Here is a 259239-nt window from a genome sequence, read left to right on the forward strand (position 1 = left end):
TTCAAGTGAGAAGGGGAGGAGAATGAGTGGTGCTGGCGGGCGCAGACCACTCTTCTCAGGAATTTAGCTCTACTTGGGGGCAGGATGAGCTGGAGGGAGATATGAAGGAACAGTTGTTTTTCTGCTCATGGGAACCATCCTGTAGGGACAGTCACTATTCCTTTAGTCATTGGTGGTCTGTGTCCTGTTTGGATGACCCACTTGCCCAATGGAGAAAGTACCACGTTAATGGAAAGAACACCAACTTCACCCACATGCTGAGCTGGACAAGATTTTCACTTCCCACCACTTCCGGCTGTGTGATCTGTTGAGTGTGTTTCCTCACACACTCAAGGGCTATAACATGAGATTATAGCCCTTACCTCCTGGGATGGCTGAGAGTATCAATGAGGGAATATTCATAGAGAGACTGGCATGACGCTTGGCACACGGGAGATACTCAACATCACAGAAAACGAATCAGCCTGATTGTGGTCTTCCAGGAGTTTTCACCTCAAGGCAGATGAACTTCACAATTTTAAAGCATGCTAAACCATAGAGACAACAGACCGTCTCAGTGTAGCTCATGAAAGGCCAGATGTTTTCAGCGGCAGCAGAATTGGAATAAGTGCATATGGTTATGGTGGGTGAGTCCTCCCAGCAGCAGGAGGTGATGGCACGGTCCAAGCCAAGACTGCTTGGCCTGTGTGTGTAACTCATGCACACAAGCGGGTCAGCACTGGGGAAGGCTGCTTGAAATGAAGAGAGAGCAGCCACAGGAGCATGAGAGGGGACGGAGGCAACTCAGCAAACTCGGGGAGGATGTGGACGTGGAAGACGTCTGTCTCAGCACTCAGGGCAACTGGCAGAGCTCTCAGCAGGGGTGCCAAAGAGAGCCAGTGTTCAGGACTGTTTGGGGAGGAGAAGAGGGCACTGCCAGACACCCTCACCCTGGTTTAGTTGTTGTTCAGTCGCTAAGTCATGTCTGACTCTTTGCAACTCCATGGACTGCAGCACGCCAGGCTCCCCTGTCCTTCACTATTTCCTGGAGCTCGCTCAAACTCATGTTCATTGAGTCAGCGATACCACCCAACCATCTCATCCTCTGTCACCCCCCTCTCCTCCTGCCTTCGGTCTTTCCCAGAATCAGGGTCTTTTCAGTGAGTCAGTTCTTCGCATCAGGTGGCCAAAGGGTTGGAGCTTCAATATCAGTTCTTCCAATGAATATTCAGGGTTAATTTCCTTTAGGATTGACTGGTTTGATCTCCTTGCAGTCCAAGACTCTCAGGAGTCTTCCCCAGCACCTCAGTTTAAAAGCATCAGTTCTTCAGTGCTCAGCTTTCTTCATGGTCTAACTCTCACATCCATACATGACTATTGGAAAAGCTATAGCTTTGACTAGATGGATCTTTGTCGGCAAAGTGTCTCTGCTTTTTAATACACTGCCTAGGTTTGTCATAGCTTTTCTTTCAAGGAGAAAGCATCTTTTTAATTTTGTGGCTGCAGTTACTGTCCACAGTGATTTTGGAGCCCAAGAAAATAAAGTCTGTCACTGTTTCCACTTTTCCCCCATCTATTTGCCCTGAGTTAGTTGTGGGACACAGAAATGAGGCTGGTGGTAGGGCCAGCGGATCTCTTAGTCCTTGGGAGGGAGGCAATGGAACGATGAGCCAAGTGCTGTGAAAGGAAATACGCAAAGAACATGACGGATCCAGACCAGAGCACCTGACCCTGCTGGAGCGGGCGAGACACTGGGGTGGCCACCCTGCTGGGTCACATTGGGGAGGCCACGCTGTTAGCTGCACTGCTTTCTAGCTGTGCGCCTAGGGCAAGTCCTCTCCATTTTGAGCCCTGGATTCCACGGGAAAGTCAGACTCCAAGCTGGGGGGTGTTTGGCCAGCACCACCACCTGAGCCGCCAGCGTTTCAGATGGTGGCTGCAGAGAATGTGCTGGACGGCAACCAACTGAGTCAGACCCTCTTAACAGGCAGGGGGAAAGGACTGGGGGAGGTGCTCCTCTGTTCCACTGGGAGGGAGGCAGAAATGTCATCTCCACACCCATCAGTCAGTGGTCAGCACAGATCTACCTACTAAGCACCCGCCCCCCCAGACACTGCCAGGCAGGAAGGGGCAGTGGGTCTTCAGCCACGCAGGGTGAGAAGGCTGCCAAGCTGCACCCAGGGTGAGAGGGCACAAGGGGCAGATCGCCCAGGGGGAACAGAGCATTCATTAGCCACAATTCTTCAGGCGTATTATGTTTTCCAAAAGCACTTCTCACCTGTTTTGATCCCTCTAAACTCCCTCATGACCCAAACAGATGAATGCTATTGTCTCTATTCTTCAGTTGGGGAACCAGGACCAGAGAGGCTAAGGGACTTGCCTAGCATCACACGGCTTTTCAGTGGCAGAGATGAAGCTAGTACCCCCTAAGTTTCTTGTAATGTAAGTCAAAGCACTTTTTAAACAGTGAAGTGTGATACCCCAGGGAAGTTTTTAGTTAGCTCTTAATGGAGGCTGGGGTGGGTTCCTGAGCCTTGTTGCTCTCCCCACATGCCTGGGAGTTGCTGGACTGCAGGAGGCGATGGGGGTGGCAGAAGCCCTGGGTGGAGAAGCTGCGCCTGGTTAGGGAACTCAACACCAGAAGCAGGATCCGGATTTCGAAGGGATTTGGGACATGGGTGAGAGAAGGCCTTTGGGGTAGGAGAGAATGTTTTGGTAGAACAAACTCAAGACCACAAGTAACAGAAGGGATAAGAGTTTCCAAGGGAGATGTGAGCATCATTCTGGGTCATAAAGTGGGTCTGGTCCAGTGTGGGGAGGGCTCGGGGTGGACGACCCAGCCAGGAGGAGCGAGCAGGTCCTGGGGGCAGCTGGGTGACTCTAAGCATCTCGCTTCCTGTCTCTGATTCTCAGCTTTTCATTTGTCAGTGGAGGGCCTTGTAGTCCCTGGTCTCCCAGACTGTGTGGCCTTGAGGATCCTAAGGCTCAGAGACCTGACTCAGGCGCTACTCGGGACCAGAATGACCCCTGGATCCTCCTTACAGAGGAAGCCCTGCATAAGGCTGGGAGAGGGCTTCCCTGGTGGCTCAGCCATGAAGAATCCACCTGCCTTGCAGCAGACACAGTAGACACAGGTTCCATCCCTGGGTCTGGAAGATTCCCCAGAGGAGGAAATGTCAACCCACTCCAGTATTCCTGCCTGGAAAATCCCATGGACAGAGAACCTTGGAGGACTACAATCCATAGGGTCACAAAGAGCTGGACATGGCTTAGCAACAACAAAGGCTGGGAGAAGCCCAGCCCAGCCGGGAGAGGGCAGTCAGTCCTTCGGGAATAACTGCCGAGTGGCAGCCCCATGCAGATAGCCCACACTCTCTCAAACACTGGGCAGCTGTCTGGGTGATTCCATGAAGCTAATTAGATTCCATGAAGCTAATTCCATAATTTAGAGGTGAGGACACAGGCTCCACAGCCAGCCAGCTCAGGCCTGTTCCTCCTGGTGCTGCAAGAAAGGTGGGGTGTGGACTAGACAGACCTGATAGGAAAGCACCCTGACCCCAGCTTCCTAGCTTGGGGTAGGTCACCTCCTTCAGTCTAGGTTCCTTATCCGTGAAGGGGCGCCCACCATGAGGGGCTGTCTACGATGAGAGGGATAAGGCCTAGAAACCCTTGCCCGGAGTCTCCACCCTGGGCGCCGGCAGTCCCCTGCCCCTCACGTCAGTCTCTCGCTGTCCGTGGTGGAGGGATCGGAATTGGGGACCGACTGTACCATGGCTCTAGGCCCGGCTAGCTTTGGGGGACTCGGCTAGCTTTGGGGGACTCGCCGGCGGCCCAGGACGGCCAGGTCCACGTGGCTTGGGACTTTCCAGCTTGGAGGACGGCGGTGGGCGGTGAGGGCGTGGAGGGAGCAACATCGGGAACCACACGCCCAGCAGCGCCCACCGCCCCCTTGAGGGCAGGCCCCGCCCCCAGCTGGCAGCCGCGGGGCCGCGGGCCATACCAGGGCCCACGCCCCGGCGGCCTCACAGGGCAGCATTGTCCCCAGCGCCTGGCACCCTCTCGTTTGCATAGCCACGTGAAGAATGCGAGGGAGCGGGCGGGGCTGCCCCTGCGGAGGGGTTCTGGGTGGAGGGTGCCTGGAGCCCAGGGTCGGCGGCAGGACCCTGCCTTCCCCCAGCGCAGCAAGGGGAAAGGCGAGGCTAGTGGGAGGCTTGGGTAGGAGGGGATGCGGGGGCGGGTTGGGGGGGGGGGGTCGGCGGGAGCGGGAACAGGATTGTGACATTCCCCGGCACCCACGCCTGGAGAGCCGAACTGAACGTGAGGGGATTGCTAATGAGGTCGACGAGAGTTAAACATTCCCTTGCTCCAGAGACCTGAGCTGGGACTGGAGAGAGGAGGGGAGGGGGGCCTCTCGGAGGGGGCAACCTGAACCCCAGGAATGTGCAGAGGCCACTGCTCCCCACCAGGCTGTTCTGGAGCTGGGGGCCAGGGCCTGGTGCCTCAGGCCCCAGCAGGAGTGTTAAGCCAGCCAGCAAAGAGATTAGCAGCCTGAGCAGTCTGCCCTCCTTCAGGCTGATGCCAAAGGTTGGTGATATCTCCCACCTCCCTGCCAGGCTCCTGGCTGGCTGGCGGCCAGCTCTGTCCCAGCCTTCATGGGTCTCTCTTCTGCCCCCCACCTCAGATCTCAAACAGACCCCTGTTTGGGTGAGTCTGGCCCTCCCCTGTTTTGATACACATGGTCCCAGGGACCCAGGACCTCTCTCCCCAACACCCCCTCCCCAGCCCAGTCTCTCCATAGCTGACCTCAGAACCCGCTCCGAAAAGTTCTCCTTGATGTCTAACCCTAGTCTTACCTCTTGCAAATTGGAATTCCATTCTCTTTCCGTCCTACAGGCAGGGGACAGAAAATCCCAAGGGTCAGATCAACTGTGCGATGGCAACATCCATCATCTCAGGGCTGATGCTTGGGGTAGGAATGAGAAATTTAGGGCACTTGTATCAGCTTCTAAAGGGGTTCCCCTGGGGGAAAGGCCCTGAGAGCCAGCCCAGGTCACTCCTCCCAGCCCCTCCTTTCTCTATCCCTGGAGAGGGGAACCCACCTTGGCCACGCCCCACCCCACCCCCCATCCCCAAGGGGCTGAGCAGGAGGAGCTTTGCTGGGGACCTTGCCCTGGCTTAGGCGGCTACTGTGGGCGGGCCCCTGGCCTTTCCAGCCCGGGCCTCCCCCTGCATTCTAGAGCCTGGATCCGCTGCCTTTGCTGCTGCCACTGCAGGGCTGCCGTCTCTCCTCTTCAGCCTCTGACCACTTGCTGCTCCCCACCCCCACCCCGCTGCTCCTGTCACCTGGCCATGACCTCGGCCCCCCCAGGGATCCTGGCCCAGCCCTGAGCCCTGGAACCCCCAGTCGCCTCCCTTGGCCATGGCCAACTCCGGCCTTCAGCTCCTGGGCTACTTCCTGGCTATGGGTGGCTGGGTGGGCATCATCGCCAGCACAGCCCTGCCGCAGTGGAAGCAGTCCTCCTACGCGGGCGACGCTATCATCACCGCTGTGGGCCTCTACGAAGGGCTCTGGATGTCCTGCGCCTCCCAGAGCACAGGTCAGGTGCAGTGCAAGCTTTATGACTCGCTGCTCGCACTGGAAGGTAGGCCTCATGCCCGCTGGGATGGGAGGCGGGAAGTGGGGGTGGGGGGCCCAGAGCAGGCTTTCCCACAGTCTGCCATCTGCCCTGGGCTGCACTCGCCAGCCCCTGCCCCTGTGCACTCGTGAAGAACCAGGTCAGCCTGTCCCCTGTCCAGGAACAGGGGCTCTAGGTTCTGGCAACTGTGGGTCCACATGCCAGCTCTGCCGCTGTAACCTTGAAGGAGTCACTGACCCTCTCTGTCCTCATCTGGAAAGGGGAGGACTAGGACTCCGGCAGGGCTCTGGGAGGGTCAGAGGAGATGACTGCCAGCACTCAGAGGGGCTCAGTCAAGACCCTTCCCTCTGTTTCTCCCCACACTCTGTGCAGACACACTGTGTGCACATATCTTCTTGTCAGTCCTGCCACGTAGACAAGTATGTGGGCACTTGGGTGCACCTACACACACACACACACACACACACACACACACACACCCCGATTCAATGGACATGAACTTGAGCAAACTCCAGGAGATGGTGAGGGACAGGGAAGCCTGGCATGCTGCAGTCCGTGGGGTCTCAATGAGTCAGGCATGACTAACACACACGAACATATGCATGTACATGCACGTCCACACACAGGCACTTTAGTAGGCAGGTAGTTCTCCTCCTCCTGAGGTGTGGGGCTGCATCTGACAAGTTGGCTCGTAAACAGATACCACTTTAGCTCTACCCTGGCTGGGAGCCCACCCACCGCCCTCTGCCCAGGGCCCCACAGGCCTGAGCCGGGCGACTGTCACATGGCCCCTGCCACTGCAGACCAGACAGGTCATCTGGCCTCCATCAGGGACCCAGATCCCCTGAGCTGCCCCTGGGCCCGGGACTGACCCCAGCAGCAGGCATCCAGCTACCATGGGTGACTCAAGGGGCATAGGGAAAGGTGACCAGAGTCAGATCCCTCAGCTCCTCCTTCTGCCGGATCTGAAAGGCCCCAGGAGAAGCTGCCTCCCAACCTCACTGCCTGCGAGGGCTGTGCCAGGCCCCAGAGGGAGTCGCCTGGCCAGAAAGCAGCAGATGGGAGAACTCATGCCCCCCATCACCACACACTATCCAAAGGACCCCGCAAGCAAGAGTGAGTGGTGTTCACTGGTGTGGCTCAGCTCCGCACCCTGCTCTCACACCCTCCCCATCCCCTCACAGCTGCCGCAAGCAGCACCTCCAGCTTCAGCTCCAGGCCCCCCATCTTGGGCTCCTCCCACCCGCCTACTTCTCCCACCCCCGCTCAGTCCCTCCCGCTCCCCCCAGGTCACATCCAGTCAGCACGAGCCCTAATGGTGGTGGCTGTGCTCCTGGGCTTCGTGGGCATGGTCCTCAGTGTCGTCGGCATGAAGTGCACCCGGGTCGGAGACAGCAACCCCGTCGCCAAGGGCCGTGTCGCCATCGCCGGGGGTGCCCTCTTCCTCCTGGCGGGTAAGTGCCCAGCTCCTCCCCCACCATCTTGACCGTAGCAAGTAGCCCCAAGCTGGGTGGTCATCTGGGGGCTGGAGCAGAGCTGAGACCTCCCTCCCCTGTCCTTAGGCCTCTGCACGTTGACGGCCGTCTCATGGTATGCCACCCTGGTGACCCAAGAGTTCTTCAACCCCAGCACACCTGTCAACGCCAGGTGAGTGCCAGGGCATGGCTTGAGCCAGGGGACAGGCTGGGCCTCTCGCTCCACCTTCTCTGAGGCCACTGGCCTTCATCCAGCAGGGCGACTTGAGGGGAAACAAGGGACAGGCCCCAGGAGCTGTCACTGAGAAGTTCTTTGGCATGGGGAGCAGACAGCATGTGGCTGGGCCCTCCAACGGGGTGGGAGGCCTATGGAAGCCACCCCAAGGGGTAACGCCCTGGCTCTTGATTTAAATCCCAGCTCCACACAGGCTGTCTGTCTGACTGGCAAGTTCTTTAATCTTTCCGTGCCTGATTTCCTGCCCTGGAACATGCAGCTAGGACCAGGGACACAGCTCAGTGTGGTTGGGAGGGTTCTGTGAGACGGTGCAGGTAAGAAGGGGCCTAGCACAGTGCCTGGGTTGTTATTTCTCTAGGAGGCACAATGACTTTGAGCCAAAGAGTTGAGGTTGGCAAAGTCTTAAGGGCAGATGGCAGCGGCCCCTGCAGCCATGGGAAGCTTTCTTTCCCCTTCTTGGGGTGGAAGGCAGGACAATCCCTCTGGCTGTGGTGTGAGAATGATGGGGAATGGGCAAGGCCAGTAAGGTTCTGTTGTAGAGGTCTGGAGCAGAGGGCTTAGAGCTGAAGGGGCAGAGATATTTAGAGGCTAAAATGGTCAGGACTTGTAAGGTCAAGGTGTGGGGCCAAATAAGGGGCTCTATGAAGAGACTGGCCCCTCCCCTTACCTCTCAGCTCTGCCAGGAGCAGAGAATGGGACAGTCTCAACCCCAGATATCCCAAAAGACCTTAAGACCTGGGGTGGAGGATGAGGAGAGATGGTTGGGTCGTTGCAGTCGGGAAGGCTTCCTGGAGGAGGCAGCAATATGGAGAAGGGAGGAAAAGGAGACTTCAGGAGTGAGGTTCATTCCCCGAGGCTGGCAGCTGTAACCACGAAAACCTGCCAAGCAAGAGGTAGCGCAGCTCAGAGATGCCAGGCTGACACTCTGCCTGTCCCTTCAGCACTCCTCAAGGTTGCCCGAATTGCAGGCCCTGTGCTGGGCCCTGGGGACATGGACAAATCTGGTGCTGTCTGCCCTCAAGGTGCTCCCCGGGGAGCCAGACAAGCAAGAAACTGATCAGCCACCATGTGAGAGTCAGTGCCAGGTGGTGAGCAAAGAGGGGTCAGGGAAAGCTGCTGGAGGAGGTGGCATCTGCACTGGGTTCTGGAGGCAGAGGGGATGCAGGCAGTGGGACCCTCCAGCAGGGGGCGCCTCAGAACCAAAGGTGGGGAGACCTGGGTGCTGCAGAGGGGACGCATCCCACCTAGCCTAGGGGTGGAGAAGCTGGAGTGCCAGATGGAGCAGGCGGAGCCCGGCCTTCTCCAGAGGGCAGTGGGAGCTCAGTGCGAGTTCCGTGGGCCAGACCATGACCAAGAGGGGTAGCTGGACTGCCCCGTTCCTCCCCTCCCTGACGGCCTGGCAGGTACCCCCCCGCCCCCCGCCCCCCTGCCCCACAACACACACACCCTTGCACTGGCCAGAGGAGGAAAGAGGCCTGAGGCTGCACCGAGCAGAACAGCCTGGACCTGGGTCACTCTGGGTCAGTGGTGTTGATGTGCTGGGACAGGGGCTGAAGAAAGGATGTGTGTTCATCCCAACTTCCCCAGATGTGGGTTCACCCCAGCTTCCCCAGAGAGCCCGAGGAGGCTTGTGAGGCCCCAGCCTCTGCTCCCCATGCCCTGCCCACCCTCCACTCTGCCAGGTGGAGGCTGGGAGTCCCCCGGGGAAGGTCGGGGCAGGGCGGGGGTCGGCACAGTCACACCTGATCGTGTCCTCCACCCCTCGCAGGTATGAGTTCGGCCCAGCCCTGTTTGTGGGCTGGGCGGCCGCCGGCCTGGCCCTGCTGGGTGGCTCTTTCCTCTGCTGCACGTGTCCGGAGCCTGAACGAGCCAACAACAGCCCACAGCCCTACCGGCCAGGCCCCTCCACGGCTGCCCGAGAGTACGTCTGAGCCTGCCCAGCACCCGCCGGCCCGTGCAGCACCCTGGGTGGGGCTCAGGGGGTCCCCCAGGCCGGTTAGGGCTCTGAGCAGCTTGTCCCCAACCTAGGCACCCAGTCCGGGTTCTGAGACTCAGACCCAGACATTCAGAGAGAGGAGGGAGGCAGGCAGGCCTCAGCCCTCCTGTGCCGCTGGGGCCAGGGCCAGGGCCAGGGCCAAGCAGGGACTTGTCCACACCCCAGCCAGCTGCAGTTCCTTTCATGGCCGCTTATTTACTCATCCACCGGTTGAGGGAATGACTATTCTGTGCTGGGCCTGGAGGACGCAGCAATAAAGACGCCCTGGGGGTGGCCAGAGCCCATTGTCCCCCTGGCCCACGGGGCTGCTCACAACCCCAGGAAGGAAGTAGCGCCAGGATGACACTTGTCCCCGATTACACACACAAGGAAGTAGGTTCAGAGAGACCAGGAGGCGTGGCCCTGCTGCCTCTGAATTCAGGTCTTCCAGTATGCCTGGAGCTGCGTGGACACTCGCACAGATGGCTGAGCCAGGCCATGTCACCCCTGCCCCAGAAATGGGCTCCCGCCGCAGGGCTGCTGTGAATTGCACTTGCCAATCCCTGGGTCTGGGCCTGAACCCCACAGCCCCTGCCCCAGCCCCACTGCCCTCTGCTCACCCCACTAACTAGCTCTCCTCTCTTTTGACTTTCAGACCAGTTGTTAGATTGTCCGCCTCCACCAAGGGCCCCCTGGGTGTGTAATGTCCAGGTCCCCAGCCTGGCTCTGCCCCGCCTTGCCACACCTAGACTGTGTGCTTGATATTTTTTTGGAAAGAAAAGTGAACATCCAGCTCAGAGTGTGGTGTCATTTGATCCGTCTCTGGAATGGCAGAGCTGGACCCTGGGCTCCTTGGGCACAAAGACGGGGAGACAGGTCCAGTAAGGGTTACACAGCACATGCAAGCTGGTCAGGATCCTCCCTGACCGTCCTTGGGCTGGCACCAGCACCTCCTTGGTCAGAGACGCAGCCCTGCTGCTCTGGCTGTCCTGGAGCCCTCCTGGGAAAGGGGGTGATCCCAGGGAGGCCCTCTCACTTGGTGCTGGGGGTCAGAGCCGGGTGAGAGCACACCGAGGAGGCATTGGCTGCCGGGAGAAGTGCCTGAGGGAAGGACGTTAGGGCCTTGCAGGAGTGGCGGAAACTCTGCTCCCAGCCCAGGGCTGCCACCTCTCCCACAGCCACTGTCCTCTTCCTCTCCAGTCTGTTGAGACCCCACCGTTCCTGCCCTGGAACCAGAGTAGGGAGGGGCAGCCTGAGGCTGCTTGAGACAGTGGCTGGAGCTGTGGCCTCACACAGGGCTGCGGGCAGAGCTGGGAGGGCTTTGGATCTTGAAGTACAGTTATCACCTCCTTAGTATAGAAACAAGTGTGTGCGCGGGCTTAGTCACTCAATCGCGTCCCACTCTTTGCTACCCTTTGGACTGTAGGCCGCCAGGCTCCTCTGTCATAGGATTTTTCAGACAAGAATACTAGAGTGGGTTGCCATTTCCTTTTCCAATAGAAGCAAGAGACGTCCTCAAAGGAATGTAGGGAAAATAAGCCCCTGCCCTCATGCTCAGGTGTTGCCCACCCCTGACGTCCTCCTGGGACCCTGGGTCTCTCTCTGGCCTCTGGCCTCTGTCTCTCCCAACCAGAAGGAGCTGACTACAGCTCTCGGAAAGAACTGTCCCTTGCCTTCCCCTGCCCTCCTCAGCCAGTTCTCTTCTGGCTTCCTCCACCACCCGTCCAGCGCCATCTCCTACCCAGTCAAGATCCCAAGGATCAACCGTCTCCCCCCGACATGCCTCTGAGAGGTGAAGTAAGACGAGATGACCGTCCAGCTCCAGGAGAAGGGAGGGGAGAAGCAGACGGCAGAGCTGCTGGGGGATTGTCCACGGGCGGCCTGGCCTGGCAGCAGCTGCGCGTACATGGGGGAGCCCGAGGGGCTAGAAGGGGTGGGTGGCTGTGCCTAAATGGGTTCACCAGAGCCCTGCCTCTCGAACGAGGTGAGGTGAACGAGAGCTACGGCAGGGTCTCTCTGGGTGCCTGACACTGTAACGCAGGGGTTCTTGGCTCTGCTCGCACATTCAAGTCACCTGGGGAGCTGATGTCCAGCCCTCCCCGCCGCCTCCAGGCATCCCAACCTAATGGACTTGAGGTGGCCATGCGGTGGACCCGGGCACCAAGGTCAGCACACTGAGGGCACTTCTGTGAGGCCTCAGAGCTTCTGTGAAGCTCGGGGCTGTGACAGCCACATTTCTTGCCCCTCTGAGGCAGTCTCGAAAGGCAGAAAGGAAGCCCCGCTCCCTCTGCCTTTCCTGAGACCAGGCTGTTCCGTGAGAACACCACACCCTCCCGGTAAATAAATAAACCCCTTTCCACCGAAACGGTTTTGAGTTTGACTTCTGTCACACACAGCCATGTGTTGTCTCTTGTGGTTCAGGGATCACCAGAGGCTTGGGACTTGGTTGGAAAATGTTGGGATAGAGTGTGCTGGCTGCTTCAGGGATGGGCCGTGAGGGAGACAAGCACCAGCCCAGCGGGTGGCCCTACAGCCGGGCAGGAGCAAAATTCCGTGTGATCCTTTGTGAAGGGAAGTCTTTTGTGCCCATAGCTGAAGACTGGACAGGTGGAGAGTCAGACGACCGTTCACCACCTAGTGGGTCCTGGCAGTGGGAGGATGCCTGGGAAGAGTTCAGAGTTTGTAGCTAGAAGAGTTTGGGAAGCCTGATCCCCCCAGGGCTCTTCTCTTTCAAATGTTTACATCACAGTCACCTTGTCTGCCAACCTGTGACAGGGTCAACTGTCCAGGCCTCCTGTTTCCTATCCCAGCCGCAAGGCTAGAGGACTGAGAGGAGACCCAGGTAGGTCGCGCTGTTATTATTTTACTAGCAGAGTTCTTTCAAGGATGAAATTTAAGTGTTAGTTGCTCAGTTGTATCCGACTCTTTACAAGCCCATGGACTGAAGCCCTCCAGGCTCTTCTGTCCATGGGATTCTCCAGCCAAGAATTACTGGAGTGGGTTGCCATTCCCTTTGCCAGGGGATCTTCCTGACTTAGGGATCAAACCCAGGTCTCCTGCATTGCAGGCAGATTCTTGACCGTCTGAGCCATCAGAAAAGTTAAGAATGAAATTGGCAGGCCATAAAAGATGGTTTGGGGAGGGATATATCTGTGCCCTCAGCCTTGAAGGAAATCCGGAGTACCATGGTAACAGATGTTCAGCTAAGGGATGTGAACCAGGTGCTGGAGTATCTGACCAGACACTCATCTATTGCCTGCATCTGAGAGTATAGATAGGAACTGAGTATTAGATGATGTCAAGGAATTATGGTTAATTTTGTGTTATATATTATTCATTTTATGTGATAATGACACTGGTTATCATTTTTAAGCCTTGTCTGTCAGACATGCACACTGAAACAATGTAATGGTTGGATTTTCTTTAAAAATACTCAAGGAATAGAAAAGTCAGAGGCAGGGAAAATTTATAAAATAAGATTGGTAAATGCCAGTGGTACTTAGGGGTTCACTCTGTTCTTCTCTGTGCATTTGAAAATGAAAAAAAAATCAAAAGGTTAAAAATACATCTTCAAGTTTTGCTGGTTTGTAATTTTATATACTTTCCATTGGAATAAAGGTGATGAAGACTCTTGTCACTCAAAGCAGAGTCTTCCAGCCACAAGCATCACATCACCCAAAACCCTGTGAGATGTGCAGAATTTCAGGCTCCACTCCAGACTAGGAGAAACAGATTCAGCATTTTCAGATCTCTGGGTGATTCTGGAGCATTTTGGAAAGGCAGGTGTAGGCTAGTGAGAGCTGTGTGTTGCTTCTCCTTTTCTGGATGAGAATTTCAACTGAACTACCATCGAAAAACTGGATATAATGAAAGTGGTTCAATTTAAGATTTTGTTTAAAGTTGGGAAGATTGTGGGGAACACAACTAATCCTGATCCAGGCAAAACTGGACATGAAGAATGGACAGCATCCAAAGAAGTGCTTCCTGACCATCTCTCCTCCGAGAGCACATAAAACTAAGACTTAGTTCAATTTATGAGAATATTGCAGGCAGTTTTATTCTGGATACTATGTAGTCTTGTTAAAAACAACTAGAAATGCGGAGGAAACAATCACTTTGCAGAACAGCAGAAATTACCATCACGTTGTAAATCAGCTGTGAGTGACTGGAAGTTGCTCAGTCGTGTCCGACTCTTTGCGACCCCATTGACTACAGTCTATGGAATTTTCCAGGCCAGAATACAGGAGTGGATATTATTAGTTCCTTCTCCAGGGTACTGTACTTCAACTGTACATCAACTGTACTTCAGTAAAAATTTTTTAAAAAGAACCCGAAGCACTGCTGCTCCCCCTCTGTGTTGGTGGCCCATGTAGTCGCCACAAAGCTGAAGAGTCCTTGGTTGGCGGGTCTGCAGATTGGTTACATATAAGGGGATTGAACAAGTAAGTAAATTCATTGTTGTTTAGTCGCTCATTCATATCTGACTTGTGACCCCATGGCCTGTAGCCTGCCAAGCTCCTGTGTCCATGGGATTTCCCAGGCAAGAGTACTGGAGTGGGTTGCCATTTCCTTCTCCAGGGGATCTTCCTGACCCAGGGACCGAACCCTCATCCCCTGCATTGCAGGATTCTTTACCACTTGAATCACCTGGGAAGCCCAAATAAGTATATACACGGGACGTAATTGGAGCCAGTCTTCTCAGTCAGAGAATGGATTTACAGAGTTGGAAAGAGGGAAGCCTAGAATAAATCTTGAGGTGTTGGATTGGAGTTGGAGGTATGCGGATGAACATACAGCTTTTAATATATGTAGATAAATGTAGAAATAGATACAGTTGTATACATACACAGAGCCTTCTGTAACCACAGGCAAGGAACTGGAAACATGGAGAGCCCACTGTACTGTGGTATTTTACATAACGGACTTGAGCATTCAGGGATTTTAGTATGGCTGTGGTTGGCAGGGGAGGGGGTGGACAGGCGTGGTTCTGGAACCAATCCCGCATGAGTACCAAGGGCTGTCTCTACATCCCCTAGACAGGCCAAGAAGCAATGACCCCCAAGGGCAAGCTCATATCTTGATTTCTGAATACCACGCAGAACCCCAGGGAGATTCAAGGAAAGCACAAAATAAGCTTGGAGCATCTTTTTCCAGAAAGTAAGAATGTGCTCAAGGAAGGATGGAGATGTGTCTAAAGGATTCAGAAGCCAGGTTAAAGGGTTCCCTCTGATTTCATCTGGAACAATTTGATCATCAAAATACATAGTGACTATAATGGATTTTAACTCCATGAATAAAAATAAGAATCCACTTGTTCCTAGAGATATGAATGATTAAATAAGTGGGAAAAAAGGAAAAGCTTTACAGTAAAATGGCAATACATGTAATTTATTAACTAAGAAATACAAAATACTTAATTTTGCAATGATAAGCACAGTGGACATATCTTAATCAAGGGATAAGAGTTAATATCACCAGTAATGAAACAAGACAAATGTAGGTGACTCCCAAGACAGAGATGGAAGCTTTGAACTCACCTGTGATGAAAACAGAATCTTTCACCTTCATTTTTGAAAGACGTTTTTGCTGAGTATAGAATTCTAGGTTGACTCCTTCATCGTTTTTCAGCACTTCGTAGCTGTCCTGCTAGTGTTTTCTAGCCTACATAGTTTTTAAATCAAAAGTCTGCTCTTGTCCATATTGTCATTCCTTTGTTTCTCTCTGGCTGTTAGTCATATTTTCTCCGTCTTCGGTTTTCTTAAATCTGACTATGATGTGCCTAGATGTATTTTTTCCTTTGTGTTCGTTTTGCTTCATGTTTTCTGAGCTTCCTGGATCTGTGATGTATTAACTTTCATTTCCTTTGGGAAATTCGCAGCCATTATTTTTTTCAAATGTTTCTCCTGCTACATTTTTCCATCTTCAGCAGATACTTCTGTCCCATGCTGGATATTGTGTCACAGCTCTTCAGTGGTCTGTTTTCCCCATGTGTTGGTTTGTATAACTTCTACGGGTGTATCTTTAAGATCAGGACGTTTTCCTTCGCTGTGTCATCATTTGATGAGCACATCTAAGCAATTCTTCTCTTCTGCTGATACCTTGTGCTTAGTCTGAGACTTGGACTCCAGAGTTTTTCCTAGTGTTACTGAGCCTTGGCATTCACCACTTCCTGCATGCTAGCACCAAAGGAAATCCCTCTCCGTGCTCTTGTTCCTTCCCCAGAAACAGCTTGCCACTGCTCGCTTTATGACACAAGGCTCATGGTGGTGGCAGAGGTTTTCTCAGTTCTGCTCCAGCCTTAGTCATAGATGGGCCCTGTGCACCTGAGCACCTGACCCTGCCTTGTGATGACAGCGGGTCTTGAGTGGGAGTTTCCTGCCCTCCCATCAGGAAGCAGATTTCCGTTTTGTATCAATTCAGGGTCTTAGTAGTGAGATTCCTATTTTTATCTAGTGTCAGGCAGCTTCTGCTTCCTCCCCAGCTCAGAGGTAGGCAACCTTGACTTAGGACTTACTTCTTACCTTGCTTTTTATTCCTTTTTTATCTCCTAATATTTAAAATAGGATCATTATCTTTTAATGCCCATCTGCTGCTTGTGAGTGCTCTTCATTATCTCGAAATGTCTATTTTTTTTTTCCACCTTCATATCTCACTGTGTATGGAATCCTAGGTTGGCAATTATTTTCTTTCAGGTCACTGAAGATATTTTTCTACTCTGAGACTATCATTTTACTATTTTCTGGCATCCATTGTCTCTGTTGAGAAATATCAGCTTAAATGTCACTTCTCTGAAAGTAATCTTTTTTTCTCCCTGGCTCTCTGTAATATATTCTTTCGCCATTAAAAAAAAAAAATTGTGGTATCATTTCTGACGTGTTTAGATGTGGATTTCTTTTTATTTAACCTCTTTGGGATTCTTGACTCTTTTGGTGTCTGCCCCTCTCCCCACCCGTCATTTCTGATTGAGTCTTAGTCATTATCTCTTCAATTTTCTTTTTTCTTTCTTCTGTGGCTACAATTACGGACTGGTTGATTTGTTACTATATTCTCTAACTCTATATTTTCTCCTCTATTTTCTACATTGTTTATTCTCTGTATTTCATTAGAAATGATTTCCTTCAACTATCTCTCAGTTAATTTTTATTTTTTGACTGCACTGCATGGCTTGTGGGATTTTCATTCTCTGACCAGGACTGAACAGTGAAAGCATGGAGTCCTAATCACTAGACCACCAGGGAATTTCCTTTGTATCTTCAGCTTTTAAGTAGCTTCTGAACCTGTCTATTGATTTCTTTGGTGTATTGTATTTTTATAGTCTCAGATTTCCATCTGGTTAATTTTTTTAAATCTGCTGTCAATTTATACAGTTTCTGGTTCCCTCCTTTATTAGTTTGCCTGGGTTGCTATAACAGAATAACGTATGTTGGGTGGCTTAAGACAACAGAAATTTATTTCCCCACATTCTTGCAGGCTGAAAGTTCAAGCTGTAGGTGTAGGCAGTTAGTTTATCTCTGAACACTCCATCTTTAGATTGTAGAAGCCTGTCCTCTTCTGGTGCCTTCCTGGTCCTTCCTTGTGCCTATGTCTTAATCTCTTTTTATAAGGACACCAGCTATGTTGGATTAAGCCTAGTGTCCATGATCTCATTTAACCTTCTCTCTTTAAAGACTCTATGTTCAAATAGAGTCACATTGGAAAGTACTGGGGGTTAGGATTTAAATATATGAATTTGGGCTGGGGAGAGTCACAATTCAGCCCATAACACGTCCTAAAATTTTCAAGTGTCTTTAATCTAATGAAGCAGTAAACACAGTTGCTTTGCTGTGTCTAATATTTTTGGCCTCTGGGCTACCTGTGGGGCTTTTTCCACTGTCTGCTGCTTCTACCTTCTACTAGTCCTTGTTTGTGATGACTTGTCTCCTGTAGACCTAATCATCTTTGAATGTATGCTTGATTTGGCATTTGTAAAACATTTATAGAAATAATTCAAAGCCTAGGATTATACTATTTTCTACAAACATTTTACTTCCGGGTGCCTGGGGTGGGGGGCAGTGGAACCAGCAATTCAGGATCACCTTTATTGAAGTCTAGGGCTTGAGATCTCTGGGCCCCTATATGACTCCAAGTCAGGTGGCAATCTATATGAGGGTTGGTTAATTTACTACCATGGTAACAATTCAAAGTCCTCAACTCAAAGCATGGGGTAATACACAAGGGTTCACATGCTCAGTGGGCCCTCTAGCAGTTGCAACTGCCTCTTCCAGGCCAGCAAACTTAAGCTTCCAGATAAGCACCCAGGCTCTGCTCTCTCGCCTAGATTTTCAAACACATCCAGGGGAAAGGAAGCCCTGAAAATCACTTACTTTTCTACACTTTCATCCTCTCCTGGACCTAGCCTAGTAGTTTGTACTTCAATCTTTTAAAGCTTAAAAAATTATGTATTTTGCCTTTTTTTTTTTTTTTTTTTTGGTGGAAATTTTGCTTTATTTCAATTGCCAGCAACTAGGGTGGCTCAGATGTTAAAGTGTCTGCCTGGAATGCAGGAGACTCGGGTTCGATCCCTGGGTCAGGAAGATCCCCTGGAGGAAATGGTAACCCACTCCAGTACTCTTGCCTGGAGAATCCCATGGAGGGAGGAGCCTGGTAGGCTACAGTCCATGGGGGTCACAGAGTAGGACACGACTGAGTGGCTTCACTTCACTTCACAGGATGGGGGTGTGGAGGTCGACTAGAGAATATAGTCAGGCTCCTCTGAAAGTCCCTTCAGCTGGAGGGGAGAGGCTTGCAACAATGAGGGTAGGTGCAACAACAATGACTGCTATCTTTGTGTTTGCACCTCTTTGATGAGAAACAGCCGATTGACTACAATCAGAACAGAATCTCAGTATTTAGGGACAGGGTCTTTATTGCTCCCTTTGGCTGCTGCAAGGTGTGTGCAAGGAGCTCCAGGAACAATTGCATGCCTTAGGGCTGAGCTGGGTAGTCACTGGTGAATGATGAACCAAAATCCCCAATTAATCTCAGTTTACCATATGTCTTCCCTGGAGGTTGCAAGCCTTCAAAATAGTTACATCAGACCAATTCTACCAGTGTACTTGTTGAGATTACAGGGACAGATTCCTGGTGCTTCATACTCGGTCATCTTCCCAGAATCCTTCCTCACCTCCTTACTTCTCTGTGATGCTTATGTTAGTCTGGGTTCTCCAAGAAGTAGACCCCCACCCTCCCCACAACAGGATTAAAATGCAAGACGTTTACTATGGAAACACCTTTAAAAAATGGGTAGGGGGCTCATCAAGCCTAAGTGAAGGAATACTGGGTTGAAGAATCATAGAATACCATGGAGTCTAAGTCAGTTAGCTGTCAGAGGAGTTCAATATCTTCCAGGAACAGGACTGTTTTAGAAACTCTGCTGAGCTTACTCATTGATTGGCTTGGGAGCACTTACAAAGCACAGCCTCAGGTCAAACATGGTGGCAGATTTCAGAGCAAAGCATCTTGGGTCAGTTATACTGCCTGTAGTTAAGAGTTTTGCAAGTCATACTCATGGCCACCACAATTTCAGTTTACAGTGTTCAGAGCTCCTATCTAAGTCGATACTTAAAATTACTATAGTAACAGCCTACTGAGCACTAACTGATGCTAAAATACTTTGGCCACCTGGTGACAAAAGCCAACTCACTGGAAAAGATCTTGATGCTGGCAAAGACTGGAGGCAAAAAGAGAAGGGGGTGGGCAGGATGAGATGGTCAGATAGCATCACTGACTCAATGGACATGAATTTGACTAAACCCTGGGAGGTAGTGGAGGAGAGGGGAGCCTGGCATGCTGAAGCCCATGGGGTTGCAAAGAATAGGGCATGACTCAGCAGTTGAACAGGACTTCCCTGGTGGCTCAGACAATAAAGCATCCACCTACAATGTGGGAGACCTGGGTTCAATCCCTGGGTGGGGAAGATCTCCTGGAGAAGGAAATGGCAACCCACTCCAGCATTCTTGCCTGGAAAATCCCATGGACGGAGGAGTCTGGTAGGTTAGTCCACTGGGTCTCAAAGAGTTGGACACGACTGAGCGACTTCACTAGCAGCTGAACAAAAAAACATAAGGTATTCTTCTTAGTTAATCTTTGTAAGAAACTTGGGAAGTAGGTACTATTTACCCTCTACTTTCATTGGTAGGACTGGAACTCAGGTTTTCTGACTGCAAATCACCTTTTCATCCTGGTGTCTCAAAATGATCTATGAAAACTGAATTTTATGCATAGGGTAAACAAGGCATTTGGCTGCACCACAGAATCACAAAGCTCTTCTTGTTTGGCCCCTTCTCCCCCAACCCCACATAAATGTTTGCTCATCCTAAATAAACTCTTCCTTCAAATTTGCTATCTCTGGAGTGACGAGGACTCCCGGGCAGTCTTTTCATCCCAGTGTGATTGGCAATCAAATCCCTGTCACTCTCAAGAGCACCTATTTGGCTAACACATAAATCGGTCTAACATTACCAGCTTATCTTGCCCTTCCCGCGGCAGCCCTCACTTCCATCATCCCACTTCTTCTCAGCGTAATAAGTTACTGAGCTTTTACTCTGTACCCTTGTAGATCTTCGAATATGTCAGGGAAAAAGCAAACACAAAACACAAACAAGTCTCTGCCCTTTACTTTCTGGCGAAAAGAATATGCACTATTGATTAGCCTATGATGATATATGTGCACCATGGAGAAAAGTCAAGCAGGGCAGGGAGGTCAGATGTGGGCACAGACGGGCTGCTATTTTAAAGAGTGGTCAGGGAAAGCCTTCCTAATCTTTCCCTGAAATAACAGAGGGAGAAAGCCGTTTGGTTCCTGGAGGAAACAGTCTTCCTGTCAAGAAGTAAAGTAAAAGTCTTGAGTTGGAATATGCTGGCACATTCCAGGAAGAGAACTGTGAGGCTGTTGTAAACCAGGGGGAAAGCAGTAAATGTGGGAGTGGGGCCCACTGTGAAGACTCCTGTAGGGTGTTGACTTTTGTTGAAAAGTGAGACTGGAAGCTTCTAAACGGTTTTGAGCAGAGAAGTGACCCAGAGTCTGACACAGTTTTTAAGAGGACTGGCTGGAGACAGGTGGGGCAGGAAATTTGGTAGCAGGGAGCTCACCTAGCACATACAGTGATCCAAGTGAGAGACAAGAGGCTTGGACCCCTGTGGACAGAGGTGGTGAGAAGTGGTCCGATGCTGGGTACATCAAAGGCAGAACCAAGAGGATCTGCAGACTCGTTGGATGTGGAGTGTTTTAACTGAGAAGTCAGGAGACTTGAGGATTTTGGCTGGAACCCCTAAGGATGGACTGGTACTGAGGTGAGGAAGGTTGAGCATGCAGCAGCCCTTGTCACCACTCACCTGCTCAGTCTGGGGACACCCTCACACTTCCACAAGCCTGCTCTCCCCCTTCGTCTCCTTGCCACTGAGCCCAAGGGACACTTTTCAGCCTCCCCCTTCTTGGACTGTTTGGTTTGGATGCCCACTGAACCACTTCTTGGTTCTCCATGACTCTGTGATGCTCCCCCCCTTCCTGGATTCCTCACATCTTTGGGGCTCCACTCTATTCTCCACAATCAGCTTTCAAAAGCCACCTGATGGGTGGTCAACACCCCACTCCTTGGCTTCACATCTGCTTCCCGCACCTTCCCTATGGATTCCCCAGACATTGCAAACAGACCCCTCCCGTTTGTGCAGCCCCTGTTTTAGCAAGTAGCTCTATCTTCTTCACCATTCTACAATCGCACCAGATTCTTCCCTCTTTCTCGTTCCATTCAGCTAGTCCCCTCAAACCGGCAACTCCATTTCTGAGAACATCTCAAATTTGACCTTTTCCTACTGCCTTATCTATGGTCTCATCTTATCTGGGCTTCTACAACAATGTCCCATTTTTCTGTCCCAGAGTAACTTAAAATGATAACTATCCTATTTAAAAGTCATTCATCGGAATTCCTTGGCAGTCCAGTGGTTAGGACTCCACATTTTCACTGCTGAGGGCTCAAGCTTGATCCTTGCTCAGGGAACCGAGATCCCACAAGCTACAGCCAGCCAAAAAGATAATATACAAACATCATTCAGACCCCTTATCACCCAGACAGAAGGGCTGTACATCTGGCTGCCCCAAGCCAGTAAGAGGCGCTAAACATCACTTGGATAGGTATTTATGCAAGTTGACTTTTTATCATTTATAACTTTTAAAGCCAGCCAGCCAGACTGAAGGGATCTAAGCGGGCTCTCCAATATCTGAGGCACCATTCAGAGCAGGGAGTGGCAGAATTCCTAACAAATGCTCCTTCCTCAGCCAAAAAGCAGCCTTACCAGCCTTGGTGCAACTATAGAACCTCAGTAATGAGCCTGTCATGAACTATACTTGCCTGTTTACCTCCGCCAGATGCTCAATTCCCATTCAGTGCCACTACCTTAATTTCTATCAGCTCTCCTCTACTGACTCAGTACCGCTTCTCAAGCCCTCCCTGTGCCCTGCCCTGTCCTGTGGATTTAGCCACTAGCTGCTTTTCTGAATGTTCTTAGCCTACCTCTCAGCAGACTTGTGCTGAGGACACTCTCTTTTGAGCTTTTAGTAGTGGCTTTCTTTTTCTAAACCCAGAGTACTGTGGTGCCTGATGGTGGGCTAATTCGATTACACCATTGCCACTTTTGAATTCAAACTTCCTTGAAGCCCATGCCTTCAAGCTAAGCTCACGATCCAGCAGCACTCCCTGACATTCCAGGGCCTTCACCACACCTACTTCTGTCAACACTGAGGGAATTTCAACACTCAGGATCCTTTTGAACACCATGGTCTATTTTTGACCCCTTTACCTCCGGTTCGGTCTTCCACACACGTGATCTTAACCTGAACTGTCACTACCAGTGCCCCAGGTCTCCACGCTTGTTGGTTTAAGGCCAGCATCGCATTCTTCCAGCTTCCTTAACTAGTACTTTTACTCCACCAGATCACTTTGGAACCGTGTCAGCTCACAGACTCATTTCAATCACCAAAGCAAGCTATGTTCTCTCATCGGCTTTCACTAATAAGGATACACCTCCTAAATCTGGGGACCGGGGAAGTGGATGCTGAGGACAATAGCATCAGCTTTAACTTGGCATTCACTTAAACCTTATTTGGCGGTGCTGGGTCTTTGTTACTGTGCTGAGTGCATGGGCGTCTCACTGCGCTGGCTCATCCTGTTACAGAGCACAGGCTCCAGAGTGTTCAGGCACCAGGCATTTCAGCATGCGAGCTGCAGCTGCCCTGCAGCACGTGGTATCCTCCCAGACCAGGGAACGAACCCACTTCCTGCACTGGCAGGTAGATTCTTTACCACTGAGCCACCAGGGAAGCCTCTGCATTTGCTTTCTGTACCTTTACTCTTTTTTCCCTTCTGCTGGATTCAGCTGGCCAAGCTCGGGTGAAACCCAACCCTCTACCTGCTAGCAGTTCTACTTTCTTGGTATACTTATTTTCCTATTCTCCAAGACAACTATTTTACATCCTTTTCTCTCCTCTAACCTCCCATCTCTCATCTTTTCTAAAACCCAAAAATGCCATTAAAAAAAAAAACTGAATTTGTATAGATGGATTGACATCATTCTCAATATCCATGAACATGTAAATCTTCATTTCACATTAACATCTTTCAATAGTTTTGCTTCCTCCCAGATTTTTGGAAAATGCTACTTAGTTCTGCATGCATTTCCTTGATACTACTGTATTTCTTATATGAAATAAATTTTCGCTCTTTACTGATTATCCATTCTTGACTACAAGCTCTTCTGGTTTGTTACCACTATCACCTATTCCTTAAGTATTACCTGACTGCCTAGGCCACCCAGTATGAGCTTCAACAGAAACCAAAAGCATCCTAAATTAATTTTAAAGGAATAATAACAGACAACAAACTTGATTTGACTGAATTGGCACTCAGTTCCTTACCATCTTCCTGTGCTCCAGCTGCACAGCTCTTCAGGAACATGAGGTATTCAAACTTACAGCGGGAAAACCTGACTCAAGGGTAAGCAGCTAGGGTAGAGCTGTCAGAGGAAGTCGCTGCAGCAGAGGACTGCGGCCACCGCCCCCTCTAGGCTGTCTAGTCCTCATACATAGTGAACTCAGCATGAGGTGCTGGGTGACATGAGAAAAATACACAAGAGAAAAACAATGTTCTGTTTGCAACACTGGCAGCAAGGCTACATCACAAAAAGCTTTCTTCCTTGCCATGGTTTTCAAAATCACATTCTTACATCATTGGATTATATAAGCAATGTTGAAATCATTTCCCACAACATATATCCTAATGCATGCAACTGTTTAAAAAAAAAAACTACATTTTACATACCATGAGCAGTGCTCCATTGTCCATACCATCCAAAGAGTTGGTCCCAAACTGAGAAAAGGCATTTCAAGGTGTTAACTGATACTAGCCCAGCTACTTGCCTATTTTTTCCCACTTTATTCACCAGTCCCCTGAACCAAAACTACCACTGCAAAGCAACTCTCAGTTCTGTGAATGCCAAGCCCATTCTGAACAGGCACACAGCACTGCATGACTTCCAGATATGCCTCTCTAGCCAACTGTATACCCCTAAGGTCTCCAAAACTGGCCAGAACAGTCCAGAATGTCTCTGGATAGCAGTCAAATATTCCACAAAGGAAAGTAAGACACTATAAAATATGGAACATGCTTACGTTACAAGGGTGCTGAGGACAAAATGAATGTCACTGACCTCTATATTCTTTAAGCAGCCTTCCCACAAGCATTCCATCATTTGTGGTTACCATCTCTAGTACCCAAGTAAAGGAGCTGAGCTGTGTTTACTGAGCACAGCAGTCTCTGCGGCAGACATCTGCTAACTAAAGTGGGTGTCCTTCAATCTGCAGGCTGAAATAACTCACAGTTCTGTTAGTCTCCACTAGAACATGCCCTCTCTTTACCACTGCCTCCCAGTAAAAGGAACTCACCGAATGGAAAATGGCCAGATTATCGTAGCAAATTCTAATTTTCAGTACAGGTATGCTACGCAACAAATGATTACACATTTTAAGAACATTTCCTTGAGTAAATACCACTAAGTATCACCTATCTGCAGAGATTTAAGTTAATAACCAGCTAAGTACTTATAAACCAAAAAAGCAAGGCAGAAATATACAACAAAGACAATTATTTAAGACCTTTATTAACAGGTGCTTGCAGTTTGTTGACTTTTTTTTTTTGAAAAAATCAAGCTGTAAACTTTTATTACAAATTAAAAATGAGGTTCTTAAAAATCTCAACTTGACCAGATATGAAACAATTTAAAAACCTTTAAAGGTGTATTGAGAAAAAACAGGCTTTTTTTTTTTTTTTAAAAAACACGTTTGTCATTACCAAAAAGAGACATCTTTAGGTAAAAATAATAAAAACCCCATGCTGCATAGATAATGCAGATAGTTCTAGTTATCTGGTCAACAGGCAAAAAGCAAGCACTTAAGGTCTTCAGCTCCAATCTTTTGTTCATTTCTTATTGCTGGAATTTCATATTCATTTCTTCTTGTTGGATGACTAAACTGTAAGAGAGAAAAAAAAAGTTTTCTAATTACCTTCTATAGTTCACTGCAATCTTTCAGTATATCAAATTAGCTAGGCAGGGAACACATCTCATACTGGTTTACCTTTACACAGCAGTTCATAACAGGAGTGGGCATTGCTATATAATAAGAATGGTTACTCATAGGTTCTGAATGACCTTTTGACACTCAAAATAGGGGGAAAAAGTCTCACTGGCTGAAAATGATAATTCTAGAGTCAAACAGAGACAAATACATGTCTCCTAGAATCAAGTAAAAAGGGAATCCTCTTAATTTTAGAATTGATGATGTAATGCCAAAGCCACCACGTTCCTCAAACAGACCATCCTGGTCATCATCACCTACGTTTTTAATCTGAGTAGCCATCCTACTTATTTTTGAAAATGAAGAATCTCACAATGTAATTACTTGTAGTTAGCAAGACTTTCCTCAGCTTACTGGTGTTTGTGTGTGCACTCAGTCATGTCCGACTCTTAACAACCCCCATGGACTACAGCCCACCAAGCTCCTCTGTCCACAGAATTTTCCACGTAAGAATACTGGAGTGGGTTGCCATTTCCTTCTCCAGCTTACTTTAAAATCATCCAAGAAAGTTGACAAAAAAGCCCTAATACAAAAGATACAATGCAAAGCTAGGCCAAAGTATGGCTCTGATATACAATCCATTAACAAAATGACATTCAAGTCATCTTAAGATTAGTTTGGGTAGAAGACACCGTAAGTTTAAGTGGCTTACCTTACCTGATGAACTGGGTTTTCCTCTCTTTCATTAATGGACATCACTCATGACTGCCTAGAGGGCCATCGAGGCTTACTTACCCGGATGATGGTAGAGATGGTAAGCCGGCATTTACTCAGCCCCGCCCTGCTCAGCCTCGGGAGCGGACGAATTCTCAGCTGGTGGATCGGCTGCTTTTGTCTCTTTGCCATCTTGTGGTTTAGGGTTTTCTGGGCGTCTGCGTCGGTAATTGAAGTTGCGGCGGTACCGACGTTGAGGTGGCTGCTGACCTTGGGTCTCATCTCCTTGGTTTTCCTTATCTTCTTCATTGCCGTCCTCTCTGGGCTGTCTTTGGCGAGGAGGGCCCCTGGAATGAGCATTGCGGAAGCTTGCAATGATAAAACCTTTCTTTAATCAAGTCACCAGGTCAACACATCTGCTCTGTTTATCAAGTGGTATGCAGGCAATTTATCAAAACTGAAAGAGTAAACTTGGTTTTTACTTCACAAATTGAGTATGATGACTTGGTAAAAGGATTTGGAAGTGTAAACTAAGATGACCGTTTAAAACTGATTTTAACAGTCTCATATTACCCAATATATCCATATATATACGCAATATATTCACAGATAGTTAAGTGAAGGTTGGGGAGCCTGGAGTGCTGCAGTCCACGAGGCCACAAAGACTTGGACACGACTTCGTGACTGAACAACACACTCATATTACTCAAAATACCCGTAGTATAACCTATTCCAAAGTTAGCCATGAAAGGACTAAAGCTGTACAATACCATCAATACCCTAATGCTATCTAAAAACATTGGTATTTCAGTAACCAGGTTTGGAAACAAGTGCTAAACTTTATAGATGAACATTTGTTTTTTTTTAAAAAAAGCAGAAATCAAAACCAGAGAAAAGGTATTATCTTCATATAAATCAAAGTACACAGCAACCATTAGTTTGGGAAAGGCAGATCAAAACCACTTCATACACACCAGGAGAGCTGAAAACAATCACATTGGGGAGGGGGCGGAAAAACCCCTCAATGCATTGCTGGCTGGTCTGGCTATAAAATGGTGCAGCAGCTTTGCAGAACAGCTTGGAGACTAAATGACCTAGCAGCTCTACTTCTAGATCTGTATCCAAAACAATATCCACCACGCATTATTTTAACATTCACAACAAGATGTGAAAATAACCCAAATGCCCATCAACCAAGTTAACGAAGAACAAAATGTAATATCCGTACAACGGAACCTGATTTGGTCATAAAAAGAAATCAAGTACTAATGATAAAGGCATGAATGACAAATACACGAGGTGAAAGCCAGACACAAACTAGGCAAATACAGAGACAAGGAAAGCAGTAGCCAGGGGCTGGTGTGAATATACTAAAAACCACGGAGTCACACACTTTAAACACCAAGATTATCAGCATGCCTTTACACCTGTGTAGGTCATTCCAGCTCTAACTATTTAAGATTCCATTTTTCACCTCTAACCCCTCCAGTCTTCCACCTACCCCTCCCAACGTCCCCCGCCCCCAACAGCCCCCACCACCTCTTCTCCTGAAACGGTTTTCCCACATGTTTGGGAACTCCTGACCAGTCTGGCAAAACTGCCCTGGCCCTCCCCTGTAGCCTTTTGAATTCTAAAATCCCACCTTTCAAATCTTAGTGTCATGTTCCATTTTACTGCCCTTTTCCTACTGTAATTATCATGACAGTTCCACATAACATGGGCTTTTAGATTCTTTCAGTTCAGTTCAGTCGTTCAGTCGTGTCCAGCTCTTTGCGATCCCATGAATCGCAGCACGCCAGGCCTCCCTGTCCATCACCATCTCCCGGAGTTCACTCAGACTCATGTCCATCGAGTTGGTGATGCCATCCAGCCATCTCATCCTCCGTTGTCCCCTTCTCCTCCTGCCCCCAGTCCCTCCCAGCATCAGGGTCTTTTCCAACTTGTCAGCTCTTCGCACGAGGCGGCCACTTTGCCTCCCATGCAACTCCTGTTCGCTACTTAGCTTCCCTCAGTTTCAAGCACTCCGCCCTCCAGTCGCCCTTTCCTTCTTTTCCTGGTGTATTCCAGGAGCCTTGTTCTCCCACTCTTATGTCCACTAGGACCTGTAATCCAACAATCCTACGATCATTCTGTCCCTTAACTCTTCCTTAATCCTCTTCTCTCCTTTCTCTCCAAGTGCAAGGTCTACCACTAATGATTATCAAACCCAAACCCAGTATCTTTGAGTAGACAAATGCTGAACAAATCTAACTCTGCTTAATCTCAGGCTGCTGCTCAAAATGGCTGGAAAAACACAAGCATATTTGGTGGACCCACTTTAAATTTGTGATCACTGTTACTTGACTTCCCCTATTTCTCTTCTACAGATAATTTCACATATTTGTCCCAAACCTCTCACCCCTTTCCTTTTGACTTCACCAACACACTGGTGCCCATAAACTCTGGCTTTTTACACATGCAACATCCACGGTTCCCAGCAAAAGACATCCCATTACATGGACCAAACCCAATCCTAACTGAAGATAGCTGCAGCAGATAATTCTGACAAGTATCCTTTTTTTTAAACTGCATTTTTCAGCCTACAAATAAGCTCTTATTTCTCAAAAAAAAAATCCTTTCTTAATGATTCCTTTCCCTCTACTGCCACCTCATCTATCTTCCTTTCAGCAAAACTCCTGCTATACTGATCTCAGATTTCTCACAATTCGCTCCTGGATCTGCATCAATCATTTCACCCCCTGGATTATAAGTAGCATGTGTCATTTACTATTCAAACAAACAATTCCTGACTAAATAGTTTGGAAAGCCCTGCATTCATCGATAGATTATAATAAATATATTCAAATGAGACCATTAAATAAAACTGAAGCACTCAACAAAAATTCATGTGCTGTTTTTAAACACACCAATGAAAATAGGTAGAAAATTGGAAAAGTTCTACAACGTAACAAAAAGTAGACCAAGGATACTGCCCTTGGGATTTAAAGGGACAGAGTATGAAAGCCTATTTTAGACCGTTGATCACTATCACAGATAAACACTTATCACTATTTAAGAGCTGATATTGTGATTGTTCACAGTATTTCAACAAGGTATCTGTGTCTAGGTTTAGACACAGATGCTACCTGTTAGTTTTAGGGATCACATCTGGAGACTCAATATTCTAAGACCTTTTACTACATATATGCATTAAACCTATCTGGCCTGTGAAGCTCTACCCTGATTCCTCTAATAATTAAACACCTTCTGTTAAAAAGGTATGCTTACCTTTACTTTTCTCCCTCCCAATGAATCAGGTCTTAAAGTTATAATACAATGCAGTTTAAACTACCATTCTCTTACCTGTTAAAAAGGACAGAAATGGGAAATTCCATACCCTCATTAGAGTAAAACAAGAACAAAACCAACTGCAAAAAGTAGACCACATCTATAAAGCTGTTTTTAACCAGTGCCAGCAAAGATGCAAAGAACACATTCTCAAAGATAACTGACTTCAGGTTCACCTCTTAGGCATCTGATGAAAGAAAATGTGAAGTGTTAACAAACAAATGACTGAAAAAGCCTGCAGAAGCAGCATGCTGTTGCTGAGTGGCAGCACGCGCTCGAGTCAACTCTAAACGCAAGCCGCACCTGCGGAATCGTGGTCTGTAGCCCCGATACAGGTTCTGTCTCACTGGTCTGCCTTGTTCTCCGGCACCTTGGTTGTCAGCACCCTGAAAAGGCAATGGAGACCAAGCCAAATTTTACTCCATTTACTTAAGCGCAAACCCCAACCAGACAAAGTCTGAATACAGCAGCAGTTAAAAGGAAATAAAATTCGTTTACCTCCATCACTTCTCCCTGCACAGGAGGGTTGGAGTACTGTGGTCGACGCCCGTAGGGTCTCCGCATGTAGTAAGGTGGGAACCTCCGCCTGCGGTAGGGCCGGCGCTGTTGGGCCTGGCCTTCGGGAGCGCTCTCCGATCCCTCATTCTTTTCCCCACTCTCACTATTCTGGTAATTCTGCTGGTAATTGCGTGGAGGACCCCTGCGACGTGGATAGCGTCTATAATGGTTACGGTCTGCTGCGTATTTACTGCCTTGCACTGGAACTCCACCAGGGCCTGTAACATTCGCTGCCTCCGCACCCTACAAAAGCCATCATATAGTCATAGTGACAATGGAATTAAGGACACGCAGCAAAACGCACACAAAAAGTACAAAAGGGTCTCTGTGGCCAGGGGTGCAGAGAAATGATTTAACACTAGCTCCTCACTGTTCTGAAGAGGTAGCCCTCTATCTGCAGCCAGCACATTAGGGTTGGTGCACCTGTGTTCAAGTGGTCACCTGACCCATCCATCCACCTTAGAGCCACCATCCTAATGGATGAGATCTCCAAAATATTTCCATACTGAAGTCAAACCTTTACACAAAAAGCATCCTCACCTTTTCTCCTTCAACAACATCAAACTCCACAGTCTCTCCATCTCCTACACTGCGAAGGTACTTCCTGGGGTTATTCTTCTTTATGGCAGTCTAGTAATATCACATTCCAAAAATAGATTAACAGGGGAGAATAATGTGCTTTTTCATTTAAAATGTACCAGAGTCAATATTATTTTAACTTGGATATACAAGTAAAATTAGCTTTAAATAAGACCAAACCATCAATAAATTTAGGAAAACAAGGACCAGTGCTACCCCCAACCTCAACCAAAATACTCCAATCTTACAAGGCCCCAGCATTTTATCACTATTTTCCAAACTAAAACAAGTCATTTAACACGCAAGACAAACACAACTATAAACATATATTTTAAAATGCTTTTTGCAAAAGCATTATATGTAGCTTTGAACAAAATGAGGATATCCACCTATCCCCAAAGACTGCACTTAATAGTAGAAGCGAGCCCCACACAGGGCCAGTTTAGATGACAGGCGAGTTTAGTTTTGCATGCTTCAAAGTTGACCAAACCAACTTTGTCCCTGTGTTACCATATCAAACTCTGTTACAAATGTCAACCAAAATCCCTTCCAACCTGATTGTGGGAATACTTCAATGGAAATGCAATTCCCATGAATTAACTATGACACTTTTTAATATTCTGTGGGTTATTACCTCCCCAGAATACATTAAATCTCTCATTGTTACTCATTCTCTAGACTTGTATAACAAAACTAAAGGGGAAGAATAACATCTCACATTTAATACTTCCATGAAGTACTTTCATGCATTACCCACTCGATCGCATTATGAAGATGTGAGGCATCATTATTCATTCCTCTTTTAGGGTAATAAAACAGGCTTTAAAAGTCAGGGGACTTGCCCAAGGTCACAAAGTAAGTGACAGAGTATGGACTTTTCTAAATCCAGGTCTCGGGACTCCAAATCCCATGTTCATTCTACTATATCACAGCGGTATCCATTACGGGATCACCCATGCATTTCCATTCCAGAGGAGGCAGGACAACCAACAAATCTGAAGCCAATTAAGCTAAAGTTGCCCAGAACTGCAGTCTCCTTGTACCACCACCAAGACCTGAGCAGCCAAAGTCCTAAGAAACAACTAAATGTTGAAACCACCTCCAAAATAAAGAGGAAAGCATGTTGGTGACAACTTGTGGGTTGGTACAAGTGGGTGACATGTGTTCAGCCAAATAATCGATCTCATCTGTCATCTAAACTGTCACAAAGTTTCCATACCTTTCATGTAACTCTCAATTATCTGCAGTCATAGGGGATAGCAGAAATATGGGTTAATTAAAACCCCAAACTCTTGTTTTGGTCAGTATCAGTTCTCTCCTGCATATTCCCAGACCCTTCACTGTTGCCCAAAGGCAGCAAGACTGGCAAGCCTTGCTGTCTGTCTTTTGTACCCAAGTCTGCAAATTCCTTCGAATATGCAGAAGGAAGTAAGAAACAGATTAAGTATTGGTATTCAATTTTATAAAACAAACATTTGTTTTAATACAATATTTTGCCTGAGCAGTCTTTTATTTGTTTAGAATTTAAATGTTTCCATACTTAATGTCTGACCCTGTGATTACTGAACAGGGTTTTGGATGTACCTAGAAATTGATCTGGACTCCCTCTCAATTATCATTGAGTGGTCTACAGGTCAATGCAGAGAGCTACACAACACCAACTTAAGGCAGCCTTTCCAAGGAAGTATGCTGCCAGCCAAGCTCACACCTGCCTGAATAAAGGCACGAGTGTGGAGACTGACTTTGTCTTCTGATGTCTAAATCACAGTACAGTGGTTAAAAAGTTCTTAAAGAGCGATTTTCAATACAAGTCAATAATATTTCAACAGTCTCAGTAAAAAAAACAAAACAAATCCACTCCCCCCTGGCAGAATTCATAGAAGTATGCATTCCTAAACATTTTCCCTACCCATTGCCCATTGCATTCCTATGGAGAAAATTAAGTCCAATGAAGCCTATGATATACTTAAGGTTGAAGTATCAGTGTTCACTTGGCAGCGGCTTAAACAATAAACTTCTTAACGTTTACAGTTTCCCCGAACACTTCCCTTAAATAGTGCTTGTGGACGAGAGCTTGGCATGCACCTATCCTGGCAGTTTTTCCCTCTCAAACACTGAGGCGAATCTAAAAACTATTCAATAAGCAATTACCAACCTTGCCATACCACCCCTTCACTTAACCTTCAACTAGCAAGGATTTCTAAATTTGCCAAGCTGGTAAAAATTCTCCAAACATAAAAACATATCTTACCCATTCAAAGTACTTTAGAATAAACAGAAGGATCTATGCTACAATGTCCAGTTTTTCAACATTTGTCTCAAATCAATGTATTTTGCAGCTTTGGCCTATTTCCCCCATCACTACTGTCATCTGTCAGAGGTAATTCTAACAGCATTTGAGTGTGTTATGGACAGCAACAGTATGGTTCGAATTTAGATTACTGGAGGTTTTCAGTTTGTCTGAAATTAGGTTTGAAAATTTAGTGTAAGGAATCAAGTGAATTCAACATTTAAAAAAGCTACAGCTATTAACAAAACAAAATACCAACACGAAAGGCCTATTTTAATTAAGTGAACTGCCAAAACAATGTTTTAATGTACACATTTAAGCTGTACTACCCCTCTTCCTGTGGGAACTAAACTGTTTGGTAAGTGGACTTAATAAACCTTTTTTACAAGGAACAATAGTTCAGAAGACATACACCCTTTTCTTCTCACAAGTGTTGAGCCAGAAGTGTAAATAGCCACAGGAGCACTCACCTGGTGTACAAATACATCTTCCTTGGTGTCATTCCTACAAGACAGAACCAAGTAGAACAAGTTAGGAAACTGAGCACTACGATGAATGTTGCCAAAGATTAAGAATACGCTTGGTCCTTTGTGCCTTCCCCTCCCCTTTTCAGAGACTTCCCTGGCTGCCAACCAGCCACTACGAAGGAAATTAAGAATCGAAACAGAAACACAACCAGTAAATCACAACGGTTTTACTAACAATCGTCTCACCACCTACTTCAGAAGGACTACAAAAGGAAAAAGACAAATAAAAAGTGTGAGCTACAAAGCCATTAAGAGGACAGAAGTGACTAGCAACATATATTGTCACTTCTCATTCTACTAAACACTAAAAGTATTCCAGCACAAGCCATTCGTACCTCTAAGAACATTGTTACTAACTTAAGTAGAAGAGATCACGAACATACTCTCATCAATTAACTAGCTTCCTTCCTACTTCATCTTTACCATCCCCAATTCTCAACTTTCATTGAAGGTATAAGGACGACCTCAGAATGTACAATACCAGGAGTGAGCCCTAAATGTAAACTATGGACTTTGAGCAATAAATAATGGTGTCAAATGTAGATTTGTCAATTTAAACAAATGTATCACTTGGTACAGTATAGCAGAGGTGGTCATGGATACAATCTGAAGGCCTGGGGTACATGGGAACTATGTATTTTCTGTTCAACTTTGCCATGAACAGAAAGTGCTGGTAAAAATAAAGTACTGATTAAAATAAAGCGACAGATTACAATGAAGTACAAGTATGAACACTACCAATACCGACATCATTCACATGGCAAGCATTGTTTGTGCCAGAAAACCAGGAAGTGAAGATGAATGCAACTTTTCAGTAGCACACAACCCTGTTTTACTTCGTTTTAAGACATCATTTTTACACCAATCTTTGTTGTTTAGTTGTCTCTTTTGTGACCCCCACGGACTGTAGCCCACCAGGCTCCACCATCCATGGGATTTCCCGGGCAAGAATACTGGAGTGTGTTGCCATGTCCTTCTCCAGGGGATCTTCCCAATCCAGGGACTGAACCTAGGTCTCCTGCACTGCAGGCAGATTCTTTACTACAGAACTACCTGGGAAACCCACACCAATCTTTAGTCTGTTGTTAAATAGGGGAAAAACTGTGAATGAATGGATGTCAGCAGTGAGGGGCCAGTGGTGAATGCTTTGACTTTCTAGAGATTGGGAATTAATGTGATGATACTACTAGTAAAAAGAACCCCTGGAGAAGCAACATTTCTAGACCTTTCCTGACTCACCCCACCCTGCTGTCAGTAAGTCAGAGTTGAGAAAGGACTAACCATTCTAGTGTTTATGCACCAAAGAATCCATACAGCATGGGAATATCATAATCCCATTCTGACATTCTTGCAAACAGGATTAATTTAAACTCTTCAAACACACACACCCCACCCAAGGCAGGGTGAGTGAAAACTGACCTTATAAACTAGCTGAGCATTGTTGTTTAGTCACTAAGTCATGTCTGACTCTGCAGCCCCATGGACTGTGGCCCTCCAGGCTCCTCTGTCCATGGGGTTTCCCAAGCAAGAGAACTGAAGTGGGTTGTCATTTCCTTCTCCAGGGGATCTTCCCAATCCAGGGATCAAACCAGAGTCTCCTGCAATGGCAGGTAGATTCTTTACCACTGAGTCATCAGGGAAGCCCCACTGAGTATTAGGAACACTTAGGAATTAACAGCCGGCTGGAGTATCCATCTGTCAAATAGGTCCACATACATCACACAATTCCATAGCCACCACTAGTTTTCAGATGCAACATGACTGAATTTCAAGCTCTAAGGTAGTTCCAAAGACAGGGGCGTTACTTTCATTACCGCGAGTAAAGGATATAAGACTTGCCAGATGACTAAGGTAAAGGACATTTGGTACTGGACTTCCATTAAGTAAATTTATTACTTGAGTTTTTTGGGGAAAAAAAAAAAAAAAGGAATTTATGGTTTTAATATGCATCAAAATTTCCTTAAAAAAAGAAAAAGAGGCAACTTTCAAGAGAGGGATTTTTCATTACTATCAATGCTGCTGTCCATGGACCTGGGTAGCTAATATCATTTTTTCTAATGTAGCTGCAAATAGGTATTTACAGACTGAAAATACACACCACAATAAAAAGAAAAGCAGTTGTCTATGAATCTTACTTTAGGGTTGTAAAGGGAATTTTTAAAAATTCACCAAATACTTCTCTAGTCAGTTGATCTAGTTGCAACTTGTTACACAGAGGAAAAGCAATACGTAACAGCTTATACTGTGAGGGTTTAAGTTTCAGATACTTTGCCAAGCATTTTACCATACCAATCCTCACAATGCCAAGGTGGGTGCTTTTACTTATATTACCACCCATTCCACAAATTAGGAAAATGAAGTATGTGGTCATCTGCTTACAGTGGTAGAATCTGACTCTACAGGCCCTTGTCTTTATCAAGTTGAAAACTCAGAAAGGACCGTCTGGAAATCTTTACCTATTTCCAAATTATTTCCAGGTAGACTACAGGATACAGTTTCTCTAATTTTGGGAGAGGACAGTAATAAATAACAAGCCAGGTGGAGTATCTCTGCACATCCTCACCTGCAACAGTCACATTCTGTGTAACTGGACCAGGTCTCTGCTACATACTGCCCCCTCACCACCCTCAACACATGGGACATGCAAACGCCATTCTTTGCTCACAAGCCACATAAAACCAGTTCTGTTCTGTGTGGGTTTGTTGATTCCCAATTACTACCACTTTTAGCTTTTTTCCAAAGTCTATTCTTCCATATTATTCCACCTTATTAGTTCTTCCTCTGATCTACCGTAGCCACAGGACTGACAACGAAAGCACAGCAAACCCAAAGGCCTCATTCAATTCTTTAATAACGTTGGGTATTTACTTGTGCTAGCTAACTGGGCATTGTGCTAAGCACCAGAAATAAAAATAAGACATGGTTTACCCTCAAGAATTTCTATCTAGAAGGCCACAACCATTCAGTCTAATACAGCAGCTGAATTACCAAACACAGTTGCATATTACAGTACGTTAACAGAAGCAGAAGGTATTAAGAAGAGGTGGCAAGAATACACAGAACTATACAAAAAAGATCTTCACAACCCAAATAGTCACGATGGGGTGATCACTCACCTAGAGCCAGACATCCTGGAATGTGAAGTCAAGTGGGCCTTAGAAACTAGCATCACTACGAACAAAGCCTGTGGAGGTGATGGAATTCCAGTTGACCTGTTTCAAATCCTGAAAGATGATGCTGTGAAAGTGCTGCACTCAATATGCCAGCAAATTTGGAAAACTCAGCAGTGGCCACAGGACTGGAAAAGGTCAGTTTTCATTCCAATCCCAAAGAAAGGCAATGCAAAAGAATGTTCAAACTACTGCACAATTGCACTCATCTCACACGCTAGTAAAGTAATGCTCAAAATTCTCCAAGCCAGACTTCATCAATATGTGAACCATGAGCTTCCAGATGTCCAAGCTGGTTTTCGAAAAGGCAGAGGAACCAGAGATCAAATTGCAAACATCCGCTGGATCATGGAAAAAGCAAGAGAGTTCCAGAAAAACATCTATTTCTGCTTTATTGACTATGCCAAAGCCTTTGACTGTGTGGATCACAATAAACTGTGGAAAATTCTGAAAGAGATGGGAATCCCAGACCACCTGGCCCACCTCTTGAGAAACCTATATGGAGGTCAGGAAGCAACAGTTAGAACTGGACATGGAACAACAGACTGGTTCCAAATAGGAAAAGGAGTACATCAAGGATGTATATTGTCACCCTGCTTATTTAACTTCTATGCAGAGTACCTCATGAGAAACGCTGGGCTGGAAGAAGCACAAGCTGGAATCAAGATTGCCAGGAGAAATATCAATCACATCAGATATGCAGATGACACCACCCTTATGACAGAAAGTGAAGAGGGACTAAAGAGCTTCTTGATGAAAGTGAAAGAGGAGAGTGAAAAAGTTGGCTTAAAGCTCAACATTCAGAAACGAAGATCATGGCATCTGGTCCCATCACTTCATGGGACATAGATGGGGAAACAGTGGAAACAGTGTCAGACTTTGTTTTTTTGGGCTCCAAAATCGCTGCAAATGGTGACTGCAGCCATGAAATTAAAAGACGCTTACTCCTTGGAAGGAAAGTTATGACTAACCTAGATAGCATATGAAAAAGCAGAGACATTACTTTGCCAACAAAGGTCCATTTAGTCAAGGCTATGGTTTTTCTAGTGGTCATGTATGGATGTGAGAGTTGGACTGTGAAGAAGGCTGAGCGCTGAAGAATTGATGCTTTTCAACTGTGGTGTTGGAGAAGACTCTTGAGAGTCCCTTGGACTGCAAGGAGATCCAACACGTCCATTCTAAAGGAAATTAGCCTTGGGTGTTCTTTGGAAGGAATAATGCTAAAGCTGAAACTCCAGTACTTTGGCCACCTCATGCGAGGAGTTGACTCATTGGAAAAGACTGATGCTAGGAGGGATTGGGGGCAGGAGGAGAAAGGGACGACAGAGGATGAGATGGCTGGATGGCATCACCGACTCGATGGACCTGAGTTTGAATGAACTCCGGGAGCTGGTGATGGACAGGGAGGCCTGGTCTGCTGTGATTCATGGGGTTGCAAAGAGTCAAACACGACTGAGTGACTGAACTGAACTGAAGGCCTATCAATCAAAGGAGGAGGAGAGAGTGGCAAGATGAGATATAGAACCCAACGGTTAAGAGCTCCTTACCAAAATCATTGGAGCCAAGGTTGGAATCCTGGCTATTCCCATTATTAACTACATAATCTTGGGCAAGCTGCCTTATTTATGAAGTCAAATATCTAAGTTTGTTTCCTAGTGGCCTTAAAAAACAAAGGCAAAGACAAGTCAAATGAATTTGATCACTTCAATATCATGGTCAACATTAACTATTGAACTTTTTTTACATTCAGTTTCTCTACTTCTTGGTGTTCACGGAACATTATTCACTACTGAAAAATTTTTTACAATGAAAACACAGCTTTCTCACCTATCTAAAAGAACTGATACAATTTTGCTCTTATTCAGCATATAAGATGTCACAGTAGTGACATCAAGGAAAAAGAAATCACACAGACAGCAAGAGACTGAAGAAAAGGGGACGCCATTGTAAGTTAAGAGAATGCCAAAGAAAAAGGAAATCCTGCAGGTATCTAAGGAAAATGAAAGGCTCTTCAAAGTCCCTAATGTAGCGCAATGAAGGTAAAAAGCATGTAGCCAACTTCAAATTTTAGGAAACGTTCTTTTCACTAGGTGCCAATCCACGGTATTGCCCGAAAGGAGACATGTCAATAAATGCTCTTACACCATTATCTGAAGGCCACCACACCAAGCCATTAATAATTTAATATGCCCAAGAGCATAAATTAACTTATAATCCTATAGCTATAAAAACAAAAGCTTCAACTCTCAACAACTTAGTGAAATGACTTCTGGCCAACTCACAATCAGTGCCTAACAACCAGCACATGAATCAATCCTAGAGCGCTCTGCATACAAGCCACTGTCTTAAGAACTACAGTCTGTTTTTGAAAAGACTGCCAATGACACATCAGATTTGGGGGACCATTCAAATGTCTTTTAACGCCTCCAGCCCCCTTGAAGTGAAAGCGAAGTCGCTCAGTCACGTAGCACACCATCAAATCTTCAAGTTTTCTCTAGTGCCACAGCATTTACTCATTTATGTTACAGACTACCTATGATTTCTTGGCTCTTCCCATGTCATCAAGCTATGATCAGTTTGACTTTAATAGCCTAAGAGACTTGGCAATCATCTTTCTACAGGTCTACAAACTTTAAAAATTAACAGGCTTTGTGGGACTTCCCTGGTGGTCCAGTGGCCGAGACTCCACATTCCCAACGCAAGGGGGCCTGGGTTCAATTCCTGGTCAAGGAACTAGATTTCCACATGAAAACTAAGACCCAGTGGAGCCAAGTAAATATTTAAAACAGGCTTTGTAGGGTCACAGACTGCTGTATATTTTCCTCTCTTTTAAACAACATTTAAAAGGCAAACCTGGTTCCTGATTCACAGATCATATAAAAACAGAATGAATTTAAAGATAAAGCCTAGTACTCTCTCCTATAAATCCTTAATTGCCTCCCAATATTAGGCAGACAATCTGCACACTAAACTAGTACTATATTATGGCAATCCCTAACTACATGAAACAGGCAGTGAGAAGTAGAAAGCTTTTCAAATCTGAGGAACTAGCAGCAAACAGGGGTCCTAGTGACAGGCTAGATATCATTTAAGAACCTTTCAAATGGCCAAGAATACCACCTCCACCCCCAGTCTGTAACCATACGGAAACAAACAAACTGAAGATGAGGCAGACAGCATAACAGCAGTTAGGGCAGACAAACTCCAATGTGAGAAAATAAATTCAAATCCCAGCTCTGCTACTTACTAACCACACTTCTTGGAGCAAGTTTACTCAATCTCTCTGTGCCATGGAATAGTACCTATACCTGAAATGTTGAGGATTAAATCCATTAGTTGACTTTAAGCATTTACTATAGTTCCTGGCATAAATATTTGATAAACATTAGCTACTCTTACCACCACTGTAATGAAGAATCAGTTATATACACATGAAATCCCCAATAGGGAGGCCCCCTAAAGGGAGACCAAACCTGAGAGCCACGATATAGTATTTTTCTAGGGAGGGACAGCTGAGTCTTTTCCTAGACCCTGGGTAATAAGTAATAAACACAAATGCATTAACAGAGACCAGGCAGGAAAGGAAGTCAACAACAGGAGAAAACTAAGCCTGAAAGATGTGGTAAAAGAGAATGCATACCCCAATTACAGGTGGTAACATGTAATTGGTGAGCTGATTTTCATTTACTTGGAACTAAAGGCCCCCAAACTAAAATAGTAGCTCTTTAAAAACTCACAGATTAGGCACATTACCAGTTTGTGATCTCTTCTGTATTCGATTCTCTTTGCTCAAAATTTCTTGGCCACCCCTTACAATTAATTTAGCCTTTTAACTACTCTGGATAACAGAAAAATATTTCTTTTCTGCTCACTAAAAGATGCATGTCCAACTGGAAAATAAGTTGTTACTGATCCATGTCAATCTTTCTTAAATTTGGTGAGCATGGATTAATCCTCAACATGTGGAAGCAAAAGAGGAAACAGTTTCTAGATTCAAAATCAGAGTAATCAAACCCTGAAAAGACTGATCCCATGCCATCCTTCTAATGCTATCTCAAATAGTCCTGAGTGAAGTTTTTCATTATAAAATGAAAAATAATTCTGGGGGTTAATAAACCCCTCTAGTCACATAATCCAATTATCTTTCATAGTCACAGAACACAAAGGAATAACAATGAATTCCTAGACTACACAGCCTAAGAAAACAAAGCCAAAAAATTTGCTGTGTTAAAATCAACAGTCTTATTTATTTGGCACCTTTCATACAATACAATCCTTAAAAAAACAATTCTAACAAGGCTTTAACAATTATCACAAGCAATAACAGACTGAAAAAAGTTTGTAATGAAAATACATTCCTTTAAAGGGGACTTTTACATTAAAAATGTATTTTTAACAAGTTTTAAAAACTTAAGAACCTAAAATACATAATTCATAGAATCCCAAGGTTAAAATTAGACCTATACCAATCATCCCATACACTGTATCCTCAAAAACAGCACCCATCACACACACACTCTCTCTCAGGAAAGCCAGGTGCCTACAGCCCTGAACCACTTGCTATACATTTTCCCTTAAGCAAGGTAAACCTCTTCTGGACTTAACTTCTGTTAGGTTTTATAGTGTCTTGTTCAAAAGTCTCTGAATCATTGAGACAACCAGTTTAGAAATGTGAAGCACATTTATTTGAACCAGTTAGTTTGACAAAACACTGTGGTTAAGACAATCCAAACAAAGGATCATTAAAAGCCAACTTACATTTAACTTGCCCTATCTGATGATCAAAAGAGTTGATTACAAGTTAGATGGATAAAGGAATGGTATCTCACAGAATAAACTTAGAACCCGAAGAACTGCTTTTATCTTGGATTATCAATTGTTCACCTACAAATATAATCTAGATCCATTTAACAAATGCAGCAGAACAGAAGGCACATATATGCCACAATCTTTAAAACACACACACAAATTACTTAAAAGGCTGCAAATTACAGATCACTCCTAAGAGGCACACCTGTGATAGCCTATCACCACACTGGGTCAAAGGTCAAAAGCAGTGTTTCTCAAACTAAGGCTCACAGGCTATTATCACCTGGAATTCTCCTTAAAAAATGTACTCCAGACCCAATGAATCTAAGCTAAGAAGAAAGAGCTCAGGAATGTGTACTTTTATCCTTTCAAGGTAAGCACACAAATTCGAAAACCACTGGTTTAAGGGTGAGGCCAAAGTAAAATCAGAGTAAGACTGAAATACTAACAAATTCAGAGATCACCTAAAAAGTGGTCAAACACTGGCATCAAAGCAGTCCCTGCCTTCCTCACTAGTAACCCATTATCAAAAAACTGATGAGAAAATGTGGCCTTGGCCTGTCCCAAGGCAGTGTAAGAACAGATGGAAAATTCCTAAAGATTTTGGAAGAAACAAAATGTTTCCTCAACTGCAAACGTGGAAAACAGACCGTCAAATGCTTACAATCTCTTTTGCTTTCTGAGCGTTTGAGTAACTAGTGGGTTTTTGCCAGCCAATTGTGTGTCTAGGCTTGATCTTGCCCACTTGGTTTCCCTCAGTAGAGTCCATTTCAGAAACATTCGGTTTTACTTCTTACTCTTTAAGTTCTTTCAAACATCCAGTGTAATAGGGGTGTTAAGAAATAAAACGCTGCGATGACCGCATCACACCTGTAAGGCCAACACTGCTGTCAGCACGCACACTGCTCTACACCCTGTAGCTGCACCACCAGCCCGGGCAGCCATCTTGGAAAAGATGCCCGGCTGACAGGGACCACGAAGAGCACTGTGAGCGAACTGCCGTCACCATCCCACTGCTACAAACAACTCAAAGGGTTAATCCTTAAGATGCAGTTTGCAGCTCTGCCTTCGAATACAAAGACGAATGTAACCGTGGACTAAGGTCACTGGAAGCTACAACCAAAGCTTTAACAGGTACGATTTGGGGGGACAAGGAAGTAGGAGGAATAAGGCAATAAGACCTTAGTCAAAATGACATACTTGCATTGTCAAATCACGTTACCTCCAAAGGTTAAAAAGTTGTAAATAACCTACATAGTAAACAGCGGCTCACAATTTCAAATACCAATTTCAGTAACATAGAAAAGAATGACGGATAAAAATGCGAGGGGTCTAAGCCTAACAAATTCGCCCTGGTAAGAGATGGCTCACTCACTCCGCCTGCCTTTTAAATCGCTTTGTATCTTTCAAGTTAGCTAGAGATCAACATTTAGCTACAAAACAAAGACAATCTCTACGTCTCCTAATCCTTTCGGTCACCAAGGAAAACCAAACCCCACTAGCCCTACACCAGGGATGGCAACCTACACAAGCGCCAACAACCCCAAGTTCCTAAAGCCTACAGATGGAGGAGAGCAATGCAAGAGGCAGGACAGGGCTTCAGCGGCGGTCATCTCACCTGTTGATGAAACCATATCCGTTTCTTACATTGAACCATTTTACTGTTCCCAAAACCTTCGTTGCTGAAGGAGAGAGGAAAAAAAAACCCACAATTACTAGACGTCCTTTTTCAAAACCGCCACGCTTCAGCATCCGGTGGCTCACGCATTCCCTGGCAAAGACCCGTGGCCACCTGACAGCCTTTTTCCCCAGGGCCTGCCGGCCATCCGCACGGTCCACGTGGGTGAACCCACCGCAGCAGAGGCCCCGGGTCAGGCCCGGGGCGCGGGCCCGAGCTGGGTGTGCGCGGGGACCGCGGGCGGCGGCGGGGACCGCGGGCGGCGGCGAGCACGTGAGAAGGGGGAAGCCGCCCGGCCCACTCCGGCCTGCGTAGGCGGCGCGCCGCGCCCTCAGGGTACACGCGGAAGGGAGCGGGTGGGGGACGGAACAACGGCGTGCGGGCCCGGGCGCACGCGGCCGGCGGGCACGGAGGGGAGGGACCCCGCCGCACACGCGGTCGGCGGCGCGCGGCCGCACAGGGGGAGGGGCGCGCGGCCGCGCGGGGTCCGCAGGGGGCGCGGGAGGCGGCGCGCGCGCGCGCTTGCCGGGCACGCGGACCGGGCGGGCCAGCGTCCGCGAGGGCGCGAGTGGGGGGGCCTGGGGGAGGGGCGGCCGCGCGCCGCCGAGACGGTCCCCGCCGGCCGCGCGCCCGCCGGCTCGCCCCGCTTCGGGTAACGGTTCCGCCGCCAGACTTCCCTACTTGCCCCACCCCCGTCCACGTCCGGTTCTCACCGATGACCTTCTTGTCCCCGCCGGCAGGCGCCGCCGATGTGAGGCCGCCCGGGCCGCCGCTCCCTGCGCCGCTGCCCGTCGTGCCGGGCTTGGTGTCGGCAGCGCTGAGGGCGGGGGCGGCGGGGGGGGCGGCGGGCGGCTGCTGGGTCTCGGCCTCGCTGCTCATAGTTGCGGTGATGGTGACTGGGGCCGGCTGCGGCAGCTGCGGCTCCTCCCGGGGTGTGATGGTAACTAGGCCGGCGGCGGCGGTGGGGCTGCTCAGGGCTCTCTGGGGTCCGCTCTCCGCTCCCGCTACCGATCGAACTAGCGAGAATGGCGGGACGGGCGGGATAAGCCCTGCGAGCGACCCGCCCTAAGCATCGTTCACTGGTCAATAGTGTTGTCAATCTCACCACTTGCCCACAACTCCTAGTTTCTATTGGCTAATAGTCTTTCACTCCTCCACTCTCATTGGCCTTTAGGCGGCTAATTCGGCCGACCTACAACCGTTCCTGCCTCTGCTGCCGCCATAGAGACCGGAACTAGAATTAGAGTAGAGTCACCACGAGAACCATAGAGAACCCGAGAGGACGGGCAAGAGGGGACGTGACTTTCACGAGGCTGCAGCCGGGGTGGGCCGGCTCCAGGACCAGGGTTGTGTCCTGGCCGAAGGAAAGGTACGGCCAGATGCCTGCGCCGGGATTACCCGGCCTGACCTGGGGGCTTGGAACGGGGCCCGACGACACCATAGCTGCATGTGGAGAAGGCCTCCCTCCCGCCCTGCTCCAAATATGGTCCCTGTGACCTCAGACCATTACTGCAGATAGAGCCGTCTTTTCTACAATGGCCGTGTACTCGCGGCACAGCCGGGAGTTTCTGGAACATACTTAAACGTCTCCATTCAAAGAGCGTCGGTTTACGGCGAACCAGTCACTCTGCGGGGGGGATCACGCTAGCTATTAGGAAGCCCCTGTTAAAAATATTGAGGCCGGAGGGCGGGGGTGTACTCCATGGGGACCTGCCTTTCCAGCACAGGAGGACTGTCTTGTTAAGTATTCACATCTTTTTGTATTGGCCACAAAAAAAGATTTAATTTCGACTCACGTTTATTGAGCAAGCTAGGCATGTTATTCTTACAACAGCCATAATTGAGGCTGCCACACGATGTAGATGAAGCCCTGCACCTTCGTTCTTTATAAAGCGTCTGCTCTCTCCCGGGGATGGACAAGTTCGCGAGTTGCAGCCTTCTTAAACTCAGTCTAGGGATGAAGGCACAAATTCAAAATGCGACATACCAAACACCCCAGCGCTGCTAACGCACAAAGCGTTTTGGGAGTGGCCGTGGGAAGAAGGTAGAGAGGCGACTTCAAGCACATGGAGGTTTATGCAAAAGCATAGAGGGAAGAGATGGGGGTCTGGGGGAAATGCAGCTAAAGTAGTTATATAGGACCAGAATGAAGACGCTGGGTTATACAGGAAGGCAGGGTTAAATTAGGAACATTTTATCTGAAACTTAAGGGCAATAGTGAGAAGGGTAATTTTAGAGTTGAAATGGGGACTGGAATGATTTTTTTTTAATGCTAGGGAGTAGAGAATGGGTTAGAACCTTGGAAGTAGGGAAGCCGCCTAGGAGGCTAGTGTGGTAGTGCTTACCCTATCGGAATCATTCAGGCTGTCAATTCCACCTCCTAAACGCCTCCCTGAATCAGTCATAGAAAAGCTCTAAATGCCAATCCAGTCTTTATTCCTACTGCTGCTACTCTGATGTAGGCCATCATCTAGTGCTCATTGTAGGGGTGGTTGTTTAGTTGCTAAGTCGTGTCCGACTCTCTGTAACCTCTATGGATTGCAGCCCACCATACTGCCCTATCTGTGGGATTTCCCAGGCAACAATACTGGAGTGGGTTGCCATTTCCTTCTCCAGGCGATCTTTCCAACCCAGGGATGGAACTCATGTCTCCTGCATTGGCAGGCAGGTTCTTTACCACCGGGCTACCTGGGAAGCCCCAGAGCAGGGGTAAGCACACTTTTTCTCTAGGGGTCAGATGATTCTGTCTCAACCACTTAACTTTATAGAGCCTGAAAGTGACCATAGGCAGTCAGTGAACAAGTGCATCTGTGTTCCCCCCAGAAAGTAACTTATGGAAATTTGAATCTCATGCAGTTTTTTGTCACAAAATATTTAGATTTTCCAACTGTTTAAACCCTTTCCCAACTATTTAAACATTTAAAAATCATCCTTAGGTCATGAACCACTGAAAAACAGAAAATACCTGGTCTGCCAAACTCTGGCTTAGAGCACCGCTCTCGTTTTTTTCTTACTCTAACAGTTCCCACGCCAACATCCAGTGTTTGAAACTGCCATCTGATCACGACACTGTCTTACTTAAAATCTTTCAGTGACTACACCACCCACAGAATTGTCCAGATTCCTTAATGTGGTTGGCAGGACCTTGCATGACCTCTAAACTTAGTTTCCACTCTTCCTTCACGTCCCCGGTCCAACCTTCCAGGTGACCTTTTTACCACTCCTCCCTTTGAATTACTGCACACTGTTCCCTCTGTTCTTCCTCTCTCCTTTGCCTCTTCATCCTCTACACCTTGCCTCAGGTGTTACTAGGAGACCCTTCCTCTCCTCACACACGGTACTGCGCTCATTACATCTCCCCTATAGGACTACCAGTTCCTGAGGCATCTAGCATAGTCCTTGACACATGGTATCTTAATGTATTAAATATGGTGTGATGTGGAAAATGGATCAGAGAAGAAGGTACTGATAGCAGAGGTTATCTAGGCCGCAGTGCCAGTAATCCAAGAGAAAAGGTTTGCGGTCCCAGAGCTGCAATTCATCCGTTCCAGCTCCAGGTGACTTTTGGCTGTTAAAAAGAAAATGTTTCCTCAAAGGCAATTCTGCCAACACTGGGGACATTTAAAAGTGTGCCCTATAGGCTTGAGAGCTTCTTTGCAAAGTGGAGTTACAAAGACACTTAGAATAATGGTAGCAGCACCTTTGAGAATAAGTGAGCAACCTTCCCTATGTAACCGCTTTGAAGGGATGGCTTCTCAAGCAGAAAAATAAATTCTGTAACATTTGTCTTTAAAGTGTTACTTGTAAGTATCATTACTTACTCATCCAATTACTAAGCTCTCTTCATGCTCAATGCACATGTAGATGAACGATTTAAGAAATAAGAAACTAGTTTTCCTCGTAGCTACATCTCTACCACTGCAGATGGTACTGAAGCACTGAGGAGAAAGTTCATGTCGAAATTCATCTCCTGTTTCAGGGTGGGAGCTCTCCACACCATAGTCCCCCTGTCACCCTGAGAGCCCAGTGTAGTGACCACAGCTCTGGTGTGTACCTTTAAGTGATGTGAAAAGCCAGTGGGTTCATTCCAAGAATCTCCTCTGCAAAACTTTCACTGGGTCCCCATCTCTCATAGACTCTGGCCCAAGAACATAGTTCCCTTTTCCTAGAAAGCCCTCCCCACCATTATCTCCAGGCTAATTCCAACCAATCTGCCAATACTTACCTCAAATGTTGCCTCTTCCTCTCACCCCCAGTCTCTCCGCTCTGCTTCCATAGCACCTTAAACATACCACTATCATTCATATGACAATTTATTGAGCACTTACTGGCTACTGGGTTCTTACCTCGTCTAGTGATGGAGACAGCAGTAAAAAAAGACAAGACCAAGTTTCCTGCCCTCATAAGGGTTCACATTCTAACACCGCACTGAATCCAAACTGCCTAGTCCCTGTCACAAGAACGGGTCACATCTTATTCATTTTCACAGCTCCAGTGCCCAGGACAGACACTGGCATAGAATATAGATGCCAAGTGTAATTTGATGTCCCATCGGGGCTGTCAACTCAGGATCCCAGCTGCTCATCCTCCCTCCTGTCTCTTTATAATTCTACTCCACTTATTACTTGAAGATTTCTCCTCCATAGCCCCTTCTTTCCTGTATCCCCTGAATCCTGTTTACTTAACCAGAGAGAGTTGCATATATCCACACAACAGAGGCCCTTGATCATCTCACCATCTTCCTTGACCCCCCAGTACAGTGAAATGGCACTTTTAAGCTGGTTCTGTTGTGTCTGAGAATTTCACTCTCTGCTACTCTGCTAGCTACAGTAGCCTGCTGCTAGTAGTTATGAGTCATCTCTGCCATGAGCCAAGAGAACGTAGGAATGGGATAACACACACGTTGCCTCATGAAAGGAATACCAGGGAGTTCCCTTCATCTCTTGAACATGATACTCAACGGGATCTTTTTATGTTGGGCTATTTCCTTTCAAAACAAATATTTTCCAATGTGTGCTACTGTTTACAAGTTACTCTTATATTCATTCTCTTGTTTGACCCTTTCAACAATACTACAAAATAGTAATATTATCCCCATTTTACAGATGAGGAAACCAAGGTTCTAAAAGGGGAAGGTCTCAAGACCTCAGCTGTTTAAAAAATGACTTCAGAGTCAGACCAAGATTTTTAACTACATTATTCCCATTTCATCATGATTAAGACATTCTGCCAAACAGTCTTCCATCCCCAAATATCTCAAGCTAGTGACCTTTCACCTATAGGCTCTAAACTAACCAAATGGAACATAATGGAAACATCTTTGGAAGTAATAATGCTAGAAGGCCCTGGAGCTTTGTCTTCTTTGTCCGATTAGCTTTAACCTAAGAGGGGACTGCTACAACTGCTTATAAATCTGAGGCATCAACTCTGCATAGCAAAAGCCTGCCTCTGGTCCATGCTGGTCTCGGGGGAGAGCCAGTTCTCCTAGCTGGGGCTAAGGCATGAGGAGGTAGGGCTATCATTACAACCATTTAAGAACACAACATACGAAGGAAAAAAAAAAACCAAACAACTTTATTTACAGTTGAAAACTTTAAACACAAAATTTTGGGTTTTGAATCTGTGATGCTTCCAAGGTCTCTGTCTTGATCAAATGGGGTAGCAGCCGCAGAGAAGTCAACACAGGGGCCAATCCAGGTTATCTTACTCAAGAGTATCACATCGAGCAAGGGAAGGCCTGCAGTGGCAGAGGTGGAGGGTCTGTGAGGGATGGAAGAGAGAAGCAGCTCAAAGGGGACAGGCCACGAGAGAAAACACTCGCAGCTCTCCTCTGCACCCCAAACCCTCCTTTCCCCAAAGAGCAGAACTGCTCTGAATCTTGCCACAGGCGAGACCTTTGGTGCCCTACAGCAGAGTGCAGAGGGATATTAGGTTAGAACCAAGGAAGAAGCTATTAATATTTACAGCCAATATACTATCTCATTTATTATTTACCCTTCACAAGTCTGTGGGAGAAGGCAATGGCACTCCACTCCAGTACTCTTGCCTGGAAAAGCCCATGGGTGGAGGAGCCTGGAAGGCTGCAGTCCATGGGGTCGCTGAGGGTCGGACACGACTGAGCGACTTCACTTTCACTTTTCGCTTTCATGCATTGGAGAAAGAAACAGCAACCCACTCCAGTATTCTTGCCTGGAGACTCCCAGGGACGGTGGAGCCTGGTGGGCTGCCATCTATGGGGTCACACAGAGTCAGACACGACTGAAGTGACTTAGCAGCAGTAGCAGCACAATTCTGTGTAGTATATATTATAATTAAGCAAAGGGGAAAACTAGGATTCCCAGGGGTTTAATGGCCTGACAGTGATGGGGCTTCCTGGTCTACTTGGCTCCAAAGTCTTTGTGCTTTCTGCCAGACCTTGATGGCTCTCTGGAGCGCAAGAACAAAGAGCAATCCCTTTTCCTTGAAGGTTTTGGGCTCAGGGCTATAGAGAAACGAAAGTCCACACCCTCTGTTTATGGCCTTGGAGTTGGCTGTACTAAAAGAATGGGGTTAGTACACTCTGTTACCACTGCCCCCTCCCCCCAAACATGGCTAACACGCCTCCTCCTCCACAGCACAGTGGGTCCTGGTGTCATAGCACAGGCTCAGGCAGAAGTCTAATCCCGGGTTCTCAAGGAGAATGTACAAAAATGTATGAAAGCACTTTACAAGTTGCATGGTGCCCTGGGACCTAAGCTCTAATCCCTGACCAGGCACCGTGTGAGTAGGCATGGTCCCTGCCTCAAGGAATTCTGAGTCTAGAGAAAACCAGACCAACACATCCATGATACACTGTGTTAAATGTGGGAACAGAGATGTGAATCAAGTACTGTAGGGATACCCAGGAGGGTACCAGGGAATGATTCACAAACTGATATCAGCCACACGCTCCTGGGAAGGACTGGAGGAACTAGGATTAGTTAAAACTGCAGATACACAGTATGTATTTCTGTGTATCTGAATTTTATATTATAAAATACATGCCCAATGTAGAAAATTCAAGCATATACATAAACTGAAAAGAAAGTCTTCAGCTATCTCTGCTCTGCAGAGGTAACCATTACTACCAGTCAGCAATCCATCACTACAGTAATTTCTGAAAGAGTAATTCTAAATAGCATCATGTATATATAATGTACTATATCTTGACTTTGTCCCTTAATGTATCTTAGAAATCTGCCAACACATACAGATCTACTTCTTTCAAGGCTATATAGTATTCCATGGACATGATGTATCACTCTGTATACCGGGTTTCAGGGCAGGGAGCTTTGCCTTTGTACTGGAGGGACTGGAATAGAGCCATTCTCTCCTCCCTGCCCTTTATAGCTGGCAGGGTTTCTGACTTTCAGGGCAGGGAACAGTGTTACACACCCAGCAGGTATGCAGATATCTGCTGCCCTGCTCCCTAGACCCGTATGTCCGTGGAACCTCTCCTCTGGCCACACTGCTGCAGGGGCGTCTCACTGGCCTCCAGCCTGTCCTCCACACTTCTGAATAAAGTCAGTAAGGGTGTTCTTCTGCTCAAAAACCTTGAGTGGCTCCTGCTGGCCTGGTTCTTTTTGGACAGCCAGGCCACCATTTGGAATCTCAGAAGCATGGTGGACTCTCACCCTGGGGTGGGAGGGGGCTGGGGGGAGTTGTACACACTGCCTAAAGCTCACCCCCACCATGGAGTTAGTATGAATACATCAGCCTGCGCTGGATCTCACATCTGTCCTGGCCTCCTCTAGCCTAGCCTGTTTGCTTTTCACACCGTGCTCTGGCTGTACTGAATTTCTGGCAGTCTCCCTAACACTTCCTGCTGTTTCCTATGGTCTGTACCTTTGCTCACGCTATTCCCTGTGCCTGGAATGCTCTCCCATTTTAGCTACCTGACGAGCTCCATTCTTGTACTCAGCTGAAACATCTCTCCTGCAGTCTTCCTAAGCACTCCAGGCAGACACAAGCATTCATTTCCCTTCATCTTAAAATCTCCAGTCCGGTGCTTTACTGTACTGTAATGTTCAGTTTCCCTAAGAGACTGAGCTCCCTGAAGGCAAGAACTGGGCTTTCCAAGTTTGTAGCCTCATCTGCAGCATGGAGCCTATCTTAATTAGTTCTTAGTTGTGAAGTGAATAAAGGGTTAGCCAAGATGTCTAACCAAGGTGTCTTTCAGCATCTTCCTCTACAGGAATGTATCACATCTACAGGAAATCCCAGGTTGAGATGTGCACTAAAGTTTGAGAAATACTGCCTAGGAGGACTTACACTCAGTCATTACAACAGCAGCTTCACATCTCTTATTATAGCTACCATCCACAGGTACAATTAATTTTTAACCTACTGACTGTATGAACTTGAATAACACCTCATTGTAAGCTATGATAGCTGTAAAATTATGTGCTATGCTAATTATATTTTCTCCTAAGAGACAAATATTAAAAAACATTCATCCAGCACTACCTTGGGCTTCCCTGTGGCTCAGTTGGTAAAGAATCTGCCTGCAATGTGGGAGACCTGGGTTCGATCCCTGGGTTGGGAAGATCCCTGGAGAAGGAAAAGGTTACCCACTCCTGGCCTGGAGAATTCCATGGACTGTAGAGTCCACGGAGTCGCAAAGAGTCGGACACAACTGAGCAACTTTCACTCACTCACTCAAAACTTGAAATTAATGTTAGTCCTGAAGGTTCCACCGCCCCCACACCTCCGCCATGTGGCTGTAAGTAGCCAAGAACCCAGTGCACTGGACAGCAGGAAAATCCTGTTTTGAAAGCCTGAGAGTCTCTTGGAAGAGTGGCTGTGCGCTCTGACAGCCTTGCTAGTCTCTCTGTGATCCCCAGATCTGGTGCTGTCAAGCAGTAGAGATCTCTCTTTAAATTCATTGTTCCCCAAATTCCCCTGAAGATAAGACTCAGCCTTCCCTGATAGCTCAGTTGATAATGAATCCACCTGCAATGCAGGAGACCCCAGTTCTATTCCTGGGTCGGGAAGATCCGCCAGAGAAGGGATAGGCTACCCACTCCAGTATTCTTGGGCTTCTCTTGTGGCTCAGCTGGTAAAGAATCCGCCCACAATGCGGGAGACCTGGGTTTGATCCCTGGGTTGGGAAGATCCCCTAGAGAAGGGAAAGGCTAACCACTCCAGTACTCTGGCCTGGAGAATGCCAAGGACCATTTTAGTCCATGGGGTCGCAAAGAGCCAGACATGAGTAAACAAATTTCACTTTCAAACAAATTCATAATAAAAAGCTTTCAAAGGACTCACTGAGATCAAACCTAGGTTCCTGCATCTAGAGTTGTATACTGATAGAAAACTTTACTTTCACTACAACCAAGGTCAGGATCTAAGATAAAGCACAAAAGAAGCCATGAAAGGAAGGACTTCATAGGAGGCACAGCTGACTGAGTGACTTCACCTGTCTTGCCTCCTTCCTACATTCCTCTATTTCCAGTGCCGAGGCACAAGGCCTCTAATGCCTGATAGGTGGATTCTTGATTTGAATGCAGTAGATTCTTACTGGACTGATACCATCAAAAGATTATCTCCTGTGTCTTTTCTGATTGGAACACGGTGACTTCTCAATTAAAAGACAGGCTGTTATTTCCCTGTGGCCTTGCTACTCCAGGTCAGGGTCAGCATCAACTGAGAGCTGGTGAGAAATGCAAAACCTCAGGTCCCATGCAGACTGAGTCAGAACTAGCACCGTAACAAGACCTCCTGGTGACTCATATGTGCACTAAAGTTTGAGAAATACTGCCTAGGAGAAGTTAAAAACATCATCTATACTGGCTGTGAAACATTATTCCGCCCAGACACTACCTGAGGGATCTGAAATACTCCTTTAGAAATTAAGAGATCTTTGTAACTTTACAGCTGGGGAGAAACATGATGGAAAGATACCATACTCCTGGGGGAATTACTCACCTTTTTTCCTGACTTTCTCCCAAATCCATTACTCAGAAACCCAAATTGAGGACCCCGTCTGTGGAATGCCTTAAGGTCAGACTACCACTCAGACTCCCTACACTTTAAAACCTATGAGTTTTCAACTTGGTAAAGTTGGATGAGATAATTAAAGTAAGGTTCTTAGCTCAGAATTTGAGCACCAGAAATATTCACTAAGTGATAGAACTGCTTTTACTCTATTGTCTCTAAATATAAGCTAAGAAAGATTTAATTTTGAGCAAGTCAAGGTTAGAAGACTAAGTTGAAAGTATCACATATGGCTCTTTAAATTTAAATAAAAATAAAAATTGAGTCCCTCCGTCACAGCAGCCACATTTCCAGTGCTCAACGGTCACATGTAGCTGGAAGCTACCACAATGGATAGCACAGATGCAAAACATTTCCACTGGCACAGAAAGGAATGCCCCCTGGACAGTATGGCTGTAGAGGACCTCTGGAGCATCAAAGGGCACCCCTGGGATTTGTTCTGCTTGGGGTTGTAGGCGGAAAAGAAGGGCTTTCATAGAGGCAAAGGTTTACATGACGTTCGCTCATAGCAGGTGAGGAGAGGAGGGTTGATGATTGCCACCTTCAGGAAGACAAACTCCTAACATGGATTTCCAGTAACTTTCTTAAGGGACTCAGAAAAATGTAGAGAAAAGACTGCAAACATAAAAGGATTTCTAAACTTTACTGTTTTTAATGATCTTCTGTCCTCCAATGGTGATCAGTGGTCAGTCTTTAGAAGGAAAAGGACCAATGAATTCAACTTTAGTTTGGCCCAGAAAAGACGGGGAGGGAGAATGAACCACAGTGAGGGCGTGGGGATAGCAGGTTGAGCCTGGGGCCCCCAGTACCATCAGAAAAGACAGTTCAGCCTGTCAACTGGGCCTGAGAAGCGAGCATTTGGCTGGACAAGGGTCCACATGAGCTTTCAGCACACACTTGTGCATTCCTACCCTGGCATTTGCTCACACCAGATCCATGCCTAAAATGCCTGACATTCTCCCTCTCTATTAACTCATGTAATAAATTTTAACTGAATGCCTTTAAGTGCCAGATGTTGTGAACACAAAGTAAGTCACAGATGGAGGTATGCACAGTCGTTAAGATGCTCTGGTATTTGACTTGATCTCCATTTGAAAAAAATGGCAGAATCCAGAAAAATAAATTCTAGATACTTTTGTAAGAAAAACTACAGAAATATTAGGCATTAAACTGAGGTAGTAAGGACCTTCTTAAACAAGATTAAAACACAACACAAGGGAAAAGATAAAAATTCTGATCTCATCAAAATTAAGAACTTCTCTTTAACAAAGGATATCATCAAAGTTAAGATAAGCAACCCACTGCTAATTTTTTTAATATATATTCAGGACAAAATGGCCACAACATAAAAAATAAGAACTAAGACGCAGAAATGTACACTTAATTCAAGTCAAATTGTATAATTATAAAATTTGTAATTATTCAGATATATGCTACAAATATATAGCATATCAGTTTTAAGTACTACATAGTTTTACATGAATGATATAGGAAAAGTCTTCCAGACAAATGTCAAATGGAAATAAAATAATGAGCAAATATTGGGTTGCCCCAAAAGTTCGTATGGTTTTTCTGTAACATCTTATGGATATACCTGAACAAACTTTTTGGCCAACTCAATAGTATGATGCCATTTAGGAAAAAACAAAACCTCTCCAAATTAGATTGGCAAAGAAAGGCCCCATGGACATACATCAATCAGACTGATATAGCAGTTACCTCTGAGAGCAGTGGCGGGGGGTGGGGGGCATGCAGAAGGAGAAGGGGGGTACTTTAGCTGTTCTGTGTGAAAATTTTCAGGTGAATTATGTTGCTTTCCTAACTAAAAATAAATAACCAAACGAAATATGTGAATCCTGATTGGATTTCTTTTAAGGGCTAGAAAAGTTACTTTGTGGATAACTGGGGAAGTTTGAATTTGTATGTCAGACAACATTATTGTGGTTATGCACGATGTTCTTATTTTTAGGAGTCACTTGCTGAAGTATTTAGGGGTAAAGTATCAAGATAGTCCTCCAACTTCCAGATGGGAAAGAAATGAAGTAAGGGAAAGAAAGGAAAGAAGAGGAGTGGGAGAGGAACAGCGGGAATGGGAAGGGGAGGCGAGGGGAGAAGACAAAGAGACAAAAGCCAAAGCAAAATGCTGCAACAAGAATGTTCAATATTGGCAAACTTAGGGGAAAAGTATATAGGTTTCAATGTACTATTCTTCCAATTATCCTGCAGGTTTGAAAATTTAAAGAAAAAAAAGGAAAGAAAGGCAAAGCGCTACCATCCTTTACCTAGCTGGAAGTGCTCAATTTCTTCCTTGAACTCATACTAATACTTAGCAACATCACTCATATTACTAGTGATCACTTCTGAGAATGTGTTTCTATTCCCCATAAGCTCCTAAAAGGTGGAGGCACCGTTCAATTTTTTTCTCCCACTCTCCATGTCCAATGTCCAGCACAGAGTGGGCGGTGAGTAGCAAGCCGGGGTAGGAAGTGAGTCTTGGTGGGCTGAGAAATGTGTCATATTCACCTCTGAGTCTGGCAAACACAAAGTCAGGGTCTGGGACGGCAGCATCAGTTCCGATGAGAAGCTTGACAAGAGAGTCTTCTGGCTGCCCAGGCTGCTCCCAATCACCCAGGACTGCAGCCAGGTCTTTCTAAGTGGGACTACTGAACGAAGCGAGTGTCTTAACAGTGCTGTCAGAAAGTGCCCGATGGTTTTCAGGCTGATTGTTTGTAAACTATAAAGTGTTAGAAAAATGAGGTGTCCCACTCAACCTTTCTCTTTTGATCCTTACAGTGACCCTGGGAGACAGGCATTATCACCACTGGAAAGATGAGAAAAACAGGCTCAGGGAAGGGAATCGACTTCTCTCGGGTCACACAGAGAGAAAATGTGCTCAATCCCGCATCTTCAGGTCTAAAGTTCTTTCCACCAGACCGTGCTGCCCTCTCTGGGATCCTGACTCCTGATCAGGAAAGACACACTTACCTGATTCAGTCTCCCTCTGGACTACATCTCCCCACACTGTGAGATCACCACAGGCAGCTTGGGTTTATTGTTGGGGCCTGTGGGAACATTCTAGGAGAGAAAGCACAGGGGTGATTCCTCCACTCTGACACCCCTCAACACACACTTACCGATGCCTGCCAGCCCCTGTGCTAAGGACTGACAGCTCACAGGCTGATCTGACAAGAATATAATACAGATCAAAGAGAAAATGTATAATCCCAAAAAAAAAAACCCCACTCATCAAACTCATGACATATACAAATGCAGTAAGTTATAAGACAGAGTAGAGGACACAGCATGAGCAGACTCAGGGCAGGAAGGGGCAAGAGGCAGGGATGTGTATGCATATTTAAGGGCGGGCCAGTAGCCTGATGTGACGAGAACATGGAAGTGGCAGCGGCAGAAGGGGCAAAAGAGGTGGTGGAGAGGGAGGCAGGGACTCAGTCATGAAGAACCTTGAATACAATGCTGAGGAGGATTGCATCAGGTAGGTGAAACAGTCAGCAGAGGCCAAAGCTCCGTTCGCACAAGAGAGGCTAACTTAGGGCCCAGAAACCTTGGGAGGCACACGGTCTCTCCTCCCTGTGAAGCCTGGCTGAACAAGTTCTCCTGCTCCTCAATACTAGTCAGGCAGTACAAGGCCAGAAGGGCTGAGTCAGAGGTCAGCACCACAGGACTCACCTCAATCTTTCTCATCACCAGAAGTCCATCAATGATTTTTCCTGTGGGAAGAGTGTGAGCTGGACTTGACTACTCTCATTTGCAGAATATTTTCCAGACCCGCAAGGCACATTCTCAGCCATTATCTTATTTGAACCTCAGACTAACATTACAAAATTAATACTGAGTGGAAATGAAATGTTTCCCAAAGTCACGGGTAGTAAGGAGCAGAGTTAGGGCTCATACCTAGGTCGGAACAATTGCAAAGCCCCACTGTACCATGCTGCCTGTGTGGTATTTCTTCATGCTGCCACCCCCTGCAGACACATCCACACCTACACAGACACACTGCCCAGGTGGCTACTCACTACATCATACGGCCCTTTCGTCATCCCCTCTAACCACATATCCTTCCCACCCACCACAGCTTCTACCTTCCTGACTACTACCCAGGGCAGTTACACCGACTGAACACATGAGCTGGGGGCCCAGTTCCTTTAGAAGCTCCATGCTGGGTGAGGGGACCTGGACAAGGACAGGAACAGGACTTACCAAACACCACGTGCTTCCCATCTAGCCAATCACACTTAGAGCAGGTGATGAAAAACTGGCAGCCATTTGTGCTGGGACCGCTGTTTGCCTGATGGAAACCAGATACACCGTGAGTTTTCCTGGCCACGTCAGCTGAAGGGCCGAACTCCCTAAAAGAGACTATAGCCCTGACTCCTCCGTGCTCTTCCAGCAAATCTGACTGAGCATCAGCTGTGAGCCAGGGTCTGACCTAGGCCCCAAGGACACAAAGAGGAACAGAATACACAATTTCTGCCCTCAAAGAGCTAGACCCTTCAATAACTACGCATGTCTCCTACAGTGTGAATTTTTATAATGGCAAAAATTGTTTATGGAATCTGATTTGCTATATTTAGGCCAGTACTGGTGATAACTGGATCACACGTAACGAATTAGCTATCAGCTCACAGAAAGCCTATCACTTGTGCTGTAAACTTTTGTCTGAATGGCTCTGTACTGTCCCGAAATAATGGTAATAAAAAAATTTAAGGTGCAAGAAGTTGCCATGCTAGTGCTATGCTAGAAAAAAGATTCTGTTTAATTAATGACGTGCTTTTTACAGCTATACCCCAAATCCTTTATTGCTCAATTTTATAGGAAAAATTAGCTTTTAAAATTAAGGATCTGAAATTCTCCAGCCATACCCCTTTCCTTTTCCTCTCTTGAAATTGTCTTTGTATCATTACACTTCACAATGCATTATATAATGACAACACAAAGCAATCAGCAAACCCATATCATGTTTCAGCAGCACTAGCTTACCAGGTGTCTGTGTAACTATGTGAATATTTCACTGCATACTTCCCTTGTTTTGGAAAAAGCTTGAGTAGAAAATGGAAACCTGAAAGCACTAGTACTATTAAAAGCACAGCTCTCATAAAAGTAATACTATGGAAACAACACTGGAAATCATCAGATAGGTCACTAGCCTTCACTGGATGTTTAATGGATTTAAATTAGTTGAGTCTGTGTTTAACGTTGAAGGAATGAAAATGTGTATGAAATACATTAAAGACTTTGTCTAGAAGGGATTTCACTTTATATTTTAGAAATTCCCCATGTGAGATGAGACTATTTTGGGGTTTTGTTCATGTATGCAGGAACATCTCACATTAGCAAGGACTGCCTGAGCCAGTGAGAAAAGACCTAACTCTGGAATGAGGGCAGACTCCTCAGTGGTCCCACTTCTTCCCTCGTCTCTTCTCTTCCTCCCTCCCTCCCTTTTTGTTTTTCCTATCTATCTACCTTGCTGCTCAATGTATAAACACTTCTTAGTAGGCAGGTAGGCAAACGGTCATACGACATGTGGTTTTCGTCAGTCATTTAGCCGGTCTTCCGGCAGAATAGCTTACTGGTTCAGAGAACAAGCTCTGGAGCCAGATGATCTTGAATCCCAGCCCCACTACTGCCTGTGATCTAGTTTAGCTGCATAACCTCTCTATGCCTCTGTTTCCTCATTCGCACTATCTCAAAGGGATGCTGAGGATTAAAATGAATTAATGCAAACAAAGTTGTTGCTGAGAATATGCTCAACATTAGCCTTTATTCTGATTATCTTGCAGTCATTCATCAGTATCTGCTTGGCACCTTTCGGTGTCAGGTAGTCAGGCTAGGAGATCAATGCGAGTCAGTCTCTGCTCTTGAGGAACTCCTCATGATTTAGTGGAGAACGGAAGCAGTTGTGCTACAATTAAAACAACTGTGCTACAGGATGGGTGACAACACGACTTAACCAGTGTCAGCCTGAAGGCAGCAGAAAGCAAAGTTTCCTTCCACCTTTTTCTGACCCCTCCCCAGATGCTAACAGAGCGGCACACACCTAGAGGGGTTCCAATCCTCATGACGATGACCCAAGCCCACCTAAGCCCCTTCGGCACGGTACCGTGCTTGCCCAGCCTGACTTTTCTAAAAGGAGGTTTGTTATGCTGTCGCTGTCTGTTTCGCCAGGCTCACCCGAGTGTTATGGCAGCCTCCTAACTGGCTTCTCTGCCCCAGCCTCTTCATTCCTATCTGCCACTCAAACACTGCAGCCAGGATCTTCGTTTTAAAACACAAAGTCGACCAGTCCCGCTCAAAAAAGTGTATGGCTTTCCACATTCCATGAAATCAAGTCCACATAACCTCATCCTTATTCTGGCATTTAGAGCCTTTTAGGAGCTAGACCCTGGAGAAGGCAATGGCAACCCACTCCAGTACTCTTGCCTGGAGAATCCCACGGATGGAGGAGCCTGGTGGGCTGCAGTCCATGGGGTGGCTAGGAGTCAACACTCGACTGAGCGACTTCACTTTTACTTTTCACTTTCATGCACTGGAGAAGGAAATGGCAACCCACTCCAGTGTTCTTGCCTGGAGCATCCCAGGGACGGGGGAGCCTGGTGGGCTGCTGTCTCTGGGGTCTTACAGAGTCAGACACGACTGAAGCGACTTAGCAGCAGCAGCAGCAGTGGGAGGAGCTAGACCCACCTGCCTCTCCAGTGGTCTCTACTAGATCATTCCCTCCCCCATCCACAACCTATGTTCTCATCACCTTCCTCACTTTCTGGCCTTTGTCCATGCCACCCTGCTATTTCAGGGTCACACATCTTCTGTCTACGCTGTTTTATCTGGTAGAGAACTTCTCTGGATCTTTGCAGCAATTACTCTCATTCTTTGGGGTCCTCAGAGTACTCTTACATACACTGAGGTGACCTCCCCTTAGTACCCTCATGGCATGAATTATACACTGGACTCATCACTCAGCATGTGTGCTTCCCCCTTAGAGGGCAGGGATCAGATCTGTATCCTCAGGCCTTACCACGAGGCCTAAACAGTGGATGTCAACAATTTTTACTTGACGGATGCCTGAGTGGATGAGCGGAAGAATGGGCAAGCAGACAGAGAATGTGCTTGTAAACAATGGGTCTGGGGGAATGAGAGTTGGGGAATTGACAGAGGGAAATAGGTGATGACAAGAGGGAGGGAGAGGGTTGGACAGTGAGAAGGAAGCAAGGTGAGAGGGGTAAGGGCAAATGAGGAGAGAGGGGTAAGTAAGGAGTAGTGAAGGGGGAACAAGCAGCGATGTGTAGCTGGGGGACTAAAGCAGGTGGGCAGGGGGACGGAGAGAGCAGCAAGATGTTTGAGTGGGGTTGTAAATGGGCAGACAGGATCCTGGGAGTGGGCAGGAGTGGTGTGAGCCCTGAACAGGGTGGCCAGCCAGCAGGCGGGGTGAGGGAGAGGCAGGGGCAAGTGGCATGACGGGTGTGTGTGAACATTGGGTCTTGCCAGCACAGCTGGCTGCATTCTAAGCAGCAGGGCTGGGTGCCCGGCCACACGTCCTGGCTCACACAAAGTAAGAAAACACACAGCAGAGTTCGAGTTTGGTTCCCTGGTTGGCTAGTGGGTCCAGCCCAAAAAATCAAACCAGACTGAGGAAAGAGGTAGGAAGGGCAGAGCTGAGTCCTGGGTCAAGCAAGGGAAGGAAAGCATTTCTTTCTATCCCAAGAGACTGTGCTGGGCCTCAGAGGGGCCCAGAATTCAGCTGGCTGTAAACCTAGCCCCAAACACTGACTGGTCCTCACTTACCATGGAAAGAAGGCCTGGAGCTGAGTGTCGAAGCTTAAAATTTTCATCTGCGAACGGCCCCCGGTAGATACTGGCAACTCCAGTACCATCTCCCTGAGCAGAGAGAAGGGAAGTGTTAGTGACTTTCGAGTGTTGGCTCTCAGAGCTCACAGGAAGCAGCTGCTGCACCCGAAGCCTCGCTGCTTTAAAGTCTTCTTACTCCTGCAGGCCACTTTGGGAGCCACACCTCTTTAACCCTCTCCTGTTATCAAAACAAGCCCCATCCAAGGCATGTGCAGCCCACAACTTGGCTAGGGCACCTCACTGAGAAAAAAAAACACAACAGGTCACACAGCTGGGCCTCTAGAAAGGTGGGTTAAGACACAAGCAAAACAGAGGATAGGAAACAGTGATTACGTATGTACTCAATGCCCTTTCCAAAGACTCTCTTGCCTGCAGTCGTATATGAGAATCCATTTAACTGACTACTTTCCCTCTCCTCTCAACTACGCAGGTGGGTGGGCTCTTGAAGTCTAATCTGTATGAGAAGATACCATCCTTCTGGCTAAAGTCAAGGTGAGGGGAATTTGAGGGGAGAATGTAGGGCCAATCAGAGTTCCTTCTATGGGAAGCAGGAACTAGAGTATCTGCTCTCTGGAGACTGAGTTTGTACTGTGGAAACCTGGAAGTTGCAGGTGACTATCTTCAGGAAGGTGGGCTGGAGAAGAAAAAGGCACTGCAATACACATGTGTAGAAAGCTCGAGAAACAGAAAGAAAGGACTGCTTGGTTCTGTGACTCTCCAGTTCCTAGACCTATTTCTTCCTTTGGCTTCCATGAAACACCTCGTCATAAATCCCCAATTTCTGTTTAAACTAGCCCTATTTGTGTTATCCCTCTGCTCTTCCAACAACTCCATGGAACATGCATTATCATCCTCCCCATTTTTCAGGTGAGTGAAAAATCCTGATCTTAAGTCAGGATAATAAAGCAACCTGACCAAGGCTTTGCTGTAGTACCTTAAACAGAACCCCAGGGGTTTAAAGTTAATATTGAGAGACTACCAAAGACCAATCTCTCCCAGCCAGTTAGTAAACAAAAAGAATATTGGGTACATGATGGGATGTGAAAACACTGAGTGCAGAATCAAGGGGCCCTTACTGGAGCAAAGACCACTAAAGGGGATTAATGTAAGCCAGGGAAGGGAAAAACCTCTCAAACTGTTTGATTAAAATTTATTGGTACAACCAAGCTCTGTATAGTGGAAAGATGGGCTTTGAGTTCCAGATCTATCATTTATAAGCTGGGGAAGTCACTTCCTATCTCTGAGCCCCAGTTTCCTCAACTATCAAGTGACAATGAAATCACCTACTTCTTACAACAGTGCCCCAAAGATGCAATAATAGTGTCTATGAGAAAAATTTTTTGCAATCCACATAGCTCTGTGTAAATGTGAGCTATTGTATCTTTGTCGTTATTGTTGTTTTGTCCCTAAGTCATGTCTGACTCTTGGGACCCTATGGATGTAGCCTGCCAGGCTCCGCTGTCCATGGGATTTCTTTAACTACACATAAATACACACATACATATAGAAGGAAGAAAAAACATGTTTCTTTCCAATTAAAAAAAAAAACAACACCTAGAGAAATGATCAGTTAATACATCATTTTCTATAATCACACTATCTACTGTGCTCCAGAAGCCAGAGTAGGGAAAATGACCAAATTGATTTGCAGGACAAAAAACAGAAAGCAACTTAAATCTTCCATGATAGTGGACTGATCAAATAAATTCACTGTCTTTTCCTAAGGGAACAGTAAGGGGTTATTAGCAAGAATGTTTTGGAAGAAGATAGTGACAAGGGAAAACACAGTGACTGAGCATAAATTTTTAAAAGTTTAAGTCTGTTAAAAGTTATATTTGACATACAAATGTTCACAACAATAAGATGGGCAATTGTAAAGTAAAATGCCAAGAGTATATTCCTTGAGACGATTTATTTTCATTGTTGTACTTTTGTTTGCAACCAGAAAAAACACATTATTTTTTAAATTTTTAAAACACATTATTAAAACAAACAAACAAGCAAACATTCTTAGTCCAACTTTAGAAGGTCTCAAATTCTGCTTCTACGTCTTGCTCATTCTATTTTTTCTGCCCTAAGGGTGGCTCTGAGTAATTTCTTCTCTCTGACAGCCTTCTGGCTGACTAACTGCTAACTCTAGAGCAATTAGCAAGTGATCACATGTGCCTAGCAATGGCCCATAAGAAGTTAGTCCTATCCCTGCTAAGACAATATAGCAGTATAGAAGCCTTTGGAAGAAAAGAAAGAACGCAGAGAATAGCATCTTAGCCCTTCTTACTTGCCAATAAAAAAGGATATGGTCACCCCAAGCCCTACTCTAATCAGTCGTGGCCAGGGGTTGCAAACTTAAATGCCTATAGGAGTATGTGACGTAAAGAAGGGAAGCCAGTGGTGGGAACTGTGGTGAAATAATAAGGACATACCTGTCTAAAGGGAGCTGTTACTTGACTCAACCAAATGTTGCTACATGAGAAACACAGGCCAAGTGCACCCCTACTTTTCAGTTGTAACAGAGAAAACAAAACTCCAGAACTTTCCGGAAAATTTCCCAGTTTTACAACATCATACAGATGATACAAAGCATATCTGTTTCTGATTCAGCCCCAAATCTGCCACTTTGTAAACTTATCTGGGTAGGAAAGATAGAAATCTTAAAAAAACTCCTAAGAGTCAAACTAAATATACGTGTAAAGAATAAAGAATGTCTCCCAGATCCAAGAAAACAGCAGCATGACTAACCAAATGATATTAATAAGATAATAAGAAAGATCATGCACAGAAATGGGTGGGTATGGACAAAGGTAGGTCTAAGAAAGCATAAATGTGGTTTATTCAGAACCCTGCAAGGTTGGGAAGCTTGAAATGGGGATGCATACAGTCTCGTGGCAAGAAAAATCATGCTTAGCAATGAAGGATTAATTCAATGGGTTCTCCTAGTGAATAGAGAAAATATCCTTCCAGAACTCTCTGATTTCTTGCCCACTAATGAACTTGATTAAAAAAATAACAACTCACCTTCCCAGGCACTGGGATACCAGAAGTGAATGGGAAATCAGGGCATAAGCATTTAACTCACTGGAAAGGGACTTGCCCCCATTTAGAAAAAGTAACTGTAACTGATTTCTAGCTAAATTCCATGTGCCCAGTTAATTTGGGTCTATCATGGATCACCTATAGGTATGCTGGGAAAGTCAGTTCCCAGCCCTAAAGACTGAGATTTGGAAGTGAGTGACTCAATCAAAGTGCTAATATGTTATCTAGTGATGCAGCGAGTAGCAGCCATCACAGGATATTCCCATTCCCACCTCCTCCCCCAGCAAACTTGGCCACTGTTCTCAGGTCCCCGAGGAGCAGCTTCTATAACAACAACAACAGAAACAAAACTTATAGGCCCTTAATAGGAAAGGAACAGTACTTACATTAACAAAATCTCCACCCTGAATCATGAAATCTTTTATGACCCTGAAACAGAGAACAAAGGATGCTGGGAGAAGATTTTGTGGTTTGGAATAACATTAATTTCAAAATATAATGTTTATCATTTAAGTCCTCAAATCAATGGTTGAGTTCACAAAAACATCCCTTCTCAAGAACCAAGAATTATGCTATGGTTTTGTTTTCCTCTGAAGAGACTAATCCCCCAAGGAAGTAATTCTAAACCATACTAATAGTAATTTTAAAAGTCCCCCAGGATGGCTTGCCAAAGGCCTTACCTGTGGAAGGTGCTCCCCTTGTATCCTATCGGAACCCCATCTTTTCTATAAGCAAAAAGAAAGAGACTTGAAATGGTAAACAGGTAAACATAGGCCTTTCACGTTTACCATACAGTCGAGCCAGAGACACTCTTCTAAAGATGATCGGGAGAAGAGAGACGAAGAAGGCAAATGAACTGAGGACAGACCCATAGTAATACCTTCTATTACTGTCACCAGCAATCATGCAAGGCCTGCCGGTGATTCCCCAATACCCTCAACTGCAGCCTCAGGACAGCCCTCAGGAGCAAGCAGAGAAGTCAACCACGTCAGAGACTGACCTGAATTCTCCTGTGCAGAACTGCCTGAAAAGGAAAAGAGTGAACGATTCAGTCGCCATGGCATCACAACTCTGAGCGCCCCTAACCTCAGCGGGAAGGGGAGACGTCGGCGCTAGCTAGCCCACCAACTGGCTGGTCAGACGTCCAGGCATACAGATTAACATAAACTGAAAAGGGGACGGTCAAGACTATTCAGAGAGATACCCAGAGAAGTCAGATCTCAAGGACGGTGAATGAACGGATAGAGGTAGGCAGAAGATTCCACAGACAGGCCCAGCTTCTCGTTTGGTTTATCCAGCAAAGAACATCTTCTTACCTAAAATTCTCCGCCGTCTTAGGCACAACGTCTGCAAAGAGCTCAATCTTCATACGACCAACCTCCTGCAACCGGCGAGAGACGTTCAGAAAGCCCAGTCCAAGCCCGTGAAGGCCTCACCGAACAGGGAACCCTCGGGCCCCCATGTCGCTTGGTCTCTCCCACCTCCGCCTCCGTAGCCTACTCTTCCATTCCACCCGGTCCCTCCACCAGCGGGGCGCTAGGATGCGCAAGACTTCTCCTCTTCCTACTCCCTCACCCCCGCCCCGCAGGTCGGTAGGTGCTGGTTCAATTTCACTTTTTGGCTTCCCGAGTTTGCTACACCTGAGGAGGTGATTTGCCTGCCACACCGCGTGCACGTTCCCTTTGGTATCGGGCTGGCTGGCTGCCAAGACCTCACCTGGCCGCCAATGCTGACATCAAAGAATACCACGGGATTGACAGGGCTTGAATTTGCCACCGCCATGCCTCTGACCCGGAAGCAGAAGTCGGGAGCGCGGGGTTCCGGCGATCAGATGCTCTTGCTCCGCCGGGAGGTGTTTATTTCCGGCGCAGGCGCAGGAAGAGCCGGGGGGGGGGGGGCGGTGGGAGGCGGTCGGCCCCGCCCCCGGAAGCTCTCCGCCTTCGATGCCAAGCTGCGCGCTGCGTGGGTGGCCCGGGTTTCCTTCCGTTTTGACGAGTCGCAAGTTGTTACCTCACCTGAGTCTCCTTGAGCGCTGAGTCCGGGGGACATCCTCGGCTTTTTTTTTGCTCGAGGCCCACGGGCCTCTCATTGACTTGGATACAGTAAGTGCAGTACAGATGAATCTCGCTCAGGCTACGGGGCTTGGACTAGGCAGTCTTCAGGGTCTGATCAGCCTTTGCAGCCAAGACCGTCTGAACCGTCATATGTGCGGCCTCTTACCCCTTTTCACTAGTCTGGAGGCCCGGAAGCAAAAACCGTGTTTATCCTCAGCGCTTAGAACAGCCTGGCATATAAGGCTTGTTCAGTATATTCAGCACTTTCTTGAAGTCAGGCACTAGGCTTCTAATTCCAGTTCTCCCACAAGCTTCCGCTTTCATCATCTCCAAGTCACTTACTGCAGAGCAGCTAGAGCTTTTAAATAAATCTTTTTATAAATCACTCCCGGATTCCCTTATTTAGAATAAAATCCAGTTGCTTACATAAAAGACCTACATTACATTATCTGGCCACCTACCTGGGACTCTAGCCTGTTCCTCTAGGTCACGGAGACTCGGATTCTATTTAGGGCCTGTTAACTGACTTTATTTATTTATTTATTTTATTTATTTATTTATTTGGCTACATGGGGTCTTAGTTGTAGCATGTGGGATCTGGTTCCCTGACCAGGGATCGAACCCAGGCCCCCTACATTAGGAGCTCAGAGTCTTAGCCTCTGGACCACCAGGGAAGTCCCTGTTAACTGACTTTAATATTCTTCTAAATCTTCATGAGGGTGGGGAGTGGTCTTGTAGGTCAAGTCTCATCTCAGGTCATTAGTCAGGAACATTGCACCCAATCTAAAGTAGCCCTCTGTCACTCTTTTGGATAGATTACTGATTTTCTTCATGCCATTCACCATCCAAAATGATATGGTTTCCCCACCTCACCAGCTGCTTCACACTTGTTTAACTCCATGAAAATGAAGCTGGGTCCTTCGTAAAAACCGGGTGCCTTTGCAAAGCTTAGGAATAACCTATCTAAAACGTTCCCTTTCTTGTCCACCTGCTTCCCTCAAGGTTGTTGAGTACCAAAGAAAAAGGCATTGAGACAGCAGGCCCTTGCAGGACACTGCTGTGTATAAAACCCTTTCTTATGTACCTGATTCCTTGTTTGTAGAAAGACTTGACCCTCCTGGATCTTGTTCCAAAGAGCAGATCCAAATAGTTCCTAATGAGGGAATGCAAACACAAAGGAAAAGCAGTCACAGAATGATAGTTCAGGGACTTCCCTGGTGGGTCAGTGGTTAAGACTATGCTTCCAGCACACATGGGTTTGCTCTCTGGTCAGGGAACTAAGATCCTGTCTGCTGCACAGCAATAAATAAATAAAATTTAGTTCACTTTGTTGTACACCTGAAACTAACAACATTGTTAATCAACTACAATTAAATGTAAAAAAAATTGTATTTCAATGATAAAACAGAGCCTTAGTCCCTGCTCATGGGATATATGTAATAATCTGATACAGATCTTTGAGTGCTGCAGGAACTAAAGCCCTCACCCAGGTGGAGGATGGTAACTACCTTCTGAGAAGCCAGACTGGTGGGAACTAGAAGGTTGATGATTGAGATTCCTGGAATGTCACCCTGGTACCTCACCACCAACCAATCAAGAAAGTCATACACCCTACAGTCATCACCCCCAAATGATGCCTTTAAAAACTATTCCCTGAAAACTAATGGAAAGTTTGGGTCTTTCCAGCAGGAACCACCTGTTCTCACATGGCTAATGCAATAAAACTTTCTTTCCTCCAAATTCTAATTTTTCTATTTGTTTGTTCTCACTGTTCTGCAGACACAGGGACTTGGGTTTGCCAACAAAAAGTGAGACTGTCCTCATCTGCCTTCACAGGTGTGTGCACTATTGAATAGCACATAGTAGGGATGCAATGAATTGGGTAAAGCTTGGATTTAATATCACAGCTATTATTTCCTATATCCTATGACCACCCTTTTGGTCTGAGGAAGCAAGGTTTACATATAAAAATTCAGTGTGTCTCAACAGGTCTTTTTAAAATAACTTCTGGTTACTTTCCCTCTCCATTTGGTCTCCCTCTCTACTTCCAATTGAAGGTATAGAAGAGAGGAGGAGAAAATGGAGGGAAAAGGGGAGGAGGAGAAGGAGCAGCAGAAATCATCCTTCAGTATAGTTTTATACCAACTATTTAGAATAATTTTTTATATTGATAACACCCTATGTTGATGAGGTTACAGAAAAACTAGTACACCCAAACTGCTACTGAAAATAAATAATGATGTCTAGGTATTTATTAAGCTGTGACTAAGTGCTACATACATGGTTCATTTTATTTGGTCCTCACAATCTCTATAGGATAGGAACCACTATTGCTCCCATTTTATGGATCAAAAAATTGAGGCTTGAAGAGTTAAAACTATAGAAAGAATATGTTGACACAATGTTTTTTAAAACAATTCAACAAGTGACGTATCAAAACTATGTATCATTTATATCCTTTAACTCAATCATGCCCATCTTGTAAATCTGTTTTCTGGATAACCCAAGAAAAGAGCTACATTTACAAAGACTCATCACAGCAATAATCTTAAATAGTAAAAAAGTAGAAACAAATGTCAAACAACAGGAGAGTTTGTAGGACAAAACGATACGATATCATCTGGTTATTAAAAGAATAATTATGAAGACTGCTAAAATATGGGGAAATGTTTTATGATATATTAAATTTAAAATCAGACTATGAAAATGAATATACAGTATAATCATTTAAAGTATATACATTTGAATAAGAACCAGAAAAGGATAAATGAAAGTAGTTGTGTTAAAAATGTGGGCCTTATAGGTTTTTTTTCTTTTTCAAATATTTGCTTTGAGGTGATTACATTGTTTTTTCTTTTAAATTAAAAAATAATACCCATGATAATAAGAATAGGTAGACTACTGAATTAGCCGTATATATCCTCTGCTGAACAACAGCCTTATTAAACCACTGAATTTATGTCATGACATTGATCAATACAAGGCATTTGAGGATACCAAAAAAAACCTTGAGAAATCCATTTTAGAACAGGTTTAATGAATTTGTCAACAGTTTTGAAGATTCCTGGTTGACGTCCAGTGAGGATCTGCCCGAACTCTTCTCCACGTCATGTTGCACCTTCAGGCCCAGGCTTCAGGTTAGCAGCTTTGATCAGTCTGTTTTAGACACCAGTGATTTTCTAGATCTGACTTCGTCTTATTGTTGAATGAGATGTGTTTCTTTCGGGAAAGCCCCGTTTATGTTTCCAGCTTCAGAATTCTGTGAACATGAAAGGGACTCGAGGGACTTGGGGTGTGCCACTGTTTCTTCTAACCTCTGTTCTTCAGTCTCTTGAAGACTTCCAGCTGACTCTACCAAACCTGTTCCTGAAAAACTAAGAAGGGCCTTATGTGAGGACCACATAAAATGGACTCTTTTCTACCTTAAGTCTGGATTAAGTCAGGATTCTGTCAAGTGTGAAGGTGAAGTGGTAGCAAGGGGAGAAGGAGTTACAAGAAGATTTAGATACTAAATATAGAGAAAATTACCTCTAAATACTATGCTTTCTCAGGCCAGCAACTAGAACTAGCTAGGCAGCCGTGACACCCAGGCATGCAAATGATGGTCTTGATTTTACTAACCTGGAGTTTGGTAAATACATGATTTTATTCAATACTTCAGATTCAGGGATGTCACAAACTGTTGTTTCCTTAAAAGAAAGGATGAGTATTAAATTATAATCATAGACCACATTGGTGATATGTATTTTTTATACATATTTTTGGTTAAAAGTGTAATCCCTTCATACCTATGAGACGAGCTATCACCAAAAAGATAAGAGATAACAAATGCTGGAGAAGATATGGAAAAGAGGGAATGCTTCTGCACTGTTGGTGGGAATGTAAATTGGTACAGCCCCTGTGGAAGATAGTATGGAGGTTCCTTAAAAAAGAGAAAACTACCATACAATCCAGCTGTCTCACTTCTGGGTATGTACCTGGCGGAAGTGAAATCACTGTCCCAAAGAGATACCTATATTCCATGTTTAGAGGAGCTTTATTTATAACAGCCAAAATATGGACAACTTAGGTGTCCATGATGGACACATGGATAAAGAATATGTGTACAATATAATACTATTCAGCAAAATGAAAATTTTTTAACGAGGAAATCCTGCTATTTATGACAACATGAATGGACCTTGAGGTCATCATGCTGAGTAAAATAAGTCAGACAAATACTGTATGATCTTACATATGCTTGGAGTTTAAAAAAAAAAAAAAAACAACCGTCTTGAAATAGAGACCAGATTTGTGGTTGTCAGGGATGGGGGAATTAGGTGAATGTGATCAGTGGTATGAACTTCCTCTTGTAAGAGAAATAAGTTCTTGGGATGTAATGTAAGACATGATGACTACAGTACTGCATTGTATATATTGAAAGTTGCTAAGAGAGTAGAACTTAAAAGTTCTCGTCATGAGGAAAAAAAAACTGTACCTATATGAGATGATGGATGTTAACTAATCTTACAGTGGTGATCTTTTTGTAATAAATACATATAATAAATCATTATATTGTATACTTTAAACTTAAATGTTATATGTCATTTATATCATCAAAATTGGGGGGATAAAATCCCTAATATCTATGGAATATTTGACAGTTATACATCTCATACTTTTAACAACAAAAAACCAAACAACTGGATTTAAAAAATGGGCAGAAAAGCTAAATAAACATTTTTCCCCAGGAAGACATACAGATAGCCAACAGGCACATGAAAAGATGTTGAACAACACTTAATTACTAGGGAAATGGAAATCAAAACCACAATGAGATATTACCTCATGCCCATTAAAATGGCTGTTATCAAAAAGGCAAGAAATAACAAGTGCTGGCAAGGATGTGGAGAAAAGCAAACCTTCATAGACTGTTGGTGGGATTGTAAATTGGTGCAGCCACCGTGGAAAAGAGTATGGAGAGTCCTGAAAAAATTAAGAGCTACCACATGTTCCAGTCCCACTTCTGGGTATTTCTCTGAAGAATTTGACAACAGTAATTTGAAAAGTATACGTGGACTTCCCTGGTGGTCCAGTGGTTAAGAATCTGCTGCTAATGCAGAGAACACAGATTCAATCCCTGTTCAGGGAAGATTCTATATGCTGCAGGGCAGCTGAGCCTGTGCACCACGGCTACTGAGCTCATGTGCCACAACTCCTGAAGCCCACACTCTGGAGCCCCTTCTCTTCAGCAAGAGAAGCCACTGCAATAAGAAGTCTGTGCATCACGACTCGAGAGTAGCCCCCACTCACTGCAACTAGAGAAAGCCCTTGCACAGTAATGAAGACCCAGTGTAGCCTATATACATATTAATAGTTTTTTTTTTAAGCTATGGCATTATTTACAACAGTCAAGATATGGAAACACCCTAAGTGCCCTTCAATGCATGAATGGTGGATAAAGAAGACTATAAATATATAAAGATGAAATCTTGCCATTTGTAACAATGTGGGTGGACAACAAGGTATTATGCTAAGTCAAATAAGAGAGAAAGACAAATACCATATGGTTTAACTCATTTGGTTTCTTCCCTCACAGCTCAGTTGTTAAAGAATCTGCCTGCAATGCAGGAGACCTGGGTTCAACTCCTGGGTCAGGAAAATCCCCTGGAGAAGGAAATGGCCACCCACTTCAGTACTCTTGCCTGGAAAATCCCATGGACAGAGAAGCCTGGCAGGCTACAGTCCATGGGGTCTCGAGAGTAGAACATGACTTGGTGACTAAACCTACCTTAATTCATTTAACTCATATGTGGAATAATAAACAAAAGTAAACAGATAGATACAGAGAACAGAGTAGCGGTCGCCAGAGGGGAGAGTGGCTGAGGGTGAAACGGGCAGACGTGTTCTGCTGATGGTGATGAAGAGAAACTATACATTTTTGGTGGTGAGCATGCTGTCGTGTACACAGCTGTCAAAGTATAATTGTTATATACATGAAACCTATATAATGTTATAAACCAGTGTTAGGGTAGGTAAGTTTAGTTGCTAAGTCATGTCCAACTCTTGCAACCCCATGGGCTGTAGTCTGCCAGGCTCCTCTGTGCATGGGATCTCCAGGCAAGAATACCGTAGTGAGTTGCCCTTGCCTTCTCCAGATCTTCCTGACTGAGGAATTGAACCTAGCTATCCTGCATTGTAGACAGATTCATCACCAACTGAGATACGAGGGAAGAAACCAATGTTACCTCAATAAATAAAATGATTTTTAAAATAATAAATAAATGCCAGACTTTCTGTATTAGTGCTTTTCACTGCTAGCCTGCTTTTATTTTCTTTTTTAAAATTATGAAAACACATTAATAGGAGACTTGGAAAATACAGAAAAAACTTACATATAACTGCTAGCCTGCTTTTTATATCTACTTTTCTACATGAATAACCTCATATTAGCTGATGTAATCATTCCATTATATTTACCTACGTTAGCTTTTACTTAATACTCTGGTAAACATTTTCTATCCCTTTATAGCATAAAAAAGGTTACCTGTTTTGAGCTCCATGACCTTTTATATTTTCATTTATTTATTTGTTTACTTTTGGCTGCACTGGGTCTTTATTGGTTTTTGTGCGGGCTTTCTCTAGCTGTGGCAAGCGAGGGCTACTTTTTGCTGTAGTGAATGGGCTTCTCACTGCAGTGGCTTCTCTTGTGGAGAACAGGCTCTAGGCTTCAGTAGTTGCACCTCTTGGCCTCTAGAGCAGAGGCTTAGTTGTGGCGCATGGACTTAAGTTGCTCCAAGGCATACGGAATCTTCCTGGACCAGGGATTGAACCTGGGTCCCCTGCACTGGCAGGCAGATTTTATCCACTGTGCCACCAGGGAAGTCCGCCATAACTTTAAAAACCGAATATTCTTTCTTAGAAAGATATAGACCAAAACAGACCAGAAACATGGTCACAGAGCATATAAAGACCATGTCAGAAACTGGGAGTTTTCCCCTGAAGACTGCAGGAAGTTCTTGCACAGCATTCAGTCATCTGCTCAGACCACATATATTTTCTAAAGACCTCTTCGGCTACAGACTAAGAACCACAGGACTTATAAGACAAAGGCTGGGAAGATGGGAGAGGGGAGATGAGATATGTCTTTCCATGGGCCCTAATCCACTAAGCAGGATCTACTGTGAAGTATCCTGGGAAGAAAGGCCTAGCAGATGATACCAGCCAGGGAAGAAAGCAAGCAGGCTCCATCCTGGATTCAGAATACAGCTCTGCTTACTGAAGTCCCTCTGGCTGACTTGCTCAGCAGCCAGACCCTGGATCTCATCTGAATGTAGACCATTTGCTGCATCTCTCTGGACTTCGCTACTTGCCTGCTGGGACTTTTGTAAGAAAATTGCATTTCTGACTCAGATATTCTCCTTAGACTTGACTCCTTGCCAGACCAGACAAGATTCACTTTACCTTTCTGAGCCTCAGATGGGCTCATCTCTCAAAATGGGGATAGAATAATACAAGGCAAACAGGGTGCTGAGAAGGAGCATCTGTGTGAGGACATTTAACATACTTTCATTCTCAAATATCTATGGAACACCTGTTCATAGATACAGTGACATATGAGATGTAACCCTTGTCCTCCAGGATGTCACTGCTGAGATGAGGACAGAAGTGAAAAGGCGATGACAGTACAGTGTGTTAAGGAAGAAGCTGGGAGGCATACACAAAGTGTTTTGGGATCACATCAGAGGAGCCTGTCAAACAAAAACTGACCCAATGAAAAGCAAGTTGGCCAAGAGCTGTTTCAGGGTCTTCTCCCCGGGTGTGCAGCCAGTGAGCTTCTGCCATAATCCACCAAGGCCAATTTCAGGCTACAGCTTCATGCAGAAGGTGAAGAGAAGAGAGAAGACAGCAGCCTTACCTCCCCTCTGTGGATCTGGATGCTCTTTATGATATGCTCTAGGAGACCAGTCTCCTGCGTGAGCCGGAGACAGTTTTTCTGTAGCTGCTTATTTTCTTCATCCAGGAAAAGTACTCTAAGAATGGCATAGATCAGAGGTGTAACTTAACATTTCTGGATCATCCAAAAACTCTCTTCCACTTCCCACTAGCTCTGGGTCTTAGTCCACTGCCAGACTTTAGAACCAACTTTGCCAGAATAATTCCCACCATATTCCAAAACCAAGTGAAAATGAGTAAGCTTCTGGCTTATACACAGTCATTAAATAGAGAATAGAGAAACACTCTATGCCAGAATACGAAAGGCAGAGTTCCAGCCCTTGAGAAACCTAAGAAATGATGTGATCCCATTTAGGGATGGGACTCTGCACGCCTTCTAACATTGTAGCCACACAGCCTGCATCTGGTTCTGATCTCAGTCACCCTATGTTTTTGTTTCAGTAGTAGAAGTAAAAACAATAGTAGCAGCAGCAGCCATTTTACCAAGTACTTAACCGTGTATGTAGGCACTGCGAACTGTCTATACAGCACATGCACGCTAAGTCGCTTCAGTCATGTGCAACTCTTTGCAGTCCTATGGACCATAGCCCTCCAGGCTTCTCTGTCCATGGGATTCTCCAGACAAGAATACTGGAGTGGGTTGTCATGCCCTCCTCCAGGGGATCTTCCCAAGCCAGGGATCGAACCAGCATCTCTTATATCTCCTGCATTGGCAGATGAGTTCTTTACCACTAGTGCCGCCTGGGAAGCCCTTCTATACAGTAAACACTGAAAACTTTTCATGTTTTAGCTTCTTTAATCCTCACAATGAGCCCATGAAATAGATCCTGTTATGAAGTCTATTTTGCAGGTAAGGAAACTGAGGCTCAGAATGGGGAAAGTAACTTATGTAAAAAGATAAAACCAGAAAGTCATAGAGCTGAGATGCCAGCCTTATTCTCTCTCAGTCTACCTTGATTCCATAGATGCCAAAACATAAACATGAGTGTCAGCACACATACAACGGGATGGACCAGGATGAACACAGCTGGGTCCCTGGGAGGCAATCCTGCCATGAAAGAGCCTGTCTGAATGCCCAGCTCACCTTCTCCATGATACTTTTCTCTTTAATTTCACAACTTCTGCCACTTGTATGAACTGCTAAAAACAGCCGAATGGCAGAGAAACAGTTATGGGACAAGTCTGCAAACCCAAAGGACCACCTCTGGAATGACATCTTTGTGGAGGGAGAAATATCCTCTTTGTGGAGCTCACAGGCCACTGGGGCAGGCACCTACCTGTTTTGGACAGAAGACATTCTCCATTTGTTGCTGTCAATCAATAATTCTTGTTCTGTGACCTGCTCCAGAAGTTTCCTTTTTTCTAGGAGCAGGGTGTCATTTTGGGTGGCGATCTGGTGCTGGAATGCCTTCTCCTAGGGATAATAAGTCCTCATAATTACCCCAGCAGGAGAAAGAATTACCCATATAAGAGCATCAGCCTGTTTTTAAACGCAACAGCAAATTGTCTTGCGAACATCTTTTTCTCCTGTCTTCTTAGTCTGTCTTTACCTGTTTGCTGACATTGCCAGCTAGATCATTCCCCTATTTATCTTGGTTATTTTATGCTATGTGTTTGTTTTGACATTTATTCATTCTTTTGGGTTAATATTTTTTAATGTCTGAACACTCAACTTCCAATAAGGTCCAAATGCTCTCATCTGTATTCTAATTCTATAGGTATCAAGTCACTAACAAATACAACAAAATTCTCTGAAGCTCCATATCGAGAAAGATTTCCATATAACACATTTCCATCTGCTTTGTAGTTACAGTCTTTTTAAGGTGAAGGAAGACGGGAATCTAGCCACCGCACTTGAAAACCAGCGTCAGGGTTTCAGTTGCTTGGCATGTCAGCCAGGTATTGAGAGTACTCTTGCAGTGATGATGTGGAAATGATTTCTAGCTTGACATGTTTCATTTTCTACCAGCATCTTCCCTGAAAGCAATAGCCAGTGAAGTTATAGCTAAAACAATACAGGATTATATTTTGTGAAAAAACACTAACATCCTTACACTGAGTCAGCAGATATTAGTAAATATCACAGTTGGTGAGGAGTTCAGAAGCTCACAAGTGTAGAACTGCCCTTCTCCCTTCACCAAGGACCTGTTAGTGGTAATAGGTAAGTGCCTTCTCCTATTTGTGTTTGTTCCCACCTTCCTTCGTGGGATGGGCATGAATGTGAGTGGGAGGAGAGTAAGGACCTCTGGCAGATGGGTGAATCACACTGTTAGGAGGGGCAACTTTCTTTCTTTTAATAAGGTACTCTTACTAATATAGATCATTCAGAAAAGACTGTCCACATATGTGGTATCTAAAAAAACTCAAACAACAACAAAAAACCAGACGCAGATACAGAGAACAGATTGGATTGTTGGCTGCCAGAAGTGAAGTCCATGGGGTGGCAAAGAATCAGACATGACTGAGCCACTGAACAACAAGAGGTGGAGGGGGGTGCAAAATGGGGGAAGGTAGTCAAAGGTATAGACTTCCAGTTATTAATAAGCTATAAGGATGTAATGTACAGTGTGTGATTATAGCTAGTAATACTGTATTGCATATGACAAAGTTGCTAAGACAGGAGATCTTAAAAGTTCTCATCGCAAGAAAAAACATTTGTAACTATGGGTGGTGATGGCTGTTAATTAGACTTATTGTGGTGGCTGCTGCTGCTGCTAAGTCGCTTCAGTCGTGTCTGACTCTGTGCGACCCCATGGATGGCAGCCCACCAGGCTTTGCCATCCCTGGGATTCTCCAGGCAACAACACTGGAGTGGGTTGCCATTTCCTTCCCCAGTGCATTAAAGTGAAAAGTGAAAGTGAAGTCGCTCAGTTGTGCCGACCCTTAGCGACCCCATGGACTGCAGCCTACCAGGCTCCTTCGTCTGCGGGATTTTCCAGACAAGAGTACTGGAGTGGGGTGCCATTGCCTTCTCCGTATTGTGGTGGACATATATACAAATATTGAATCATTATGCTGTATAAATAATGTAACAATGGTGTAAACATAATATTATATCAATTATAATTCAAAATAGAGGGGAAGGAAGAAAAGAGAGAGGAAAGAAGGGACGAAGGGAAGAAGGAAGGCTGTCCATCTATTAGTCTACTATTAAGGAATTGTAAGGAAGGAGATTACAGCATGTTTTGGAGCTCTTCCATATTTTAAAGTCCTTCATCCAGGACCCTTCAGTGTCTAACAACAGTCTCACCTGTTACTGTTTAAATACATTTATGGTAAGGATTGAGAGTAGAAGCAGCCACCCGACAAACAATAATCTCTGCAGTTATAACTGGATTAGAAAGGAAATTGAGTGGGGCCGGCTACTGACACCCTGTCCATCGGAAATACTGTATTTTTTGGAATCAGGACACCTGCTGTAATAATAGGATAAAATATTTGTGGAAACCTGGTTTGGGTGGTCACACAGTCAGAGCTCTCACCTGGCTCACTGAATAAGAGAAGGCTGAAGGATTGAAGCCCCCCAAAGTGGCATTATTTTCTGGAGATTTTGTGCTTAGAAAGTGAGTCCAGGATTTGTATGCGTGGGGCTCTGGTTCACAGGCCCTAAAATAAGTGAAATCAAGAGCTCTAGGTTTAGTAGCTCTGTGGTACATCTACTGATTAACATGCTTCTAAGAGATTTATCATACCTCAGTCAGTAAAGAATCTGCCTGCAATGCAGGAGTCCGGGGTTTGATTCCTGGGCTGGGAAGATCCCCTGGAGAAGGGAATGGCAACCCACTCCAGCATTCTTTCCTGGAAAAAATTCCATGGACAGAGGGCTGATGGGCTATAGTCCATGGGGTCACAAAGGCTGGACAAGACTTAGCAACTAAGCCACCACCACCAAGAGACTTTACACGAAGAAGAAAGCATCATCGATGAAGATTTGTATGTGCCAGGAGGTCCCACTTTAGGCATTTTGTATTTTAATCCTCACAGAAGCCTTTTGAGGTAGGGATTGATTCACATTTGCACAAGAAAATGATGCAAAGGGACTCGGGGAAGGGCACAGAACTATTAAGTAGCAGGGCTAGCCTTTGCATCCAAGCCCGTCCAAGGCCAACCCCAACCACTCTTTCCTCGCCTCTGGTTACTTGCAGCCTCCAGTAAATTTCATGGAGACCTGTGACTCTTTGGGTAGATGTTCTGGTTCCCCAGGGCTGCTGTAACAGATTACCACAAACTGGGCAGCTTAAAACAACAGGAATTTGTTGTTTTAATTCCTAGAAGTCTAAAATTAAGTTGTTGACACGGTTGGCTCTGGGGGCACTGAGGGAAGAGCCTGTCCCAAATCTCCCTCCTAAGTGACGAATGCTGCCGATCCTTAGGGCTCCTTGGCTTGTGGCGTCATTGCCCCAATCTGTGCCCCATCATCACATGGCCTTTCTCCCCTGTGTACGTCTTTTCCTCTTTGTATAATGATACTAGTCATATTGGATTTGGGGTTCACGCTAATCTAGTATGACTTCATCTTGACTGTTTATACCTGCAAACTTCCAAATTAGGTCACATTCTTGGGTTCTGGGTGGCCATGAATTTGGGGGGTATACTCTTCAACACAGTACAGTCAGGAAACATGCCTGCTGAAATCAGGAGGCTAGTTTTGCCATGTAAGCTTGGAAGTGGAAGGCAGGCACCACCAGGAAGAGTGGGTAGTGCAGAATAGGCTGGTGGTATTTCCAGTGGGCCCGTGAACAAGATCTGCTACTTTCTTCTGTTATACTTTCTCCGTTGCCTTCCTAACCTGGATCTGAGTCTTCAGAAATTTGGTGAGTTTAGTGCCAAAATAGGAGGGTACTGCAAAATCTAACTTGTTTTCCATTCTCACTACAGTTTAAAGTAACAGGAGGATTTTAAAAAAACACAACATTGGTGACCCATCTCTTATAATCCTCATGTTTTATTACAGTCTCAAGGGATTCTTCTTATGGAGTCCTGTAATAGCCCATGGAATGACTGAATTTACATCATTTGTTTTGGTATCCTTGGCACACAGTGGTGATATGATAAAAATTTGGTGGGTGTAGAAAGGAGTAATTTAGGACTGAGGACAATGTTTTCAAAATTCTGAAATGGGTTAGGGATCTCTAGAAGGGAAACATTTCTGGCCAAATCAGTTGCTCTCCCTTTTGAATCGATGTAGTTTATTGCTCTCAAGGCCATTCTGCATTGGGTCCCATTCAACTGTTCCATTTACTTTCTGCCAACACCAGAAAGTCACAGGGGCGACAAGACAAAGAAACCAGAGAGATTTAGAAAACAGCCTGAAGGTGCTAGTCAGGAAGAATAGGGGTCACCTGTTTTCATTGCCATTTAAAATGGACAGAAATGTGAGGCAAAATGAGGGCTGCATAAAGCAGGAATGAGTTGTGGAGGCTGGTTTGGAAGTCTCAGCTAAAGGGTGATTAATATATACACTACCATATTTAAAACAGATAGCCAGTGGGAATTTCCTGGATGATGCAGGGAACTCAACCAGTGCTTTGTGACAACCTAGAGGGGTGGGATCAAGAGGGAGGTGGGAGGAGGTTCAACAGAGAGGGAGCATATATATACACCTATGACTGATTCACGTTGATGTAGGGCAGAAACCAACACAATATTGCAAAAGCAATTATCCTCCCATTAAAAATAAATTTTAAAATTTTTAATTAAAAAAAATATATATGGCAATGGCACCCCACTCCAGTACTCTTGCCTGGAAAATCCCATGGATGGAGGAGCCTGGTGGGCTGTAGTCCATGGGGTCGCTAAGAGTCAGACACGGCTGAGCAACTTCACTTTCACTTTTCACTTTCATGTGTTGGAGAAGGAAATGGCAACCCACTCCAGTGTTCTTGCCTGGAGAATCCCAGGGACGGGGGAGCCTGGTGGGCTGCCGTCTATGGGGTCGCACAGTCAGACACAACTGAAGCGACTTAGCAGCAGCATATATATATATTAAAAAAAAAAAGGCATTTTCATTTGAAGGCAAGATGCTAGCCCTAAGCAGCAGTGCAGAGTATTTTCAGTGTCCAGTTTGACCTAGCATCATTATGAGTCTTACATAATTTTGGGCAGGGCTTAAACAATTACTCAAACTGAAAAAGCGTGCAAAGAAAAGAAATACAAACCTGGGCTATGAAGAGGCCACAAACACATTAACAATCAAGTGGGCTTCCTCCAGATGCCCAACACCAGCAGGACCAGTGAGCACTCCACCTTCCCCCTCACCTTTTCTATTTGCTGCCGCAGGGCTCCAACCTCATTTTCAAGTTGTTTGATTTTCTCATCTCGGAGTTCTACTTCATCAACTAAACGATCCTTGATTGTGTGCAGCTTGACTTTGTAGTACTGATGTTTCTGATGATAGTTTCTACAAAAGTAAATATAAATATAGGTGCACCTGAGCACAGTGAGAATTTACTTTGCCTCCTCGATTAGCACCTTTCTTGGGGTTCCTCTTCTTGCTTTGTCAGGGTGGGTCCCAGGGATGAAGACTTGTCCTGCCTCACATCAATAGGACTTCTCACCCAAGTGGGGGAAATGGACCAAGTAGAACCTCCCCCATGACACCAGATTCAGTCTTCCCCAACACAGGAAACTCCTTGACTTCTAATCCCTGACATCTAAAAATTTTGAATCCTATGCCACTGAGCTAGTCATTACTTTAAAATTCTCTGGTTCTGGGCTATACCCTTGAACAGCGATAGAAACCACTCTGTCTTGTCGATTTTCCAGATAACTGGGTTTGCTTTCACTCTTGAGTTTAGACTTCTAAATGCCAGTTCTGCCTAGATCTCTGCTCAAGACTTTTATTCTGATTCTGACATAAATTTAACTTACCACCAATAAATACATAAAAAGATGTTCAACATTATTAGTATGAAGAAAATGCAAATAAAAATACAGTGAGGTACCTCTTCACACAGGAGAATGGCTAAAATAAAAAATAAAAGGTAATGAAGTACTGGGAGGACATCGCCGGTGGCCCAGTGGTCTGCTGTGTAGGGGCTCCAGGTTGGGTCCCTGGTCAGGGAACTAGCTCCCACATACCACATGCAACCAAGAGTCTGCACACTGCAACAAAGATCTAAGACCCCGCACGATGCAACCAAGACCCGGTACAGCCAAATACATAAATACATACATGTATTTTTAAAAGGACTGGCAAGGATGTAGAGAAATTGGAATACTCATATACTGCTGGTTGGATTGTCAAATGGAAAAAGCCTAGCAGTTTCTCAAATGGTTAAACATAGAGAACCACATGACCTAGCAATTCCATTCCTAGGTATATAACTAGGAGAAATGAAAACGTACACCCACACAAAAACTTGTACATGAATGTTCATAGTAGCACTATTCGTAACAGTCAAAAGGTGAAAACAACCTACATTTCCATTAACTGATAAATAAACACAATATGGAGTATCTGTATAATGGAACATTATATAGCTATAAAAAGGAATGAAGTACAGATACATGCTACAGCATGAACCAACTTTGAAGGCACTATGCTAGGTGAATGAAGCCAGTCACAAAGGACCACATATTATACAATTCCATTGATATGAAATGTCCAGAAGGGACAAATATAGAGTGAAAGAAAGTACATTAGTGGTTGCCTGGGGCTGGGAGTAGGGAGGGAAACCAGGAATGCAGGGCATACCCAAAGGATTTCTTTAGGTAATTAAATGTTCTAAAATTGATTGCAGTGACGGATTACAACTAAAAGCCTCTGAACTGTACACTTTCAGTGAGTGAATTGTACAGTATGTGAATTACATCTTAATAACCTATTATAAGGGATTCCCTGGTGGCTCAGATGGTAAAAAAAAATCTGCTTGCAATGTTGGAGACCCAGGTTCAATCCCTGGGTTGGGAAGATCCCCTGGAGAAGGGAATGGCTACCCACTCCAGTATTCTTGCCTGGGGAATTCCATGGACAGAGGAGCCTGGCGGGCTACAGTCCATGGGATTGCGAAGAGTCGGACACAACTGAGCAAACAACACTTTTTTTGAGAATTAGGAGCCGGATGGCAGGGGAAGAGCAAAGGAGACTAATTTAGATGGTAATTTAGTCTAGCGACTCCAAGAGAGTCTTCTGCTCTGATTAAGTTATTATCTTACCACTAAGAGTGTTTTGTAAGACTTCCATTTTCTAAAATAGTGCCCCTCTCTCTCCTAACTGTTGATTGTAAATAAAAGAATCATTTTGCATATTTTTCCCTTAGAAGATTAATTCAGCTGTTGGCCAGATGCCAAGCAGAGAAGTTTGAATTCCTGTAGGTCAGAGACATGCACACTGGCTGTTGTCACCAGCTTGTCAGCTTGTCAGTGACTGACTGTGGGGATGGTCCCAAGTATACCTTCTCCTTCTATCATTATAGACCCCCTGGTTTTAGCTTGGCACTTGGTTGCTCAAACATGAACTACAAGAAAGTGTAGTTTTTTTGTAGTTAGATGAGGCAGATAGATGAGGCCATGTGAGTAAGTTCCATCCAGTAGCTGGAGTGGAAGTAATGTGCCTTAAAGGAAAACAGAATGCCCTTGCCTTCCCCACTTTCTCCCTTCTTGTTGGATAAAATGTGGATATAATAATGAACTGCCTTGGACGATGTGGATAAGTGCTAAAGATGCTGGAGTGACAACAAGAAAGGAGTCTAGACTGGAAACATTGAGCTCCCTGCACTTTTAGGTAAGAGAGAAACCCCCTCCCTTTCTAAAGACGTTCTCAATGTCTCAGCTATAGCAACTCAATAGAGTTACTCTAGATACTGAGGTTTCTAAAACGGCCTTAGGCTTGTTCAGTTCTGTGGCGCTTGTAGCACCCACTATATAATAGGATGTATATACTGTTGTGGATTGACTTGGGTTCTTTACAGGAAGATATTTTCATCTCACAAATGTTCTCATTTTCCCTTATTCTGGGAAGAGTTTCTCAAAAGATATCACTGGGTTTCAGCGTCCCCCAGTCCATAGCTTTAGATGTTTAAACACTAATGGTACACCTGTTGGTCTCTGAGTTTCCCAGCTGTTCACAGTTCCTCTGATGTTTTCACATCATTTGAAATGCAACATGGATTTCTAGAATTTCTTTTAGACATTCTACCCTGGGCTATTAAAACCCACATCTGCAGCTTCCATGACAGACAGCTGCTGTCTCTCTCATTCTGCCATTTGGACTATTAAAAAATTTATTTATTTTCAATGATAAATTATAGAAAATCTGGGGAAAAAAATCAACTCCCATATGATCTATTTTATGATATTCTTGTATTTTCTTCTACTCTTTTTATAAGTATCTTATATAAACACCATGTTAAAATTATTTTATGCTCTTTTCATTTATTGTATCACAAGGATTTTCCCATATGGCTTCTAATCTTCATGGCCACCATCTTTTACAGCTGTGTAATATTCCATCAAGAGAATGTACAATACTTGACCTCAGTTCAGTTCAGTTCAGTCTCTCAGTCGTGTACGACTCTTTGCGACCCAACGAATCGCAACATGCCAGGCCTCCCTGTCCATCACCATCTCCCGGATTTCACTCAAACTCAGGTCCACTGAGTCGGTGATGCCATCCAGCCATCTCATCCTCGGTCGTCCCCTTCTCCTCCTGCCCTCAATCCCTCCCAGAATCAGAGTCTTTTCCAATGAGTCAACTCTCCACATGAGGTGGCCAAAGTACTGGAGTTTCAGCTTTAGCATCATTCCTTCCAAAGAACACTCAGGGCTGATCTTCTTTAGAATGGACTGGTTGGATCTCCTTGCAGTCCAAGGGACTCTCAAGAGTCTTCTCCAACACCACAGTTCAAAAGCATCAATTCTTCGGCGCTCAGCCTTCTTCATAGTCCAACTCTCACATCCATACATGACTACTGGAAAAACCATAGCCTTGACTAGGCGGACCTTAGTTGGCAAAGTAATGTCTCTGCTTTTCAATATGCTATCTAGGATGGTCATAACTTTTCTTCCAAGGAGTAAGTGTCTTTTAATTTCATGGCTGCAATCACCATCTGCAGTGATTTTGGAGCCCCCCAAAATAAAGTCTGAGACTGTTTCCACTGTTTCCCCATCTATGTCCCATGAAGTGATGGGCCAGATGCCATGATCTTTTTCTGAATGTTGAGCTTTAAGCCAACTTTTTCACTCTCCTCTTTCACTTTCATCAAGAGGCCTTTTAGTTCCTCTTCACTTTCTGCCATAAGGGTGGTATCATCTGCATATCTGAGGTTATTGATATTTCTCCCGGCAATCTTGATTCTAGCTTGTGTTTCTTTCAGCCCAGCGTTTCTCATGAGGTACTCTGCATAGAAGTTAAATAAGCAGGGTGACAATATACAGCCTTGACGTACTCCTTTTCCTATTTGGAACCAGTCTGTTGTTCCATGTCCAGTTCTAACTGTTGCTTCCTGACCTGCACATAGGTCTCTCAAGAGGCAGGTTAGGTGGTCTGGTATTCCCATCTCTCTCAGAATTTGCCATAGTTTATTGTGATCCCCACAGTCAAAGGCTTTGGCATAGTCAATAAAGCAGAAATAGATGTTTTTCTGGAACTCTCTTGCTTTTTCAATGATCCAGCAGATGTTGGCAATTTGATCTCTGGTTCCTCTGCCTTTTTTAAAACCAGCTTGAACATTTGGAAGTTCATGGTTCACGTATTGCTGAAGCCTGGCTTGGAGAATTTTGAGCATTACTTTACTAGCGGGTGTGCAATTGTGCGGTAGTTTGAGCATTCTTTGGCATTGCCTTTCTTTGGGATTGGAATGAAAACTGACCTTTTCCAGTCCTGTGGCCACTGCTGAGTCTTCCAAATTTGCTGGCATATTGAGTGCAGCACTTTCACAGCATCATCTTTCAGGATTTGAAATAGCTCAACTGGAATTCCATCACCTCCACTAGCTTTGTTTGTAGTGATGCTTTCTAAGGCCCACTTGACTTCACATTCCAGGATGTCTGGCTCTAGGTGAGTGATCACACCATCGTGATTATCTGGGTCATGAAGATTTTTCTTGTACAGTTCTTCTGTGTATTCTTTCCACCTCTTCTTAGTATCTTCTGCTTCTGTTAGGTCCACCATTTCTGTCCTTTGTCGAGCCCATCTTTGCATGAAATGTTCCTTTGGTATCTCTAATTTTCTTGAAGAGATCTCTAGTCTTTCCCATTCTGTTGTTTTCCTCTATTTCTTTGCACTGATTGCTGAGGAAGGCTTTCGCATCTCTTCTTGCTATTCTTTGGAACTCTGCATTCAGATGCTTATATCTTTCCTTTTCTCCTTGGCTTTTCACTTCTCTTCTTTTCACAGCTATTTGTAAGGCCTCCCCAGACAGCCATTTTGCTTTTTTGCATTTCTTTTCCGTGGAGATGGTCTTGATCCCTGTCTCTTGTACAATGTCACGAACCTTAGTCCATAGTTCATCAGGCACTCTATCTATCAGATCTAGGCCCTTAAATCTATTTCTCACTTCCACTGTGTAATCATAAGGGATTCGATTTACGTCATACCTGAATGGTCTAGTGGTTTTCCCTATTTTCTTCAATTTAAGTCTGAATTTGGCAATAAGGAGCTCATGATCTGAGCCACAGTCAGCTCTCGGTCTTGTTTTTGTTGACTGTATAGAGCTTCTCCATCTTTGGCTGCAAGGAATATAATCAATCTGATTTCAGTGTTGGCCATCTGGTGATGTCCATGTGTAGAGTCTTCCTTGTGTTACTGGAAGAGGGTGTTTGCTATGACCAGTGCATTCTCTTGGCAAAACTCTATTAGCCTTTGCCCTGCTTCATTCCGTATTCCAAGGCCACATTTGCCTGTTACTGCAGGTGTTTCTTGACTTCCTACCTTTTCATTTCAGTCCCCTATAATGAAAAGGACATCTTTTTTGGGTGTTAGTTCTAAGAGGTCTTGTAGGCCTTCATAGAACCGTTCAACTTCAGCTTCTTCAGTGTTACTGGTTGGGGCATAGGCTTGGATTACTGTGATATTGAATGGTTTGCCTTGGAAACAAACAGAGATCATTCTGTCGTTTTTGAGATTGCATCCAAGTACTGCATTTTGGACTCTTGTTGACCATGATGGCTACTCCATTTCTTCTGAGGGATTCCTGTCCACAGTAGTAGATATAATGGTCATCTGAGTTAAATTCCCCCATTCCAGTCCATTTTAGTTTGCTGATTCCTAGAATGTCGATGTTCACTCTTGCCATCTCCTGTTTGACCCCTTCCAATTTGCCTTGATTCATGGACCTGACATTCCAGGTTCCTATGCAATATTGCTCTTTATAGCATCAGACCTTGCTTCTATCACCAGTCACATCCACAGCTGGGTATTGTTTTTTCTTTGGCTCCATCCCTTCATTCTTTCTGGAGTTATTTCTCCACTGATCTCCAGTAGCATATTGGGCACCTACCAACCTGGGGAGTTCCTCTTTCAGTATCCTATCATTTTGCCTATTCATACTGTTCATGGGGTTCTCAAGGCAAGATTACTGAAGTGGTTTGCCATTCCCTTCTCCAGCGGACCACGTTCTGTCAGAATACTTGACCTAACTGGCTCCTATTGCTAGATATTCAGGCTTCTTCCCGTAGTACTACATGGTATGAAAAGTACATGGTGAGGCTGATGAGAGCTTAGAACCTTCCCAAACAGCTAGCTGGCTATTTGGCACACCTATCAGTTTGGTCAGAAGTTCTGCTAATCAACTTGCCAAAGAACACGTGCATTTTCTGAGTTTATGGTTGGCTTGGTTAACTGCATGCATGATAAGACAGCACAGTACTCATGTTCTAAAATTTCAGGACAACTTTGGCTTATGTTTAAGTAAAACCGGATGGTCTTTCCTTCATTTTTATTTCAAAATGGCAAGGAATTTGTTCCTCTGGAAGAGTAGCTGGGAAAATATGGAAAAAAAATTAAGCACTGTTTGTAAAGGTCAGGAGTAGGATCAGGGGAATGAAGAAAAAAATGAACCTAGAGTTTTGACAATTCCTTCCATTTTCTTTCTTAAAGCTGTAGTTTCCCCATGTGCCCATCAGAATCACATGGGGATGATTTTAGAAAAATATTGATCCCTAAGCCCTATCCTCACAGATTCTGATTTAATTAATCTATGTTGCAGCCCACATATGTGCAGCTAGGGTTAGGATTCACTGTTCTAAAGGCTATGGACTAATCATATGGAACACTATTCAGACTCACTAGCCATCAGAGAAATTCAAAATAAAATAACAAGTAATTTATGAATATAACTGATCATTAAAAACAATGGAATGGAATTATTCCAAAATAAAAATTAATGGAATAAGCTGAGCAAAAGAAGTCAGGCACAAAAGAATACATGTAATATAATTCCATTCTAGTAGAAACAGAAATCAGAAGAGCAGATTCCTGGAAGGAGGTGAGGGAGCAGGAGATATAGACTGGCTGTAAAAAGGAACAAACTGTCACGGATAAAGGAAATGTCCTGTGTCTCGACTGGGGTTGTGCTTAGTGGGCATACACATTTGTCAAAACTCATCAAACTGTGCATTTAAAAATCTGTGTATATGTAAATTATACCTCAGTTAAAAGAAAGAGCATTAGGAAAAATTTCATCAGAGCCCTCCTCCCACAAAAGTAGCACCCAATGCAAATTCAGATGTAGTGAAATTTCTACTCTCACACAATAATGGCGGAAAATTTTGGTAGGATGCTTCTGAATGTTTGATAATACATTTTGAGATCCATAGCTCCAGCTTTTGTATTAGTAATTCCACACTGAGGAATTTATTAAAAAAATTTTTTTAATGAAAAATATATGTACAAAAGTGGTTTTAAGTTATTTTGCATAAAAATATCAATCACAGGACCAGTGGGTAATTCTTAACTAAATCGGGGCTATGTTAGAGGGTTGAATCCAGCAGACCTACGATCAGGCCTGAACTGTTTTGTGAAAGTTCTTGCTTGGCACTGACCAGTGGTCCAGGAGCAAAATATACCAATTAAACCAGTGTTGCTTTGCAATCACAGGTCTGGAGTTTCAAGGCAGTTTGCAAACAACTATCAGCATTATTTATTGATAATAATGAGATTAATGATTTATATCTGATCTGACTGAGACCCCAAGAAGGCTGTGCTCCCGAGGCTGGTTAAAGAGCACGAATACGCTTACATGATCAGCAGAACGTGAAACATCTCCACTGAGAATCCATTTTGGGATCCCTGGCTCTGAGGTGGTCAGTGCACTTCCAAGACGGGAAGGTGCATCTTGGTCCTGACAGAGGGAGAGCCTGGAGCTCCTGCCTGGCTTTTCTGGACCCACTGCTGTGAGACACCATGGGCTCTGTGGATGCCCTCCCCTCCCTCTAACGGCAGATACAAAGTGCGAAGAGCGCTGTGCAGGTTAGCAGAGGGCTGCGTTCTAGTCTTAGATTTGTCATTTTAATATGAGCTGAGCCACACATGTTCCTTTCCATGTTTCCATATTTCTCAGTGATATGATCATCAAAGCAAGATACTGAATATCAATGACTGAAGAATTTTCCACTATACAGCAGACAGTGGTTTTCAAATCACTATTACTACCATCAACGTAGGAAGTGAGAACATAAGAGAATAAGAAGCTTCAACTTAAAGAAACAGTAGAGATGAGGGGTGCAGAGCTGGAAGCAGGAAAACTAAAAATAAGAAGATATAATAACAGCAGTACGTGAACCGTGAACTTCCAGATGTTCAAGCTGGTTTAGAAAAGGCAGCGGAACCAGAGATCAAATTGCCAGTATCCGCTGGATCATCGAAAAGGCAAAAGAGTTTCAGAAAAACATCTATTTCTGCTTTATTGACTATGCCAAAGCCTTTGACTGTGTGGATCACAATAAACTGTGGAAAATTCTGAAAGAGATGGGAATACCAGACCACCTAACCTGCCTCTTGAGAGACCTGTATGCAGGTCAGGAAGCAACAGTTAGAACTGGACATGGAACAACAGACTGGTTCCAAATAGGAAAAGGAGTATGTCAAGGCTGTATATTATCACCCTGTTTATTTAACTTCTATGCAGAGTACATCATGAGAAACGCTGGGCTGGAAGAAGTACAAGCTGGAATCAAGATTGCCAGGAAAAATATCAATAACCTCAGATATGCAGATTACACAACCCTTCTGGCAGAAAGTGAAGAAGAACTAAAGAGCCTCTTGATGAAAGTGAAAGAGGAGAGTGAAAAAGTTGGCTTAAAGCTCAACATTCAGAAAACGAAGATCATGGCATCTGGTCCCATCACTTCATGGCAGATAGATGAAACAGTGGAAAACGGTGGCTGACTTTATTTTTCTGGGATCCAAAATCACTGCAGATGGTGACTGCAGCCATGAAATTAAAAGACGTTTACCCCTTGGAAGGAAAGTTATGACCAACCTAGACAGCATATTAAAAAGCAGAGACATTACTTTGGCAACAAAGGTCCATCTAGTCAAGGCTATGGTTTTTCCTGTGGTCATGTATGGATGTGAGAGTTGGACTATAAAGAAAGCTGAGTGCCGAAGAATTGATGCTTTTGAACTGTGGTGTTGGAGAAGACTCTTGAGAGTCCCTTGGACTGCAAGGAGATCCAACCAGTCCATTCTAAAGGAGATCAGTCCTGGGTGTTCACTGGAAGGACTGATGTTGAAGCTAAAACTCCAGTACTTTGGCCACCTGATGCGAAGAGCTGACTCATTGGAAAAGACCCTGATGCTGGGAAAGATTGAGGACAGGAGGAGAAAGGGACGACAGAGGATGAGATGGTTGGATGGCATCATCGACTCGATGGGCATGGGTTTGGGTGGACTTTGGGAGTTGGTGATGGACAGGGAGGCCTGGTGTGCTGCGGTTCATGGGGTCGCAAAGAGTCGGACACGACTGAGTGAATGAATTGAGTAACAGCTTTGTGCTAGACACTGTTCTATTACATGTATTTATTCATCATTTAATTCTCCCAACAACTTTATGTGAAAGGAATGGCTATTTTGCCCATTTTAAAGATGAGCTATCTCAGGCACAGAGAGGTTACTTAACTTGTCCAAGGTCACACAGCTAGTTCCTAATAGAACCAGGAATTGTACCCAGGCAATACGGCTCCAGAGTCCATACTCTGAACTACCATGCTACACTTCAGAGAGGAGGAGAGTGGGAGGAATCTGGTGGGATGATGACCAGGGAATGCAAGAAAGAGCAGGAAGTCTGGGAACACAAATTTTTCTTGAGCACCTTCTATATACCAGGGACTGTGGATAAAAAGATGAATAAGGCTGTGGCCCATGTCCTTTAAAACCTATAGTCTGGTGAGCAAGATAGGTGTCAATCACATTATTTCAGAACAACATGGTGAGTTCTTAAAGAATCAGAGACAGTCACCTACAGAAGGCCATAGGGACACGAAGAGTGAGCGCCTCATCCAGCCCAAGCTGAAGGTGTCAAGGAAGGCTTGTCTGAGAAGGAAGAGTTGAAATGGGGAGAGCATGGTTCAGACAGGACAGCATGTGAGGGGAAAAAGCCTGAAGGCAAGTCAGAGGGATGTATTTGGGGAACAGCAAGATGTTAGATACTACTAGAGCTCAATAAATAGCAATTCCCTGCTTCCCTGGTGGCTCAGACAGTAAAGCGTCTGCCTGCAATGTGGGAGACCCGGGTTAGATTCCTGGGTTGGGAAGATACCCTGGAGAAGGAAATGGCAATCCACTCCAGCTCTTGCCTGGACAATCCCATGGATGGAGGAGCCTGATAGGCTACAGTCCATGGGGATGCAAAGAGTCGGACACGACTGAGTGACTTCACTTTCACTTTCCCCCTCCCTCTCTTGAGAAGAAATAAGGCCCCACACCTCCCTAGAAAAAGCCCGGTAGGTAGAACTTCTGGGAAGGAAGGACAATGGTGTTGGTGTTCTTGAAGTCACCTCGGTGAGCATCCCCTGCTGAGCTCGGGAGCTGGCTCTCTAAGAAAGAGCTTTACTCTACACAGTCCTCTTCTAAGGGGAACTTATTTTTGTTTACCTCACATGGAGATCAAACTGTTTCAAAAGGTGCTCATTTTGTTCACATAGAGCTTCCTTTTCCTGCTGCAACACAGACAGCTTCTTTGACAATTCCTGGTTGCTCTTGAGATGCTGAAAAACATTTAAAAAAATGAGAATACACAGGTGAAGAAAGGTGTGATGTTTGAGAGCATGTAAACGGGCAAAGCCTTTCTTCTAAAAAAGGCTTACAGAAACCATAGTAGCTTCCTGTGATTTTTACACCTCCAGAATTTCTGAAAGCTAGTAGCTCCTTTTCCTGACTTGTGATTCCTCAGTCCTTCCGACAGTGGTGGAAGCCTATATGAAAAGTCTGACAACTCTAAGATGTGTGGGGTGGTTAGCTACATCTGACCACGTTAATGAGCCCTCAAGGAGAAAATGGCCAACTCAGGGTTTGCTTACTGGAACAAGGCATACTCAGAAACCCAGGGCACTTCCTTCATGTGGGCAGCAGGTCAATATATCCAAAATCCAAATCCAAACTTCACCAAGTAGGTTGCAGAACTGCAAGCATAAGTTGACCTCATAGCCTTGCTAGATCTCTTATATGAAAAATAGTGTTTTATTTGGAAAACATGGAAATCTGAGAACTGGGAACAAGAACATCTGACAGAATCCCAATAACCTTGAGCACCCTGGCCTCAAAACCCTCCTGAGCCCCTCTTATCAGCATAAGCAGTCCTACTGTCTCAGGAGACTAAGCACCGTGTCTCCAGGACTCTTCTGCCTGCACCTGGGGCATCTACCTGTGCAATGATACCCGTTGTTCTTAAGAGCCGCCCCTATACCACCACCACTGCTTGTCTTTGCCTCGAATCCTACAGTGAGAGTCAGATCCCAGCACATCCTGGGGAAAAGGAGTTGAGTATAGTCACTGACCTAGGAGGACTGACATACTGAAAGAATAGAAAGATTTTATGATGTTAAATTGGCAGAAACCTGAGGAATATACATAGGACTGTATTCCAAGGGTGTTTATACTAGGGAGAAAGGAATATAATGTTGAATAGGCTGAATTTACTGACCTGATGGATACACTTACAGAGATTCAGGGTTTAATGTATTAATTTAAACATCTAAAGTGACTTTAATAGTTTGCTTGGTTGGTGGACTGAAAGTTGGACTCTACACTGACCAGGGTTAAATGATATTCAAACGCCATACTAAGAGAGAGGAAAGAATCCACAGTCTTAAGTAGATAGGAAGTTTGGAGTAGATTTATCATAGCTGACCTGCTCACCCAACTCATCATGACCCTCACATGACTCAGAAGACATTCCTTTCACAAAAGTGAAAGTGAAGTCGCTCAGTCGTGTCCGACTCTTTGCGACCCGTGTACTGTAGCCCACCAAGTTCCTCCGTCCACGGGATTCTCCAGGCAAGAATACTGGAGTGGGTTGCCATTTCCTTCTCCAGGGGATCTTTTCAACCCAGGGATTGAATCCAGGTTCTCCCACATTGCAGGCAGACGCTTTAACCTCTGCACCACCAGGGAAGCCCTTAAATACAAGAATACAGTCTCTCAGAAAACCTCCTATAGAGACACAGAACTTCAGATCCAAGTACTAACAACAAAGAGTTCAAGGGACGAAAAGAAGCCAGGTTGAAAGAAGAAGGGGGAGGAGGTGGGAGAAGGGGGGCAAAAGGGGTGGCCTTACAGACGTCTCCTGCCACCTACAGATACCCAGGCATTATGGGACTTTTCTCTGGGCCTCCAGAGAAGGGAGGACTGGAACTCAGCCCTACCGGAAACCAGAATTTGAGTTCTCTGCCAAGAGGAGGTGATCAGTCTCCAATCCTCAGCTCAGGCTGAGGGCCCTTCACAAAGGCTTTGCCAAATACAGTGGTGAGTACCAGATTCCTTGAAATGCTCCATAACACTCTCCTGTGAGGATGATGGTGGGAGATGCCGACACTGGAATTGAGCCCTGATTTTATGATGGGGGGTGATGCTACTGCAGAGTGCCAAAAGTCAAGCACAATGCTTAATCCCCGATACAAGGTGGCCATTAGTACTGCTATGAGACAATAGGGCCAGAGATAAAACCAAATGGCTAGACTCATAGCAATCATTGGTTGTACTTAACTGGTCACAGTGATTACAGAACTAAGATAGATGAGCAGCCTATTAAAGTTTTACTTGAGTTGTATTTTTAAATAAATAAATGCACCTGGGTCTGGGGAACAGAGGTGCAATTTGAATGACAACAGCAGAGAGTAATGGCCTCTTACTCAGTCCTCAGACCTGAGCCGGTTCAGACCCAGGGCCCTTTAGCCAGGTTTTCTTCAGGGAGAACCTGGTGTGTGGCACTGCCACAAGCATGTGAGCTTCTCCCAAGCCTTTCCCAAAGAGATCTGTGGCCTTTTACCCAGGTGACCGGGCACTGGAGAAAGGGGATTATGTAGATTTGGGGGGAATTACATGCAGTCCAGTGGTTCTGAGTCAGCACTAGCACCATGGAACCCCAAATGCAACTGAGATTCAGACTTCAGAGTGGGGACTTGAGGAATTAAGGTGGAAAATGGGAGTTTGAACACACAGAGTGTCTTAGAGTGTGTCTGCAAAGACTCACTGGCTCAGTATAGGTTTCACGATGGGTCTAGTGGCTTTGTGAAGCTCCCCAGTTCGGAGAAGGCAATGACAACCCACTCCAGTACTCTTGCCTGGAAAATCCCATGGACAGAGGAGCCTGGAGGGCTGCAGTCCATGGGGTCGATGAGGGTCGGACACGACTGAGCGACTTCACTTTCACTTTTCACTTTCATGCATTGGAGAAGGAAATGGCAACCCACTCCAGTACTCTTGCCTGGAGAGTCCCAGGGGCGGGGGAGCCTGGTGGGCTGCCGTCTATGGGATTGCACAAAGTCGGACACGACTGAAGTGACTTAGCAGTCAGTTTGTGAATTTCCCAGTTCTTGAGTGTGCAGTCAGCCTAGACAATATGGAAGAGCAGATTCTCCTTGCTGGCTTTCCAACCTGAGGCATGAGGGCCATTGATGATAGAGGAGGCCAAGTTCTTAGAAAGCCTCTTCTGAGTCTAGAATCAACTTATACCACCTTTGTTCCTTCAGCTCATTTATCAAGCACCATCAAGGCTGTCTGGTTTTAGTGGTGCCCAAAGCAAGACAAAGAGCTGTGCTGTGCCAGGCCTGGTGCAGCCTGCTCTGCCATTTGGGCGTTATGATCCAGCAGACCCAAATTCGCCCCAAGTTTCTGCGGTAGATGAGGAAACAACACAGAGCCTCTGGAAAGCTTTAATCTTAGGATTTGGGAGGAGAGTCATCTCTCCTCTCAATCACCTCTCATGGTTGGCCACAAGATAGAAAGGGTCGAGTAACCTGAGCTGCCCTTCCTGAAACGAGGTGTTCTCTTACCCACTGAGCACTGAGCTGGGCATGGACAGCAGTACTCCGTCCTCAAACAGAACTGCTATGGAAAATGCTGAGCAAGCTGCATGAGCAAGTGAGAGCTGCTTCTATTGTATCACCACCTCTCTCAGCCCAAACCTATGGCCTCACGGGGAGTCATGTGTTACCTTAGCCGAGAAAGAGTAATTTGGGCCCGATGTACTTATGATTCTGTACAAAATATGGCAACCACTTGAAATAGGGCTGCTGCGACATGATAGCCCCAACTGAGGGGTGGTCCTTCAGACCGGTGGGAAGGGAAATCTCAGTGGGCAAAGTTTGCGTTCACTTTGCCTGGAAAGAGGGACGTCCAGAGGCATGGATCGATGCTAACTCATAGAAAGTTTCTAATAGTTTGGCCAGATGATCAGGGATTTGGAAAGACCAATATTGGAAGATTGATGAAATGTGTCCTGCCGGTGGAAGTGTCCCATGCCTGCACTCTCCAGCAGGGTGGTCACTAGCTGCCTGCAGCGACTGAGCACACGAAACATGCCTAGTAGGTCTCAGGAACTAAATTTTTAATTTAAATTTAGAGAGCCACAGTGGCTAGCTGACACAGTATTAGACAGCATGAACCTAGAGTGTGAACATATATGCGCCTCGTGTGCTTTTCCACAGCAGAGGGCTTCTACAGAAGAGGCGGCCCTCAATAATTGAGTGGAAAAAAAACAGTACATTCTGCAGATGTCACTTAGGCTCTTTTTCTATCCTTTATGTGCTCACTCATTTGGGCTCATGTACAAAGTGGACAAGGGGTCACCAAGGCTAATCTACTCAATTTGCCAAAAGCAAAGATCAATGTTGAGCTATTGATATGGGACCATCCACTGTGTGTGTGTGTGTGGGGGGGGGTGGTGGTGACAGTCACTGGATAGTAAGTTTATTATACTGGACCTCTTCCACCACGGAGAGAACAACAATTTGTCCTCAGTGAAAGAGACACTGATTTTAGACACGGATTTTCTTTCTCTGTCCACAGTGCTTTTGCCAGGACTACCATCTGTGGGCTTTCCAAATTCGTTATTTCCTGTCATGACATACTACTACTCAACATAGTTCCGGAACAAGACAATCATTTTAAAGTAAGAGAAGTGAAACAAAGTCTCAGTCATTGCTCTCATCATATATCCTACTATCCAAGAAAAAACAAAAACTGCAAAACAGTGGAAAGACCTATGGAAGATGTAGGTATGATGCCGACCAGGTGACAACATCTTTTGAGGTTCCCTGTTGTCCTATAAGATGATGTCTAAACTTTCAACCAGTGATTGATGTATGCTGTGGTCTCTCTCAGAGCCAGAATATGGGAAAGAAACCAAGAGCTGGAATGGGAATGGCTTTTCAAACCTATATCCCCAAACATGTTTATTGGTAGTTAATTTATTGTATTATTGGTAGTTAATTTATAATTAAGTTTTTAAAGTTAGTATATCCATGTGGATTGAGACTGAAGAAGTAGCAATTACATTAACCATAAATAACCACAGATACTGTTGGGACTTTCAGAAGCTAAGTGTATCAATGAAACAGGAAGCAGGGCACAACCTTTAAAAGAATGATATAACTGTTGAAGATATGACAAAAACTGGCTGAAAATATTAGGGTCAAGATGGCAGAAGATTTAATTTCCCCTGCCATCTATGGGGTCGCTCAGAGTCGGACACAGCTGAAGCAACTTAGCAGCAGCAGCAGCAGCAGACCTGATTATATGCGCACTTCCTTCCAGCCTCATTATATGCTCACTTAATTAGGTAAGTGATACACCCACGGGTGCCAGACAGACCAAGGCCAATCATAAAAGGCCAAAAAGGCCATACGGCCCAATTCTGCCCCTTCTCCAAAATAGTTGGACTAATCTTCCCATCATTAGCCTATGAAATTACTCAGTCTATAAAAACTAACTACGCCATATTTCTGGACTTCTTGCCTTTTGCGATGGTCCATACTCTGCCTGTGGAGTGTGTTTCTTTCAGAGGCACTCTGGCCTTTTGAGTCGGACCACAATCCACCTATGGAATGTGTATCTCTCTAAATAAATCCACTTCTTACTTATCACTTTGTCTCTCACTGAATTCTTTCTGAGACAAGACAGAAGAACCTGAGCCTCATTAAGTCCTGAGAACACGTGTGTGATCTCGATTAAGACAACGGGTTCAAGCCCCAATCTGAGTTGCGCTGTTTCATCTTCATTTGTATGAGTGACAGTGCATTCTACTCAGTGGAAGCATACTATTCTTCTTGCAGTTTATAAGGCTGAATATAGGTAAAAGGGATGGGATGGAAGCTGCTTATACAAAGTAGATTGTGACATTGCTCACCAGGACCCTTACTTTTCTAAGCTCTCCCCTGTGCTGCAAGATTGGAAGTCTGAAAATCACATTTCCCAAACTCCCTTGACTGCAGAGTTCCAGTTCTGTTTCTGCAAATCAGAGGCACATGCACACAGTCTGGAAAGCACGGGGGAAAGCGCAGGAAGAGCCACCACGCCCCTCTTGTGCGACTGTAAGCAGACAGGGTAGGGAGTCTCCAGAGAAAGAACCAGGCATGATTTCTGGACATAAGAGAAGACATTTTTGGCTTAACCCATTTTGTGATCTAAACCTGGCCACAATGCTTGTCCCTGAACAGGTCTCAGTAGTTCATGATTTTAAGGGAAGTGAAGAAGTGCAAGAAAAAGCAAAAGCAGTCAAGAAACAATGGTTCAGTGATAAAATTAGCCCTAGTTCCTCCTCAAGGGAAATACATAGCAATCTGATACATGTCTTTGAGTTTGGCAGGAACTAAGGCCCCCACTTAGGTGGAGGACAGAAGGGTGATGTTGACCCTCATGACTTCTATCAACTAAAGCCTGGACTCTGGACCTTTGCCCCAGTTCGATGCTGAATTCTCCTTTGCTCAAGCTTCTTCATAAATACGCATGTATCCTTAGCTTAAAATTTGCTGTTTGAGGAGACACTGCTTTGGGAAAGATCCCGGTGTTTTCACTTGCTGCAAATAAATCCTTTCTTCTCCTCATCTATTGACTTGGCTGTGTCTCTTGGCTTGACACCAAGGGCTAAATCCAGTTTCTGGTAACACTATCAGGTAGATGAAAGAGGGAAACTTTTGAAAGGGCTTTGGGAGAGTTCCTGCTAATCTCCTACAAGGGTTGGTTTCCCTGTGGTTTCCGAACTTCTGGATTTATTGAAAGCTAGCAACAGTTCTTGCTGACCTACTCACCCCTACCTCTCCCTTCCAACAGTTTCGTAAGCATGTTATTCCCTGTGTTAAATTCCTTCTTGCTTGAAATATCTAGAATAGATTCTGCTTCCCTGTCTGAATCCTAAGTAAACTTAATGGGTAAAGTGCTAGGCATTTACGAATTATTAGCTCTTATTAACTATCAATTAGGTCTCAGGGAACAGGAAAACTGAGAGGCATACCTATTTGTCTTCTTACCTCATCAGATTTTCTTTTTTCATTTTCCAGTTCTTTAAGTTGGGCCTTTTGTTGCTGAAGTTTGATTTGTTGCTGAGAACTGGTCATTTCCAATAGACTCTCTTTTTCCTGTAAGATTTTCACTTGCTTCTGTAGCTCATTCATATTCTGATCTAGGAGTTTCCTTAAGGCAATTAATGTATATTAAATCACACAGTGAATTGCAAAGCTTTGCAAAAGAAACTCTTTGACCTAAAATTGTTAGAGTGGGCACAGGGGAATTCTTTTGTTCAGTGAGATAAAGTAGCGGTCCAAAATGGGCAAACATCAAAGAAATCTCCTTTGTGATGGAACCTTTTCTTAGTTTCCTCTTTTCTGAAAACTACCCTAAGAAGAAATAATCGTCCTTATTTCACAGAGGAAGGGAACTCGCCAACAACCAACTCATTGAAAAAGATCCTGATGCTAGGAAAGACTGAAGGCAAAAAGGAGAAGAGGGTGGCACAGGATGAGAAGGTTGGATAGCATCACCAACTCAGTGGAGGTGAACTTGGGCAAACTCCAGAAGATAGTGAACGACAGGGAGGCCTGGTATGCTGCAGTCCATGGGGTCACAAAGAGTAGGACACAACTTAGTGACTGAACACCACCACCACCACAGAGGAAGCTGTGGCACTGAGAGGCTTAATTAACTTGCTCCAGGTTGCACAGCTACAGCAAGATGGAGGTAGGGCTCTGATTCTGAACTCTATAGTCCTTGTGCTTGTCCACACTGCTTTATGAGTTGAATCCCTTCATCTCCTTGCTTTAATAAGGGGCTGTCAGTTACAAACACTCGATACTAAGGCACATGAGTTAACACTGCTGTAACATTCTCCTTTACTCTTCAGAAAAAGTCCAAATTCTTTTTTGGACTTGTGGGATCTTAGTTCTCCAACCAGGGATTGAACCTGGGTCCTTGGCAGTGAAGGCGTGGAGTTCCAGCCATTGGACCACCAGGGAATTCCCCCAAATTCTTCAATATGACTTGTGAGCTAACTTACCTTTCTAGCTCCATTTTCTTGCCACTTCCTCTACCCCAAAACATTTTGTTCCAGGCAAAATGAAAAATTTTCACTTCCCAAGATAAGTCATCCTCCACATTGATTAATCCCCTGCAACTCCAACCTTGTCCCTAGCCTCCTCTTCCAGGTCTTCCTTTACCTGATATGTTCCATTTAGCTTTCCGTAACAACTACTTTACTTTCAACTTACATAGCTTTCTTTGAGGAAGGCTTTCTCGAGCTTCCTGGACCAAATTAGGTGTCCCTGCTATGTGTTACCTGAGCATACTAAATCTCCCTTAGCATAACCCTTCTCATACTTCGTTATAGTTGCACAGTCCTATCTGTCAGGATGGCGGTGGCGGTGGTTAAGTTGCTGAGACACGTCTGACTCTTTGTGACCCCACGGACTGTAGCCCACCAGGCTCCTCTGTCAGCGGAATTTCCCAGGCAAGACGGGAGCGGGCTGCCATTTCTCCATGAGCTCTTCCTGACTCAGGGATCTAACTCACGCCTCCTGCACTGGCAGGTGGATCCTTTACTGCTGAGCCACCAGGGAAGGCCCATGGTCGGGATAGTAACTACAAACTATTTTATATCCGCAAACAGTCTAAAAATATTTTATACAAACTATGATATAGCTGTGTAACAAAATGCTATACAACTATTTAATATTCACTTCAGTTCAGTTCAGTTCAGTCACTCGGTCAATGTCCGACTCTTTGCGACCCCATGAATCGCAGCACACCAGGCCTCCCTGTCCATCACCAACTCCTGGAGTTCACTCACACTCACGTCCATCGAGTCAGTGATGCCATCCAGCCATCCCATCCTCTGCCGTCCCCTTTTCCTCATGCCCCCAATCCCTCCCAGCATCAGAGTCTTTTCCAATGAGTCAACTCTTCGCATGAGGTGGCCAAAGTACTGGAGTTTCAGTTTCAGCATCATTCCTTCCAAAGAATACCCAGGACTGATCTCCTTTAGAATGGACTGGTTGGATCTCCTTGCAGTCCAAGGGACTCTCAAGAGTCTTCTCCAACACTACGCTTCAAAAGCGTCAGTTCTTCAGCGCTCAGCTTTCTTCACAGTCCAACTCTCACATCCATACATGACCACTGGAAAAACCATAGCCTTGACTAGATGGACCTTTGTTGGCAAAGTAATGTCTCTGCTTTTCAATATACTATCTAGGTTGGTCATAACTTTTTTTCCAAGGAGTAAGGGTCTTTTAATTTCATGGCTGCAGTCACCATCTGCAGTGATTTTGGAGCTCCCCCCAAAATAAAGTCTGAGACTGTTTCCACTGTTTCCCCATCTATTTGCCATGAAGTGATGGTACCAGATGCCATGATCTTAGTTTCCTGAATGTTGAGCTTTAAGGCAACTTTTTCACTCTCCTCTTTCATCAAGAGGCTTGAAACCATAAATCCATAACAGAAAAATAGATGGAAAAGCACAATATTTGGATATTAAACGTATTCCTATTTAAGCAGTACATGTTAAAGAGAAATTTTAAAATTACTGTAAACTACATGTATTTTACAAGGCTTCCCAGGTGGCATAGCGGTAAAAAAATCCACCTACTAACGCAGGATACCAAGAGAGGAAGGTTCAATCCCTAGGTCAAGAAGATTCCCTGGAGTAGGAAATGGCAACCCACTCCAGTATTCTTGCCTGGTAAATTCTATGGACAGAGGAGCTGGGCGGGCTACAGTTCACAGGGCTGCAAAGAATCAGACACACTGAGCGAGTTGAGCACGCACACCTTGTGGCAAACTCCCTCGGGTTCTCTTGGACCTGGAGCTGATAGTGTTATTTGTCCCTTAGAAGTTTGTTTTCCATTCATTATTTTTGTTCTGCCTCATTGTATGTTTGCCCTAGGGCTTTCTCTAACTTTGTGAGCAGTGCTTTAAAAGGTATACTTATTGTAGTTTATTCAGGAACTAGCTGTATTAAAACAGGAGAAGGGTGTCATCCTGGTAGGAGTGACAGGGAGACAAGTATTTTTCTATCGGACCTGAGTGAGTTCACTATTCACTCAAACATTCATTTATTCACTTACTCAAAGATTCATTTATTTACAACATATTTGCTAAGCACCTACTGAGTGTCCGGCTCTACACTAGAGGTTTCTTTTCTTTTCTGACTGTGCTGAAGAGCAGCATGTGGGATCTGCGTTCCCAGACCAGGGATCGAACCTGCAACCCCTGCAGTGGAAACATGGGGTCCTAACTATTGTACCTCCAGGGAAGTCCTATACTAGAGGTTTCAATTAGAGCTGAAAGTAAAGCTTCTGAGCTTAACAATTTATGGGAATGGCTATATATCTTTTCAGTAGTTAAAACTACCAAGAAGTTTCTTAAGACACATGTTCTGAGTGCCACAGAAGTGCCAATATTTATACTGTCTAAATTTTAAAATTTTACTATTTTTTATCAATTTTTCCAGCTTCATTTTTTATGGAGTAGTAACTGGAAACAGTGTTAGACTTTATTTTTTGGGCTCCAAAATCACTGCAGATGGTGACTGCAGCCATGAAATTAAAAGACCCTTACTCCCTGGAAGAAAAGTTATGACCAACCTAGATAGCATATTCAAAAGCAGAGACATTACTTTGCCAACGAAGGTCCGCCTAGTCAAGGCTATGGTTTTTCCAGTGGTCATGTATGGATGTGAGAGTTGGACTGTGAAGAAAGCTGAGCGCCAAAGAATTGATGCTTTTGAACTGTGGTGTTGGAGAAGACTCTTGAGAGTCCCTTGGACTGCAAGGAGGTCCAACCAGTCCATTCTAAAGGAGATCAGCCCTGGGTGTTCTTTGGAAGGACTGATGCTAAAGCTGAAACTCCAGTACTTTGGCCACCTCATGCGAAGAGTTGACTCATTGGAAAAGACTCTGATGCTGGGAGGGATTGGGGGCATGAGGAGAAGGGGACGACAGAGGATGAGATGGCTGGATGGTATCACTGACTCGACAGACATAAAAGTTTGAGTGAACTCTGGGAGTTGGTGATGGACAGGGAGGCCTGGTGTGCTGCAATTCATGGGGTCGCAAAGAGTCAGACATGACTGAGCGACTGAACTGAACTGAACTGAACTGAGCATACATATGACAATATATGCCCATGACTTGAAGTTTAGGGTATATAAGATCATTTTAGTAAGAATCCTAATAATAATCAAAACCCTTCTAGAAAAAAACATGACAGCTCTTAACTACTATCAGCTTGTTAATGATTAAGATGCCTATAAAGTACTTGGATCTTCTTTAAAGAAAATCAGCTGATAAATACAAAACAGCAACCGCATTCTAGTCTGCATTTTGTGCCAATCGTGTTAAGAGTTATCAAAGCAGATCCAAGAGGATCATATTTCATAGGCAATCCATTCATTCAAGAAGATTTACTGGTGCACCAAGCATGTTCCAGAACAAGAAATAATCCCTGCCCTTGAAAATTCCACACTCTAGTATGAAAGGCAAGCAAGAAAATAAACAATCAGAATATAGTGATACATATATATGTATATGTATATATACACACACACATACACACACATACATATATATCACCATGTATAGATGTGGGGCTTCCCAGATGGTGCTAGTGGTAAAGAACCCACCTACCAAAGCAGGAGATGTAAGAGATACTAGTTCAGTCCCTGGGTTGGGAAGATGCCCTGGAGGAGGGCATGGCAACCCACTCCAGTATTCTTGCCTAGAGGAGCCTGGCAGGCTATGGTCCATAGGGTCACAAAGAGTCGGACACAGTTGAAGCCACTTAGCATGTACACACATATGTGTGTGTGTGTATATATATGTATATATATATATACGTGTATATATATATATGCAGTTTTGTAGTTGAGTTTACTTCAGTGGGGACACAGAGGAAATGCAGTGGTAAGTTGACATTGCTCGTAAACTCAGGGGTGGTTAACCCACAGAAAAATGACATCTTTGCTCTTCTTACCTCTTCTGTTGTTCTTCCTGATACTGTTGCTTTATTTTAGCTTCATTTTCTATTGCTTCTTTTATCCTTTCCTCTAATTGCTTCTTCTCCAAAATACAAGTGTCTGTTAGACTGACTTTTTGAGCATGTTCCAATTTCTGCTGCAGATCCAAAATCTTAAATGAAAAGAGTTTACAAATAAAACTTTAAGGGTGACTTATTTTCCAATTAGGGAAATACCATATAGATAGCAAACAGTAGTACTAACATAAAAATCTCATCTGAAGAGTGTGACTAGGTTTATTTTAAAATTAAATTACTTACTTGTTGCAATATGCAATACGTTCACATAATTTAGTGTGTGTGGGTAAACTAAGCTACGAAATCTCCTTTCCGTTCTATACTGTCTTCTTTCCAGTTTTCCTCCACCAAACAGGTAATCACTGGTATTAGTTTCTTGTTCACCCTTCTAGAAATTAATTTATGTTTATATAAATAAATACTGGGGCTTCCCAGGTGACTCAGTGGTAAAGAGTCTGCCTGCAATGCAGGAAACACAGGAGACTTGGATTCAATCCCTGGGTCGGGAAGATCCCCTGGAGGAGGAAATGGTAACCCACTCCAGTATTTTTGCCTGGAAAATCCCATGGACAGAAGAACCAAGAGGGCTACTACAGTCCATGGAACTGCAGAGAGTCGGACATGACTGAAGTGACTGAGCGTGCACCTTGCGTCCTGACACACGTGTGCAGTAGAGTTTCCCTAGCTTTTATGACTAGTAGTAGAAGTGATGGTTGGTTGTATGGTATATATACATCTTTAACTTAACTAGATACTAATGCCAAATTGCTTTCTGAAGTGTCTATACTAGTTTACTCTTCCAACTTCAGCCAGAATATGTGATCCTGTTGCACAAAATCCAGTACCAATATTTATATTGTCTAAATTTTAAAATTTTACTAATCTTTATCAATTTTGCCAGTTACTTTTTTAACGGATTAATAACATACATATGACAATATGCCCACAACTTGCACATACTCAGTGAAGTTTTACTTACATAACCACCACTTCCAGACCAAGATAAAGAATACTTCCAGCACCACAGATGATTCCCTCATGTCCCCCTCATAAGGATATCCACTATTCTATCACCATAGCTTAGTTTTGTCTATTCTTAAACCTCATATAAATCAAGTTACATAGTATGAACTCCTTTGTGCTGGCTTCTTTAGCTCAACATTGAGTTTTTGAGTTTAAGATAGATTGCTATCATCTAATTTTGATGTTTGCTTTACATTTATGTGGTTTGATGAAATGATTTATTTTTTACATAAGATTTGACTCTCAGACAAACCGACCAATAAAATGTGCACATGTTACATACTACTGCCACCTGGTGTTAGGCAGGCTAAAACGCAGGGGCAACATTTCAAAAGGGTTCATTTCTTAAACCTATCCCTCCCAAAATTACAACCTAAAAATCAATTAAATAGACAATCCAAGTGACAGGAGACTAAGTCCTTTAAAATTTGAAAGTATACAATGAAAGTCATTTAATCTCAGATTTACTGGAACCGTAGGAACAGGTAACATCAAAAGAAGAAAGCGTAGGAGAGTGAAAAACCCCTAGAATTTTATCGTTTGCACTGTGTCTATTTCTTAAAATCCTCAGGGAAACAGAATTTCAGTAGTAGTATCCAGGGCATGATATTTATTAAGTGTGAGGATAATTACCTTGTCCTCTGCATCAGCAACTTTAGATTTCTCCTGAGCCAGCATTTCCTGTAGGTTGTTCTGTGATTTAATGCTCTGAGCCTGTTTAAGTGCTTCCAGCTCCAGTTCCCTGATTTTCTGCTGACAGTGCTTCCACTCAGCCGTGAGTGAACAGCACATCTTTGAGCTGTCTAACAACTTTTCCTGGGCCTGCTTGAGTTCAATTTTGATCTAGAGGTGGGTAATAAAGACAAGGACAAAAATTAGCATGGGATGAATGTGGATGTGAGCCAGAATAAGCAGCTTTCAAAGAAATATAGTCTCTCCCAAGAGATGACAAACACCAATGTCATGTGGCTGGTTACCTCTCTGGAGCTGCTGGCAGCTTGACAAAGGAATTTTCCTAAGAGTTTCTATACATGCGTGGTCTAAATAGTTTCCATCCTTTTTTTCCCCCCAGTCTACTCCAGGCTGGCTTTCAATCCTACTACTTCATGAAACGATTTTTGCCAAGGGCATGACTGCCTCTCTCATTGCCAGAATTTAAGTCCAGTGGGCAACTGACCTGTTAGTAGCAGCTCCTTCCTCATTCTCAGAAAGGTCTCCTCTCTTAGTCTGTGATACCCACCTCTCCCGGTTTTCATTTACCACTGCTGTTGCTTCTTGGCTTCTTCTTAGACTATTCTAGTGAACTCAACTTCTAAATATTAGTGGACTGTTCTAGGCCTCCCTTGAAAGTGACGCATTCTCTCTCTAGATTCATTCTCATGATCTAAAAATACCACATTTATGCCAATATACGCCAAAGTGGAACACCTGGATTCTGCCCATATCTTCAAAAGTATCCTTCTCTTAGTCTTCCCGATTTTAGTCAAGGATGCCGCCACCCAAACTTTTGCTCAGGCTACTGACCCGAGAGCCGTCCTTGAGCCCTCCTTTCCCGCCGTCGTAAGTCTGTTCAGCATGTGCCATCACTCTACTCCTAGACACATCTCGTGTCCCTTTCTGTCATTTGTGTCAGCACCTCTGCTAGACCATCGTCACCTCCAGCCTGCACCATAGCAATAGCACTGGTTGCACCGCTTCTATTTTCAGTCCCTTCTCATCTGCTATCCACACTCCAGCCAGTGTTCTTTTAAAAACATAAACTGAACTGTACTTTCTGAGCGGTATGTGCGTGTATGCCCCGTTGCTTCAGGATGCCTGACTCTCTGCAACCCCATGGACGGTAGCCTGCCAGGCTCCTCTGTCCATGGGATTCTCCAGGCAAGAATACTGGAGTGGGTTGCCACTCCCTTCTCCAGGGAATCTTCCTGACTCAGGGATCGAACCCATGTCTCCTGCATTGCAGGCAGATTCTTTATTTCTCAGCCACTGGGGAAGCCTTCTGAGTGGTACATTTCACAATAAAATGGTTTAAAAGCAACACATTTGCATTCTGGTTCCTTAGCCAGTCTTATGAGTATGCCTAGTATTAGCCAGAGGCCCAGAGTTCAAACATCTCTGAGTGGATTTTTAAAAGTTCTAAGTTTGCAAAGCTGAGCTTTCAAAGTGCCCCAAACTGAAGAAAGGGAAAGACAGAAATAGGCCTGGTACTAAATTCCGACTCTGCAATTTGTCAGCTTTGCCACCTTGAACAATTTTCTCATCTATAAAATGCTGACCCTTCAGGACCGGGAGGTTTATAATAGATAAAGTGGACAAACTGACACTATAAGGTAGCTGGCTGTTGCATATAACTCTGCTCAAGTGCCTGACCTAAGGCATCAGCCCAAAGACTGAAGTCTCATCAGTGAAATGGCCAAAATTTTACCCTACCATGAAGGAGATTCAAAACAACAAAAAATACCTTCTGCTTTTATCAAGTTATCATTTACCCATCCCTGAAGGACTTGTTCATTAATCAACAAATACTGATATTTATAGAGTGCCAACCATATTTAAGATGTTATGATCTGTTGTTTTGGTCATTGTACCTTGACAAAGATGTAGTCGGAGCGGACAATTAAAATGATCTAAGAGAGGTGTTTGAAGGGAAAGGTAAAAGGTTGTCTTGAAATGTGAGAAAGGTTTGAAATTTAATTTAAAACTGCAAAGGCTTGAGAGAATATGATATTTAATATTCAAAAAACTGTGAATGAAGAGGATAGGGAAGAAGTATATCCAAAAAATCCTGGAATTCTAGACCTCTCTAGAAGGGCTTTCCTAGAAGTTTGAGATAAATGACTATTTGTTTTCTTCTATATCTCCCCTACTAGACTGTGAGCTCCTAAAAAGTAGGGACCTTTCTTAATCCATTTTTATGTCACCTTTTAAATAAGGGCATTGATCCTGCCATACCAGGGTGGCAAGCTTTTCGTATAAAGGACCAGACAGTAAATATTTTAGCCTCTGTGGGCCACATGGTCTCTTCTCAGAACTATTCATATCTGCTGTTGTAGTGAAAAGGCAGCCATCAATAATATGTGAAAGGACAGGTGTGGCTGTGTGCCAATAAAACTTTATTTACAGAAATAAACGGCAAGTCAAATCCTGCCTATGGATTTTACCTATAGGCCAAAGTTTGCTGACCCCTGCACCAGGGGATAAGAATTGTGTCCATTTTGCCTATCATTAAATCCTCAGTATTGACGAGATGGCCCGTCTTGTGTTAAGACTGATGCTCAATAAACATTTGTTGAATGTTGAACTCCAGAATCTTAAATAGGGGCTTACAGAAACTAGGTCCCTAATATATGTTTACAGAATTGAACCATAATTAAAAGGAAATACCATTTTACATGGTGTTTCAGTCTGAACATTTTGTAGTTCATAACATTTAGATGAATCTGTGGGTGGCAGTTCTATACAGATTATTGAGTTTGGGGGATGTTCCTCTAACTTTTTGATACACTCACGTCAAGAAGAACAATTTTGCTTTCTCATGGTTTGTACCTTGGAGCAGTTGATATTTGGTTCAACCAGTAATAATGAATGCACCTAGGGACTTCCCTGAAGGTACAGTGGTTAAGACTTTGCCTTCCAACGCAGGGAGTACAGGTTTGATCTCTGGTCGAGGAGCTAAGATCCTACATGCCTTGGGGCCAAAAAAAAACAAAACATAAAATAGAAGCAATACTGTAACAAATTCAATAAAGACATTTTAAATGGTCCACATAAAAATAATCTTTTACAAAATGAATGCACCTACTAGGAATAAATATGTCCAGACAGAGAACCAGGGAAGTGCTACCAGAGATTTGGTTCAGGTCATCGAAACTATTAAGTGCTAAATGTCCTAGGTAATGATTTCAAAAACCTTAAACGTTTTTCACATTTACAGCACATACAACCTTTCAGCAGCAGAGAAACAACGGAAGTGTGCACCTACTTGGTAAAGAGAAGCTGAAGGATGGAGCCACCAGATCGCTGACGCCGTCTACCCATCTGGGGGCTCAACCGTGAATTACCAAGTTGCAGAAGTTAGATTCCTGCATTCCTGGGGTCAGTTGAGCAGTTGAGACCCTTAAATGAAGGCTACCCCCACTGGAATTACCTTAATGCTTTCTTCCTGAAGTAAGCTATTATGTTGCTTCAAGTCCGAGTTCTTTCCTCGCTCGTATCGAAGCTCTTTTTCTGCTGAGCTGCATAGAGTCTGGAGCCGGTGCAAATTCTGGTGAAGCTGTTGTACCTCCTCTTGCTGCTGGTATTTCAGTTTTTCTCCAGATGATGGATACTAAAAGAAATGTTTTACCAGGGAAACATGGACAATTTGAAAGAATGTTGGTAAAACGTGGGTTCCAGCCATCAGAATGTGATTAGTCACACTTAAATGTTTTTGGAGTTAGCTTCACTATAACCAATTACTCTTTTTACATGTATGGCTAGTTTTACATGTTCATATAATTAACTCATACTAGAGTGAAAATATTGAAGAAGTTATGTGATCAAAAGCAATTAAGCATAGAAAACTAACGTTCTTATTTTTCACATTAATGAAGGGGAACAGAAGTGTGGACGGTTTTAGAGCAAAACATGCCTTAAACAGGGAGTACAGGGCTTCCCTGGTGGCTCAGAAGTAAAGAATCTGCCTGCCACTGCAGGAGACACAGGTTCGACCTCTGATTTGAGAGGATCCCACATGCCTGGAGCACCTAAGCCTGTGCACCAGAGCTATTGAGCCTGTGCTCTAGAGCCCAGGAGCCACAGCTACTGAAGCCCACACACCCTACAGCCCATGTTCCTCAACAAGAGAAGCCACTGCAATGAGCAACCCGCACACCACAACTAGAGTGTATCCCCCACTTGCCGCAACTAGAGAAAAAGCCCTCACAGCAACGAAGACCCAACACAGTCAAAAATAAACAAGTAAATAAAATTTAAAATACAGGGAGTTCAAACCATCAGTATATGGAGGAGTGTGAATATGTGTGGAAGTTGTGTGTGTGCACGTGCCCACGTGTGCATGTGTGTAGTGTCTGTTGGTAAAGGGGAAGAGGACATTTAGCAAGAGATACTAAATTCCTAGACTTCCTCATCGCTTTCCTTTTACTCTGTGATTCTCCTTCAGTTACTTTTGAACAACACACTTTCCTGCCAGGCCTCTCTAGCACAATAAAACTCATGACCAAAGGAGGAATTATTTAGATTTTCTGAAAGGTAGGCACATATAGGCGTGCTGAGTAGATAAAGAAGTCAACCTTATTCAGCTCAATAGATAAGATACTATCTGTTTCCTGAGTCCTGGTCCAGTGTGCTTCCAGGTCAAGACTTTCTGAAAAGGTCACATCATTATTCTAGTTTATCTTGCTATAACAGAATTGCCGCAGTGAATTCCCCAAGTCCTGTTAGCCTTTTGGTTCTGGTCTTGGGTTAGTCAAAAAGGCAATCTGGATCCAACTTGTTTGTCTTAGAGCTACAAGTGTCTAAGATCCCTAGTTAGCTTGCTCTGGATAAATGCACTGTTATCTAAACATGTTCAAGTGATATTTATTCATTGTTATAGAAGAATAACTGATGGACATTCTAATTTTATCCAATAGTTTAGAAGATTTGGTTTAATGTAAATGTATCCCCATGACTCAGATCTGTTCTAGGGGAGCTATTACATTAAAATTTTGGAGAAGCAAGCCTAAGGGTCAATTCCAGATAAATTCACCACAATAATCTAAGAGAGGGGTTTCCTTGGTGGCTCAGATGGTAAAGAATCTGCCTGCAATGCAGGAGACCCAGGTTTGAACCTTGGGTCAGGAAGATCTCCTGGAAAAGGGAATGGCTAACCACTCCAGTTGGAGAAGGCAATGGCACCCCACTCCAGTACTCTTGCCTGGAAAATCCCATAGGAGGAGCCTGGTAGGCTGCAGTCCATGGGTTGCTAAGAGTCGTACATGACTGAGCGACTTCACTTTCACTTTTCACTTTCATGGAGAAGGAAATGGCAGCCCACTCCAGTGTTCTTGCCTGGAGAATCCCAGGGATGGGGGAGCCTGGTGGGCTGCCGTCTATGGGGTTGCACAGAGTCGGACACGACTGAAGCGACTTAGCAGCAGCAGCAACCACTCCAGTATTCTTTTTTTTTTTCTTCTGCTCCAGTATTCTTGCCTGAAAAATTCCATGGACAGAGGAGCCTGACAGGCTACAGTCCATGGGATCGAAGAGTCAGACATGACTGAGTGACTAACACTTTCATTTTCAGTCTAAGACAGACACCTTGGGAAGGCTTTTGGGAGCGAGCTTGCCAGCCTTCCTTAGAAAATTAGCTTGACGTGAGAACTATGTGCTGTCTGTGAGTCTGTCAGCAAGAGGAAGCAGATGACAAAACAGTTAAAAGGTCAGGCTGCAACGGAGACAGACCCAGGTTTCACCACAAAGTGTCATACCAGGCCAATTATTTAACCTCTCTAAAGCCTCAGTTTCTTCATCTATAAAGTGGCAACAATAATATTCCTGCCTCATTGTATTCCTTAATATACACAGAGTATTAACTGCAGTGCCTAGGGCACAGTGAAAAATGTGAAAGTACATATTAAATCTATAAAATTAAGACAATTAACAGTGGTTCAAATGTGTTTCAAGAATAGTGGGAAAGTAATATCTAGAACTCAGCTATTGCAACCTCACCTGGAATACTGTTGAACAACAGAAATTAAGCCCTAAAGGTCATCAGCAGCCACAAATGATGTCACAAAAGACATATGAGCGATATAGCTCACATACTTACTCATAATAGGAACTCTCACAATTTTTTTTTACTATGCATTTGCCATTTATAAGCATTCTTTAAAGTTTTGGTGTTTATAGCTACCTAAATTTGCATGTTATGAGATTAATAAGATGCAGCACACATGGAAAGCAGCAAAGTACCAGCACCATAATCTTGCAACATCAGTGAAGTCTAAAGACTACACACACACACACCGACACACACAAGGACTAAAAAGTAGAATGATCTATAGCTACCAGACGATCAAAGAGCTATATACACAGAAAGAGGTTCTGAAACTATCACTGCATGGTGCACTGTAGACAAAAATCCAACTAAAATGTATTTTCTGGGACTTTACCAGTATCAGTGGATAAGACTCCATGCTCCCAATACAGGGGGCCCGGGTTCGATCCCTGGTTACAGAAACTAAGATTCCACATATTGCAACTAGAGAGGCTGCATGCTGCAATGAAAATGAGTGCAGGCAAACACACAAAAATAATAAAAATGAAATACATTTAAAAAAATGCATTTTCTTCCTTGCTTGCTTAAAGGAGTAAATAAAATATTATGTGTGTGAATGTTTTGGGAAATGTGAATTTTAAAACACAAATATGTTATTTTTTTTTCCCATGAGGCCCTGTCTACCTCGTTTACTGCTGCGTGCACCTTAACACAGGCCCTGGCACACCACAGATACTCAGTTAATACTGGTTGAATAAATGAATGAGAATAACTTACACTTCTTTTAATAATCCAGATTCACTGTTATGGAAGAAAATTACTGTTTCTGTGGCTACGCAGTATATAGATTTGTTCATTCACAAAAAGGCTATTTTCCCAGATTTCTCATAGAATTTTTATATATTTAATAGTTTTTTTCACACACACACCCACCAAGTATTGAGAAAAGATTCTTCAAGTAATGGGAAAGGGTAAATTAGAGAAAATTAATAAATTAAACTTCATGGCAAATAGATGGGGAAACAATGGAAACAGTGACAGACTTTATTTTTGGGGGGCCACAAAATCACTGCAGATGGTGACTGCAGCCATGAAATTAAAAGACACTTGCTCCTTGGAAGAACAGCTATGACAAACCTAGAAAGCATATTAAAAAGCAGAGATGTTACTTTACCAACAAAGGCGCGTCTAGTTAAAGCTATGGTTTATCCAGTAGTCATGTATGGATGTGAGAATTGGACCATAAAGAAGGCTGAGTGCCAAAGGATTGATGCTTTTGAACTGTGGTGTTGGAGAACTCTTGAGAGTCCCTTGGACTGCAAGGAGATCCAACCAGTCCATCCTAAAGGAAATCAGTCCTGAATATTCACTGAAGGACTGATGCTGAAGCTGAAACTCCAATACTTTGGTCACTTGATGCGAAAAACTGACTCCTTGGAAAAGACCCTGATGCTGGGAAAGACTGAAGGTGGGAGGAGAAGGGGGCAGCAGAGGATGGGATGGTTGGATGGCCTCACCTACTCAATGGACATGAGTTTGACCAAGCTCTGGGAGTTGGTGATGGACAGGGAAGCCTGGTGTGCTGCAGTCCATGGGGTCACAAAGAGTCAGACACAACTGAAAGTGAAAGTGAAGTCGCTCAGTCATGTCCGACTGTTAGCGACCCCATGGACTATGGTCCACCAGGCTTCTCCATCCATGGGATTTTCCAGGCAAGAGTGCTGGAGTGAGGTGCCATTGCCTTGACACAACTGAATGGAACTGAATAAATTAACCAAGGTGTTAGTTCTCATACTCTAGATTTTATTATTCTAAAAGTTCGCTGATCATTTTAAGCTCATAAGTCAACTTTAATCATCTTTTGTGACCACAGTGTTCAGCCTCCGCTCAAGCCTCCTACACTGGCCCACTGCCTGATAAAAGGATGGTCTGGGTATGAAAATTCAACCTCTTTTTGACTATGTGATGTCATACTTCCTTTTGGTCTTCTGAACAAATCCAGAGACTTCCTTCTCATTCAAATGTATCTGAATCTCCTTTTCAGGTATACATTTTCCTTGTTTACTATGACTTGACTATTTCTCACTCTATAGGCAAACCTCTTTTCAAGTATATTTTTGACTTCTTTTAGTAATACTCTTCCTTGTTTTCTTGGACTTCCCTGGTGGCTCAGACAGTAAAGTGTCTGCCTACAATGCAGGAGATCCGGGTTCAATCCCTGGGGCAGGAAGATCTCCTGGAAAAGGAAATGGCAACCCACTCCAGTATTCTTGCCTGGGAAATCCCATGGAAGGAGAAGTCTGGCAGGCTACAGTCCACGGGGTCGCAAAGAATCGGACACAACTGAGTGACTTCACTTTCCTACTTTCACTTTCTTTCTTTCTTGGTTTCTAAATGTATATTGAATCACTCCTCAAAAGTATATTATCAGTTTTTTGAAGTTGCTTTACTTATGAGTTCGTTTACTTTTGAGATTCTCCCTCTGTGGATCTCAAAATAATTCCTACAAAGGTGTGTGTAGGGAAATCTCAATTTGTACAAGAGGGAATCAGTAGAACTGAGGTAAAAGACTTGAGATATAGTCACTCCTCTTATTTCTCCTGCAAGCAGACTGCTAATAAATAGCAATTGTTTATTGTTCAGTTGCTCAGTCATGTCCGACTCTTTGCAACCCCATGGGCTGCAGCACGCCAGGCTTCCCTGTCCTTCACTATCTCCCAGAGTCTGCTCAAATTCATGTCCACGGAGTCAGTGATGCCATCCAACCATCTCATCCTCTGTCGCCCCCTTCTCCTCCTGTCCTCAATCTTTTCCAGCATAAGGTCTTTTCTAACAAGTTGGCTCTTCACATCAGGCAGCCAATTATTGGAACTTCAGCTTCAGCACCAGTCTTTCCAATGAATATTCAGGGTTGGTTTCCTTTAGGATTGACTGGTTTTGTCTCCTTGCTGTTCAAGGGACTCTCAAGAGTCTTCTCTAGCACCAAAGTCCGAAAGGATCAATTCTTTGGCACTCAGCCTTCTTTATGGTCCAACTCTCACATCCATGTATGACTACTGGAAAAACCATAGCTTTGACTATATGGACCTTTGTTGGCAAAGTGATGTCTCTGCTTTTTTAATACACTGTCTAGGTTTGTCATAGCTTTTCTTCCAAGGAGCAAGCATCTTTTGATTTCAGGGCTGCAGTCATCATCCACAGTGAATTTGGAGCCTGAGAAAATAGTCTGTAACTGTTTTCATTGTTTCCCCATCTACTTGCCATGAAGTAACGGGACCGGATGCCACGATCTTAGTTTTTTGAATGCTGAGTTTTAAGCCAGCTTTTTCACTCTCCTCTTTAAATAGCTACAGCCACATTTTAAAGAATTCCAAGTCTGTGGCCTTTTCCCCACCAAAACAATGTATTTTGTATATCAAGCGAGGTACCAGGAACACAAAATGTGGCACAAATCCTGCTGTCCCCTATTCCACCTGCCCAGTGCCGACAATGACAATCAATCAGCATTCTTTCCTGCTGAGAATTCCTGAGCCTAAGAACCCTTTATAATAAAATGCATCAACAAATGGGCTCAGCTGAGATTTTGATGGCTGTTTATTAACATTCGGGGCATGGTTATGATATTGCTCAACAGATACATGCTAACTGTGATATTAAAAATTAAACCTCTATCTACAGCTGATCAGAGGAAATGGAGCCAGTCAGGCCTCATGTTTATCATACCTACCTGGGCACTACTGTCTTCTGTGGTATCCTCAGAGCTCTGAGACTGAAGGAGGCTCTGATTCATAAGGCTCAGCTCTTCTCTGAGCCTCAAAACTTCCTCAGGCTGCAGGGTCAACTGCTGTTCTTCACCTCTCATTTCTTGCTTCTGCTGTGAGTCCTCCTCCTTCCGTCCCTCTCTTGGAAAAGTGCCCTCCTTTACTGCCTTCTCTGGAATTTCCTTCTGCTTATTTTCTCCTAGTTCAGGACTTAGCATAAATATAATAATTAAAAAACCTACCCAAATGCTCCTTATAGTAGCAGAATATGGAGGAAAAATATGTACCAGTGAAGAAAGTGCTGCAAGCAAGATTTTTGACCTGAATTCTACAGCAGAGCAATTGTCTTATGCTTGAAAATAAATTTTAAAAACAAATCAGTCGTGTCTTTTTTACTCAAATGCAGGGAAATGACCCATCATAGGTTTTTGTCTACTGCTGCTGCTGCTAAGTTGCTTCAGTTGTGTCTGACTCTGTGCGACCCCCTAGACGGCAGCCCACCAGGCTCCTCTGTCCCTGGGATTCTCCAAGCAAGAACACTGGAGTGGGTTGCCATTTCCTTCTCCAATGCATGAAAGTGAAAAGTGAAAGTGAAGTCGCTCAGTCGTGTCCGATTCTTAGCGACCCATGGACTGCAGCCCACCAGGCTCCTCCGTCTATGGGATTTTCCAGGCAAGAGTACTGGAGTGGGGTGCCATTGCCTTTTCCAGGTTTTTGTCTACAGGTGTAGACAAATAAGCAGTTTAGTGAATTTTTTACTTTTTCAACTTTTAGTATGGCATTGGGCAGATATAACTTACAAAGATTTTTTTTTAATCACTCATAAGCACCAGGCACTTTGGCAGGCATTAGGGTTACAACAGGACAAAATCCTGTCCCTAAGGAGCTTACAATTTAGTGAGAAATAAGGATAAGTTAACAAGTGATTATATTAAGCTAGTAATAAGTAATTGGAGGCCAGATGGATGAGTTGGCACAAGCTAGGCAGATGTAAAGGTAGGGATGTGTGCATACTTGCCTGTGTGTATGTACATGTTGAAGATGGGGGATGTTGGAAGACTTCATAAATAAGATAGGTAAAAGCCCAGAGGCAAAAGAGAGAGTGTGCCTTAGGAAGATTATTTGGAATCTGTGTGTCAGAAAAGTCAGTTGAGAGATTGCTGTGATCTGCCTACTAACCAAGAGTGACTAGAATAGGATGGCGGGGATGAAAAGGCAGAATGGATCCTAGAGAGATATTCAGAAGACAGTATTGATAAAATCAGTCATTTATTGGGTGTGGCAGGTGAGGGAGAAAAGGGAACAATGAGTGACACCTGGATGTCTGACGGAAACAAATAAGCAAGTGGATGGTAGCCCAAGAAGACAGAATGTAGGTATACACTGGAGAGATGCCTGGGGCGAAGACACAGATACAGAGGAATGTGAGCAGAAAGCTTGGGATTAATGAGCCAGGGAGAAGGGGAAAAGTAAGAGGAAGAGCATCAATCTGGTCAGAAGCCTAAAGACTTGTGCGGAACAAGCAGAGGAAAGGGGCCTGAAGAGCAAGCTCAGAAGCCCGAGCAGGGGGAGGAAAACCAAAGGCTATGAGCCACTGAAGCCAAGGGAGGGAACATACCTTCCATGGTTAGACAGTGTGAATGAAAAGTGAACACAAACAAGTCCGTTTTGTTTTTTTTCCATGAATCTTAAATTTGTTTCCGGTACCTCGGGGTCTAGCACAAGATGCTTCACAAGTTATAGTTGGTGCTCAGATTCTCTAAGAAGGCAATTTAGCAGTACGTCAAGAGCCATAAAAATGTTCAGATCTTTTGACTGAATAATAGCATACCAGTGAATTTACTGGTATAAAATAGTTGGCAAGAAGAAAAAAGCTGAATATATAATAACGCTCATAACCACAGCATTTAAAACAGTGATTAAGTGGAGACACAGAAATGGCTAAGACGATTAAAGATAAACCAACTTGAAAGTGGTATGTAGACTATTCATCAACATTAAATACTTAATAAACTTGTAGAACAATGAATGATATATATGTATTGTGTGTAAACATCATACATATGGGAAAGGTATATATAGAGAAAAACTGGAAAAGAACACTGGAAAAATTGTATCTATTGAGTTTTTTTCCCTTTTAAAATTCCTTTAATATTGTATGAAGAAGAATTTAATATTTTACCTTGAACTCAGCAATTTTTTTAAAGGTAATATACTCATATTAAAAAGCAGAGGCATTACTTTGTCAATAAAGGTCCATCTAGTCAAGGCTATGGTTTTTCCAGTAGTCATGTATGGATGTGAGAGTTGGACTGTGAAGAAAGCTGAGCACCAAAGAACTGATGCTTTTGAACTGTGGTGTTGGAGAAGACTCTTGAGAGTGCCTTGGACTGCAAAGAGATCCAACCAGTCCATTCTAAAGGAGATCAGTCCTGGGTATTCTTTGGAAGGAATGATGCTGAAACTGAAACTCCAGTACTTAGGCCACCTCACGCGAAGAGTTGACTCATTGGAAAAGACTCTGATGCTAGGAGGGATTGGGGGCAGGAGGAGAAGGGGACGACAGAGGATGAGATGGCTTGATGGCATCACGGACTTGATGGACGTGAGTCTGAGTGAACTCTGGGAGTTGGTGATGGACAGGGAGGCCTTGGCGTGCTGCAATTCATGGGGTCGCAAAGAGTCGGACACGACTGAGTGACTGAACTGAACTAAATATATTCAAATGATAAAAAACATGAGATAAAGAGTAGAACGTTTTAAAAATAAATTTCTGATAAAATAATGATTCCTTCCATCCTCTGTAAACTCTTTTCCTTTTCCTACTCTCAAAGGAAGCTGAAGACTGGGAAAATGCAAACATATACCTAATTTTTTTTTTTTAATGGAAAAACTGACTTCTGCATTCAGGAAGATAAAGTAGACATACTTTTCCCTATCTTTCCCAACAAGTACAACAAAAAACTCTGGACATTATATATAAAACAAATATAAGAAGACTCTGAAAAGTAGGAAGAAGTGAAATCAGCTAGGGAACTCAGGACTTGAAGAATGACATGTCTATGAGTTTCCTGGGTTTTATTGTAGCCGTGTATATTCGAGACTTGGAGCTGAAGAAGCTGGCAACCCAGACAACACCAAGAAGCGTAGATGAAAGGCTTTTTACTCTGTACAGAGGACCAGGAAATGGACAACCAAGAAAGAAAGAAAACTTTTGGACATTATCCACTTTTCCCCAGCCAAATGTCATAGAAAAAAACTCTGGTTCTACCTCACTCATGTCAGCAAAGGTCAAGATGGGAGCCCAAATTTCCACCTTCACCAGGTATAAGAAGGTACCTCAACTCCTCTGATGGGGATAGTGTCAGAGGCCAGTGGGAAGGAAGCAGGGGTTTTCATCTCTTCCAGGTAGTACGAGACATGGGGAATATGGACTTCCACCCCTACCTGGAAGTAACGAGGTACCTTTCTCTCTATTGGGGTAGTTTCAGAGGAGGCCTAGTAGAGGGTTAGGACTTTCACCACGGTCCTGCTCATGATATCATGGGGGCCAAGCAGAGAGCATTAACAAGACATCCCTCCCATCACAGTCAGTGCAGTACAAGTAGAGGCCTAGTGAGGAGTAGCAACTCCTACCATTACCAGCAGCAATGAGGAGTCCTTCTTTCCTTGGGTGTTCATAGAGGCTGAGTGGGAAACCTAGACTTCTACTTTAACCTGGGGCAATAATGAGACAATATACTCTTCCATGTCACCTGCCCCAGAGTGGCATCAGAAGAAGCCAGCGAAACAGAAGGTTAAATAAAACAAGATGTAGAGTTTTATAACATAATACCCAAAATATTCAGATTTCATTCTAAAATTATTCATCATACCAAGAACCAGAAATCTCAACTTGAATGAGAAAAGGCAACAACAGATGACAAACCAAGATGTCAGGATTATTTAAAAATATTTTAAATCAGACCTCATAAAACAATTCAAAGAGCAATTATGAAAGATTGAAACAAATGAAAAGGTAGAAAGTCTGAAAAGAACTAGAAAGTCTCAGTAAAGAAATAGAAGATATAGTAAAAAAAAAAAAAGGAAATTTAAAATTGAAAAATACAACAACCAAAAATTAAAAACTCATTGGATAGAATCTATAGCAGAATGGAGGGGGCAGAGAAAAGAATCAGTGAGCTTGAAAACAGAACAATACAAATTACCCAATCTGAAAAACAGAGAGAAAACAGACTGGGGGGGAAAGGAAAAAAAAAAAAAAGTTCCTCTGGGAACTGTGAGATTATAGCAAAAGATTGAATGCTTTTGTTATTGGATCTTGGAAAGAGAGGAGAATAGGTAGAGCTGAAAAAGTACATAAAGAAATAATGGCTACAAACTTCCCCAGACATAAGCATACAGATTCAAAAGCTGAGTGAGCTCCAAACAAGATAAACCTAAAGAAATCCATACCAAAATGCATCAAAGTCAAATTTCTGAAAAACAAAGACAATCAAAACTTGAAAGGAGTAGGAGAGAAACACTACTTTATCAATAGGGAAAAACAATTCAAATGACAGCAGGCTTCTCATCAGAAATCAGAGAGATCAAGAAGGAATTTGCATAACATTTTTCAAATGCTGAAAGAGAAAAGTGTTGATCCAGAATTCTATACCCAGTGAAAATATTCTTCAGGAATGAACAGGAAATCAAGATGTTCTCAGATGAAGAAAAATCAAAAGAATCTGCCACTAGCAGAAGTACTATAAAAGAATGACTAAAGGAAACTCTCTATATTCATAGGAAATGATTAAAGAAGGCACACTGGAACATCAGGACGGAAGGAAGTACAGAAAGAGTAAAAATCTGGATAAATACATTTTCCTTCTCCTTTTGAGGGGCTTCTCTGGTGGCTCAGATGCTGAAGAATCTGCCTGCAGTGCAGGAGACCCAGATTCGATTCCTGGGTTGGGAAGAGCCCCTGCAGAAGGGCATGGCAACCCACTCCAGTATTCTTGCCTGGAGAATTCCATGGACAGAGGAGCTTGGCAGGCTACAGTCCATGAGGTCACAGAGAGTCGGACATGACTAAGCAACTTTCACTTTCACTTTTTTCACTTTTGAGTTTCCTAAATTCTGTATAATGGATGAAACAAAAGTTATACCACTGTCTGATGTGGTTCTAAATGTGTGTAGAGAAAAATTTTAAGACAATTATAAATAGGGGAAGGTAAAGGGACATAAAGGGAGGTAAAGTTTCTACATTTCATTTAAATTGGTCAAACTGTGGTATGTATGTATGTGTGTGTAAAACACAGTACCCAGAGTAACCAGTGTAAAGCCATGAAGACAAGTACACTCAGGAACACTATAAAAATCAAGGCGGAATTATTAAAAAGTGTTCAAATAACTCATAGGAAGGCAGAAAACAGAAAATCGATACAAACAACAGAGAGAACAAACAGAGAACCAAAAATGAAAAAATAGCAAACTTAAGCTATAATAGATCAGTAATTACATTACATGTAAATAACCTAACCATGCCAATTAAAACAGACTGGCAGAGTGGATTAAAAAATAAGACCTAACTATATGCTGTTTACAAAAATTCATCTCAAATATAGTAATAAAAGCAGGTTGAAGGCAAAAGGATGAAAAAGATATATCATGCAAATGTTAATAGGAAGAAAACAAGAGAATCTATATTAACATCAGATAAAATGGATTTCAGAAATAAGAAAATTAAAAGAAAGAGAGGACATTATTTACTGATAAAAGGGTTAGTCCACGAAGAAGACATAGCAATCCTAAAATGTGTATGCACCAAACAGCAAAGCCACAAAAGTAAAAACTGAATAACTAAAAGGAGAAATAGACAGATCACAATTACAGGTGGAGATTTTAACAACCCTTCTGCAAAAATTGATAGAACAACTAGACACAAAATCAGCTATATCCGTTGACACTGAAAAAGCATTTGATAAGATGTCACAATTTATGAAGACTGTATATTGTCACCCTGCTTATTTAACTTATATGGAGAGTACATCATGAGAAACGCAGGACTGGAAGAAACACAAGCTGGAATCAAGATTGCCGGGAGAAGTATCCATAACCTCAGATATGCAGATGACACCACCCTTATGGCAGAAAGTGAAGAGGAACTAAAAAGCCTCTTGATGAAAGTGAAAGAGGAGAGTGAAAAAGTGGGCTTAAAGCTCAACATTCAGAAAACGAAGGTCATGGCATCCAGTCCCATCACTTCATGGGAAATAGATGGAGAAACAGTGGAAACAGTGTCAGACTTTATTTTGGGGGGCTCCAAAATCACTGCAGATGGTGACTGCAGCCATGAAATTAAAAGACGCTTACCCCTTGAAAGAAAAGTTATGATCAACCCAGACAGCATATTGAAAAGCAGAGACATTACTTTGCCGACTAAGGTCCGTCTAGTCAAGGCTATGGTTTTTCCAGTAGTCACGTACGGATGTGAGAGTTGGACTGTGAAGAAGGCTGAGCGCCGGAGTATTGATGCTTTTGAACTGTGGTGTTGGAGAAGACTCTTGAGAGTCCCTTGGACTGCAAGGAGACCCAACCAGTCCATTCTGAAGGAGATCAGCCTTTGGATTTCTTTGGAAGGAATGATGCTAAAGCTGAAACTCCAGTACTTTGGCCACCTCATGCGAAGAGTTGACTCATTGGAAAAGACTCTGATGCTGGGAGGGATTGGGGGCAGGAGGAGAAGGGGACGACCCAGGATGAGATGGCTGGATGGCATCACTGACTAGATGGACGCGAGTCTGAGTGAACTCTGGGAGTTGGTGATGGACAGGGAGGCCTGGCGTGCTGCGATTCATGGGGTCGCAAAGAGTCGGACACGACGGAGCGACTGAACTGAACAATTTATAAAATTGTTTATAAAATTTATTTATAAATTCTTTATAAAATTTATTTATAAAATCTTAAAGAAACAGAATAGTGACTTCTTTAATTTGACCAAAATCCAACAGTTAACATTATACTAATGGTGAAAATCAAATGCCTTCCTGATATGATTCAAAACAAGATAGAGATATTCATATTCACTACTTTTATTCAACATACTGCTGAAAGTCCTAGCTAATATAAGTTGGCTAAAAAGGAAATAAAAGGCATACAGATTAGAAAAGATGAAATAATCTGAAATGTCATGATTTTCAGATAACGTAATTGTCTATGTAGGAAATTCCAAGGAATCTTTAAAAAAGAACAAAAACCTAGAACAAATAAGCAAGTTCAGCAAGGTCCCAGAATGCAACATAAATAATTGTTATTTCTGTATATTAGCAATGAACACATAAACACTGAAATTTCAAGTACCATTTACAATTGGTCAGAAAAGTGAAATACTTAGGTATATATACACAAAACATGTAATGAGTCTTGTCTGATGAAAACTATAAAATACTGATAAAAAAATAAAAGAATATATCTAAATCTAAACACAAATGTAGGACATACTGTGTCCACTGATTGGAGGATTCTTCTTAGGAAAGATGACAATTCTCCCTAAACCGATATGCAGATTTAAAACAATTTGTATCAAAATTCCAGCAAGATTTTTTACAGTTACAGATAAGATTATTCCAGCATTATATGAAAAGGCAAAAGAATTAGATAGTTAAAGGATTCTGAAAAGGAATAAATATAATTAGTCTATCCAATTTCAAAGTTTGTTGTATAGCTATAGTAATCAAAATTGTGTGATATTAGTGGAGGAACAGACACACAGATCAATGGAATAGAATTAGAGAAACCAGAAACAGAAGCTCACAATCATGCCTAACTCCTTTTTGTCAAAGATGTGAAAGCAATTCAATGGAAGACAGTATTTTTAAGAAATGATGCTAAAGCAATTGAATATCTATGGGCAAAAAAAGAGAATCCCATCTAAGTCTCACACCTTATACAGAAATTAATTCAAAATAGATCATGAGCTTAAACGCAAACTATAAAACACAGGAGAAAATATTCAAGATTTAAGGTGAGGCAAAGAATTCTTAGATTTAACACCAAAAGTATGATCTGTAAAAGGAAAATTTGATACCTCATCAAAATTAAATTTTTTTTACTCTGAGAAAACCTTGTTAAGAGGATGAAAAGACAGGGCATAGACTAGGGAAAGTATCTGCAAGTCACATAACCAACAAAGAAACTAGAAACTAGAATTTAAAAAGAACTCTCAAAATTTAACATTAACAAAACAAATCCAGTTAGAAAATAGGCAAAACATATCAAAGGAGACTTCACTAAAGAGGATACACAGATATACACAAAAAGATGTTACACATAAGGAAAATGCAAATTAAAACTACAATGGGTTATTACTACACGCCTATTAGAATGGCTACAATTTAAAAGTGATAACACCAAATGCTAGTGAGGATACAGAGCAACTGGGCCACTTACACACACCTAGTGGGAATGTAAAATGATACAGTCATTCTGGAAAAAGCTTGGCAAAGCCGGCGGCAGCGGCCGGCACACCACGTCCAAGATCAGGGACAGCGGCCTAGAGTGCCAGGCTGCGACGGCACAGGAACGGCTGAGAGGAGCTACCCCGCGTCCGAGGTCAGGGGCGATGGCCAGGAGGAGATACCCCGCATCCGAGGCCAGGGACGGCGGCCAGGGGAGCCACCCCGCATCCGAGGTCAGGGGCGGCGGCTGGAAGGAACAACCACACGTCCAGGGAGTGGTGGCTGCCAGGCGCAGGAGGACCTAGAGGACCCATCCCACGTTGAAGGTCAGGAAGGGTGTTGGGAGGAGATACCCCTCATTCAAGGCAAGGATCAGCAGCTGCGCTTTGCTGGAGCAGCTGTAAAGAGATACCCTATACCCAAGGTAAGAGAAACTCAAGTAAGATGGTAGGTGTTGCAAGAGGGCATCAGAGGGCAGACACACTGAAACCATACTCACAGAAAACTAGTCAATCTAATCACACTAGGACCACAGCCTTGTCTAACTCAATGAAACTAAGCCATGCCTGTGGGGCAACCCAAGACGGGCGGGTCATGGTGGAGAGGTCTGACAGAATGTGGTCCACTGGAGAAGGGAATGGCAAACCACTTCAGTAATCTTGCCTTGAGAACCCCATGAACAGTATGAAAAGGCAAAATGATAGGATACTGAAAGAGGTACTCCCCAGGTCAGTAGGTGCCCAATATGCTACTGGAGATCAGTGGAGAAATAAACCCAGAAAGAATGAAGGGATGGAGCCAAAGCAATACCCAGCTGTGGATGTGACTGGTGATAGAAGCAAGGTCCGATGCTGTAAAGAGCAACATGCATAGGAACCTGGAATGTCAGGTCTATGAATCAAGGCAAATTGGAAGTGGTCAAACAGGAGATGGCAAGAGTGAACATCGACATTCTAGGAATCAGCGAACTAAAATGGACTGGAATGGGTGAATTTAACTTAGATGAGCATTGTATCTACTACTGTGGACAGGAATCCCTCAGAAGAAATGGAATAGCCATCATGGTCAACAAGAGTCCAAAATGCAGTACTTGGATGCAATCTCAAAAATGACAGAATGATCTTGTTCGTTTCCAAGACAAACCATTCAATATCACAGTAATCCAAGTCTATGCCCCAACTAGTAATGCTGAAGAAGCTGAAGTTGAATGGTTCTATGAAGACCTACAAGACCTCTTAGAACTAAAACCCAAAAAAGATGTCCTTTTCATTATAGGGGACTGGAATGCAAAAGTAGGAAGTCAAGAAACACCTGCAGTAACAGGCAAATGTGGCCTTGGAATACGGAATGAAGCAGGGCAGACTAATAGAGTTTTGCCAAGAAAATGCACTGGTCATAGCAAACACCCTCTTCCAGTAACACAAGGAAGACTCTACACATGGACATCACCAGATGGTCAACATCAAAATCAGATTGATTATATTCTCTGCAGCAAAAGATGGAGAAGCTCTATACAGTCAAAAAAAGAAAAAAAACAAGACCAGGAGTTGATTGTGGCTCAGATCATGAACTCCTTATTATCAAATTCAGACTTAAATTGAAGAAAGTAGGGAAAACCGCTAGACCATTCAGGTATGACCTAAATCAAATCCCTTATGATTATACAGTGGAAGTGAGAAATAGATTTAAGAGCCCAGATCTGAAAGATAGAGTGCCTGATGAACTATGGAATGAGGTTTGTGACACTGTACAGGAGACAGGGATCAAGACCAGCCCCATGGAAAAGAAATGCAAAAAAGCAAAATGGCTGTCTGAGGAGGCCTTACAAATAGCTGTGAAAAGAAGAGAAGTGAAAAGCCAAGGAGAAAAGGAAAGATATAAGCATCTGAATGCAGAGTTCCAAAGAATAGCAAGAAGAGATAAGAAAATCTTCTTCAGAGATCAATGCAAAGAAATAGAGGAAAACAACAGAATGGGAAAGACTAGAGATCTCTTCAAGAAAATTAGAGATATCAAGGGAATATTTCATGCAAAAATGGGCTCGATAAAGGCCAGAAATGGTATGGACCTAACAGAAGCAGAAGATATTAAGAAGAGGTGGCAAGAATAAACGGAAGAACTGTACAAAAAGGATCTTCACAACCCGGATAATCACGATGGTGTGATCACTCGTCTGGAGCCACACATCTTGGATTGTGAAGTCAAGTGGGCCTTAGAAAGCGTCACTATGAACAAAGCTAGTGGAGGTGATGGAATTCCAGTTGAGCTATTTCAAATCCTGAAAGATGATGCTGTGAAAGTGCTACACTCAATATGCCAGCAAATTTGGAAAACTCAGCGGTGGCCACAGGACTGGAAAAGGTCAGTTTTCATTCCAATCCCAAAGAAAGGCAATGCCAAAGAATGCTCAAAGTACCGCTCAATTGCACTCATCTCACACGCTAGTAAAGTGATGCTCAAAATTCTCCAAGCCAGGCTTCAGCAATACGTGAACTGTGAACTTCCTGATGTCCAAGATGGTTTTAGAAAAGACAGAGGAACCAGAGATCAAATTGCCAACATCCGCTGGATCATGGAAAGAGCAACAGAGTTCCAGAAAAACATCTATTTCTGCTTTATTGACTATGTCAAAGCCTTTGACTGTGTGGATCACAATAAACTGTGGCAAATTCTTCAAGAGATGGGAATACCAGACCACCTAACCTGCCTCTTGAGAAATCTGTATGCAGGCCAGGAAGCAACAGTTAGAACTGGACATGGAACAACAGACTGGTTCCAAACAGGAAAAAGAGTACATCAAGGCTGTATATTGTCACCCTGCTTATTTAACTTCTATGCAGAGTACATCATGAGAAACGCAGGACTGGAAGAAACACAAGATGGAATCAAGATTGCCAGGAGAAGTATCAATAACCTCAGATATGCAGATGACACCACCCTTATGGCAGAAAGGGAAGAGAAACTAAAAAGCCTCTTGATGAAAGTAAAAGAGGAGAGTGAAAAAGTTGGCTTAAAGCTCAACATTCAGAAAATGAAGATCATGGCATCCGGTCCCATCACTCCTTGGGACATAGATGGGGAAACAGTGGAAACAATGTCAGACTTTATTTTTGGGGGCTCCAAAATCACTGCAGATGGTGACTGCAGCCATGAAATTAAAAGACACTTACTCCTTGGAAGAAAAGTTATGACCAACCTAGATAGCATATTCAAAAGCAGAGACATTACTTTGCCGACTAAGGTCCGTCTAGACAAGGCTATGGTTTTTCCAGTAGTTAGGTATGGATGTGAGAGTTGGACTGTGAAGAAGGCTGAGTGCCGAAGAATTGATGCTTTTGAACTGTGGTGTTGGAGAAGACTCTTGAGAGTCCCTTGGATTGCAAGGAGATCTAACCAGTCCATTCTGAAGGAGATCAGCCCTGAGATTTCTTTGGAAGGAATGATGCTAAAGCTGAAACTCCAGTACTTTGGCCACCTCATGCGAAGAGTTGACTCATCGGAAAAGACTCTGATGCTGGGAGGGATTGGGGGCAGGAGGAGAAGGGGATGACCAAGAATGAGATGGCTGGATGGCATCACAGACTCAATGGACATGAGTCTGAGTGAACTCCGGGAGATGGTGATGAACAGGGAGGCCTGGCGTGCTGTGATTCATTGGGTTGTAAAGAGTTGAACACGACTGAGCGACTGAACTAAACTGAACTGGACTGAATTAAAACTAAATATGTGAGTACCTGGTTACCCAAAATTGCATTGCTGCGGATTTATCCCAGAGGAAAGTAATATGTTCCCATAAAACTTGAATATTTATAGCAGCTTTATTCATAATAGCCAGAACTGGAAATAACCCAGGTGTCCTTCAATGGATGAAAGCTTTAAAGAAAAAATCTGTAGTATAACCATACCAAGGATATACTACTCAGCAATGAAAAGTATCCAACTATTGATATATGCAATAACCTAGATGAATCTCTAGAGAATTATGTTGAGTGAAAAAAGTCAACCCTAAAATACTACTTATTATATAGTTACATTTATATAACATCCTTGAAAAGAAAAACTTACAGAAATGGAGAATAGACTAGTCAGAACAGAACAGGGCCAGGAGTTAAGGAAGGGGTTGAATAGGAGGGAAGTTGGGGTGGCCATAAAAGGACAACATGAGGTGTCCTTTGAGTGATGGAAATGCTCTGTATCTTGACTGTATCAATGCCAATATCCAGATTATGATACTGTGCCACAGTTTGGCAAGAGGTTACCACTGGGTAAAACTGGTAAAGCATAAACGGGGATTGCTATTATTTTTCACAACTGCATGTGGATACACAATTGTCTCAAAAGTTTAGTTTAAAAAAAATGAAAAATCTATAAACTGGCCATTTATTATTTATGAAGGGGCTTGATTTGTCACGTTTAGAGGGGTAAATAATAAAGAGTAAATTTAGCCAGACCTCCTTTGGCCACCTCATGCGAAGAGTTGATTCATTGGAAAAGACTCTGATGCTGGGAGGGATTGGGGGCAGGAGGAGAAGGGGACGACAGAGGATGAGATGGCTGGATGGCATCACCGACTCAATGGATGTGGGTTTGGGTGGCCTCTGGGAGTTGGTGATGGACAGGGAGACCTGGCGTGCTGCTATTTATGGAGTCGCAAAGAGTCGGACATGACTGAGTGACTGAACTGAACTGAACTGAATATGGTTTCCTTCTATAATTGCATTGTGGCCATGCAGTTACAGGAGAAGAGAAGCTGCCTTCGTCATATTTCCATAGTTTAAAGTGTAGATGGTCCTCCTCTTAGGTAGGTCCGTAAGATGTGCCTGTAAACCCTTATTCAGAGCACAGCAGTCAGTGAGTCTTCTCTGACTTGGAGGAAATGATGAGCAGTTCTTTCCCAGGGACAATCTTGGGATAATGCCATTTTACATCTTTAATAATAGTCTGGATAAATGAACTGTATTCATATGAATTAAGGAAAACTACAATACCCAAGAATATGGGAATTTAATTTAAAGTAATCTTAATATATTAAGACAAAGATTCATTAAAATAAATGCTCTCCAAAAAGAAAAGGCTTTATCTTTTTAAAAGGTATAAGAGAAAATATGACTTGGAAATGAAAAGAAAACTGAACAGGTTTTTAAAAGTAATACAGGAACTTCCCTGGAGGCCCAGTGGTTGACTCTGTGCTTCCCCTGCAGGTAAGCAGGGGTTCAATCCTTGGTTGGGTAACTAAGATCAAGATCCCACATTCCATGTGGCCAAAAAACAAAATTAAAAAACAAACAAGCAAAAAACTTTATCCAAACACTACTACGTATGTTGTATTATTTTTATATGATGATAATAACAATGTAAAAGTTGCATGTGTAAAAGTAGACCACCAGTCAAAAATGACATGGAACTGAGAGTGTGTCCTGCAGTCAGTACACCTACAGCTTAGGGACGAGAAAACCCACCATGCCTCTCAAATGTCTCCTCCCCTCTAACACAGCTCTTAATATTTATTTGCCGAGTTCTGACTGAAACCAACCCCCTGTTCCTTTTACACCATTCTATAATTTTGTAATTGGCTTCACTCTTCACCTGGTAGGAGGTGCCTAGGCAGCATCCTTATCCTGTTCCTTTTCTAGCAGCCCCGATACATGGCAGCCTTGAACGAGAATAGAGATTGGAGAAAGAGACTATAATAGTATGAGTCATGAGTTCTAGTCCTAAATCTTCCACCTACCATTTGTGCAATGTTTGGTAAGGCAAAATCTCTCAAAGTCTCAGTTTCTTGACTTACTCATAAGATTGCTGGGATTTTATGAAGTAAAATGTGAAAGAATTTTGATAACCTACAAGGACAGGGTACAGTTAAAATGAACTGAAGCCTAATCAAAGTGAAAAGTAAAAGTCGTTCAGTCATGTCTGACTCTTTGTGACCCCATGGACTATACAGCCCTTGGAATTCTCCAGGCCAGAATACTGGAGTGGGTAGCCTTTTCCTTTTCCAGGGGATCTTCCCAACCCAGGGATTAAACCCAGGTCTCCCGCATTGTGGGTGGATTCTTTACCAGCTGAGCCACAAGGGAAGCCTAGTAGGACAGTAGAAAAACAAGACACAGTCCATTACCTTAAATGGAGCTTAAAATCTAGTAGAGGAGATATACTATAAGAATCAATCAATTTGGCATACTGAGCAGCTTCTATGTACATGGGACCATGCTAGGTGTGCTGTGACACTTCCTACTTCTCTTCAATCGAAGATTTGGGTTCATGGCTTTCTGGCATCTTCTTCACCCCAAGTCCTGCCGTCATCCTGGAACATCCCAAGGTCCATAGAGATCACCCACCAATGTCTTGACATCTCAGTTCCTCAGTCTCCTTATCTCTAATGACTGTCTCATCTCTCCAACTTTGCCAGCTACTTATGTAACGACACCATGGGCTGTGTCATCAATAACTGCTCCACTTCTGAAATACTAAAATTAGACATCTGGATTCCAGCCTCTCCTTTTTACATAATTTGTACTCAATGCAATCACAAGTACCTAAAATCACTTGCCCAGCTCCCTTTCCTTTGCTTCTTTATTCAATGCAGAGTCTATAGAGTTCCTTATTTTAATCACTGTCTAAATAAAATATTCAGTTCTCTTGCCCCATTGCCCTTCCACTCCACTCATGTGGCAAAACCTCAACCGTGGATAAATTCAACCATCTTCTCATGTCTATACTAAATGTAAATAAACATAAATGTGGGGCTTCTGGCCTTGATTGGGCTCTCCATACCAACTGCTTTCCCCAGTCAGTTTTCTTTTCCATTTTCCACAGTAATTATTTCAAACTTTTTTCACTCGCTTGCAAAGGCTGCTCTTCTCTTTCTCTCTTTCAGCAGATAACTTTGCTTCCTGCTTCAGAGCACACAGAAACTACTGAACAAGTCCTTTGATTTCTTCTCAAGTTATAAACCCGTTTGGGACTTCTCTGATGGTCCAGTGGTTAAGAATCTGTCTGTTAATGCAGGGGACACAGGTTCGATCCCTGGTCTGGGATGCCCTGGGGCAACTAAGCCCATGGGCCGTAACTACTGAAGAGCCAGTGCTCTGCAACAAGAGAAGCCATGGCAAAGCTGCGCATGACACCAAAACCCAGTGCAGCCAAAAAAAAAAAAACCATTTGGATCTCTGTTCATCCTCCCTTTCTTCCTCCTGTTACAGTGGACAAGGCTGATCTCCTGACTAATGCCAGCCATTTTCTGAGTCCTTCGGTTCAGTTCAGTCGCTCAGTCATGTCCGACTCTTTGTGACTCCATGAATTGCAGCACGCCAGGCCTCCCTGTCCATCACCAACTCCCGGAGTTCACTCAGATTCACGTCCGTCAAGTCAGTGATGCCATCCAGCCATCTCATCCTGGGTCGTCCCCTTCTCCTCCTGCCCCCAATCCCTCCCAGCATCAGAGTCTTTTCCAATGAGTCAACTCTTCGCATGAGGTGGCCAAAGTACTGGAGTTTCAGCTTTACCATCATTCCCTCCAAAGAAATCCCAGGGCCGATCTTCAGAATGGACTGGTTGGATCTCCTTGCAGTCCAAGGGACTCTCAAGAGTCTTCTCCAACACCACAGGTCAAAAGCATCAATTCTTTGGCGCTCAGCTTTCTTCACAGTCCAACTCTCACATCCATACATGACCACTGGAAAAACCATAGCCTTGACTAGACGGAGCTTTGTTGGCAAAGTAATGTCTCTGCTTTTGAATATGCTGTCTAGGTTGGTCATAACTTTTCTTCCAAGGAGTAAGGGTCTTTTAATTTCATGGCTGCAGTCACCATCTGCAGTGATTTGGGAGCCCAAAAATATGAAGTCTGACACTGTTTCCACTGTTTCCCCATCTATTTCCCAAGAAGTGATGGGACCAGATACCATGACCTTCGTTTTCTGAATGTTGAGCTTTAAGCCCACTTTTTCACTCTCCACTTTCACTTTCATCAAGAGGCCCTTTTGGAGACTTCCCCACCGGTATTCAAACATACATGAATTTCCTCTTGGTCCCATATTCTCTGCTTTTTGAAACCAGGCTTTTTGGAAAGTGTTATCTACAGTCACCATCTGTTCATCTCATATGCCCTCCTCAACTCACTCCCATTCACCATCCCATGGCATGTTATATAGGAAGCAATGTGTTTTCTGCCCTTCATTGGAACTACTCTTATTAAAGTCTCCAGTCACCTTCAGGTTGCTAAATTTAGCAGTCACTTTGTATCATTGATTTTGTTTGACTCATTGGTAGCATATTGATACTCTTGACTACTTCTTTCTTGAAACACTCTTTAATCTGGCTTCTGTAAAACACACGGTTTTGACTTTTCTTTTACTTCTCTAGCTGTTTTGCCTCAGCTGTTGGAAGTACTCCTTTTGTCCATATAGAGAGGTTTTCCTTAGGTTTCTGCCTTTGAGTGTTTTTATCAAGCAACATATGGGAATATATCCATCATATGACTTGTACTACCATCTACCTACTGATGATCCTCAAATTTATCTCCAGCCCAGGCCTCCAAACCCATCTATCAAACTATCTGTTGCAAAGCCACACATGGTTGTTCCAAAGACACTCGAAAGTCATTGTCTCAAAAGCTGAACTTCTGTCTTCTCTCTCAAAATTATGTGAATGATTCCATCAAACCAGAAAATGAAATAGTCCTTAACCTGTTCTCATACTCGAACTTCTGCCTAGAGTACCTTTTCCCTTACTTCCTATACTCATTAATCCCTGAGTTTCATTGGTTCTGCCTCCTCTCAATTTCATCCACTTTTCCCTGTCCTCATAAACATCATTTCAGTAACTGCCTCCTAATTGGTCTTGCTACTTTCATTCTGGTACCAACCATCTACTTTCCACACAGCAGGGAGAGTGATTTTTCTAAAGCACAAATCTATCTGTGTCTCTGCTATGTTACAAAATCCTGCAGGAGTTTCCTATTGTCCAAATTCCTCCCTAGGGTAGGCATTTATATTCCCTCAAGATCAGATCCCTGACTTCCTCTTCATTCTCATCATCTCCTTCCTCATTTCCTTTCTACATACTCTATGCTACAGCACCACTGATGTCACTTTCAGTTCCTCAAACAAATCAAGCCTTTTCTTCCAAATGTCATATCTTCTCTGAAAATTATTCTCCCAACTTTTTGCTTTGCCCTTGATTACTCATACTTCAGGACTCAATTTATCAGTTCCCTTTAAGAATATTTTCTGGTTCATTAACTAGGCCGGAGCCCCTCCTTTGTGCTCCCATCCAAGACTTCCTTGTTTAATGATTTATATTCCCCCATCAGGTAATATGCACCATAACTCCTCTAATGATAGGACTGTGTCTGTCTTACTTTGTAGCCTCAGCATCTACCTACAGTACCTGACACATGACAGATAAGCAATTTATTGTTGAATGTGATTGTGTAATGGATCTGAGATAAGTGGGGGCTGTGAAGTGGGGCACGGAAGATAAGCAAACAGGGAAACATCATGAGAAGAGGAGAGGAGAAAACATACAGCAGATAAGTGGACTTCTTACCATCCCAGCAATGGCGAGCACTTTCGACCTAGCTGTGGAAACAAGTGGCAGTAGAAGTTGTTGATAGAGAAGTCCAGTGTCTTTTTCATGGCAAGGTTCTCCACCTCCAAATAAATTAAGGCCACAGCCTTGTTCCCTATGGCAAGTATCTCTGCCGATTATCCCAAATCAGCTGGGTGGATTTTCATCGGCTTTGATTACAGATATCAAATTATTCTCTGAAAAGCATTCAGATTGGTCATTTCATCTCCACTGTTCCTTATTCATTCTAAATTACCGTCTCTTCATCTGTTGCTGGAGAAGGAAATGGCAACCCACTCCAGTATCCTTGCCTGGAGAATCCCGTGGACAGAGAAGCCTGGTGGGCTGCTGGTCCATGAGGTTGCACAGAGTCGGACATGACTGAAGTGACTTAGCATGCATGCATGCATTGGAGAAGGAAATGGCAAGCCACTCCAGTATTCTTGCCTGGAGAATCCCAGGGACAGAGGAGCCTGATGGGCTGCCATCTATGGGGTCACACAGAGTTGGACACAACTCAGATATACAGATGACAACACCCTTATGGCAGAAAGTGAAGAGGAACTAAAAAGCCTCTTGAGGAAAGTGAAAGAGGAGAGTGAAAAAGTTGGCTTAAAGCTCAACATTCAGAAAACGAAGATCATGGCATCTGGTCCCATCACTTCATGGGAAATAGATGGGGAAACAGTGGAAACAGTGTCAGACTTTATTTTTGGGGGCTCCAAAATCACTGCAGATGGTGACTGCAGCCATGAAATTAAAAGACACTTACTCCTTGGAAGAAGAGTTATGACCAACCTACATAGCATATTCAAAAGCAGAGACATTACTTTGCCGACTAAGGTCCGTCTAGACAAGGCTATGGTTCTTCCTGTGGTCATGTATGGATGTGAGAGTTGGACTGTGAAGAAGGCTGAGCATCGAAGAATTGATGCTTTTGAACTGTGGTGTTGGAGAAGACTCTTGAGAATCCCTTGGACTGCAAGGAGATCCAACCAGTCCATTCTGAAGGAGATCAGCCCTGAGATTTCTTTGGAAGGAATGATGCTGAAGCTGAAATTCCAGTACTCTGGCTACCTCATGCGAAGAGTTGACTCATTGGAAAAGACTCTGATGCTGGGAGGGATTGGGGGCAGGAGGAGAAGGGGACGACCCAGGATGAGATGGCTGGATGGTATCACTGACTTGACGGACGTGAATCTGAGTGAACTCCGGGAGTTGGTGATGGACAAGGAGGCCTGGCGTGCTGCGATTCATGGGGTCGCAAAGATTCAGACACGACTGAGCGACTGAACTGAACTGAACTGAACTGAACTGAAGTGACTTAGCAGCAGCAGCAGCAGCAGCATCTGTGGCTAATATCTAGATTAATCGGTCTTTTCTCTCAATTCATTAATAGAATTACTAAGCCTATTTCCCTCAAAAGTCTTGTAATACACTATTTTAGTGCTCAAAAGTAGACTTTCTTTTTCTTACTCCTACAACAGACCTACACATTGTGATCTGGCTTCTTGGCTCTTTGCTCCTGTGACCACTATGATACCTGCTCTCCAACACCTCCCTAGTATCTCATTCTGCTTCTGCAACTAAGGCTCATGATTTTGAATCTTAGACTTAGAGCTCACTATAGACTTAAAACCAGTTTTTAAGAGGACATAAAATTCAGGGGCCTGAAACTGGCAAAACAGTCCCTTCTATTTTAGAATAAAGACAAATTTGGCTATATCTAGGCCATATTTTCTCAACTCACTGATAAGGTATCCTTTAGTATGATATATAAGTTAAAATGTCATCTGTTTTTCCTTTTGATGATCTAATTCTAGGCTTTTGTCCAAAATTTGATTTCATCTATAGCATTTGTGCCAAAACACAGTAATGCATTTGTCTAAATCTCAAAAGTTTCTGTGCAAGATAATTCTGATGGGACTTCCCTGGCAGTCCAGTGGTTAAGACTCTGTACTTCCACTGCAGGAGGCCTGGGTTCCATCCCTGGTTGGGAAACAGATTAATGTGGCAGAAAGCAAAGAAGAACTAAAGAGCCTCTTGATGAAAGTGAAAGAGGAGATTAAAAAAGTTGGTTTAAAACTCAACATTCAGAAAACTAAGATCATGGCATCCGGTCCCATCACTTCATGGCAAATACATGGGGAAACAATGGAAACAGTGAGAGACTTTATATTTTTGGGCTACAAAATCACTGCAGATGGTGACTCCATACATGAAATTAAAAGACGTTTGCTCCTCGGATAAAAAGCTATGACAAACCTAGACAGCATATTAAAAAGCAGAGAAGTTATTTTACCAACAAAGGTCTGGTCTAGTCAAAGCTATGGCTTTTCCAGTAGTCGTGTTATGGATGTGAGAGTTGAACTATAAAGAAAGCTGAGCACCCAAGAATTGATGATTTTGAACTGTGGCATTGGAGAAGACTCTTGAGAGTCCCTTGGACTGCAAGGAGATCCAAATTAGTCAATCCTAAAGGAAATCAGTCCTGAATACTCATTCGAAGAATTGATGCTGAAGCTGGAATTCCAATACTCTGGCCACCTGATGGAAAGAACTGACTCATTGGAAAAGACCCTGATGAAGATTGAAGGCAGGAGGAGAAGGGGACAACAGGAGATGAAATGGTTGGATGGCATCACCAACATGATGGAAATGAGTTTGAGTAGGCTCCGGGAGTTGGTGATGGACAGGGAAACCTGGCGTGCTGCACTCCATGGGGTCGCAAAGAGTCAGACACAACTGAGTGACTGAACTGAACTGCGCAACCAAAAATAAAAGATATATTGGCTGGAAAAGCAGAAACACAAGAGTTACAGGGCAAGATTAACAACAGTGAAAAAAAAATTCTCAAAACAATTATCAGATATAATGTTAAATAAAAATAGCAAAAAACAAACCTCTCTGAAAAGTATGGTCTTAATTATGTAAAAAATACATACATATTTGTATTAGTTAGTGTTAGTCGCTCAGTCATGTCTGATTTTTGGCAACCCCATAGACTGTAGCCCACTAGGCTCATCTATCCATGGAATTCTCCAGTCAAGAATACTCAGGTGGGTTGCCATTCCCTTCTCCTGAGGATCTTCCCAACCCAGGGATTGAACCTGGGTCTCCTGCATTGCAGGCAGATTCTTTATAGTCTGAGCCACCAGGGAAGCCCCATATACATGTACATGTATGGGAAAAAAGACAAGAAAGAAAAAAATTAGGACATTAACATTTTTCTATAGTGGAAATTATAGGTTACTATAATTCCTTATATTTTTCCATGCCTTCTGGATTTTCAAAAAAAGCATATATTTATTTTTAAAAGAAGGAACAAAAGTTTAAGATTGTAATAATATATCAAAAGCCAAGCTTTGGGAATTTTTTGAACTGATTTTTCCATGCATATCATTTGAAAATGAATATCAAAATTATATAATTATACCCCCCAAATAATTAAAGTGATATGAGATTTTCTCCATTTACCAGAGTTCCTCTTTCTCTTCCTTCAGGCTTTGAATATCTACTCCCAAAATTGGTACTTTAGGCACAAGATCTTTACAGGTATTTTCATTTGTAATTAAATTAGCAGCTGCAGGTTTTTTCCCTATAGTAAAATTATTTGATTGCTCAAATTCTTGTAAAAGCTTCAAGACCTGTTGAGTAAAAAGACAAATATTCTATTTTGCATATTCTTATATGTGACTGTAAAAAAGTATGTTGATTTCATTACATGCTTAAATGATTATTAGCTTAAATAACATACACTGCATCCAAATTGAAGTCTTATTCCAATTTGACACTTTGCAGTTGTTACCTAATCTAACCCATTTTTACCATAGGCATAGGAGTGCATTAAGTCCACGGTTTTTAGAAAAGAGGGTATTTTGGGTCTCTGGGGTTAGCTTCCTAGAGTGCTGTTTAGGGTTGTGCTCTTTTAACAAGTAAAAAGATATGTTACCCTATTAGAGCTTTTGCATTATTATCACAAATTTCTGTTCTCAAGTTTAGAGTGTACTTCATTTATTCAAAAGCAATAATATACTGTTGCAAGAAGACATTAGAAATGATATTAGCTATACATGACAGAGAACATAAGTCTGCCAATCAGACTTTACTTGTTTGGAAACACTTGAACATGTAAGGACTCCCAGACTACTGTAGTGATTCTCAGATTTTAGCTAATAAGAGCATCACCTAAGGAGTTAAAAAATGCGGTCTCACATCGCCACCCCACTCCTGAGATTCAGGTCAGTGGTATGGGCCGGGAAATGGGAACGTGCACTTCAAATAAGTCTCCCAGACAATTCTGATTCCAGCAGATGCTTTGAGAGTCACTGCTCTGCTGTGTAGTTTGGCAAAATATTTGCTCAGGTTTTGTTGCTTTGGTTTTTGACAAACAGATTCCTTTCCTCAAATGCACATTTTCACGTAAAATGAATGAATGCTTCCAGAAGGCAGCAGAAAGGGTGGATGGGGGATAGTTCTAAGAATGGAAGATGAATCTCCATTCAAGTATTGCATGAAGAGAGACTACAACCTGTCTGACTCCCATTCTGAGCCTCTCTGAAAATGCAAAGTTTTTATAGTTATTATTAATATGTTTGATTCTAAGAACACAATCTAAAGATCAGTTTAAGTTACTTTAATGCATCTTTTTGATCTTCTTGGCCCTTTCAATTTTCTGAAGAAAAACCACAGTGTGTGATATGTGTTATAATCCCATAAAGCTGTATATGTAATCTCATATGGATTATAACCTCTCCATGGGAGAAATCTGGTCTTACACTGGGCCTTAAGAGGTGGGAAGATACAGACAGGTGGAGAAGAGACTATACCATATTTCAAGCATGATCAATATGGTCAAAGGCATAGTGTGTAACTGAGCAGGGAGTATTTTTGCTCAAGTGAGGAGGATGGTCTTCCTGGAGTAGAGGCTACAAGATGAGGAGCTGAGGAAGTAAGACAAGACTGAGGGGAGGGATCAGATTATGAAGAGACCTGAAAGACAGTAATTTTCTTAACGAACTTGTGTAATTTTTGTGAACAGGAAGACAGATTCCAAAACGCTATTTAAATCACTGATTTTTATAGTCACTGTAAAAATTTAGACATTACAAATAGTCAATGTTAGTTTCTTAAGAAGTAAAGAAAGTCAAACAGACTTGACATTCTAGCAAAGTGAAAATTGCTGACGGTTTCTAAAGTGGAAGGTGACCTTGACACTAAGCACTTTCTAGGTAGTCTGGATTCTCAAATGACCAAGTCATTGGATATTATAAGTGGTCAGCTTTGCTCTTTATCATGAAGAAAGTTAAGTCCACAGGACCCTTCATGGCACAGATGTTGTGGAACAGGAGTAACTCTGTTCCACAGGCTCCTCCTTACTGAAACTTTATCCTGGTGACATAGCTCAGTCTCATAACCAGCCATGTCAAAGTACCATAAAGCATTCAGTTGATTGTTCCACTTGCTGCTTAAGGCCCTAGAGGAGTGAGGGCAGACCTCAGGCTAAGAAACACCAGGCAACTTGGTACTTGTTCATTATTCCGAGTCTGGTGTCCCTATCTGTAAACTGAGGAAGCTGGCCTACGTGAATACACCCTCTTCTGGCTCTAAAATTCTGTGGCCCAAATAAAACAACAGCCTATAAAACAAGGGCTTCAATAAATACATAAAATACAAGTTTTAGTCTCTCTTAGCAAGACTTGGAGAAGGCAATGGCAATCCACTCCAGTATTCTTGCCCGGAAAATACCATGGGAGGAGGAGCCTGGTAGGCTGCAGTCCATGGGGTCTTGAAGAGTCGGACACGACTGAGCAACTTCACTTTCACTTTTCACTTTCATGCATTGGAGAAGGAAATGGCAACCCAACCAGTGTTCTTGCCTGGAGAATCCCAGGGACCGGGGAGCCTGGTGGGCTGCCGTCTATGGGGTTGCACAGAGTCGGACACGACTGAAGCGACTCAGCAGCAGCAGCAGCAAGACTATCTTTAAGTCTAAAGCACTCTATGTTCTAAAGAGAAACTAGAAAATAATTAAAGAATCAAAGCTGCAAAACTGAAACTTTTAATGAATAAAAGTTTGATGGGAAATAGAATACCCATAGTCTCAAAGTGCCTCCCCACAGATAGTTATTAATTGCAAAGGGAATTGTAATAAATTTATAGTGGAGAAATCCGACAGATAGTACCTTACCCAAAGTAAATATAACAAAAGGATATCCTTTTTTGTTCTGATACAATGCACTGAGAAGGATATAGCATCACTTCTACAGTATTCTTGCCAAAATTATGTAATCTAAATTATATTGTGAGGAGACATGAGAAAAACCCAAATTGAGGGACATTCTTGAAAACAAATGCTTTGTACTCTTCAAAGACAGCAAAACCATGAACAACAAATAATGAGGAGCTGTCGCAGATTCAAGGAGCTCTAGAGATATGACAGTTAAATGCAATGTATGGTCCTGGATTGGACCTTGGACTAGGGAAAAAAATGTCTTCTGCTATAGAGTGGGACAATTGGAGAAATTTGAATAAGAGCTATAGATTATAGTACTATATTAATATTAATTTCCTGATTTTGAGACTTGTACTGTCACAAAAAGATGTCACTATTTTTAGCAAACATATGGAAATATTTGGGGTTAAAGGAGTATTAGGTCTCCAACTCACTCCCAGGGTTCAGGAAAAAAGTATGTATGTTTGTGTGTAGAGCAAGAGCGAGAGAGATTGATAAAACTGAATATGGTACCATGTTAACATTTGGAGAAGTAAAAGTATATGGAGAATCTTTATACTATTTTGCAACTTTTCTGTAAATCTGAAATTATTTCAAAGTAAAAAGTTTTTTTAAAAGAGAGGGAGAGAAAGTTCCATCATCAGGATAGTGATCTGGATCTCTGGCTTTATATTATATTCTTCTCACTTCTTTCATTCTTTATGTTAAGTTATCTGGTGAGATTTTGAGACAAGATCCTTTAGTTGCATATTGTGATGAAAATGCATCTTGCTGACAAGGTCCCACAAACAAAGCTGAGATGTAGGCTGTGCCAACATATTACCCTACTGGCTGGACCTTTCTCTCCCTAGGTCACATATTATTTGATCTGTGCCCCAGTTCCTCAGCAACTTACTCCGTGATTTCAGAGTAACAACTTCAGATAGGATAAAGTAGGCCTTGATTTAGTCATCTACCTCACACGTTGCATTAAAATATAAATCAACATGTTTCAACCATTGTGTTCAAGCCTTTAGTCCTTCCTACAACTTTAATCAACATAAGAGAGTAACTGAGGGTGGGAATTTTTAACCAGGAGTTGGTGATAACCTAATAAGTAGGACTCTGGAAATTACATAGCTGGCAACCTCTCTGTTTAGTGTTGCACTGACCCTAATCTGGCAATACCATTTTTATATTTGGGGAATTTACTAGAGTTGGGACATTACACCATTTTCCTAATTCTAAGTTCAGTATAATTGGAAAAGATGCTTTTTTTTTTTTAGATTATCTAAATTTATTTATTTATTTTTTAAACTGCTGGTGGTTTTTTTTTTTCATTTCACATATGATATTATACATCTTTCAATGCCATTCTCCCAAATCATCCCACCCTCGCCCTCTCCCACAGAGTCCAAAAGGCTGTTCTATACATCTGTGTCTCTTTTGCTGTCTTGCATACAGGGTTATTGTTACCATCTCTTGCATACAGGGTTATTGTTACCATCTCTTGCATACAGGGTTATTGTTACCATCTTTCTAAATTCCATATATATGCCTTAGTATACTGTATTGGTGTTTTTCTTTCTGGCTTACTTCACTCTGTACAAGAGGCTCCAGTTTCATCCACCTCATGAGAACTGATTCAAATGTATTCTTTTTAATGGCTGAGTAATACTCCATTGTGTATATGTACCACAGCTTTCTTATCCATTTGTCTGCTGATGGGCATCTAGGTTGCTTCCATGTCCCGGCTATTATAAACAGTGCTGCGATGAACATTGGGGTACACGTGTCTCTTTCAATTCTGGTTTCCTTGGTGTGTATGCCCAGCAGTGGGATTGCCGGGTCATAAGGCAGTTCTATTTCCAGTTTTTTAAGGAATCTCCACACTGTTCTCCATAGTGGCTGTACTAGTTTGCATTCCCACCAACAGTGTAAGAGGGTTCCCTTTTCTCCACACCCTTCCAGCATTTTTTGGTTGTAGACTTTTGGATAGCAGCCGTTCTCACTGGCATGAAATGGTACCTCATTGTGGTTTTGATTTGCATTTCTCTGATAATGAGTGATGTTAAGCAAGAAAAGATGCTTTAGGTTTTTAAAGTTGAAGACATTTTAGTAAACCTGTTTGTTTTTGCTTTTTTTTAAATTGTGATAAAATATATAAAACTTATAAATTTTTAAAACATAAACTTTTAAAACTATTAAAACTTACAAAATTTTAAAATATATAAAATTTACCATCTTAACCATTTTTAAGTGTACAGTTCAATAGTATTAAATATATCCACATTGTTGTGCAACCATTACCACCATCCAACCCCATAACTCTCTTCATCTTGTAAAACAAACTCTGTACTTATTAAACAACAATTCTCCAATTCTTACCTCCCCACAGATCCTGGCAACTACCATTCTACTTTCTGTCTTTATGATTTTTGACTACTCTAAGTACCTCATATAAGTGAAATCAAATAGTTATCAGTCTTTTTCTGACTGGCTTATTTCACTTAGCATAATGCCCTCAAGGTTCATCCGTGTTGTAGCATACTGCAGAATTTCCTTCTTTTTAAGGCTGAACAATATTTCATTATATGTATATATCATGTTTTGCTTAATCATTCATTCACAGATGGACACAGGTTGCTTCCACATTTTAGCTATTGTGAATAATGCTGCTTTCAACATGTATGTACAAATATCTAAGTCTTTCTTTTGCATATTTATCCAGAAGCAGAATTTCTGGGCTATATGACAGTTCTGTTTTTAAGTTCAGCTTTTACATAATATTAGGGCTTCCCTGGTGGCTCAGACAGTAAAGAATCCGCCTGCAATGCGGGAGACCTGGGTTTGATCCCTGGGTTAGAAGATCCCCTGGAGGAGGGCATGGCAACCCACTCCAATATTCTTTACTGGAGAATTCCACAGACAGAGAAGCCTGGTGGACTACAGTCCATGGGATCACAAAGGGACGGACACGACTGAGCGACTAAGTACAGCACAGCATGTACTCTAAAAACTAAGCCATTGGGAAGCTTCTTTAAACTAAAAAATTCATAGGTTAATCCTAAGAGTAAGGTCCTGGCTGAAGTCTGAATATTTACCCTGAAATACAGCTTGACTTATAATCCACACCATGTGGCAATTTGTTCTATAATAATAAAAGAAACTCCGATTTCCAACTCATCTCTTACTAAAATTAGTTTCCTTTTATGTCATCTTTATAAAGACATGTCATACATAGAATGTCTAAATACTTAATAATTCAATCTCACCTTTGTTTCTAATTCAGAATTCTCTCTTTGTAGCAGGTTATATGCTATTAAAAATTGGTCTCTGTCTTCTGCTGCACCTGGAAGACTTTGAATTTCATGATAAAGGCATATAAGTTCTGACTTTGATTTTTTCAATTCCTGATTAAGAAATGACAATATTTAGTAGAACAAAACAAGGCTTTCCATAGAAAATGTATACTACTGCTAAAAAGGAATCTTTGAAATGATTCTGACAACTTTTTTGCTTTAAATATTTTAATGTATACTCTGGCAGACAAATTCCTTTCTCTATTATAGTTAAAGAAAAGATTCCTTAAGTCAAAAATTAAGCATTCTTTTTCTAAATTTGTCTTTCTCTTTTAATCTTCTTCCTGCTAAAAAAACAAAACCAAAAACCACCCAGAAATTTAACACGAGGAAGCTCAAAGAGCCAAGGCAAGCGAGCCCAAGAGAGAGCCCAAGGCTCCTTCTCATAGGGGGCCTATGTCTGGGTACTGGGGTCTCTACTCAGAGCTTGGCAGTACAAGCTGGTACAGAATTAGGTAGTTTCAGAAGCTGGCAGCAACCAGCCCAGAGTGGGTTTCTATACAGGGACAACCCAAACAGGGCCAGGGTGTGTAAGAAGTGGTATTTGTTGGTCTTGTTAAAGAGCTCTTCTCCACAGGCATCAGGGAACTGGGCTCCATAGGGCCTCTAGGAGGCCAAGTCTAAGGCCCCAGCTCTGCACTAGGTGCCCAGGCAGCGGGAAGCAGTCCTGGACCAGCCATGGCTATGAAGGGTCACGTGCCATTAGCATTCTTAATATCTATCATTGATAGCTTCAAAGACTAGGCTTCTATTTATCCCCACTTTATACACTTTAAGGTGTGCAGAGATAAATTCTTCAGCAATTCCTGCATTTGTTATATTACCTGCTTTAAAATGTATTCTTTTACAGTTACACTTTCATAGATCAGGTGCTATGTTGTTCCCCCTTAACCTTATGACAACCCCATGAGGTAGGGTTATTGAAACTGAGGCTCAGAGAATGTAAATGATCTGCCTAAATTCACATAGCCAGGAAGTGATAAAGCTGGGATTCAAACTGACTGACTTCAAACACCACTCTTCACGACAAATTATGCTGCCTTACTTAATGCATATTCAGTGACTTAACTAGAGATTCCTCTAATCCTCTGATTTTTTTCCATATTCATGAGAGAAAACACTTTAGTTAGATGTAGATTCTTATTAAATTTCTGTATTGATGACATAGAATATGCAGCATTTGATTGGTGGATGACAGGGCCCAAGAGCCAGGCTGTGGTGTAGCTTCCTATAAAAGGAGCAGATAACGTAAAATTTACTTTATGGTGCTTCCCAGGTGGTGCTAGTGGTAAAGAACCTGCCTGCCAATGCAGGGGACATAGAGAAACAGGTTTGATCCCTGAGTTGGGAAGATCCCCTGGAGAAGAGCATGGCAATCCATTCCAGTATTCTTGCTGGAAAATCCCATGGACAGAGGAGCCTGGCAAGCTACAGTCCATAGGGTCGCAAAAAATCAGACACGACAGAAGCAACTTAGCACAAAGCATGCAATACTTGTTACTATTCCCAAAGGCTTGAGATCAGAAAGGGAGGAAAGTGTTGCTGAGGAGAGAAGGTAGGGAGTGGCCATCCAAAACCATAGTAAGAGGGCAAGTGCTATCAGTGTCCTACCTCATTCCATGGAAAATTCCTATCGGTCATCAGCATGAGATTTCGGGCACTGTGCTAGCTCTCACCCACCCTGCCAACTGATTGCCACCATCCTCTGAATTAATGATCTAGACTTCCATGAACTCACTTCCAAGTCTCGCTTCCAAATATAGGCTGGTTAGTCTCCTGATAGACCTTTCCAAGATGGTATTATCAGCAGTTAAAAGAAGAGACAAGTCAGGGACTCTACAACCATCATAATAATCAAATCCCTTATACTTAAAGGACTCTTTTTGGCTAGTGCTGGAACTCAGCCTGGAGAAACAACAGTCACCCTATTATTCCTAATATAAATAATATTCTATAGCTATAATTTATTTTAAAATAAAAATAAATACTATGAAATCCCTAAATTGCAAATGCAAAAAGAGGAAAATAACATCCTAAATGGCAAAATACCTCACTTTCAACTTCCAAAGTTCTCTGCTCAGTATTAAGATTAGATGTCAACTGCTCTTTTCTTTCTGTCTCTTCTGACAACTCACTTTCAAATATTTCAATTTTTTCTTGGCTCATTTTCAATATCTGCAAAAAGTATTTTAGATAATTAATTCTATATATTCAATACAATAAGCATGTATCTTATAAATTTTGACAATACTTTTCTGCCTAACTCAGTTATAAAGTCATATGGGGAGAGATGAGTCTGGCAAAACTAGATCATGGTACCATAGCTCATAAGATGGGTTTTTCTCTCTAAGCCTCTTTTTCTCAGCTGTAAAATGGAACTAATACCTGTCCTATGTACATTATAGCCATAAGAGCAGGAGTCATCCTTACAATTTCAATATAATAGTTTATTCTAAACACAGTTTTAAAGGGCTCCTTCCTGAATGACTAATCCTGGAAGGTTTTCTATAACCAATGATCACGATCATAGGATGTAAACTTACCATTCTTTTTGCCTATTTTGGGGACTTCTCTCGTAGTTCAGTCGGTAAAGAATCTGTCTGCAGTGAAGGAGACCAGGGTTTGATCCCTGGGTGAGGAAGATCTCCTGGAGAAGGAAATGGCAAGCCATTCCAGTATCCTTGCCTGGAAAATCCCATGGACAGAGGAGCCCACCAGGGCTGCAGTCTGTGGCGTTGCAGAGTCAGGCACAACTGAGCAACTAACACTTCATCTATTTTCAGTAATTCTTAAGCATCCTTATAGAGTCTGCCTCATTTGTATACAAAATGTAACTGAAAATGATCTTTTAATTTCTTACATCATTCAAATCTTACACTTTCACTGTCTCTTAACCTTTCATACTGGTTTCTCATCTCTTTCTATCTGATAATTCAGGACCCAAGAGGGAAATCTTAATCCAAATAAACTATCAGCTAAAATATATACATTTATTTGCTATTTTTAAAAAATGCTGAAAAGATAACCTACATTTCTTGAGAATCTCTTCCAGAGGCTACAGCCTTGAAACCTCCCCTACCAGCAATTCCATCTTTTATCTGGTCTTGGATCCTTTGGAGAGTTGCTTTAAGATATATTTCAGTCCTTGCTCTGTTTGGCAACTTAACCAAAGGGAACAAGCGCTATTAGAAAAACATACTACAGAATCCTGATGATTCTGAATTAATCAAGTTGATAATTTACCTTATTTTTTTAACTTTTATTTTTTGTCAAACTTTAAACTTTTTTTTTGTATTGGGGTATAGCCAATTAACAATGTTGTGGTAGTTTCAAGTGAACAGTGAAGGGACTCAGCCATACATATATGTGTATCCATTTTCTCCCTAACCCTTCTCCCATCCAGGATGTCACATAACATTGAGCAGACTTCCATGTGCTATACAACAGGTCCTTGCTGGTCATCAATTTTGAGTTTAGCAGTGTGTACGTTACCTTCCCAAACTCCCTAATTATTCCTTGTTAGTGCTGATTGGCCCAGTAATAGAATTAAATGCAAAGGAGGTTTATGAGTATTTAGGTGTAATTTAGAAACAGGAGACACCAACATTGATATTACTTATTACCGCTATTCAGAATTAGGTTTCAACAGAAACTTCAATTTGAACTTTTAAATTCAGAGATAAAAATATTCCTTTGCTAGGCTGAAGAAAGGAAATAATTGATTTTTATCTAATCAAATTTTGGGGAAAGTATCCTGGAGTTTGCTTATATTCCCAGGTTCATAACTTACTGAAAGACTATATTAACTTAACCTACAGATTAAAAAAAAAATCCATTAGTTCAGTAAAGTTGGTTATCAATAATTTATCTTCCTCATGTTAAATATTAATAAAGTAGAAATATGAATAGAAATTCCACATTGATGAGTTGGGAGAAATGGGGAATACTACTGGAAAAATGGATACTGAAACCTAAGCGTAGCTTTTACATATCCTCCTACCTAGCGGTATGAACAAAAGACCTACTAAAGAATCATGTTGACTTCCTAGCAGAAACACACAAGCATACAGGAAAGAAAATATTTTATCCCCAGGTCAGCTTCTCCATGTTCATCAGCTGCCATCTGCACTGATTAATGTTTCTGCACATCCACACATGACATACTGATGCATTCAACACTCAAGAGTCTACTTAGCCCTGCCCATACACTACCTGAGATGACCGAGTGCCAAGTGCAGAAAATGTTTTCAACTCTTAAATATGAACGCTCCGCCCATTTCTTTTGTTTTCTCTATACAAGAATGCCATGTACTTAAATGCTATAACTTCCAAGAGAGAGCTTTTCAAAATGATATATACTTGAAATTTACCATAATTTGTGGCATACTAAATACAGCCATACATTTAGGTGATTTATGTATTTCATGAGACTGATGATCAAAGCTTAAAGCAGAAAAACACAGGAAAGAGACCACAAACCTGTAAGAAATAAGCAATGGACATAGCGATCTCTAGGCAACTGAAGGGAGCCTACCTCATCCGTCAGCTAGCAGTAAGCAAAGAGGAGAATGAGCAGACTTCTAGAGGATCACCTCACTGGCACAGGGTAGCTGCCAACAACTCCGGAAAACCGCGTAACAGCTCAGAATCTTCCACTTGCAGTGTTCTACTATCTGAAGTGTTCAGTTCAGTTCAGTTCAGTCGCTGAGGTGTGTCCGACTCCTTGAGACCTCATGAATCGCAGCACACCAGGCCTCCCTGTCCATCACCAACTCCCGGAGTCCACCCAAACCCATGTGCATCGAGTCATCTGAAGGGTGGGGGCCATCTAACACTCTGAGCCAGACTGTGTCTCCCAGGCACCGTATGACAAGAGTGACTGCTATCCCCCACCCTCCACCCCCAGCACGTGCTTGTGCCATGCTGTCCTCTCTCATGGGCACAGTCAAAGGAGATGGCGGATGCAGGCGCTGCAGAGAATAAAATGCTGCCGGGTCATCACCTCCAGACAGGGACGTGCTCAGTGCTGGGTGTGCTGTAGATCCCGCGCATTATAATATGTTCCCTCTATGAATCCGCATGAGAGTTGGTATGATGTAGAAAATGGTCTCTAAGGCCAGACAGACCTGGATCAGTTCCTGGTTGTGCCTCTTACATTATCAAGTTCCTCTACTCAAGTATGAAACAGAACATACCTACTTACCTTGGGGAGAGCTGTTATAAGGATTCAGTTCAGTTCAGTCACTCAGTCGTGTCCGACTCTTTATGACACCATGAATCGCAGCACGCCAGGCCTCCCTGTCCATCACCAACTCCCAGAGTCCATTCAGACTCACGTCCATCGAGTCGGTGATGCCATCCAGCCATCTCATCCTCTGTCATCCCCTTCTCCTCCTGCCCCCAATCCTCCCAGCATCAGAGTCTTTTCCAGTGAGTCAACTCTTCACATGAAGTGGCCAGAGTACTGGAGCTTCAGCTTTAGCATCATTCCTTCCAAAGAAATCCCAGGGCTGATCTCCTTCAGAATGGACTGGTTGGATCTCCTTGCAGTCCAAGGGATTCTCAAGAGTCTTCTCCAACACCACAGTTCAAAAGCATCAATTCTTCAGCGCTCAGCCTTCTTCACAGTCCAACTCTCACATCCATACATGACCATAGGAAAAACCATAGCCTTGACTAGACGGACCTTAGTCGGCAAAGTAATGTCTCTGCTTTTGAATATGCTATGTAGGTTGGTCATAACTCTTCTTCCAAGGAGTAAGTGTCTTTTAATTTCATGGCTGCAGTCACCATCTGCAGGTGATTTTGGAGCCCCCAAAAATAAAGTCTGACACTGTTTCCACTAAAACAAGATCACGTATGTGACCGATGTGATAAATACATCATGACTACTTTTTATTCCTGCCAGATACCTAGCATATCTTCCATTTTAAGCATCTTCTGGGACATCCCTGGTGGTCCAGTGGCTAAGACTTCACGCTCCCAATGCAGGGGGCCAGGTTTAGTCCCTGGTCAGGGAACTAGATCCCACATACTGCAAGTAAGAGTTCACACGCTGGAACTAAGCATTTTCTTTGAGAATATGCATACCAGTAGCACTAAGACAGCCTATTTAATGGTAAATCTGTCTGCATGTAAAAATGGATAAAGAACACAGTCATATATGGAGGAGTCTGACTTAAGGGAGTGGTTTTCTAAATTATTCGTGCTTTTGAAGTTACAGGGCTTCTCGCTTCCTTTTATCTTCAGAAGAATTCTTACGGAGAAACCGCAGAGTACCCACAAATGGAGGTGTCTCTGGCTGATGCAGAGGTAGAAGACCTAGAGATGTGCACCTATGAACAGCAAGAATCTCTGAAACACAGTTTGGAAATTATAGTGGCAAAAAAAAGAGCTTTGTAGTTAGTTGAAATCTGAAATCCTGACTTCTACATTGGTGCATCTGTGATCCTGGTCTCCTCGTTTGTAAAGCAAGGTGAACAATACCTAAGCTCTCCAAAGGCCTGCTAACCTTAAGCTAATTATGTCAACCCCCCCACCCCCAGTGAAGTCACTGAAACGTTATAGGTACTCAAATATTAGTTTGTATCCTTTACTTACTTTTTGTAAGACACAGAAAATAAAGTAGCTATTCAGTTCAGTTCAGTCACTCAGTCGTGTCGGACTCTTTGCGACCCCATGATTGCAGCATGCCAGGCCTCCCTGCAATCACCAACTCCCGGAGTTCACTCAGACTCACATCCATCAAGTCCATGATGCCATCCAGCCATCTCATCCTCGGTTGTCCCCTTCTCCTCCTGCCCCCAATCCCTCCCAGCATCAGAGTGTTTTCCACTGAGTCAACTCTTCGCATGAGATGGCCAAAATACTGGAGTTTCAGCTTCAGCATCATTCCTTCCAAAGAAATCCCAGGGTTGATCTCCTTCAGAATGGACTGGTTGGATCTCCTTGCAGTCCAAGGGACTCTCGAGAGTCTTCTCCAACACCACAGTTCAAAATCATCAATTCTTCCACGCTCAGCTTTCCTCATAGTCCAACTCTCACATCCATACATGACTACTGGAAGAACCATAGCCTTGACTAGACGGACCTTTGTTGGCAAAGTAATGTCTGCCTTTGAATATGCTATCTAGGTTGGTCATAACTTTTCTTCCAAGGAGTAAGTGTCTTTTAATTTCATGGCTGCAATCACCATCTGCAGTGATTTTAGAGCCCCCCAAAATAAAGTCTGACACTATTTCCACTGTTTCCCCATCTATTTGCCATGAAGTGATGGGACCAGATGCCATGATCTTCGTTTTCTGAATGTTGAGCTTTAAGCCAACTTTTTCACTCTCCACTTTCACTTTCATCAAGAGGCTTTTTAGTTCCTCTTCACTTTCTGCCATAAGGGTGGTGTCATCTGCATATCTGAGGTTATTGATATTTCTCCCGGCAATGTTGATTCCAGCTTGTACTTCTTCCAGCCCAGTGTTTCTCATGATGTTCTCTGCATAGAAGTTAAACAAGCAGGGTGACAATATACAGCCTTGATGTACTCTTTTTCCTATTTGGAACCAGTCTGTTGTTCCATATCCAGTTCTAACTGTAGCTTCTTGACCTGCATATAGGTTTCTCAAGAGGCAGGTTAGGTGGTCTGGTGTTCCCATCTCTTTCAGAATTTGCCACAGTTCATTGTGATCGACACTGTCGAAGGCTTTTGCATAGTCAATAAAGCAGAAATAGATGTTTTTCTGGAACTCTCTTGTTTTTTCTGTGATCCAGGAGATGTTGGCAATTTGATCTCTGTTTCCCCTGCCTTTTCGAAAACCAGCTTGAACATCTGGAAGTTCACAGTTCACATATTGCTGAAGCCTGGCTTGGAGAATTTTGAGCATTACTTTACTGGCGTGTGAGATGAGTGCAATTGTGCGGTAGTTTGAGCATTCTTTGACATTGCCTTTCTTTGGGATTGGAAGGAAAACTGACCTTTTCCAGTCCTGTGGCCACAGCTGAGTTTTCCAAATTTGCTGGCATATTGAGTGCAGTACTTTCACAGCATCCTCTTTCAGGATTTGAAATAGCTCAACTGGAATTCCATCACCTCCACTAGCTTTGTTCGTACTGATGCTTTCTAAGGCCCACTTGACTTCACATTCCAAGATGTCTGGGTCTAGGTGAGTGATCACACCATCGTGATTATCTGGGTCGTGAAGATCGTTCTTCTGTGTATTCGTGCCACCTCTTCTTAATATCTTCTGCTTCTGTTAGGTCCATACCATTTCTGTCCTTTACCAAGCCTATCTTTGCATGAAATGTTCCCTGGTGTCTCTAATTTTCTTAAAGAGATCTCTAGTCTTTCCCCTTCTGTTGTTTTCCTCTATTTCTTGGCATTGATTGCTGAGGAAGGCTTTCTTATCTCTTCTTGCTATTCTTTGGAACTCTGCATTCAGATGCTTGTATCTTTCCTTTTCTCTTTTGCTTTTCACTTCTCTTCCTTTCACAGCTATAAGGCCTCCTCAGAGAGCCATTTTGCTTTTTTGCATTTCTTTTCCATGGGGATGGTCTTGATCCCTGTCTCCTGTACAATGTCATGAATCTTGTCCGTAGTTCATCAGGCACTGTATCTGTCAGATCTAGTCCCTTAAATCTATTTCTCACTTCCACTGTATAATCATAAGGGATTTGATTTAGGTCATACCTGAATGGTCTAGTGGTTTTCCCCACTTTCTTCAACTTAAGTCTGAATTTGGTAATAAGGAGTTCGTGATCTGAGCCACAGTCAGCTCCCGGTCTTGTTTCCATGGACTGTATAGAGCTTCTTCATCTTTGGCTGCAAAGAATATAATCAATCTGATTTGGGTGTTGACCATCTGGTGATGTCCATGTGTAGAGTCTTCTCCTGTGTTGTTGGAAGAGGGTGTTTGTTATGACCAGTGCATTTTCTTGGCAAAACTCAATTAGTCTTTGCCCTGCTTCATTCTGTATTCCAAGGTCACATTTGCCTGTTACTCCAGGTGTTTCTTGACTTACTACTTTTGCATTCCAGTCCCCTATAATGAAAAGGACATCTTTTTTGGGTATTAGCTCTAAAAGGTCTTATAGGTCTTCATTGAACCGTTCAACTTCAGCTTCTTCAGCATTACTGGTTGGGGCACAGATTTGGATTACTGTGATATTGAATGGTTTTCTTTGGAAACAAACAGAGATCATTCTGTTGTTTTTGAGATTGCATCCAAGTACTGCATTTTGGACTCTTTTGTTGACCATGATGGCTACTCCATTTCTTCTAAGGGATTCCTGCCTGCAGTAGTAGATATAATGGTTATCTGAGTTAAATTCACACATTCCAGTCCATTTTAGTTCGCTGATTCCTAGAATGTCAACGTTCACTCTTGCCATCTCCTGTTTGACCACTTCCAATTTGCCTTGATCATGGACCTGACATTCCAGGTTCCTATCCAATATTGCTCTTCACAGCATCGGACCTTGCTTCTATCACCAGTCACATCCACAACTGGGTATTGTTTTTTCTTTGGCTCCATCCCTTCATTCTTTCTGGAGTTATTTCTCCATTGATTTCTAGCAGCATATTGGGCACCTACTGACCTGGGGAGTTCCTCTTTCAGCATCCTACCATTTTGCCTTTTCATACTGTTCATGGGGTTCTCAAGGCAAGAATACTGAAGTGGTTTGCCATTCCCTTCTCCAGTGGACCACACTGTGTCAATAGCCATAGGTCAGGATAATTGCATGAGACACTGAGTACCTGGCTTCTTCCCTGGCAGCTCAGCTGGTAAAGAATCTGCCTGCAATGCAGGAGACCCCAGTTTGATTCCTGGGTTGGGAAGATCCCCTGGAGAAGGGATAGCCTACCCACTCCAGTATTCTTGGGCTTCCCTGCTGGCTCAGACAGTAAAGAATCAACCTGTAATGTGGGAGGCCTGAGTTCAGTCCCTGGGCTGAGAAGATCCCCTGGAGAAGGGAAAGGCTAGCCACTCCAGTATTCTTGCCTGGAGAATTCCATAGACAGAGGAGCCTGGCAGGCTACAGTTCATGGGGTTGCAAAGAGTCAGACACGACTGAGCAACTTTCCCTTTCCCAAGACCTGTCTGAAAGCTGAAGATCCATGACAAGGAAAGCATGGCACTAGGTCAAAATCTGGAAATGAGCTCAAGGAAAAGTGCTGCTGTTCTCTACCTACTGATTACAGTACTCAGTTCACTTCATTCCCCTGCTAAGACCCTTGACTTAACACTTACTGATATTACCACTATCCAGCTACTAAACAGAATCAAGGAAGCTTGAAGTTTTTTTCTTCATGAACGATTAAGAGAGAACTTTGAATGCAAAAATCTATTTAGAGTTACATCCTCTTTCCTCGGGAAATGACTTTAAAAATCATTTAAGTATAACTGACTACTTATGTCTTAAGTAACTTCTCTAATTTTAGAGACCTTCTACTTTATAGAGAAGAAGCATTTACTTACAGTGTTCCTCAGTGTTCCCAGCTGGCTCTATGTGGGATGAAGTAGGTGAGAGGATCAGTGAGAGTCAGTATAAAGCTTTATTTTTTTAGAAACCCACACATATTTCAAGCCTTAATGACAAGGAAAAGAAAACTGGTTTCTATCACAGCCTAGACAATTGAGATTAGACAGAAAAAATTTTCCAATACTTTAGGGAGAAAAACTGTATGATCTTCTTTTTGGAACATTTTAAAAAATAAGATAGATTCTCATTTATCCAGAATGTCATAGACAACGTCTATCATAGAGGAAGGTAGATTAACCAATGATTCTACAAGGGTCTTCTCTATAAAGAATTCTACGAGACAGAGGGCCACAAGGTATCATGTCTCACTTCAAGAAAGAACATGCCGCGTTCTTTTCAGGTGGCCTCCACTGACTGACTGAGCACAGTGAGAATAATAAAGCCTGGCCATTCTGGCCGGTGTGGGACCTCTACAGGTTATTATTGCACCAGAGCCCCCTGTTGGCCTGGGTCAGACTTCTCAGGGCCGTGTCTTAGGCTCTTCGTAACCGGTTTCCCCTCTTTTTCTCTTTTCTTGAACAGATGTGAGAACGATATCATGACCTGAAGGTTCTGCCTGTCCATGTCTACCCCTTCCTTTTATCCTTCACAGGTATCACCCCTGTGAAGGACAACTCTTGTAATTCTAAGTTCATCTTGGTGTTGCTTCCTAGAGCAGCCTCCTTCAGGTTGATTTATGAATGATGGAACAAGGAATGGGCCACAAACATGGTCACCATTAAATACAAAAGAAAGTGATGATTTGATTAAAGACTTAAATATAAATATCCAACAAGCTCAGTGAGCTGCAAGAGGGATAAACTCAAAGAGACCCACCCTGAGACACAGGAGAATCAAACTACTAAAAGACAAAGACAGAAATAATCTTTAAAGCACGGCAAGACAGAGTGACTCGTCATATACAGTGGATCCTCAGTGAGATTATCAGCAGATTTCTCATTAGAAGCTTTAGTGACCAGAAGGCAGTGGGCTGATACATTCAAAATGTTGAAAGAAAAAAACCTGTCAACTAAGAATCCCATATCCAGCAAAACTGTGTTTTCAAGAATGAGGAAGAAATGAAGACATTCACAGATCAACAAAAGTTGAGAGACTGTGCTACCACTAGACCTGCCCTATAAGAAACCCTAAAGGGACTCGTATAGAGTGAAATCAAAGGATACTAGACAGTCACTCAAAGCCATATGAAAAGATAAAGATCTCAGTAGAGGTAAATATATGAGCAATTATAAAAGCTAGTATTATTGTAACAATGGCTTGAAACGCCACTTTTTGTTTTTTACATGATTTAAAAGATTAATACATCATATTAAAATTATATATGCTATGACACTGATGAAATTTGAAGACCTCATGCTAATTGAAATAAGAAAGTCACAAAAAAACATTGTATGATTCCACTTAAATGAGGTACTCAGAGTAGTCAAAACCATAGAGAAAGAAAGTAGAATGGTGGTTGCCAAGGCTGGGAGGGAAGGACAGAATAAGGAGTGTTAGGGAAATTAAATAAATAGTCTTGTTTAGGCTTCAGAGACAAAGCAGAGAAGGCCTCTGACCTTGCTGCTAACCTGCCTGGACGCTGCCCTGACTGGGAACGACTGCCTGCTGTGAGTGCAAAACTTGCAGCACCATAGATAAGATGGCGGAAGAATCTTGAGATTGTTGAGCCCCTGAAGGGGGCCTGGCTAACCAAGCCCCAGGCTTCAGTTCAGTTCAGTTCAGTTCAGTCACTCAGTCATGTCTGACTCTTTGAGACCCCATGGACTGCAGCACGCCAGGCTTTCCGGTCCATCACCACCTCTTGGAGCTTACTCAAACTCATGTCCATTGAGTCAGTGAAGCCATCCAACCATCTCATCCCAGGGTTAGCAACATTCCAAGTTTTACGAAACAAAACAAACAGCATTAACAGGAAACCAGGCTTGCAATTTGGTCACAGATTGATGATGATACCAGTTTGCATCCGTCCTGGGATTATACGCGGGAACCCTGAACTGCAATCTCTGAAGACTCACCCACGGAGCCAACATGCTGCCTGGGACCCTTTCCCACCTGGGACTCCGGATGTGCTATCACACGGGACTCCCCAGAGCTGTTCAAGTCTGGATGTGGGTCAAAGCCCACTTTGTTGATGTATTCTCTGCTCTTTCTATTTCCCTTTTCTGTTAATGTTAGTATGCTGAAAGTAAGCTAGATAATTCTCTAACATATATCTGTATTATTTATTCGTATATAACGAGTGGTTTATTTATTTATTTATTTTTGAAAAAAAAAGAGTGGTTTATTTTGTTAACAAATCCTCTGAGATGAAAGTGCAAACTTTTGACAAAAAAGGAGTTATTGTTTAATGGGTATAGAGTTTCAGTTTTGCAAGATGAAGAAAGTTTTAGAGGTGGATGGTGGTGAAGGGTGAAAAACAATATGAAGGTGCTTAATATCACTGAACTGTACACTTAAAAATCATTAACAAGGTAAATTTTCTGTTATATGTACTTTACTACAGTAAAGAAAAAATAGAAAAAAAAAAGTAAATCAAAGACTTTTGGAGACAATCAGCAAGTTTATCACTATGTCTGCACTAGAAGAAATGTTAGTCAATGTTCTTTGGGCTGAAGAAGTATGGTACCAGATGGAAATGTGGACCTGTGCAAGGTAATGATGAGCTCAAGAAATGGCCAGTAAGCATAAGAAAATACACTCAGTATCATTAGTCATTCAGGAGATGCAAATCAAAACTATACTGAGATATTACTTCCTACCCATTAAGATGGCTATAATAAAAGAGACAAAATGTAACAAGCATTGGTAAGACATGGAGAAACTGGAGCATTTATACACTGCTGAAGGGAATGTTAGATGGTACAACTGCTTTGGAAAATAGTCTGGCAGTTCTACAAAAAGTTAAATATAGAATTAATATATGACGCAGCATTTCCACTCCTATGTACATACTGAAGAAAAATGAAAACTTGTTCACACAAAAATTTGTACATGAATGTCCATACCAGCATTATTCATCACAAAGTGGAAGACAATCTGACCATTTCTTATAAAATTAAACATGCACTTGCTCTGTGATTCAGTAATTCCACTGCTAGATATTTATCTGAGAGGGAAAAAACAGACTGGTATGTGAATACTAGTAGCAGCTTTTTCATAATAGCTGAAAACAACCTGATTATTAACCAATGGCTAGATAAACAATGCATAGTATATCTATATATATACAGGAATGTTACTCAGCAGCTTAAAAATGAACTACTGATACAGGAAACAACATGGATAAATCTCAAAAGCATTATTGTATTAATAAGTGAAAGAAGCCAAACACAAGAGTATATACTAGATGATTCTATTTATTTAAAATTCTAGAAATGGTATGGTCATAGAAAGTGGTGGAGTGGGAGGCACTGATAGCAAAAGGTGGGGGAACGTTTTAGGTTAATGAATATGTTATTTTCTTGATTGCAATGGTTGTGGTTATACAGATGTATGCCTTTATCAAAGCTTATTGAACTCCACTCTTAAAATATGTATTTTATACTGTATTAAATATTTGGTGAAATTAATTTTATAAAAGAAACAAATTAAGTTTTAAATATTTGAAAAATGCTCAATCTCACTACCATTAGATGATTGAAACGAAAACTACATTGAGATACCCATTCTCATTTGCATTTGGTAAAGATTTCATAAACATTTGCATGTTTACTAAATGCAAATATGTGACAACATATTCAGTTAGTGAATCTCTGGGAAACTCTCTTTCTCACACACTGCTGAGGGAAAAGGAAAATGATGCAATTTCCACTGAGCAGTATCTGGCAACACTGACCAAAATTACTGATGCATCTACTCTCTAACCTTATAGTCCCATTTTTGTGACTCTATCCTACAGAAACACCTGTATAAATATGCAGAAGACTAAGAAATAACTTGAGTGCCCATCAACAGGAGACTGGTTAAATAAATTATAGTACATCCACACAACAGAATGCTAGCTGCTCTAAACAACGAGGGAGATCTCTTTGTATGATATGGAAGGATCTCCAGAGGCATTTTAGTCAAAAAAAGAAAGAAAAAAAGAAAAGGAAGGAAAGGAGGAAATCTGAATAAATATTCAAAATGCTTCTATATGAATAAAGGTATGCATATCTTTATTCATATAGAAGGATACATAAGAAGTTAATTAAGTCAACTTTAAATCAAGAGTGCCACCATTCTGGGTTGCCTAGGAGAAATTCTGGTAAACAATCCTGAAATCTTGCCTGGAAATTCCTTCTTCCCTTCCTTCCTCATTTTCTTTCCTCCCTCCGCCACCCTCCTTCCTTCATTCTTTTCTTCCTCCATCTTCTTTCCTTCCTACCCTTTCTCCTTTCCTTCCTTCCTACAAAATGCATTATTACCTGGGAAAGAGTTTTGGAAGACAAGAAGAACATTGGCTCCTTGGGTAGGGCATCAAGAAATCCGGTGGCTATAATTTCCTTGATACCGAGGAGGTGGGGGGTATAGGGCACAGGGAGTTACAGTAAAAAAGACAAGTTCCAGGGAAGGAGATCACTCAGCAACAAGGAACGTTACTCATCTTAGGTGTACAAGAGAAAAGTCTGTAGCAAACCACCTCTCTGAGCTGAAAGTCTGAAATCACCCTCTCTATGACACACTGGCTCTTGCTACAATCTGCCTTGTGTTTGATCATTTTGCCCACCACTTCAGAGGCTGACTGTGCTGAAAAGACTGGAAGCTGTACACACTGGAGCCTAAACCATATTTTATTTCTCTCTGATATGTGGTTCTCATTACCCACTCCCCTACCACTGGTTGATTCTATAAAGCAACTTCATTTTGACGATTAAAAATGCCCATATTGGTTGTGTTTCTGTAAGATTCTTTTTTTTCTTTAACAAAACCCATTATATTTTTCATATTAATCATTCCCTGTGGGGGCAAAGTGAATAGAAACATATCCTATCCTCTGTACTCAAATTTTTTTCTCCACACTCTGGCAAGGCAATAGGAAAAGGCAGGCAAGAAAAGAGAAGCACGTGCTCAGCACCCAGTGCTCTGGTGCACTCTGTAAAATGCAGCTCACTTCAAAAGGAGAAGTCAGAAACAACAGAACTTTACTACCTCTACTTTCTGTTCAGCACCCACAGTTTTCCCAGGAGAGTGGTTTCCAAGATGCTTATTCCCTTGAGCTTCACACGTTCCTCTTTTAAGTTGTTCAACCTGAAATACAAAAGCATTCTAAATACACAGTCGGCGGGGGTGGGAGGTGGGGGGGGGGGGTGTTGCTTTATTTTAAAAATATATAGGTTATACATGAATACATTCTTTGTGTGGAAAATTTAAACAACACATAGGTATATAGAGCAAAAAGTGATCTTTTCCTTCACATAACTTTCTGCCACAATTTCATTTCCCTTCCCAGAAGTAACAATGTTTCGGATATACCCTTCCTGAACTTTATCTCAGGTATATGTATGTGTGTTGCTGTTCAGTCGCCCAGTCATGTCTAACTTTCTGCGTGTGTATACATATACATATTTTTTTTGGAGGGAGGTGGTTTCCCTGGTAGCTCAGATGGTAAAGAATCTGCCTGTAATGTAGGAGACCCAGGTTCAATCCCTGGGTTGGGAAGATCCCCTGGAGAAGGGAATGGCTACCCACTCTAGTATTCTTGCCTGGAGAATTCTATGGACAGAGGAGCCTGACAGGCTACAGTCCATGGGGCTGAGAAAGAGATGGACATGACTGAGCAAACATTTATAAATATATATGTGAAGTGAAGTCGCTCAGTTGTGTCCAACTCTTTGTGACCCCATGGACTGTAGTCTACTATGCTCCTCCGTCCATGGGATTTTCCAGGCAAGAGTACTGGAGTGGGTTGCCATTTCCTTCTCCAGAGGATCTTCCTGACCTAGGGATCGAACCCAGGTCTCCCGCACTGTAGGCAGACGCTTTACCATCTGAGCCACCAGGGAAGCCCAAATATATATGTATATATATGTAAAACATACACAAACATGTTTAAAATACATTGAATATATTTTATCAGTATTATATGTACAAATTTATAGAGATTTAGACAATTTGAACAATATTTATTCTTATGATTGCATTTTAAAATTATGATAAAATATACATAACACAAAATTTACCATTTTAACCATTTTTAAGTATATAGTTGAGAAGCACTAAGCATATTCACATTATTATGTAACCATCACCACCATCCATCTCCAGAATTCTTCTCATCTTGCAAAACTGAAGCTCTAATCATTAAGCAATAACTCCTCATCCTGCCCTTCCCCACAGCCCCTAGAAACCACTATTCTACTTTCTATTTCTGTGAGTTTTGACTACTTTAGGTACCTCATATAAATGGAATTATGCACTATTTGTCTTTGTGTGACTTGTTTAAGTAGTCTAATGGCTTCAAGTTTCACCTATGCTGCAACATATGTTAAAATATCTTTCCTTTTAAAGGCCCTATTATATATATATATATATATATATATATATATATACACACACACACACACACAAACACACAGATATACACCATACTTTGTTTATCCATTCATCTGTCAATGGATACTTAAGTTGCTTCAACTTTTTGGCTATGAATATGAGTGAATAAATCTCTGATCAAGTGTCTGCTTTCAATTCTTTTGGGTATATAACCAGAAGGAGAATTGCTGGTAACTCTGTGTTTACTTTTTAAAGGGAGTACATACCGTTTTCGAGTGTGTCTGTACCATTTTACATTCTTAACAACAATATACAAAGGGTTCTAATTCCTCAACATCCTCATCAACATGTTATTTTTTATTGTTTTGATAATAGCCATCCTAATGAATAACTACTCATTCTTTCAACAAAATTTCTTGAGCACTTAAGAGTGTGTGCCAGGCATTGTATTAGATACCAGAGAGATGATTGCGAAATGAATAGAACTAAAATTGGAGTGACATAACACTCCAGTACTCTTGCCTGGAGAATCCCAGGGACGGGGGAGCCTGGTGGGCTGCTATCTATGGGGTCACACAGAGTCGGACATGACTGAAGCGACTTAGCAGCAGCAGCAGCAGCAGCAGCATAGTTATCTAGAACCTGGAAGTGCATATTAAAAATGATTCAAAAACATAATACAACTAAGTGTTTAGTATTAACAAACTCAAACTTTGGTAAATGCGAAAAGTATAAACTATTATCTAAATTCTTATTAAAAAGTAAAGATCCTATTGAAGCACAAGAGCAATAACATCACTGTTCAGCATATGTGGTTAAAATGTATGAAGCAGAAATACTGACACAAAGCGTCCAGGTCAAAGTATAGCATCTACCTGCCATGTTATAGCCACCAGAATCAGACTTCACTAATGACCAATGGATGATGTGTTATCCATCTAGGCTGCTCTGACTGCTGTTAGTTTATACACATTTAGATTAACTCTAGGAACAAATTTAATTAAACAACTTACCTCTTCTCCAAGTACTTTTTTTTCTGAGTCAAGTGATCGAACCCGACTTCTTAGAGCCAGAATTTCCTCATCCAGTCTCTGATTATGTTCCTTTGCTTTCTGTAGGTCAACTGAGTCTAAAACAAAGAAAATGCAATTGATTCAATTGGACCAAAGTTTTTTCAAATTAATGAATTTATTTTTGGCTGCACTAGGTCTTCGACATTGTGCGTGGTATTTCTCTAGCTGCTGAGAGCGGGTGCTGCTCTTTGCTGAGGTGTGCAGGTGTCTCAGTGCAGTGGCATCTCTTGTGAAGCACAGCCTCAGTAGTTGTGGCTCACGGGCTTAGATCCCCACGGCATGTGCGAGTTTCCTGGACAGGGATCCAGCCTGTGTCCCCTGTATTGGCAGGTAGATTCTTAACTACTGGACAACCAAAGAAGTCCATGGATCAAAGTTTTAATTTGGGGACATTAAGTCTAAAACCTGAGGAAGTGCTATTTCCTGCTGTTCTTGCCAGTTCTACCATGTCTCTGCACATGTGATTCTCTGCACAGAAGAGCTGCTAGACTGTCAAGTTCAGCCCTAGAATGTTGTACCAACTCATGAAACAGAACAGAATGTTTTGTCAATTCTCATGCCAGTCTAATGAGCTGGCCTTTTTCAGAGTAGTGTTTCCAGCAATAGAGGTTCTTCCAGGACCTGGAATTTTAAAAGAATTGAACCTACCTTCTAAAACCTAAATGACCAAGAAAATCATCTTCCTAGGCTCCTGTGGTCCCATCTCTCTTACATGCGTGTATGATCAGACGCTTCAGTCATGTCCAACTCTTTGTGACCGTATGGACTGTAGCCCGCTAGGCTCCTCTGTCCATGGGATTCTCCAGACAAGAGTACAGAAGTGGGTTGCCAAGCCCAGGGAGATCTTCCCTCCCAGGGAAGATCCTTGAGGGGATCTTCCCAGCCCAGGGATCGAACCCACAGCTTTTACATCTCCTGCATTGGCAGGTGGGTTCTTTACCACAAGCTCCACCTGGGAAGTCTCTCTTACACACCTCATGTATTCCTTGCTACTTCTCTTGCATTTGTTAACAGTCAGACCCCCATATACAGCTGATGCACTGAGCTAGGAGCAATGAACAGACTGTCCAAGTGAAATCAGATTAATTCACCAAAATCATCTTTCTCCTGTAGCACCTCTGCTTCTGGCCACTCTCACCTCAGCACCTCATGTTGAGATCTGCTCTTCCTAGCACTCATCAAAGTTTCGATAGTATAAACTTGTTGCTGGTAATTTTCTTGGATCAGCAGCTGTTTCTTTCTTTCACTTATGTTTCTCCTATTTTTTTTTTATACTGCTGTAAAGTTTCCTTTGTCTTCCTTCTTCATTGCCTGTTTGGTTTTTAACTTGTATTAATTTTTCTTTCTTAATTTTTTGGTTTCCCTTGCTATCCCCCTTCTCTCCTTAGCATGTGAATTTTTAACTTGAAAAATGCTGAAAACATGCCAAAAAGAAAAAAAAAATAATTCACAATCCATATACATATACGGAAGGCAAGATTTGTTCTAACTTTTGCACATGCAGTTTAAAAAAATTTGAACGATGCTACACAATACTGTCTGCAAATTTACTGCCTGTGAATACATCATGGATATCTTTACAAGATAGTATACCTAAAGTCATTTTCCATTTATTTGGAATGATTTTTTAATTGAGGTGTAATTTATACACAATATAGCAAACATATTAAGTGTTCAGTTTAATGAATTTTGAAAATTTTATATACTTGTGAACTTGCCTTCAAAAAGATACAGAACAGTTTCATCAAACCATAATATATCCTCAAATCCTTTTCAGTCATTTCTCCACTCCCACCCACCCCTACAGCCACTTTCTGACTTCTATCACAGAGACTATTAATAGTTTTGCTCATTCTTGGTTTTCATATAAATTAAATCTTACAATACACATATGTTTGTTTCAGGCTACTTTCACTCAATATCTACAGTATTTGGGGGATTCACCGCTATTTTATTGATAATTTGTTCCTTTTGCGTCCATCTTATTAATATACCATGATTTGTTAATGCAGTACCTCATTTTGCTCTGCATAGTAAGCAACTGTCCAGATTGCCATTTCAATGTCACTTTCCCCCTACTGATGAAGATTTAGGTTTGCTGCCAATGCTTATTCTTGTAAACAATTATACAAGGATTTTCCTTGTTCATCAGTCTCTAAGTCCTTATGACATTATTTCCCAAAAAATAATTCCCTGGAAAGAAATGACATAGCTGGATCAGAAGACATGCGCATTTAAAAAATTTGACAGAGCCTGCCAAATTATTCTTCAGAAAGATTGTACAAAGCTGTATTTTCACAATGGCATTGTCTATTTCTCTATACTATATATTACCAGTATTTTTAACTTTCATAAATTTTAAAAATACAGTTTTACATAGGTCACTAAAATTAGTACTGTTCTGCTTATCACAAATGGAATATAGGCTTTTTGTTTCTTTAAAACATCAAGCTAGGGCTTCCCTGGTGGCTCACTGGTAAAGAATATGCCTGTCAATGCAAGAGACATGAATTCTATCCCTGATCCAGGAAAACCCCACATGCTGCAGAGCAACTAGGCCCAAGCACCACAACAATTGAGCCTGTGCTCTAGTGCCTGGGAGCCGCAACTACTGAAGCCCAGGTACCCTAAAGCCCATGCACTGCAAGGAGAAGCTACTACAATCAGAAGCCCACACACTGCAAACAGAGAGTAGCCCCTGCTCTCCATAACTAGACAAAAGCTCGTGCGGTAACACAGACCCAGCACAGGAAATAATAAATAAATAAATAAAATTATATTTAAAAAATCAACCTATACAGTTAGGTTCAGAGCGGATATTCTCTTCCAACCCTTATCTACCCTGACCTGAAATAATGTTGTTAATGTGCGTGTGTATGTGTGTGTGTGTGTTCAGTCACTCAGTTGCGTCCGACTCTTTGTGACCACATGGACTGTAGCCCACCAGGCTCCTCTGTCTGTGGGATTTCCCAGGCAAGAATACTGGAGTGGGTTGCCATTTCCTCCTCCAGGGGGTCTTCCTGTCCTAGGGACTGAACCCACATCTTCTGCAGGTGGATTCTTTACCACTGAGCCACCAGGGAAGCCTATCCTTTGGTTACCTAGGGACTTTCCAAAAGTCTTCATTGTCGTGACAAAAGACACCTTTATTAGGGTGAAGACCAAATACATGTTGCTGCTGCTGCTGCTGCTAAGTCGCTTCAGTCATGCCCGACTCTGTGTGACCCCATAGACAGCAGCCCACCAGGCTCCACCGTCCCTGGGATTCTCCAGGCAACAACACTGGAGTGGGTTGCCATTTCCTTCTCCAATGCATGAAAGTGAAAAGTGAAAGTGAAGTCACTCAGTCGAGTCTGACTCTTGGCGACCCCATGGACTGCAGCCCACCAGGCTCCTCTGTCCATGGGATTTTCCATGCAAGAGTACTGGAGTGGGGTGCCATTGCCTTCTCCGAAATACATGTTACTTACTATAACATCACAGGGTAAATAAACCTAACTTTATAACTATTTAAAACCAGTAGACATATTTTAAATTATTTTTGTAGCTACTATCATTATAACACTCAAATTTCATTCTATTTCACTATAGTTAGTGTCATTTATACATAGCCAAGTTAGGAAAAGGAGTACGTCAAGGCTGTATACTGTCACCCTGCTTATTTAACTTCTATGCACAGTACATCATGAGAAACGCTGGACTGGAAGAAGCGCAAGCTGGAATCAGGATTCCCGGGAGAAATACCAATAACCTCAGATATACAGATGACACAATATTATTATGGCAGAAAATGAAGAGGAACTAAAAAGCCTCTTGATGAAAGTGAAAGTGGAGAGTGAAAAAGTTGGCTTAAAGCTCAACATTCAGAAAACAAAGATCATGGCATCTGGTCCCATCACTTCATGGGAAATAGATGGGGAAACAGTGGAAACAGTGTCAGACTTTATATTTTTGGGCTCCAAAATCACTGCAGATGGTGACTGCAGCCATGAAATTAAAAGATGCTTACTCCTTGGAAAAAAAGTTATGACCATCCTAGACAGCATAGTGAAAAGCAGAGACATTACTTTGCCAACAGAGGTCCGTCTAGTCAAGGCTATGGTTTTTCCAGTGGTCATGTATGGATGTGAGAGTTGGACTGTGAAGAAAGCTGAGCGCCGAAGAATTGATGCTTTTGAACTGTGGTGTTGGAGAAGACTCTTGAGAGTCCCTTGGAATGCAAGGAGATCCAGCAAGTCCATTCTGAAGGAGATCAGTCCTAGGTGTTCTTTGGAAGGAATGATGCTAAAGCTGAAACTCCAGTACTTTGGCCACCTCAGGGGAAGAGTTGACTCATTGGAAAAGACTCTGATGCTAGGAGGGATTGGGGGCAGGAGGAGAAGGGGATGACAGAGGATGAGATGAATGGATGGCATCACCGACTCGATGGACGTGAGTCTGAGTGAACTCTGGGAGTTGGTGATGGACAGGGAGGCCTGGTGTGCTGCAATTCATGGGGTCGCAAAGAGTTGGACGTAACTGAGTGACTGAACTAAACTGAACTGAAGTTAGGGTGAGGTGTTGTTAAATGCATTATACAGTGTCTTAACCTCAGTGGTCAGAGAAGGCGATGGCACCCCACTCCAGGACTCTTGCCTGGAAAATCCCACGGACGGAGGAGCCTGGCTGCAGTCCATGGGGTCACGAAGAGTCGGACACGACTGAGCGACTTGACTTTCACTTTTCACTTTCATGCACTGGAGAAGGAAATGGCAACCCACTCCAGTGTTCTTGCCTGGAGAATCCCAGGGACGGGGGAGCCTGGTGGGCTGCTGTCTATGGGGTCGCATAGGGTCGGACACGACTGAAGTGACTTAGCAGCAGCAACCTCATTGGTCCCAGTGAAACACGTATTGTTTGTGTTAACCAAAGGTTTTGCAGTCAGACATATAGGTCTAATACTTAATGTAGCTACTGGATAATTCATTTAACCTTGCCATGACTCAGTTTCTTTATCTACAAAATGGTTAGAACAATACTGCAACTTGGCATTGATGTTAGGGTTAGAGATAACGCATGTAAAATGCCTGATAGAGTACATGTTAGTAAGCAACAAGTGGTAGTAACAGTAATAAGACGGTAGAGATAGTAATAATAGAACTAGTAGTAATACCATTATTTATTAAATATTATTTAATAATATTACTTAACAAATTATATTATTGTTTAATGCTTTATTATTAAATATTATAATATCTGTTAAAATTACTCACCATTTTCTTTCAGCTTTATCAAATTTTCTTTCAATTTCTCAATTTCTAGTTGAGCCTTCTCAAATGCAGAAGCTAAAAGAAAAAAAGAGCAATATATTTGTGGAAGGAGCAAACGATTAGCATAATACTCAAATTTCAGGTGACCCTCTGGAATACTTTCTTTCTGATGGCTGTCCTCTGAGTTTCTGCATAAATGTCACCTCCTCCAGGAAGCTTTCCCAGAGTCCCCTCTTAATGTTCCTACTACATCTTAGGTTTCTTCCTATCCCTGATATTGTCTGATCATGTAATCTTTCCCTGTTTCTCTAACCAGATTCTATGCTAACGAGTTTGGACCACTGTAAACAAAAGGAATAGCTAAAAGTTTTTAAGCATGGTATTACAAATTTAGTAAAAAGAAATTACACACATAAATACTTAAAATTAATGCCTAAAATTAATAATACTTAGAATTTCACCAGCTGTTCCTAGAAATAGCAAAATAGAAAAATTTCAGAAATAACTTCTGGTACTATTCGAGAATTGTATGAGGACTGCAGAATAGCATAGAGAAAGTATATGGGGCACGGGAGTCTATTGAATTTGCGTTCTCTAACCCAGGTTTTATCACTTTGCCTCCTGTGGTCTACTCATCACCAATACTACAGCTGATAGGCCTCCTGTAATGGCAAGTTGAGGAATCTCCCAGAAGTAAGGGACCAACATGAATCTTACAAGAGATCATTCCCAATCACATAGAAAAGGTACATGAAGCAAAGTCCAGAGGAAACCAGGCACAAGCTTCCAAGAGTCATCTCTCAGCAGTCATACAGGATGGGCTTAATTTCTCCAGCAATGAATTGGACAATTCACATGAAAAGTCTGCCAAGAAAATTCATTACAGACTCAGCAGCCAAAGTTTTTACTGGGGGCTACTTACACAGACACCACCTTCTGCCTAGAACATACCAAAATTCCAGACTCTCAGAAGGAAAGCAGGTTTTTAGCATAAACCACATTGTACAAACAGGTCAGGCACAGTGAGCCACTGTTATAAATTGGGGGAGGGAGGGAATCTTCTCCAAATCCAAGTTCTCGGATGCTGCTGCTCCTGCTGCTGCTGAGTCGCTTCAGTCGTGTCCAACTCTGTGCGACCCCATGGACGGCAGCCCACCAGGCTCCCGTCCCAGGGATTCTCCAGGAAAGAATACTGGAGTAGGTTGCCATTTCCTTCTCCAATGCATGAATGTAAAAAGTGAAAGTGAAGTCGCTCAGTCATGTCCGACTCTTCGTGACCCCATGGACTGCAGCCCACCAGGCTCCTCCGTCCATGGGATTTTCCAGGCAAGAGTCCTGCAGTGGAGTGCCGCTGCCTTCTCCATTTCAGATGCTAGCCAAGGGCTAACCTGACAAACAGGACTTTCTAAGGACAGCAGGGTCAAGTCTTCTATTTTAACTATTTTCTGCACAGGATGGATATACATTTTGTTTATCCACTCACCAATGATAGATGTTTAAGTTGTTTCTATGTTTTGGCTAGTACTGTAAATAATAGTGCTTTGAACATTCACATACAACTTTTTTAAAAATGTATTTTATTGAAGTATAGTTGACTTAAAATGTTGTGCTAATTTCTCGTACAAGCTTTTTAGTGGACATATATCTTCATTTCTCCTGGGTCACATGATAATTTTACACTTAACACCTTGAGAAAATGCCAAATTGCTTTCCAAAGTATCTGCACCATTTTATATTCCCATCAACAATGTTCCAATTTCTTCACACCCTTGCCAACACTTGACATTATCTTTTTTATTATAGCCATTCGGGTGGGTGTGGAGTGGGATCTCATTGTAGATTTAATTTGCACTTCCTTAGTGATCAATGATTTTGAGCATCTTTTCATGTGCCTTTTGGCCATTCACATGCCTTCTCTAAAGAAATGTCTGCTCAAGTTGTTCATTTTAAAGTTAGACTGCATTTTATAATAACATAAGAGAATGCTGCTGCTGCTGCTAAGTAGCTTCAGTCGTGTCCGACTCTGTGCGACCCCATAGATGGTAGCCCACCAGGCTCCGCTGTCCCTGGGATTCTCCAGGCAAGAACACTGGAGTGGGTTGCCATTTCCTTCTTCAATGCATGAAAGTGAAAAGTGAAAGTGAAGTCACTCAGTCATGTCTGACTCTTGGAGACCCCATGGACTGCAGCCTACCAGGCTCCTCCATCCATGGGATTTTCCAGGCAAGAGTACTGGAGTGAATCAAGGCAAATTGGAAGTGGTCAAATGGGAGATGACAAGAGTGAATGTCAACATTCTAGGAATCAGCGAACTAAAATGGACTGGAATGGGAGAATTTAACTCAGATGACCATTATATCTACTACTGCAGGCAGGAATCCCTTAGAAGAAATGGAGTGGCTGGCCATCATGGTCAACAAGAGTCCAAAATGCAGTACTTGGATGCAATCTCAAAAATGACAGAATGATCTCTGTTCATTTCCAAAGAAAACCATTCAATATCACAGTAATTCAAATCTATGCCCCAACCAGTAATGCTGAAGAAGATGAAGTTGAATGGTTCTATGAAGACCTACAAGACCTTTTAGAACTAACATCCAAAAAAGATGTCCTTTTCATTATAGGGGACTGGAATGCAAAAGTAGGAAGTCAAGAAACACCTGGAGTAACAGGCAAATTTGGCCTTGGACTATGGAACAAAGCATGGCAAAGACTAACAGAGTTTTGCCAAGAAAATGCACTGGTCATAGCAAACACCCTCTTCCAGTAACACAAGGAAGACTCTACACATGGACATCACCAGATGGTCAACACCAAAATCAGATTGATTATATTCTTTGCAGCCAAAGATGGAGAAGCTCTATACAGTCCACAAAAACAAGACCAGGAGCTGACTGTGGCTCAGATCATGAACTCCTTATTATCAAATTCAGACTGAAACTGAAGAAAATAGGGAAAACCACTAGACCATTTAGGTATGACCTACATCAAATCCCTTATGATTACACAGTGGAAGTGAGAAATAGATTTAAGGGACTAGATCTGATAGAGTGCCTGATGAACTATGGATGGAGGTTCGTGACATTGTACAGGAGACAGGGATCAAGACCATCCCCATGGAAAAGAAATGCAAAAAAGCAAAATGGCTGTCTGGGGAGGCCTTGCAGATAGCTGTGGAAAGAATAGAAGCAAAAAGCAAAGGAGAAAAGGAAAGATATACGCATGTTAATGCAGAGTTCCAAAGAAAAGCAAGAAGAGATAAGAAAGCCTTTCTCAGCGATCAATGCAAAGAAACAGAGGAAAACAACAGAATGGGAAAGGCTAGAAATTTCTTCAAGAAAATCAGAGATACCAAGGGAACATTTCATGCAAAGATAGGCTTGGTAAAGGACAGAAATGGTATGGACCTAACAGAAGCAGAAGATATTAAGAAGAGGTGGTAAGAATACACAGAGGAACTGTACAAAAGGGATCTTCACGACCAAGATAATCATGATGGTGTGATGACTCATCTAGAACCACACATCTTGGAATGTGAAGTCAAGTGGGCCTTAGAAAGCATCAGTACGAACAAAACTAGTGGAGGTGATGGAATTCCAGTTGAGCTATTTCAAATCCTGAAAGATGATGCTGTGAAAGTGCTGCACTCAATATGCCAGCAAATTGGGAAAACTCAGCAGTGGCCACTGGACTGGAAAAGGTCAGTTTTCATTCCAATCCCAAAGAAAGGCAATGCCAAAGAATGCTCAAACTACTGCACAATTGCACTCATCTCACACGCCAGTAAAGTGATGCTCAAAATTCTCCAAGCCAGGCTTCCGCAATACGTGAACCATGAACTTCCAGATGTTCAAGCTGGTTTTAGAAAAGACAGAGGAACCAGAGATCAATTGCCAACATCCGCTGGATCATTGAAAAAGCAAGAGAGTTCCAGAAAAATATCTATTTCTGCTTTATTGACTATGCCAAAGCCTTTGACTGTGTGGATCACAATAAACTGTGGAAAATTCTAAAAGAGATGGGAATACCAGACCACCTGACCTGCCTCTTGAGAAACCTATATGCAGGTCAGGAAGCAATAGTTAGAATTGGACATGGAACAACAGACTGGTTCCAAATTGGAAAAGGAGTACATCAAGGCTGTATATTGTCACCCTGTTAATTTAACTTATTTGCAGTAATCTACCAACACAGAACAAATCCTTAACCATCTGATCTAATAATTCTACTCAGGTATATCATGATCATAAATGTATAGATAAAGACAAGAATACTTAGAGCAGCACTGTTCATAATAGACCACAACTGGAAACAACATAAATGTCTATCAAGAGTAGAAGGGCTAAATAAAATAAATGGAGTATGTTTATTCAATGAAATACTAGAGTACAAACAGCAAAAATGAACAAATTACTGTTACATGCAAGAATATGGATGAATCTCACAAATATAATATTGAACAAAAGAAACAAGCTAAACAATGTATATTCCGGGCAGTTAAAACTGAGAAATAGCCTTAAAAGTTAGGACTAGTCATGACTTTAGGGGAGGAGAGAGTATGTAGACATAGGGAGAAGAAACAGGGCTTCTGGAGCACTGGAAATTTCTTGCACTGGGTGGTGTACTGGAGTTGTACAGCTTTCGGTAGTTATGATATGCTTTGACAAAAACTTCTGGACACTAGAAAATGAGACTACATATCAGACTTTTATGTGTTTATCTTAGAAGACTTTTTTCTCCGTGTACTTGTGTTTTACCCTTAGCAGGACCATCACATTTAAAACGTGGTCAGAGACGTTCATCTGTCAGCACAGCTTACCGAGTTTGCTCTGTACCTTCTCCTTCCCTTGCAGTTCATCAGTGAGCCTTCGGATCTCTCCATGGGCCACCTCTAACTTCCGTGCTACGTCCTCCAAATCTCTCTCTCTGCAGTTTTGTGGTGTTTTATCTTTTTCTGGATCTTCATTATGGGACTGAAATAAAACTGCTGTTAGTAGTACACCAAAAAGTAAACATACTCTTAGGATATTGCCCTATAAGTGTTTGAAAGCCAATAAAGAAGAGTAGATTATTTATGTGCATTTCTTTTTTTAGGTTGAACCATATAAAATTAGTGATATTTTATTGTTTTTATACAATTTCACCTTCAAACCTAAAACACTTAAGAGATTATGGTTATATAATTATTTTAAAAACTAGAGATTTAATCATAAAAATAATCTTTGGCAAAAAAACAGGGAAAATATTCCTCATTTATATGGTAATTAAATACAGCTTGTAAAATGCCTTTACATTAAATTTTATTTAATTTCAAAGTTGGAACAATTAGGGCTCAATTCATGTTTAGAGCTCCTTTCCTACAACTATTTTTTAAGCATTTTAAAAGCTATGTAAGAAATTAAATCTTAATTATATTTTGCTTTTGATTCCCAAGGTATGTATTTCATATATGAATATAATTTCATTATACAAATTTTCCTAAAAAGTAAGAAAACAACCAAATATTAATACCATCTACATAACAAAACTACTTTCAGCTTACTGGTATATTTCCTTGCAGTATTTTTCATTTACACACATTTTTTACATAGTCATAGTCTCAATCTATGTACACATTTCTGTCTGGCTTTTTCATTCAACATTATACGAGGAATTTTTTTTCTACATTGCTGTATAGATTTTGTAATGATAATTTTTAGAGGCTATATAATGTTCCAGTGGGTACAACATAATTTATATAATCATTTCAACATTTGGTAGTTTTCTATTTTTGCTATTGAAAATAATACCATGGTTTCATCCACATATATTTATCTTGGGTTGCTTCCCATTGTTAAATTCTCTATATATACTTTATTCACTGGATTTAACTCTTAAACATTTCCCTAGATCAAAAATAATTTCCACAAAGAGAATTACTTATATTTAAAATAATGTGCAACACATTTTAAAGGACCTCCCTGCAAAAAGAAGCTTCAAATATATTTGGAAAGAAGTGTGTACTGTCCCAAGGTGATTTTTCAAAGGACATAACACATATTGATTGCTTAAATTTTGACACATTCAATAAAAATCAGCTATTGTGTTAAATAATTTATTTTTTCTTCCCAAATTTCTATGATGTGTTCATAATACTCTTATGCACAACTTATATCTTTTACAGCATGGATTTATGCATTTTAATGTATTCAAACAAAATACTTCCAAGGTAAAAGCTAACTTGTAATTACCTATTATTACTAAGCAAAAGATTGTAAATTTTTTCTTACCTCACTCAGGCTTTTTTTAGACTGATGCACAGGTTCTTGATGTTTCTGATGGTCCTTTTGCAGAGGCTGGTGGGTTTGTTCAAGTTTCTCCTATGTGAGGTAAGTGAATATTAATATCAATCAGCTTCATGAACAAAAGTTGAGGTAAGGTGAAGTTGCTCAGTTGTGTCCAACTCTTTGCGACACCACAGACTGTAACCTACCAGGCTCTTCCATCCATGAGATTTTCCAGGCAAGAGTACTGGAGTGGGTTGCCATTTCCTTCTCCAGAGGATCTTCTCAACCCAGGGATCGAATCCAGGTCTCCCGCATTGTAGGCAGATGCTTTACCATCTGAACTACCAGGAAAGTCTTAAAATGTCATTTAAATTAAAAAAATATATAATCAAGTAGAGAAAGAGGGAGCACAATCCAGTCAAATTTATGAGGCTAGACTATGCATTCTCAGTGAGATAATACTGCCCCCAGGGGAGTTCAAACTGATTCCTAAGTGGGGAAATCTTACCCTTTTAAATACAAAGTACAGACGTCTATGGTACATAAATAGAATTACTTTATATCAGTACCATCAAGATTTCATGGGAGAGTGACAGAAAAAATTATTTTAAAAGTCTCATTATAGAAGCAATAATGAAAAAAAAAGGCTGGCTAACACTGCCTAGATGGATCTTGATATTAAAACCTGACAAAGGTAACACAGAAAGAAAAATCACAGGGCTACCTCACTCATAAATAAATATAGATGAAAAATTTAAAGAAAAGATTATCAAACTGAATCTATACTATTTAGAAAGGATAACATATCATGAAGCAGTTGGATGTATCCCAGGAATACAAGATAGGTTTAACATTAGAAAATTTAATCAATGAAATTCTCAAATTAACAGGTAAAACTTCTAAATGACTTCATCATTTCAATAGTTATAGAAAAAACTCAACATTTTCTAAACTCAACATCAATTTCTAATAGAAGCTCTGAACAAATCAGGAATAAAGGAGAACTTTCTTAACTCAATAAAGTCTATCTTTAAAAAACAGCAACTCTTTTTTTTTAACAGAATATAGCTTTATTTATAGAATCTTACAAATTTAAAACATTTACAGTCCACATAACTTATTTTCTTTTCTAATATACCCTCATAACTTCTGACCTATTTTTAAAAAAATACTGTGATGGAATTGTAGAACTGTAAAAGAAAATATGAATAATAAAAATCTAACCTCTCTCTTTTGCAAAAATCAGACAACTTTTTGAAAAAACAGCAACTCTTAATCAAACATCATACTAGTGAATAGCTGAATACTTTCTCTATGATATCATTAACAAGACAAGTATGTCTGCTATTCAAGATAATACTAAAGATTAAACTCAGTATAGTAAGGTAAGTAAAGAAATTTAAAGGAATAAAGATGGGAAAGGAAGAAACAAAAGTATCATTATTCTCAGATATGATTTTACAGGTGGAAAAAGTACAAAATCTTCAAATAAATTATTAAAATGAACGGGAAATTTCAGCAATATTGCTAAGTATAGTCAATATATAAAAATAATTATACTTTTAATACTAGCAATAGATAATTAGAAAATTAAATTCTCAAAAAACATACAGCATTCACTACTAACTGCATCCAAAAATATGAAGTAACTAGCAATAAATATAACAAAAAAATGTGCAAGATTTTGTGAAAAAAGTGATAAAACTTTACTTATATACATTAAAAAGTAAATGGAGAGATACTCTATGATCACAGACAACATCAATATTTTAAGATAGTCAATTCCTCTCAAATAGACTTATAGAGTCAATGCAACCAAAATTCAAAATCCCAGAAGGAAAGAATTTCTTAAACAGGACAGAAAAACACTAACTATAAAACAGATGATTGATAAACTGAACAATCGTAAATTTAAGAACTTCTGTTCATTAAAAGACACTTTCAAGAATATTAAAAGGACAAGTCACAGAGTGGGGAAAAAGTATTTGTGACACAAGACTTGAAACCAGAACACAGACAAAACATGTAAATAAGAAGACGGACAACTCAATTTTTTAATGGACAAGAGACCTGAACAAACACTAACAAAATAGGAAATGCAAGTGACAAATAATTACACTAAATTCATTTGTAATGAGGGAAATGCTAAGTAAAACCAATATGGGATATCATTATGCACCCAGTAGTTTAGCAAAAATTTAAAAGTCTGAAAACATCAGGGGTTGACGAGAAGCAAAGGCATTCTCATACAATACTAGTGCCAGAATAAACTGGTACCACTAATTTAAGAAGAAAGGTTGACATTATCTAGTAAAGCTGAAGATCCACATACTCTGTAATTTCCTAAATCTACTCTTAGCTGTATACCCTATACAAATGAATGCACACACAGAATATTCACAGCAGCATAACTGATAAAATTAAAATACGTTCAAAATAGATAATAAATTGGAAATAATCCAAATTAGCATAGAATGGATAGGCTCATGCTGTATATTCACATGATGGAATAATACATAGCAGTGACAAGCTGATTAAAAATAGATAATACAAATATAACGTTTTACAAAAAAGCACTTCCCAAAGTTGATTCCTTGTATGTAATGTTCAAAAATAGACAAAACTAAACTACTATATATATTATTTAGGGATGCACATCTTCGTGAAGAGAAAGGGGTTGTGATCAGATAAGAAAGGTTCTAGGCAGTTGGCCAGCAATATGTGAACTGCGAACTTCCAGATGTTCAGATATGCAGATGACACCACCCTTGTGGCAGAAAGTGCTGCTGCTGCTAAGTCACTTCAGTCGTGTCCAACTCTGTGTGACCCCATAGACGGAAGCCCACCAGGCTCCCCCGTCCCTGGGATTCTCCAGGCAAGAACACTGAAGTGGGTTGCCATTTCCTTCTCCAATGCATGAAAGTGAAAAGTGAAAGTCAAGTCGCTCAGTCGCGTCCGACTCTTCGAGACCCCATGGACTGCAGCCTACCAGGCTCCTCCATCCATGGGATTTTCCGGGCAAGAGTACTGGAGTAGTGTGCCATTGCTTTCTCCAATGGCAGAAAGTGAAGAGGAACTAAAGAGCCTCTTGATGAAAGTGAAAGAGGAGAGTGAAAAAGTTGGCTTAAAGCTCAACATTCAGAAAACGAAGATCACGGCATCTGGTCCCATCACTTCATGGCAAATAGATGGGGAAACAGTGGAAACAGTGTCAGACTTTATTTTCTGGGGCTCCAAAATCACTGCAGATGGTGATTGCAGCTATGAAATTAAAAGACGCTTACTCCTTGGAAGGAAAGTTATGACCAACCTAGGTAGCATATTCAAAAGCAGATATTACTTTGCCAACAAAGGTCTGTCTAGTCAAGGCTATGGTTTTTCCAGTGGTCATGTATGGATGTGAGAGTTGGACTGTGAAGAAAGTTGAGAGCCAAAGAATTGATGCTTTTTAACTGTGGTGTTGGAGAAGACTCTTGAGAGTCCCTTGTACTGCAAGGAGATCCAACCAGTCCATTCTGAAGGAGACCAGACCTGGGTGTTCACTGGAAGGACTGATGCTGAGGCTGAAACTCCAAAACTTTGGCCACCGCATGCTAAGAGTTGACTCATTGGAAAAGACCCAATGTCTCTGTTTTTGAGTATGCTGTCATATTGGTCATAACTTTCCTTCCAAGGAGTAAGCGTCCTTTAATTTCATGGCTGCAGTCACCATCTGCAGTGATTTGGGAGCCCAAAAATATAAAATCTGACACTGTTTCCACTGTTTCCCCATCTATTTCCCATGAAGTGATGGGACCAGATACCATGATCTTAGTTTTCTGAATGTTGAGCTTTAAGCCATTTAAAGGATATATGTTATCACAAAGACAAAGGAAAATCTCTACATGCTATTACAGATACTGAAAACAATAGGCATAATGGAATATAATTTGAATTTTAAGAGAATGGAAATTTTTTTAGAAAGATAGATTAAAAAATTGTTGGCAGTGGTTGCTTAGCAGTGTGGAACTGAGGATTTGAGGTGAGAAGATAACTCATTTTTCATTCTATTTTATACTGCTTGAATCCTTTTTTACTATATTAAGTTAAAAAGCCAATTTAAAAAAACTAATGTTAAATAAAATGTAGTTTATATGTAGATCAGGCTTTGCAAAACTTCTTGGGGTTTCAAGTCATCATATGTGGTCCCATTTTGGTAGGAATGATTCTCTCATCTACTTTATGCACAGGTTAGTTCAACATTGAAAGTGAAGTCGCTCAGTCATGTCCGACTCTTTGTGACCCCATAGACTATAGCCTACCAGGCTCCTCCATCCATGGCATTTTCCAGGCAAGAGTACTGGAGTGGGTTGCCATTTCCTTCTTCAACATTAGTGTATGTAAAATATAACTAGGGAGGCAATGAAATTTTTACAAGCTACAGTTCATAATAATAATATCTTTGCAAAAAAAATTTTTTTAGTTTTTTAAAGGTATAATCAATATACAACAAACTGAACATATTTACAGTGTACAGTTTTTTGTTACATGTATACATTCATGAAACCAACACCATAATCAAGATAATGAAAATATCCACCACAGGCAAAAGTTTCATATGCTTCCTTATATTTATTCTTTCCCAACAGTGTCCTCAGATAACCACTGATCTGTTTCTGTTATTATATACCAGCCTGCATTTCCTACTGCTATACAAATGGAACCATAGACTATGTACTCTTTTTGGTCTGGCTTATTCACTCGGATAATTGAGATATATCTGTTCTGTTGTCCACTTTTTCTTTTTTATTATAAAGTAATATTCCATTCTATAGATCTATATGTTTACCTGTTGATGAACACTTGAGTTGATTATACAATGAAAGTTGCTGTGACATGTGTAAGTCTTTACACGGCCACATGCTTTCATTTCTCTTGGTATATTCCTAGAAATGAAATGTAACAGTTGCATATTTAACTTTTTAAGGCAATGCTAAGCAATTTTCAAAGTGGTAGTATCATTTTATACTCCCATCAGTAGAATATGAGGATTACAGTTGCTTCAAATTGTCAACAATACTTGATATGGTTAGTCTTTTAATTCTGGGCATTCATTGATATTGATAAATTGATAGTGGTGACTCATTGTGATTTTTGTGTTTTCCTAATAATAAATGAATTTAAGCATTATTTCATATGCTTATTTACCATTTGTATATCTTCTCTGGTGTAGTTGCTTTTTAATTTTTTTGCCCATTTTTTAGTTGGGTTGTATGTGTTATTATTATTGAGCTATAAGACTTATTTATATATTTAGATAGAAAGATTTTGTTGGACACATTTAAAAACAATATTATCTCCCAATCTGTGCCTTCCTCTTTTATTTGTCTTTTGAAGAGCAACATTCTGAATTTTGATAAAATCCAATTTCATACTCTGTGCTCTTCCTGTCTGATAAAAATCCTTCCAAACCCAAGGTCACTAAAATTTCCTTCTGTAGATTTTATCTCCTACATGATCTATGAACTGTTTTGAGTTAATTTTTGTATATGGATAGGATAAAGGTGTTATAAAGCCTTAAATTTCGTGTGTTGCCTTCACACCCTTGTACCTCACAGTGCACCAAAAGCCTCACCATGAGTTCCCCTGCTTTTGCCAGATATACCCCCATCTGACAGGGAAGATTCCCTACCCAGCTAGTTCCCCTATCAGCCAGAGCAGCTATAGTCTACCTGGTCCTAGGCCATCTAATGACTGTCATTTCACCGCCAACCCATGAAATTGTTTAGGCAAGCCAGCCATACCCTCCCACAGGAACAAAGGGGCACCTCTCCTACTGTTACCACAAAGTCTGTCTCCCGAGGATCCTGTGAGTTCACTCCGTTCCTGAATACAAGCCCCTGTGGCCCTGCCTGACAGGCAGTGTCCTCCCGTGGGCTCTAAGTCTATGTGATTAACTATGAACCACATCTCTGTCCAAAGCTGGGTATCATGTGTTTGACTATCTCATAGTATTTAGGGTAGGGACTCCCTCCTTTACCAGTGGGGAAGGGAACTCAATAGAGTTGAGGGAGTTTTTTCTGTTTGTTTTTTGCATATGCCTGTCCAATTGTTCCAGCACCATTTGTAGAAAAGCACATCTTTTCCCCATTAAATTACCTTCCCATCTGTTTTGAATCAATTCACCATACAGGTGCGGGTCTTTATTTTGTTCCATTGATCTATATATCTACCTTTACCCCAATACCACACATTCTTGATTACTGCAGCTTTACGGTAAGTCTTGAGAGCGGGAAGAGTATATCTTCCAACTTGTTCTTCTTTTTCAAAGTTGTTTGGGCTATTCTAGTTCCTTTGCCTTCCTTATCCATTTTAGAATCAGCTTGTCAATTTCTACAAACAAGTGACTCTACTAATTACTTTATGCTCAGGCAAATGACAACATTAGCTTAAACAAAACATAAACGGGAATGTGACAGAAATGTTATGAATTACATTTTATAATAACAAAATCTTTTATAGTATCTGTTTGAATTCTTCCTGTCCATGAGTTGTAAAACTATGACTTAGTAGTGATCTAAGTAAACTATGATCTTACCCTTAAAATCATCTAAGACTTCACCTTCAAAACACCAATTTGTTTTATAGATTCCATCTCCTTCATAACTCAGTTCATTTTCCCTTCTCCATTTACACTCTGAGTCTTGTTTTTGGTTCTCATTCTTTAATTATTTATTATTTAACATCTCCTGAAACCCCTGCTTCCAATCTGGCCCCTTTCCAATCCATCTCTCCACGATGACCAGAGTGATTTTTCTAAAACACAAATTAGATCATGCTGTGCGTGCATGCATGTTACTCTTCTCTTAAAATCATTTAGTGACTCTCCAGACCTTTTAAAGCAGTCAGTTATTAGTCAATTTGAAATATTTTTATGCCTCTAGTATGCTCCAGGAACACTGCTGGGTGCTGAGTCCAAACTTTCTAGCTTAGCGTATGTGTCTCACCATGAAGTGGTTTCTGAAAATATCTCCTGGTGCATTTTTCAGCATTGACTCACATGAACCAGTATGTGTTATACACTGTCTCCTCTGCCAGAAATGCCTTTCCCTTTTTCTTCATCCAACTCACACCTACTCAGCTTTCAAAATGCTACTCAATACCACCTCTTCTGGAAGCCTTTTCTATCCATCCTGACTGAGCCTCTCCCTTAGGTTCTCCTAGCCTTATGTGCCTCACTTTACTAGAGAACTTTCCACACTGAATTATAACCACTAGTTTATTTCTTTCCTTCATTAGCTTCATTTATTTCTTTCATTTTTCTCTCCTTGCAAGTCCAGATCATGTTTAATTTGACTTTGTTCCTACATCTACTAGCACAAAGCCTGGCACACAGTAGGTTCTCAAGAATAATAATGCTAATTAACATGTAGGGTTTCATCTTAGAGCTATACATATATTAAGCAATTTCATTTCATTTACATGATCATCTTGTGGAGTAGGTGAGTTGCTCCCAGATTTTACAGATTATGATGATGAGGCTCACAAAAATTAAGTAATTTATTCAAGGACATACTGCTCACAAGGGGCAGAGCAGGTCCATTCAAACCTAAAGTTTATATTTTTAAACACTATCAAAATTGGCTTCCTGATATTTTAATATAGGAAAGGTTAAATAAACACATGCATTTTTCAACTGGCCTGCTTCTTATTCAATTCTGTAGTTAATTTTGGAATACCTGGGGAAAGTCTTTCTGCAGGTTACGGCTCAGACATCTTTGTGGTTCTGGCTTGGGGTTCCCAAGTTCCAGTTTCCTCAAGAGTGTACTTCTTTCCATGATTAAGTGTGTGATCTGTTCACCAGGGCTGCTCAGAGCCACTGTAGACAAGCCTTGATACGTTTCAACCTCCTTTGTTTGCATTTCTGTTAGGAAGAAATAACAGAAACAATATTGTTACAAGAAATGCAGGCAAAAAACTAAAAAGTAGTGGGAAAAGGTTCTCAAAAGCAGTAGTTATTCTTCAGTTCAGTTCAGTCGCTCAGTTGTGTCCGACTCTTGAACCCCATGAACTGCAGCAGGCCAAGCTTCCCTGTCCATCACCAACTCCTAGAGCCTACTCAAACTCATGTCCATTGAGTTGGTGATGCCATCCAACTATCTTATCTTCTGTCACCCCCTTCTCCTCCTGCCTTCAATCTTTCCCAGCGTCAGGGTACTTTTCCAATGAATTGGTTCTTTGCATCAGGTGGCCAAAGTAGTGGAGTTTCAGCTTCAACATCAGTCCTTCCAATGAACACCCAGGACTGATTTCCCTTAGGATTGACTGGTTGGATCTCCTTGCAGTCCAAGGGGCTCTCAAGAGTCTTCTCCAACACCACAATTCAAAAGCATCAATCCTTCGGGACTCAGCTTTCTTTATAGTCCAACTCTCACATCTATACATGACTACTGTAAAAACCATAGCTTTGACTAGATGGACCTTTGGTGGCAAAGTAATGTCTCTGCTTTTTAATATGCTGTCTAGGTTGGTATTCTAGATATTCTTACTACCTGTGTAAGTTTAAAATTTGTCCTTGCATAACTTTTAAAGTGTGTCGTTGTTTCAGTTAGTGTTTGCTAATGTGGCAGGTATTATACTGAGCATTTGAGATAAATTTATCTTATTTAATCCAGTGAGGTAGGAATCATATTATCACTTTTAAGAGATGAGGGCTCAGGCACCAAGAAACTTGTCCACAGTCACTCAGCTAATCCTAAGCTGAAATTCTTGATGATTTCAATATTCAGGTAAATGATTATATTCCAGGAGCCTGTCCTTTCAGTTCCTTTACCAGCTAACTTCCAAAAATCTAGTCCTCTATCCCATCTTAGTCACCTACTCCGTATTAATCCCCTAGACCCTGTCATTAGCCTGTATAGTTTCTATAGCCTCTCCCTAGCCTCAAATTCAAACATCCTATTCTCCAATCATCCTTCCCCACCCTTTGTACTAGCAGCTCAATTTCAACAATTTTTGACCATACTGTAAACTAGCATCCATTGATTATAGAAACTTCTTAGCGCTCCTTATTCCATCCCTATTCTCATTTCCTTTCTTACCCAGCTTAGATTCTACAGCCCATCATTACAATCACTCCCCTGAAAATATTCACATTTCTCTTGCTTCTTTTCCTTCCATTATACTTGGTGACAAAACTTCAACCTGTTTAAAGCCAGCACTTCACCAGTGCACTCCAGAACCTGAATGTAGCTGGAGAAACCTGCACAGACAGTGCTGATTGGTTTCATTTCAAACTCATGACCACCAACCAGCCTTGAGTGGGCCCCTACTGCTGCTCAGCAATCCTCCTGCATCCCCCTGCTTGTCTGTCTCTCTCATTTTCTAGAGACCTAAACCATTATTTCATCCTTCTCTTTCATCAAATCTATAATACCTCCGACCCCTCCTCACTCTCACCTGAACACCTGACTTATTTCACTGAGAAAAGAGAAGTACTTTGTAAAGAGCTTTCACGAGCTCCCCTTACCCAATCTGCCAGCTCTCTGGTACTCTTCCCTCTTGTGAGATTAAACAAGATACCCTTGTTCCTAAGGCCAGGCCCTCCCCTTGTGCACTGGATCTCATTCCTTCTCTTCTCAAAAAAAAGCTCCTGCAGTTAGTTGACTCTTATCTCTGTTGTCTCATGGGGCTTTCTTCCCAACTATTCATCTGAGAGACATGGTATAATATCTCCCATTAAAAACAGCAGTGATAGGGACTTCCCTAGTGGTCCAGTGGTTAGGACTCCGTGCTTCCATGCAGGGGGCATGGGTTCGATCCCTGGGTGAGAAACTGAGATCCCGCATGCTGCACACAGCATGGCCAAAAAATTTAAAACTGAAAAGTTAAAAATAAATAAATAAGAACAAGGTGATGAAAACCACGAAACCTTTGCTTCACACTCACGTCGCCCTCCAGCTCCTCCGCCATTTCTTCATTCCTCTTTGCTGCACAACTTCAAGAAAGGATCACCCATAGCCACGCACAGCCACGTCCCCTCCCTCTCCTGCCATTCTCTCCTGAATTCACTCATTGGCTTTTGTATCCAATGCTCCACAGAAGCAGCCCTCCTCGAAATCACAATGAGCCCCACGTGACCAGACCCAATGGTCAGTCTCCTGTCCTCACACCACATGTCCCATTAATGGTATTTGGCCCCATTGTTCATTTCCTTTTCTGAAAACACCTTCCTCATTTCTCTCCTTGGGCACCACACTCTGCTAGTTTCCTCTTAGCTTTCATGCCACTCCTTCTCAGACTCCTTTGCTGACTTCTTACCTTTCTAACCTCTAAACACTGGAACACACCAGGGCCTAGCTCTGAAACTTCTTCTTTTCACTCCCTAGGGTATCTCCTACCATCCTATGGCTTTAAGTATTTGCTATACCTGATGACTCCCAAATTTACATCTCTAGTTCACAATGCATTCCAGACATGAACAAAATTGCCTATTTGACCTTTCCATTCAGATGTTTAATATTCACATCCAAATGCAGATGTCCAAGAGCAAACTCTTTACTGTCTTCCCTAAATAGAACCATCCACATCTACCCAAGCTGAGTAGTTAGGATCTCCAGTATTCCAACTGTTCAGGCCAAAGAGCTTGGGGTCACCAGTGATTTCTCTCTTTTTCTCCCACCCAACATGAAATCTGTGACCTTGGTATGTGCTGTGCTGTGCTTAGTTGCCTGTCAGGCTTCTCTGTTCATGGGGATTCTCCAGGCAAGAATACTAGAGTTGCCATGCCCTCCTCCAGGGGATCTTCCCAATCCAGGGGTCGAACCCAGGTATCCTGCATTGCAGGCAGATTTTTTTACCATCTGAGCCATCAGGGAAGCCCATGACTTTGGTATGGTGCCGGCTTAGTCGCTAAGTCGTGTCCAACTCTTGCGACCCCATGGGCTGTATAGCCCGCCAGACTCCTCTGTCCATGGGATTCTCCAGGCAAAAATACTGGAGTGGGTTCCAATCTCCTTCTCCAGGGGATCTTTCCAACCCAGGGATCGAACCCAGGTCTCCTGTGTTGCAGGCAGATTCTTTACCAACTGAGCTACAAGGAAAGCCCCAAGGGAAGACTTTAGTATAGGGCTCCAAAAAACCCATTATCAAATCATGTTTGCTCCACTTTCAAGAGACATCCTTTAATTACAGATGCATTTCTGATGTGACTGACATATGTGTTCCTAAAATAAACAAGCGGATCTGTATTTCACAAAAATGCTCACTAAAAATAATGTAGCTTATGGAAAAATGTTGGCTTGGAGCACTCAAAACCTTTATCATTGCATAATTAATGCTATAAAAAACACTGAGAATCCTAATTATATTGGTTCATTAAAGAGATGTGTCAAATTCCTAAAAAAAATTAAGGGAATACTATAGCAAATATAAGTAAACAATGTAAAGAAATAGAGGAAAATAGAATGGGAAAGACTAGAGACCTCTTCAAGAAAATTAGAGATACCTAGGGAACATTTCATGCAAAGATGGGCACAATAAAGGACAGAAATGGTATCGACCTAACAGAAACAGAAGATATTAAGAGGAGGTGGCAAGAATACACAAAAGAACTATACAAAAAAGATCTTAATGACCCAGATAACCACGATGGTGTAATCACTCACCTAGAGCCAGATATTTTGGAATGTGAAGTCACGTGGGCCTTAGGAAGCACTACTACTAACAAAGCTAGTGGTGGTGATAGAATGCCAAACGAGCTGTTTCCAATCCTAAAAAAACGATGCTGTTAGGGTGTTGCACTCAATATGCCAGCAAATTTGGAAAACTCAGCAGCGGCCACAGGACTGGAAAAGGTCAGTTTTCATTCCAATCCCAAAGAAAGGCAATGTCAAAGAATGTTCAAACTACTGCACAATTGCACTCATTTCACATGCTAGCAAGGTAATGCTCAAAATCCTTCAAGCTAGGCTTCAACAGTACATGAACCAAGAACTTCCAGATGTACAATCTGGATTGAGGAAAGGCAGAGGAACCAGAGATCAAATTGCCAACATCTGTTGGATCATAGAAAAAGCAAGAGAATTCCAGAAAAACTCTACTTCTGCTTCATTGACTATGCTAAAGCCTCTGACTGTGTGGATCACAACAAACTGTGGAAAATTATTAAACATATGGGAATACCAAACCACCTTACCTGCCTCTAAAACGTGTGTATGCAGATCAAGAAGCAACAGTTAGAACTGGACACAGAACAATGGACGGGTTCCAAATTGGGAAAGGAATATGTCAAAGATGTATATTGGCACCCTGCTTATTTAACTTAAATGCAGAGTACATAATGTGAAATGCTTGGCTGAATGAAGCACAGGCTGGAATCAAGATTGTCAGAAGAAATATCAATAATTTCAGATATGCAGATGACACCACCCTAACGGCAAAAGTGAAGAGGAACTAAAGAGCTTCTTGATGAAGGTGAAAGAGGAGAGTGAAAAAGCTGGCTTAAAACTCAACATTCAAAAGACTAAGATCATGGCACCTGGTCCCATCACTTCATAGCAGATTAATGGGGAACAATGGAAACAGTGGCAGACTTTATTTTCCTGGGTTCCAACATCACTGCAGACGGTGACTGTACCCCTGAAATTAAAAGACGCTTGCTCCTTGGAAGAGAAACTATGACAAACCTAGACAGCATATTAAAAAGAAGACACATCACTTTGTCAACAAAGGCATAGCCAAAGCTATGGTTTTTCCAGTAGTAATATACAGATGTGAAAGTTCGACCATAAACGAGGCTGAGTGCCAAAGAACTGATTTTTTTGAACTGTGGTGCCAGAGAAGACTCTTGAGAGTCCCTTGGACATCAAGGAGATCAAACCAGTCAATCCTAAAGGAAATCAATCCTGAATATTCACTGGAAGGACTGATGCTGAAGCTGAAGTTCCAATACTTTAGCCATTTGATGTGAAGAGTCAATTCAATGGAAAAGACCCTGATGCTGGGAAAGATTGAGGACAGGAGGAGAAGAGTGTGACAGAGTGAGATGGTTGGATGGCATCACTGACTCAGTGGCCATGAGTCTGAGCAAGCTCCAGGAGACAGTGGACGACAGGGAAGTCTGGCGGGCTACAGTCCATGGGGTAGTAAAGAGTTGGACATGACTGAACAACTGAACAACACAGCCAATATAGGGAATTCCCAGGTGGCACTAGTGGTAAAGAATCCGCCTGCCAGTGTAGGAGACATGGGTTCTACCCCTGGGTCGGGAAGATCCCCTAGAGTAGGAAATGGCTTCCCAGTTCAGGATTCTCGCCTGGAAAATTTCATGGATAGAGGAGCCTGGCAGCTGCAGTCTGTGGAACTGCAAAGAGTCAAACTACGACTGAGCACACATACACATGTACACAGCAGATATAGGCCTCTGTCTTCTTTTTAAAATCAGGTTTGCTATAAAGATGAGATAAAGAAGGAGCTGAGCCTGCAGGGTAAAGTAAAGGCAAAATGCAAAGGATTAGGAATATCTTGCAATAAGCACTTTCAAGGCAAAATATGTAGCCAAACAGCCCAGAAGAGGAAAGTGGGATGAATGGGCTTTAGGTACAAACTCCATGGCCTGTTGGTGAACCCAAATCATTAATATCCTGGGGAATACAAATCATTAATATGCTGGGGAAAATGATATGTGAACTTCCACATATAACTCCCATTATAGTGACATTACTCCCCTATTTCCCAATCCTTCATGAGCTAATTAATTTATGCTAGTAACAGGGCACAGAGGAGCTTTTGCTTCTTACAGCAAGGCAGATTTGAGCCCTTAACGACCTTGCAGCTGAGAAAAACTAAAAATGCCAGGAAAAATTTTAAATTCCTAAAATGCAATCACAATATGAACAAAACTAGAATGCAAGCTTTTGAGCCAGCAGAAGAAAACTCAGTTATCCAATGGAAAACAAAAAAGGGGGGGAAAATTGAAACTAGAGTGAAGTACAAATGAATTACATCTTATGATTAGCTCAACTCACTCTGCACCTGAGATTTAAAATACAGAAAACTGTCCATCACGGACCCTTGTGAAAGAAAGTTCTAAAATGAAAAAATGGAAAATGATTCCAAATAGGATATCTGAAATGAAAGAAAAATGCTAAGCAAAGAAAATAATAATTGTGTGGTAAATACAAATATTTACTGGCGTAAAATGACCCCATGGTGTGCTGCAGTCCATGGGGTCACAAAGAATCGGGCACAACTCAGTGACTGAATTGAACTGAAATCTAAATAAACACTGCATATCATAATAAAAGCTAATTTATGGAGTTAAAAAAATACACTATTTTAAAGGGATCCTGTCTGTATCGTCCTTTGTAGCTCTGGAGTACTTAATAAACATTTCCTGAGCCCTTAACCTGCTAGGTACTTTACAAGGCTGGAGCTGTTGAGAACCCAGAAACTAGGGAGACTAGGACGTGATCTCTGCCCCAGAAGAGCTGACACAGGTCGTGGTGACCTAGTGCACTAAGTGCTGCAACTGACATTAAAGAAAAGAACCATTCTGCACTCTCTCACACACATTTCAGAATACACACCTTAAAAAGACAGGCAGAAAATAAACCTAAAACATTACAAATACTTTTCTTGAGGTGCAGGGTATGTAGTAATTTTTTTTCCTTCCTTCTGTTTTTATACATTTCCCAAATTTTCTATAATTGTCAAACTCTGCTTATTAGAATTAGAGAAAAAATTTACATTTTTTACAAAAGGAAAGATTACCTGGTTTGAGTTGGAGCTCTTTAAACTTATGTCTAGGCTGTTTGTTTTCCTTTTCATAACTAGGAGAAAATGCTTCTTTTTCCTCTGGTAAGTCACAGACATGGTTTGCATAGTTTTCCACCTAAGAAGAAAATAATACATTTTCTTACTAGACTATTAAGTGAAAGAGTCATTAAGAGATCACCATACTATCAATGTTTATAATCTGAGAAAGAAAATTCAACTTTGCTTAAGTGTGGACTCAGTATTTGATGTCCTCAGTATTTCATGTCAGTATTTGATGTCTCTCCCTAAACTTCCTGTTGTCACGTTATCAGATGCTATTTCCCTACAGATAGGATGACACATCTCTACAAATTTCTGGGAAAATCACAATCTCTGATTTTTTTTTCCATTAACAACTCAGGTTTCAAATCAAGTCTCTTTATCTAGGGTTTGGGAAATACTGCCACGATACTCAGGAACAGAGAAATATCTACACAATAATTTGTGTAGAAATATCTACACAATAAATAATCTACACAATTATTTATACTCAAGCAAAACTCATGATTACGATGTCTGAAATTTTTTTCATTCATAATTGCTTATTTTAATTAACTGTTAATTTAAATTAAAATTATTATATAAATTATGTTTTAAGGTGTTAAAAAATGATAAAATGTTAATAGGAGCTTTATTAAAATAAACTATTGGGTATTCTTTAAAAATAGTTTCTGATTAATAGGGCAGCTTCACAAAAGGTACTTCTATGTGGCTAATGATAATAGATCGAAAGCAAACCGTATGCTCCAGGTACTCTGTTAAGGACATCAAATACCGAGTTTTCACCACAATCCTATGACGCTGTTATCTTCTCCTTTACAGGTGAGGGAGGAGGCTGAGAGAGGCTGAGGGTGTTGCATTGTCAAGCAAGACAAAAAGGCAGGAGCCAGACTTCACACTCTTACTAGGCCAAATTGCTTAGAAGTAGGCTACAATCCATGGGGTCGTGAAGAGTCGAACACAACTGATGCTACTTAGCAGCAGCAGCAGCGGCAGACTACCAAAGTAACTGCATTTTGCTGAATTGTGTTGAAGCCTTCTGGGGACAACTACTCAGAATATGAACAAAAAGCTGAATGGTATAGTAGGAAGAACACAGAACTGCAGCCCAGCTTTATCACTTTCTGGTATGATTCCGTTTCCTTCTCTTTAAAATGGCAGGAACAATACTATCTATTTCTAGTAATAATACTCCTATCAAATACTTGGTGGGTGCCAAGAACACACGTGGAATGTTTGATACACATTGGGTGTAAACCTCACAAATCCTTTTTAAGGCGCTATTCTCAGCTCCAAACTACAGAGGAGAAATTTTTACACTCAAAGAAGTAACTTGCTCAGGGTGACACAAGAGAGGCAGTGCCAAAGGCAATTTTTCACCCTCACCTGCCTAATGTTAAAGCTGATGGTCTACCATGCTAACAGCTCTCTTTAAGAGTTTGGGAATCAGACTGCCCTCCAAGAGTTAACTTTAAAAATCAACAGCTTAGCTGAGCTGAGCTGTCAGGACACAACAGAGTGATCTGCAAGTGACCTGAGAGAATTTATTAACTCATTTAAAGAAAGTAGCTTAACTGGGCAAACAGAAGAGGCTGGTTGTACACTCAAGGATGTTGTCAAAAATGTTTCTTGAGGTGGCTCATTTGCTTTAGTAAAGTTTTTTCTTTTTCCCTTTCTTTCTTTTGTGTGGTTTTCGAGAAATACCAAACAGCAAAATGGCACTTTATAAAACTAAAGATGTCTGCCTAGGTAGCAAACAGGATATAAAGCCCAACATTAGGAAAGCAATGAAATGTCCCTTGTTAATCAAATCACAGTGATGTTTAACTGCTGTTGAACTTAGTACTTAAAGATACACTGTAAATAGCCATTCCTTCAAGGCAAAAAAATGCTGGATCAGCAAAGCATTAAAGATAGTTGTTTTACTTATTTTTTTTATTACCTTTGTATTTCCAGGAAGAGAAATACAATTTAGTTCTTATACTGGAGTTTTTTCTTTATATTTTGAGAAGTTGGAAACAACTTTATGAAAGGAAATTTAAGTATCTGGAGTAGAAACAAATAAAGTATATGTAAGAGTGTAGGTTAATCAGTACTGGACACATCAAAAAGAGTGATTAAAGCGTCAGAAGGTGTCACTGTATGCTCCTCAACTGGCTTGGTACTGAGGTTCTAGGATATAACAGGTCCAGAAATAAGGGCAGGTATGATAGTCCGATTGTAGAAATACGGTTATCTTAGCTGGTGCTCTAAAAAATCAGAATCATTTCACTTGTTCAGCAAGTAAACATCTGATTAAAATTTGGCTTCCTATGTAGTGTGTCTTGACTAAGAGACTTCACTTTCACTTTTCACTTTCATGCGTTGGAGAAGGAAATGGCAACCCACTCCAGTGTTCTTGCCTGGAGAATCCCAGGGACGGGGGAGCCTGGTGGGCTGCCGTCTATGGGATCGCACAGAGTCGGACACGACTGAAATGACTTAGCAGTAGCAGTAGCAGCAGTAGTGTGTCTACAGAGGAAAAATGCATCAGCCACAGGATATATGAGTCTGGTTCCTTTGGTAGTTACTTTCTTACTGATATTTAAAAAACTGGTTCGATTTTTCTACAAACTTTTCTGTGAGTTTGGTCAATACAAGGCCACCTTTGAGAAGCAGATCCATTTCCTGTAGGCTGACTAGTCAGGTCTCTAAGCCTACTAGCCAGAGAGTCAGCTAGAGGGCTGGTTATTGAGATAAGGATGAATTTCCTAAGATAATGAAAGCCACCTTCAGCAGACCTATTTGGATATTCAACTAGTCCTCTCTGGGCAATGTCCTGTACATGTAGTCTGTTGGAATCCAATACAGATTGCTGGTATATTTCATGAAAAAAAAAGTGTACACATGAATGCTTTGCAAACTACACAGTGATATTCAAATATCGCTTTTTAATATGTTAACATAATGGAAGGATGATGACTAAAACCACAGTTTCTTTTTTCCTTTTTGGCCACATTGCACGGAACTTCCCCAACCAGGGATAGAACCCTTGCCTCCTACAGTGGAAGCACAGAGTCTTAATCACTGAACCGCCAGGGACGTCCCAAAACCATGGCTATCTCAAAATTATATTAGTTCTTACGCCTTTAATTTCCTTCATGTGCTTCACTGACAGCTCTTCTAGATTTCTGGAAGCAGTCATCAGCCTGTCTTTGCTGTAACAAGCACCAGACAAAACAAGAGTTGCTCTTCTGTTAAGGCAAGCGGTTCAATTCCTTCTTTCTCAGGATGGTGAAGTAAATCTTCTAGTTGAAATTTTCCCTTGATAAAAGACATAAGCATATGTATGTATGTACAAACATACAACTGCGCATGCAAGAAATCTGTTATGTTTATACGCCTACAGTTAGACTCCTTACAAAGTATAGCTTAGTTTCTCTATTAATTAACGGTTATCTTATCAAGTAATAATGTGCACGTACATGAAATAGCTAAAGTACAAAAAAATAAAGCTTTGAAGAGTTCTACTATATCCTCTAAAATAAGAAAAGCATGTGTTAAAAAATACAAGCTTTCTGCCTGCCCAGTTCTGAAGTTTGTAATTTTATAGTCTGAAAATCTCCCCAAGGCCCCTCGCAATGTTATAAATCCCAAAGTAGTTTTTGTCTATTAAGTATTTAGAAATAAAAGGATTCCTCTGGGAGCTGGAAAGCCATTAATTCTCTACTATCAAGGAATTATTTTTCTCCTAGAAAGTGTCTTGTAACTTCTGTTGACTTCTAAGTCATTTAGCTTGCTTCTAAAACTTGATCTAAGCCTGCCATTGATACTGTCTTTAATTTTTTTAACTTGAAAGTAGTCATGCTGCATAACAGCTTGCACTACATGGTGTGGAAGAGATAAATGTCTGCTGATTGATGGAATGGTATCTGTGTTATGAGAATCACTAAAGCATCACTATGAACAAAGCCAGAGGAGGTGATGGAATTCCAGGTGAGCTATCTCAAATCCTAAAAAATGATGCTGTGAACGTGCTGCATTCAATATGCCAGCAAATTTGGAAAACTCAGCAGTCGCTACAGGACTGGAAAAAGTCAGTTTTCATTCCAAACCCAAAGAAAGGCACTGCCAAACAATGTTCAAACTATTGCACAACTGTACTCATCTGACATGCTAACAAAGTAATGCTCAAAATTCTTCAAGCTAGGCTTCAACAATATGTGAACCAAGAACTTCCAGATGTTCCAGCTGGATTTAGAAAAGGCAGAAAAACCAGAGATCAAATTGCCAACATCCACTGAATCACAGAAAAAGCAAGAGAATTCCAGATAAATATCTACTCCTGCTTCACTGATTATGCTAAAGACTTTGACTGTGTGGATCAAAACAAACTGTGGAAAATTCTTAAAGAGATGGGAATACCAAATCACCTCACCTGCCTCTGAGAAACCTGTATGCAGGTCAAGAAGCAACAGTTAGAACTGGACATGGAACAATGGACAGGTTCCAAATTGGGAAAGGAGTACATCAAGGCTGTATATTCTCACCCTCTTATTTAAATATTAGAGTACATCATGTGAAATGCTGGGCTGCATAAAGCACAAGCTAGAATCAAGATTGACAGGAGAAATATCAATAATCTCAGATATGCAGATGATACCACCTTTATGGCAGACAAAGTGAAGAGGAACTAAAGAGCCTCTTGATGAAGGTGAAAGAGGAGAGTGAAAAAGCTAGCTTAAAACTCAAAATTCAAAAAACTAAGATCATGGCATCCTGTCCCATCACTTCATGGCAAATACATAGAGAAACAATGGAAACAGTGACAGACTTTATTTTCATGGGTTCCAAAATCCCTGTGGACAGTGACTGCAGCTATGAAATTAAAAGACACTTGCTCCTTGGAAGAAAAGCTATGACAAACCTAGACAGCGTATTAAAAAGCAGAGATACTACTTTGCCAACAAAGGTCCATATAGTCAAAGCTGTAGTTTTTCCAGTAGTCATGTATGAACGTGAGAGTTGGACCATAAAGAATGAGCGTCGAAAAATTGATGCTTCTGAACTGTGGTGTTGGAGAAGACTCTTGAGAGTCCTTGAACTACAAGAAGATCAAACCAGTCAGTCCTAAAGGAAATCAATCCTGAATATTCGCTGGAAGGACTGATGCTGAAGCTGTAGCTCCAATACTTTGGCCACCTGATGAGAAGAGCTGACCGGTTAGAAAAGACCCGGATGCTGGGAAAGACTGAAGGCAGGAAGAGAAGGGGACGACAGAGGATGAGATGGTTGGATGGCATCACTGACTCAATGGACATGAGTTTAAGCAAGCTCCAGGACATGGTGAAGGACAGGGAAGCCTGGCGTGCTGCAGTCCATGGGGTTGCAAAAAGTCGGACATGACTAAGAGACTGAACAACAATTGTGAATAAGACTTGTTGGTATAATCAAATATGTTAATAACTTTTAACTAAGTTAACGTGACCCAGATTATAGGGATAAGCATAACTGTCATTGAACTGCAGTTAGTCTACATAATCATGATCAGTTTTGCTTTAACAGTAAAACTATATTTTGATTATTTTTATCTTTTCTTGATACGTTTTCCAGAGTTTCATTCTTTTCACATCAGCAGCTCTTGTGGATGATATATAAAATGTTAATTATCATCTGATACATTAAAGAAAAAAGAGGGTCCAGATCTGAATTTTAGTGCCCCACGCATCTTCCCCATGACTTATAGCTAAAAATCTTCCTGTGCTCCTCACCCTACTCCCATCATCTGGTCCCCATTCATATCCTCCTCCCTACAAGGTCTCTGAGCACTAGTCAGTTCCTTGTGGTTTTAGTTCTGATTATTAGAGGACCCAAGACACTAGAAATCCATTTGGCAATATAGAAAAATGCTTCTGTTATAATAGAGAGAAAAAGTAGAACATAAAGGTATTATTACAACTATGTAAAAATCAGACACATAAGAATGGAAGCAAATACATCAAAATGTTAAAACACAACTGTGATAACTTGGTGAGATTATGAATAATAAGAAAACAAATGTTTGAATTCTTACATGTCCTACACTGTGAGTTGCTTGCCCCCAGAGTAGCATACGCCCCGTCACCCTACCATGTTGTGGGGTAGAGTGGGGCAGTCTTAAGCTGGAGGAAGTTGGAAGGAGAAGTGGATGGGGGATATTGAGAATACTTCTGCATTCCTGGCTTCTGGGAAATCTGGGGTATTGGAGGGTAAGCAGCGATACAGGAAAAGGAAGCGTGTCTGGTCCAGACGGTGGTATAGGATGCAAGTCGATAGCCAAGCGTATGACTCATCCAAGCTCCTAGACTGAACACCCTTCCAAAGCCAGAGACCTTTAACCTCCATTCTACTTAGTCATCTAAGCCCTTGGCTTCCACTGAGCTCCTGTCACAACCTAAACTACTGTTGAAATCCCACAATTCTAAATTCCAAATGTCCCACTTGTCCACCTTCCACTCTTCTGTGTGTGTATAGTAAATATACAAAAGTTAAAATTTACCACTTTAACCATACTTAAGTGTAGAACCCAGTGGCACTAAGAACACTCTCGGTGCTGCGCAATCGTCACTGCTATCCATTTTCAGAACATTTTCGTTGTCCCAAACATAAGCTCTGTATCCATTAAACAACGAGTCCCCGTTTCCCACTCTCTAATTTCTGTCTCTATAAATGTGCCTATTCCAGGTACCTCATATGAGTGGAATCATACATTTGTTCCTTTGTTTCTGGCTTATTTCACTTAGCATGTCTTCAGGTTTCACCCTCTTCATATCATGGATCAGAATTTCCTTCCTTTTTAAGGCTGAATAACATTTCACTGTATCTATTTTGGTTATCCACTCATCTGTTGATGGGCATTTGAGTTGTTTCCACCTTTTGACTATTGTGAATAACACTGCTATGAAACACTGGTGTAACTAGTATCTAAGTCCCTGCTCTAGCTGTTTTGGGCATCTTCCTAGGAATGGAATTTTTGGATATACAGATCTATGTATATTAACTTTGGGGGGAACTGCCATAAATATATTAAAAAATAGCCATAGAAATGGGTGTGAAGTTGTTGCTCTCTTAAGTTGTTGCTCTCTTAAACTATTCTACAATGACAGTTGAAACCTCCATTCCCTGGACCATTACATCTTGTCTCAAATTACCAGATACTCTTTGGCTTCACTTATTTCCCCCTCAAGCCTGGACCCTACTGTGGTTCATCTCAATCAGTCTCTCATCAGTGTTTCCAGCTATCTAACCCCTTGTCCCATCTTCCCTGCAAATCCAAACTGGGGGGAAAGTTGGACCATCTGACTTGTCGCTACCTATTTTAGTTTGCTGAGTGCTGGGAGAGAGAAATGAACAAGTATGCACACTGGAGCCACTACAAATCCATGGTCTGCCGCCTGAGCCAAGCTTCTCTACTTGCAAAGGTCCTTCCATGCACTTGGCTAGTTTCTGCCACCATTTCACTCAGTAGATATTCAGAACTTCCACCTCTCCCATCAAACTCCAAACCTCACCTCTCCCGTCTGTTGGCAGATGACCATGTCTCCCACAGCACTAGTAAAAACTAAGGCCATCATAAGACTGTCAGCTTCTTCTACAGCCACCAATACACTAACCACCATTTTTAGAGAGCCTTTTCCTTCTCAGAGGAAGAGTTTTCCATTCTCTTGTCCAAAGCAAATCCCTTTACCCGTGTTCCAGATCCCATCTCGGATTGCTTCTTTTTTCTTTTCTGTTGGCTCACTATCTCCCTCTCAACTGATGTCATCTCCTTAGGTTAAGATGTCTTTGATGGTAAAAATAAAGATACAAAATAACTCTCCTTTGATCCTACCACATCCCCCTCTCGAGTTACTATCCTCTTTCTAATCTATCTTACCCTCCTCAAGTCACAGCATTTGGCTTCTGCTCTTACTACTGTACTCATACTCTCATTCAGCAGCAACCCTCAAAATGCCAAATTCAACTGGACATGTTTCTGCTCTTTTTAGGAGTGGTATCTATCCTCTCCTTTCTGTTCTGTGATGTCACTTTTTCCTGTTTTCACTCTTACCTCCCTGGCCTTTCCTTTCCTGTGTTCTTCCTGGGCTCTTCAACAGACACGTCAAACGCCACCATTCCTAAGAACCCTGCCTTTGGCTCTCCACCCTTCTTACTATCATGGTGACGAACAGCTCAGGCAGGGGAGTCTGACATGCCTTGGTCCAAATCCTGGCTCCATCACTTTCTAGTTGTGTGACTAACACAAGTCATCTAACTTCTTTAAACTTTGATTGCCCTCAAAGAGAATGGATATAATGGTAATACCAATCTCATTGGGTTATTAGGAGAATTAAACAATAATCCATCTCTGCTAAGCTCCAGGTCTATCTAGAAAAATTAGCAAGAAACAAATAAACTGAAGTTAGAACAAATATAAATAAGTAAATGTAGCAGAAATTGCCAGTTTTCCTTCAATATATATATTTTTAAATATGCTTATTTTTAATTGATGGATGATTGTGTAGTCTTCTTTTTTGCTGCAGAAATAAGACTTTTTTTTGGACTGGTCACAAGGATGCCTGCCTTCTGCTAGGTACACCCATGTGACTAAGTTCTGACCAATAGGATGTAAACGGAATTGTGTGCCACCTAGTTTAGGAAATGTCCTTAAAGGAAAAGGATGGCCTCATCCTCTTCCTTTCTACTGTCTGGAATGCAGACAAAGATAATTTGAAGCTTGAGCATCCATCCTGGACACCATGATGTGGAAGCCACAGACCAAGGATGATATATTATCATGAGAGAAGAAATCTGAACCTTTGGTAATTTCAAAATGCTGCCCTATCAGTTCTGGGGTGCTTGCTTCTTGACTTTTATGTGACTTTTATTTTCAAGCCATTATTATTTTGAGTTTTCTGGCCTTTACAGCTGACCAATCCTAACTACTCAGGAGGGTTATTGGGACAATAAGATACAAGGGCATATGCTACAAACAAGAAGATCAAACCAGTCAATACTAAAGGAAATCAGTCCTGAATATTCACTGGAAGGACTGATGCTGAAGCTGAAGCTCCAATGCTTTGGCTACCTGATGTGAAGAACTGACTCACTGGAAAAGACCCTGATGCTGGGAAAGATTGAAGGCAGGAGGAGAAGGGGACAAAAGAGGATGAGATGGTTGGATGGCATCACTGACTCAATGGACATGAGTTTGAGCAAGCTCTGGGAGCTGGTGATGGACAGGAAAGCCTGGTGTGCTGCAGTCTATGGGGTCGCAAAGAGTCGGACACGACTGAGCAACTGAACTGAACTGAAACCTGGTTTGGTTGGTGGTTTAGTCGCTAAGTTGTGTCCGACTCTTGCGACCCCATGGACTGTAGCCTTCCAGGCTCCTGCGTCCGTGGGATTCTCCAGGCAAGAATACTGGAGTGGGTTGCCATTAACCTAGTTACATGGAAAATGAACATGGAACTAAGATAGTCATTGCTAGTCTATCCTGACCCGTAAGGTCTTTCGCCTGTGTTTCCCTCTGAACCTGCTCCCATTTACTTGCTTTTCCACATGGATGGCCTTTCTCTGTGTGCTCAACAGCAAAGCTAAAAACAGTCATCTGAGTCCTAAACCTATGTAATTTTTCAGTTTAAGTCATTTCTTTTATCTATCCCTTTTAGTTCAAATTTATGAAAGAGAGACAATTATTTGTTGCTCACCCCATGAATTACTCCCCTCTCTCTGAAGTTAGTTGTACAATATTCCTTGTTCAGTTAGCTGTGGCTAGGACAGGTGGGAAGTAGGGATAAAAATACAGCCACCAAGCCTATCCTTTAAGCAAGGATTGGCAGAAAAGTACAAATTCCAGGGCAGAGGATGTAGGCAAGAAGGCAATACAAAATGAATCTACTAGTTAAGACCAAATGCATATCCAACTCTCTAGTGTATAGCTCAGTTTGAAAAATCCACTCATCTTTCTTAACACTTGGTCTTCCATCTGTATCCCAGTTAATAAAATCACTATCAATATAGTTTCCCAAGTCAGAAATCTGGGAGTCATCTTTGGCCTATCCTTATTCATCCCACTCTCATGGACAACCAGTCCCTGCATTTGTGGATTCCATCTCTTTGATCATTTTCTATTTAATCCTCTCTTAGTTTTGGAGAAGGCAATGGCACCCCACTTCAGTACTCTTGCCTGGAAAATCCCATGGACAGAAGAGCCTGGTAGGCTGCAGTCCATGGGGTTGCGAAGAGTCAGACACGACTGAGCGACTTCACTTTCACTTTTCACTTTCATGCATTGGAGAAGGAAATGGCAACCCACTCCAGTGTTCTTGCCTGGAGAGTCCCAGGGAAGGCGGAGCCTGGTGGGCTGCCGTCTATGGGGTCGCACAGTCGGACACGACTGAAGCAACTTAGCAGGAGCAGCAGCAGTGTAACAACTCAAGAAAATCAGTGTAAACTGATTTTCTTGCTGCCGGGCTGGCCCCCATCCAGTCTGTACTCTATAAAGTTCTCAGACTGACCCTTGTAAATGCAAATCACTTGCTGCTTAACATTCCCATTGCTTTCAGGAAGTCTGGATCCTCAGCTTGGCACCAGAGTCTTCACAACATGAGCCCTACATGTCTCTCTTATCTTCTGCCACACCTTGACAGCCCTTCATGCCGGTGTATGGACTGATCCCTATCATGCTGCTTATTCCACGACTCTGAATATTTGGGTCCCTCTGTCTGGAATCCTGGGTCCTTCTGCCTGTTCTGCTCTGACATCCCAGAACTAACATGTTCCCAATGGATTTACTCAGCCCCAATGGTTGAGTGATTTGAAACTTATAAAAAAGCAGATCTTGAGGTAATATAAATTCATTCTTTGAATTCTAAATGCTCTAACATCTAAACCGTGCCTAAACTTGCCCACATAACAAAGTATATAAGCATACTGTTCTTTAAAAGGAGATACTGAATACATGCTCATTATCTTAAAAAGTCACGGTCTGGAAAGAAGCACATCCTGTGGCGTTTTGGGAGCTTCTAAAAACTTCTAGATGTAAAGAATGAGGTGGTAAGAGCAAACTGAGATAGAGGCAAAGAATTTGAAATGGGAAGAGGACAAAAAAATGAGTGCAGTCATTTCGACTTGTTCTTGGCGCTGCAGTAGGTGCCTTCAACTACAGGGCGGGTCCAGGACCATAGCTCATGCTACAGCGTATCTCCTGGCGCTGAACAAAGGATGAGCCTGTGACCCCATGGTCTTTGAGTGACATAAGGGAACACAGTAAAGAGTATGGCCATGAAAACTGAGAAATCCACTTAGGTTATTCATCCTACCCCTTCTTTCTTCCTCCTACACAAATATAATTTAAAACATACAAATGTCTTAAATACAGTATCCATTATACAGTTTTTTTTCTTTTCAATTTGCAAATAAAATAAGGAGAAAAATAAACTTTTAAAAAGTTGAAAACAATGTAGCAATGTTTAAACACTTAAAATACAAAATTAAGTGAAATAGAGAAGCAAATGTCCACCGTTAACTATGTAAAAAACATATGCACATGAGCAAGGATTGACACAGAACAGAATAATGAACTACTGATATGTCAACCTTAGCACTGCTGTCAGACTCAGCCAGCCATTCAGGGCTGGCTAACTCTTTCTTGTCGGGGGACAGAAATTCTTTCTTGTTCTGTGGACAGAAGAATGGAGGGCAGAATCTCTGGCTTCTACTAACCAGATGCCGGTTATATATCACCAGCTGTGACAACTAAAAATGTCTCCATCCACTGCCGTGTTTCTTAGGGGGCAAAATCCTCCCCCTGCAGCCCCATCCAAGGTTTAGTAGCACTAGGCTGGGGGTAAGAGGAAAGTTTTCTGAATTTTATGTTAACATTGCCATAACGATGTTTGTTTAATAAATATATACTGGAAGGGGAAAAGAAAACTCCTTAACATATAGCATCTAACAGCCCTTACTACCAAGAGTTAAAATTTATTCAGCTCTCATTTAATATGAAAAAATTTTAAAAAGCCACAGAACTCATTTTCCTTCTCCAATCTATTATAGAAAAGAAAGTTGAATTTCTCAGTATGTGGACACTTGACTTGGCTTTGAGCGTGACTATCACAAATAACTGATGAAATTAGTCTGATAAATAAAAATATCCAAAGCATTCTATCCCCACAAATACCCATTTAAAATGTACACTTTGCATATCTTCAAAATAACTTTATATATATATAACAGTAAAACTCAACAAGAAACACATACTTTAAGATAAGTTTTCCAAGCTCAGTTACAAGTGCACTGGATCTAAAGAAATCATATTCTACTTTTACACCCTCTCTTCCAAGTTTTTGAGGGCTTTTAAGCCTGCCCCTTGCCAAAAATATTTATTTTCAATCATTCCTCCTGTTTTTGTTTCTTATCTTATACCACAAGGAATGTTTTCTGATTAAGAACTATCATGAAGAGCAGGCACAAGAATTGTTTCAAGCATCTCCTTTCCTGAAAATTCTATTCTGTCATGGTGTTGAGTTCATACGGACTTGAAGTTGTTAACGATCATTCTGAATTATCTTTTCACAAACGTGAATGCGTCACTAAAATGAGTGCCTAAAACAGTATACACTTAACAAGAAACATCTTTCTCTAAGACTGAGATAAGTCCAAAAGTACATTTGGATTTTTTTCTCCTCCATTTTCAAAACACACCAGACTTGTAGAAATTTACTGTTTGTATTTACCAATGTATGCTTTTCCATTTTCGTCTCGAGTTTACTCAAGACGGAATGATTGCCGTAGTACAGAGACACAAAGAAAATCTTCCAAATGATTCCAGGCCTGGAGAATGTGAAATGCTTAGTTACCCAAAGCATTGTAGCAGGAAAGAAGGAGGGGGTGTAGAGATAACAGAGGTGATGGAGACGAATGAACATTCAGGAATGTGCAGTGTGGACAAGAAAGGGCGAGAATGGCTATACAATGATCAGGATGAGAAAACTGACGCTCGGGGTAATGAGAGAAGTGGATGAGGTTGCAGCTTGAAAGGCACAAGGTAACTGACTTGATGACGTCTGATGTTGAGGATACAAAGGGCCTCCAGAGCTTCATCAGGAATTCAAGTTCTGCATGACGAACAAACGGCAAAAGGGAGAAACAGCAGTTCTTTGGTCACAGGCCGACACTCAGAGGATGCCGTAGCTCGGTGGACTTTGCCATGGCCCCTACCTTCACGCGCAGTCTCTGAGTAGGGCTGAGTCTTCGCCTGGAAAGTGAGCAAAGGAACGCCTACTTAAACAGCTTGAGTGTTCTAAACTCTCTTTAAAGAAAAGCAGCAGCCTAATTCTAAGGGCCTGTGACGGGTGGGTCCCCGGAAACCGACCAATCTATTCTCAGGCCGAATCCCTCCAGCCCGCGGCTAGAAAGGCCAAGCCAGGTGAGGCTCTTCTGTCGTTTCGGGCCCTGCCGGGAAAGGCCTGGAATGCTAAAAAAGAGCGAAGAATAGCTGCTTTCTTTCTTGGGGCTGCGGGAACCTCAGGAATCAAGCCGGAAATTGTCTCTAGGAAAGCGCGGTGAGGGTTCGGGGGCCGCCAGGGTGCGAGCGGCAGGTGCCTGCTCAGTCCCGGGCGTCATAGCAACCGCGCTCGCCGCGGAGACGCCTGGCCGTCCTTCCGGCGGCAACCATAGAAACGACGCGCGCCATTGGCTCAGGAGCTGCGCTTCCGGCCGGAGACCATTGCTACGGTGCAGACCATTGGCCTCTAAGTTACGGTAACGAAGGCACGGCTCTTCCCAATGGCTCTGCAGTAACCATGGTAACGTCGTGGTGCCTATTTGCAACTTCAAGCTCTGTCACAGGGCATTAATTGTTCTCAGCTTCCTGCCAAACCTTATCGAGAGTCCCAGTCTAACAAACTTGGATTAAATTTTCTAGAAATAACTTCATTCTTAAAAGGTGGGGGGTGGGGAAGCTAGGTCAGCGGTTCTGAATTTTAGGACTTGTCACTCATCACCTGGGTAGGGCACCTAAGACAAATCACAACACTTTTGGAACCCGCTTATTATTGTAAAAATGACGAAACCGAACTTGACTACAACTATTCCTTAAGTCCTTTAGAATTCCTAAGCACTGAAAATTCGGTTTTCGCGAACCATATTCTCCACCTATGTAAGGCAAAATAAAAATATCTAGAAGACACAACATTTAACAAAGGACCGGTTTATATGCTCTTCATTTAAATGCTCTTATCGCAAGATTCTAGTTAGTTTACCTAAACCCGCTTTTACTCATGTTTTGGGGCCCAGGCTTTTCTGGTATCCCGAAGATACACTTAACATTTCTTAACCTTATTCTAGTTTCTCACAGGCTCCTTTCCAAAGCTTTGCCAGTTCTACATGCATTATCTGGACAGATAGTACCCTTTACACTTCCTAATCTCTCACTCTGGCACCAGAGCCCTTGCAAGTGTTTTTTTTTTTTCCCCTCTGATCTAAAATGCTCACCACCATCTCCCCCAGCCCACTTCTAACAGTTCAAGCGTCATTTTCTTCTTAGGGATACATTATTTTGTCCTCCAATTTAGATTCAGGATCCTTCTTATTTGCTCTAATTGACTTATGTTCCTTTTTATTCTTAGATTTTTGTTTTGGGCTGTGCCCTGGCTTGGGACTGAACCTGGGCCATGGCAGTGAAAGCACCAAGTCGTAACCAGTGAACCACCAGGGAACTCCCTCACTCTTAGGTCTTGCTTTCTTCACACACTTCCATTTGCTGACTAAAAAAACCACCTCTTGGAATTTTCACATGCTCTGAATGAAAATGAAACTGAACTGGAAAACACTAAACAATTCCATTTAGGGTAATGGAGGTTGTTTTTAAGCCTTAACAAAACACAATAGAAAATGGTTCCTAAGGGGAGTAATAATGATATTAATAAAAACAAACATTACAATCACTTCTAGTTCTAGCTCCATTTATCCTCATTATACATTCAAAGATAATGACAGCCATCATCTACACGAACCTACAGATGTAGAGAAGGGAAGAAGTCAATCTTTTACTTCATGCTTCTTTTGTACTGCAGCCACTGTCTACAGTATGTTGCTTTTTAGATTTTGCTATTTGGATCAGAAATTAATTTTAAATTTTTGTTCAATGGGAATGCTGCTTCCAGAGAAGTCCTGATTGCTGCAGTTACTTTTCCTGTTTCCTGATTTAATGAAGTCACATTTCTTGATGACATATTTAGGTATATCTTGGCATTTATGTGCAAATCTCAAAGTTTATTATACTTCTATTATCAGACAGATACATTGGACTACTCTTTCCAACACACTCCATGAATTGCATTTTAACTAATTTATGTCAAGCACTTTTTTATACCTAGTTCTTAATGACAGTTTTTCACATGGCATTCTGGACCACCCTATGGATCACTGAGGGTACTTCTCTGGTCTACTTATTTTGCACTCCCAACCAAAAGCCCAGGACAGTGAGAGCTTTGAAAACTTCTCAAGGATTCAGGAATCAAGCAAGGCGCCAGCAGTAACACTGCCTTGCTAAGTGATTAAATTTAGCAATTGTAACCATTTATTGTGCAAATTATGTGTCAAGTGCCAGACTCATGCTTTACCTTCACCAGTTATTTAATCCCCACAACAAATGGTGTTACTTTGCAGAGAAATCATCACCATTTTATAGATGAGGAAACTTGAGATTAAGTCAGGTATCTAAGTTTATAAGGTGAATAGGTGGCACAGCTGGAAGGGTGAAATCCGGCTAAGACAACTGCAAAACCCATACTCTTTACCTCCTTCAGGGCAGTGGTCACCAACTGGGTCCTGCCTGGCCTCCAGCTTAACTTTCCCACAATCGCAGTTATAAAATATTTGAAAGGTAAATTCTTAACTCAAATATGAAGTGAGTCTAGGAAGAGAAGCAAGAAGTAAATATGGTGGGATAATCATCAATCTACAGCTAATCTGTCTTTGGGGAGGTGTCCTTCTCTCCTACACCCGTTTTTACTAAATTTCAAGAAAAACCAACATCATCGTATTGACTTTGGGGCACATACTTTATTGTACTTAATTTTTATATAGCCATTTCCCAAACTAGACATGTTTATTCATCTTTTTGAGCTAACTCTGGAAGATAGTGAAGAACAGAGGAGCCTGGCATGCTGTAGTCCATGGGGTCACAGAGCTGGACACGACTTAGCGACTGAACAACAATTCACCTTTGACTCTTCAAAATCCTGAGGGCCTACCACATAGTAGGTATCAACAAAATAAGCATGGCCATTCAGGCATCCATCATCCTTTTTATAGTGTGAAGAAGGCTGATGTTCAGGCCCCACATGTATATTTGGAGGAATATGATACCCAATAAGCTTTTTTTTTTAAGCTGAGAAACAGCTAGAGTCATTCTCAAAATCAAGATAACATTCAGGTGAGTGTGTCAGGTGGTTCGGTGATAACCTTTGCTTTCATTTTTTAAGAGTACTGAAAGACCTTTAAAAGACAGATGCCGAGCCACATTAGCCTGCCCACCACTCACTGCTTTTCCTCTTCATTTTCTGTCTTCATGAAAGCAAAGGATTTATTCTACTTCTCACCACCTATAAGAGCCCTGGTCCACTGAACAAGTTTTGATCCTATAAATAAAGGCTTTTTACCTCAGTTTTTGTCATGTATAAAAGCAGTATGTCGAGACTGAAGATCATCCACTATCTTCTCTTCTATCTCTATGCCTTTCTCTACTTCTTCCTCTGATAACAGCAACTTGGTTTCTGAGTCTTTGGTTATAATAACCACAGAAGATCGCCGTGAATCAAGGATATTAGCCACCACCACTTGATGTCGATAAACTTCTAAAGCATTCCGTGCACGATCAATTATGATGGAGGGGTCAGTCTCCAACTTAAAGGAAATTATAAATGCTTTGGGAGCCCAGTCTTTAACCAAAGGAGAAAGCATTTTTGGCACCATCTTCATTGTTATCTGTATTGGAAAAAGAGAATCTTAATAAGCAAACAAGGTTACTACCTACCAGGCAGGTCAATCTCAAAGGAAATTAAGGAAGCAAGGACTCAGATGTTTGGCTATGTCAATTCAAGTAGGATTTCTCACTGCCAAACTTTTTAAAGCGTATTAAATGCTTACTTAAAAGTCCTGCCTTTGTAGGGTTCATAAGGATGCCTGATTTCAAAGCTTCATGCATATTCTGGGGCAAACCACATCTTACGAATTAGCCCTGCCTTGTAACCCTCATTACCATAAATAAAACTCTGAAAAAATAGCATTATATTTTCTCAAACATTCCCTTTATATTTAATCCAAACCCTCAAATAAACAAATACAAATAATCTGTTTATACAAATGATACTCTGGCAGAAGCTCAAGGTTGAGTTTTTAAATCTCTCAGCCTAAAATATTTCTTCCACTGGTGGACTGGCTATTTGATTCCATTAAAAAACTGTCACTGGTAACATCTTAGCACTGAGGAAACAGAATTGATTTTATTTTTATTCATCAACACCACAATATCATTCTCAATCCCTTCTAAGGGGAATGTTGAGTTGTTTTGTGTACCTTCAAGGACAATACAGAACTAAGAATTACAGGATAAAGTAAGGTTCCCAGAATTTAAAAAGTGTGAAATCACTAAGCTAATCATCAGAATTTTCCCTCAAATAGTTAGCAAGAGTGACAGGGATCACATACCCATTCCCCATTTTACTTTTCTGCTTAGAATTTATCACTACCTAATATAGTATGCATTTGACTTACTGTTTCCTCTGCAGAGTATAAGCAAAACCAGGGCACAATATGTTTCTTTTCACTACCTTATCTCCTACAATAGTGTCTGGCATATAGTAGGTACTCAATAAACATTTGTTGAAGAAATGAAAAAATAAACTGTCCCACAGAATCAGCAAGTGCTCCACAGGTAGTTTCTCCTATTTAAATCCTACTTGTATCACCCAATAAAAGACTAAGAATTCCCTCAGGTTCCAAGAAGCCAGATGATTTCGGCATCTTCACCACACCACTACCCTCCTCATACCTTCTCCTTAAACTGCAACAATAACCACCATCTCATCTGCCCCCACCACTCTAATTCACCTTTCACGATGATGCCAGAATGTTCTTCACAAACAAACTTTATCTCATTCTCTTACGTTTCCCTTGGCTCCATAGGATTAAGTTCAAGCTCCTTAAGAAGGAACACAAAATTTTCTATGAAGGAAGCTATTCCTTCAATCTGCCCTCCACCCTCACCACTCTCCAGCTTTACCAGACAATGTCAGTTCACAACACTAATGCCCATTTTTAAGCTCCAATTGTGTACTCTATCTGGAATGATCTTCCCTTGGTCTGGTACACCTTCTGCTTATCTTTTAAAACCCAGTTCAAGCCATTTCCTCCAGAAAGCCTTGACTTTCCCCAAGATTCACTCACCCCACGCTCTGACTTCACTTGGTACGTACCTCTACTAGAGCATTTATCACTCTGTACTGTAATTATGTCTGTGTCCAGCAACCTCAACAGATTGTGAGGTTCTTGAGGGAGGGCGGTGTCTTATTCATCTCTGTATCCCTAGTGCCTAGCACATACGGAATGCAGAAAGGCCATCTCCAGATCAAAAGGAAATTAACCCAAGATTGGTTATAGGGAATCAGATCTCTGGAAGAGAAGCGCCCATCACCTGCAGTGGGCCCCCAGATGACTGGATCTTGTGTTCAGGCATTTCAGAAGCAGGAACATAGAAATCTGACACGGCCGCAGCCAGGTAAAACATCGCAGAAGAACCTGAAAAAAGAAGCACAGAGTGTAATAAATCAGAGAAGTGTATGGAGTCAGCTCCTTTTCAACTCAGGGTCCTCCGTTGTGAGAGCCCTGGGTATATAGTAAGGGGCTATGTGTCTAGGGGGAAAGCCTCTGCCTCCTGGCTTCCGATGAACTCCTAAAGGCACGCACCTAGTGGGTTGAGAGCCTGGGCTGCAGCCTGCAGCAAATGCAAATAGTCTGCCAAAGTGGTGAACTCTATGGCCAGAAAGGTGCCGGCAGCCTCAGCTTCCTGGTAGCTCCGCAGAGCTGCGGCGAAGCCCGGGAGTGCTTTTTCCTCCGCCTCCAGGCTCAGCAAGCCCGAAGGCGCTTGGCTGGAGGGCCGCAGAACAGACAGCCAGGTCTGGGGCGGGTAGCGGTGGGCAAAGGGGAAGGCAGAGCGCGCGCGGTACAGGAACAGAACCCCGTAGCCCGCGACCAAGAAGGCTTCGGCCGAGCTAGCACCGCGCCGCCCACTGCTGAAGTTGTCCAGGAAGCGCACAGGCCGGGCTTCCAGAGGGACCTTGGTGCCGCCGGAGGTGACCAACACCACTCGTCGGCCCTGCGCGCCCAACCGGGCGGCGAAGCGAGCCATAACCTCTGCCCAGCGCGCAGCACCGGCCGGCTGGGGAAACTCGGCAACCAGGTCCACGGCCGCCATCAGTCCCCGAGCGCCGCCGCGTCTGCGCAAACTCTAGGCGCTGCGGCGCCACGCCCCCTGTCCCCTTACCTGGCCCGCGCGCAGCCGCAATAGTAACGGGGCGGTTGGCTACGGCGCGCGGGACGTCAGCGCAGGGGTTCCGCTCGTCTGGAAATACGTGCTGGTCCCGCCCTGCACCCTGCGAGTCTGACACTTGAGTTCTCGGCTGAGAGGCACACCCCCTTGTTTAGTTTCCTAGCCTGAGTGACGGTCCGGTCGGTCGTGTTTGGTGCTTATCGGCTACCGTACAGACCCTGCTAGACTTGGACCGCGGCTAAAAATTTGATTGGCCGGTTGTTTAACCTTTGGATTTAGAGCGGTGCGGGAGGGGGAGAGGTGGAGGGATGGCTTGTTGTTGTTTTTTTTTTCCCTCCTTCATTTCAAAAAAATTACCCTACAAACACACTCCAGGTTGTCAGTCGAGCCACACGTCCCTCCCCTTACCCTCCAAATGCGGGGGGTGAGGCTGCGGCGTGTCGGTCACGTGACGCCGCTGTCCGGTGTGTCTTCGCCGGGCAACCGTCCTAGAGACTGACAACACCGTCTGCCGCGGCATGAACGTGATCTACCCTCTGGCCGTGCCCAAGGGGCGCCGGCTCTGCTGTGAGGTGTGCGAAGCCCCGGCCGAGCGGGTGTGCGCGGCCTGCACAGTCACTTACTACTGGTAGGCCCTGAAACATGGCCCCTGGGCGCTTCAGTCCTCTCCCTCTCAGCCAGGGAACCCTCTAGGTTCTAGAGTCTAGGAGGCTTCAAGACAGGTCCCTAAGACTTCAGTGTCTGCGTTTGCTTCCTCTTCCACTCGCTCGTTCGTCACCAGATGTTTTGTGGAGCGCCTGCTGTGCGCCTTGCCTTGTTCTAAGGTGCTGAAGTTACTGGGGAGAAACTCGGGAGACCACGTCTCCCAAAAAAGTAATATTGTCATGAGAAAGCTAGATAAATAAGCCAACAGACCAAACGAAACAATTCCAGAGAGTAGTCCAGTATTCTTGCCTAGGAAATTCTACGGAGAGAGGAGCCTGGCGAGCTACAGTCCATTTGGTCGCGCAAGAGTCGGCCATAACAACACCACAATGCCTTAAAGACAAAGGAAACGTGATGGGAGGTTGGGCAGACAGCCTGTCTGAGGGTAGACTAGGGACTGAATATGACTGAGTCGGAACGGCCCGCCCGAGAAACGCCGGGGGAACAGTGGCACAGTGAGGCTCGAGGGAGGGAAGACCTTGCTATGTTTGAAGAACACATAGAAAGCTAGTTTGTCGGTCCACAGCCAGGATCGCGACGGTATGGGAAGGGGATGATGCTAGTTTTCATTTACTCCAGCATAACATCCCCTGACCTTTGCTTCAGATCGGACCCCATTTGGGGCCTGAGATAAGACAATGAGGTTGCTGACGTTCAGAAACCTAGTCCAGAGCAGGCTAACCTGTTTAAAAATTTAAGTTGTAACATAACCCTATATGACAAGTGCTGTCACTCAGGGAGTACTATTCCCTGGGACCTCTAAGGATGGAAGCATGATGACTGGGGTGGTATCTGCAAAGTCTCCTCTGAAGAAGTAATATTAGCAAAGTCTTGAAAGATCAGATGGAAGTTGCTAGGTGAATGAGAAGTGGAGAAGAAAAGGAAAGGCACTTCTTGCATCCAGGACTGCTTTGGTAAAAGAGTGAGAGAACAGACTTTGCTCAGAGGTGGGTTGAGAAGGTAGTGGTGGAAAGAGCAGTTACGACTATCAGCTTGCTGTCCAGGCCCCATTAGCAGGTTATGGATAAATCACAACCAGCGTTTTAAGGGGAAACAAACCTAGAAAGTATCAGAGTAATCCTACTTGAATTGTTTCTTCAGACTTGTGTTTTAGTGTTTTATGTGGATATGTGTTTGTACTAGTGAAATGTATTTCCTACTATAGGTTGATTTTTTAAAAGTTTGAAAATCTTTGTGATAGGTAGTAGTAGAAGTTTATACCAAGAAGATAAAAGTTAGGGCCAAACAGTGATATGAGATCAAGGAGTTTGGAGTTATCCTCTGGGGGGTCATGGATGGTCTTCACATGCTCCCATTTGTATTAAGGAAAGATGACAGGTATCAGTGTGAAGCTAGACTGGAAAGTAAAGGCTACATAGCTTCTCAATTGCAGTGGTCCCAGTGGAGAGTGAACATCCCTCTTGGACTGAATCCAGTGTGCCTCCTCAGTGCTTTCACAGCACCCGTCATGTCCCCTATCCTCACATTTATGAGAGATTTAAATCATTTGTTTAGTGGTCTGTGCCCCTCACTAAGTGGTATGCTCCCGGAGTGCAGGGGCGGCATCTCTGTTTCCACTGTTGTTTCTTTATTGCATACAGAATACAATTCAGAATTTGTAGCAGAAACTACAAAGCCCTAGCTGCCTCTCTACTTTCATTTCCCACCACACTCACCCTTCTTTTCCTGGATGCAGTTATAGAGGCTTTCTTTCAGTTCCAATTTGCCAACTCCTTTCCTCCCTCAGTTTCTTTGCCCAGCCTGTTGCCTCTGTTGGGAATTTTTCTCTACAGTCACAGCTCTTCCTAACTCCCTTTCATCTTTCTCTTCTCAGAAATGTTATTTCTTCAAAGAGGTATTTCTGCTAAACCCAAACTAAATTCTATCTCATTTTCTCTCTCACATTTTCCCTTCACTTTTTCTTTGTTTTTGTTTTTGCTGTGTGGTTTATGGGATCTTAGTTCCCCAACCAGGGTTTGAACCCTTGTACCCTGTGCTGGAAGCGTGGAGTCTTAACCACTGGACCTCCAGGGAAGTCCTGAGTAAACACTTCTAAGTGCAGGACTGGCATTCTGGAGAGAGAGAAGACTCCATTGCCTGATACAAGCATCCAGCTCTTCCCTTGTCCTCTTCATCCCTCAAGCCCAGAAGTAATTCCTCGTTCCTCTCAACTCACTTTGTAGTTACTCTGTAATCTTTCAGATGACTCATTTCCCTGACTCATTTTAGTCGTTGGTAAGCCTGTTAGCTCAATTTTATTATGCTCCATTAATACAGGATGCCGTGCCATTAATGCAGAATAGTGTTATGTTTAATATGTAGACGGACTGTCATATGTTATCTTTGATCTGTTTCAGACCCGTCTGTGTATACCCTATGGTCTCCAGCAAAGTAGCTTGAAATGGTTGAAACTAAATATTTGATGAATCCATGAATAAATTATTATTTCCTATGCCCTTCTCCTCCTATATTTTCTTTCTCTTCTTTCACTCCCTTTAATTATTTTTAAGGTCTTCTCCTCTCCCCCTAACTTTTCTCCAGATACCTATATCCTGGTGTCCTAGAGAGGTCATGATTTTTCCAGAAAATAAAACTGTGATAGTCATTCTGTATCTCAGAAATGAGGGCTTTTAGTTCTCCCTTATAGAGTTTTTACAATTGAATGTAAAGCATCTAGTGCCATGCCTGAGATCAAGTTGGCACTCAATAAATACTGTTTTTCCTCACTCCAAATTTAAAGATCAGGAAGGGAAGTCAACTTGAATTTGTGAAAGTTAATTTTTTGCAAAAGAATTTTTTGATTGCAAATGTAATTCATGCTCAGTGCAGAAAACTTGAAATTACTGAATACAATATATAATACAATACAAAATATAAACATGAAAAATAATTCATAACCTCACAATCCAGATAATTAATAGCTTCACGTTTTGGTGAATTTTCTTATGTTCTTTTCCTATAAATTCATTTATTTTTTACATTCTGTGTAATCTTGTGCATATCATTCTGTTTTGGACTGTGAGAATGTTCCCAGGAAATAGGATGTTTTTAAGAGAAGGCAATTTTATAAAGTACACTGCAACATTACAGGTAAAAGAGGCTTTAGTAGTATAGGTTAGTAAGGTGTAGCATAGAGATAAGAGTAATTTGCAATAATTTTTCCTTTCATTTAACAAATGGGGCACAGATAAAAATGCTCTCACTGTGTAGGAAGAGAAAACAGTCAAGTGGTTTTCAATAGTAGGATCTGTGGTGAACTGGAGAATTCAGGCCCTGCCTAACAGTCTTCAACTTCAGTTTAAAAAACATGGTAATGGCCAAACAAAACATTTCTAACCCACAAGCTATTTGCTCGTGATCCCTGATTTGAATGCATACTTTTTCAATCCTTTATGCATGGCCCTGTGACAACTGTTAGGGATGATACAGATGAATAAGCAGAGAGCTCATAAATATATAAAATATGCGCCCTTTCTTTAGAAAGACAAGATATGCAAATGCGCTCAGTGGAACAAAAGTTCAGGCAGTTAAGTAAGTTAATATTTCCACTGCTCACACAATTATTCACTAAGCCCCTATTTAATAAATACCCTGTGGAACTCACTTATTTCTTTATTCTGACTGTTAAGTGCTTTTATTAATTTGTTTACAGTAATTCTCTATCAAAAAACCCTTTAAAATGCTTTTTGTCACTTGTATGAGAGCCGTCACAGTTTATAAAGCAAATACTTGATTCATTTCTTTGTCCCAGAAGAAAGGAAGGCAAGAGAGTGTTTGAGCGCAGTGACTGCTTTTATGCAACAATGAGTTGAGTAGTTGCAACAGAGACCACATGGCTCTCAAAGCCCAAAATTGATTATCTATCTGGCCCCAAGAAAAGCTTTGCTAATCCCTGCCCTCAGTTATTGTTACCTATTTTAGAGTATGTGTAAATGGAAGCAAACAGCCAAATTTCTCACCTTTAAATAAAAGTATATAATAGGCAAGAGAAGTGAAGAACTCCCCTTTTAATAATGAATAGAACAACTAAACAAAATATCAGCAAAGAAATATGACATGAACAACAATATAGACCTAACAGACATTTATAGAATACAGAATATATATTCTTCTCAAATGCATGTGGAACATTCTCCAGGGTAGACCAAATATTATATCATGCAAGAATTTCAGTAAATTTATAAGGATTGAAAATATATAAAATATGTTCTTCAACCACAATGGAATGAAATTAGTCAATAACAGAAGGAAATTTGGGAAATGTATGAATACATAGAAATAATACACTCAAACAACCAGTGGGTCAAAGAAGAAACCACATGAGAAATTTAAAAATGCTTTGAAATGAAATGAGAATAAAAACACAACATACTAAAACTGATGGGATGCAGTAAAAACAGTACATAGAAAGGAATTCATAGCTGTAAACAAATACTCTAAAAAAGAAGGAAGGTCGCAAATCAATAACCTAGTCCTACACTTAAAGAACTAAGAGAAAGAAGAGCAAATTCAACCCAAAACTAGCAGAAGGAGGGAAATAGTGCAGATTACAGCAAAGATAAATGAAATAGAAAATAGTGAAGTTGCTCAGTCGTGTCCAACTCTTTGCGACCCCATGCACTGCAGCCTGCCAGGCTCCTTCATCCATGGGATTTTCCAGGCAAGAATACTACTGGAGTGGGTTGCTATTTCCTTCTCCAGGGGATCTTCCTGATCCAGGGTTCGAACCTGGGTCTCCCACACTGCAGGCTGACTCTACCATCTCAGCGAAATAAAAAATAGGAAAACAATAAACAGAATTAACAAAACCAAAAGTTGATTGTTTAAAATGGTTGAAATTGACAAGACTTTAGCTAGACTGACCAAGAAAAGAAGAATCAAATTACTAAAATCGGAAAATTAAAGTGGAGACATTGCTGCTAACTTTGCAGAAATAGAAGGAGTTAAAAGAGAATACTACATACAATTGTATGCCAAAAAATTTGAAAACCTAGTGAAATATATTCCTAATAAGACACAAACTATTGAAACTGACTCAAGAAGAAATATAATATCTGAGTAGATCTGTAATTAAAGAAATTTAGCTAAGTAATTGAAAAGCTTTTCAAGAAGTAAACCCAGAACAATTTCACTGGTGAATTCTATCAAATATTTAAAGAAGTGTTAACAATTCTTCACAAACCCTCCTAAAAAATTTAGAAGAGGAGGGAATAGTTTCCAACTAGTTTTATGAGGCCAGTGTTATCCTAACACCAAAACCAGAGAAAATCATCAAAACCACAGACCAATACCTCTTATGACACAGATGCAGAAATCCTTTCCAAAATACTAGCAGACCAAATCCAGCAGAATATAAAAAGAATTATATATCATGACTAAGCAGAATTTCTCCCAGGAATTCAAAGTTGGTTCAACATAAAAGTATCAATCAACATACAACATCATCAAATTAATGGACAAAGGACATTAATCGAATAAAGGACAAAAATCACATAATCATCTCAATAGATACAGGAACATTTGGCAAAATCCAACTCCATTTATGATAAAAACACTTAACAAAATTCCTGGGTTGGGAAGATCGGCTGGAGATGGGATAGACTACCCACTCCAGTATTCTTGGGCTTCCCATGTGGCTCACCTGGTAAAGAATTCACCTGCAATGTGGGAGACCTGGGTTTAATCCCTGGGTTGGGAAGATCCCCTGGAGAGGGGAGAGGCTATCCACTCTGGTATTATGGCCTGGAGAATTCCATGGACTGTATAGTCCATGGGGTTGCAAAGAGTTGGACATGACTGAGTGACTTTCACTAAAAAAATGGGACTAGAAATGAACTTTTGTAACTTGGTAAAGAGTATCCATAAAAGCACCATAGAGAAACACAACAGTAACACAACATATATAATAGTTGAAGACAGTAAGTTTTCCCCTCTAAAATCAGAAATGAGGCAAGAATGTCACTTTCATTACTTTTCTTCCACATTGAACTAGAGGTTCTAGCTGGGGCAATTAGGGAAGACAATGAAATAAAAAGTATCCAGCTTGGAAATGAAGGAGTAAAAGTATGATCTTTATATAGAGAAACCCCTCACACAAGAAAGCAAGGTTGTAGGATATAAAATCAATATGCAAAAATCAGCTACATTCTGTACAGTAGCAAGGCACAATCTGAAAATGAAATTAAGACTGGTTCTACTTACAATAGCACTTTAAATAAAGGAATAAATTTAATCATAGAAGTAAAAGACATACACTGGAAAAAAACTAAATATTGTTGAATAAAACTAAACAAAACCTAAATAAATGGAAAGATATTTCATATTCATAGACAGGAAGACTTAATATGAAATAGTTTCCCAGGTGACTCAGTCAATAAAGAATCCCCCTGCAATGCAGGAGACCCAGCTTCCATCCCTGGGTGGGGATTATCCCCTGGAGAAGGACCTGGCAACCCTCTCCAGCATTCTTGCCTGAGAAATCCCATGGACAAAGGAGCCTGGTGAGCTGTAGTCTATGGCGTTGCAAGATCAGACACAGTTTAGCAACTACACCACCACCACTGCCACAGATTCAATGCAATCCCTGTAAAAATTCTAACCATCATTTTTGCATTAATGGGCACTCTGATCCTAAAATTTCTATGAAAATGAAAGGGACCTAAAAAACCTAAAACAATCTCAAAAAAGAGCAAAGTTGGAAAACTCACACTTCTCAATTTCAATATTTACTGCAAAGCTACAGAAATATAGTGTGATATTGGCGTAAGGATAAACATATAGATTGATGGAATATAATTGAGAGTCCAGAATTAAGCACATACATCTATGCATGTTAAGTCACTTCAGTCATGTCCAACTCTTTGTGACCCTATGGATTGTAGCCCACCAGGTTCCTCTGTCCACAGAATTATCCAGGCAAGAATACTGGAGTGGCTTGCCATGCCCTCCTGGCAGGGGTTCTTCCCAACCCTAGGAAAGAACCCGGGTCTCTTATGTCTCCTGAATTGGGAGGCAGATTCTTTACCACTAGCGCCACCTGGGAAGTCCACATACATCTATGGTCAATAGATTTTCTTTTCTTTTTTTTTTCAGTTTTTTTTTTTTTTTAAATAGAAGTACAGTTGATATACAATAATACATATGTTCCAGGGTATAATATAGTGTTAAAGGTTATAGTCCATTTATAGTTACTATAAAATATTGGCTATATTCCCTGTGCTGTACAATATATCCTTGCACCATATTTTATACATAATAGTTTGTTCGTCTTAACTACATACTCCTATATTGTTCCCCCTCTCCTCTCCCTAACGATAACTGCTAGTTTGTTCTCTATATCTGTGCCTCTGCTTCTTTCTTGTTATATTCACTAGTTTTGTATTTTTTAGATTCCACATATAATTGACATCTTACAGCATTTTTTTTCTGACTTATTTCACTTAGCATAACACCTTCCAAATCCATCCATATTGCTACAATTGGCAAAATTTCATTCTTTTTAACTAAGTAGTATTCCAGTGTGTGTGTGTATACCTGCCAGGCTCCTGTCCATGAGATTCTCCAGGCAGGAATACTGGAGTGGGTTACCATGCCCTCCTCCAGGGGCTCTTCTCAACCCAAGGATCAAATCCTGTCTCTTTACATCTCCTGAATTGATTAGCAAGTGGGTTCTTTACCACTATCACCACCTGGGAAGTATATGTGTGTGTGTGTGTGTGTGTGTGTGTGTGTGTGTGTGTGTGTGTATGTGTGTATGCATGTATCTTTTCAAATGAAAGTTTCTGGGTATATACCCAGGAGTAGAATTGCTGGGTCATATAGTAACTCTATTTTTGAATTTTCCATACCATTTTCCACAGTGGCTATACCAATTTACATTTCTACTAACAGTGTAGAAGTTTCCCTTTCTCCACATCCTTGCCAACATTAGTTATTTGTGTTCTTTTTTGATGACAGCCATTTGGACAGGTGTGAGGTGATATCTCACTGCTGTTTTGACTTACATTTAACTAAGGTCTGTTTAGTCAAAGCTATGGTTTTTCCAGTAGTCATGTATGGATGTAAGAGTTGGACTATAAAGAAAGCTGAGTGCCGAAAAATTGATGCTTTTGAACTGTGGTGTTGGAGAAGACTCTTCACAGTCCCTTGGACTGCAAGGAGATCCAACCAGTCCATCCTAAAGGAAGTCAGTCCTTAATATTAATTGACAGGACTGATGCTGAAGCTGAAACTCCAATACTCTGGCCACTTGATGTGAAGAACTGACTTCTCAGAAAAGACCCTAATGCTGGGAAAGATTGAAGGCAGGAGGAGAAGGGGGTGACAGAGGATAAGGTGGTTGGATGGCATCACCAACTCAATGGACATGATTTTGAGTTAACTCCAGGAGTTGGTGATGGACAGGGAGGCCTGGCATGCTACAGTCCATGGGGTTGCAAAGAGTTGGACACGACTGAGCGACTGAACTGAACTGAATGATTAACAATATTGAGTATCTTTTCATCTGCCTATTGGCCATCTGCATGTCCTCTTTAACCATAGCTTTGACTAGACTTAAAGCTCAACATTCAGAAAACTAAGATCATGGCATCTGGTCCCATCACTTCATGGCAAATAGATGGGGAAACAGTGGAAACAATGTCAGGCTTTATTTTTGGGGGCTCCAAAATCACTGCAGATGGTGACTGCAGCCATGAAATTAAAAGATGCTTACTCCTTGGAAGGAAAGTTATGACCAACCTAGGCAGCATATTGAAAAGCAGAGACATTACTTTGCCAACAAAGGTCTGTCTAGTCAAGGCTATGGTTTTTCCAGTGGTCATGTATGGATGTGAGAGTTGGACTGTGAAGAAAGCTGAGCGCCGAAGAATTGATGCTTTTGAACTGTGGTGTTGGAGAAGACTCTTGAGAGTCCCTTGGACTGCAAGGAGATCCAACCAGTCCATTCTAAAGGAGATCAGTCCTGGGTGTTCTTTGGAAGGAATGATGCTAAAGCTGAAACTCCAGTACTCTGGCCACCTCATGCGAAGAGTTGACTCATTGGAAAAGACTCTGATGCTGGGAGGGACTGGGGGCAGGAGGAGAAGGGGACGACAGAGGATGAGATGGAGATGGAGACAACAGAGGATGAGATGGCTGGATGTCATCACCGACTCGATGGATGTGAGTTTGGGTGAACTCCGGGAGTTGGTGATGGACAGGGAGGCCTGGTGTGCTGCAATTCATGGGGTCGCAAAGAGTCGGACATGACTGAGCGACTGAACTGAACTGAACTGAACTGATGTCCTCTTCAGAAATATATCTACTCAGCACCTCTGCCTATTTTTAAATTGGGTTGTTTGTTTTTTGATGTTAAATTGTTTGAGTTATTTATATATGATGGATATTAACCCCTTATTAGGCTTCCCTGGTGGCTCAGATGGTAAAGCGTCTGCACGCAATGTGGGAGACCTGGGGTCAATCCCTGGGTTGGGATCCCCTATTGGTCACATAATTTGTAAATATTTTCTTCTCTTCATTAGGTTGTATTTTAATTTTGTCAATAGTTTCCTTTGCTGTGCAAAAGCTTGTAAGTATCGTTAGGTCTCATTTGTTTATTTTTGCTTTTATTTCCTTTGCTTTAGGAAACAGATCCAAAGAAAAATATTTTTACAATTTATGTTAGCGAGTATTCAGCCTGTTTTCCTCTAGGAACTTTTTGGTTTCTGGTCTTACGTCCATTTTGAGTTTATTTTGTATATGGTGGTGTGTTGTTCAGTTGCTCAGTCATGTGTGACTCTTTGTGACCCCATGGACTGCAGCATGCCAGGTTTCCCTGTCCTTCACTATCTCCCAGAGTTTGCTCAAACTCAAGGCTATTGAGTTGATGATGCCATCCAATCATCTCATCCTCTGTCACCCTCTTCTTCTGCCCTCAGTCTTTCCCAGGATCAGAGTCTTTTCCAATGAGTCAACTCTTCGCATCACGTGGCCAAAGTATTGGAGCTTCAGCTTCAGCATCAGTCCTTCCATTGAATATTCAGGGTTGATTTCCTTTAGGATTGACTGGTTTGATCTCCTTGTAGTCCAAGGGACTCTCAGGAGTCTTCTCCAACATCACAGTTCAGTGACATCAGTTCTTCAGTGCTTAGCCTTCTTTATGGTCCTCACACAACTCTCTCACATCTGTACATGTGACTACTGGAAAAACCATAGCTTTGACTATATAGACCTTTGTCAGCAAAGTGATGACAAACACTGTCTACGTTTAACATGCTGTCTACCTTTGTCATAGCTTTTCTTCCAAGGAGCAAGCGTCTTAATTTCATGGATTTCAGAGCTGCAGTCACCTGCAGAGTTCAGTTCAGTTCAGTCGCTCAGTTGTGTCCAACTCTTTGTGACCCCATGAGTCGCAGCATGCCAGGCCTCCCTGTCCATCACCAACTCCCGGAGTTCACTTAGACTCACATCCATCGAGTCAGTGATGCCATCCAGCCATCTCATCCTCTGTCATCCCCTTTTCCTCCTGCCCCCAATCCCTCCCAGCATCAGAGTCTTTTCCAATGAGTCAACTTTTCGCATGAGGTGCAGAGTTAGGGGCCAGAAGAGCAAACAGTTACAGATTACAGATTAGGAACAATTGCAATAAAAACTAGGAATGTTCAGGCCTGCTCACTGTTCTCTTTTTCTTCTTTATTCTCAAGAAAGTGAAAGAAAAACTCATTCCTCTTTTTCCTTTTCACTGCAACAGGAGTCATTCATAGAGGAAATTGTGTAAGGAATGGGAGGGAATTTCCTAGTGGTCCAGTGGTTTGTTACTTTCCCTGTCCCTTCCCTGGGCTCTGGTGGCCCAGCGGCGCTTTCCTTGGTTGGGGAATTTAGATCCTGCTGGCTGCATGGTGTGGCCATTTAAAAAAATAAAAGGAATGGGAGTGGACTGTCTGTCGAAGTGCTCTCCAATAGAATGTTTCTGTAGTGATGCAAATGTTCTATATTTGTGCTCTCCAATTAAGTGTTTAAAAAATATTAAATATGCACATAAAACAGTCAGAAAGGCTGTAAACTAAACTGCCACAGTGCTTTTCTCTGGAGAGCTAAAACACTGGCTTTGGAACACTGGCCTAGAGTAGCTACTTACTCTCCATACCCATGCTTCCTTACCTTTAAAAAATGTTTTTTTTGTTTGTTTGCTTGTTTGCAAAAAGTTGAACAGTTACTTGTGAGACCACCTGTTGCACTGCTAGGATTGGAGGATATTCAGTGTTTTATGCAAATGCCCCCCCATCCCCCACTGCCACCCCGGAGCACAGAAGACTGCAAATGGTGCTCTTCCCAGCCATGCCCCAGCCATGCCCCAGCTGTAAGGAAAGTGTCTCCTAGAGTCTCATGAGAGGCTCTCTCCTTTCCCTAAGAAAAACATCCTTAAATTCATCAGCTTCAGTGTTCAGATATTTTGAAAAAGACCTTAGACCAATACAGTGTTAACGTTGTCATTATTGTTACTAATGAAGAAGAAAAGCCACAGCATCACCACCTAATGACCTGCAGAAATATCCTCCCACCACTCCTCCCACACACCCCTGGTCCTTATCCCACCCAATTACCATGTGAAGGAAGAGCAATTGGTGTCAGAAATGGCTTTGGGCTCCCTGCCTGGTCTGTGCTGAGCTTACTCTTCTAGTCCCTAGGGCCCGGCCAGCAATAGGGCCAGGAGAATCTGCGGTCAAGTCCAGGGTAGGGATAACGAAGTTGCGTTTCCGTTGTCAGTGGTGTGGCTCATCAAAGAGCTGATTGGGGCAGCATCCACGAGAAGATCTGTCAGCTCCTGATTCCCCTGCGCACCTCCATGCCCTTCTGCAACTCGGAGGAAGAGCGGCAGCATGGCCTGCAGCAGCTGCAGCAGCGGCAGGTAGGGCCGGTGGGGCGCTGCAGGTTTAGGCCAGGGATGCAGCACAGCGGCCCCAGTGAAAGGGCGGACTGTGCAAGGCCGCTGAGCTGCAACCTCTGAAGGCAGAGGTGTGGTTTTATGTCTTTATGCCCTCGATTCCATTCAGTCAGTCGTCCGCAAATTTGCTGAATCACTGCAGTATTAGTTTCCTAGAGCTGCTGCCGTAACCAAGTACCACTGATGGGGGGCTTGAACAACAGAAATTTATTTTCTCACCGTTCTGGAGGCTGGTAGTCCAAGATCAACAGTAGGTTGTCCACAGGGTTGATTTCTTCTGAGGCCTCTCCCCTTGACTTGCAGACAGCCGCCTTCTTGCTGTGTCCTCCTGTGGTCTTTCCTCTGTGTGCACACATCCTTCGTGTCCAAATTTCCTCCCCTAATAAAGCCACCACTAGATTGGATTAGGAGATACCCCATTACCTCATTTTAATTTGATTGCCTCTTTAAAAAGCCCTGTCTCCAAATGCAGTCCCATTCTGAGGTACTAGAGGTTAGGGCTTCATCATATGAATTTTGGGGACTTCTCTGGTGGTCCATTTGTTAAGACTTTGCCTCTCAGTGCAGGAGGTGCATGTTTGATCCCTGGTCAGGGAACGAAGTTCCTGCATGCCTCGTGGCCAAAAAACCAAAATGTAAAACAGAAGCAATATTGTAACAAATTCAATAAAGGCTATAAAAATGGTCCACATTAAAAAAAAATCTTTAAAAAAACTTAGGAATTTTGGAGTTACAAAATTCAGCCATAGCTCCCTAACATGCTAAGTATTGTGATAAGAGCCTAGGCGCATAGTAGAAGGTCAAGAAATGATGTATGAATATACTGGTTAATAAATAAAGGAGATTGGGAAAATTATTATTATGGCATTGATAGCATCTCAGTTATTCTGAAAAGAAAATCATGCTTTATAAGCCATAAATCTCAAAACAAAAGATTCATTGATTTTAGTATAGTGACACTTTGAGAGTGGCCTTAGAATGATGCAGAGTCAAAGTTATTTCTAATATTAGCTAAACAGGATAATTCCAGAAGGAAAAATACGTTTGTCTCAAAATTAACTCAGAAAGGCAGAAAGTTTTAAACTGTCCTGAAACATTATAGTTTTGCTAAACTAAAATTTTATTAAGAACATAATAATATTCATTTAATAATTTTATATTGAGCACTCATTTATACCAAGTACTGACCTATGATGAAAAGATCCTTGTCTCTGGACCTTGGATCCTCACAGGAACTCACAGTCCAGAGTTTTCCTTTCTAATCACCTATTTTGGGTCTCAAGTCCACCTCAATGTGGGCAGGCTCAGTATGGGCTCTTGACCAGGTCGTTAGGTGTTGCCCTTATCTCCAGGGGTACCTATAACCACCATTACCTTTTACCCTTAGATGTCTCAGATAGCCTCATTTTTCCTTCCGCAGAAGCATTTGATTGAACTCTGCTACACCGTTGCCCAGAAATACATCTTTGAAGGAAAACATGAAGATGCTGTCCCAGCAGCTCTGCACTCTCTTCGCTTCCGCATGAATGTGCACGGCCTGAGCTCAGTTGAGCTGGTGCCTGCTTACTTGCTGTTGGCTGAAGCCAGCCTTGGTAAGTGAAGCTGACTAGAGACCCCCTGGAACCAGGAAGAAGTGCTATATTGAGTCATGATGGTGGTGGTTTAGTAACTAAGTCCTGCCCAACTCTTGTGACCCCATGACCTGTAGCCCACAGGGGCTACAGAGACTACAGAACTGTAGTCTCCTGTGTCCATGGGATTTTCCAGGCGGGAATACTGGAGTGGGTTGCCATTTCCTTTTCCAGAGGATCTTCCCAACCCAGGGATCAAATCCACATCTTCTGCATTGCAGGCAATCTGCATTGTAGGCAGATTCTTTACTGCTGAGCCACCAGGTAAGTCCATATTGGGTCATATTAATGGCCAAAATGTCCAGCTCTGGCAATAGCACCAAGACATATTTTGTGGAAGAACGGGATTGTTGTAAAGTTTGGCAAAAGGTGGGGAAGGAGATGTCATGGACTTTTGGTTATAACTGACTCATATCCATGCTAGCTGGCCTTAGCAAAAGGAGGAAATTTATTAGGATGCTGGAGTGTCCTAAAGGAAGGGAGGCTTTGTGAGATACTAGACTCTGAATGCTATAAGAAGCCAAGGCTAGTGCTGTTTCTCTCTCTTGGGTCTTGTCTCTGTTTCTCTCTGCATTCTGCTTTATTTTCCATCTCTGTAGACAAGCTTTTTCTACCCTCTGCTTACTGCAGAAGACAGCTACCTCAAAATATCCTATGTAGCTGAATTTACATTGAATTTACACATCTTCCAGGTTCAAGGTGGGTAATAGAAACTAATTAGCATCTAATTTCCAATGTTAAATTCCTGAAAAAAAGAATTGTGTTGACTCAGCTCGAGTGTGGTATCCATCTGTGTCTACCTTTGTGTTGGAGTCACTCAGTTCAAACAAAGTTAGGAACCTGCTCCTACTGATGGGAGAGGCGATTCTAAGAGCAGCGAGCACAGACTTAGCAGACAGCACACATGGTGGTTACTACAAGGGGAGCATTAGCATTTTCGAGGGGAATGAACATTTTTGAGCGTCTACAGCATTTTAGGCACTGTTTTGTTGTTCAGTTGCTAAGCCTCGTTTCCGACTCTTTGTGACCTCATGGACTGTGGCATGCCAGGCTCGTCTGTCCTCCACTATCTCCTCGAGTTTGCTCAGGTTCATGTCCACTGAGTTGGTGGTGCTATCTAACCATCTCATCCTCTGCTGCCCTCTTCTCCTTTTGCCTTCAATACTGTACTACTGCTTTGTATATCTCAGCAGCCATTATTTAAAAAAAAAAACTTTTAAAAAAGTAAAACTGTTGGAAATACTATAAAAGACTTTCCCCCTAAGCAGCTTACCTGACACCCTATGCCTTGACCACTTCACTGTGCATTTCCTACAAAGATGTCTCCTTCGTAACCACAGTACAGTCATTATCAACGATTGTCTATTAAGCAGACCCCATTCAGCTTTTTCCAATTGTCTCAATCCCATTTTTATAGCAAAAGGACAGAGCCCAGAATCACAGTCTCATTTTGTCGCCTTGGCTCTTTAGTCTCCTTCATTCTGGAAACTATTCCAGAAAGCTTGAGAAACTATTCTCAAGCTTTCTTTGATGTTTACCATGTTGACACTTTTAAAGATTAAAGGCCAATTATTTTATAAAATGTCCTTCAATTTGAGTTTTTCTGATGTTTCTTCATGACTGGACTCAGGTGATGTGTCTTTGGCAGGAATATCACAGAAGTGAGGCTGTATTCTTCTCATCCCATCCTAGAAGTTGGCACATGTTTTTAGTTTGTTCCATTATTGATGATGTTCAAGTTACTTTATTAAGGTGGTATCTGTCAGGCTTCTTCTCTGTAAAGTTACTCTTTCCTCTCTTTGCAATCGAGAAGTTATAGAGAGGTATTTGAAACTATATAAATATCCCATTCCTCAACAAACTTTCAGTGAATATATTTATTTATATCACCATAGACCTTTGTTTTCCTATTTTATTTAATAGGTTACAATCCATTAGTATCTTTAATTTGATGTTCAAACTGTCTTTGATTTGGCAAGTGGCAGCCCATCACACTGGCTTCTGTGTTTCCTTGACACATCCTCATTGTTCTCTTTCTTTCTTTCTTGTTTGTTTTTTGGGAAGTTGTGTATGTGTGTGCGTGTGTGGCTGGGAGGCTTGCAGGATCTTAGTTCCCTGACCAGAGATAGAACCTGTGCCCTCAGCAGAGAAAGCATGGAATCCATTAGTGCTGGAAAGTGAAAATGAAAGTGTTAGTTGCTCAGCAGTGTCCGATTCTTTGCAACCCATGGACTGTAGCTCACCCGGCTCTTTTATCCTCAGGGTTTTTCAGGCAAGAGTATTGGAGTGGGTTGCCATGCCTTTCTCCAGGGGATCTTCCTGACCCAGGAACTGAATCAGGGTCTCCTGCATTACAGGCAGATTCTTTACTATCTGAGCCATCAGAGAAGTCCCCCATTAGCACCGAACCACTGAACTGCCAGGGAATTCCCTCCACATTGTTCTTTGATCAATTTTCCTACTTTCTGGAACCTGTCTGCAAGGAGCCCTGATTTCTTTTAGTGGAAAATGGAATTTAGAAGCTGTGAAGTGTGCACTAGACATACTCATTGCTAGTGAGGTATGGCTATTCCCAGGCTTCTCAGTGGACAGAATTAGGAAATATATGTATGATAATGTGTATATGAATTGATGCTTTTGACCTGTGGTGTTGGAGAAGACTCTTGCGAGTCGCTTGGACTGCAAGGAGATCCAACCAGTCCATCCTACAGGAGATCAGTCCTGGTTGTTCACTGGAAGGACTGATGCTGAAGCTGAAACTCCAATACTTTGGCCACCTCATGTGAAGAGTTCACTCATTGGAAAAGACCCTGATGCTGGGAGGGATTGGGGGCAGGAGGAGAAGGGGACGACAGAAGATGAGATGGCTGGATGGCATCACTGACTTGATGCACATGAGTTTGGGTAAACTCTGGGAGCTGGTGATAGACACGGAGGCCTGGCGTGCTGTGGTTCATGCGGTTGCAAAGTTGGACACGATTGAGCGACTGAACTGAACTGAATGTGTATATGTCTATACACATTATTTCTAAATCTCTTTATCTCTCTCTCTACATCTGTATCTATATATGATCTTGGGTCCCTAGGACTACATTTAAATCCACAGGGTTCGATCTCATTTTCTCCCATTTTATATTTGCAGTTCCCTTCTCTGACGGTGAGAATGTTGGCTTCCACTTTCCCTGATGTATCTATATATTTAATCTGTTACACTGTGTGAGTTGACCTCCCATCTCTAATCCTATTCTTTCCCCTGGCAGATGCCCTCCTCTCCTCTGTGGGCTCTGACTTCTTATTCTGGGATGCCTCTTCTGCATGGAGCCCCTCCTCACTGGTTTGCACTCTGACTCTTCATCCCAGGCCACTTAGCTGCAAGAATACCCTTTTTACCCTACTTTGGTCCGACTCTCCATTCTGGCCTGTCCCTCCTCCATAAATAGTGGAAGACCACTGGACAAGGAAATACAGCCTAGACTGTTTATCTCTGACACTGACTAGCTATGGAATATTGGAAAAGTCACCCTAGCCTAAATCCTATCATCTCTCACCTGAATTACTCCCTGCCAACTGGCTTCTGCAATCTTCCCTGGCCTCCCTCTAATCTGGTCTCTAAACAAAATGTGACCAACTCACTCCAATAAATAAAGACCAAGTTCTTAAAGCAACCTATGAACCAATGCTTGGTCCAGCCTTTCTGAATTCTCTTACCTCACCTCTCATCTTCTCTCTCCCTTTCAGTTGTATTGGCCTTCTCTCGTTGGCACTGCAATGCTTCCTTGTTCTGGAAGGTTCTTCTCTAGCTACTCTCCCCACTTCTCCTCCTCTCCCCCTCACCTGACTAACTCTTATTCATCCTTCAGGCTCAGCTTGAGTCACCACTCCCATCTAGAACCCTTTCCCAAGCTCCTAGACCGAGTTGATTCTCTTTTTCTGTGTATGCAGTTAGAAACATCTTTCTTTTTTCTGGGCATTTACTTTGATAATAATTATGCATTTGTTGATGGGGCTTCCATGGTGGCTCAGCGGTAAAGAATCTGCCTGCCAATGCAGGAGATGCGAGGTGGATCCCTGGGTTGGAAAGATCCCCTGGAGAAGGAAATGGCAGCCCATTCCATTTTTCTTACCTGGGAAGTTCCATGGACAGAGACACCTGGCAAGCTACAGTGTATGGGGTTGCAAAAGAGTCTGACACGACTTAGCAATTAAACAAGAACAACACTGTTGATGAGCTTATTTAATTCAAGTCCCTCTCCTGCAATAGACCATAAGTTCAGGGAGAACTGGGGCTCTGTATGTTCTTACTCATCATAGTGTCTTTACATCCAGAACAGTACTTAGTGTAGAGAAGGCACTCAAAAACCCTCTCACCGGACCTGACACCTAAATGGGAACTATGTAAGCATTTGTTGAACCTGAGTCCTCTTCACAGGACTGTTTTGAGGATTAAATGAATTTGTGTGTAATGAACATGAAAGTGCTTTGCAAGCAGGAAAGTGCTATCTAGATGGAAGGTTTCATTATAACTCCCACCATTACTGATTTATAACCTTGCCAACCTTTTTGAAAGTCTAAATAAATCATGTCCCACCCCCAGCCCCCACCCCACATTCCTCTCCCATCTTAGAGATTCCTCCAGACTGGAGTGGAAAAATTATGGGCATTCATCTTTTCTTTTTTTAAGGAAAACTTTGGAATTTTAACCCGCTGGAAAATGACACTTTCAGTAACACTTCAAAGAGGAGCCACTTTATTCATCTTCCCTCACTCTAGCCAGCACTTTGGAACTGGGGGAACCTACGTTTAAATTTCATCTCCTCACTAGTTGTGGGATCCCAGTCATTAAGCTTTTTATTACCTTAGGGCTCTCTTACACATTGCCTGGAATGCTTGTTTCTCCCTCTTACATGGCTGATTCCGTTCAAACTTCAGGCATCTGCTTAAACACCACCTTCTCGGAGATGTCTCCCGTAATCATCCAAAGTAGGTTTCTTCCTGCCCTTTTTGATAACTGTACATGACTAAAGCGACTTAGCAGCAGCAGCTGTTAATTTCCTTCCTAGCACTTCACTTTTTCTTTCTTTATTGTGTAATGATTTCACGGAACTGTAAACTCCTTAAGGTCAGGACTGCAGCATGCAATGAGCATCTGGCAGACTGGTAGACACTGGACAGATCTGATGAACTTAGATTAACTGAAGGCATGCAGTTTCCTCCTCTGATATTTCTTTTGCAGGGTTGTTTGCAGATGTTATCACAGAGGCAGGTGGCCTCTCCTGGTGGAAGGCCAGTGGAAGGCATAGCATGAGGCAGGCCCTCATTAAACGCTGATTCCTTTTTCTTCCCCTGAGTGTTTCCCAGCCACACCTTTGAATCATCCGTGACTTTTATTCTGGGCTTCTTTACTTTCAGCACCAAGTCCTGCAAAATCTTCCACTATAATATCTCTCGGATCTGCCACAACCCAATGTAAGCCTGCTGTCTCCTCCTTGAGACAAGTACCGCTGTTCCTTAACTGGCCATCCTTTCTCTCTACTGCGTATACTCTGCAAATTGCCCTGTAGGATAGAGATGGGAATACCAGACCACCGAGCCTGCCTCTTGAGAAATCTGTATGCAGGTTAGGAAGCAACACTTAGAACTGGACATGGAACAACAGACTGGTTCCAAATAGGAAAAGGAGTACATCAAGGCTGTATATTGTCACCCTGCTTATTTAACTTATATGCAGAGTACATCCTGAGAAACGCTGGACTGGAAGAAACACAAGCTGGAATCAAGATTGCCGGAAGAAATATCAATAACCTCAGATATGCAGGTGACACCACCCTTATGGCAGAAAGTGAAGAGGAGCTAAAAAACCTCTTGATGAAAGTGAAAGAGGAGAGTGAAAAAGTTGGCTTAAAGCTCAACATTCAGAAAATGAAGATCATGGCATCTGGTCCCATCACTTCATGGGAAATAGATGGGGAAACAGTACAAACTGTGTCAGACTTTATTTTGGGGGGCTCCCAAATCACTGCAGATGGTGACTGCAGCCATGAAATTAAAAGACGCTTACTCCTTGGAAGGAAAGTTATGACCAACCTAGACAGCATATTCCAAAGCAGAGACATTACTTTGCCAACAAAGCTCCGTCTAGTCAAGGCTATGGTTTTTCCAGTAGTCATGTGTGGATGTGAGAGTTGGACTGTGAAGAAGGCTGAGCACCGAAGAATTGATGCTTTTGAACTGTGGTGTTGGAGAAGACTCTTGAGAGTCCCTTGGACTGCAAGGAGATCCAACCAGTCCATTCTGAAGGAGATCAGCCCTGGGATTTCTTTGGAAGGAATGATGCTAAAGCTGAAGCTCCAGTACTTTGGCCACCTCATGCGAAGAGTTGACTCATTGGAAAAGACTCTGATGCTGGGAGGGATTGGGGGCAGGAGGAGAAGGGGACGACAGAGGATGAGATGGCTGGATGGCATCACGGACTCAATGGACAAGAGTCTGAGTGAGCTCCGGGAGATGGTGATGGATAGGGAGGCCTGGCGTGCTGCGATTCATGGGGTCACAAAGAGTCGGACACGACTGAGCGACTGAACTGAACTGAACTGAACTGATAGTCTCCCTTCCTGATGTTTCTGTTACCTCCACTCTCTCCCTGCACCTCTCTAGGTAAGCGCTGTATGGAGAAGGGCATACCTGAGCTCACCCGCTCATGGGTCACAGTCTTAATTCCGACCTGCTTGTCACAGCTTGATCTGCTCACCTCATTATATCCTGCTCTCTGAATTTTCAGGCATGTCCTTTTTTTTCTCGCACATACCCTTTTTCCTTTGGTACTGATCCTTGTTTAGATGTGGTTCAGCTTGTCCTAGGGGCCTTCCTTTTCTAGAAATATCTCCGTAAATGAGAGCTGGACATGAAAAATTTTAATTTTCAATAGCTATCAATACCGTCTACCAATTTTTTCCTGAGCTTAAACATCTTAGCTAGATTTCCCAGGTGGCTCAGTGAAGAATCTGCCTGCCACTGCAGGAGTCGCAGGTTCGATCCCTGGGCTGAGAAGATCCCCTGGAGGAGGAAATGGCCAGCCACTCCAGTATTCTTGCCTGGAAAGTCCCACGGACAGAGGAGCCTGGCGAGCTATAGTCCATGGGGTTCCAAAGAGTCGGACATGACTTAATGATTGAGTACATATGTACGCAAACTCTTAGCTAAGAGTCATTTGCTTCTTTGAATTTGAGAAGGCCTCAGTCTAAAGCTCTTAATTTCTAGACAAAATCCAGTTGGAAAATGTGACTTGCCTATTTAATTAACATGAGCCAGGATCCTGGGCCAAGGCTTCTCGATTCTAATGTTTTCCTATTTTAGCGTGAGCATCACTCAGGCAAAATTACTTGCTGCTTCTTGTTGACTGCTTCTTCCTCACCTCTCCTCCAGTAATTCAGTGCCGTATGATTACAACTAGAATAAAGCAGTGCTTACATATGAAGTATGCCTGGGAGGAAGTGCCAAGAACAGAAGGTTGACTTTGGAGGGGCCTGGGTCCTCATCTTCTGACCCTTTACTGATACCGTTTCTCCTGCAGCTTTCAGCACGTGGAATACTTCATTCCATGTGAGGTCGTGCCTCCTGCTCTGCAGATGCTCTCAGAGTAGTTTTCTGCTCAGTTCTCACAGTCTCCCTAGGAGGCAAGCAGGTAGGCAGGAAACTGTTACATATCTTTACAGCTAAACAAAAAGGTTTAAGTGTCGAGCATATCTGACTATCAGAAATAAAGGTGACTTTCACTTCACCATGTGACATGGTTAACCACCAAAATCATTCTAGCTCCTAAATGTCTGTTTTATTTGCTCCATCCGTATTCACTGCCTTAGTTCTGGCTTCAAGTACTTGCTGGAACTATTTCAAAAGCCTTTGGATGAGTGTTTACTCTTCCTCTTCCCCTCTGGTCTCTTCTCCACATAGTTCCAGAGGATTCTTCTACATCTAAATCCAGTTCTTTCTCCCTTTCTGAAAATCCTCTAATTTTTATCCACATGCAGCAAGCTTCTTGGCATGACTTACTAAGCCCTCCATGATCTGTGCCCTGCCTACCTCTTTCCTCTCATTTCCTGCAACTCGATCCCTTACACTTTGTGCTCTGGCTTCACAGACCAACGTATAATTCTCTAAACACAGCATACTACTTCATATCTCTAGGCTTTGCATATGTGTTCATTCTGCCTGGGATGCCCTCTTCTTTTTAACTATCTGGAAAACATATTCATCTTCCAAGCCTAGCTTAGGCTTTTCTATCTTAGCTTGGTTGGTATAAAAAATACCATAGACTGGGTGGTTTAAACAAACATTTATTTCTCATAGTTCTGGAGGCTACAAGTTCAAGATCAAGGTGCCAACAGAGCTGGCATCTGGTAAGAATCCAATTCCTAACTTGTTGACAGCTGCCTTCTCTTGTGTATCCTCACAAGGCCAAAAGCGAGATCATCTCTCTCGTGTCTCTTCTTGTAAGGGCACTAATCCCATTTATGAGGGCTCTACCCTCGTAATTGAATTAACTCCCAGAGGCTCAACTTCCAATTACCATCTCACTGGGGATTAGGGCTCCAATATATGAATTTTGAGGAGACACAAACGTTCAGTCCAAAGCACTGGCCATGCCTCTCCCCACTCCATTGTCCCCCTCTACCCCATCCATAGAATGAAACACTTCCCTGGTGGCTCAGTGGTAAAGAATCCATCTGCCAACACAGGAGATGCAAGAGATGTGGGTTTGATCCCTGGGTTGGGAAGATCCTCTGGAGAAGGAAATGGCAACCCACTATGGTATTCTTGCCTGGGAAATTTCATGGACCTAGGAGACTGGTGGGCTATAGTCCATGGGGTCGAAAAAGAGTCAGACACAAGTTAGTTACTAAACAACAACTTTGTTCTGCCTGAAAACCTTATAATGTTACTGTGATTGCATTCACACTATATTAGGAATATACTACATATATTATGAAGATACTAGTATATGTTACAGATATACTAGCATACTTATTTACACTATGAGCAAAGCTAGTAGTGGTGATGGAATTCCAGCTGAGCTGTTTCAAATCCTAAAAGATGATGCTGTGAAAGTGCTGCACTCAATATGTCAGCAAATTTGGAAAACTCAGCAGCGGCCACAGGACTGGAAAAGGTCAGTTTTCATTCTAACCCCAAAGAAAAGCAGTGCCAAAGATTGTTTAAACTGCCACAAAATTGCACTCATCTCACAACTAGCAAAGTAATGCTCAAAATTCTCCAAGCTAGGCTTCAACAGTACGTGAACAAGAACTTCCAGATGTTCAAGCTGGATTTAGAAAAGGCAGAGGAACCAGAAATCAAACTGCCAACATCCATTGGATCATAGAAGAAGCAAGATAATTCCAGAAAAACATCTAGTTCTGCTTCATTATGCTAAAGCATTTGACTGTGTGGATCAGAACGAACTGTGCAAAAGATGGGAATACCAGACCACCTCACCTGCCTCCTAAGAAACTTGTATGCAGGTCAAGAAACAACAGTTAGAACTGATCACGGAACAATGGACTGATTCCAAACTGGGAAAATAGTACGTCAAGGCTATATTATGGCACCCTGCTTGTTTAACCTATATGCAGAGTACATCATGTGAAATGCTGGGCAAGATGAAACACAAGCTGGAGTCAAGATTGCCAGGAGAAATAACCTCATATATGCAGATGACACCACCCTTATGGCAGAAAGCGAAGAACTAAAGTGCCTCTTGATAAATGTAAAAGAGGAGAGTGAAAAAGCTGGCTTAAAACTCAACATTCAAAACACATCTGGTCCCATCACTTCATGGCAAATACATAGGGAAACAATGAAAACAGTGGCAGACTTTATTTTCCTGGGCTCCAAAATCACTGCAGATGGTGACTGCAGCCATGAAATTAGAAGATGCTTGCTCCTTGGAAGAAAAGCTATGACCAACCTAGACAGCATATTAAAGAGCAGAGGCATTGCTTTGCCAACAAAAGGTCTGCTTGGTCAAAGCTATGGTTTTTCCAGTAGTCATGTATGAATGTGAGAGTTGGACCATAAAGAAGGCTGAGGATTGAAGAATTTTTGCTTTTGAACTGTGTGTGGTGTTGGAGAAGACTCTTGAGAGTCCCTTGGACTGCAAGGAGATCAAACCAGTCAATCCTAAAGGAAATCAGTCCTGAATATTCATTAGAAGGACTGATGCTGAAGCTGAAGCTCCAAAATTTTGGCCACCTGATGTGAAGAGCTGACTCATTAGAAAAGGCCCTGATGCTGGGAAAGATTGAAGGCAGGAGGAGAAGGGGATGACAGAGGAGAAGATGGTTGGATGGCATCACTGACTGAATGGACATGAGTTTGAGCAAACTCTGGGAGATGGTAAAGGACAGGGAAGCCTTGCATGCTGCAGTCCACGGGGTCACAAAGAGTTGGACACGACTGAGCGACTGAACAACAGCAACAATGAATATTCTTGTTTCCATGTCACTCATTCATTCCCTGTAAAATTTCATCTTTGAATTCCTATCACTTCACACAAGGCACATGGAAGGTATTGAATATGAATATACATATATTTTAAAATTGAGATATAGTCCATGTAAATTCACCCTTCTAAAGTACCATTCTGTAGCTTTAGTATATTCACAAGATTGTGCAACCATTATCACATCTAATTCGGGAACATTTTTGTTACCCCAAAATGAAACCCAATACCATCGGCAGTCCCCATGCCTACAGTCGCTGTTTTTGCTGTTCACTTGCTCAGTCATGTCCTACCCTTTGCGACCCCATGAACTGCAGCATGTCAGGCTTCCCTGTCCTTCACTATCTCCTGGAGTTTTCTCACACTGACGTCCATTGAGTGGGTGATGCCGTCCAATCATCTCATCCTCTGTTGTCCCCTTCTCCTCCTGCCTTCAATCTTTCCGAGCATCAGGGTCTTTTCCAATGAGGCGGCTCTTTACTTCTGGTGGCCGAAATATTGGAGTGCAGTCCCTGGCCAGTTGCTAACCCACTTTCTGTCTCTATGGATTTACCTATTCTATAAATTTCACATTAATGAAATCGTACAATATGTGGTCTTTTGCCTCTGACTTCTTTCACTCAGTACAGTATTTTCCAGGTTCATCTGTGTTGTAGCATGTATCAGCACTTCATTCCTTTTGTGCCTGAATGATATGCCACTCACGAATATGGAAAGACCGTATTTTGTATATTTATGCACCAGTTGGTGAATATTTAAATTCTGTATTTTGGCTATTATGAATAGGCTGCTAAAAACATTCATGTACAGGTTTCCGTGTGTCAATCAGTATTTTAAGTCAATGAGTAAATGAGTGAATGGGTGATGACTCGTCTCTCAACATATGTTCTCTGGCCAGGATATGAATTACAATCTTTATCTCTTTTGGGCAGGTCTGGGCCGGGTCGTCCAGGCTGAGGAATATCTATCCCAAGCTCAGTGGACAGTCCTCAAATCAACCGAATGTAGCTATGCCATCCACTCCTTACTGCATCGGAACCTGGGGCTTCTCTACATGGCTAAGGAAAACTACGAGGAAGCCCGCTATCATCTGGCCAATGACGTAAACAAGCTAAATTACGACGCCTGAGTGTATCTGAGAACACCTCTGTTTGGTTGCTGTTTATTGCTGTTTTCTTTTTACTGAGCGTTTCTCTGAAACTTTCTGTTTACAACTGTTTGGTGGACTATTAGCAAGGACACAATTCTAACAACCTGAGTTCAGGACTTTCCGCTTTTTTTCTGTACATCCTTGTCCACATCACGTCACTTCCCAAGCCTCAGTTGCTCTGAGGGTGATAAAGGGAGGCAGAAGAGCATCCTGATTAAGATGCTTTATGGGCTTTCCTTCTCGTTCTAGTGGTGTCTTTTCACCAGGCACATGCTGCTGCTGCTGCTAAGTCACTTCAGTCATGTCTGACTCTGTGCGACCCCATAGACGGCAGCCCACCAGGCTCCCCCGTCCCTGTGGTTCTCCAGGCAAGAGCACTGGAGTGGCGTGCCATTTCCTTCTCCAATGCATGAAAGTGAAAAGTGAAAATGAAGTCGCTCAGTCGTGCCTGACTCTTCGCAACCCCATGGACTACAGCCTACCAGGCTCCTCCGTCCATGGGATTTTCCAGGCAAGAGTACTGGAGTGGGGTGCCATTGCCTTCTCTGCACCAGGCACATAGACTTGGATAAATTATTTCATGTCATTCATCACCTATAAGACAGAAACCATAAACTAGTTTCTGCCTCAATTGGGTCCAAATGCAAAGAAATTGCAGAGATGAGTAAGAGAGCAGAGCAGGTGCAGTACTTTGGCTATTATTTTTATAAGTAACATCAACATCTTTTCTTCAGAGTGTGGCTATTACATTTAAATGACCTGGAGTTGTGTGAAAGTGATTTGTAAACTATAGAACTCTATACAGTTTAGACAGGAGGATGAGGGTGATGATTGAGCTGTTCTTCCAAAGGTTTCTATTAGGATTTCAATATTGGACCATATTGGGACTTCCCAGGTGGCACTAGTGGTAAAGATCCCACCTGCCAATGCAGGAGACATAAGAGACACAAATTCAATCCCTGGGTCAGGAAGCTCCCCTGGAGGAGGGCATGGCAAGCCAGTCTAGTGTTCTTGCCTGGAGAATCCCATAGACAGAGGAGCGTGGTGGACTACAGTCCATAGGGTCACAAAGAGCTGGACATGACTGAAGCAACTTAGCACAGCACAGCCCAGCACATTGGACAGTATTACCAGAGAGAAGAGTTCCTGAGCCTGAAATCTGGATGAGGTTGGGGTCAGACTGCAGTCTCAATGAAGGCTGAGTCTTCTTGAACCTCTCCACTGGGCAGCCTTCCCTCTGGTTGCCTGCCACTGCACAATGTCCCTAAATCTGCTGGAAACCTTGTGTCGGTTATTCTCCATATCCACTTACCCCAGATCCATTCTTTGCTCTGCTCTGGAAGGCTGACTTTTATGGACTGTAGAACCTGGACTTCACTGCTCTCTGGCCTCAGTTGCGTCTGAGGAGTGAGAGGCATAGCAGAGGAGGTTCAGAGGAGACAGAGGGTGAGGTATTTATGCTGCCTTTCTGCACCAGCACACTTCCGGCAAGGGAAGTGCTCCTCGTAGCCACAGCTCCCGTCAGGCAGCCTTCACCTGCAGCTCTCTTTCTGGCCCTGGTAACCCTGCTTTCTCCCCTGGTTTTCTCAGGAGTGTAGACTGTAGAGCCTCTTACTGTAACAGTCTCAACAGCACAGTCCCTAGTGCTTCACTAACTCTCATTGGTCCCTCACCCCTTCCACATTTCTGGAGGTAAACCTTTTATTAAACCGTCCTCAGGAAATACTTGTAAGGGTACCATCTACTTCCACCCAAGAGCTAGACTCATGCACTTCTTCATTTGTGTTTCCTCTCTATACTCTACAACCTCCAACAAAAGAAGCAGAAGCGCATTCTGTCTTGAGCTGGACCACACAGTTAACATTAGATCAAGCTCAGATTCCTCAGCCTAAATTTAAGAAGAAACACCCGAATTATTGATACATACCATAAAATTCAGTGGTATGTACAATTAAGTGTACAATTCAATGATTTCTTAGTAAACTTAGAGAGTTGTGTAACCATCAACATAATCCAATGTTTACCCTAAAGAAAGCCCTCATATCCATTTGCAACCATTTCTCATGCCCCTTCCTGTCCCTCTAGATTTACCTTTTAATATACACATTTAATATAAACAATGATATGTGATCTTTTGCATCTAACTTCTTTCACTTAGCATAATTATTTTGAGTTTCACCCATGTTGTTGTGTATATATCAATACTTCATTTATCTTATAGTTGACTTATCATGTAGATCTACCACAATTACCCTTCACCAGTTGATGGACACTGGGGTTGTTTCCATCTTTTGCCTACAAATAATACTGTTTATGAGCATTTGTATATAAGTCTTTGTGTGAAGAAAGTGGAAGTGAAAGTCGCTCAGTCGTGTCTGACTCTTTGCAACCCCATGGACCAGGGTTTCAGTCCCTGGAATTCTCCAGGCCAAAATACTGGAGTGGGTAGCCTTTCCCTTCTCCAGGGGATCTTCCCAACCCAGGGATCAAGCCCAGGTCTCCCACATTGCAGGTGGATTCTTTACCAGCTGAGCCACAGCCTATCCCTTCTCCAGGGGATCTCTCGACCCAGGAATCAAACTGGGGTCTCCTGCATTGCAGGAGGATTCCTTACCAACTGAGCTGTCAGAGAATGTTTTTATTTCTCTTGGATATATGCCTAAGAATAGAATTGCTGGGTCATGTGATTAAACTATGTTTAATTTTTTGAGGACTGGCAAACTGTTTTCCACAGAGGCCACATCATTTTATGTTCCCACCAGCAATGGACAAGAGGATTCCATTTCTGCAATATTTTTGCCAATATATGTTATTTTCTGTCTTTTTAATTAGAGCCGTTATTGTGTGTGTAAAGATGTAGCTCATTGTGGGTTTTGTTTTGCATTTCCTCAGTGACTAATCATACTGAGCATTATTTCACGTACTTATTAGTCATTGGTGTATCTTTTTGGTGACATGTCTGTTCAGATCCTTTGCCCATTTTTAAATGAGGCGTTGTAAAAATTCTATATAGACTCTGGATACATGTCCTTTATCAGACATATGATTTACAAAGAAAACTCAAGCACCCTCTTTCTCCCTTCTGCTATAGATTTATTTTGCCAGTTGTGCATTTGGAACAGAGCACATCAGGGCCTCAGGCGGCTACTTCCACCTGGCTAATATCTTCAATGGCCTTAAAAAGTTGGACCTGGCAGACACCTTGTACACCAAGGTGAGTTGGGAATACGGGAGCTGAGCCTTGATACTTAGGCCTTATATCTTGAACCTGGTGTCAGACCATTCATGAGAAATTCGTGACACAGACAGAATGAAGTGACTGGCTCAAGGTCACATAGCTTAATACATCATATATTCCATTCTCTTCCTTTCTGTTTCTCCTCTACCAGAAGAGTTTAGTCCTTAGCATCCATAGAGCAGTGACCAAATAACAAATTATGGGTCAATAAGAACCAAACCCCTCCAAACAGACTGCCATATACTCTGTCATAGGACTTCCCTGTGGCTCAAATGGTAAAGAATCTGCCTGCAATGCAGGAGACCAGGGCTTGATCCCTGGGTCAGGAAGATCGTCCGGAGAAGGGAATGGCAATCCACTCCAGACTTCCTGGAGAATTCCGTGGACAGAGAAGCCTGGCAGGCTACAGTCCATGGGGTCGCAAAGAGTCAGACACGACTAGCAACTAACACACACACACACATACTCTGTCATATCCCTAGTAGCAAGCTAAGGTGGTCATGTTAAAGTGTGGTATAGAGGAGGAGATTAGGTTTTTAAGCAAAATCGATTGTGGAAAGGTCCTGTGAAGGGATCAAAGAACATGAAAATACTTTAGAATGTCCAACTTTACCTGTGAAAGATTTTAAACTGCTTCCAATATATTAAAATGTTGGTTATGTTCATATACACCTTACTTAGCAAATAACCATTTTTGCCTGTGGTATAGGCTCTCATGCTGCTGCTACTAAGTCGCTTCAGTCGTGTCTGACTCTATGCGACCCCATAGACAGCAGCCCACCAGGCTCCCCCGTCCCTGGGATTCTCCAGGCAAGAACACTGGAGTGGGTTGCCATTTCCTTCTCCAATTCATGAAAGTGAAAAGTGAAAGTGAAGTCACTCAGTTGTGTCCGACTCTTTGTGACCCCATGGACTGCAGCCTACCAGGCTCCTCCGTCCATGGGATTTGCCAGGCAAGAGTACTAGAGTGGGGTGCCATCGCCTTCTCTGAGGCTCTCAAGCAGTGACTATATTCATATTTTAGACTCACTTCTGAGGAGGAGGCATTGTGATGTAGCTGGAAAAAAAAAATGAGCTCTGGAATCAGGCAGACTTGAATTTAAACCTTGGCTGTTGCACATAGCAGCTCTTACCAAGAGTCAAGTGTGATCTTAACTTTTCTGAGCCTCAGTTTAATTATCTATGAATTGGGAGTAATAAGAACAAGACTTCAGCTGGGGTGTTGGGAGGATGTAAAGGAAGTTGTATGTGCTCAACATATGGCAGTCATTTTTAAATATATATTTATTTAAACCTTATTTTGTAAATTAATTTTTATTGGAGTATAGTTGGTTTACAATATTATGTTCATTTCTGCTGTACAGCAAAGTGAATCAGCTATATGTATACATAGATCCCCTTTTTTGGATTTCCTGCCCATTTAGGTCACCACTAAATGCATTGAGTAGAATTAGTGCATTGAGTAGAATTCCTTCTGCTATGCAGTAGGTTCTCATTAGTTACCTGTTTTAAACATGTGTGAGTGCATGCTCAGGCGAACCACCATAGTAGTGTATACATGTCAGTCCTAATCTCCCAATTCATCCCATCCTCTTTCTCCTCTTGGTATTCATACACACATGGCAGCTGTTATAATTAGACCCCCACCAGGGCCGTCCCCAGATCAACCTTCCACATGCCCTTTGCAGCCCAGCATTTGTCAAACTTACCTTGGGCAAGCACCTCCGGCTCCTAGGGCTCCTCCTGCCTCCAGGCACAATGAAATGGGGAGTCTGTAGATGGTCAGAAAGCCTGGCCAGAGGTTCCGCCCTCTCAAATGGCTGGTCCAATGGCTAAAGTCCAGCCTGCTTGTCTGATTACCATCTCCTTTCCCAACAGGTCTCTGAGATCTGGAACAAATATTTGAGCGATCGCTATCAAGTCCTCTCACAGGCTCGCATCCAACAAATAGATCTACTGGGCAAACGATTTGAGACTGACACTGGCTTGGGTAAGTGGCAATTCTTCCTGGGGCACAGAGCAGTGACTTCATTTCTTCTGATCCATAGACTTTGCCTCTCAGAGGGAGAGCAGCTGTCCCTGTCATGGGGCGCATCCATGCCATCTTCCCTATTTCGCAGATGGGCAAACTGAGACAGAGGAATCAAAGAGGTTTGGCCAGTGTTGTGAAAAATTCAGGTCCCTAGCATTACCCGGTGGGCTGCCGTCTATGGGGTCACACAGAGTTGGACACGACTGAAGGGACTTAGCAGCAGCAGCAGCAGCATTACCCATGGGCTTCCCAGGTGGCACTAATGGTAAAGGACCTGTCTGCCAATTCAGGGGACGTGGGTTTGATTCTTGAGTCAGGACGATCCCCTGGAGGAAGGCATGGCAACCCACTCCAGTATTCTCGCCTGGAGAATCCCATGGACAGAGGAGCCTGGTGCTCTATAGTCCACAGGGTCGCACAGAGTCAGATACAACTGAAGTGACTTAACACAGCACAGCACCACAGCATCACACACAGTCTTTCCAGCGGGGTTAATGAGGGACATATTTGGAAGGAAAACAACCCTGCTAGAACCCCCTGAGATTTTTGCACAGCATCCATTTTTTATATGTTATCCTCCCAGGACGCATGAGTGTCCACACAGAAGTCCAATTGCTCATTTGTTCTGGAGCCTCATCCCCTTCTTTACTGGACCGTGAGCTTCTCAGTGGCATGGTGGATTCTGAGTCATCTCTGTATCCTCAGCTCAGCAAAGAGCTGAGGACTTAGCACAGCACCATTCCTTCTGAGATCATAAAAATTGATGCAGGATCTAGTTTCTGCTCAAAAGAGAAAAACAGTGTAGTGAGTGAGACAGAAACTATGTGAAAGAAAAGATAACTTCCACAAGTACAAATTATATTACAAGGTGAGTCCCGGAATGAAGCAATGAGGACAGTTGGATGGTTTTGAAAAAGGAAGACTTCTTGAAGGAGAAGTTTTGAGCTAAGCTTTGAAAAATTCATAATTTTATTGACTTTTCCCTCATTATAAAAGTGGTTCATGTTAAAGCATAAAACTTGAAAATCATAGCTATCCAGAGTGTCAACTTTAACATTATAGTGTATGTCTTTTCTGTCTTTTTCTCTTAGCTTAGCCTCACAGGGGGAAAGCGGAAAGGTTGTTGCTTAAACATCTTTGGGTTTGGGGAAGAAGAATTAAGATTCTGTGGTTGCCAGAAGCCTGTCTTCCTCCTCTTGCTGTAGAGTGGAAACTGAACTGAACCCAAGGAATCACACCAGGACAAATTCCCTGTATTGGGGCCCTGAGAAATCTAGGACTCTGAAAGCAAGCAAGCGAAGCAACTCAGGGACCTGTAGGAATGAACTTTTTTTTTTCCTTTCAGTTTACTCTGATGATGGCACGTTGGACAAAGCTGGTGAACTGCCTGAAGGCCGAGTGCCCTAACTGCTCAGTGCTTATCCCTGAGGGTAGACACAGCTGCCCCAGGGCCCGTTTCCTCTTTTCTCCCTTTCTTTCCATTGCAGATGAAGCCCAGGAAGCAGAAGCTATTCAGATCCTGACTTCAATCTTGAACATTCGAGAAACTACATCTAACAAAGCCCCTCAGAAAACGATCTTTGTTCTCAAAATTCTGTTCATGCTTTACTTCCTGATGATGAATTCTTCAAAGGCAAGTTCCTCTAGAGAAGCAGCAAGTCCAAAACAGAGGGAGAAATTCCTCTGGTTGGATTCGGTTGTTTGGTCCAGCTGCACTAGCTTTTGTCCTCAGAGTAAGCCCTTGCTCCAAAAAAGTTCAGACACTCATGACATTTCCCCTTGTTAAGTCCAACTGCACAATGAAAACAGGATTGTCTTCTTCCCTCAAGGGGACCACCCTAGGGTCGCACAGGTAAACGGAGGCTGGGCAGTGCTGGGAGGCCTGCAGGACGGAAGGGCTCTGGGGAGTTCTTGGGGAAATGAAGCAGTCACTCCAACTACACAGTGATAGTGAGTTCCCTGCTGCTGGAGGGATCCAGGCAGAAACAATTCCAAAGGTAATCATTTTTGAGTGCCTATTACATGCCAGTCACTAGCCTAAGCACTTTACGTGGAGTGTCCCATGTAATTCTCGTACCAACCTGCAAAGTAAGTCTTTCATCATTCCCACTTCACAGGTAAGGAACCGGGGCACAGAGCGGGTCCATTATTCGCCAAATTTCTTATAGCGTAAGTGGCAAATCTCAGGTTTCTTGATTTATTGACTGGTTAATCCACTCATTCAATAATTTATTGAACTTCTGCCATTTGCAAAGGATGGTTCTGGAGACTGAGGGTACAGTGGTGGACCACTAGCCAAGTTGCCTGTTTCCGTGGAACTTATGCTTTTCTGGAGGAGGGGAAGTCACAACAAACAAGTAAACACATAAATGTGTAATATAATTTCAGAGAGAAAAGCCCTGCAAAGAAAAACAAAGCAGGCAAGAGGAGAGAGGGTTGGTTGGAGGAGGCAATTTTGTGCAGGTGACATGGAAAAGTTAAGATATCCTTCCCTGTTCCCTTCTTCCCTTCCTTCCTTCATTCTTTCCATTTGTCTGCAAACTTTTACTAAGCACCTGCTGTATACCAGGGCCTGGAGGAGTTCCGGATCAGTGTGTTATAACAAATGCAAATACAAAACAGTGTGATAACAAAGCCTGGGGCACTGTGGGAGCATGAAGGAGGGACAGCCACCCTATATGGGATGGAGGTGAGAAGGGTCAGGGAACAGAGAACCATTTTCATTGCATTTCCAGGTTTACTGTGGACAAAACCTCTTCATTTCAGGGCCCCATTTTCTACTCAAGGAAGTCATTCCTCCAAGGTATTTTAAGGATGTTAGGTCTACAAGAGGTTCTTAGAAGAAAGGGCCACCTCTGTCTACTCAGATTGGTGCCTTGCTTCCTTCAGGTCTGGAATTAGCTATCTGCTCTTGAATCAGGCTTTCCCCGTCCTCTGTCTGAAATGACAGCCCCCCATCGGACACGACTGAAGCAACTTAGCAACAGAAGCAGCAATGCCATCGCCATCGCTAATGCTTTCTGTCCTCCTGCCTGTTTAGTTTTTTCTCTTAGCATGAATCACTATTTAAGATACCATCATATTCTACTTATTTGTCTTGTTTATTGCCTCTCTCTCCTACTATATAGTAAATTTCGCAAGGTTAGGAATTTCTGCCTATAGTCACAGTCTCTGAAACACAGTAGCCATTCAATAAATGTTTATTGAAAGAAAGGAGGGAAAGAGGGAAGAAAGGCAGAGAGGGAAAAAAGAAGGGGAGGTAGCAAGGAAGGGAAGATGAGCCAGCGTCTGTGTCAAGATGTCCTGTGAAACTTCTGTACAAATCAAGACTCTGGGCTACCCGGACTCCCCAGATGGCAATTTACTGGTGGCACCTCTCACCTCTATGCCTCTCAGTGTTGGTTCAAAGGGCCTTGAAATGGAGAAAAGAGACTTTGTCCACTATAAACTCAGAAATTCAGCATCCAGGTCTTCCTGTTCCTGACCTCTCACCCTCATCCCACACGTGAGGCTAGCTATGAAGACCCATTTCATGTGTTCACAGGTTTTCACAAAGAGCTCAGTGGGTGGTGTGAGAAGTTGAAGGATCCTTGCCCATGTTTCTGGGGCTGAGCAGAGATGGGGCTTCCAATATAATGCTTTTCTGTGACAATTTCCTTTTGTCTCTGCAATTCCCTTTCAGGCAGAGGAATATGCCCTGAGAGCCCTCCATCTAGCCAAAATACAGGAGCTCAGTGTTCAGGAACAAAACACCATTCAAGACTTACTAAATCTCATCTCAGTTGAGGAAGCTCAACCCATTACTTAGTGACCCATGAGCTCCGCATCAGGGACGACTGAGCATCTCATGTATTTCAGCCTTGCATAGGGGCAGTGAGGTGCTATGAATTGCTGAAGTACCTACCCCGTTCCCCTGGGACTGCCTCCTAGCTGTGTTTTTATTGTTACACAACATATGTTGGGGGAATGTAGAGCTTTCGGCACAGAGATCAGTAAAACTCTTGTTTATTATGACTTTGTACGACTTTGAATAATGTGCTGCCAGGTCACTAACAAGGTATCCGTAATTAAACCGCAAATAGTTTATCCTATTTCTCAGAGGTCTCCCAGTGATTCATGCTTCATAGCTCTTTGCCAAAGAAAGGGGTAGGGATTAAAGCTATATTAAAGTTCCTCTATTCTGCTGTAATTAAGTTGGCATTAATTTGAGGTAGATTGTGATTAAAATGCCCATTATGATTCCTAGAGCAATCGGTAAGAAAATTACTCTAAAAACAGTTAAAATCAACAAAGAAGTTAAAGTGGCACATTAAAAAGATCCACTTAATGGAAAAGCAGGCAGTAAAGGAGGAAGGGAGGAACAAAGAGGATGTGTGACACGTAGAAAGCAAATTGCAAAATGCAGACATAAATTGTAGGTCTTGGGCAGAAAAGGCCCTGGGGCCTTTCAAGGAGCTCCAGTATAGATGGATTAAATTGCCCTTTCAAGCTGGTGTCTCTTTCCTCAGAGAGTTACTTGAAGTGGATGTGAGAAGTACTCTGGAAGGTCTCCTGTGATGTCGGGGACAGACTGCAGGCACTGGAGCAGACATGCCCGGTTCAAATCCTAGCTTCCTCACATACTAGCTCTGTGACCCCCTGCTCCCACACGCTCAGTCTCATCCTTACATTCTGAGATGGCCCAGGTGTGGCCCTGACTGTATCAACTTGTCCCATTGAGGAATCTGGTCATTTAGCACAGATATTTTTGCTCCAGACTCACCAAGCAGCCTGCCCATTAGCTCTTGCCTTTCTGGATAGATCTAAATCGGGGAGAGGATATGCAAATCAAGGACCTGTCAAAGGACTTACCTGGTGGCCCAGTGGTTAAGAATCCACCTTGCAATGCAGCAGACAGTGGTTTGATCTCTAGTCTGGGAAGATTCCCCATGCTACAGGGCAACTGGGCCCATGTGTCACAATTACTGAGCCTGCATTCTAGAGCTTTCGAGCTGCAGCTACTGAGCCCGTCCACTTTAGAGTCTATGTTCCGCAACAAGAGAAGCCACTGCAAGGAGAAGACTGCGCACTGCAGCTAGAGAGTAGCCCCCACTCGCTGCAATTAGGGAAAGCCCATGTGCAGCAATGAGGACTCAGGGCAGCCAAAAATAAAGTAAATTAGAAAAAAGAAGGACCAATATGGCCACTGTGGAGAACAATATGGAGATTCCTTGAAAAATTAGGAATAGAACTACCATATGACTCAACAATCCCACTCTTGTCATACACTCTGAGAAAACCATGACTGAAAGAGATGCATGTACCCAGTGTTTGTTGCTGCACTATTTACAAAAGTTAGGACATGGAAGCAACCTAGATGTCCACTTTAAGGTGAGTGAATAAAGATGTTGTGGTACATATATACAATGGAATATTACTCAGCCATAGAAAAGAACACATTTGAGGCTATCCTAATGAGGTGAAAGAACCTAGGGCTTGTTACACGAGTGAAGTAAGTCAGAAAAACAGATATCATATATTAATGCATATTTATGGAATCTAAAATAATGGTACCAATGAACCTATTTGTAGGGCAGCGGTAGAGATGCAGACACAGAGAACAGACTTATGGACACAGCGGTGGAAGGAGAGGGTGGGACAAATTAAGAGAGTAACATGGAAACATATACATTACCATATGTAAAATAGACTGGGAATTTGCTGTATGTCACAGGGTGCTCTGATGGGTGGAATGGGGATGGGAGATGCGAGGGAGGTTTAAGAGGGAGGGGACATATGTATACCTATGGCTGATTCGTGTTGCTGTATGGTAGAATCCAACACAATGTTGTAAAGAAATTATCCTCCAATTTAAAAAACATTTTAAAAAGAAAAAAATGTTACCTCAACATAACTTTTAAAAAATACATATTTACAGAGTGTTCATACTTATGACAGACAGTTATATATAAAGAAAAAATAGAAGCCACTCAGAACTCCTCATAGAGAGATATCATAGCTAACATTTTGGATATTTTTTCTAGACATAAAAATATATCTAATAGAGATCAGTCTTATGTACACTCTGTTTCCTAATTTTTAAATGTATTTTGGATATTTTTTCTAGACATAAAAATATATCTAATAGAGATCAGTCTTATGTACACTCTGTTTCCTAATTTCTAAATGTATATTGTTTCATCTCCCCAGGTGATAAACACAACCTGGAATGGCTCATTTCCTCTCACATATGGTTGTGTAAATGAATCACTTTGCTGTATGTCTGAAATTAACACAATATTATAAATCAAAGATACCTCAATAAAAATTTAACTATCCACTCCAGTATGCTTGCCTGGGAAATCCCGTGGACAGAGGAGCCTGATGGGTTACAGTCCATGGGGTTGCAAAGAGTTGGACAAAACTTAGTGACTAAACAACAATGACAAAGGGCCTACTATATAGCACAGGGAACTATATTCAATATTTTATAATAACATATAAAGGAAAAAATTGAAAAAGAACATATTTATATAAACAGCATCATTTTGCTGTACACCTGAAACTAGCACATTTTGAGCTAACTATGCTTTAATTAAAAAATATTATCTCCTTTAACCTTCAAAAGCACTTTGAGAGGTAGAGATCATTTAAGCCCAGCGTTCACAGATGACAGAGTTTATGCTTAGAGGAGTAAAGTAACCTTATTGTTGAATGCTTTTGTATGTCAGGCCACAAAGCAGTACCTCAATTTCTTCCTTTAAAGCACATAATCATCCTAGTTACCCAGAATTGCCTTGGGAACTTCCAAATCTATACATTTGTAGCTACAAACAATGATAATTTCTAGTTTTACTTGTTTTTCTCTTCACTCTTACATAAAGAATTTAAATTATGTTAATTAATATAGACAATCATAAAAAGTCAAGAAGGCAAAAAATGTAAACTTTAAAAAAGTCATATTGAGTGTAAATATCACTAGGGTTGCAAAGCATAATCAGTTGCTGTAATAGGGATGAAAACTTGACCTGAATTTCTTGGTGGTCAAAATGAGAAGTTAAACAGGGGCAGTCACATAGTTCTTATTGTTCACAAACAATAAAAGTGAGCAGCTACTATGAGATAAATACTGTTCTAAGTGCTTACATGTCTATCTCATATGACGCCCCCACAACAACTCTTATTGCAGTTGAGGACAAAGAGGTATTGAGAGGTTAGTAGTTTATTCACAAGCATATAGCTAGTAATTGGCAGAGCTAGGTTTCAAACCCAGACCATCTGACTATACCACTATACTGTGAGGGACAGAGAGGCCTGGCGTGCTGCAGTCTATGGTGTCGCAGAGTCGGACATGACTGGGCGACTAAACAACAACAACAAAGTTGTTTCTAAAGGCTGTTTCTCTGTCCTCGAGAAAAAGAAAACTTTTCAAATACTTAGTTCTATGTTTTCTAATGTGGGACATTATACTAACAGAGAAGCCTTAAAAAAGTAGTGGATCAAGGTCTTAATGATCCTTCTTTGCTGAAAATGGAAGATTTACCAAAAATGCTAGTCAGCAGTAGAATCCTTCCTGAAATGAAGACAATAGGGTCTATACTTGGTTAATTCTATCTATGTAGTAGTCTTTGTTCGGAGAAGGCAATGGCAACCCACTCCAGTACTCTTGCCTGGCAAATCCCATGGACAGAGGAACCTGGTAGGCTGTAGTCCATGGGGTCGCTAGGAGTTGGACACAACTGAGCGACTTCACTTTCACTTTTCATTTTCATGCATTGGAGAAGGAAATGGCAACCCACTCCAGTGTTCTTGCCTGGAGACTCCCAGGGATGGGGGAGCCTGGTGGGCTGCCGTCTCTGGGGTCGCACAGAGTCGGACATGACCGAAGTGACTTAGCAGTAGTCTTTGTTAGTCCCATTAACTGTTTCCATGTTCATGCAATACCTTGCTTTTTTCTTATGCACAATACAAAATATAAACCATGTGTGCATGTGCTATAATGCTAGTGAGGAGGATGAAGGGAGACAGAGAGAGGACTGATTCTTTATAAAAATGTACACCAATGCAAGGAAATTGAATTACCAGGGTCTGGAAGAGGGATTGTTATGGACTGAAGAACTTCCATGGTAAGAGTTGATTGGTGTGGATATCGAATAAATACATGGCACTTAGTAAAAAAAAAAAAGAAAAAAAAATTTAATTATCCCCCTAAAAAAAGAAAAAGGACCTATCAGAGAGTTTTATATTCCTCACTGAAATTAATTCACTCAGACACATGTAATATTAATAAAAATAAATCTGATGGCTACCTTGCCCCTTTGGATCTGTAAAATCCCCTTGGGGTCCATCTAGTCAAGGCTATGGTTTTTCCAGTGGTCATGTATGGATGTGAGAGTTGGACTGTGAAGAAGGCTGAGCACCGAAGAATTGATGCGTTTGAACTGTGGTGTTGGAGAAGACTCTTGAGAGTGCCTTGGACTGCAAGGAGATCCAACCAGTCCATTCTGAAGGAGATCAGCCCTGGGATTTCTTTGGAAGGAATGATGCTAAAGCTGAAACTCCAGTACTTTGGCCACCTCATGTGAAGAGTTGACTCATTGGGGGCAGGAGGAGAAGGGGACGACAGAGGATGGATGGCATCATTGACTGAATGGACGTGAGTCTGAGTGAACTCCAGGAGATGGTGATGGACAGGGAGGCCTGGCGTGCTGCAATTCATGGGGTCACAAAGAGTCGGACACGACTGAGCGACTGAACTGATCTGAACTGATACTTAGGATTCTCAAAGACTGAGAAGTCCCAAAGGCCTTACTTTTCTACCTGTCTCTTGCTTCCATTTTTAGCTTCAGTTACCTTCACACTTTGGAGAAGGCAATGGCAATCCACTCCAGTACTCTTGCCTGGAAAATCCCATGGATGGAGGAGCCTGGTAGGCTGTTCTTGTAGCTGTTTTTTTCATCTCTTCAGGGACGCAACTCCTTCTTGATTCTCACCTCACATATGAGCCAGCTCTTCCAAAGCGATCTTTAATGAAGTTTGGGGGAGTGAGGAGAAGGATGAACAGTTCTTCAGCAGATAATTTAAAGGAAAATATTAGAAAGTCCTTATTCTACAGAAGTCCTTCAATATCCCTTTCGTTAAGCTCGAGCCCTCTTCTTTACGATAGTCATGGCCTCTTTCCCCTCCTCCCTGTTTTCTGTTCTTTCCACACCTGAATTCTTCTTCAAGAATCCTTCTCCACTGCATATATTAATAAAATTATTGCTTCAATTTATTGTTCCTGTTGACTGATTTTCCTTTGTTCTGCTTTCCTCTGTTCTGGCCCATACTGTTCTGCTTTTTTGCATCCTGTCTAGTAATTTATTTTCAGTCTTTCTGCTTTTCTAAGATTTGCATTTAAAGCTATAAATTTATCTCTAAAGACTGCTTTCATTGATCCCACATATTATTAAAAGTATTTTTACTATCATTTGCTCTAAATAGATCTTAATTTTTTATGATTCATGAGTCATTTAGAAGTACGATTCTTAATTTCTAAAAGATGATGACTTTAATTACCTCTGTTGTTTTCCAGCTTAATTTTATTGAGATCATAAAATATTCTGTGTACAGTTTTGATTTTTAAGAAATTATTTGAAGTTTTCTTTCATGGCCCAGGGTATAGTTAATATGTATTTGTGTTGTTTTGTGTGTGCTGGTAAAGATTGGAGTTATTGGGCGCTATATATGTCCATTAAATAAATTTTTTTTCACATTTTCAAACTCTGCATCTTATTGATGAATTTTTAATTTATTTCTGAGACAGGTATATAAAATCCCTCCAATATGATTTTCCTTCAATTCTATCAATTTTTGCGTTATTTTGGGGTTTGATTATTAGGCAAATACAAATTCAAATATTTTCCTGGTGAATTGAATCCTTATTTTTTGTATTTTGAAGTGATTCTCTTTATCTCCAGGAATGCTTTTGACTTTCAGTTCAGTTCAGTTCACTTCCTCAGTCGTGTCCGACTCTTGTGACTCCATAGACTGCAGCATGCCAGGCCTCCCTGTCCATCACCAACACTCAGAGTTTACTCAAACTCATGTCCATTGAGTCGATGATACCATCCAACCATCTCATCCTCTGTCATCCCCTTCTCCTCCTGCCTTCAATCCTTCCCAGCATCAGGGTCTTTTCAAATGAGTCAGTTCTTCACAACAGGTGGCCAAAGTATTGGAGTTTCACCTTCAACATCGGTCTTTCCAATGAACACTCAGGACTGATCTCCTTTAGGATGGACTGGTTGGATCTCCTGGCAGTCCAAGGAGCTCTCAAGAGTCTTCTCCAACACCACCGTTCAAAAGCATCAATTATTCAGCATTCAGCTTTCGTTATAGTCCAACTCTCACATCCATACATGACCACTGGAAAAACCATAGCCATGACTATCTGGACCTTTGTTGGCAAAGTAATGACTCTGTTTTTTAATATGCTGTCTAGGATGGTCATCACTTTCCTTCCAAGAAATAAGTGTCTTTTAATTACATGGCTGCAGTCACCATCTGCAGTGATTCTGGAGCCCAAAAAAATAAAGTCAGCCACTGTTTCTATTGTTTCCCCATCTATCTGCCATGAAGTGTTGGGACCAGATGCCATGATCTTAGTGTTCTGAATTTTGAGCTTTAAGCCAACCTTTTCACTCTCCTCTTTCACTTTCATCAAGAGGCTCTTTAGTTCTTCACTTTCTGCCATAAAGGTGGTGTCATCTGCATATCTGAGGTTATTGATATTTCTCCTGGCAATCTTGATCCCAGCTTATACTTCATCCAGCCCAGCATTTCTCATGATGTACTCTGCATATAAGTTAAACAAGCAGGGTGACAATATACAGCCTTGATGTACTCCTTTTCCTATTTGGAACCAGTCTGTTGTTCCATGTCCAGTTCTAACTGTTGCTTCCTGACCTGCATACAGGTTTCTCGAGAGGCAGATCAGGTGGTCTGGGATTTCCATCTCTTTCAGAATTTTCCACAGTTCATTGTGATCCACGCAGTCAAAGGCTTTGGCATAGTCAATAAAGCAGAAATAGATGTTTTCCTGGAACTCTCTTGCTTTTTCGATGACCCAGCAAATGTTGGCAATTTGATCTCTTGTTCCTCTGCCTTTTCTAAAACCAGCTTGAACATCTGGAAGTTCAGGGTTCACTTATTGCTGAAGCCTGGCTTGGAGAATTTTGAGCATTACTTTACTAGCGTGTGAGGTGAGTGCAATTGTGCAGTAGTCTGAGCATTCTTTGGCATTGCCTTTCTTTGGGATTGGAATGAAAACTGACCTTTTCCAGTCCTGTGGCCACTACTGAGTTCTCCATATTTCTCCATTCACATTCCAGGATGTCTGGCTCTAGGTGAGTGATCACACCATCGTGATTGTCTGGGTCGTGAAGATTGTTCTGTGTATTCTTGCCACCTCTTCTTAACATCTTCTGCTTCTGTTAGGTCCATACCAATTCTGTCCTTTATCGAGCCTATCTTTGTATGAAAATTTCCCTTGGAATCTCTAATTTTTTTGAAGAGATCTCTAGTCTTTCCCATTCTATTGTTTTTCTCTATTTCTTTGCATTGATCACTGAGGAAGGCTTTCTTATCTCTCCTTGCTATTCTTTGGAACTCTGATTCAAATGGGTATATCTTTCCTTTTCTCCTTTGCTTTTGGCTTCTCTTCTTTTCACAGCCATTTGTAAGGCCTAATTAGACATCCATTTGGCTTTTTTGCATTTCTTTTTCTTGGGGATGGTCTTGATCACTGCCTCCTGTACAATGTCATGAACCTCCATCCATAGTTCATCAAGTAGATGAACGGTCTATCAGATCTAGTCCCTTAAATCTATTTCTCACTTCCACTCTATAATCGTAAAGGATTTGATTTAGGTCATACCTGAATGGTCCAGTGGTTTTCCCTACTTTCTTGAATTTAAATCTGAATTTGGGAATAAGGAGTTCATGATCTGAGCCACAGTCTGCTCCCAGTCTTGTTTTTGCTGACTGTATAGGGCTTCTCCATCTTTGGCTGCAAAGAATATAATTAATCTGATTTCGATGTTGGCCATCTGGTGATGTTCATGTGTAGAGTCTTCTCTTGTGTTGTTGGAAGAGGGTGTTTGCTATGACCAGTGTGTTCTCTTGGCAAAACTCTATTAGCCTTTGCCCTGCTTCATTCTGTACTCCAAGGCCAAATGTGCCTGTTACTCCAGGTGTTTCTTGACTTCCTACTTTTGCATTCCAGTCCCCTATAATGAAAAGGACATCTTTTTTGGGTGTTAGTTCTAAAAGGTCTTGAAGATCTTCACAGAACCGTTCCACTTCAGCATCTTCAAGTCGGGGCATCGACTTGGATTACTGTGATATTGAATGGTTTGCCTTGGAACCAAACAGAGATCATTCTGTCATTTTTGAGATTGCATCCAAGGACTGCATTTCAGACTCTTTTGTTTTCTGTGATGGCTCCTTCATTTTTTCTAAGGGATTCTTGCCCACAGTAGTAGATATGATGGTCATCTCAGTTAAATTCACTCATTCCAGTCCATTTTAGTTTGCTGATTCCTAAAATGTCGACGTTCACTCTTGCCATCTCCTGTTTGACCACTTCCAATTTGCCTAGATTCATGGACCTAACATTCCAGGTTCCTATGCAATAATGCTCTTTATAGCATCGGACCTTGCTTCTATCTATCACCAGTCACATTCGCAACTGGGTGTTGTTTTTGCTTTGCCTCCGTTTCTTCATTCTTTCTGGAGTTATTTCTCCACGGAAATCCAGTATCATATTGGGCACCTACTGACCTGGGGAGTTCCTCTTTCAGAATACTTTGGTCTGATACTAACATAGCTATGCCTATTTCCTTTGGGGCTGGAAAGCTTGTTTTCAACTGGTGTTATCATTTACCTCTGCTTAAGCATTTACCTCTGCTTCAGAGGGGAAGCATGGAACTACAGTTCCCATTATCTCTTTCCTTTGATGATTCTAGAATAAATTCAGGCAATGCGGGGCAATTGCACAATATTTGGAAGCCGGATGAGAAGGAGGAGTCCTTAATCTTCCTGAGAATCACCCACTGTTGCTTTCCTGAAAGCAGATTTCCTATAAAAGAACCTTGCTGACCTTGGCTTTCTGATTATCCAACCATTTCAAAGATCATGTAAGATTTTAAATCTCTACATAAAATCAGTCTCTTTACTCAAAATGCTCAAGGAAACTACCATTTTCCCAACTAAACCCTGACTAAACACTATTTCCTCTTACAACCTTTTACTTTCAAGCAATCTGTACCCTTACGTTCCGTATGTACCTCTCATACAAGTAGTATAGTTAGATATTTTTATATCTGTAATTTTAAAACCAATCATTTAGTCAATTTACATTTTATTTCTGTGCTAAAGTTTTTGGATTTAAATCTATTATTCTGTGTCTTCTATTTGTATTGCATGTTCTATTTTCCTTCTTCTTTCTTTTAGACTGATGATGTATTTTTTCTCATTCCATTTTCTACCTTCCCCCATCTCCATCTGCTAGTTTGTAGGTTATACACTGTTTTCTATTCTTAAAGTGATTACTCCAGAAATTCAAATGTTCATCCCTAACTTACCAAGGCTAAAGTTATTCAGGTTGTTTACCCTCATCCTAGAGGGTAAACATTCTAGACAATACAAGAACTTTAAAACCTTTAAACTACATTTTCTTCCCCCAACTTATGTATCACTACTTTTATTTATTTCATGTGTATCTTGAACCTACAAATCACAATTATTATTATTATTTCATAAATAATAAAGAGTTTGCTGATGGAAAATTCTCAAATTTTCTTTCTTTCACTGATTCAGAAGTGTTTTTATTTTGCCCTCTTTTTGGACTCTTCAATGAAAATGTATTTTACTTTCAAACATGATACAGTGATGCAGGTCATAGTCTCAGTTCTGAAGCTCTCTATGAAATGTGATTTGCATGCATGCATAAATGATCAGTTGTGTTCGATTCTTTGTGACCCCATGGACTGTAGCCCACCAGGTTCCTCTATCCATGGGATTCTCCAGGCAGGAGTACTGGAGTGAGTTCCCAGTTCCCACTCAAAGGGATCTTCCCAATCCAGGGATTGAACCCACGTCTCCTGCATCTCCTGCATTAGCAGGCAGATTCTTTACCACTGCACCACTTGGGAAACTAAAATGTGATTTACTTGACCCAAAAAGGTGTACACATGTTCAAGAGAACCAGGAGTTCTTGGGAAATAAGAGTATCTCTTATCTTGCCACCAGGTAACCTTCCCTAAGCATCTTCAATAGAATTTGCAGGTGTGGAGCTGAGGGATCATTTCTGAAAAGGCTGGATAAATGTTTTCTACTAGCAAGTACACATGCACAGTTACAAATTATGTCATTTTGTCTACGAACCTTTATTTAAAAAAGATTGACATTGAGTTGTTGCTCTGAGTACCCACTCACCAATATTTTGTCATTGCACAACTTTAGCACACCACAGTGCTCTGCCACCAGTAGGCCCTACTACAGATGTGCGCCATGCAAGTGAGGCTTCTGTATTCACAATTGCTCTATGAAGCAAAATGTATCTCAGGAACAAAACACACATCTGGCAAAGCAGGTGCTTCAGAAAAGATAATGAAGCATTACTTGAATGACAAACAGTGTCTTCATTTTGTTTGCTTGAAAAAGTACATCTTTCCTGATATTCACCAGATGGATGATGATGAGATGGAGATAAGTATTTTATTTAATATATATGCCTATACAGACAGTTTCAATAATTAATAAATATTTAAATAAACAGCAGATTTGAAAAGCATGTAAGCAATCTTACTTTTGAGATCAGGATATAAAACCAAGATTATATATTATAAATATTGTCCCTTGCTTGTAAACAAGAAACAATCCTAGAACATCTTCAAGAATAAGGAAGAAAAGTTTTCAATGAGCAAAGGCTATTCAGGCCTTGAAAGTCAAATTTTACCACAAGAAACAAACACTGGATGTAGGGGCAGGAGAGCAGCCGTAAATGACTGCTGGGATGTGTTTCCCTTTCCTCTGGTTTGAACATGTGGTCAGCATTGTGCCCTCACTTGAGGAGGCCCTGGAAAAGGAGAAGGTTTGTGGGAGGGAGAGAAGAATGTGAATGCAGACTGGGTCACGGTGAGTTTAAAGATACTTATGAAACATTTGAGGGGCGATGAAAAGGCAGGAAACTGGACATGCCATCTGACATTAGGAAGAGAAGCCTGGCTTTGAGAGATCAAGAGCATCGTGCAGATGGTAATTAATACTCTGAGAATGGAGGAGACAACCTAGGCAAGAGAAGAGAAAGAAGGACAAGAGCCGCAGGAAATGCCCTGAAACAGAATGTTTAATGGGAAGAGGCTGACATGATTTCAGATTTATCCAGAGTATTCATTCAAAGGATTCCCTTATGTCTTTCACTCAGATTCCCCAGATGTTAACATTTTACCATATTTGCCTTATCATTTTATCTCCATAAACACACATTATTTTCTGAATTGTTTGAAAGTGAGTTGCAGACGTGATGCTCCTTTATCCCTCAATACTCAATATGGATCTTCTAAAAACCAGGACACTCTCTTCTATATTCTCATTAGTACAATTGTTGAAATTGGGAAATAAATCATTAGTAAAGAAAGTGAAGTCACTCAGTCGTGTCCGACTCTTGGCGACCCCGTGGACTGTAGGCTGTCATTAGTAGGATACTGTCAAAGAATAAATACAGACTTTAATTCCGATATCACCCATTGTCATAATGATGTTCTTTAGAGCTGTGATCCCCAGCCTTTCTGGCCCTAGGGACCATTTTCATGGATAGCAGTTTTTCCACAGACAAGAGGGGGTGGAGTGGCTTTGAGACGATTCAAGTGCATTACATTTATTGTGCACTTTATATCTGTCATTATTATATCAGCTCCACCTCAGACCATCAGGCATTAGATCCCGGAGTTTAGGACCCTCACTTTAGAGCAAAAGAACATCCCTGAGCAAGCAGTGCATCCGGTTGCTGTCCCTTTAGGCCTTTAGATGTGACATGAGGTCCTGCTACTCAAATCTTGTCTGACTTAGAAGGGATTCAGCCAAAATTTCTAACAAATGAAGAAGCCAAGGCCTCTTGGGAGCTCTGAAGAACCGTGATTCACTGAGAGTACCGTAGATCTGAGGCCAGGGGAAGAGCGGTAATCCTTGGGGGAAGCCTGTTCGCTGATTGAGGAAACTCCTGCAGTGAAAACCACAGCTGCAGGGAAAGCATGAAACGGGAACCAGCCTGACAGCCAGGTGGGTGTCAGCAGCACAAAGTGGGAATGGTCTCAGGGGATGACCACGGACCATTGGAAACCAGGAGGGGAAGTCCTGCCAGCTCTTTTCCTCAGGGAGAGGAAATCCCAAGCTAAAACACCTGGGGCAGATGTCTGCAGCCAGCCTAAAGACCTCTCTGCTGGGGCCTCTTCAGCATGGTTTCTGCCAGAGCCACAGAAGGGATGGTGGAAAAGCAGGTACCACCCTTCCCAGGGGACCTCAGGCCCCATTGAGCACACTGATCCACAGTGCAGTAAATCCAGTTCTTCTGGGACAACTGGGGGAAGTTTCTATGCACTGGATATTAGACAGAATCAAGGAATTACTGTTAATTTTGTTGTATGTGGTACAGGCATAAGGGAATCTCTCTCTCTTTTTTTAAGTGGAATAGACATTTTTAAAAATGTATTTATTTTTAATTGGAGGATAATTGCTTTACAATATTGTGCTGGTTTCTGCCATACATCAGCATGAATCAGCCATAGGTATACATGTGTTCCCTCCTTCTTGAATCCCTCTCCCAGGTCCCACCTCATCCCACCCCTCTAGGCTGTCACAGAGCACTGGTTTGAGCTCCCTGGGACATGTAGCAAATTCCGACTGGCTATTGAGAGAGTAGCATGGAAACATATATGTTACCATATGTAAAATAGATAGCCAGTGGAATAGACGTTAAAAAAAATATATATTCATTTGGCTGTGTCGGGTCTTAGTTGCTGCACACGAGATCTTCGTTGCATCAAGGGGAAATTTTTGTTGACTTGGTGCGTGGGCTCTCTAGTTGCTGTGCATGGGCTTGGTAGGTGCAGTGAGTGGGCTTAGTGGCCCTGTCCCATGTCCCCTGCATCGGAAGGAAGATTCTTAACCATTGGACCATCAGGGAAGTGCCGGAAATCTGTTTTAAAAATGAGATGCTTGCCGAAGTATGCAGGGGAGAAAAGATATGGAGTGTGGGAACTGTTTTTAAATGCTCCAGAAAAGAAATAGGTAGATACAGTAAAAATAGAAAATTTTGATAATTTAAAACTGGAGGAATTCATTAAACCAGCCTCTCTACTTTTATGTTGTTTGAAGAATTTCATATAAAATAAAAAAGAAGTTCGGGTCACATTCCCCAGCGTTTGGTTGAAGGACATTGTGGGTGGCACAACAAAGCAGCAGCCTGGCTGCAACAGTGAAGCATTATCCCCAGGCCTCTCTTCCTAGGCAGTGCGGGGTGGGGCTCCCTGACCCTCACCAGTTGGGGAACAGCCTTCGTTCAAGGTCCTCAGGCCTGGGGCTGCCTGGAGTTAGTTCTTGAAGCTCTTATCACTGTTTCTCCCAGGAAGTCTTTGGAAATGGCATGCAAACAAGTCCTAAAGGCTCTTGGGGTGGGTACCCAGATCCTTCCAGTGCCCTGGGACCCTTCCTGCACCATACAGACATTCCCAATGGCTTTCAGCTCTCACTTGCTATTTGCATCTTCATTCTAAAGTCAGTCCAGGAGAGTATGCTGAGCAGGCCCACGACAAGCTCATACCATCTGCATTGGTATTTTCCTCCATCATCTTGACAGTTGAGAGTTGGCAACATTACAATTCAGACAGCACTCTGCGTTTGAAAGGAAAATTATGGTTTCTCAGAATGCAGCTGGTGTGCAAGTGAATAGGACAAAGTTTCTATGAAGCCTTTTCCTCATTTTATGATATGAAAATAGTAAAATGTAGATTCAGCATGTGACTTTTACTGAAAAAGAACCACCAAAAGGGACAGAGATTTGGGGACAAAGGCAAACAAAACATTCTGTTCCATGGCAATAATTTTAATCAAAACCAAAACCAGCAAAACAGTCATTTAGAAATGATTTCTTCTCTGTGGGAAAAGTTAACATCATTATTACTGTTCAAACCACTTGGAAACAAGCTCTTTGGGTGACTAGTTAAGATATGTTCTTTTAAAAATGTATTTATTTTGATTTCTTTGGCTGCATGGGGCCTTAGTTGCAGCCCGCAAGATCTGCATTGCATTGTTCAGGATTTTTCCCTGCAGCACATGGACTCTGGTTGCAGCATGCGGGCTCAGTAGTTGCAGTGATGCACAGGCTTAGTTGCTCCACAGCACGTGGGATCTAAGCTCCCTGACAAGTGATCAAAACTCATCCCCTGCCTTGGAAAGTGGATCCTTAATCTCTGGACCACCAGGGAAATCTTTGTGGTACCTCTTCCGTTTGCCAGTTAGGCAAGAAAAACTACATTCACTTTTCTGGGGGGAACTGAGCTGAAGTATAGCCCACAGGTGAGACAGAGCCTCAAAAGCTCCTAAGTTCAGGAGCAAACCCAACAGATTTCTCATGTGTGAAAAAAAACACACAGAAAAATAGAACAAGCAGAGAAGCTGTGTTTGCAAGTGTTTTTCTTCAAGTCAGTCTTGCACAGTATGACACTGGCTTCTGAGGAATCCATCACACATGCTACCTCCCTGGAACCAAGATGTTTCAGTTCTTCAGTATATCAGTTTCTTTCTTGGTTACCCACTGGCACTGGTGTGCTGATAAATGTTTAACAGCCATTTCCCCAGGGGGGAAAACGATATGTCGTGTTTGCCCATCTCTGTGCGGGCGGATATCCCCACCATGGTTGATTTCAGATTACCAATGTGATGTCACTGAACAGTGCAGTTGGGCACAGATGCTCAGCTGCACACCGTCCTGTGGCATTTCCACTATACAAACACAATAGATGTCAATAACCTCGGGAGCACAGACAATAGTAAAAGGTAGTAAAACAACTAGGCAATGATGAGTTTTGATTATTTTTTACCTGTGTTTTAAATATACTTTCATTGTAGGTTTGCTGCTGCTACTACTGCTGCTAAGTCACTTCAGTCGTGTCCGACTCTGTGTGACCCCATAGACAGCAGCCCACCAGGCTCCCCCGTCCCTGGGATTCTCCAGGCAAGAACACTGGAGTGGGTTGCCATTTCCTTCTCCAATGCATGAAAGTGAAAAGTGAAAGTGAAGTCACTCAGTCGTGTCCAACCCTCAGCGACCCCATGGACTGCAGCCTTCCAGGCTCCTCCATCCATGGGATTCTCCAGGCAGGAGTACCGGAGTGGGGTGCCATTGCCTTCTCCCCATTGTAGGTTTATATAATATATATTTAATGTGGGCTTCCCTGGTAGCTTAGCTGGTAAAGAATCCACCAGCAATGTGGGAGACCTGGGTTTGATCCCTGGGTTGGGAATATTCCCTGGAGAAGGGCATGGCAACCCACTCCAGTATTCTTGCCTCGAGAATCCCATGGACAGAGGAGACTGGCAGGCTTGCATGATGGCTGCCTTTAACAACCAGCTCACAAAATTCCTGAAAAGATAACAATCCACTCTCATGGAGTGGTCCAATCTGGTACAGCACACCACAAGTACTCTGGGGACCCCTGGGTAGAACTAAACAAATCAGCCACCTGCCTGGTCCTGCCACCACAAAGACCTTTCTTAGTTCTAGACTAAGAGACCATGCTCTCTCCAGATAGTAGAATCAGTGTTCCTTCTAAACAGGAGATCCTGGGGGTCCGATGGGGGCCAGGCCTAGGGCAGGAGAACTTCAGCTGCTTTATTGGCTAGTTCCATCGGCTCTCAAGGCTGTCATCCCTGCCAAGTCCAGATGGTGCTGTCGGACTATCAGAGTTCCCTACACAGCTCACCCCCTTCCCCCAGCCTTCTGACTCCCCTCACCCTCTGTTTGACAGATTTAATTCAAATCCCTGGCATCTCCTCCTTCCATTTGATGCAAAGCCAGAAAACCTTATACAGGAAGAGCCAAAGAAGCCAGGTGCTAAATCATCCAAGGTCACGCTGCTTCTCTGCTCTCCAGCCTCCCAGTCGTCTGTGGCAGCCTATCCTCTAGGATTTTTCTAAGCCAGATACACCCTCTCTGTCTCACACTAGAGCATCACAGAATCTCAAGGATAGATGGGACCTTTCAGTCATTAAGCCTAAACCACAGCACGCTTGAGCAGCCACCAGCCCTGTCCCCTCCCTCCCCTGCATCTCTTTTCCCAGCTGTAAAGCTGCTGTCTGCCAGCTTTTATCCCTTGGCACTGAGCCATGATCACAGCGGGAGCTGTTTGTGATTGCTGACAGTGAAGCAAGCAAGAAGAGGAAAACTGCTGAAAGCCAGATCTGTGGTTAAGATCTTCACATTCAAGACTGTGTTTATCTACCACATCTATAGGTGATGATGCAAAGGTTAAGCAAGATTAAGTGGCTTTCCTGAGGTCACATAAGCCATAAGTTATCAAGCCAGGATTTGAACCCGGGTAACTCAAACCAGCACCATTTACATCGATCTGTGTTGGCTTCCAGAAAGCGTGATGACCCTGACAGCTAATGGTGATTATGGTGGTTGCCATGCCTGGCTAGGGTAGTGGGAATGAACAATGTATCACCCTAAGGGACAGCATTTGAGTTCCTCTTGAGGAGGGAGTGATCTTTGTTCAGGAAAATGCCTCTAATAAGCCACCCATGGTTGAAAGTGAAATCTTGAAGGTAGGGGTGTTGGCAGGAATCAAAATTTTAAAAATCAAATAAAAAAGGAATGACTGTGCTGCTGTCCACGAGAACATAAACGGATTTGGTTTGTCCCAAGAAGGGCTTCCCAGGTGGCACTAGTTGTAAAGAACCTTCCTGCCAATGCAGAAGGTATAAGAGATGTGGGTTCAATCCCTGGGTTGGGAAGATCCCCTGGAGAAGGAATGGCAACCCACTCCAGTATTCTTGCCTGGAGAATCTCATGGACGGGGGAGCTTGATGGGCTACGGTCCACAGCATCACAGAGTCGGACACGACTGAAGCAACTTAGCCCGTATGCACACAGGAAAGGAGACAGATATTATGTGGGGTAGAAGGTGAGTGGATTCTTCTGTAGGGTATCAAAGGAGTGTTTCATGAATGGGGGCTCCCTGTCTGCATTGCTGTAAAGGCTCCCATTTCCTCCCACATCACCGAAACACACACAGGCACCCACGCCCACACTGACTCATTTGAATTTTGGTGTGTGTGGAAGTATGGGTGAGAACTGAGCACGTCTCAGCGGAGGCAGTGCAGAGATGAGATACCACTGTCGCTTAAAATGAGGAAGCAGAAGTCTGGAGTCAGCAGTGACTGCCCAAAATATAAGTCCCTTAGAAATCATGGAGTTCCAAAGGCCCAGTCAGCAGACTTCTCTGGATCTCAAGGAGCAGCGCGTCCTCAGCCGACACACGGGCTACAGCAGGCAAGAATCTCTCCTAGTGGCTGGCTGTAAGGGGATGTCCTATGGACCTGTGAGTGGAAGGAAACTTTTGACTTTGCGGCTGGTTGCAACTAACATGTTTATAGATCAGGATTCCCCCTCAGGTGTGCCTGATGGGAGAAGCTTGGGGCCTTTATGCCCTTGGCATCCATGAGGGGCGGGGGGCCACTAAGGCCTGTGGAAATCCAAGACATTCTGCAGTGAGGGAACATGAATCAAACTGGGGCCAAGGAAGCCTTCAGTCAGCTTGGCAGGGGCCTTCTCTCACATCCCACCACTGATGGGGTAAGATGGGGCTATATGCTCTTGGCTGGTCCACAGAAAGCACAGGTGATAAGCCAGCATGCACCTGGAAATCTCATATACACCTCTGCAGCTCTTACCTGAAAGTCACATCCAGGAGCCGAATCCTTCACACCATGTTGATCCAGAGCAGAGGCTCAGCAGAACGGGGATGGGTACAGGTTGGCTCCAGGATGGCAGCAAATATTGAGTGCCATGGAAGAACAGAGACACTGGTATGCCAAACCAGTGGGGAACCAGACTGCCTGGGTCCCAGCCTTGCTGCTGACCAGCTAAGTGAACATGGTCTCCGGGATTCAGATTTCCATCTGAACTGGTTCCAAAGTCCTGCTCTTTTGTGGCCTCATATCCGGCTCAGTGGGTGACCTTCTTAGTTTCACCTCCAAGCCCCAGTGAATATGAAACGGCAGAGCAAGTCTTCCCAACAAGGTTGGGATGCCAGCACAGGGCTTGGGACTGTGCCACAGGTCAGTGTGGGAACTGCACCTGGAGAAGGAAGTGGAAACGCTTGAAGGGACAAGGTTTTCAAACTCAGCTGTGTGTTTCAGAAGGGCAGGCTGCAGTCTAGCCACAGACTTGGAAAGAAAATGTAGGACAGTTTTGAGAAAGGATTAAGACAACATATTCCTGAACTGGGTGGTCTTCTGGGTGACAACATTTTAAGCCACAGTCTGAGCTGGAGTT

At 42.6% G+C, this 259239-nt stretch overlaps 6 protein-coding genes across 9 annotated transcripts; 2 read left to right on the plus strand and 4 right to left on the minus strand.

The window, feature by feature from the left end:
- Nucleotides 1-5398: 5398 nt before the first annotated feature.
- Nucleotides 5399-10004, plus strand: CLDN19 (claudin 19). The gene is made up of 5 exons (XM_052637824.1): nt 5399-5621; nt 6905-7069; nt 7178-7262; nt 9094-9246; nt 9956-10004. Exons 1-5 carry the CDS (start codon nt 5399-5401, stop codon nt 10002-10004), a joined length of 675 nt encoding a protein of 224 aa, XP_052493784.1.
- A 14464-nt stretch (nt 10005-24468) lies between these two features.
- On the minus strand, nt 24469-43576 carry YBX1 (Y-box binding protein 1). Its single transcript, XM_052636511.1, has 8 exons — nt 43270-43576; nt 42497-42560; nt 32843-32876; nt 30044-30133; nt 29444-29746; nt 29249-29331; nt 25700-25965; nt 24469-24859 (listed from the first exon to the last, which is right to left on the minus strand). Exons 1-7 carry the CDS (start codon nt 43433-43435, stop codon nt 25731-25733), a joined length of 975 nt encoding a protein of 324 aa, XP_052492471.1. The 5' UTR covers nt 43436-43576; the 3' UTR covers nt 24469-24859; nt 25700-25730.
- An 894-nt stretch (nt 43577-44470) lies between these two features.
- On the minus strand, nt 44471-65266 carry PPIH (peptidylprolyl isomerase H). 4 transcript variants are annotated; one of them, XM_052637481.1, is made up of 10 exons: nt 65180-65266; nt 64780-64844; nt 64464-64487; nt 64144-64188; nt 63850-63892; nt 60368-60460; nt 56789-56876; nt 56258-56298; nt 55556-55645; nt 44471-44507 (listed from the first exon to the last, which is right to left on the minus strand). In XM_052637481.1, exons 1-9 carry the CDS (start codon nt 65243-65245, stop codon nt 55577-55579), a joined length of 534 nt encoding a protein of 177 aa, XP_052493441.1. In that variant the 5' UTR covers nt 65246-65266; the 3' UTR covers nt 44471-44507; nt 55556-55576. The 4 variants fall into 4 exon arrangements, with proteins under 4 accessions (XP_052493441.1, XP_052493440.1, XP_052493439.1 ...); XM_052637480.1 differs by lacking the exon at nt 44471-44507 and adding an exon at nt 48118-48293; XM_052637479.1 differs by lacking the exon at nt 44471-44507 and adding an exon at nt 48118-48316.
- A 3447-nt stretch (nt 65267-68713) lies between these two features.
- CCDC30 (coiled-coil domain containing 30) lies at nt 68714-189112 on the minus strand. Its single transcript, XM_052637145.1, has 18 exons — nt 189053-189112; nt 185884-186004; nt 178851-179035; nt 171136-171225; nt 169686-169839; nt 164870-164941; nt 159558-159673; nt 157201-157299; nt 107580-107759; nt 104066-104275; nt 102350-102504; nt 97360-97522; nt 90488-90600; nt 79711-79852; nt 74730-74866; nt 73415-73529; nt 69139-69206; nt 68714-68891 (listed from the first exon to the last, which is right to left on the minus strand). Exons 1-18 carry the CDS (start codon nt 189110-189112, stop codon nt 68714-68716), a joined length of 2358 nt encoding a protein of 785 aa, XP_052493105.1.
- Nucleotides 189113-201990: 12878 nt separating this feature from the next.
- PPCS (phosphopantothenoylcysteine synthetase) lies at nt 201991-205408 on the minus strand. Its single transcript, XM_052637146.1, has 3 exons — nt 204901-205408; nt 204629-204732; nt 201991-202920 (listed from the first exon to the last, which is right to left on the minus strand). Exons 1-3 carry the CDS (start codon nt 205406-205408, stop codon nt 202597-202599), a joined length of 936 nt encoding a protein of 311 aa, XP_052493106.1. The 3' UTR covers nt 201991-202596.
- A 566-nt stretch (nt 205409-205974) lies between these two features.
- ZMYND12 (zinc finger MYND-type containing 12) lies at nt 205975-240566 on the plus strand. The gene is made up of 8 exons (XM_052637773.1): nt 205975-206111; nt 217934-218075; nt 219532-219703; nt 231173-231342; nt 234482-234604; nt 236507-236618; nt 238148-238297; nt 240347-240566. The coding sequence occupies exons 1-8, from the start codon at nt 206002-206004 to the stop codon at nt 240466-240468; spliced, it is 1101 nt and encodes a 366-aa protein (XP_052493733.1). The 5' UTR covers nt 205975-206001; the 3' UTR covers nt 240469-240566.
- The last annotated feature ends 18673 nt before the right edge of the window (nt 240567-259239 follow it).

Source organism: Budorcas taxicolor, chromosome 3, assembly GCF_023091745.1.
Source record: "Budorcas taxicolor isolate Tak-1 chromosome 3, Takin1.1, whole genome shotgun sequence".
In the NCBI taxonomy this organism is placed as follows: Eukaryota; Metazoa; Chordata; class Mammalia; order Artiodactyla; family Bovidae; genus Budorcas; species Budorcas taxicolor.

Bases quoted from the DNA above. Each gene is read 5' to 3' on its own strand.
- CLDN19 (XM_052637824.1), top strand. From the start codon at position 5,399: ATGGCCAACTCCGGCCTTCAGCTCCTGGGCTACTTCCTGGCTATGGGT. The intron at 7,070-7,177 runs GTAAGTGCCCAG...CCCTGTCCTTAG, and splicing joins TGCCCTCTTCCTCCTGGCGG to GCCTCTGCACGTTGACGGCC. The intron at 9,247-9,955 runs GTACGTCTGAGC...TTTGACTTTCAG, and splicing joins CCCTCCACGGCTGCCCGAGA to ACCAGTTGTTAGATTGTCCG.
- YBX1 (XM_052636511.1), bottom strand. From the start codon at position 43,435: ATGAGCAGCGAGGCCGAGACCCAGCAGCCGCCCGCCGCCCCCCCCGCC. The intron at 32,877-42,496 runs GTGAGATGACCG...TCTGTCTTGTAG, and splicing joins GGATATGGTTTCATCAACAG to GAATGACACCAAGGAAGATG. The intron at 30,134-32,842 runs GTGAGTGCTCCT...TGATATTACTAG, and splicing joins AAGATGTATTTGTACACCAG to ACTGCCATAAAGAAGAATAA.
- PPIH (XM_052637481.1), bottom strand. From the start codon at position 65,245: ATGGCGGTGGCAAATTCAAGCCCTGTCAATCCCGTGGTATTCTTTGAT. The intron at 63,893-64,143 runs GTAAGGCCTTTG...TCTCTGTTTCAG, and splicing joins AAGGGGAGCACCTTCCACAG to GGTCATAAAAGATTTCATGA. The intron at 56,877-60,367 runs GTAAGTGAGGAC...GGTTTCCATCAG, and splicing joins CTCCAGGCCTTCTTTCCATG to GCAAACAGCGGTCCCAGCAC.
- CCDC30 (XM_052637145.1), bottom strand. From the start codon at position 189,112: ATGACTGCTTCCAGAAATCTAGAAGAGCTGTCAGTGAAGCACATGAAG. The intron at 107,760-157,200 runs GTAGTAAAGTTC...CATTTCTTTTAG, and splicing joins GTGCTGAACAGAAAGTAGAG to TATCCATCATCTGGAGAAAA. The intron at 79,853-90,487 runs GTAAACAAAAAT...TTACTTTTGTAG, and splicing joins CAGTTTGATCTCCATGTGAG to AAACTATCATCAGAAACATC.
- PPCS (XM_052637146.1), bottom strand. From the start codon at position 205,408: ATGGCGGCCGTGGACCTGGTTGCCGAGTTTCCCCAGCCGGCCGGTGCT. The intron at 204,733-204,900 runs GTGCGTGCCTTT...TTCTTTTTTCAG, and splicing joins CCAGGCTCTCAACCCACTAG to GTTCTTCTGCGATGTTTTAC. The intron at 202,921-204,628 runs GTGATGGGCGCT...TTTCCAATACAG, and splicing joins CATCTGGGGGCCCACTGCAG to ATAACAATGAAGATGGTGCC.
- ZMYND12 (XM_052637773.1), top strand. From the start codon at position 206,002: ATGAACGTGATCTACCCTCTGGCCGTGCCCAAGGGGCGCCGGCTCTGC. The intron at 236,619-238,147 runs GTAAGTGGCAAT...TTTCCATTGCAG, and splicing joins TGAGACTGACACTGGCTTGG to ATGAAGCCCAGGAAGCAGAA. The intron at 238,298-240,346 runs GTTCCTCTAGAG...CCTTTCAGGCAG, and splicing joins GATGAATTCTTCAAAGGCAA to AGGAATATGCCCTGAGAGCC.